The 243,793-nt window shown below is 50.7% G+C and overlaps 1 protein-coding gene and 1 long non-coding RNA gene across 3 annotated transcripts; one reads left to right on the plus strand and one right to left on the minus strand.

Moving 5' to 3' along the window:
* The first annotated feature begins 103,671 nt into the window (after positions 1-103,671).
* On the plus strand, positions 103,672-241,583 carry CADM1 (cell adhesion molecule 1). Of its 2 annotated transcripts, none has more exons than XM_051812349.1 (13): positions 103,672-103,814; positions 196,409-196,555; positions 197,638-197,790; positions 200,185-200,322; positions 202,023-202,178; positions 210,078-210,177; positions 212,980-213,152; positions 216,938-217,009; positions 225,282-225,314; positions 230,453-230,506; positions 232,466-232,546; positions 239,074-239,205; positions 239,397-241,583. In XM_051812349.1, exons 1-13 carry the CDS (start codon positions 103,703-103,705, stop codon positions 239,513-239,515), a joined length of 1,470 nt encoding a protein of 489 aa, XP_051668309.1. In that variant the 5' UTR covers positions 103,672-103,702; the 3' UTR covers positions 239,516-241,583. The 2 variants fall into 2 exon arrangements, with proteins under 2 accessions (XP_051668309.1, XP_051668310.1); XM_051812350.1 differs by lacking the exon at positions 103,672-103,814 and adding an exon at positions 143,095-143,113.
* On the minus strand, positions 143,162-145,064 carry LOC127482247 (uncharacterized). The gene is made up of 3 exons (XR_007908467.1): positions 144,159-145,064; positions 143,939-144,072; positions 143,162-143,500 (listed from the first exon to the last, which is right to left on the minus strand). It is a non-coding gene; the product is annotated as an uncharacterized LOC127482247 (long non-coding RNA).
* Positions 241,584-243,793: the final 2,210 nt, after the last annotated feature.

Consider the following 243,793-nt stretch of genomic DNA (forward strand, 5'->3'; position numbering starts at 1 on the left):
TTTTTTTTTTCCTCTTGCTTGTGACAACTCAAAAAAAATTTAATTGGAGTCCAGGCTTCGGGAATTACTGGGCTTTTTTTTTTTTTTTTTTTTTTTTTTTTTTTTGTGTGTGCTTTCTTTGTAATAAAGTGTCGGTGAGACCATTAATGATTCTAGTGGGAATTGCCTCTACTGATCAAGTTCTGGAATTTTTTCCCTCCTCTTTCTGGCTGGTTTTCCTGACGTGGGGAGCAGGAGCATACTGGCTCTCGGGGGATGGATCAGAAGCAGCCACAGCAGCTGATTCCTGCGGGCGCCGGGCGGGATGTGCTGGGGGAGCAGCTCTGTCTGCAGCAAACGTGGCAGTGCCAGCGACGCGTCTTCCTGGCGCTGCTCCTGGGCCCAGGCGCAGGAGCTGAGCTCTGCTGCCAGCCCACAGACCTGTCACTCTGCCAGAAACCAGCTCTGAATCCCCTCGGCCCCCCACCCTGCACTGCCACTGACAGCTGCCATGGTGGTGACGGGCCGTGGCACATCCTGACATCCCTTCCTTGGCACACCCTGACATCCTTTCCTTGGCACACCCTGGTGTCCCTTCCATGGCACATCCTGACATCCCTTCCATGGCACACCCTGACATCCCTTCCTTGGGACACACATCCCTTCCATGGCACACCCTGACATCCCTTCCATGGGACACCCTGATATCCCTTCCATGGGACACACATCCCTTCCATGGGACACACATCCCTTCCATGGCACACCCTGACATCCCTTCCATGGCACACCCTGACATCCCTTCCATGGGACACACATCCCTTCCATGGCACACCCTGACATCCCTTCCATGGCACACCCTGATATCCCTTCCATGGGACACCCTGACATCCCTTCCATGGGACACACATCCCTTCCATGGGACACCCTGGTGTCCCTTCCATGGCACATCCTGACATCCCTTCCATGGGACACACATCCCTTCCTTGGGACACACATCCCTTCCATGGCACACCCCGATGTCCCTTCCTTGACACACCCTGACATCCCTCCCATGGTGTGAAGGAGTCGAGGGCAGCCCTGGCTGCTGAAGGAGCCCAGCTGTTTGCCATGAGCAGGATTTGCAGCAGGCTGACAGGGATGAGGCCCTGACGAGGCTATAAAAGGTCTGGTGCTGGGGGCACCGGGGCTCTGAGTGCCGAGGGGGAGGTCTGAGTGCTGCAGGAGCAGCAAGGAAGGATTATTTTTAGCAGTGTTATCTAACAGGGCTGCAGAGAGGGAGCTGCTGGCAGACCTGCAGCAATTCTTCTGGATGAGACCACAGGGCAGCGAGGAAGCCCAGAGGTGAGCACAGCATCGGGCATGGAGGTGAAGCTCTTCCCTGCTCACTGAGTCCAGGTTCCTCTTGAGGTTTCCACCTTGCACTTGTGCTGCAGGAGGCTCTTCTCTATTCTTGAAACAGCTTTTTGTACCTCTCTGTGCTCCACAGGCTCTGCCACAGCTGCTGTAACAGCCAGCTGAAACCAGCTCCACTCCTCAGGCTGTGCTCGGTGCAGAGCAAATGCACAGATGCTCGTGCTTGAGATGTTAAAAATTTAAGGACTAGTTAGTCTCAGAGATGTCCTCATGGAAAGGTCTTCACTTACTGAGTTTAAATAATTCCGTGTAGGTGTAGCTCACATCTTGCCAACAGCTTTTAGTGGGAGCTGCATCCCGCTGCTGGTCCTGGGGTGTTAGTTACTGCAGCTCATCCAGTCAGTGCATTAAGTGACTCTGCAATTAATTTGCTTGTCTGGGTTACAGAGGTGTGGGAACCATGAGAAACGTAGTGTTTTCAGTCTGGTTTGGGCTAATTACACAGAGGAGTCCATTTGCACTGTGCAGCCCTAAATCCCTACCACTTCCCAGCCTCGCAGTCCTTAAAGCTCCCTCTGCACCAAATCCGGGTTGTCATGTCTGTGCCTTCCCCCTTGGAGGATCTCTGTGTTCCTGGTGGCTCATCCCCTCTGTGGAGAGAAGGGCTCTGAGCAGCTGCTTGGCTCCATGGTGCCCAATGGATGTCCCAGCTCCAAGCCTTGGGTTTGTGCACGAATCAGAGAACACAAAACCCTGCAGAGCCCTGGCAGGGAAGGGCAAGGCCCAACTTTCAGCCCCTGTATGAGCTGGGCAACACAAGGATCCCCTGGGAATTAAACCCAGCATTTTCCCATTCTTTAACCCATGGTGATATGTCACTGATCAGCACAATTGGTTCTAATAGCTCCCCAGGTAGATTTGGGAGAGCAACGAGTTGAACATAAAAAATCCCTTTATTATTGCCATTTTGCTTTTATATACCCATCAAGCTTTCATATTTAATCTCCTACATCACAGTAGCTGATCATTTTTAACATTTGACATTGATAAAGTGCCCTCTGCTATTATTCTGACATACTATAAAACATTACACCCATTTGCGATAGAAAAGGCAAAGAATCAATACTCAGCCCCATTTTCCAGTGCAGCAGTAAATCATGGGGAGCCTAACAAATTGTTTTAAATATAAGCACCTTCAGGACCAATAAAGAACCCAACCGATCCCTGTCCATTGTCATAGCTGTCAAATGTCTTTTCTGCTAAATGGGCACTGGGGTGTTGGCCCAGAACAGCCCAATCCACCCTCCTCGGTCCCAGGGGAGAGGGTGTTGCTGCGGGATGTGCTGTGAGTTCCTTTGGACAGCTGGTTGGATGGCAGGGGCTGCCTCCCAGCTCACATCTGGCGAGGCTGCAGGTTAGTAAGCCCAGAAGCTAAATGAGATTCAGGAGGTGAAGCGCCTCCCCCAGCGGTGCAAGGAAAATTGCTGCTCCCGGTTCGCCCCCGCCCTTTGCTGGGCTGCGAGGTCAATCCTTCCCGGAAGCGGCGCAGAAAATGTTCCCAGATTGCTTGGTTTTGTGTGCATTTTTTTTTTTTTGCTGGAGAGCAGTGACCTTGCTGTAAGTGAGGGCATCCGTGTTTTCCCCAGATGCTGCTCCTGGGGATGGTGTCACCACAGCACGTTTGTGTCCGTGGGCTGGGGATGCTCGGGGTGCATCTGGGTGCCAGCAGCACGAGCCAGGGGAGGGCTGAGTTCCCAGCAGGATAAGGCATAACCTGACACTTGTCACATGGTTGTCCCTCTTGGCACATCTGTGGGGTTGTCAGTGCCAGGGTTTACCCGTGTGTGTCCCTGTGTAACCCCCCTCCCCATGTGTCTCTTCCCCGTGTGCCTCTGCGTCGTGGTGCTTAGTCATGGAAAGGTAAAAGGAAAGGGAAAAGCGTATAATTTTACGTCTGAGATGATGTAAACCTTGTGTGAGTGGTTTAAAAATGTCTTTGGCTCGTCTCCTGTCAAATAGCTCCCAAATAACACGGTTTACCTGGGTTGACTGATTTATGGGAACGGGGCTCCCAGACCCCAAGGATGACATTTTAAACACATCTTCCTTTCATTTGTAAGGGATTAAATGAACGTGTTTTGACAAGATTGATCAGATGGAGGTTCAGACAGTTTTTCTTTGTGGCTTCAATCTATAGCTGGTAGAGCTGAGAGAATATTATTGTGTCTCATTACAATAATGCAGGGCTGGCACCGTCAGAAGCAAATGTTCAGGGAGTTCCCTGTGCCGAGGCCACCCCGGCTCCTGCACCTCCTGTGCCGTGTCCTGCAGTGGGAGGTTCATCTACTCCTTCATTACATGTTTATTTAGCTATTGCTCCTCAATTCTGTGCTCCAAAAGGATTGCTGAGATGCACCGTGCCATTAACTGGGAGTATGAGGCAGATTCTAATTCCTGTTTCTCCACAGGAGAATATTCCCTCCTCAGCTCTAATGCTCCTGTTCTCACAAGGAACTCCATCTCGAGGGGGAGGCTGTGTCTGCTGCAGGGTTTTTCTTCAGTCCCTCATCCTGTGAAACATTCCACAGCTTTGGGCGCTGAGGCTTGATGGTAGGGTTGGATTCGCCCCTGCAGGATGAGGTTTTTGGAGTTTATGCTCTTTGTTTCAATTTTATTAACCTTGTGACCGCTGTCATGGGCTGTCTGCCCTCCGTAGCCTTAGGAAAATATAAAGGAAAAAAAAAAAATCTTTAAATTCAGGCCAACATCTCTGAGCCCAGAAGCCTTGGAAGACCCGAGCTGGCTTGTTCTTGCTCCAGAAATGCTGGAGCCTTGCAGTTCCTTCTGCAGAGGGAGCAGTAAATCACTGTATGCTCCTTGTGGAGAATGGGAATTGCTGATCTGGCAGAGGGAAAGGCTGAGTGCGGAGTCACCGGAGGCTTGGCAGGGCTGGGCTGGTCCTGGTTCATCCCACAGGAGTTGTGTTTTCCTCCCTTGCTAAGTCACAGCCATTGTGATGACACCCTTAGGCACGCAGCCAAATGGGAATGGGAGATGATTTCTCCCCCTGTTCTTGGCTTGTAGACATGACTTATCTCCTTCCTGGCTCCTTCCAGGCTTAGGAAGCCTTTACCCTGGGATGGCAGGTGAAGGCAGCAGTTGTCTGGGTACTTGCTGGCAGTTTGCATTGCTGCATTATGCATGGGCAGAAAACACAGGAATAAAACACAAGGAACAGGAAATCACTGTGGTGTTTTTAATCTGAAAGGTGAGATCGAAGCGCTGTTTGTAGGCTGCCTTTAATGGCCCTCGATTGGCAATTAGTGTTATATTATCACATATCTTTAATAGAATATTGATGCTGTTGGCAGAGATATAATCCCAGTGTCAAGAGTAATTCCCCTCTTTCCAGCACGTTGCACTTATTACACGTGGACCCAGTGGAGCTGGTGGGAGGCTCGGCCAGTGCGTCTCCAATCAATTAGGATCAGCACTTCCACCAGTGACTGAGGGTATGGCAGAGATGCATATTAATGACTTGCTTTGGGAGGGAGGAGCCAGCCTGGTCTGACTCCTGCTGGCTGCTGGGTTGGGTTCAAGGAGAGCCTCAGGAATACCAGGCACATCCCGGTGGGCACAGAGTTCGTGCCTTCCTTGGAGCCAGGGCACAGCCAGGCAGAGCTGCCGCTCCATTTATCAAAACACCTTCGGTTGCCACTGGAAAGCAGGTGAAACAATAATAAATACCAAGCAATGGAAGTTAATCTCTATCCACAGATAATAAATGGGAAGTTAAACAAAAAATCAATGCGGATCTGTTAATTCCAGCCAGCTCCTAGGGCTGCTCTGGAGCAGAGTGCAGCCCTGGTGGGATGCTGTAGCCGGCCCTTCCCATGGGCATGGACTCACGTGGCATGGGGCGTTATTCCCACGGCGCTGGGAAGCTGTGCCTTCACAAGAGCCTTTTCCTCTGCTGCAGCCCCAGAGGTCCTTTCGGATGTGATCATCAGGAGCTCGAAACATTTACCCGAGTTCATTTTACTGCGGGTACCCCAGGACTGCCGGAGGGATTGTTCGTGCCTCGGGTCCCATCCCTTCCTAATGCACACAGGCACGGATCAAAGATAACACAGTTCTCCAGCAGCCGCCTCCCAAATGGCAGCAAAGGGAAACTGGGATCGATACTTCTCCTGCTGTCTCCTCCCACCAAGGACCCTGGTGTTCCCGGCTCTCCGAACGTGCTGCTCTCCCTCCTCCTCCTCCTCGGCTGTGGGAGCCAGGCATGCTGGATCCCTCCTTTCCCCTTGCTCTGTCAAGGCTTTCCCAGCCATATTCCAAGGGCAGGTGCAGCCAGGGGCAGCAAGTTGCAGACAGCATCCTTCAGCCTTCCTGTCGTCACCGGTGCCACGGCTCTGGCGTTCTGGGAACGGGTTTCCACAGGGAAACCTTTAACTCCCCCTTCTCCCCAAAGCTGCAGGCACAGTAAGATCCCTGGTGGGATTCCAGCCTTCTCTCCTCCCCCCTGGCTGAGGTGGCTCTCACTCTGATGGATGTGCTTGCAGGAGGTGTCGCATCCCAGCGGAGCGATGGTGTGCGTGTTCCTGGTACATCGTAATGTCAAATATCAATCATGCACAATAAACACGAGCTGATAGCAGAGGACACTTCAGAAGAATGGGGGAGAGGAATTTCAGGACTAATCCAGACCTTGTGAGAGGCCAGGTCCCCCCAGGGCAGGACACTGCTGCAGAGGTGACCCCAGCAGTGCTTCCTGGAGCAACTGGGTTTCTGTGCAAGCTCAGCACTTCTGGTTTTCCCTGGGATGAAAGAATTTGATTACTGCAGAAACCAGTGTACCGAGACAGCTGTAAACAACATCCCACACTGGAGGCTGATACATGGATCTCCAAACCCTGTGAACTTCTGGATTGGTAAAATGGCTTCTGGGGAGCCTCTCAGTGAGGACTTCTCTTTCCACAGGACCCAGAAGTTCTCCTCCCACTCTTGGACAGAATGTCCCTTGTCCCCTCACCTCCCTCCACCAAGGGGAGCTGCAAACCCATCTCAGAAGGGAATATGGTTCAAACTTTGGGCTTAGGCTTGGGCTCCTGGTGTGGGACAGCACCATTCCTCAGAGGACATCCCTTCAGCTGTGCATCCCATTCCCACCTGCATCCCATTCCCACCTGCTTCCATTGGGATTTAGAGCTCCTGGAAAACTTGATTCATAGTCCTTAAACAAACCATGGAGCTGGGGTGTGGTGGATGGGAACCATTTCCAGGCAATTTCAGCTTCAAAGCGCTCCCGGTGCGTTCAGAGCCGGGCTGTGTTTAACTCTGAGCAGAACCCCACGAGCTGAAGTCTCTCCTTCGTGGGCACAAGCGTGTCCATGGCCAGGGCTCCCGGATGGTGACGGAGTAGCACATTAGCATAAATTTTCTCTGGAGCTGGACTGTCACAGGGCCAGCCTTGAAAGCTGTTTGGAGTATTTACAGCTTTTATGAGGCCCCCCGGGAGAGAATAATCTTAAAGTACTGCAGACACTGCTTGGAAGAACCATGAAAACCGTTCAATTTAGGAACAATATTGCCTGCATCTCTCTATCTTTTTGTAAACCCCCATTCCCATCACCAGTTCTGTCCCCACCTGGGTCTCCTCTGCCCTCGTGATGGGTCACAGCAAAGTGATGCCAATGGCACAAGCATCAAATTAAGGGATTGGGCAGGGAAAAGGCAGCAGTGGGTGAAAGGCTTCAGGAAAGAAAGTGATGTCTTCATGTGAATCTCTATTTGGAAACAAGAAACAGAAGGAGAGACATGCAAGAGGACAAAGCAGCTGAAATGTCTCGAAGCAGCCTTGTTTTCCTGCTTTTCCTGCTTTTCCAGGAGACACTGGTGGGTTTCTGAGTCTCTCCAAACCCACGAGTTGGGTCCTGTTACCCCATCCTCACAATTCTGTAACCATGTCAACCAGAAGGGAAGACAAGGAAAGCCAGCAGAAAAAAAAAAAAAAAAGAAAAGGAAGACTCAGCCTGAAACCCACTATCTTTTGGATTATGCAAAGCACATGAGTACCTGATCCAGCTCCCGAAATTACAGGGTTGCACAGCGTTCTGTTTACAGTGGGATGTCACAGGCTGTAATGAGCTGCTGTGTCATTACAGGAACAGATGCCAAACAGATCTCGGCGTGTTTATGGAAAGGCTCTCGCTGGAGTGCTGTGGAGGGGTTTCAAGCTCCTTGGCAAGTTCAGAGGATGGGGATGATGTTTGCCCGGGGGGTGTGCTCGTGCAAACACAGCTGAGGACGTGGAGCCGCTCCCCTGGCACACCCAGACGGGCTCCAGCCCAAAGATCCGTCCCATCCAGGAGCTACCTGCTCTGGTCACTCCTTACAGCTGCACTGCCCCCATCATCACTGCACTGTCACTTCCCTGTTATTTAGGACAGCTTGGGAACAGCAGCAATCCCAGCCCCCATGTCGAGTGTGCATCCCTTGGGAATGCAGCACAGAGCAGGACCCACTGGTGGCTCAGAGGGCTCACACCCAGCAAGCAATGGGAAGCTTAGGAAAACAGGGACGTTGTTCCCTGCATGAAATAACCTGAGAGGAACAACAAGCAGGGCCCCTCTTCGCAGGCATTTGCCAAAAAAATCAGCGTGTGCATGAATAGAAAGAGAAATAAAAGGTTTCTTGGAGCTCGTCTTCGGGGCACAGCAGCGTGAGCCCATGTTTTATTCAGCAAGGAGCAGCTGCACTACCTGGAGCAGAAATTCTGCTTGTTGAGGCCTAATCTAGGTAGATCACTGAAGCTTTGGAGAGTCTAAACAGCCAGAGAGCAGCAGATCTCGTCTTTATTGCAAGATGCTTCTGCAGAGGGGGGTCGACCTTCTGCCTTCGTCTCGCCCGGCATGACCTGGTGCCTTGGCAGCTCCTGCTCTCCAGTGGGGATTTCCACAGTACTGGGGCTCCCGTGGGGCAGCCTGTGGCTGTGGCCTCCAGCCTGAGACCCCAAAATACCTCACTGGTACCCAGCTGCTTGTGCAATCCCCCTTCTCATCTGCTGCCCCTCTCTGGCCCCCCAGCCTGCGGGATCAGGGTAGGACCTCCTGGATGTGGTGCTGGTTCCAGCATCCAGCTCAGCTGGGAACACCAGTCCAGGTCTGACAGCTCTGAGGCTGCTACTCCATGAAATCCTGGGCAAACACTGGGAGCATTCCAGTGTGCAGCCTGCCTCTGCTGCTCGGGTCAGATGGATGAGGTCATGACATCCTTTTATTCTCCTTTCTTCTGCGTGCAGGGGTTCAGAAGATAAAGTTAGTAAAATTCCTCCTGTTCAGGGCAAAGGGCAAAACTTGCAGAGGCAAAAGCCTGGCAAATAAAATCCCTCACGTGCTGGGAACATGAGACACTGAGAAATATTCCAGGGCTTGAACTGGAGGCAGCAGGCAAGACCCCAGTGCTGAGGCTGCCCATGTGCTGTGCTTACCCCTGCAGTAATTCAGGGTCCATGGTGCCTTTTGCTTGTCTGAATTCCCCCTCCAGCCTTTGGGATCATGTTCACAGAGGGATTCCCCTTCTTCCCCACCCAGTTGTGACCCCACAAGCCTCTTCCTGTATCACCCCCCTCTGTACAGCAGCAGAGCTGTATCTTCAGTATTTATATTAAACCTGCACTGAGCGTGGAGCTCCTCTTAGCAATCTCAACATGACTTTTTCTATTTTTGAGCTGTGTCTTTGTCACCTGAGGACCAGGACATGCCACTCCTGAGCCACACATGGCCCCTGTAGCTCACTGTCCTCCTACACGTGGTGTAGCCCCATGTTGGGCAGAGCTGTGGTCATGTTGGTGAGGATGGGGCACGGAGCCCACTCATCCCAGATGGAATACCATGTCCAGCATGGAGGGACTGGCCAGTGCTGGGGGCAAATGGCTCCAGAGTGAGAAAGGGTTTAGGGGAGATGGTTTAAAGGCTGGGATGATTAATGTGTCTGACTTGTCTGGAGTGCTGGAAGGGATAAATCAAGATGGAATGGGGAGGCAGGGTGTAAATTCAGGACGTGTCTGTGTGGGGCTGGTGTGGAGGAAGGCAAGGCTCAGCCTGGGTGGCCACTGATGCCTTCACACCCGCTGGCTGAGGCTGCTGGTGAGGATGAGGAGGGTACACAGGTACCTGGGTATGTGTGGAAGTTCCTGTCTCCAAGGGCACATGGCACTGTGCAGCACAGTCCTATCCCTTGGCGTTCCGATGTGGGCACGTGAGGTTAAATAATCAGCATGAGAAGGATCCAGGAGGTGTCCTGGAGTCCCTTTCAGATAACCAGAAATAATCTGTGAAGATGAAAGAAGCAGAGGTCTGTGTGTGTGGAAAAGGAGAGAAGCAGGGGGGGAAGGGGAGATTTTATTACTGAAATTTGCCAGAGAGGCTCTTTAATAACGTCATTCATCTTTCTGTCAAATACATCACATTAGTGTAGGGAAAAGGGACTTTGAGAAGATGAATTAAGACTTAAATACATTAAAATGACTTAAGGAATATTTAAATACAATACAATTTATTTTTGTGTAGGCTTGTTTCATGTCAAGTCTCTGCTGTCTGAGGCTGGTACGAGGCGTGTGCGCAGCTGTGCATCAGCAGTGCCACTTCCCATAGAAACGGGACTCAAATCAGGCTTTTCTTTGGACCAGAGATAAGGTGGATGCAATTAGCTGGCACAGAACAGCCCCTGGCATTGCACACAACAGCCAAATTCCCTGCAAAGCTCCTCTGGCCCTCAGCAGCACAGGGATGCTCCAGGAGGGAAGTGCTGTGCCTCGGTGCCGGCTGCTTTCACATTCCAGCCCACCAGTGACCTTCACCTGAGCTCTTCCACCTGCTGCTGCATCCGAAGGCAGAGCATGAACAGGGGCGGATTTACCTCGCTGTGTGAGACACCACCCTCCTCCTCTGTGCTCTGCAAAGGGAAACATCTCAGTTCAGCTGCTCTGTGATCCCACTGGGCACCGGGCACAGCCCCGGGGGGTGGTGGCTGGGTGACCTGAGCAGGTGAACCGTGCTGGGGAAACGGAGCCCCCTCCTCCTCAAACACCCCTTCTGCCCTGGCTCTCAGGGAATAAATCTGAGAAAAGAGACAAGGAAGGGAAAAAATAGAAAGAAAACAGACAATTGCCTGGAGCTGCTTCTTGTTCTGCAACACTGGGGCTAAAAATAGCTTGTCAGAGCCTTTCTGCCCGTGGGCACTGTACCGGGAGCAGCCGCCTGCTCCCCCCTCTCACAGAAGGCAGAGCAGTCCCTGCTTCCAGATATTCATGTCTGTCTTGTGACAAGGGCTTTGGTTGACTTTTAGTCTGTTTTTGCTTCTGAACCCTGAGTGCTTCATCAGAGAGAAGCCACAGGAAAGCACTGAGAGCAATTCAGCTTTTCGGGAATGAGGAGTGGGCGGGCTGCTGAGGCACAGCCCCTGGTGAGTGCAGGATGCTCCACAAATATTGAACTTTCCCTGACATAGAGAATTCCTTGAGAATGTTCTGTTATCTCCCTATGCCCATAGAACACATTGGAATTGCTTTCCAAAGTCTTTCAAGTTTCTCTGTGTAGAAGGCACATGGCTGCTCTGTGGTAGAGGAAATTAAAAACCCTCAAAACAACCTGTTCGTCTGCCTGGGGAGAGATGGATTCATCTGGAAACATCCAGGCTTGCAGCTTCATCCCACTCTCCCCACAGGCAGAGCATGGGAGCACTGGAGGGTGGAGAGTGCAGGAGGTCTGTGTGTCCTCACCTGGCACGTGCAGGGCTGGCATCCTCCGAGGTCAGGAATTTCAGCATAGCTGGGTTTAAAGAGGAACTGCCCAATCTTCTGATCAATGATAACATTTGTAAGGGTGTGTGGGAGCCAGAGGGCTCCTCAGCTCTGGTCCTGAGTGAATTCTAGCAGAGGTCAGGAAGGGTTTCCCCCAGCATGTGGCTGCCCAGGTGCCTCTGTGAGCAGTCACAGTGTCACCTCCCTCTGAGGTGACCCCGGGGGTGAGGGCTCAGCCTGGACACGGTGCTCAGGCCGCCTGGCTGTGGTTACAGAGTGCAGCACCCCTGAGTCAAAGCACCTTGGGAGAGCTGGAGGGTGATGACTGACTGCAGGGAGCATGGGTGCACAGGGCCCTTCCAGACTCCAGCAGAGGGATCCACCCATCCCTCCTCCTGTGACATCCCACCAAGGGGGGTAAGTTCTCCCCGTGCTCCAACTCAATCCTCCCAGAAAAGCTTTTCCTCAGCTGGGCTCCCCATCCCTGCTGCTCGGCCAGTATCCCCAAGCTGAGTGGAGGGCAGGGAGGTTTCAGTGCTGCAGCAGCACTCTGGGGCTGAGTGACCTTCTCACTGTCAGAAAACGTGTCCTTTGAGAGAGTCCTCTGGCTGCCACTGTCCCCTGCTGTGGCTTAAACGGCACAAGAGGCTTTTGCCGTACAGATCACGGCATTAGGACAAGCTGCTTTCCAAAGATCACAATTCTCCAGCTATTAAACCACAGGTGTGGCAGCTCTGGCTTTGTCTCCTTTCCTGGGGCCCTTATTACTGGGCACACTCATTACTGTGCTGTGCAGAAATCCCTCGGACTTATTCCAGCACACAATTCCTGACAAAACACGGAGCGACCTTGGTGCTGAGCTGCATTTTCATGGAGCGGCACCCTGGGGCAGGGGAGAGCTGGTGCTGCCAACATCACCCCTCTGCCCCATCAGTCTGCCCTGCTCTGCCTTGTCTCCAGGCACAGCTTCCTGCCTGGAATGCCATGGATGTCACACAGCTGTGACAAATCACCGGGGTACAATTGGTGTGAGTTGTCAGCAGTGTTCTGATGCGTGCCCGGCTCTGTGTGCCCAGTCAAGCTGCGTTTTGGGCTCCCCTGATCTCCCACTCGTGTCTCATGGAATGAACAAGGAGGATCTGAGCACACAGACACCACAAACGAGCAGGGAGAGAGGGAGAGCTCACGCTTGGCTGTCACCCCAAACCGGGAGGGGCTCTCCCCCCTGGCTGTGTGGCAGGGGGGACAAGTGACAAAGCCCACCTGTGCCACACCAGTGAGAGGTGCCCTGCTGGGAGCGGGTTTGAGGCCCCCTGTTTCCAGACACAATCCAACATCTGGGGGAAAGCTCGTGGATTAGGGAATACCTGGAAAAAAACCATTTGGGGGAACAGGAACAGTGCTTTCCAGGACACATCAGGTCCAGGGGGCTCCTCTCTCCTTGTCACCTGCCATGGCCACCAGCCCTGGGCAATCCCTGGCCATGCAGTCACTCTTTTCCAGGCAGCCAGTGGTTGGTGCAGTGGTGCCTCCCCAATGCCTCTGTCACTGCCTTTACTCGCTGCCTTCCTCTCTGACCTCTTCCTCTCCCTCCAGTCTGAGCCTCTCTGTCTCTTTTCTCTGTCAGAAACCCATTAGTGCCTGCGATGCATTTTCATTCAACCTCAGATACATTTTCCCCCTTGCCTATATTTTATGTCCTTTGCAAGTTTTCATGAGCTTTAGAATATTTTGCTTCCTTTTCCTATGACGTGTTTTATGCAGTTTTAATTACCATTGTTTATTATTATCATGCCTTAATTGCCTGCTTGGGTCCCTCAGCCATCGAGTGAGCAATTTATAAGTAACCTTATTTTTATTATTACTATTATTTATCTGGCTTTCTCACATTCTGCACATCTCCCCTCTGCCCCTTTCCTCTCTTCTAGGCCTGTGTGTTCAGTTCCTTCATCTCTTCCCATAAGTCAGACCTGCCAAACCCTCTTGGATTTGTCTCTACTCGACTTTAATGTTCTTTTTTCTGCTTTTAGTGAGACTCTTCGAAGGGTAGCAGTGCCAGAGGAGCAATAACCAGGTGTAGCCCTGCAGCGACAAAGTGACCAACCTCAGGCACCACCTTGAACTGAGCCTGTGCTGCGTTTGGGAAGCCGGGGGGAACAACGTTCCTCGCTGTGCCACGAGCTGAGGGGATGATCATCGCTCTGGCCGTCGTTCCAGGTGAGAGCTGGGGGCTTTCCCTGGGTACCACCCATCCCTCGGGCTGTGCTGGGGGGGATGAATGAGGGATGAGCAGAGGTGTGGGACAGGTGATAAGGAATCACTCCCTGCCCCACAGCCAGAGCTCTCAAGGTGCTGCAGAGACTGTGCAAGGGGTGGGTCTCCCTCGGGTTGTGCAGCAACAGCACTGGGGGTGCAGGAAGGGATGCAGGGCTGGGGAGGCAAGAGAGAGGGGATCATGGGATCATAGAATATGCTGAGTTGGAAGGGATGAGCCTCCTCGTAGGGGGTCATCTCTGGCTCCTTCCAAAAGGTCACAGCTTTGCTGGTGCAGGAACACCAGCTGGATTTTGCTCTGTCTCTCTGTGGATGACCTGTGCTCGGCTCTCCCAGAGCCCGGGTACCTGGCTTTGCCTTGTGCTGGTGTCTTGGCCTCAGAGGGCAGCTGTCAGCCCGTGGGCTGGGCAGGGGGGCTGTGGCTGTGCGAGGGTGTTCCTGCTCCTGGGAGCCACAGGCCCAGTGCCCGGTGGCCGAGCTCCTTCCTCCTGTAGCTCCTCAGTAGCTCTGCTAATGAGCTCGCTGGCACCAACAACTGCATGCGCAGCAGTTTTGAAGGCAGAGCCTGCTAGAAATGAATTTTTAGCTCATACAGAGCAGGGCTGTTGGCTGGAGCCTGGAGCTGGGGCTGATATCCCTGCACAGGGTCAGCCGTGCAAGGTCTGGGACACGCGTGGGAGGAAATGATAAAGTTTTGTTCCCCGATGCCCAGAGAAAGGAAATGGAGGGAAAATGCACATTATTGTTTGCTGGATGCTGTCTGCCAGGCTCTGCTTTTGCCCCCTCTGTCAGGGGAGTCACCTGTGACCAGCACTGGTGGTCTTGAGCCGCTGGGCCAGAGGCTCCATCCCCCCAAAGCCCAGGTCTCATGTTTGGCAGCTCTAATGAGGGGAAGCGAATCCAGGCTGGCAAACAAGTCTACGTCACACCTCTCTCTGCAAAGAGGTTTTTAAAGCTGGCTTAAATGGATTTTGGGAAAATGTCTTTGGGATTGCAGCTACAAATGGCTTTTTGATCAAAACAAAATCGTTCATTTTGAAAACTGAAACTGTTTCATTAAACATGTTTGGGCTTTGTTTGTTTATGTCAGAAGCGACGGGTTTGCTGGGGTCTGAAAATTGGAAAGTTTAAAGTGCTCTTCTATCCTGGACTTTGAATGTGAAAGCTTTTCAAAGGTGCTGTGGAAGAAAAAGAACAATTAAAAATTTATTTCCTGGGGGGAAAAAGGAATGATTAAAACGATCGGAATAAAGATCACATCTCTATTTTCAGGCAAACTTCTCTCGGCTTTAAAGGCAGGAGGTGGCATCTGGGCTGAATAGAATTGCACAGGGGCCTTTGTGTCATTTGAAGCAGGAGAGGGGAGCGCCCGGGGCTGCAGAAAGGCTTTGCTGACACCTGACATTTGAGGCATTCCGCCCTTTTCTGAAGGCAAACGCCTCAGAAGTGTTTTCAGGAGCAGTGGCAATAATCAGGCTGAACTCCCAGCTCCCCCAGAATCCACGGGCTCTCCTGCAGCCCCTGGGTGGGATCAGTGTCTCTGTGCTCTGCCAGGGCTGGGTGGGCAGTGCCAGCCAGGGAAGGGCAGGTGGGGGAAAGGGAGCATGGCAGTGCCCGGAGCTCCTTGTCCTCAGCCCTTCAGCCTGGAGCCTCCTAAACCTGTGGGCCCCTTTCTGCTCCTCGGTGAGTCCTCTGGTTTCCATCCCATTTCCAAGGGACGATAATCTGTGGAACAGAAGGTCGCTCTCAGCTCTAATTTAGTCGAGAGGGATGGAGGGGGGATGTATGGCAGCTCTGAGCTTTGCTGTTACCCCAGCCAGGCTGGAGCCCAGGGTGGCGTGGCTGGTACCTCCATGCAGAGCCCACAGCGTGTCCCTGGCCCCGGCGTGGGGAGCACCGTGCACAGAGGATGCACAGAGGATGCACAGAGGATGCACAGAGGACCAGCAGTGGGATCACAGGACCAGGCTCTGTGCCTCGGCCGGAGCTGGACGGATCCTGCGAACAAAGAAACCCGCCTTGGAAAGCAGGCAGAGCCGCCCAGCCCTGTGCAAAGCAGAAGCAGCTGGCTCGACTAATTAAATGTTAAAAATTCCAGCAAGATGAGCGTACCAGAAAACAAACAGGCAGAGGAGCCAGGACGGAGCGAGTTGGAAAGGATCCGTGCGGTTCCCCGTCTCTCCCATATGTGTCTGGATCGATGCTGGCACCTGTGCAGCCATGTGTTCACCCGCCCGTGCTTCCCTCCGCGCTCACTGTGCCCCCACACCCACCCGTGTGCAGCAGGAGCTGCAGAGTTGGGCACCCCCACGTTGCCCCAGCGCTCCCGTGTCCATGGCCATGCCTGTCCGTGGGCTCAGACCCGGGGGGCACGCGGTGCCCGTCCCTGTGCCGTGCCAAGTCCCTGCTGCAGGCTCTGCCTTGCCTGCCATGGCGGGAGGTGTCTCCATCTGTCTTCTATTTGATGGTTTGGGGGAGGAGGGTAAATATTTGTTAGCAGTGGTTTTGCAAATCGCCACTTTGCGGAGAGGAAATAAGAGCCATCCATTTGTGCTTGTGCTATTAAAGATTTTCTATAAAGTGCCTACATTTCCAGTGCAGCTGAATGGATTTCACTGCAGAAAACTGCCAGGACAGAGAGGCACAGTGGAGGAAAATATCATATACAATGATTCACAAACACATAAAAATACCCTTCCCAGCTTGGCTATTCTTCCACTGCACAACAAACACCTTGTGAGTCATTCTTGAATGTATGGACGCACTGGAAAATGAAAGTTGGATTTGAACATTATTCATTAAGACCTGGGATTAGTTCACTTCTCCATTTAGCTCCTCAAAGCCAGCATGCCAAGTCAAGCTAAAACGCATTTTAAGGCTGTCTCAGTCACCAGGTACCTCTAACAACCACAGTGCTTTTCTACGTCAATATTTCTGTATTCAGCTTAAAAAAACCCCACCTTAATTCCTTGCTCCTTCCATTGAATTAATCAGATATCTGAAGGTAGGTGGAGGCAAAAAATCAACATTTTTCTTGGCAGGCACATTTAAGTTGAAGGGTTGTAGCTCTTGCTGCAGACGACAAGATTGCAATGTTTAGGAGATAAAGAAAGGGGATGGAGGGCACCCACGGAGTGACAGCCCGTGCACGCCCCGCCGGCGGCGGTGGCAAACAGCCAGGGACGGGACAGAGCCCGGGGATGATTTACAGCCGCACGTCGGGGCCGCGTTCTCTCTACAAACACGTTAACTCCCACCTCGGAGGAACTGTTAATGAAAACTTGCGTCAGCTCTTCCGACGCCTGTCAGGCGCGGGGATGGTGCTGGATGTGCGGCCGGAGCGGAGCCGGGGTTGGGAGCAGCAGCGGGGCCCTTCGCTGCCCGTGACAGCGACAGATGTGTCCCCATCGCTGGGACCCCCGTCTCCGATGCCATTCACGGGAGCATGAGCCCAGCAGGGGGGAGTAGAGCAGAGGGACTGGCCAAAGGACCGCGAGATGCTGCAGAAACAACCCAAAGCAGATGTGATGTACCTCACAGCTCCCACATCCCAATTTCGGGCCAGCTTGGAACCGGCACGGTGGATGCGCGTGAGGCGGCAGCAGCAGCAGCAGCAGCATCTCCTTCCCCTGCCAATGGGGAAAAACAGCACAGCTGTGCTTACTGCTGCTCCCAGGGATATTTAGTCTCGTTTAATGACAGTATGGGGCAGTTTGGTACAAACATATGGACAATGCAGCCACGTTTCCACAATTACTCAGCTAACGGGTTGTTGTACCTTCCCTTCGAATGCCTGATCCCGTGTTGGGGACTGAGAACAGCTGTCCTTGGCACATGGGTACAGTCCCTGCTAACAGCACCCTGCCTGCTGGAGCTGCCCTCTGCGGTCGGGTTCCTCCCAGGCAGGAGGAATGCCACACACCCCATGGAGGGCAAGCCCACGGCCCATGCTCGGGGTGCTGTGCCCGCTGCCAGCTGGCTGAGCCAGCCCCAGGCCGAGGCCGCAGCTCCCCTGCATAATTTCAGAGCACCAATACCTTGGTGAGCAGCACAAGCTGCTTGTGGGCAAAGAATCAAAATTCATAGAATAAATTATACGCGCTAAATTATTTGCCCGGCTTTGTTGATTATCTGCAGTTAAAAAGTTGGAGGGAGCTGGGCTGCTCCACACATAAACACCAGGCAGATCCTCGCAGGCAGGAGGTGCTTGGCTTTGGCTGAGGGAGAACTGCCAGCCCCAGTGAGGGGAGGGCTGCCTGTGGACCCGCTCCCCTCTGGCATTCCCTGAGGTTGGGATGGGTGGCACCCCTGGCACGCAGGCGAAGGAGAAGCTGCTGCAAACACCTTGCTGGGGTTTACTACAGCATTACTCAGCGAGCTGCAGTTTGGTGGGGATGCTCCCACGCATGAGAGGGATTTACTCCTTACTAGCTGAATGAAATGAGGTTTGTGATCCATCTGTATGTTACAGAGCATTTAGTGGCATGAAGAGAGTTTGGTGCAAGCATCAGAACAAGCACACGGGTTTGCAGCCCAAGCTGTGGATGCCCTGTGCCCAGGGAAGGGTCCTGCTCCTCCTGTGCCTGGCCAAGCTCCTCTCCCTCTGCCAAGAGGAGGAAGCTCGTGGTGGGTCAGCGTGTTGAAGGTCTGTGATTGAGCTTGGTGATGAATCGCAGCTTGATGACTTCCTCTACATCAATGGAGCTGAACTGGCTTGGGGAAACTGTTTGATTTAAGAAGAATAGGCCTAATTTTGGAAGTGCTTCACACCCATCAATCTAAGTGAAATTCATTTATCTGAGGCACAGCTGATACGTCTCCCATTTACATAGCACTAAGTGCCTCACAATCCCTGATATATTGAAGCTCACAGCAGGGGAAGAGGATAACGTTGCTATCCCCATTTCACAGGCGGAGAAGGGAATTTGCAGCGTAATCCGATGAGTCACGGGAGTCAAACGGGCACCGTGCCCTGGCCCCGGGGGCAGTGTCCCCCTCCCCAGCCCCTCACGCCTCCGGACACTGCGGTGAGGACGGAGCGGCTGCGCAGGCGTCCGGGCCGACGTCCACGGGGAGCAGAGAGAAGGAGCTTCAAAGCATTTCCCATCTCCAATCTAACACGGTTTTATGAAGTGTTTGCAATAGAGTCTCAAAGGCAGGGTTGGGAGGCAGAGTGGGAATCACAGCGGTATCTGATGGAAGAGATATTTAGAGGGAAGAGACATATGGCGTCTTAAATAAAAAGAACCTACTCAGTGGTTAATCTCCACTTGAAAAACATCCAGGACGGGCTCGTCCATCTCCCATCGCACGCCCTGCCACGCTGCTGGCTGGGTGAAAATGCAGCCACTGCAGTCAAGGCCACAGGGCTGAGGTTTTGGGGGAGCTGAAGCCCCTTCCCCACCCCTCAGTGGGTCCTGCATGGCTGCCTCTGAACATCCCAACTTGGGGAGGAGAGGCCGGGGGGCTGCAGGGTGCTCAGAGCAGGACCCTGGGCAGCAGCTCCATTCCCCAACCTCCTTTCCAGCTCTGTCCTTGGTGGCCTGAAAACAGAAGCAGGCAGGAAAAACAAGTGCCTTCTTCCCGCAACTCTCTGTGGGCACTTAGGACAATGATGGAATACTTGGGCAATCACACAATGTTTGTTTAATGCCAAAACTATCCTGGCCACTTTACAAACAAGCATGAGTAATGGCAGAGCGAGGCGGGGGGGTGGCAGAAGTTTCTCTCTCTTCCTCTGAGATCTTCTGAGTGTGCACTTCTGCCGTGATTTATCCTTGTTGCAACCTTATCGGCTCGCTGGGGATGTAAATCAAGCAACCCGACATTTTACCCGGAATTCCAGTTATTTATACATAGATTGAAAGGGTGTAATTACGGCTGCTAAAAACAGCCCAGCAGAGAGGAGAGATACAGGTGTCTGTCTCCACGGAGGTTTGGGATGGAAAAGTCTGTGCTGGCTCCCTGCCCGTCCCTGCGGATTAGAGGCCACTTGCACCTTTGCAGCTCCACGAGGTGGAGGATGGGAAGCAGGGATGTGTCGACAGTTTGGCAATCAGTCCCTTGGTGTTTTGGAAAGCACCTGACTGGGGCTCTTTCCCCTTTTTCCACCTCATGTGTCCAGCCTTTTCTGGGAAGAGGTCTGGCTAGCAGAGATTGATGAATCCTGCCTGCAGTTCTCCTCGTCTCTCCTCTGGGAGCCGGTGTTTCTCGGAAGGGGATGTCGTGCTGTGCCCTTCTGGCCCTTGGTGTCTCTGTGCAGATGTGGGAGGAGCTGAGGGGCTCGGGGAAGCTGCCCCTGCTGGCAGGTGCCCTGTGCCCCCAGGGGGTCTGCCCTGGGGAAGGGGCAGCTCTCTCCTGGCCTCCGCAGGATCCTCGTCATGGCATCACAGGACACATTCCTGGTGATGGCTCTTCCCCAGCTGGGTCTCCCAGTAGGAGCCCAGGGAAGCGGCTGCATCTCCAGGTGCAAGCAGGACCTGTCCCAGCTCACCTGGCTTGAACACAGCATCCCATCTTGGTTTTCCTGTGGGTTTCTTTGGGGCTGGAAGAGGGGAACAGACACAGGTGTGAGTGTTGTGTTACCCAGGATGTCAGGGAGGCAGCAGCAGCAGCCATGGCCAGTCCATCAGGGTGCTCCTGAACATCCACACAAGGTTCCCTTCATTAGCTGCTTTGCCGTGGCTGTTGGGAAAAGCTCCTGACAAGTGATTTGGTGTCAGGCAGAAAGCGTGACGCCGTGGGACACGTCCCTGGTGCCAGTGCCCGGCTGCTGAGCAAACCTCCCCACTCCTCTTGCGGGTGCTAAACGAGTCTCTCTCCACCGAACAACAATCTGTTCTTAATTAAAGGGTACCCGAGGAGGTGACAACACCAGCCTGAGTGAAAAGTACAACACGCGAAAGCTTTTCCCTCGCCGATTGTTCCATCCTGTCGGCTCGGCCCCCCCGGCAGCCCCCCCAGACGGGAGCTCCCCTGGCCGGGGGGAGCAGCTGGGAGCGGGTGTGCGGGCAGACCCCGCCGCTCCCGGCCCCGTGCCAGGGGGATGGCACATTAAAATAAAACTGTTACATGCTCGAAGGGATTTCAGCTATGGCTGGGATGGTGGGAAGGAGATTAACGGCGCTGCTTCCCCCCTGGCACCGGCTTGACTGGCAGCTTGGGTAAAGAAGAGCCCACTCTAAGCGCTCCCAGGGGTCCCGGGAGGAGCTCATTACGTCTGGGCTGGCAGTAGCCGGCAGTTCTGCTTTGTGAGCTGTGAAACTAATGTTTATCCACCACTCAGGCAGGCTCAGTGCTGCTGGAGGAGGCCTGGGTGTGAGGCAGAAGGCGTGAGGAGCACATTACCCAGCGTGCTGCTCCAGCTGACCTTGGTGAGGAGGATGGGAGCGGGACCTCATCCCAACCAGCCGGCACAAGGAGCGCCGGAGGGGTCTGATGGGTCTCCCATCCCACTCACACTTCAGCCAGGCTAATTCTCTGACAGGCTCCTGCACAAGCCCACTGCCAAATTGGCCTTCAGCTCAAGGCAGCCACTGCTGTTTCATCTGTAAGTTGCCATGTACTTTAACAGCATCTCCCTGATCCCTTGTAATCTTGTTTTTTTCCAGCGCTCCCAGACATCTCTCCCTCCCCTTCCCTCCCTCTGGCAGCTGTGGAGTCAGCAGCAGCCCCACACGCCTATTAAAGGCTGGAAAGCATCACAGCAGTGCCCGTGGTTCCCGAGCATCCCCTGGCTGGGCCAGCAGACGAACTGGAGCCACGTCCCTGTGGGACCAGAAGATGCTGTGCAGGGGCCACCACGTGTCTCTCCAGGGCGCCCTTCAGGGGCCCAGCGTGAAAGACATCTAAAATTCATAAATGTCAAGGAGGAAAGGAAGTGAGGACAACTAAATATAGAAATCCAAACACCTCCTTTAAGGCTACAGAAGCAGCGTGATGTGCACAGCCTAAAAGCCTCCTTAGACTTGACTCTGGCACAGCACTGAAGGGCAGCCTGGTGACTGTGGGAGGGAGATGTGTATGTCTTACTGCAATTAAGGCACAAAGGTTGACTCTGGGAACATCTACCCATCTTCTTCCTCTCTACTCTGCTCGGGTGAGACCCCACCTGGAGCACTGCATCCAGCTCTGGAGTCCCCAGTGGAAGACAGACGTGGACCTGCTACATCTGGAAGAAGCACAAAGATGCTCCGAGGGCTGGAGCCCCTCTGCTCTGGAGCCAGGCTGGGAGAGCTGGGGGTGTTCACCTGCAGAAGAGAAGACTCCAGGGAGACATTAGAGCCCCTTCCAGTGCATAAAGGGACTCCAAGGGAGCTGGAGAGAGACTTTGGGCAAGAGCATGGAGTGACAGGACAAAGGGGAATGGCTTCCCACTGCCAGAGGGCAGGGTTGGATTAGATAGGAGGAAGAAATTTTTCCCTGGGAGGGTGGGGAGGCCCTGGCACAGGTTGCCCAGAGAAGCTGTGGCTGCCCCATCCCTGGAAGTGCCCAAAGCCAGGATGGATGGAGCTTGAAGCAACCTGGTCTAGTGGAAGGTGTCCCTGCCCATGGCAGGGGGTGAAGGAGATGATCTTTAAGGTTCCTTCCAACTCAGACCATTCTATGCACTGTGATGCCGCTGATCCCAGATGTTTCTGTCTCAGGAGCTGCAGGGAGAGGTCTGCAGCATCCCATTTGTCCTGCCCAAGAACAGGAGCTTCCCCAGCCACACATGTTCCCACCAGAAACCAGGGTTTCATCCACGCCACAGCCTGCATGGGGACATGGAAGTGAAACCCCTGATGTTTCTGAGTTGAAAATGTCTTTTCTTTCTGTTCCATAGGAAATGTCACTGTTCACTTCTCCATTCCACTGCAAGGGGAACAGAAACAGGTCCTGAAGTGTCTGGATTTGCTGTGGAAGGAAGATGCTGATTTTTCTACAGGGAATCACATAGCAGAAGTAGCTGAAACCCAAGAAAAAAATCCAGGCTTGTCAGAGTCTTCAGTTTCTGTTTTAATTATTAGTCTGGTGGGATTTTCTCAGAAATTATGTTTCCACAGTGATAACTGTTATCACTTTATTTTATAGCCTCCTCTATTCACAAGCCAGGAGAGAGCAGGATTGTCGCTGGGAGGAGATTCCGGGACACGATCACAAGCAGAAAGAGTTGACTTTCCTCTGCCAAAGGCAGCCAGGTGAGTGGGGTGCTCCATGCTGGAACACGAGCTGGGGGCTGCAGAGCTGGCTGGCAGGATCCGGCCCCGGAAGTTTTGTTCCGATGGATGGAGGGAAAGGGGATGGCAGGGACGGCTCGCTCGCAGCACAGCCCGCGCCTCTCCGGTCCCATCATTTTTGTTGGGAAGTTTTATCTTTTTAATTTGTTACATATCATGCATCGCCTGATTAATTATTGCTCCTCTGCAGGGAGGACTGGAGTTTATAGAGCAATTCAGCATCGGTGTTGGCTTTCCACCCCCTCAAAGCCCCGAGGAGGTTCCGCGCGGAGCTCGGGCGATGTTCCGTCGATAATAATGACTCAGCGTTTGGCCGCTCCGCGGGTACATCAGAGGCGCTTTATTAAAAAGTACACAGTCCGTGCATCGACCATAAATCCAGGCAGGAGCTGCCGAGAGCGCCGTGCCGCACACACATCACCCGGGCAGCCTCTCCGGGTGGGAGCTGCCTCTGCCTCTGCCTCTGCCTCTGCCTTTCCCTGCCCGCTCCGGCAGTCTCCGGAATGCCGGGCTTTAATTGCCGCGGCGACCTGGGATGCATTGAGCTGCTTGGCGTGTCCATCAGCTCCGTGCAGGCAGGAACAGGCACAATAAAATTCCCTTTACAGCCACTCACTCACTCTCTCCATCGTTGGAGCAAGAGCCTCTTCCCACTCAGCAGCCGAGGAGGAGGCCGTATAACTGCTGGGGAAGGTGCTGCAGCAGGACTAGCAGCAATGAAATGCAGTTGAACATTTCCAGCGCTGAGTAAACCATATGTCTTCATAATTTGATTGTGCCCCGGTCCCCCAGGTACCTCCCAGCTCTATTGAACACCGATGGAGTTATTTGGAATCATAAATAATATTATCAAAGAGGGTCTGCTGGGTAAACAGAGCCGGTGTATAAATTGTCGGCGGCGGTATTGATTGTTCTGAGCTGACTAATGAATTATTCTGTTTAAGGGCTGTGGAAATAGTGCTCAGCGTTTTCAAGGAAGGGCCCTTTGGATGCTTCCCCCCGGCACTGCTGGGCTCTGCTGCCCTGGCAGGGAGCACAGGAGACGGGAATGGCCCCGGCACAGCCCCGGGGCAGCAGCCCCGCGGTGGAGCGAGGCCAGGGCAAGTGGGCAGGTGTGTATGAACCACAGGAGCATGTCACAGGCAATTGGAAAAACATCCCCCTAACCCTCAATTCCACCCCTTCATCTTCCCCTCCACCTTTGTCATCTCTCCTTCTCCCCCCGTCTTTATCAACACAGTAGGACCTGATGTGGGATGTGGAGCTGCTCTCAGAGGGGCACCACCAGCCATCCAAGGCTTCCCACCCCATCCCAGGGTTAGCTCTGCTCCCTGCCTGCGAGGAGCTTGGGCACTTCTCCCTCCTCTTCCCATTTCTAGACTTTTTGGGCCTCCACCTGTTTAAATTTGTGCTTTTTCCCCAGCTCCCATAAACCCTGTCCCAGACCAAGGAGAAACGAGCCATCCTTTTTAACAGAACTTCCCTTTTTTTCCCTCACCTGCATAATACATTCTGTTAAATTTCCAGTTTTCCATCCCTTTGATGTGAGGGACTCCAAACACTTCCCGCTAATCTCGAGCAGCAGCGCCTGAGACGCTGAAGGCGCTGGCGGGGAGATGGCAGGGAACCAACCAACAATTACTGGGGTTTGGGGGCTGGGGCAGCAGGAAGAGACAGCTCATTTTAAAACAAATTATGCCATTAAAAAGCTTTTGTTCTTTTTCCCTGCTCTTTGGGCTACAGGCTCAGCAGAAAAGAGGTGGAGGGGGAGCATCCCGAAGGAGCGGCCGGGGTGGAGGAGCAGGATATGTGGGAGCACAGCAGAGCACGGGAGGATGTCCTCACAGAGCCTGGCACGAGGAGCGTGTCCATCTGCCCCAGGTGTGCAGGGTTGGGAAGGAGTTAAACGGAGCCACCCAGGCCCTGAATGTCCGGTGTGATCCAGGCCATTTAATTAGTGTCCCATGCTCCGGGAGTTCGATAGCGCTTTCCCCCCGGGAGGAGTGCACCGGCTCACATATATTGCCTGTTATCTTTCAAGTACTCTGAGCAGAATGCTTTTTCAGTAACCTCATCAAAGGATAAGCCAGGATTCAGATAAGCTTTTCAAGGAGGAAGTCAGGGTTATAATTTTCAGAGACTTCTGAATGTCACCTCCAATTTTCGGCTCCGCCGTTGGAGCGGCCGTTTTTGGAAGCCACCCAGCCTCAGATATTGAAATGGGTCACCTGTGGACTGGGGCCTCCTCAGTTCCTGGTCATCGTCAGTCTGGCAGATCCCGGAGTTGAAAGTGCCTGAGATTTCTGACTTTATAATAATGCGGTTTCTCAGAAGTGCAAATTACAGAGGAATTGGTGCTAAACTCCCCATTAACTATAGAGCCTGAGAAATCCTCAGTGTCCCAAATTACCTGTCACTTTCTCTGTAACATGGCATAATTCTGTCACTTAACAAAAAAAAAAAATAAAGGGCCGTAATTTGAAATTTCAGTGAAATTCCTAATTGAGGGTGTGACTCACTTTGTAGCAGGCTGTGCCCCCCCTCAGCTGCAGGGCAGGGGGTTTGCCATCCCCTGGATATCATGATGCTCCCCAAGCCCCCAGGTGGGATCCCCCAGTGATGGTTCCCCTTTCTGTGGTCTCTTTGGGGTGCTGGGAGCCATTCTGCAGCACTCAGCCTCCAGAGAGAGCAGGGAAAAGGGGGGTTACAAGGACCCCCAAGAGTAGGGGGACAGGCTTGAGGGAGAAGGTGGCAGGAAAACTCCAGCTCAGGTTAATGTCAGGGTTAAACCAGCTCCTGTGCCTCTAAAACACCTGTGTCTCATAGAGAAATCAGCTTATTAGGTTTTGGATATGGGAAGGTGGACGGTTTCCCAGAGTAGGAGGTGGAGGACAGATACAGTCAGTGGCACCAACAGGCACGGAAGGAACGAGACTCTGAACTGTTGGTTTTTGTGAATTAGGTTTTGGTGTGAGCTACAAACAACTTTTGGCTGTGTCTCCAAGGCCACATTTTTAGCTTTCATTCATGACCACAAGATTTTCACCAAAAATAACCTACTCTGATTAAAAAGCACTTTGAGGTAAATATAGGGAGGGAAAAGCCAGGGAAGAGCAATGACCAAAATGTTTTCTTCTTTCACTGACACCTGCCAAAAGCTGAAGCTGGCTGAGGTGGTCCTGGCTGGGCAGGACAGAGGAGCTGGAGTGGGTGAGTGTCCTGCCAGCTCCAGGCATCGGTGTGAGCCCGAGCCATGCCCAGCTCTGGGCACACCCAGCTCAGGTCTGGCATTGCCCCTTCACATCCTCCCTCCTCTCCCTCCCCTGGGAGGAAGAGCTCAGGCACAGGTAGCTCCCTTCCCTTGGGAGAGGGGCTGGGAAGCTGCAGGGGTTAAAAAGAAGTCAGCAGCATCTCAGTGCCTTTTCTTCCCCTCTGGTTTTTTCTTCTTTTCCCCTCCTGGCTGAATCAATAATTAAGCATATTCTAAGTAGTACAGTTTTGCTTGAAATTTTCCATTTGGCTTGGGCATCAGTTGGAAATGAAATATTTAGAGGACAGAATATAGTAATAAAGCCAAGACACATTTTCTGCTAGTATATTTTATTTATTTTGTTTAATAATGAGGTTCTGTGTCTGTCTCTACCCCCCTCTGTATCAGTGGCTTTCTCCTCTTCCCCTTTCCTTCGGAGGCAGGAGATAATATCCCCCTTTTAAAAAAATAATAAAGTCTGGCTTGTCTAACAAATCAGGCCCTGTGCTCTGATGTTGTAAGTGTTCAAAGGAGCTTCCCAGAAGGCTGAGGGAGGGGAGGAACCCAGCACTGATGCTCCTGCTCCACTCATCTGTCTGCAAGGACAAAGTGAAAGGGATTCCTTTGCCTAAAATTATTTGTTCCCTGGTGCAAAACCTTTAATAATTCCCTGGGAAGGGAACGGGTCCTCGCCATGTGGGAACACAGCCTGCTGTGCTCTGTCTGCCCTTGGCACCTCCACGTTTCCACTGTTAAAGGGATTCTGGCTCATCCTGGCCCTTTCCTCCGCTCTGTCAGCGGGGTCGAGATGCTGCAGGAACATATTCCCTGGGGAATGCCAGGAATACATCGCAGATGCTGGCAGGAAAGCAGGGAGAAGGTGTGGAATGCCCAGTGGTTGACCAGGGAAGGCTGTGAGACCTGACACAGCCCCAACCCTTCCCATCCCAGTTCCCTTCCTCCATGTAGGTGGGAAACGCTTGTGCTGCCCCATCAAACTCTTTGTGGCTTCAACCTTCCCCCCTCCCCTCCCCATACTCCTGGGATGTAAAAGCAAATGTAAATCCCTCAAATAGAAATGACTCCCAGGAAATTCCTATCATGTACAGCGAAGTGCTTCATCCCAACAGCTTCAAAATATTTCCCTCAGATTTTGATCTTTTCTTCAAAACCTGTTTACAGTTAAAAAAAATAAATAACTGTGTCTCTATTTGAGATGGTGTGGATTTGAAATGCAATGTTTCTCCCAAGCAGCCTCAGTGTGCAAAAGCTCTTGTCTGAAAAGCAAATTAAGTTTCCCAGTAGAAGAAACACGGAGCTTCCCTGGCTTTGAGGAGGTAACTGGTCCCACGGGAGGTCTGGGCCTATTTTATGGTCCCTGAATGTCACCAGGTCCAGACCATGGTCCTTTCCTGGTGTGACAGAAGCTGTGGCAGGGCCCTGGGGGGTTTCTGGGGTGGCTGAGCCTCATAACAGCTCGAGGGCTGTTGGTGCTTCCCAGGCTGGACTGTCTCTGCTATCCCCCATGGAAAGGTCCCTTTCCCACCCACCAAAAGCCTTTTTCTCCTGGTGGCACTGACCCCCTGCTTTCTCAGTCATTGCTTCTGCTCTGCAAAGGTGGCATTAAATAAATTAAAAAAATAACTAGCGAACCAAACCCACCTCCAGCCTCCCATTTTGAGTGTGAAGGTGCGTCAGATGTCTAATTATTTGCACAGCTTGGCTCTCAGAGCTCTCTTGCATTCCAGATAAACATTTTGTATACATTTGAACTGGAAATGAGGAGGAAAGCTGAGCTACGTTGGCCTGTTTGGGATCATGCAGTGTTTGAGAAGTCAATCCATTCATCCTCAGCAAATTAGGGGTGCCCAAAAGTGAGACTTTTCTAATATTTGCTCAGGCCTCCGCCTCGTGCCGCACGTTCCCGGGAGGAAAGGCTTGTGCAGGAGTTTAATCACAGGCTTTTACAGCTTCATTGTGTGAAATAGAGTGGGGTTGGAGAGATTCCTGGGGCCTGATTCTCATGTTGCTCCATCAGGATGTTGTTCCTGTCTGTCCTTCTGCAGCCACTGGGTATCTTTTGGTGGTTCACAGCTGCCTTACCACATGATTTCCTCTGCTGGCCCAAATCTTGACCATATTTTGGGCAGCCTAGGATGAGTTTGGGTTCCCCTTCCTGTTCTTTTAGACACAACCATTGGTTTGAACTCTCCAGGGCAGTTTGGAGCTCAGCTGAGCACAGAGGAGCAGGAGGAATCCTTCCTTGTTGCTCACTGTAGTTAATTCTCAATAATAGTTCTCCCATTGTTAATATTGTTGTTGAACTGCTGCATTCTCACCCAGCCAGAGCTAATTATAATAATTAACAGACAACTCATGAACTTGTCAAACTGGTAATTATAAACCATGGGGACTTTTATCATTAGGAGATTGTTCAGGAGTGGGGAGGGGGGTGTGGAGCCTCTCGGGATGAGATCGGTGCCTGTGACGGTCTCGCCTCTGCCCAGGAGCCTTCTCTCCCCAGCCCTGGGTGCAGTGCTCCAGCTTCCACAGAGCCCAGCCTCTCCACGCCCTGCTGAGCAGGGAGTTGGCACTGCAGTGTCCAAAATAAATAAGTGCCAAAGGCAAACAGTTGCCTGCAGATCCCCAGGACAGCCGGGCAGGGCTGCTGCCAGCACACGGCGCTGGGCTCTGGCTCCAGGGAAGGTGGGAGGATGCTCAGCCTGAGCTTTCCTCAGCTTTCCTTCCCTCCTCTGGCCACCTTCTCCCATGGAGGAGGACCCTGTGGTCCATATGCTTCCCGCTCCCATCCTGCCCTGGCAGGGAGGTGGGTTGTGCCTCTCCAAGGAATCCCTGTGCTGGCCACTGGCATCGCTCCCTCCTTCGCACATCTCCGGGCAAGTTGGGCTCAGATATTCAACGAGTTTCTTCTCGTGCCTTTTGTGAGCTTTCTCTCCCGGACAGCAAACAACAAATGGTCCTTTTCACCCAGGAGATAAGATTGTTCATCTTCCAAAGTCACCGGCACTTGCGACGCCGGGTCTGGAGCAGTTTGAATAATGAGCCTTCGGGAGAACTCGTGTTTCTCTTTGTGTCCTTTTCTTAACAAAGACCTGAGGCTCCCAAGGCAGCGGCGCCTCCGCCAGGCACCGAGCGCTACAGGGGCTGCTTCTGAAGGGCACAAGTTACAGAGAAGATTTTCTTTTCTTCCTTTTTTTTTTTTTTTTCTCCTGCACTTTTCCTATTGTATTTTTGTCATGCGCCGTCACCAAACAATCGGTCCTTTATAGAAAAATTCCCACCAGGAGCGATAGGAGTTCTGCTGCCAGATCCCCTCCTCCCTTACAACCACTGTCTTTCAGTGCCTGCATACACATTTCAATCTGAAAAGCGAACCACAAGTTCCCTGTGTCCTTAAATCCTTGCTTTTGTGGCTCATGTTGCTCACCCTCCCTTGGCCTCTTGCCTCCACTGCATCTCTCAGCTTCCCACTCCTTGCTCCAGTGGCATCCCTGCCCATTGACCTGTTCCTGCCTGGTCTGCTGGATGCCTGCAGCATCCCTGGGGAGAGACACAGTTCTCCCAGGCCTCAAGGGAGTGGTACCAAGGCACTGGGAAAGTCAGGAGAGGGAAAGGCTTCCAGCAGAGACTGGAAACCTGCACAGTCTCATCCCTCATCCACTTGCTGTCCAGCTGCTGGCTTTGCCTCTCCTCTCCTCTGACTATAAGGAGTGTAACAAGAAACATAGAGCTGTTCTCACAGTGTCTGCAGCTTTCCCCAAGGAGGATCAGCATCACAAACTGCTTTTCAGGCTGCTGGCTAAACATGCTGGGCTCTAAAGCTGGCTGGAAACACTCCTACAGGTGCTACATGGCCTTTTGCATGAGCTGCTTCTGAGCTGGAACCTGTCATTGCCCTGAAAATGAAGAGGCCTGAAACTACGTAAAGTAGGAAAGCTTTTTCTCAGAAATTCATCCTCCCTTCTTGGTGTGGCCACAGAAGAGGCAGAAACACTTCATTTCCTGGGCACCCAACGTGCAAAGGTGGCTGTGAAAACTCAAGCTGGATTTTTCCTCCTTTGGTGCCTTCCAGAAGCTGCCAGTCCCCACACTTCCCAACACCCTGTGCCCTGCAGCCCAGTCTGATGTGGGTTCCCCTGAGCAACCAGGACCATTGTACCTGTGATGGATCTGGGGGACAAGCAGGAGGACAAGACCAACCAGTTGCTGAAATCATCAGGTCACCCTGGAAGCCATGAAATCTGCTGCCAGAGGCACTCCAGGGGCAGTGTGTCCCTTCCAGAGGCTGTGGAGAGGAGGGGGATGAGGGGTCCGTGCTGTCCTTGCCAGGCTGCTGCATCAGAATGGCACGTTGGAGCATTTAAAATACATTAAAGGAGCCCTCCCTTTGAAGTGGAAACTATCTCTATTTAATCAGAGAGAAACAATTTTTCAAAAGATTTCCCCCCCCACCTCCTCTTTACCTTCAGCTGTCTGGCTTCTCCTGTGGATAGTACCATGAATAAAACATGCATATCCCAATTAAATCTTGATTTAATTTCTCTTCTTTGCAAAGCTGATGAACTCGAGTGCTTTCATAAAGACACGAGCATTAGCATTCTTTTGTGCTGCACCAGCCAGTCGGAGGAACAAGGGACTGAAATAATCACCCTCCTCTCTCCTGGCCTTGCCAAGCTCTGTGCTGGCTTGGAGAACAAACCCTCGGCTGGGATCATCCTCCGGAGCAGCAGCCGGGCTGGGGAAAAGAAAAATTGGTAAATGGTGCAACAAACTTAAGTTTCTGCACCAAAAAACATACATGAACATCCCTCTTGGAAAAGGTCTGTTCTTTCATAAAGAAACGAAGCCTTAAAAACCAGCATGCCTCAAACTTTCTTTGCTGGAGACCTTTTTCTTTAAAGAAAAAAAAAAAAAAAAGTCTATAAACCCTCTCAGAACAAATTTCCCCCAGAAAATTGTTTTTGCCCTTCCATTTTTAATAGGGATTTTTGAAATTCATTTCCTGCGTGGCTCTATATGGTGCTGCTGAAATGTCACCATGGTGATTGTCCTCATGACATTTCCATTCAGGACTTACAGCAGGAAAACAAATCTATTGCTGGGCTGGGGGCTGCAGGGGGCTGGGGAGGGGGCTGGCCCTGCCATGGCCATGGGTTTGGGAGGGCTGGGCCCCCCAGCTCCCCGTGCCTCAGTGTCCCCTCTGTGCAGTGGGGGCAGGTTCAGTGCAGGGTCCTTTGGCAGAGTCGTGCTCCCGATGAAACATCCTGGTTTATGTGCTCGTGGAGCCACCTCAGAGCTGATCCTCTGTGCAGGGGGTGGTGTGGGCTGTGGATTTGTCCTGTGCCTCACATGTGACTTGCTCTGAGCTGACCTGCTGATGGATCAGTATTCCGGGCACCCGATTCATTTTGTAAAAATAGCAATTTATTTATACCCGAAGGGAGTTTTGCTCCGAGCTGGTTCTGATTTACAGAGGTGCTGCTGTGTGTGTGCAGCCTTGGAAATATTGGATTTATTGGCTGTGCCAGACCCCGTGTGCTGGCCTTGGCAGTGCCATCAGAGCTCCTTGGCTGTGCTGTCACCTCTCTGGGCGGGGGGAAAGATTCCTTTGCATCCTGACTTCTTGTCTGTGCTGTGGGGAACAGCACCCTGCCCCTGCCTCCACCCCTGGACAGCAGAGAGGGGCAGGAGGAGCCTTCAGGTACCTGCCAAGGGAAGGTGGGGTGTGCAGGGGGGGAAAGCAGGGACCGAAGTGCTGGTACCTCTTCAGCCAGATAATGAAAAGCTGCCCGAAGCACCGCCAACCTTTCTTTCATCACGACGTTGTTCATTATAAAGCCAGAAAGAATTAGCTATGCTGTGTTATCAGATAGGAAAAAAAAATATTAATAACAGAAATGGGAGAGAGAAAGGAGAAATTTTGGGTGAGTTAATTAAAGCATACATCCTCGATGAGTTATGAAGTAGCTGGACAGGCTCCCTCAGGCTTGGCTGCCCCTGAGAGCAGAGACACTGTCTTGGAAGAAACTTGTCAGCTCAAGCAACTTTTCCTTCTGAGGACCAGCACGTGGGTGGTGTTCCCAGCTGTCAGGGCAGGGTGGGAGCTCCAGGAACAGAGCTGGTTTCCCCACTGGTGGGTTACTTTCAGCATGAGGCAGCTGGAACTGGAGCACCTCTCTGCCGAGTGAGGTTCTGGGTTTCCAGAACCTGGGGCTCTGCTCATAACACTCCTCACCAGTAATAACATGGATGATTCCATCCCACAAAAAACCACAGACAGACTCTGCATCCACACAACTTCATATCCAGCACCACTGGATGCAAAGGCTTCTCCCAGTGCCAGCCCAGCTCTCACCCCCTGATAAATCGTGTTCCACAGGTATTGGCTCTCAGCAAACCCCTGGATGTGTGTGAGCAGCAGTAGAACACTCCACAGCCTGCATGGGGTTAATGAAGAGCGGCACCCTTGTGCTAAGTTACAGAGCAAAGCTCAATTAAGTTGGGAACTGGAATGGATAATTCCATTAAAATGGATTTATTCACTGTGCCGCTGCCGATATGTGTCACGCTGAGGAATAGTTTCAATGAAAGTTTGTATTTCACCAAGTTTGCTCGATGTTCTTATCCCTGGGTGCCTGTGGGGAGTGGAGGAACCATTAGTACATGTTGCAGAGCTGCAGTTGCCATCCTCCCCTGCCTGAGCCGGGACCCTGGGCACAGGCTGCCACTGGCTGTGCCAACGGGTGGGCACGAGGCCAGGGGCTGGTTTGTCTGGGTCCCCAGCAACAAGGGGAGATGTGAGGTGCTGATCCTCAGGCTGGAGAGAGAGGAAGCTCAGCACACAAAGTACCCATAAACAGATGCCATGCAGGTCTCACTCCCGCTTTGTTGGAACCAGCCTTATTTTTACCTATTTATTTGTTGTTGGGCCTGGAAAGGTACAGGAAAAGGGATCAGTTCAGGATGCCTTTGTGGGGAAAGCACGGCTGTCCCTGTGCCAGCCCCTTTGCCCAGGCACAGCTTCAGGAAAGCTCTAGAAACCCTGCTGGAAGCCCTGGCACAGTGGGCATCACCTCGTGTCCATCTGCACCAGCACCCAGCCCCAGCTCCTGCGGTGCCACTGCCCCACCAGCACATCCATTCATCCCAGAAGCACCAGGCTACAAAGGGGGAAATAAAAAACAGCCCTTGAACACTTAAGGAGCGGAATTGTTTCATTCTCTCCAAAGGTCAGTTGCTTTAAACTCGGTTCAAGTCACCGGGGCACCTTCCAGTTTCTCTTCTTCTGTTTAATTCTCAGCAGTTCGTTAAAGTCTGACCTTCCTGCTCTTGGCGACAGCTTACGACAGCCAGCCAGAGACAAGCCCTTCTGCTTCTGAGGCCGTTAAACTGCCAGCAGTATTTTAGGTTCTTTTCTTAATATTTCCGATAGCGACTCCTCAGTCGCCATCGGAACCCTTGGCAGGCAGCAGAGAGCAGACAAAGCAGAAGATAATAGGAAAGAATAGAAGAACGAAGCCACCCAATGCCATTTCTTGTGAGCTGAGGAAAGGTCAGGTGAGGTTGTGGACAGTTATCTCCCACCACTGCTGATAAAGCCCAGGAGAGCTCATGGCCACGAGCAGCTGCTTCAAACAAAGAGATATTTAATTAAAGCCCACAAAAAGAAAAGGAAGGATAAGTGCTTTAGAGATAAATTCCTACCACCTATCCAGGCTTGAAGGTGCATTAAAGCTGAGATTTAATCCTCCTGTAGGCGCTTGGCTGGTGCCTGGGCATCAGCTGTGCCTGGGTATGGCCTGGAGACAGCCCGGGATGGGGCTGTGAGGTTTGGGGAGTGTGAGCTCAGGGGAGCTCTGCTCTGGCAGGGACATGACAACAACATCAGTGTCCGAGGCAATATCCACAGCTGGGGGAAGGCTGCGAGGTCGGTGCTCAGCACCATCCATCCCTGCCGTGCCAAAGGCTGGCTGAGCATCCCGTGGTCCCTCACAAAGGCAGGAGGAGGATGTCAGCTGAGACCAGCTGCCTCTGAGCAGGCTGCTCTGGCTGCCGAGGGTATTTAGACATCACGTTTTATTTGTTTGCCTAATTAAACCAGAGGTAGATCTGGCTCTTCCCTGCCCGACCGTCCAGGGCCGTTCTGAGGGAGGTGTTGATTGTGCCGCTGCAGCTCAACGGGGGGTTTGTGCAGAGCCAGGTCCCCGAAGAGTGGCAGTTTAATAAAAACACCAGCATGATTTATCATCTCGCAGGCTTGGGAGCAGCCTCTCTCTCCAGGTGAAAAACACCCTCTGAATCCGCTCTCTTAATTTGCATAGGTAATGGTCATATCATTTACAGCTCATTAGGAGCAGAGCGGGGTGACAAAACAAAAATTCAGAAACGCTGAGCTAGGGAGAAACCTGGTCCCCGCCTGGAGAGGAGACACCAGGGTGCTCCAAAGTGAGGGTTAAAAAAGCCAGAGCCATGTCTGGGAGACAGGAAAATGTAACTGGAAGATCCACGGGTCATTTAGACCTTATGAAATGTAACGTATGAGGAGCGATTTGCTGAATGAAGGATAAAATTGTCCTGTTGTGGCCATGGCAGCCCTAAACGGCTTGTGCCGGGGAGCTCGTGTGCTGCCTTCAAGGTGAAACGGATGGGAAGGAGATAATTGAATTGTAGCACAGAGCAGGGAATGGGATGGAGCTGGCACATGGATGCTGCCAGGCAGTTCCTGGCTCTCTCCTTCCAGGGTCACCGTGTGGGGTCCCTGGAAGACAGGACGGTGCTGCCTGCGGGGCCGGGGCAGCGGCTGAACCGTGACCCTGCCGGGCCCTCTGCTGCTCCAAGTGCCCTGGGGATTACCCAGAGAACTTAAAGAGCGGGAGAAAATAATAAGTTGAATATGAGGCAGCCCTGGTGAGAAGGGCTTTTGTCAGGAGCTCATAAATTAATCTCCGAGGATTAGACTCTGTGTGCCGGTAACGCTCCTGGGGTGCTTTATTTACATGCTAATAACCAGAAAAATAAGCAGAAGAAGAAAGCAGGGCAAGTTCTGACAACTTTCAGGAGCAGCTGGAAATAAAGAAGGAACTGGCTCCTCCGTCCTAAAAGGGTAATTCCAACTGCTCAGCACAGGGGTTGGTCTCTCCCCTTTGCAGGGACCACTTAAGGCACCACTTTCCTTCTGGAAAGCACCATCACTCAGGAGGATGTCTGGCTGGATAACCCACCCCGACACTCTGATTTGCTCCTGCTTGTTGACACGGCTGCTCTGCTCTCCTTCAATTGTGGTTATTTTAGGATGGAAGTACAGCTGGGGGGTGTGTCATTCCTTGCTGTGTTGCCCAACAGGCAGTTCCCTCGAGCTGCTGAGCATAAACCCAACTCTCTGGTGAGGAAATGTTGCAAATGTAATATGAAGCTGATACACTCTCAAAATCTAATTGTTCCCAGCCGTCACCCCATCAAATTAGAGACACGCTCTCCGTCTGCTTTTCCTAGGGATGGGTGAGGAGCATCCATCACCTCTGCAGGGCCCTGGAGAGCCCCAGGAACTGCTGCTCCTGCACCAGGTCTGGGGTTGTGCAGGTGGGGGCTGGGATTTCTTCTCTCTCCCCTCTCCTCTCCTCTCCTTCTGGCACCGTTTTGCTCACTCACAGCAGCGAGGAGCATCATCTCCTTGGTGTTGGAAATCCTCTCCAGCAGCCAGAAAGCACCAACAGCTGCCACTGCTGCTGGGAAGCCTCTGGGAGCCCTGGCAGCAGCATCAGGGCACCCAGCCAAGGCTTCTGCTCCTGCTTTCTGCTCTCCAGCATCCGTGTTCCTTCCCAGGGCGGGAAGGTTTGAACACCTCTGAGGGCAGAGGGATAACACCAGGCAGGCAGGTCCTACTCCACTGACTGGCTTGAGAAAAACCTGGACTGTTAATGCTAAGCTCCAGCCCGTGGAACACAGAAAATGGTATTAAAGGATTTGCTTTTCATGACCATAACTGAGAGTTAACGTATATTTGATGTTTAATGTATGAACCACAGGTGATTTCAGACTGGCGCGGCCTTTTCTAAATAGTGTTTTAATCTTAGGGGGTTTTTCAGTTTTTTAAGGTTTGGCTACTCAGCCTGTCAGAGGAGAGGAGAACAAAACCACAGCAAAGCTGGGTATGAGAATCCAATGTGGGCAGAGGCTTTTGTTCCGTCTTTTATTGAGGTTTTACCTCTAATCTCTGCCTTTTTGATGCAATTTAAGATTAGGGAAATGAAAGGCAAGGCTGCCTGTGAACGGTTATCCAAACAGGACAGCCGAGGGGCACTTCCAGGCGCTGTTGTAAGAGGCTTTGGGCAGCTTTCCCCAAAGGGAGAAGCCAAAGACTCTGCAGCAGCCCCTGAGGTCCTGTGGGAGTGGGAATGGGGCATCTCCCACTCTGCAACAAACCTCCTGCCATCGTGGTCCCATCCTCATCTGCTCGGAGGCAATTCCTGGCGGAAGGGGTGTTGGGATGCTGGGTTAAAGGGTCCTGTGCTGGGCTCCATCAGGGTCCCAGCTGCTTGGATAAAGTGTGAGGAAATAAACCCACTTCCCCCTCACCTGTGCTGGCTCCAGTGGGAATCCCTGTTGGATGCCCTTTCAGGGATGCCCCCAAGCCCAGTCAGAACCCCATCCCCATGGGCAGGAATTGTATTGGTACTCCCAGTTGGTGGATACCTTGAATGGCTCAGAAAATGGGGTAAAACCAAGTTCCTGCCAGGAAAAACAACTTGAATAATCAAGTCCCTTCTCGTGATGCTGGTGATAAATTCACACTGCTTACCCTGACGAGCTGAAAGGTCACGAATAGACCTTCTGAAATAATTATTAAATAACTTTGCCATTTGTTCAGGATCAGTTGCAACCTCATTACTGGGAGTGGAAGATGGTATCTCTGCATCCTGGGCATGGATCCAAAGAGGTCATTAGTAGCAATCATCCCAAATTTTGCAAGGGGAGGGAAAATTTCTCTTCAACCAACACACAGAGCTTTCCAGGGTTTTGTCTTTCTGATAAACAATCTGTGAGGACTTGGGAGATCCATCTTCCCTCTTTGGATCATATATATGTTTCAGTAGCCTTGAAGGGGGTGAAGGGCAGAGTTGGAAAGAAATGTTCTGTCACTGCAAAGCTTCAAGCTCAGCAAATAATCAAGAACCATAAATTAAATCCTCTCTAGTCCTCAGGACATTTGCCTTGCTGTGTGCCAGTGGTGTTACCGGTCACACACAGGACGTGCCTTTAAACCCAGAACGTGTTTCTCGATCAGAAGTGGGAATCAATCCAACAAGAGTTGCTTCTTTCAAGTTAAACAAAGGTTCCCCCAGCCCAGTGCGAGCTCATTCACATTTCCAGCCAAATTAAACATTATTTGGGCTTTGGCAAAGAAGAAAAAGCAGCATTTCCACACAGCCTTTCCCCCGCAGCTCGTCAGCCACGACGAGGACACAAAGACAGTGAGTTCAGGCTGTGGTTGAAGGAGGTTTCAGGTGTGAAGAGATGGGCATCAATAACCTGGCTTGTGTGCTCTCTGCCTGCTTTCCAGCCCAGCTTCCAGCCATGCTGGGCCTTTCTGCAGCTGCTCAGGCTCTGGATGTCCCCAGCATCCCCCTCGGAGCCCTGGCAGCCCCTGTGCTGCCAGCCCAGCCCGGCAGAGCCAGTAATGGGAGCAGCTGGGGAGAGCCATCAGTGGAACCACTGCCCTCCACTTTTATTGTGCTGAAAATTTAATTGGCTGATGATTCAAAGAGGAGAAATCTTTTCTCTTTACTTTTATCTGGCAGCTGCCTTTGTCCTCCCAGCATTCCAACCTCAGCCACTGATTCCTCGAGGACAATCAAAACGGTCTTAGAAGAATTTCCAATACCTTCCAATGACTCACTTTCTAATAAAGAGTGTGTCACACTGCAGACAGCAGCACTCCCAGCCTGGGATTCAGCTCCTGGTGGAGCAGAGAGCAGCTCAATTGCTCACCCTTATCATTATCCAAGGGGATTGGAAGCTGACTCTCTGCCCCTCGAGGGACTGGAGGAAGGAGAAGCCATCGAGACTTGCTTCTGCATTTCAGGGGTCAGCTCTGCCCTGGTTGAAATAGTCAAGAGCATTGATTGTTTAAAGCCATATGACACTCTAAACTAAATGCAGGGATGCCCTGGGTCAACTGCTGATATAGAATTGCTGGCAATTCCTGGCAATATCAGAAAAACCAAGGCAGGCTCTGGATCCATCAGGTCAGCACCAAATATTTAACCTGTCCCCAGCTTGTTCCTGGTGCCCTGAAGCCAATGGCTCTCCCACCACTGGCTGCTGCTGCACTCAGGTGGAATATTGCAAACCATGGGGCTGGGCAAGCAGCCCGTGAGGTCAGCCAGTCTGTCCCTGGCTCCAGGGCTCCATCATCCCACCAAACCTGCTCCTGACAGCCCACTGTGTCCCCAGCTGTGTTCCACACATTCCCCTGCACTGCTCAGAGCCTCACCTTGGCATCACAGGCGCGTTTCTGATGTCGAACATGAATGCTCCTTGCTGCAGTTTATGTTTGTCTTGTCATCCTCATAGGGAACATGAAAACCTGTTTATTCTCTCCCTTTTCAGAGCTTTCCTTTAAATGTTTGAAGACTGTTTGCATGTCTCCCCTCATCTTTCTTCACTGGAATAAGCAAACCAAAATTCCCTCCACTTCTCTCCCATGTCAGTGTTTGAACCTCCCTGCCTGCTCTGGTTGCTGTCCCCCAAACCCTCCCCAGTACATTCCCATCCTCAGGAGTGGCATTTTCTCTGGGCAGCAGGATGGGCACTGGAAAGCTTTGGCATATTCCCCAGTGTTTCTGCTGATTCTGCCATTTTTTGCCTAATTGACAAATGGAGAGTGTCCTTCCCTCCTGGTTGTGTCACCAGCACGTGGAAGTGACTGTTGGTGCTTTCCCTGGGCTGCTTCAGGGGAGCAGAGCAAAGGAAACCTCTCCAGCTTGTTGCCTGTACAGGGAAAAGCTGATGTTGGAGTTTCTGGACCTTTTCTCCAGGAGCATCTCAACATGTGGGGAAGAAGCTCTGGGGAGTGTGGAGGGAGAGAGGGAGAACACACTGCCAGAGCTTTCATTTAACTAAAGAGCAAAGTAACATTGTGCTCCATTGATTACACATTTTTTGTGCCTGTTGTGACATTTGCAGGAAGGCTAATTTATTCAAGCATGGAAATCTTTAAAAACTTAATTAAGTTATTTCTGCTATTTCCATGCCTTATTGTTTCGACTTCACATTTAACTTTTATTTCTGGTTAATGTCTTTGAGGGAAAAAAACAACTAGAAGGAGAAAAGAAATCAAAAGGGAAAGGAAGATGCAACAGAAATCCTGGTTTGTGCCTTCTGTGGGAGCTGTCTGGGGGTCTGTCCCATGAGAGCTGGTCTCTGGTTCTGGTTGGCATTTGGGCAGGAGGGTCACCAGAGCTGGGTGACCTTGGCCTTGTGCCTGCTCCCTGCAGGTGGGTCCTGGCTCCAGCTGGGACAGCAGGACACTTCAGAAGTGGATGGGGAGGGTGGGAGAGGTGGTGATGGGGGGAGCACTGGTGGGCTGAGCGTTGGCTCCCATCTCCAGGCTTTCTGAGGCATCCCAGACAGCACTGCTTTGCATCCAGTGGGGATGAAGCGAGTGCCAAAGTGTTGTCAGGCTCTGCTTTGCTGCTCCCCACCATGTGTGTATTCCCTGGACTCCCATGCATCCTGCTTTCCCTGCCTCCATGGGCAAACAGGCAGTGAGAGGAGATGGCAGGACAGGGTTGGTGCCTCTGGGCCCCCAGAAGTTGAAATAATGGCAGAAAACAGCCCAGGCAGCTTTGCTGAGCCCCAGAGGGGACCTGCAGCCCCAGGAGCTGCTGTTTTGCTGAACAGGAGGCTCTGAAGGGCACAAGACACTGCCAGCAGGGCTAAATGCTGCATTAATAAAGTTTCTGTCAGTAAATTCAGTAATTAAGGCTCACAGATGGAGCTGGAAGGAATGCTTGTGGTGAAACCCAAGGAGTGTGAACACTGCCTGCTTTGGAGGCAGGCTGCAAGTCTGGAGAAGAAATGGGGAATAAAGAAAAGCCACCAGGAGTTTCAAAAAGCTTCCCCTGCATCTCCAGAAAGTGGGATGAGCCCAAGGGTTGGGTCTGGGGGCTGTGAGCGTGCCTGGCCTTGGTGAGCTGTGCTACAGTCCTGGTTTCACTGTGGTTTTACAGCAAAGTTGCCCAGGAACCGGGTTTGAAGCATGTCCAGGTTTGTCAGGCCCCAGGTCAGCACCCTAAGCACCAATCTCCTTGTGCACGACAGCAAAGATGGATACAAGGAGGAACCACCACGGCTGTGAAAACCCCCAGAGCCATAAAGAGCTCCAGCCATAAATGACAAAGTGCTGGAAAGTCTCCCGGCGGCAGCGGGGCCGGGGAAGAGTAATCCCCCTGCTCTCCAGCATTTGCCAGGCATTAGCCTGATTTCCCTTGGGCTTCCCACCAGGCATTCGGACTTCTTGCTGGGTTTCTCTGTATTATTTTTAAGTCGTTACCCTCCACCTCCTCTTCCGACTCGGGAGCTCTTACAGGATGAATTTACAGTGTGACTCCTCGGGGCACAGCAGTGCTTGGAGGTCCTGTGCTGATGGAAGTGGCTCCCAGGCGGCTTTTTCCCTCCTGTGCTGTCAGAGGGGAATGTTCCTCCCCTCTGAGTGGGCTGAGGGTTCGGGCTCCCTCACCGTGTTCCAGCCTCTTCCCAAATATCGGGTGTGTGGGTGGGAAACGGGAATGGCAGCGCAGGTCTGGGTGCCTCAGGAATCACCTGGTGCTGGTCCTGGCTGGGGGGAGTGAAGGGAGCTGCTTCCAGGGACAGTGAAGGGAACTGGCTCCAGGGGATCGAAGGGAGCTGGCTCCAGGGCATGGAAGGGAGCGGGTGCCGGGGAGCTGCTCTGTGCTCGGCAGGGAGTGCATCCCTTTCTTCTGCAGCAGTGTTTCTGCGTTCCCTCCTCTCTGTAGCTACGGCAACATTTGTATTTGTCAGCCTATGGCGATCCTCTGCATATGGAATACATTTGCTTTGGGTGTTTGCCATTAACATTTTCATTTCTGTTTAGCATCAGGAGTTTTCGATTACTGGCCTTGCAGAGCAGTGAGTAAGCTGTTGTGTTCATGCTCTCTTTGTTTTCATTTCCACATCCCATCCCAGTGAACTACAGGACAGGAGCCCTGCCCTGGGGAACGCAGGGAGGAATCCAGTCCCTGCCTCGTGTTTGGGGCTGGCTGATCTCACCTGGTTGTTGGTTTGCAGGGTCTGGCTTTATCTGAGACCACATTGCACTGAGGGGAACAAGCAGGGGCTGAGCATACCCCTGTCAGCTCTGTCACCACTCTGTGTCCCTGTGTGCACTCAGCTCCTCTGGGGCATGGGTGGAAAGGGGGCTGAGACCGGGGAGCAGCTCAGTGCAGGTGTGACCCCAGCCTAGCAGGTCTGCAGGTGCTCTGCTGCAGGCTCTTGTCCAAAATCCTTCTCCTCTCCCTTATCCTTATCTTATCCCAGCCCTGTTTTACTCTTCCCCCACTGTGACTTTACATGTCCACTTTATAACTTAACTCCATGAAGTGGATAGAGATAAAATTGCTGTAGCCCATAAAGAAATGAGGGACAAGTAATGCACATCCTGGCTGAAACAGCAAACTCCGGATTTCCAAAGTGCCGCCTCCCTGAACTCTAAGTAAAGCCATAATAATTAGAAGGGGCCATTGAAGGAGCAATAAATGGCTGCCAGGTTGGGTAAAGAGCAGCGTTAGCAGAGCTGAAAGCCCTCGATCACTAGCACCACATGTGCTCCTCCCTGGCAGTGCAGAGCCCAGGCTGGCAGCAGCAGGGGCTGCGAGTCACTGGGGACCAGGGATGTGGTGATGGACAAGCAGTAGACCAGCACTGGACAAAGAGATGCTTAAGCTCAGAAGTTCTAGGAAGTTTCCCCTGGTAATCCTGCAAATAATCAATTCCCCCTTGATCCAGGACAACTTTCCCTTTTCCAGCTTTCTAGAGCAGAGAACAAAAATTCCCGTGTGTTTCTCCCCAGCCTGGAGATCCACCTGCAGCATCTCCTCGTCCCTGAGGTGCTGCCTCTCCCCACAGCCGAGGTCCAAGTTTCTGGCTGATGCCAATGGCACCATCTCTGCTCCCAGCCCTGCTGCACACCAGTCACTGTGCCCTCCACCCCTGTGCTGCCACGGGGAGGGCTATCCCCACAGGAAGGGTGCTCCGTGATGGGAAGTGTGCACATAGCACAAGTGAATGGGCCTTGGGAGCCTGCCAGCTTCCTGGAACAAATGGGGACGTGCAGGGAAAAGCAGGAAAATCATCCTCACACAGGGTGCAAAGGGGATGCTGCAAACCGGCGAGGCTGAGGAGTTTTGTGACTGTCCCAAATGCTGCTCGCCTCAGATTTAAAATCTGGGTTTCCTTTGATTTGAAATGATTTTAAAGGTTCCTGCACTCCTGCAATGTAATTATCCCAAAGATTTCTGGGAGAGTTCTTTTCTGCCCCTTTGTTCCCAAGGAGGCTCTGTAAGAATGCTACGAGGTTACAGCCATTATGGCGTGTAATGCAAACAGGGCCATTTATTGCCTTTTTATGAGGGTAATGCAGCACCACCCAATAAATTCTGCAGGAAGGATTCGATGGAGAAAAGGCTGAGATTCAGCCACAGCGGGGTCAGCCAACGGGAGCTCTAATTTCAGATGGAAATAGTTAAGGGGGCAAAAGGCATATTTTTCACTCTCCTGTTTTGGAAAGGGTAGGGAAGGATGAGAGCTGAGGAAAAGCAGAGGAGGGAGCAGATACAAATGCTAACTCAAAGAGGAGGAGAAGGTCCCAAGCCGCCAGTGCAGAAGCCACAGCTCAAGAGATGCTGACTGGCCTTTCTCCTCATCCCTGTGCCAGTCCTTGTGAGGTCTGACAGGGATGGCTCCTGCTTGGGAATGCACAGCCAGGAAGAAACATGTGCGTGGTGGGAGACAGGAGCAGAAATGCTCCCGATGAAACCCCCCTGATGCTCGTGTGGGATGTACCCTGAGTGTGAGGCTGTCCCCCACGTGTGGTCAGGGAGCCCTGCAGTGCCCACGTGTGAGCCTGGCTGTGCCAGGAGAGCCGGCTGTGCCAGGAGAGCCGGCTGTGCCAGGAGAGCCGGCTGCTGCCCCTCTGCCCCGCCACAACCACCGGCCCTGCAGTCGTGTTCCTTAATCAGTTCATTACAGCAAACAGGGGATCAATGAGAACAGGGTATTGATCACAAATTCATACCTGAGAACCGCCCTGCTGCTCCCGGGTCATTCCTCAGTGGCAGGGATGGATCCCTCCCGCCCCTCCCGTGCAGAATTCCCGCCCGGTGCCCGCCCTCCTCCAGCGCTGCTCCCGCGGCAGAGACGCTGCAACTCAACCCGTGCTGGGCCCACTCGTGGGCTGGTTCCATCTCACTGCTTTGGCCAAAGGCCACTCGGAGCACGGCCACAGAGCCTCAGCTCCCTCCCTCCTCCCAGCCGCGGACACTCCCGGCAGCCCGGGGATGTCCCTCCAGATGTGCACAACCTCTGGAGCCGCTCCCACACAGAGGCAGGCACGGACCTTGGCTGCCCGTGGAACAGCCCAGCCAGGCTGCAGTGGCTGCAGCTGCCGCTTGACAGCCGAGCTGCTCCTTCATGCTTCTCTTGTTCTCCCCGCTCGCAATTGATAGATCAAAATTCCCCGCAAACGACCGGTTTCATGGGCCGTTTCCTCTGCTGTCAATACAAGGCGCTGAGAACTGTCAGCGCCTCCCTCCCCGTCAAAGAAAGATTCAATTATTTATCGCTACCCCTTAGAAAACTAATTGTATTGCTAATTGTTCTTTTCCTGGGAGGAATGTTACATTTTTTTCAGGTGAATGGCTTCAGGCAGTTTAAGGGTTTATAAAGAGTCTTTCATCAAACATGTGATTCAGGAATGAACTCACTGAGATGACATTTCCCTTCCAATTTTCTGTTTATATTATCGAAGGGGGGATTGCCGGAAGCCCAGGGCTGTAGCTGCTAACCTGATTCATTCCCTGCACAGGGATGGGACTCGGAGCAGATGAATTTTACTAAATTGGTCATGTTTATATGTAATGGTAACAATAATACATTTTATCTATCTCCTGTTGAACTCAAGAGGAGTTCTCCCAGTAAGTTTGACAGAAAGAGGATCAAGCTGCTGCTGAAATTTCTCCTTGGAGGACCTCAGGGTAATTTTCTTCCACCACTTCAGACTCTGAGAAGGGCTGGGAGCAGTCCAAGGATCCTCATGCATCCCTCTCCTGAAGGAAGATGCCATGGGAGACAGGAAGGGAGGAGGGGGGCCACAGGATAGTCGAGGGCACAGGAATATCAAATCCATCTTCCAGGAACACGTCAGGATTTAAAGGTCTCCTTTCCCAGCAGGCAGGAGCTCTCCTGTCACATCTTCTGCCTTTTCAAGACCACGATAAATCTTCCTGCTTAACACACCCTGAAGGGTGACAGCATCAATCATTTATTGCTGGCACCAGTTCTCAAGCTTCCTGACCCCCTCCTTGCTTGGAGAAGGAGGTGCATCCATGGAGCCTTGGCACTGTGCTCCCTCTCCAGCTCCTCCTGGTGCTGCCCCATCCCTCCCCACATGGAGCAGAAGCTTCATGGGGGCTCTCAGAGGGTCTGAGCTCCCGGGGCCAAACGACCCCTTTCCCCAGCCTGGGAAGAGCAGGAGGGATGTGATTCCACTCTCATTTTCACAGCATTAGGAGTAAAGTGGGAGCTTGTGCCGGGCCAAATCCCCTCCCTGATTGTGCAGGATGAAATGCAGCAGCGAGGGACACATAACCCTTCAGTGCACGGCAGTGCAGGCACTGATTTACATGCTGCTCCTCCTTTAATGGTGCCTCTGCACCTGAAGATGGCAACGAGCTGTAAAAACAAACAAACACACATTTATCCCCCAGTCCCTCTGCTCTGAGGTGTCCCAGAGCCTGTGCCCAGTCTTGTTTTACCTTCTGCAGGTTTAGGGCAAGGAGAAGCCCTGTTCCTCTGCCAGGGTCAACTCAGGGGTTCAACCTCAGGCATGATCACAGACCCTTCCAGCTCGAATCCTTTACCCCACCAGCCTTAGCCCCCTCTGGTCCATGGGATGCTCTGATCCTGGTGCACTCAGTACCTGACTGGGCTCTGCCAACCCAAGAGGAACTTCTCCTTCTCTGAACAGGAGCATAGCCAGGGATTCACTGCAGCAGCCTGATCCAGCATCTTACAGTAAATCAATGAAACTTCCGTGCCTTGACAAGCCCTTGCCACTTAAATAGACAAGAAACAGGTAGGGATGGATGCTGCAGGTTCCTCCAGATCATGAGGCATAAATCTCAAGAGAACAGCAGCGGAAGATAAAACACTGCTGGAAGCAAAGGACAGGATTTAGGATTTGTTTCGAGGTTGTCATTTCGACAGTGAGGAAAAAACATTTTTTCTGCCCAGGGTTAGCAATTAGTGTGGCTGCAGGGAAAGGTAACACGGTGCTGAGCACGGCAAAGCCCTTGCTACAGATACCTTGATGCTGGTCAGCTCTGCTGAAGATGATAATTTCTGAAATCATAGAATTATTTAGCTTGGAAAAGACCTTTAAGATCACTGAGTCCAACCATAGTCCAGTGCTGTGGAGCAGCTGGTAAGGATCTGGTGATGGGATGGCAGTGGTTAGAGGGCACTGGCTGCCAAGGTAGTGAGCTCGGTGTGATCAGCCCAGATGGACAGGGAAGGAGATAGAGAAGCACAAATGGGAATTAATGAATTCAAGAGCCAGATTAGCTCCCACTGTTCAGCAGCTCGTGCTGCCCCAGCTCTCCAGCTGGCAGGGCTCTGTCCCAGCCAGCTCCCCGTGCAGCCGCAGGGCAGAGCCAGCCGGCCCCTCGCAGCCTCCACTGGTGCTGCCTCTGGGAGAACAAACCCTTCTTGTCTGGGAGAACAAATGCTAAAGCCATTACGTCCCTCTCATCGCTGTTCCAAGGGGAGCCTGGGCTGCGCTGCTGTGAGTGGAAATGTCATTTCTGAAATGTAATTTGGCTGGAGCACGCTGCAGGACAGCAGCAGCTGCGGAGGCAAATCCAAATAACGCTCGGCACTGTAATTGCATATGTAAAAATGGGAAAGAAGAGAGCGAGAGGAAGCGGCTTCCTCTGCTCTGCTGGGTATTACAGATGTAGCTGTCATCCTCTTTCCCTGCCGGAGTGGTTGTAGGTGTTCAGTCCTGGTACTCCGCTGGGTGTTGTCGAGAGATTGGAATATAATTTCCGATGTGCAGAGGTCAAACCATGAGGCTGTACAGGTGCCTCGTGCCTCTGACAAGGACTTACCCAGCTTAGAGCTTGATCCCAAGGCCCTCTGCGAGGCCGGAGGCCCTGGAGTGGGCGAGCTGTGAGTGCAGCTGTGATGATGTGGGAAGGGGGGCAGTGGCAGCACAGAACACCCCACACCCCCCAGCAGGTGCTCTCTGAGCTTTCCCAGTGTGTTGGCATCACCCTGCTCATGGTCCTTCCCTGAGGTGCTGTGATCAGATGCCTGGGGGATGCTGGGATCAGGCTCCCTCCATTCCCCTGTTCTGCTGCTACAGGCTGAGCAGGGAGGGAGGGAGGGATGGATGGATGGATGGATGGATGGATGGATGGATGGATGGATGGATGGATGGATGGGGATGGATGGATGGATGAATGGATGGATGGGGATGGATGGATGGATGGATGGATGGATGGATGGATGGGAATGGATGGATGGATGGATGGATGGATGGATGTGCAGATCCATCCTTGTACTCACTGACCTCCTGAAATGACCTGTGTCCTCTCCATGGTCTGCTAAACCAACTGTGTCACCTCTGAATCACCAGTACTTGCTCTATGCTAAAAAGTTCCCTGTTAAATCCCTTAAGGTGCTTTGCAGAAGAAATACAATATTGTTTGTGTCCTAAATGAGATAGCTGCTTCATACAGACATTAATCAATATATGAAGGAGGCACCCTCAGGGAAGACAGAGTTCTTTGCTTTCAGGTGAACTCTTTGCTGTCTTACACTCCAGATTATGAAAACTGAAATCAGTTTATCAATCTAATTTTCTGCTCACAATTGATACTTTTATTTTTCAATTTGTTCTAATCAGGCAGCAGAGCTAAACAGAGCTGTTCCTTCTGTGAACCACCTGTGTCCTCTTCTCAGTTTGCCTGGATCCCACACCACACTGTTCAGGTTTGTAGTGGGGGGTGTCCATCCCATCTACCAGATGGGATACAGAACCAATGTTCCCTCATGCTATGGGATTGTTGGAGTTTGAGTGTTATCCTCTTTGTGAGGCTGAGTTATCCTGCTCCTGTAACTTCATCCAGCTTCCCTAAATTATTCATCTTTTTCAATAGGCCATGGGAGCCTTCTGCTCCCTCTCCTAAATTATTTTGCAGCAAACAGAGCGAGTGCAGAGGCAGCCGTGGCTCCACAGTGGAGGATGATCTCCACAGATCTCTGTCACGGGGGATACCTTGGGGCTGAGATAACTCCCATGTGCAGCCAGAGCCTCCCAAGGACCAGGCTGTGTTGGGAAGGGTAAATCTTTCCTCTGATGGACTGAACATTTTCTTCCCAAGGCATTTGCCAGGGAATCCCCGATGGCACTCTGCTGTTCCAAGCAGCTCCAGTGCTCACTTGCTTCAGGTTGTAAATGCTTTCTATTTCTTACAAGCTGTGAGTCTGATGAAAGTGTAGCAAACCCACGACCCAGCAGCAGAGGAAGCAAACTGTGCAGCACACGGCGTTGTGCTCCTATAGGGTGTCTTCAAGTGTGCCGGGTAATGATCCAGCAGCTGTGAATCCATACAAACCAGCGCTGCTCCGAAGGGCTGTAATTATTAATCTGCTAACGCAGACACAATACACTCAGCCTCCCTCTCAGCCTCTCCCAGGAATGGGAAATAATGCTGCAGCGGCAATTACCTTAATGCAATTATCTCAGATGTGAAATTCCACCACGGCACTCGCTGTCCTGCTTTGTGCAGAACGGACGGGGAGTGGGGGCTCTCCCAGGGCTCTGGGCTCCAGGCTGGGGCCTTGCTCCTGGTGCCAGCAGGACCTGGTGCCCCTCGTCACCTGCACTGTCTACAACCACAGTGGAAGCAGAACCCGGGCACTGCCACATCCTGCAGTCTGGGCTCCCAAGGGATGCTCCATGCCAGGGACGTGAGCAGAGCCGTGTCCTGAACAAGGATTCCTGAACCAGGTGGCATCACACGGGCAGTGGGGGCAGCCCTCAACCTAAATCTTGTTTAGACACAAATCTCTGAGGCCTTTCCCAAGGATAAAGGAAATATAGGAAGCCATGCTCAGGATAATCCCTGGGTTAATGTTAAACACCACCACCGTCCCTCCCACTTGCAGAGCCCATGGCAACCCGTCATTAAGGACACAGTGGGAAGGCCTGAGCTGCAGAAAGTTCCTTGAAACCCTCGTGCACACACACTCCAATCAGGCAAGAAAATGTTCTGCAATTTGTTCAAGATGGACTTGGAGACTCTTTCAGCATTCTCGTCTCCCAGGGAGGAAGGAACTAATTGCAAAGGATTTTTAAAAGGAAGATTGCAACTACCCCAAAACAGTAAATGGATTTTACTTCCTCTGCTCTGATAAATATTTAATTACAGAGTGTAATGCAGGGATTGGGTTTAGTTCTTGCTTGTTTTGATGGGCTTTTGTTTGTTTTTACATGTATATTTATTTATACTCTGTTCTTCCACTGCAACTGACGTCCTCATGTGCCACCTCCACAGTGGTATATCCTAGAATTAAATGGAATTGTCTTTTCACGGCACCAGTCCTCCCTGCCTTCGTGACCAGAGCCCATCTCCAGGAGCAGTGGTTTGAAAATGAGCCACTTCTGTGGAGCCTGATGTCTCCCTCACCTCATTGCTCTGACAGCTGCTGGTTTGTGTTTGGTTTGCTTTTCCCTCTCACTTTCTGGTGTCATCCTGCACAATTTTTAACATTTTATTTTTTTAAAATCTCATCCCTATACTGTAATTGCTTGAAAATGTTTATTTACTTAAGGGACTCTTTACTCAAAACTCCAGGCTCTTGACTACTAATATCATGCACTTACGTAATTGTGTAATTAAAACTGAAATGAGAAATGTTTCTTTAGGCTCCGTTCCTCACCTGTGCCCCATCCCCAGAGCAGCACATGGGGCTGCTCCCCACACCACGTCCCCTCTCCCAGCACAGCCTGGCAAGTGCCCACACTTCATCTCTCCCCAGCCTGCACTCCAGGCTGATGAATTATTACCCATGAAAAAATCTCATTAAAATCACTGAGAATGTGCCCAAACGAAGCACCCCAGGGCCTGGCAGGCTTGTCCTGCTCTGCCTTACTGCCTCTGTCCCACATATGCCACAGCCTTCCTGCATCTCGTTTTGTGCAGCAGGATTTTTCCCAGCAGGATTGATAACAATACAGCCTCATAAATAATGTTCCCTGCATTGGTGGATTGGGGATTCTGCATTGGTGTCTGGCTATTAATGGTTGTATATTTTTCTTCATAATGTTCAAGTGCCTTATTTATGCTTAATGGGCCTGACTGTCTCTGTAAGGAGTGGTCAAATGGCTGCTGCTGGCAGGTTCGGTGGGGTTTAATGTCTCTGTTTTTAAATTGCAGAGGTCGTTACTGTTAAAGGTCCCTACACGTCCTCACAGCCAGCTGGGAACACCTGTTCTTCACTCTCTGGCCACATGTGAAGTTTGTTCCTGCAAAGGTGACTCTCTGCTCCTGTGTCTGCAGCACCCACAGCAGCCCAGCTGTGATAAAGCTTCAGCCTCGGCTCCAGTCACAGCTCCTTGAGGAATAGAGGTCTCTGCATCTGGCATTTGATGGCCTCAGCCATACAAGGAGCCATAAAAAGGTAAGGGCAGCTCCACCTGGAGGTCTCATTCCCCCTCCTCTCCCCCAGAGTGTCGCTGTGTCCCCAGCACTCCCGGCCGGGAGGGAACAAACAGAACCACTTCTGGGCAGTCACAGAGGGGGTGCAGAGCAGGGGGGTTTAAAGGGCTTCTCCTCTTTGCTCTTCCTTAGAAGCCACTTTGCTGACAAGCAGCATCACCTGCACCACTCGAGGTGGCTGAGCTGGGGCTTCCACAGCAGAAACCCTGCGGAGACACGGCTGGTGCTGCCCCAGCCCCATGGAGAGCAGCAGGAGGGGCAGGGCCTGGATTTAAAACATGCTGGGTCCCCAGGGAGCCATAGGGAGAGCCTCAAATTTGGCAGGCATGCTTGATGTCAGCTTTCACTGCTTCACAGATCCCACTGAACCTACATCCATCAGTGAGAGACTTTCAAAGTGCAGGGGAATAAAACTCCTCATGGATAACGGCCCCGAAAAATGCCTCTTGGCAGCTTTATTGCCTGGTGCATAGGAAAGGAGCAGATGCACTTTCAGGACCAGAAAGTGCTCCAGTAATTCCATTAATGGCCAAGCCAAGGTGAGGTGAGGGGTGCATGGAAGGGAGAGCAACCCAGGCTGCTGGGGCTCTCTGGAGGAGCGTGTTTGGATCTCAGGCTGGCTTGGATCTCAACACCAGTGCTGCTGGAAGCCCAGTGGGCATGGAGAGGTTTGTACCAGCCAGGAAAACTGTCCCCACGTGTTTCCATGACAGAAAACTCCAGATTGGGTGTGCAGGCTGCTGGGGCCCAGACCCCACTGACCCCCTGGGGCTGCCAGCCCCCAGCTCCAGCAGCGCCCACGTCCCCCTGTCCAGAGCTGAGGCCGTGCCAGCAGATGGGCTCCTGCCACCCAGATGTTGTCACCAGGAAGTCCTGTCAGGGGTTGCTGGCCGGGGTCTCGTTCTCGCCTGTCAGACTTGACATCTTCAGTGTATAATTAAATGCCAGGACGCGAGCAGCAGAGCAGGTGCATGCTAATGAGGAGATCAATTTTAATTATGATTTTAATTAAACACCCAATCCGGTAGGAAATATGACAAGCAGGCTAGAAATGCAAAATTTATACTGGGGGAAAACAATGGAGAGAGATGGGGAAGATGGAACTGAGGTGTGTGTGCCTCGAAGCACAGGCTGTGTGGGGGGGAGGATGGGAGGATGGCTGGGTGGCTACGAGCCGGGGGGGAATGGAGGGCGTCCTCTGATTCTTCTTGTTGTCACAATTTGATGAGGAAAGCCCAAAAACCCCACATTTACCATTTTGTCGCTTTTTCCCAACTCCCAGTTTTTGCTCTCTGCCAGCGCTCCAGAGCTCTTGTAAACCACGGGGTGTGCAGCCACATGGTGGAAACCAGCTATAAAAGGAATTACCACTGAACAGAGATCTTTGGCAAGAGGCTTTATAGCAGCCCACGTCATGGGGGGCTGTGGTTTTGGATCACGGATCAGAGGGAACCTTTAGGATCCCTCTGTGCACAGCCTGGTACATTCGGCTGCTCTGGATTAACTCCTCCGTGAACTCCAGCAAGCTTCAAAAGAACAAATCGCTCTCCAGACTACAGCCTCCCCAGAACAGGAAACCCTCCATCACTCCTGCCACGGATAACAGCCACTGTGTTACTCATCCCAATCTGTCTGGCTCCTGACCCACTTCCCTCAGATTGGTCTCTTCCCAGCACAGGTGGAACCAAGGCAGCTTGTGCCACCCCTGCCCTCTCGCCACGTCCCCTCCCTGCAGGAGATGGCTGGTGCCACAAACCCACAGGGAAAGAGGAGCCATGGGATGCTGGTCCAGGCCCCGGGGGAGGACCAGGAGCAATGAGCACAGGCTGCCTCATCCAAATGGAATGAGGCTGAGGTGGATGTAACATGAGGCCAAACGCGGGGAGTGGGCGTTTTAAGCTCATTGGTTACCTGAGCTCACCCCTGGGCTCCCTCCCTCCCCCCAGCCTCCCCCTGACTGCAGAATTATTGATTTTGCTGGGTTTCGCTGTTCCATATCATAAATTGACTTCAGCAACTCTTTTCCCTAACTAATGAGGCCATTAGCAATAGGGTGTGGGTGGACAGGCAGCTCACCCAGATCAATGAGACGAGGGGACATGTCTGTGCAGAGAGACAGGAGGAGGTGGGGACCCCCCCAGACACAGGGTACACCCGTCCCTACCCTCTCCATCCCTCCCGTGCTGGGGGTCAGCCCAGGAGCCCCCAGTCCCCGGAGGGATCTGCAGGGTACAGCCCCAGGGTGACGTGGTGAGGACCAGCATGGGGACAGGGAGCCTGGAGCAAACTGGGGCAGAAACCAGCAGAACTGGGGGTGGGGGAATGTGCCACTTGTCCGTGTAGCTCTGCCATCAACCACTTTTTCATGTGGTTTGGCTCCCGGCCTCGGCGCTTGCAGTTAAGGGAAATAATTAGGGGCTGTGGACGGAGCTGCTCTGTTGCACCAAGCCCCACTCCCCCCTTTCCCCCAAAAAGGAGGTTCAAAGGAGAAAAGGGGTGTCCTCCCTGCAGCCCCCTCACTCCCCACCAGGCTGGGCTTTGATTTGCTGGCTGGAAGTTTGCTCTGTGGATTTGTCCCTCCCGTTTAATTAGCTGCTCCGAGAGCTCCGGCAGAAACCGCAAACCCCGGGCTGGGTTTTTATAGAGCGTGTTTTTACCTTTCACCCTTTGGAAATGTCAGAGCAGCGGGGAAGCTGCGCCGCTTTGTTGCCTCCACTGTTTTAATAACTTTATGGCTGGCAATCCTCTGGCAGCCCTTCTGCCCACCTCCCCTCGGGAGGAGAGCACCCGGGGAGATAACAGCCCATCTGATGGCGAGGAGGCAGCGAACAAGAGCTCGCTGGTTATCTTTAACCCTGGCCATCCAGGGTCATTCCATTTAGGCAGCGCGGCGTTTCTGCCGCCTGAGCAGCAGCGTCGCAGCGCTTTCCACGCAGCAGCCCAGTAAATCATCCTGGCCAGATAAAAATGAAAAGGATGGTTAGTTACTTATCCGGGGCTCGGTTTAAAAGCCGGGAGCTGGGGAGTGGGGAGAGGCTGGGGAACGCGGGGGCACCTTGGCTCACCTCCGGAGCGGGCGGTTGTTAGAGCGGAGGCACCTCTGGCTGCAGGAAGCAATTTGTCTCCCGGAGGCTGACAGGAGCTCCTTTCTTCTCCACTTACTCCTTGCTCAGAAATAAAAGGGGCATCCGCTCACATGAAAAGCGGGGAAGGCTCCAGGTTTCCCTTGTGAGGTCTCTCCCAAGCTGGCACGGACGGGCAATTTGTACAAATGACACTTCCCTGGGAGGGAAGAAAGAAGGAGAAGAAGAAAGGCCACCCCAGCTTCCAATTTGTGCCGCAGCAGTCTGCTCCAGCTCCTCCTCTCCCCACTTTCAACCTCCTGTGCGATGCTCTGGCTCCGGTCCCTGGCTCCGAGAGCGGCCAGCCCTGTGCCCTGGCCAGTGGCTGCCCTGACCAGTGGCTGCCCTGACCAGTGGCTGCCCTGACCAGGGCCAACCCCAGAGCTGCCCGGGGTCGGTGGCCGTGCTCCCGCTGCTCTTCCCACTCGGAGCCAGCTCCCTCTCCCACCCCGGAGTCGACAAATGCGTGCCTGGCAAATGCATCCCTGCTACCCCTTCGAAGTGGATTAGTTAAACCTTCACAGACTCCTCGGTGGGCGTTTTTGTTCAGTATTAGAGTGGTTCTAATTCGATTTATCTTAATTCACTTGCAATTTGCTTATAATTAAACTACAGCGAACCAAGGGAGCTGATTTACCCGGCGCACTGAAATCTGATGAGGATTGTGAATCAGCCACCTCAGTTCACTGCACAGTGTATTAATATAAATTGAAGTCAATGGTGTTTTACATTAATGCTTTTTTGAATGTCCCTATACGTGCAGGTCTGGGGCAGAGCACAGAGAGCGTTTATTTTTGGGGAAAACCCCAATTTCCTGGGCTTTGTGTTTGTCCAGGACACCCAGGACCAGGACCAGAACTGCCACCCTGCCTGCTGCTCCTGCCAGCCCACCCCTGATACAGAATCATTTATGACAAAGCTAAAGAAGGATTTATTCCCCCCGAAGTGTCTCCCAGTGGTCCTGGCACCTGGCAAAAGGGGGTTGTTCCCCAGATAACAGACAACACTAAGCTCTCTTAGCCACAATTTCACGCAGTCAATTATCTCCTAATCAGGGCCGTTTTGTCAGAGGTTATTGCCCTAAGGACTCAATTAGGTTGTATCTACGTCATTAATATTTTATGAAAAAATCATTCACGTGGAAGTGTTAAACACCTTTGCAAACTTCCTTCCCCCTGCCCCGGGGGAAAAGGGGCTTTGGAGCTCCCTGCAGGCAGCGGGCCCGGGGCTGGCAGCACAGCCGGGGAGGAAAGGCAGGGACAGCCCTGCCTGGCACTGCCCAGCTCCTGGGGACGTGTGGCCCTCTCCTGCCCTGCCCCTGCCGGTTCCAGCTGTACCTGCCTCTCACTGTGTCCAACTGCACCTGGCTGCAGCTACACTGCTCTCCAAACCATCGCCCTGTCAGCTCCCCGCGCGCCTGCTCTGAAGTTATTTTCAAGCTCCGAGTTATATTTAACTCGAGGCATAATAGTTGCCACTCCAAACCCTCTGTTTTATTAAGTCAGGCATTTGGGTACTTGCAAATAGAGCTGCCTGGAAAATGGAACTGCAGAAAATTGCAGACAAAGACGTTTCTTCTCATTACCATTTCTTTCCAGAAGGAAATGGTTCGCTGCCACCTGGTCACCATTCCCTTCATCCAGGACATCTGATGGTCGGGATGGGATGGGGGGGCAGAGGCTGCAGCTCACAGAGGGTGGGCATCACCCTTGGAATGGGGCTGCAGCATGGAAACACTTCAGTGTGGACCTCAGGGAGCTGATAAAGCAAGTATAATGATGGTCCAGGGTGCCAAACGTCCTCAACATCCCGGAGTTCAGCTCTTGAGCGACAGCCATTGAAGTTAATGAATAAAAGCCTTTGGAAGGCTTTTTCCAAAGATTTCTTTGGTGGGCTCATACTGCTGCCGTTCTCTGCGGTGGATTTTCACGCTGGCAAAAACACAATGAAAAGAATGAACTTAGGAGAGAAAAAACACGTACAAAAAGCGAGCAATGCTACAAAATACTGCAGCATTCCTGCATCCCTCAGATTTCCCTATGTAAGTAAAGAATCCAGCTCTCCTGCCCCCAACAGACTTGGAAGTGCTCCTGAGCACCATAAAGCTCCTCGAAAAACAGTGATGGGGTCTAAGCCTGCCGGTGCTTTGCGGTGTTTCTGTGGGAAGTTGGGATGTCCCAGGGCAGAGCCTTTCCCAGGACTCAGAGGTGCAGAGAATTCCCTGCAGCGATCCTTATCTCCGCTCTCCCGGCACACCAGGCAAGTGTTTCCTCTTAATGGGAATTGACACAAAGTAGGGTTGATTTTTTAAAAAAAAAAAAGTTCTCCTCCTTCCCCAGGCAGTTTTGATGTGAATATTAATATTAACATAATTTCATGATGATTAGAGAACACAATTAGGGGCTATTAATAATGACACAAATAATGACATTTAAGGCCTCATTTTCCTGTGTGTAACACTCTGGTGGTATTTAAACAGCTCTGTCTGGCACAATCAGTGCTGTGTCATCGTGGTGTCAATCCCACAGCTCCCTGCCAGTACCTGCCCTGCTGGCAGCACGGGGTCCAGGGAGAGGGAAAGGGAAAGGAAAAAGGAAAGGGAAAGAGGAAAGCACAAGTGGGGATGCTGCTGAAGATGATGGAACAACGGGACACCTGGGGAGAGGCTGATGGCTCTCCTTGAGGAGCTGATCCCCACTTGCAGGGCACACCCCAGCCAAGACCTCACCTCCTCGGGCCTGGGGTTCCTCAGACAGGAAGAAAAACCCATGTAATGCCAGCAGAGCCCCATCTCAGTGCCTGGCTGCTCTTCTCCAGGCTCTCCAGAGGCCAGCTCCCACACTCCACCATAAAAACAGCTTAATGGGGCTGCTCCAGCCCAACTCCACCGAAGTCAGGCACTGCAAAGGCCCCATTTCCTTTAGAACACACTCACTGCCAAGCTCAGCCCTTGGAGGAGGCCGTGCTGTGCTAATGTCACTTAATGGAAACCTCGGAATCAATTTTTTGCTCCCTGAAGAAAATCCCCCTGGTTTATGCAGCAAAAGCTGTAATACTGGAAATGGCTTCAGATTTTTGTGGGGAAAAAAAAAAAAAAACAACCAAAAAACAAACGGAGAGGAAGAGAAGGAAGGTTCATTGCAGCTCCACGAGAAGGAGGTCAAGTGAAGCTTTGCCAGGTAAGTGACTGGTCCACACATGCTGTCCCCGGGGCTGTGGGGCTGTGCCAGGCTGTGCCCAGGGCTTTGAGGGTCGTGGCACGTCCCCTCAGCAGAAAGGGCTCTGGGTGAGCACCCACCCTCCCAGTCACAAACTCCCATTTCTCTGAAACACCCCAAAATGTCGAGAGTCACCTTGTGCCGTGGAGAGGGGGATGGCAAGGTTGGGGGTAGTGTCCCACACTGGGACAGGCACAGTGCCAGCCTGCAAGGGGCATGCAGGAGGATCTCTCTGAGGTGCACAGGGCATCCCTCCCATCCCAGGATTCAGGGTACACCGAGGGGACTGCACAGCCCCAGCCCTCTCCCCCAGAGCTGCACATCAGGGTTCTCATGGCCCTGAGGGTCTGCCCGGTGACCTGTGCCTGGCACTCTGGAAGGAGCTCCAGCTGAGCTTTACCTGCCTGTGCTGCTGGAATGCTGCAGAGCTCCCCGGCACAGGATGCCGAAGGGAGCTCCATTTGTGAGGCATCACCCACCCGGATAACTCACAGCACACACACTGCGATAAACAAAGCCTTTCATTAAATTCTGCAGACAAACAGCTCGGGGCCATTCGGCATTTCAATGCACACACAGACACCTCGGCAGAATCCTGCTGGTTCAGCTGCAGGTTGAGCTTCCCAGAGAGTGTTCCCATGCAGCCAGTGCTCCAGCTGCACTCCTGGCCTGGCACTGTGGGCTCTGGGCACTGGGAAGCTCCCAAATGTCCTGGTGTGGAGGAGGTCATGGGTGGGCTCACCACAGCCACCGGGAAGGGACAGGACTCTGCTGCCAGGGCCTTCAGATCATAGAATCATGGAATCTCCTGAATTGGAAGGGACTGGGGAGCCTGGTCAGTGCCCAACCACCCTCTGGGGGAAGAACCTTTCCCTGAGATCCAACCTGACCCTGCCCTGACACAGCTTCATGCCCCAGATCTCTTGTCATTTGCATTTCCAGAGACTAATCACCATCACCATGGCTTCATCCACTGGGCAAGAGGATGAGCATGGCCCTTCCCAGAGAGCCACCCAGAGCTGGAGCTGGCAAAGAACATCCTGAGTAAATACAGCCCCTGGGGGGGATCCTGAGCCCCCCTCTGCAAACCAGCCCTGCCACCTCCTACCCCACTTGCTCCCCAGGGCTGCTGGTAGGATGGATATGGCTCCATATTGGGCAGGAAAAGCCACCAAGCCAGTTATTAAACTTTAATCAAACAATGCAGAAGGCTACAGAGATAACACTAAAATTTAATGAGCTGGGCTTGTTGGCTTCCCTGAAGAATCACATTACAGTAAAAGTGTGGCTCCAGAAAAGTGCCTGACTTCCAGGTATTATCCACAAACCCACTCTTTGCTCACCAGGAGAAACGAGACATGGAGTTGTTCTTAGGGCTGGTCAAAGGATGGTTTGTTTTTCCCCTTCCCCCAGATACCGATTTCTTTTCTTTCACTTTCCTATCTTGACACAACTTATTTATTCTGGAATTTTGACTCTTTCTTCAGAGCACACAGGCAGAAAGTCCTCACAGTAAATGTGCTCTTCTTTGAATAATGAGGATGTTACGTGGGGTGAGAACCCCCTCTATGACCCGCAGTGATCTGTGCTCTGGGGACCCTCACTCCTGCCAAGGGGTCTGTTCCCAGCTTCTGAACCAGCAGAAAGGAACCCCCAACCCGAGACTGTTTTTCCAGCTGAGAAGATGCTCCAGCTCCCAGCTTAGGATGCAGGCAGCATCGCATCCAGAACTGCACAGCTGCATGGAGCAATTCAGAAATTGTCTTGTTGGACTACAATGTGCCAATTTTTCACATTTACAGCCATTTTCAGTATTACAGCCTGTGGCACTGAAGCCAGGAGGTTTTTCTTCAGGGAGCAAGAGCTGCTGCAGAGGTGACCATTACCACACGCTGCCGCTGCACGGCCTCTCCTCCAGCCACGGGAGGGTGGGAGCCCAGTGAGAAAGGGCTGGGGAAGGCTCTGGTGACTGGATTTGATGGCCTGGTCTGAAATGTGATGGATTCCATCCGACCTGGAGCAGTGGGACGAGCCCCGGCTGCTGCAGGAAACGGGAGTGTGCCGCGCCAGGATGGAGCCCCTGTCTAGACCAGGGGGTTGGCAGCAGTTCCTGCACATTTTAATATGCCTGGTTGAACTGCAGGCTTGGGAAAGTAAATTAGTCCTTGGGCTGGAGCCAGGGCTGTGATGTTCCCGTGCTCCCAGAACTGAGGCACTGACTGCAGGGGTGTCGGGGCCTGGGCAGGGGTGGCAGGAGGGGACATCCCAGGGGCTCCCTTCTGGATCACCCGGGGCCTTGGGGTGCACAGGGGTGCACGGCTGCCCTCGCGCCCCTGGCCAGGGTTTATTTATACAGGAGGAAAATGCCATTCATTGCGAGGGCAGGCTTTCCCAAGAATCCCCTGGGAAAGCCTTTCCGGGCAGTACCTGGCCTGGCTCGGAGCTGTGCCATTCCCAGCAACACCCAGCACAGCTCTGAGCTCTGTCTGGCACAAAACAGCACCCGGGCAGCACTTTCACTGCTGGGCTGCGAGAGCTCTGCTATGGCAGGGGCCATTCCACTCCCCTCCCTGCCACTCCCATCCCTTTGGTATTAATTGATAATTTACTATTTATTTTCACTTGCAAACTTTATCATTTTTCCTAATTAAAAAAAAATAAAAATAAAAAATCCAGGTTCTGCTCTCGTTGTACAACTTTTTTTGGATATGCTGGGGAAGGTGGGGCAGGTAATTGGGGGCAGCTGGGGCAGGTAATGGGGATCAGGTGGGGCATATTGGGGCAGAGCAGGCTGATTGCAATGGGCAGCAGCTGTGGGGCTGCTGAAGGGGCCATAAAAGGGGGTGGGGGAAAAGCACCCTCTTTTTTCCTGGAGCTGAGGTGATGGAGTGCTGCTGGACTGCTGCAGGAGCCACAGTGAGTCTGGGGGATCTGGGCTTGGGGGGGGGGGATTTACTGCTAAATGCTGACAGGACGTCGCTGTCAACACAATGTTCTGCCTTGGAGAACCTTCATCTATGAAGATACTTAATGAATTAGTTAATTAATGAGTGGAGTTTGATTGATGGATCATAGGGAGCTCTCAGCAGGGTGAGCCTGACCCTGGGATATTGCTGCTGTTGCTTAAATGCATCCCCTCGCTGGTCCGAGGCACTCGGTGTTCTGGCAATTTGCATGCATTAAATGTAGCTCCTTAATAGGATGTAATGTTAGTGAAAAGCCAAAAGCATAGCAGCTGTAACTTAAAAGACAGCCCCATTACTGCAAGCCTTATAATTAGGGTAAGAGGGAGACTCGCGCTGCCATATGTTAAACTCTTTTGAGGTTAATAGCTCTGTAAGATTTTGCAATTTAAAAAAATTAGTCTTGAGGAACGATGACAAGGCTCGTCAATGAGGCAGCTCAGACGGGGGCCGGGATGCTCTGCCCTGCGCGGCCTCGCCGGGCGTGGGGGACGGGGATGCTCGTGGGCTTCCCATGCCCGGGGTCACCGCTGCCCTGCCCTCCTCGGCCCCGGGTTTCTGTAAAATCTCCCTTTCTGCCTCCTCTGTTGCCCTTGCACCCGGTGGTGCTCCCGGCTGGGCTGGACCCTCGGCGGGTGCTGTGTGTGAGCAGCCCCTCCCCTGCCCTGCTCTTCGGGGGCTTGTTCAAATTACACACAACAGCAGCTGCTGCCTCCAGGTCCCCAGCCCGGTGTTTGGCTGATGCAGGAACAAATAACCCTCGTGCAGTAGCTGGTTGTTAAAGCCCTTTTCCCGTGTAATCGCTGCAGAGGTCTCTGCTCTGTGTCTCGCAGACCCGCGGTGCTCAAGGGCTCCGGGAGGACTCCTGAACTCGCTGTTCGGGAGCGCTCCGACTCCCGGGGCTGGTTGCGGACCCAAAGAGGGTCTGGGTGGTCTGAGCTGAGCCCTGGCAGGGAGGCAGCTCCCCGGGGGGCTCATCTCGGCGGGAGGTTGAGAGACAGCTCTTGTGTTTTTCCTTCCAGCTGCTGCTTTTCTTCCTTTCCTCTGCTGTGCGGGCAAATCATTCCACCTTCCCAGCCTCAATTTCCTCATCCATAAAACTGCGACTAAAAACGTACTTGTTAAGGGTGTCACAGGACCTTCTGAGTCCGTGAGGGCTTTGAAGTGCTCTTGTTAAAGTACCGTGGAAGTGGAGCATTTATTGTGTCCTGACGTGAGCTGGGTGGCTATTGGGGGCTGCGCTGGGCTGGGACCCTCTGGGGACACTCCAGGGCTGGGCACTGAATGTTGCTGCCTGGGTGGGGCATTATTTGGGCACTGGCTTGTCTCTTGCTGTTGCCAAATGATGAGTAAATAGAGCTTATAAGTGTGCAGGAGGGAAAAGGTCGCATTAGTCAGTTTGGGGAAGGTTCTGTGCTGCCCCGGAGCTCTGTAAGGTGATGGGTGCTCTGGGAGTGACATGGGGGTGGGTGCTGGGTCACGTCAGCCAGACTTGATAAATGTGAATATTCTCAGCCACAAGAGTGGAAGGCTTTAAGGTCATCCTGAGATCGCTCTAATAGTTTCCTTCCTGCACCCCTTCACCTTATTAAAGTGTTTAATTGCTTTCTTATTTAAGTGCATCAAGATTTCCTGATAGGCTGCTCCATTTGGCTCGCCTGCTCTCTTTAGGGAAGGTGGAAGAATGGACAAGAGAAAATTACCTTGAAGCTCCAGGTTATTGTGGGGTGATAGGAGATTGTTAAACTCTCTCCATTTGTGTTGTGGTCTCATGAAGTTCGGGGTCTGTTTTGATACTGAGCTGGGGTTCAGCTTTGAAATTCAGGATTTGTTCTTCTGCTGTTTGGAGAATGAGACCTCGACTCTGTGGTTTGAGCTACCTGGTCACTATTGCTGCTGGGAATAGTTCTTGAGTGCTTTCCAAGGAGTCTGGGCACTGTGACTGAGGACTGGCACTTGGGAGATGCTGTTGTTTCAGGGATGTAGACCCTAAGGTAGTCTGACATGTTGGGCGGGGGTTATTGCAACTGTGGGTGGTTCCCAGTGTTCCAGAGCCCAGGTGTGATGAGTTTAGTGGCACCTGTGAACCCACAAGTAGCAGCAGACAGAGCTGGTCAGGAGCCTCCCCCTTGGCTACAAGCTGCTTTTTTTTTCCTTTTCCCATTGGTGCTCCAATGTCAAAGGCAGAATCCCCATCTTTGGATCAATATCAGAGCCATTAAAGTGCATCTTCAATTTCTGTGTGTGATGCTGCTGTGTTCATCACTGCATTGGCAGCAGGTTTATAACAAGTTCATGCCTTTGAGCAGGGGGAAATACTTCACTGTCCTGGCCTCTCCTGCAGGCTGGCTATGAATGAGGTGGTTGATCCTTTAGCAGGGAAAAGAGGGTTAGAGAGGTTTTTGGAGCAGGGTAGGGACACGGCTGCAGATTTCCAAGGTGAAGGAGGAGCTGCCAGCCCACAGCTCGCTGGGATGTCGGAATAGGGCTGCACTCGGGGCAGGAGCAGTGCCAGAACATGCAGAACTGGCTTAGGCTCCTGCAGCTCCAGGGGACTTAGGCATTTGCAAACACATTCTGAAGCGTGACCCTCCTGTGGAGGAGCATGAAAAGCCCTTTGGTGCCTCTTTCACATCCCTCTCTGAGCCCTGTTGAGCCCGTCACGCTTACAGGGAGCGAGCTGGCTTGGCAGGTCCCAGGGCTGGACAGCCTGAGATCCCTTTAGCATCACTTTGCTGCTGTTCCTCGCTCAGGATTTGTCATTTGTTGATGCAAAATATGTGTTCAGTGCCTGGACAGAAACTGGTGTGTCATGAGGTGCTCGGGGTGTTCTTGGCTTTAGTGCTGTGGTGCTGGGATGTTTCTCAGCATGGTATTGAGAGATCTGACTGCTCACCTGGAGCTGTAAACCCTCTTTCTTTACCTGTCTGTGGTGCAGGCAGGTGAGGATGCTTTTGTCCCATACACCCCTTGTCTCGTCTGGCTGGGAACAAAGCTGACCCAGCAACTCATTTAGGTTTCTGTCTGCTTCTTCTGCGCTGGAGGAGAATGGTGTCTTAGTTGTCTGAGCAGAGACTGCTTTTTAATCATGTCTGTACTGCTTGGGGTTTGGGCCTCAGTGCCAGCCAGTAGGAAAAATCAATAATGTTTAAAGTGTTCGATGAAGAACGCTGGCTGCTGGTTCCTCCTCCTTCGACAGCGCCTGTGGGAGGGAATGTCTGTGCCCTGGATGCTGCTGGGGGGCTTTGAGGAGCTGTACCCCTTCCTCAGGGGGGCTGGCAGTGGGTTCCATGTCTCAGTTTCCTCTGATAAAGGGGTTTTGAGGCGTTTGGTTGTGAGCTGAGTTTCCCTTAAGACTAGAGAAAGGCAGTGGAGGTGGGTGTGGGGTATCTGCTGCTGCTGGCACATGTCACTGTGACCCCACTGCTGCTCTTTGGGGTCCTGTTTAACAGCCAGTCGCTGGGGGATATAGATCTTAACCTGCCCCTGTAGTGATGGATGGGAAAGCTCACTTGGGAAGGCTGGACTCGCAGTGAGGCACTGACTGGTGTGTGATGAGTGAGGATGGGGAGTGGAACAGGAGGAAACAAAATGGAAATCCATCTTCTGGTGCTCCTTAAATAATGATGGTGGTGTTCGGACAGCAGAGAAATATCCTTTGGATAGTGTGACAGAAAACCTTATGGATGCTGTCAAACATGCCCTCAGCTCCTCTGAGCACATTGTTGATCTGGTTGCTCTGTGAGGTGCAACAAATAACCTCTGCAGCCTGTGCTGGTCCAGCAGCCGCCCTCGCTCTCCTGGTGCTGTGGCAGGTGCTGAAGCAAATGGGGTTTGCAGAATTCCTGCTGGGAATGGGCCAGGGCAGAAGGGCCCTGAGCAGCTGCTGGAGTCCTGAGCTCTTGTTGCAGAGATGGGGGTGGTCATGCCAGCTGTCCCACTGCCCTGTGACCCACCAGTGGCTCCTCAATCCCCTTCCTGCTCCTGTCTAAAAATAGAGGATGGTGGCACTGGGCTGAGCCACCCTGAGAGGGACAGATGTGCAGGGTTGTGCTGCAGGGATAGTCACCCCTCCTCCTGTGGGCATGGGGTGTGACAGGCTGTGCAGGGTGGGGGGTGACACATTGTATGGGGCCTTCCCGGCTGGTTTTCCTTCATTGCTGAATGTCCATGAGGTGTAAATCCTGCTCTGACCTCACATTCCATCTGCATTTCCTCAGATATGCCATGCCAAGCAGTGGTTTAACTCTCAAGCCCCCCAGCAAGCTGAGTGGGGACTGAATAATGCCTTTCACTCTTTTACACCTCTTTGCACCAGAAGGTTTCCAAGCCCTTTGTGGATGTTAGGGGAGGCTCAGGTGGTGTTTAACAGGTAGACACAAACCCAGAGCTGTGCTGAAGTGACCCCAAGGCTGTGCAGGTGCTGAGGGCTGGGATAAGAGCTCTACAGCCTGGACACAAGCTCCTGCTCCACTGGCACTGGGTTTTTGGGAAGCACATTGCACATTTCCCCTTTAAGCAGTTCTCAGGAGATGCTGCTCGAGATCCTGGAGTTCTTTTGCCACTGGAGCAAAGCATCGGGACAGAGAATCCTCAATACAGAACAACCTGTCATGTTGTGTTTCCCGAGGCTTCATTTCACTTTTTAAATGATTTAATTGATGAGCCCTTTCTTTTTATACATCCATGTTCAGCTGGTTTCCACAGTAACAACCAAACCTGGAACCCGGAGCTTGGAGTCCTTTCTGAGTAAATAACACCAAACCCAATCCTCAAATATTTAATTAAATTCACTGTCATGCCCCTTTTATCTTTATGCTCTGTGGATCTTCCATAAACAGATTTCATGGAACCATGGACTTTAAAGGAGATAGCAGAGGACAGCCTTCAGGGGGGTTGCCTTTGGACAGGCACAGACCCCTGACAACATTGTGGGGACAGCACAGCTCCTCGGTGTCCTGTAAACTGTGCCACAGATCCAGCCTGCCTTGTGCTGGGCTGCTGTTCACTCCTAGCTTCTGACCCTCAATAACCCTGGGCTCCTCCAGCATTCTGGTTTTTCTCTGGCAATACCTTAAAAGTTCCTGGGGTCCCCTGGATCACGTTTCCAGTTGCAGGATCCTCATCCACCCTGCACTGACCTACTGATGTGCTGCCATTCCTAGCACAGTGGAATTGCAGGGATTTGTTTTTAGACAACTCCAAATCAGCTCTTCCTGAACAGAATTTGGGATAGAAATGAAGGTCTGGGGATAGGGGAGAAACAGTCACCCGTAAGATTATTTAGTGAGATGAACATGGAGGTGGTTTCAGTTGTGCCAAGCTAGGTCAGGAGAGTAGGACTGTCTGGGGTAGAGGCTTGGACTGTTTTGGTATTTTCCCCCCAGATGCTGCTGCAAGTAGCAGGAGCCTCAGCACTGATGGCCATGATGACTTGCAGCAATACTGGTTAATCTCTGGACACATCAATTATCCCTCTGCCAGGGAATGGGACATTAACACCCAGTTGTGTTGGTTTGCTTACAATAGCTCTTCGGTGCTTTTCCATGGTATCACAACACATCTTAATCAGATGGTGAGTGGGCTTAATTAGCCCAAGTATAGGTTTTATTTTTGATTTCTATGACTACTTAATCTAATGGAAACACATTATCTGCTCCGAGGTCCGCAGTTTTCCATTTGTAATTATTGCTGCTCTTAATTGATGGTGCATCAGGGGTTGGGGCTGCAATATGGGAGTTGGAACAAGTTGATTTTTCTTGAGCACAGATCCCAAAACGTTCCTGCAAAAGTCCCCGTGCCTTGGTGTGCCTCAGCCCAGGTCTGAGTTGCTGGTTACCTGGCTTTTGTCAGAGGAAGGAGGAAATTCCCTGGACTGGTGAAATCTCCAGTGTCTGCAGCGCGGGAGCTGCATCTCATGAAGTCTGTTGTGCCATTTCGTGGTGGAGTTGAGGGAATTAAAATGCCTGGATACAGTATCTGGAAGCTGTTCAGGTAATGGAAGCAAAACAGCTTATAAATTTCCAAAATGAGGCCTGGCATTTATGACTAAAACCTCGCATTTCAGGACATGCAGATGGCGAGGCAGGAACAGCTTGGAGGGATGGGCTAATACAGAATTATTAATTTGCATCTTTTCTCAAAGAAAGGCGCCTGTTGCAATAGGTGGTGGTTTGAGGTGGACAATGTGAAGGGTTTGGGGGACCCAGGAACCCTAACTCGGTGTTGGTGAGCCACACTGGCTATTCCATGGGATTTCATGGATGGAACTTGCCAGGATCTGTGCTTGGCCTTCCTCACCCCCCGGGGAGGGAGGGGACCAGGCTGTGTCATCCTCCGGGGCAGTTCCCACTGAGCAGCTGATGTGCCATTGAGAGATATGGGAATATATATATCTAGGTGTATCTCACAAGTCCCAACATCTTCCTGAGGCTTTTGGGTGTTGCCTTTTCCAGCTTCTGCCAGCAGAGGGAATGCACAGAAATGTGCCAGTTTTATTTTCTCCCACGAAGAGGCCCCTGCTCAGCTGGGAGCAGCAGACAGGCTGGTGCTGTTCCCTGTCCCAGGCCATACCATCCTGTGCCCAGGACCCTGGCAAGGGCCTCCCCATGCACAGGGAGGCTGTTACACAATATTTTCACAGGTTGCCTTGTTCCTGACCTGCTTTGGCGACAGGGAGAAGCCTCAGCCTCTTCCCCAGCCTCTCACAGGGTGACTGATCAGATAATGTTCTCTAAGCAAATGCACAAATAACACGAATTGGGGTTGGCACCGAGCAGTGAGGTGTAAAAAAAGCAATTTGAGGTGTTCTAAGAAAATGCCAGAGCCTCTATGATGTGATTGCCTGTTGGAAAGCCGTGCCCAGGGCTCGGAGCTGCAGGGACACTGGGAGTGCTGCTGGTGAGGCAGCACCCAGGGAGGGCAGGAGGGTGAACTGGTGGGGAAAGCAGGGGAGCAGCTTGGGGACAGTGTTCAGATTCCCTCTGTGATGCTGAGCCCTCCTTTGGCTGTGGCAATTTGCTCCATGCTGGAAGGTGCTGAGGGCAGGGAGAGCCTTTGCTGCACCCTGTGCAGCCCCAGCGTGGTGGGAGAACTGCTCCAGCATGGGCAGGGCTCAAGGGACACTGATGGCTGGGCCAGGGTGAGAGCTGGGGTTCTGCCTCAGCAGAGGCTGAACAGAAAGTTCAGCAGAGCCAGTATCGTCCTGTTTTTGTTACAAGTGTGACTGGAAATGGATTTCTCTGTCTGTGGCAGTGAATGTGAGCACAGATTTGAGTCTGGGATGTGTCCCTTACCTGTGCCTGCTCTGGCCAGGTCCTCCTTCACCCTCTGCTCCTCTGGGTGCTCCTGTGGCTCTGTGTGAGTGTGTCTGGAGGGAAGCAGACGATATCAGAGATGGCAGCCTTGCATTTCTGCTCCATTTCCCTCCAGCCTCTCCTCCTGTAACATTCATTAGCTGCAGAGAGGCCAGGCTGAAGCAATGAACAGAGGCTGTGTGCAACCTCGGAGTAACCCCTCTGCCAAAGCCCCTGCCCAGCACCCTGCCAGCTCCTCTCCATGGAGTAACAAACCCTCACCCCGTGCCCCAGCTGCCCTGGGTAATACCAGCATTACTTGTTAGTGCAGCAGAGTCAACATCTGTCTCCTTTACTGGGTCTGTTTACAGTGGGAAACTTCTGAGGGAAGCTCTGTATTGTTAGAAAATAAAAGCAGAGTTATAAGAGACCTGGGAATTCCGTGTTATTTGGAAATCACACATCTTTCAAGTTTAATAGATCAGCTGCTTGCAGGCTTCAAGCCACTGGAGTGGCCATCAGCCTAAGTGGACGTGTTGTGTGGGGAGCACTGGGGTGTTTTGGAGGTAGTGTCCCTGCTCCTCAGACCCACTGCAGATCCAGGAGGGTCCCACAGCTCTGGGGAGGATCTGATTCTTAGGCCCCTGTTCTCTGCAGCTGCTTTGGGGTGGTTGGTGCAGCTGTGGCCAAAGCTACCTCTGCTGGGAGGCTTTGGATGGTGATGCAGGTTTTTCTTAGTGTGACACTGAAGGTGCTGGTAAGGATTCAGGTGAGCAGCTCGAATGCTGCCACTCTCTGCATCCCTTCCTGGACCCTCCTGGTGCTTTCCTTGCATGTCCCTACTGCTGCATGAGCACAGTGCCAGGACAGCAGCTAAAACACTCTTGTAGATAAGGATGTGAGGGAGTTATCTGGAAGCCTGCAGATACTGTGTGTGAGGAGGAAGGTCACTGAAGAGAGGGAGGTGGTGGAGATGGAGATTAGGTGATTTGGAGATGGCTTGAGGGGCTTAGTGGAGAGGCAGAGCTCCTGCAGAGCATGAATGGGCAGCAGCACCTCTGATGGATTATAGGGAGCCTTGTTCAGAGGTTTTCTGTGCTGCTGCAGAGACCAGCAGGGAAGAGATGGGGAAATCTCGCGTTGAGAGGAGGCTGCAGAGCTCCAGATAGTGAAGTGACATCTCTTGTTCTCCTCCTGCCCTGGGAGCACACTCCACACAGTCAGGACTGGTGCAGCTGCCTTGCAGGGTGTCAGCAGTGGCACGGTGGATCCTCGGGGCAGAAGTGTGGCCATGGGAGGTGGGGGCTCTATGAAAGGCTTTTACTGTGTCTAAGACCTCGTGGTGGGACTTTTCCCATGGCAAGGTCTGTGCAGGGAAATCCCTGCCTGTCCTGCAGAGTGCTGCTCCTCCCTGCCCTGTAGAGTGCTGCTCCTCCCTGCCCTGTCTGTTCATCTCCAAACAGCTCGTGTGAGCTCATCCCCGCTCTGTGAGAATGGGCAGGTCAAATGCTTGTCTACATTTGGGATTTGCCCCTTTCTATCCTATTTCAAACCCTGTTCTCTCAGCAAAAGCAGACTTTACAGCCTTGTCCCTGTGGGTAATGCCTGTCTTCCATTGTAGCAGGGCTTTTCCCTTTGCTGCTGCAGAAAATCCACGGCCGCTGATCCCGCAGCCGCTGTCGGGGATGTGAACCCGGTAATCGGCAGCCAGATCGTATCTCTGCAGCTGGCCCTGAGCAGCCAGATCCCCCCATCACAGCCGGGAGAGCTACACCAGGCTTTATCCTCTATTGTCAGGGACAAAGCACAGGGATTTGTGTTCCAGGCTTAAGCTTTCTCAAATCTCCAAGTATATTCCCCAGACGATGTCCTGGCTCTTTCCTGAGTGGCTTTTTCTCCCTGTTGCCTTTGTTTTCGGTCGCTGTTGCCATTCGTGATAGGCATTTAGTAAACATCAACGTTATTTACTGAAAATTGGCAACTGTGTTTCTCTTCTGGAGTGAAGAGCTTCCCACGGGATGCTCTGCCTGTCCCTCGGTGGGGCAGGGCCTGGAGACCCTTGGAGCACAGCTCCGGCCAGTGCCGGCGTCATTCCTGCGCCTCTGACGCGGGAGGTGCCTGGATCCTGGAGAGCGTGTTAACATTTAAATCAGTGCGCTGGTCTGGGAATAGCAGCGAGTTAAAAGGACCTCTCCTGAAAAGAGCACAGCAGGGACTTGGCTGAAGAGTTCTCTCAGCCCTTCAAGCACGCACGGCTGCACGGATTTCATCAGCGCCAGCGTCACGCTGGTCCATTAGGGCTTGATTGAGCTGCTCTCGGGGTGGGGAGGGAAGGGGAAGAGCAGGAGCTCCCCCTTCCATGGGGTGGGTGGTGGGTGGGGGTCTGAGACCTGCTGGTCCCTTCTACCTGCTCGGGGTCCGTTGTGTGAGCAGTTGCCAGTGGGGTTTGTGTTGCCTTCACAGTTCCTGTTGCGCTTCTGTCACAAAACTTGAGGCCAAATTAATAAATGTATAATTACCTGCCCCATGCATGAGGCTTCATCCCAGCCTCTCAGTAGTCCAAGGTGCTCTTCAGCATGAAACACGAGATTTAAAAGGCTCCTCAGAATCATTTCAACCTGTGTTTCAGGGAACCTGGGTGCTCCCATAGCAGTGTGAGCACGCAGCCCCTCCGGAGCCCTGCTCGGCTCCTGTCCTTATTTCCTGTGGCAATAACTTCAGCAACTTCATTACTGTGCTGGAGAGGTATTTCTTTTTGTCTGCTTGGACGTTCTTCCTGTCTGATTTTATTGAAAGCCCCAGTTCTCATGTCTTATGAGACAGCATAGAAGTCCCACTCTACCTCTTACAGATCATCCATTGCCTTTTTATTGCCTCCTCTTACCAGTTGCCATTACAAAGGCAGAGTCTCATTTTTTTAGATCTGTCAGGGTCCTGGACAACTCTGAGATAAAGATGCTTCTCTCTGATCACCCCTGTCTCTTTGGGCTCTGTTCTGTGGGCTCTGATGGGTGTGGCCCTGCAGGATGTGGAGCCATCCCAGCACCGGTGCCAGCAGCCAGAGAAGTCTCCCTGCCCTTCACCACTGAGCAGGAGCTTTCAGCGAGCTGTCTGTAATGTTGGCAGCCCCTTTAGCTGAGCTGACAGGATTAATTTAAAATCCCATATGGTGTAAGGGTTGGCTTTTCCCTCCCAGATTGCTCCCTGTGTGGAGAGGGAGCTGCATTTGGTGTCTCACTGCCACCTCACCCCCATCTCTGCTGACCTCTGGGGCCCCCCTGACCAGCCAGGGGCTGCAGCTGTCCTGCCCAGGTGCTGGTGCCACTCTCGCCTGTCCCAGGGCAATAAAGCACATCAAAGCCAGTAACTGGATACTTGGAGCCATATGGGTTTTCAAGGTCCTCCATGAAGTGTTTGGAGTGATTTAGGGAGCTTGAAGGAAGGGGGAAGTGCCCATCTTTGGCCCTTGATGTGACACAGCAGCTGAAAAAATAAATAATCCAGTTACTGGGTAAAACAGGCATGGAAGTGGTCCATTCTGAGCAGATCAGCTGTGGTCCCAAGGTCCAGGGCTGTGTCCTGGCTCTGTGCTGTGCTCCCACTGGGGCACTGGGAGCTGGAGTATGTGGGGTAGGAAAACCATAGTGGCAGCACAAGAACAGCTTTGGCTACTGCAGGGCAGCCAAAACCTGGGTGCTGCTTGTGAGTTTGCTTTGATTTAATGTAACTTCAGGCAGGTGAATTAATCTTTCTGCACTTGTTACTTTTGCAGCTCCCAGTGCTGAGGTTTTGTTGGTTAATGTTTGTAAAGCCTTTTGAAATGTGGCTGCTGGTGTGTGGGTCCAACAAAGAGAAGCAATTGTGAACATTGAAAGAATATTTTCCAAAATACAGTGTAGTAAAAGCAGCTGAGATAAGGTCTGCTCTCGTTAATTTAAAAAATGATATTTTTCCTTCTTCTTTCAGTATAAACTGTCTGCATGATAAACTGACATCTTTAACAATTGTTTAAGCTGCACAGGTTTAAATATATACTTCCTGCATAGGCTGCTGATGAGTCACTAGTCAAAATTATTTATCAGAAGCGATGGCTTTGTGCTAGACAGCGTTAGACAGAGCTCTTTGTTCTCTGGCCAGAGCTACGTGGTTACCGTGAGCAACTACTGGGGCCCTACAGTTCTGCCCAGCATTAAATGATTTTGAGTCCACTTTAACATCTTTGGGAAGCTGGAGCAGCTCTGGAGAAGTGCACGTAGGGTGCTGAGGATGCAGAATTTTCCACAGTCTGAGGGTAGAAGCCAAGCTGAAGCCATTCCCAGGGAATGCTGTTAGAAATGCATTTGGGCATCTCGGCTGCTCCGAGCTCTGCTGTCAATTTTTGAGCACTTACACTCTCATTTCTTTTGATTGCAAACACACAAACACTCTCCAACCAGAGTGAGAGTAACTCACCATGCAGAGAAAAGAACAGACAGGATACACTGAGGGCTCATGGTAAGAAAAGGAATTTAATAAATGTGTGTGGACTTGCACACCCCCAACAAGCTCTTTTTCGTGTCGACATGGGGTGGAACGTAGCGAGTACAAACATTTTAAGGAAGGTGGTTTGCCAGGTGCCCCCTAAAACCCAGCTCTGAGGGATTGCTGTCTTGATTTGGAGGCTCGAGAAGAATAGAGCTGTTGGATTTGTCATTTGGCTTCAGCAGAGCTGATATTTGTAATTACAGTGAGGGTGTAATTACCTGTAATAGTCTGGAGGGTGTTGGCCTCACAGCTCAACAGGCTCTGCCCGTGGACAGGGAAGGGGGTTCCCAGTGCCACGGGCTGGCCTGGGAGACAGGGAGGAGAGGATGAAGAGGATGCTCAGCCACTGTAGATCCCTAATGATGGTGTTGGGCTGAGCCCACAGAGGAGCCCTGGTGCTCTGGGAGTGCCAAGGCCAGCGTGGTGGGGTTTGGAGGGTGCTGAGCCCATCCCTTTGAGGCTCTGCTGCCTGTTGTCCCCAGTGTCTGGTGCCAGCGAGCTCTGCAGCAAACCCCGTGCCCTTGGCTGCTGGAGGACGGGGGGCTCTTTCTTCTGGTGTTGGCAGGGCTGGTCTCCCACACTAAACACCTTTATTTCGTTTTAATCAAATTGTCACCAGGAGACACATCTGTTCCCGCCCGCCTCGGCGCTTTCAGCAGGGGCAGGATGGGGCCATCCTTTGGAGCTCGGGGATGCAGATGCAAAACACCTCAGCCAGCGGGGCGAGGGGATATCAAAGCACAGCCTGCAGAGGTGGGATGCTGGCATTTGCATACGCGATTGCCAGCTGAAATACAAACAGCAGAGACGGGAAAATCAGTGTGAAGGGTGAGCATGAAAAGCAGGGGCAGGCTGGGGAGGGGGAGCCAGGGCAGGTGGGGAGAGAGGCAGCGAGATATGAAAGAGCAGGAAAACGAACACACAGAATATTTTAACTAACAGAAAAGTTTCTTGTACTGCAGACAGATGATGAAAGGGAGACAGTGAGGAATTATTAGGACAGAAGATAAGGAAACAGCAGAGATAGGAAATAATTATTTTGTATCTGTCTTTATAAATGAAAATGAAGGGCATTAAGTTAAATAGGATTTAGATTTTCAGGGACAGAAGGGGATGAATTAGGAAGTGTTCAGATAGCAGCAGAGATGATTATGAAAGGTCGGGGGCTCTTGAAACAGACGCTGGGGCTGGGCCTGTGCAGAGGCAGTCGGGGTGTCCCGGGGCTGCCCCGGGGCAGGAAAGGGATGTCCTGGGGTGCTGCCACCCCAGAGACCAAATCCTGTGTGTGACTGAAGGGGTGCTGAGTGCTGCTGGGGTGACAACCCCCCTGTCCCCCCAGGCTGAATTACTCCAACAAGAATGTGCACAGGGCTGTTTTCTCTCTCAAACCCCCTGGCCTGTGGCACACAGTTCTCCAGTGAAGATGCTGCTGTTTAGGATAATAATAATTAGGAACACTTCCTAATACTACTGTGGGTGTAAAAAAAAAACCCCACCCAGCCCCCATAAGAACTTCCTCGAGGCGTGTTTTCATCCTCCTTGCACATAAATAGAACGAAATTCAGCAAGTCAGGCATTTTTATTACATTCTTAAGCCAAACAGCCCTTGGCCCTGTTACATTTTCATGCACTTAAAGAGCGCTTGCAAAATTCTTTTCATTTGCACTTAGTGTAATTTCAGATGATGTTTTCATCACTCGGTGCCCCTGCTTCGCACGCACGGCCTCGCACCTGTGGGTAGAGAATAAAACCTCACCTGTGTGACTGAAAATGCTGGTTTAGTGTCCAAGTGGGCAGGTTTGAGTGTGTGGCTCATTGCAGATGTGGAGCTCTGGGGGAGTGAATAACTTGAAATGATAGGTGAAGATTTCCAAACAGACCAGTGACATCAAGTTTAATGTCCGAAACGAGCTGTTTAAGCACAGCCTGACCTTTGTAGGCTGCATGTTAATGGCATTCCAAAAATGCTCTTGGAAGTGCTGTGGTTTGGGTGCTGAACCTCATGAACTACTTGGGAAAATCCCTGTTGTTCCTCTGGCAACCTGATACGAACTTTTAACTTTTACCCTGATAAACAACATCTAATAGGCTTTAAATAAACCAAATAACAGTAATTTCTCTTAACCTCAGACTCTTAATAACACTTCTCTCTTGTATCGGTCTGATACACTGAACTTTGCTGGTAATGGATTTGGTTTTGCTGCTCATGAGCAGACTCCTCTCAGCTCATCCACAGGAGTTTTTATAGGGTTCTGCTGGTGGGTCTGCCCACCTTGTCACCCCTGGAGGAGCTGGGGGATGGATTTGGGGATAGCATTGGGCTGACATTAAGCTGGCAGTACCAAATAACCCACTAACACCTTGTTCTGCCTCAGCTGGAGGACTGAGGGGTGTGTAGGGATGTGCTGGCTCCTGCTCCGAGCCCATTATACCCAGCCTTATGTCCTGCTGAGAGCAAGTGGAGATCTCTGTGCAACCCTCCTGCTGAATCCTGCATGGAAGAGCTGGAGGAGTTCTGTGTCTGCTGCCTGGAAGAGGAGCAGGATCAGCCTTGTGAGTGGGCGAGTCACTTATTTATAACTCTCCCACTGAGAGCGAGTTTGTTTAATTTCTGGAGCAGCTCAGCGCCGGCGAGTGTGGCTATATAAATTTGCTAACAATAGTGTCTGAGCCTATATATAAACCTGAAGACACTGCAGTCCACAGTGCATTCCAATTAACAGGATGATGCATGATCTATGGCATGCCAGAGGTAAGCTGGGACCTTACCTTGCTGATGCTCTTATCAGTCCCAAAACTCCCTGGGAGCAGTCGCTGCCTCCCTCCTCCACAGAGCTGTAGAAAACGTTTGGTAGTGCCCAGTTTGTTCTCTGCTGTTGTGATTTTTGTGCTACTTGGTGTGTTCAGACCCACGCACTGTGGGTTCCCTGGGTCTTTGACCACAGACCTTGCACCCTATTCACTCTTACACCTTGTGACTAGTTGCAATAAGTGTATGGGATGTCAGCGTTGGCTTTTGCAGACCCTTGATGAGGCTGGTGGCTCCAGAGGAGGGTGGCAGAGGAGAGGAGGGATGCAGGGAACAGGAGATGACATTGCAATGGGAAGGGCAGCACTTCCAGCACATCAGCAGGTAAACTGCTCCAGGCTTTGGAATAGATGCCAGTGCAAAGAGGGCTTTTATGACATGTCCATTATACTGTTAATTGTTAATTGATAAAATCTGACACAGAGTAAAGGCCAGAATCTGCATGAGTGAGGCTGAGCTTGTCCTGTAAATTACCCAGACAGAGCTCGAGCTTCCGCCTTGGCTATTCTGTCAGCAAGAATGGGGCTATTCACCTGGTAAAGTGGAAAACCATGATTGAAATGAGATTTACAGCACAGTTGTGGGAAATAATCAAAATGAGAGGCCGCCTTTTCAAACCACCCACTGCCAGCAGAAAGACAGCAAGAGGCTGCCGTGTGCAGGGTGCCTGGGGACACCACTGCTGCTGCTCGGGAGCAGTGGGAGGGCTGGGATGGGAGTGGGATGCAGGGATCAGGCAGTGGGGGCTCCCCTTTGGTGGATTTGACACCCACCAAGCTGCATCTGCAACGTACCTGTAGTTGCAATGTTACTCATTAAGACCCTTATAAAAATGAACTTGTAAATCAGCACTTGGGCAAAGGGGCCTCCCTCTGGGGCAGTGCCGTGTGTCCGCCTGCTCTGTCTGGAGGAGCTGGTTTGAAAGTCAGTCTGAGCTTTGGTGAAGCCATTTGAAGGTTTGGAGGAGCAGACAGGATTATTTTAGGTGGTCTAAGGCCAATTTATACCCTGAGTGAGCTCCCTGGGCACACGCTCAGCGCCTGCTCAGAGCAGCTGTTTGACATGCAGCAGCCAGAGCATGTTATGCACTGTCTTAACGGAGCCAAGTAAATCCCATCAGCTCCAGAGGCTGCAGACTGGACCTGGGGAGGGGCTGCTCCAGCCTTCTGAGAAACCCAGTCACAATATCGCTGCCTCATGTCATGCAAGAGAAAAGGTGCAATTTAAAATCCCATCCTTCAGGTGCAGCGAGCAGCCTTTGGTTGTCAAAACTGCATTTCTTTAAGGCAGTGGCCCAGAATAAACTGGTAATGAAGAGTCATTTGACAGCAGGCAAGCTGGAAACATGTCTATGAAAATAATACAAGAGTTTCTAGTTTATCGTGCATTTAGGTGACTTATTTTTTCCCTGTGCAGCTGCTTCCCACGGCAGGTAGCTCAGCATAGCTGTGCCTTAGGGAAGGAGGTGCCTGAGGAAGCTGCAGGTGTGTGTTGAAGGAATGCCTGTGCCCTGTGGACGGGGCACAGCTTGTCCAGCTGCTTCTGGGCATAACCAGCTCCTCAGGTCTCTCTGTGTCAGTGGCAGAACTGGGAACAGGGTGTGTCCTGGACACCCAGCTGTGCTGAGATCCAGCTGTGCAGCACTGACTCGTGTTCTGTTGGCCAGGGATGAGCCATGGCATCTTCCATGCCCAGTCAGCATCTGTAGTCAGAAACCACATCTCCTCGCCAGGACAGAGGATAAATGCCTGTTCCTTGATTTTTCACATCACCCCTCTGCAGTCTGGAAGCCGTGGCTGACAAGACCTATTATTTTTCCAGTTATCCAAACTGTCTGCATCGTAACAGCTTCCTACTTCAGTCGAGACAGTCTGAAAAGTTTAATATCATTTCAAATCAGAGCACCAATAAAACTTGACATTATTAATATGATGTCAAGGGGTTTTCCAACTGCTTAGGGAAAAACAACGTGTCCCATTAAACAAAGCTCCCTGCATTGTGAAATATTAAGTGACTTTTCAACGAGTGCCAGCTGGAGCTATTAGTTTTCCTTTGGTGCTGCTGATGTGGAGAGGAGGTCTGGCTGAGAACCTTTTATGAAGACATTAGCTGAATCCATGCAGTCAGAAAGGCTTTTGCTTTCCGAGGGGCCGTGCTGGAGCTGGGCTGCGTCTGCCAGGATGAATTATTAAAGGCAGTAAATACATTTGGTGGGATGTGCTTCCTCCCCCTGTTAATGCACTTGTTACGCTGGGGAGTCTGGATCCTCTACCGGGACTTGGAGCTGAGATTTCCATAAGTGAGCCCACCTCCTCATCTTCTCCCAGATCTCCTGGTGGGAGCTGGGGAATGGGGAGTGCTGCTGGGGCTGTCATAGAGTGGTTTGGATTGCAAGGGACCTTAAAGATCATCTTGTGCCAGCCCCCTGCCTTGGGCAGGAACACCTTCCAGGGTGCTCTAAGCCCCATCCAACCTGGCCTTGAACACTTCCAGGGATGGGGCAGCCACAGGTTTTCAGGGCAACCTGTGCCAGGGCCTCCCCACCCTCACAGGGAAAAATATCCCTTGCTCTGACTTAGGCTGGATGTGGTTGTTTGTGCTGGGGGTCGATGCTGGGCACTGCCTCATCACAGCCCTGGCTTGGCTGGGTGCTCCTGTTCCAGGCAGGGCTTCCCTGGGTATCCCACCACCATTTCCAGGCTGGCTGGTTTTCCTGGTGCGTGCTCAGGTGGCTCACAGCTGGCAGGAGGCCTGATGTTCCTGCAATCCTTCCTTTGCCTCCCAGTCATTGTAAAAGAAGATCACTTCATCTCTTTGTCCAGACTAAACATGTTCTGCACAAAAAAGTTGAAACAGACGATTTTTTTTTTTTAGAAAGCCTTTGGTACCACGCCCAGGACTGAGCAGGGATTTCTGTGCTCCAGGCTTTGTACAGCACATTAAAGCCTCAGCTACACACAATGTTTATAACGGGCATGTGTTGGTGCATGTTCTCAAACACACCTCTGAATGCTGGGCTTGGCTCTGCCTCCACCTCCCGTGTCCCCATCGGTACAATAGGGAGGGCTTTGATGTCTCACAGGGGAAGTGTAAGTATTTAATTTAACTTTTATGGACTTTTTTGACAATGTAAGTGCGTTGCATGTAAAGCTGAGTTCAGGGAAGTTGAGGCAGTGATGTCCCACTTTTATCTCTGAGAGAGCTCCTACATCTGAGCTCAAAGCCCTCCAACCCCCAGGGCTCCCAGCCAGCCCTGCTCGTGCCTTAAGGCCATAACTATTTTTGACACTTTTAGCCAACAAAACCATAAACTCCCTTTTCACATTCTAATGCAGTGAGACCAACAGCTTTATCACCTGAGCCATCTGTGCTGCAGCCATGGGCAGGGCTGGAAGGGAGCTGACTCCCATCTCCTATCCCAAAGGGACCACCATCCCACACCTGGAGCTGGGACTTGTCCCAGACAGTCCCAGGCCATTCTCTCAGGGCTGTTCCCTCTGGAAGTGCCTCTGCTTGGACCTGGCAGCTCTGTGCCCCAGCCCAGGGGGGCAGGAGCAGGGGCTCTGGGGATGGATGCTGCTTTAGCTCCCCAGTAAGCCCAGCTCCTGGAAGGAGAGCAGGCAGTTGTTATGTAGCCTTCAAGGGGGAGGAAGCTTCTTGCTGCCTTTTTCCTGCTGCACAACCTTCCTTCACCTTCCTTCTTTTAATGTCTTAATCAAGTGGCTGATAAAAGAAGTGATCCATGAAAAGGACGGGTATCTTGACAAGGCACAGAGGCTTGTGGCAGCACTTTCCCCACAGATCAGCATCCTTCACGAGAGGGAGAGACAAAAAAGGCAGATTTTTGTACCCTTAAGCTTCCACCACTGCAGTTCAAAAGACCAATCTTTACAGAAAATAAATTTAAAGGAGAATTTTTGATGTATATGATGGTCTCTTGTGGTCGACAGGAGAGCTGCTGGCAGTATATGGAGTTATGCAAAGCCAGAGTTGGGATTACTTAAAAGTGTCTGTAGTACTTTGATTAACCAGTGTGTATTTTATTTTTTATATGGCACAATCACAGCCCTACATTGATAATATCTTGCTATTATTGTTCGATACACCAAACTCCCCCTTTTCCTGCAGCATGTGGCTGCTTTTTAGGGCACTTTTTAAAGACTTTGCTCTCTGCATATGAAATTTGTGGTTTTGCAGGAGGGTTTGTGAGCTTGGGTGTAGTTTTGGTGCCAGGCTGTGCCCTGGTGAAGGGTGGCTGGTGGGAGTGGAAGCAGGGGAAGGGATGGGTCTGTGTTGTGGGAGATTTGCTGAGGGAAATGCTGGAGAGGAGGCTCTCAGCATCCTCCTCCGCTGCACTCAGCACTTTGGAGCTGGAGCAATGCTGATTTTTGGTGCTCTTTTAGCAGCACTGTGCTCTGCCAGCTTCACAAGCCTGGCAGGGGAGGTGCCCGAGGTGCTGCACCAGGTCACTGGCCAAGCCATGAGCAGATGTGAGGGCTCTGCTCTCCTCCGTGGCCCTGTTTCTTTGTGTCCCCCTCATCAGCTGCCTCGTTCAGCTGCTTCCCGGGTCAGGCTGCAGGCGTGGAGACAACAGGGATAAGAATAGCACGCGGAGAAGGCAGAAGTGAGCAGTCCCAGCCCGGGGGTTGCAATCTGAGCACGGGGTTGCTGGAAGGGGAAGCTCAGCAGCTGGAGCCAAACCAAAAGGAAAGCCTGCTTGGCACGGCGGGCTGGGGTTTGGGGACTGCTGCCGAGGCTGGCTGGGCACCACGTGAGTGCTCTCAAAGATGGTCCCTGCCCCAAAGTCCTTAAAACCTTTGCAGCAAACGCAAAGCTTGAAGCAAGGCAACAAATTCAGGCTGAAATCTGAGTCAGGCTGGTCTTTTTGGCTTTTATCCAGGGATTTATTTGAATTTTTTACACTTTGCTTCTGGCCTCTCTACTGCCCACAACAGCAGTTCCTGAGTGGGGGCTGAGCCCTGTCATGTTGATGTTCCTGTGTGACCTGGCAGGTCCTGCTCTCCTGCTCTCCCACCAGCCAGGGCTGTTCCCTCTGTGGTGCTGATGGGCCCCAAAGGCTTGTCCTTGTCCGTCGACTGAGCAGCCAGCACTCCTGGGGCTCACACAGCCAGAGAGCAGCTGCATCAAGGTGCCTCAGTTCCCCTCCAGACTTACATCCACTGTTGGAAAAGGGAGGAACAAACTGTGTGTGGGTTCTTTAGCCCGTTCTTAGGGAGTAGGGAATGCTTGGCATCACTGAAGGGAAGGGTGTCTCCTGTTTCCGTGCTCTGACTCTACACAGGGACTGTGATTGTGCTAATAAGGGGTGTAAGAGCCTTGGCTCACTGTCCTGGGAAAGGTGAGTGCTGCTGGAGGTGAGAGCCTGTCCATGGGTGCTCCAAAAAAGAAAAGGTGGATGTGGGGTGTGGAAGCTGGTTTGGTGCAGTTTCTTTGGTGCTGTTGGATCAGAAACTAAAGAGAAAGGGATGTTCAGCCCTTTCATTATTTTCCTCCTTTTATTATGCTTTCACTTTAAATAGGAATGAAGGTAGAGAGTAAATTTCACATCCAAAGATGGGTGTCTACTCCTGAATAGGATCGATTTAGGGTCAGTGCTTCAGCAGTGTGGGATTTGGGTTTCAAAGGTTCCCAGCCATTCCTGCAGTCAGGTTTTTCTAAAGGGCCCAGCATGATGACATTTACAGCCAGAATTTTCAAAAACAGCGTAGTACTTCAGATGCTGAACTCATGAAAAATCCAGTCATTTAATTTGTTAAATGAGAGCGAAGGTCTCTTCAGATAATCTCCCTGTCATTGTGAGAGTGGAGCTCTTCTGTGGGAAAAGCAGCCTGTTCCAAACTGAAGCTCCTTTTGGGAGCAAAACACATTAGTCTGGAGTTGCTTTAAAGTGTGTTGGAAAGGCAGGGATGACCTGAGGAGTGCCAAAGGCCACCTGAGAGCAGTTGGCTGGGATTTGTATGGCTCATCCCTCAGTTCGGAGGTGTTTGGTCTGGGGGGATGGTGCCTTGCTGAAGTTCAGGATGGCATTTCCCTGTGCCTGGCACGGGGACGGGCACTGCAGAGGCTGCTGGAGTGAGCGATGGCTCCCCCAGGGCAGATAAAATACTTGTGTGACAACTCACTCCTAAGATTCCAGGCGCATCTTTTCCTTAAGAGACTCCAGCGGGCTGAGCACTGTCTGGGGATGCACAACTCAGAATTCATGGCTCCCTCCAGCCACAAACTGCCTGCAGTGAGGACAGGGCACTTCATCTGCCTGTCCCACTCTGCGGCACAGGGTCGGTGATGCCTGGGGCCGTTCACAGGGTGCAGGAATTCCTGCCCTGACTCCTTGTTTTGGGTCAGATCCCATCTGGAGGGGCAGAGGTTCATTGCCTCAGCCAGTGGGTATTGCTCCCTCTCTAGCTGTTATAACCCTGAAATGGGGAAATAAGAGCTGCTTGATACCTGGCCCCTTTCCCCACAATCTGCTCTGAAAGCCAGAGCACCACAGGCAAACCCTGGCCATGTGAGGGGCTGTCACCTCTGGGTGGGCACAGGGATCTGGGATGGGGCTTCCCTGGACACTGCAGGGTGGAGTGTGTATAAATCCCAACTGAGGAGCTGAACCACTTGCTGACCTTTAACTGATTGGGAGCTGATTCTCTTCCATAATAAATATCTACTGCAATTAATAGTCAATTGGTGCTTAATTAATGAAGTAATAACAGTGGAGCAGAACATTGGCACAGGGTAATGGGCTCCCATAGCCATTATGCTCTGGCTGTCCCCCTAAATCAGAACAAAGTGCAGGGTGAGGTGGGGAGAGCAGAGCCCTGTCTTGCTACTGCCTGAGAGCTTGGCTCAGACTGAGCTGAGTCTAACAGCAGGGATAGGATGGATCCTGGCTCCTCCTCTCCTTCCTCATTGCAACCTTCTGCTCTGGCTGCCCAGTGCCCTTCTGGCAATAGTGTTTGGAGTGATGCAAGAGCTTGCCCCTCTGGGGGTGGGGTTTTCTGGGAAGGAGCACATCAGCTGTGCTGTAGAACGTCCGTCCCTTCCATGTCCTCTCTGGAGGCTGTTATGTTAGAGGTGACTCTAAGCATGTGAACACCAGCTTCCTTCCCAGTTTGGTGGTGTTTTGCTTTTTTAAAGTCCCATTTTTCTGTCTTGTCAGGTCTATTTAAGCATTTAATGAGGTGAGATAGTACCAATAAATTTAGCACAGCACAATAACTCTGATGTGGGCCACAACCTAATAAACTCCCATCCTTAGGCTGGGAGGGTGATCCAGGTTGCATCTAGAGTGATTGCTTTGCTCAGGTGTTCCTGAGGTTGAACAAGGACTTTAGAGGCACCACCACAAACCTGAGGGTGTTCACTGAGAAAGACTGGAGCAGGTTTCCTGAGGGCAAAGCCTGGTGGTGGTTAATTGGCAGCAGGGGCACAGAGGAGCACACACTGCTTTGTCCCGTACCCCTCGTGGTGCTGCATGGAGGTCTTGGAGGATTCCTTCTGGGGACTTGGAGGAGCAGTGCCCTCCTCCTGCAGGAACAGTGGTGTGTGTGCAGGCAGGCTCAGAGTTTGGACTGGCTCTTCAGAGCAACCAGCTCCTCTGGGTGCTGGACTTGCACCAAAGCTCAGTGGGTTGTGGGTGCTCCTGGCTCTCTGCTGCAGGCCACTGCAGGGGCACAGCAGCTTCCTTCTGTCCCCTGTGACTGATGCTGAGAGTGCTGGATTTGTGCAGCCCTGTGATGGGGCTGAGGGTCCCTGGGCAGTGAGCTCGAGCCCCTGCTCCCGCCGTCTCTGCCACAGCTGCCTCGGGTGAAACGCTCCGGGATTTTTGCACCATGTTGCACAGCGTAGAGAGATTTGTCCTTTGGCTGCTTTGAATGTCTCCTGAATGAGTAACTTGGCAGATTTTTACTTTTTTTATCCCCCTCACTACTTGCAAATCTGTTTGCAAGCAGCTTGCTTTCTCGGGGGAGGACTTGGAACCATCCGCTGGCTCCTGCATCCCATTTACTGAAGCATCCCTGGCTTTGGCGATGCCTTCTCTTGTGATCAGAGTGGGGTTTCTTGGTGGAGAGAACAGGGAGAGCTGAGTTTAAATCTCATACAGGGGCATCTGCGAGTTTAAGGCTTATTCTGGCACCTCGGTGTGTTCATTTGTGGCTGAGGCAAAGTTATTTCAAAGTAAGAATTAATTGTTTCTGACTTTACACGTCTCTGAGGATTTTAATGGCATCTGCAGTCTTATACTGCCCATTCAGCAGGGCTGAGTGAAGCCATAGCTAAATTACCCATCTTCACAGGGTTCTGTGCATGGCAGCAGTTTACAGCAGGAAATCACAGGGCGCCTTGTGGAAGTGTGCATCATCCAGAGCCCAGAGCTCTGGCTTTGCAGAGCTTGGCTCTCCTTCCTGAGCACAGCTTCCTTAAGCTCCCTTGTGCTGAGGTGCTTTTTCCCTGCTCTGTGCTGAGGGACGTTCTGTGAGCAGTTTATTACAGCTTTTGGTTCTGTTCAGCTGCAGTACAGTAGAAATAACACAATCCTGCCCTGGCTCCATCTGTTCTCTGAGGCAGAACAACCTTTAGCTTTGCCGGTGCTCTCCCCAGCAGTGCTGGGGGATGCTGTGGGATGGATGGGTGGATGCTCTGCTGCTCCCACCCTGCTCCCCTGAGCCACTGTGTGCCTGGAGAGGAAACACTGCCCTTGGAAAGCAGCCACGTTCAGCTCAATGTTGGTGTTTGTGCAGAGAGCGGGCGTGGGGCCGGAGCATCGTCCCCGGTTCAGATGGTGTGGGTGCCTTTGCTCCTGCTGCAGAAAACAGCCCCGTCCTGCCTGTTAGCTGTAATCTCTGTGGCCTCTGACTGCTCCTACCCCGGCATCTTGTGTAGGGCCATGGGAAATTAGAGGTTGTCTCCTGGATTTGGGAGCTGTGGGTGTGATGGGAGCACAGAAAGGAGCAGTGGTGACAGCTGCCATGTCACCGTGCTATGTGCGGGTTGAATTTGGCACGAGGGCAAGGCCACCAAAATTACCTGCAGGGTGTTGGGTGTTAGCTCTATCCAGACATCCAGGTGTGCATCCAGCACTTAGGTTTATTCTCATCATCCACTCCAGAGAAGTCCAGGGATAACTCACTGCTCAGAGCAGGGGGCCTGGTTTCAGCTCGATAAAGAATTTGGCAGTTCTTTGAACACAGATTTGAAAGACATGAGTGCTGTCACAGCAAACACAAAAATGCATGAACTGTTGGGTTTGGGGGCTGTAGAGGTCATGAACTCTGCGAAATTCTTCCAACCTCGGGTGCTGGAGCTCCATGAAACAAACCTGGGGGAGAAGGAAAACATTCCTGGTGCCCCTGTGCCTCCGCAGAGCGGCAGCAGCAAATGTTTCCAATTACCCTGAGGAGTTTGCATGCACTGGGTTATTCTGCCCAGTGCTGGAGAGGCTCAGATCCCTCACTGCTGTGGATGGAATCTGTCAGCCAACAGCCACAGCCATGGAAAAACAAAATCCAGCTTGGGCTTTCATCATAAAAATAAACTCTCCTCTGCAGGGGGAAAGCGAGGGGTGCAGAGGGCAGGGATTGGGGCATTCCCGGGACACCAGCCCCTGTTTGTGCTGTGCCTGCAGGTCTGACTTAGTGAGCTGGGAGCCCAAGAGAGGGTAGCAAGATACTCCAAGAGGAGTGGGATGCTTGGAAAACACTTATGATGTTGTCAGGATGTGCCATCATGTGATGGCAGGATTCACCCTCTGATTTGTGTGGTGCTCCCCACCACAGCCTGCACAGCCAGGAGCTGGAGGGTCCTGAGGAGAGCAGCCTCTGGGTAGAGAGGGGAAAACTGTGGATGGACAGAGAAAGGGGGCTAAAGGAGCCTCCATGGGCTGGAGAAGCTTTGGGAGGGTGTCAGATCACCAACTGTTTCCCTTGCTTTGCTGCTCAGGAGCATGGGCTGTTGAGACCTGCTTATTAGGAGAAATAAGTGGCTACTGACTTCAGGAACCTGGAAAATCAACCCCACAAGCCTGTGGGATGCTTGTTTTCCTCCCGTGACACTTTTCTGGGGATGGTCTTTGGCTGAGAGCTGCATTCAGGGTGATGCCACACTGGGGGCTCCGGGTGCCCTCGCAGTGCTGACCCCGTGCTCCTGGAGCTGTGCTGCTCAGCACCCTGCATAGGGATGAGTGTTTCTTTAAAGCAGCAGCACTGATCCTTGGCTGCCTGACAACCCAAATGTGGTAGCAATGCCATATGTTTCTGGCTTTAACCCTCCATAGAGTGCCCCAATTTCTCCGTGTTTTGATTTTATTTAATTTTTTTTTTAGCTCAGTCTTCGGCAGCTCTCCCCTTGGCTGTGGCTGCTGGGAAGTGCTCTGCTCCTCTCCAGCCCTTTGTTGCTGAAGCAAATCAAGAGCATCTCAGCTCCCTCGCCTTCCCACACACTGCCAAGTAAATCCCGCAACTTTCTCGGGTGACGACATAAATTTGCAATGGTGTTCTACAAAAGCTCCCTCCGAACCAGAGCTGCCTGGCATCCCTAACAAGCTTATCAAAGGGTTCCTTTGCAGGGAGATCTGAGCCCTCCAGGTTTTGATTCAGAGCAGGTGAAGGCAGAATGTGCTGGAGCCTGATTGAAATGTGCGAGGTCAACAAAATAGAGCCGAGAGTGCACAATAATTGGGGAAGAAGTGGCAGCCTTGCTTTCTGTGTGTGTTCCTGTGATCCCTTGGCTGTAATCTCCCATTTCCAAAGGGAAGCCTGTCTTGCATACTTTATCATGGTGCTCATTTGCACAGGACGCCTCTTCTTGCAGAAAAGGGAGAAAACCCGAGCTAAAACCATCCCTGGCTTTATTCCCTGGCATTTTTGGGCAGCCGAAAAGGGAGACATCCGGAAGGGCTGTGGGGAGAGGAGGAGCACGCAGCTCTCATTTCATGGCACCCAGCTTCTCCTAGAGTTTGAGCCTTTTATCTTAGCAAATTGCTGGTATTTACCCTGGATCAGTAGCTGAGAAAGGGGTTTCTGCACTCTCTTGGAAGTTAAAAATCCCTGGAAGGCCAAGGCATTAGGGCTGGAATAGCCGGGTTCCTTGGGGCAAAACATATTTGCCAGCCCACACTCTTGGGAGAATTTACAGCTTTGGGGATCTCTGACCTTTCTCAGAGGTTTGGGGAAGAGGTAGGAAGGGGTTTTTTTAAGTGTGTGCCTTCCCCAAAGGCCGAAACACTTTGTGGGAAATTCTCCATTCCCGAACATCTGTGCAAATTAAACCCTTCCCTTGCTTTGGAGTGTGCGTTTGGGGGGGTCCCCTCTCCTCTGTGTTCTGTCTGGGAGGGGAATAGATTAAAAATTGGAAAAAAAAAATCAGGGAAGGGGGAAGAAATCTGTCCCCTTTTCCCTCCTTCCCATCTGTTGTTTAATCGCCAGCTGTTTGTCCTTAAGCTTGGATTACAACCTCTCCAGCAGCCTGCTCCGTGCAGGGCCCTCGCTCCTCACACACCTCATTCTGCACTCGCTGCTGCTGGGAAGAGGAAAATCCAGGGAGATGTTGAGCCTGTCACTCAGTCTCCTGCAGAAATGTTTATTCCTTCCCTTTGTACTCCAGCTTGAGATGTCCATGCTGGAAGAGTCTCTGATGGGGTGTGAGCCAGAGCCTTGAAATCAAGGATTTGGGGTCACTGCCCTCCCTCTGCCTGGGAGGCGACGAGGGCGAGTGAGGAGCATCAGCCCTGACCCACCTGTGGTGTCAGCAGTGTCCCCTTGGTCCCTCACTGTCCTCCCAGGCTTAGGGAGCTGAGAGGGGCTTTGTGCCACCCAGCTGTTCCCCACACCAGCCCGTTTGGGTGTCTGCTTCCACAGGGAACTGCGGCAGGCATGGGAGCTAATGGTGCTCCAGGGAGTATGGAGCCAAGAGTGACACCGGGATTTTAGGATGGGTGCCAGCTCTGCCACCATCTAAAAGAGCTGGAGAAGTCAGCAAAAAAAATTGAGGGATTGCTTAACAAGCTCTTTAGTGCTACTTGAACGTGCTGAGCTCATCCAGGGAAACTGTGGCAGCCAAGTCTGTCGGACTGACGGACTTAATACCTCAGGATGGGAGCCATCAGTCGGCTCCCTCTGCTTCCCATCTTCCTTAGGGGAAAGGCTCAGCTTAGGGCGAGTGGCATTGCTTTGCTCCCCATCTCCCTTGCCCCTGCTTGCAGCACTTTCAGACCCGCTTGAGGCAGGAGGAGACACGTCTCCATCCTTGGCATCTCCCAGTGGGCCCCACTTTGCCGGGTCTGCAGCTCAGGCCGCGGCCGGTGACAGCAACACGGGTTCGGTTGCCTGAAGACAGAGCTACTGGAGCCTAATTATCACCAAAGGGGATCAGTGCAGCCACCAGCCTGATTAGCAAACATGCCCCGGCAGCCGGAGCTCGTGTAACCCGCACAGCGCCCGGCGCTGCAACAAAGGAGCTGCAGGTTGAAAGCGGCGCTGGCTCCCCGGGCACGGCGGAGCGGCAGCAGCGCCCGCCAGATCATTGGTAATGATGCCGGTATCAAATGCAAACTATTCTTAGACACCTCTGTCAATCGGGGAGGACAAGAAGAAAGCAGAAACCCGCGGCTGCCGAACACAGCATCCAAAATATTTTTATAGATTAGCCCAAGCGCTTTATTTCAGAGCAGGTGAGGTTCAGAGGGAAGCAGGGCGTGGGGAGCGGCCCAGAGCACAGCGCTGGGAAGGCATTGATTTAGCTCCGAGTTTGTACTCCTACAAAAATCAAGCAGGGAGATGGGGCTGAGGCTTTTGGGGGCACAGAGTGCAGCAGGTGCATGGGGGGGTTTCTTGCCAGTACCGGTGAAGCGACAGCTGGCTATGGGATGGACACTGCTCTTGTGCCCTGTACAGCACACCTGGGCAGGTGTGCACGGGGTGTTAGGTACCTCTGGGTGTGGGAGGAAGGAACTGGCTCCCCTGGTTTGAATCATGGAAGAAAGCAGTGTTCAGAGTTGGGGACCAGCGTGGATACTGGGCTGAATGCTGGAGAGGCTGGTCTGTGGCTTCAGGCGGGGCTGGCTCTGATACCCATCTCCAGTGCTGAAATCAATTCTGGAGGAGGGGATGTGTTATCTGAGGAGTGTTTACAGCGTGTGCTCTGACCATGGGGTCGCCTGCCTGCACTCCAGGTGAAATCCAGGAATGATGGCTTTGAAATGGGCCTTTTCATCTTGAATTTCCTGGGAAACCCAAGAATGCAGGAGAAAGGAGCAGTTTGAAGTCAGGAAGGCCATAGGTTTGCTGGTTAATGCATCACCAGCAAAGGGGAGCTTCCTTACATGGGGTAATCATTTACAGGCTGTACATCAGATGTGTGGCTTAAAGCTCATTACCTCATGCCCAGAGTATGTGCATCGGTTTCCTGGCTCCGGGGCAGAGTTGCTGGTTGGGTCTTTGTCTCCCTTGAAAGAAGAGATTGGTGATGCAGTGTGTGCTGAAGCCAAGCTCAGTCCCTCCTGCCTGGTAACCATCAGTGCCAGACTGTCTGGAAAGAAAGATCATACTGGAGTGTGGTGACCTCAGGGTGCTCGAGCTGTTCACAGCATCTGTCCTTTGGCTTCTGCACAGGTGGGAAGGGTGTAAATGAGCAGCAACCTCAGCCTTTGGCTTGGAGCTTTTGGGGGTGATGCAGGAGAAGCCTTAAATGCAACCTGAAATGGATGGTGCTGGCCAATCGTGTTGCTTGAAGACACAAAATGTGCTCCCAACTTGTTAAACCCTCAGGACTGGCTCTGGGAATGTGTCTGGTTCTGCCTTTGTGGTGTCACGTGGTGGCTGCTGTGTTTTGGTGCCCCAGGCTGGGTCTCGCTGTCCTGAATTTGGCTGATGCAGCTGCTGGCCCAGTTTGCCTTGTGGTGCCAGACCCTGAGAGGGCATCTCCTGCCTTCCACCCATCTGTGCTCCAGGAGATGTTATTCCCATGTTTTCTGATGACTCTCAGAAGCTTCCCAGTTTCTGGAATGTGCTCGGCAGGCAGGGCTCGGTACCCGGCTCTTTCTGTAAGCGGTGTCTCTGCGGAGATGTGAGCGAGGTGCAGAGTTTTATGAATGGGGAATGCTGGTGGCATATGGGAAGCAGAGCTGAGCCTGAAAGGAACGTGAGAAAAGAGGGGAGGGTGTGAGCTGGCGAGGTTCCTGTGTCACAATCCGCCTGGATGCGCGCCCGGGCGCCCACGGAGCCGTGAGAGGGGCAGCTCTTTTGGGCCAAAGCTTTGCGAAGGCAGGGCTGGTGATGAAACTGCACTGCTTTCTGTCTCCACCTTCAGCTCTGCCCCGTCCATCTGCCCTCCCTCCCAGCCCTGGGGGTGCAGCAGAAACTGCTCATCCCCAGGGATCTCTGTGCCATCAGAGCACCCCGAGGCCAGGAGCTGGGAGCAGGATGGGTGGGAAGGCAGCGGAGCTGGCAGCCTTGGCACGTTAGCCAAGATAAATCCTGGGTGAATGAGTCACTGACGCAGGAGTTGGCTGTGCCCTGTTTCGCTCCCATAGCAGGGGCTGGCACTCTCCCAGTTAATCCAGTGCTGCTCGTGCTCCCGAGCCCATGGCATGGCTGGAGCACTGCTCTGCTCCAGGTTTGCTGCTCCACCAGGGCCAGGGGTGGCTGTTCCCTACGTCTGTCTGCGCCTGCTTTTACCTTCCACTTAAAAGATTTGCCGGCTGCGATCTCTTATTTTGCATCGATTTGTGAGGAGGTTCCCCCACACACCTCTCCCTTCCTCCGGTGCCTCTGACAGCTTATTTAGAGGGGGCTGGTGCCCAGAGGTAGAATTTGCAAACAAATAACTCTCACCCGACACGACAGCGCGGAACAGGCTGTGACAATGCGGCGGCGCTGCCTGACGTGACAGTGACAGGGGGAGTTTTGTGCTCATTAGTTTTCCCAACATAAAGAGACTCCAGCTCTGCCCGGCCCTCACCACATGTCACCGGGAACAGGCTCCTCCAGCTCCTGACTGCAGCCACTGGGACTGCCTGGGAATGTGGGGGGGCACCCACCCTCCTTCCCCCCTCCCCAGGGAGCTGTGCTGCTGGAACACCAGCTTTGTCTCTGCAGCTACAGGAGGGTTTAGGACATTTGTTAGGATGAATCCACCTCTGGTTTGGAAGAAGGGAAGGGATGAGGCTGCTTTTCCTTTGCTGCTTAGTGTAGGTTTAGGAGTTATGGCATGTGTTGTTCTCATCTGTGGTCACAGCAACTTCTACATTAATTTTACTTACTTTTAATCTGAAATATTTGCAGTTCCCACATGAGTTGTCCTCTCCAGTGCTGATCTTCATTACCTTGTTATGATCAGAGTGTGTGTGGTGGCAGGGGAAGAGGAGGAGTAAATCCTCCCACGGCTAGAACTGTGCTGCAGGCTGGGATTTATGATGGGAGTGCAGAGGCTGAACTCCCTGGGTCTGTGAGGGGGTGAGTGGGGATGGGGGTACACTTGAATTTCAGAATTTAATAATTTATCTCTTGGGCACTCTGTCCAACAATGCATCTGCCCACTTAGGACCACTTACCTGATGGAAAATCGAGGAATTCTGCAATTTCAGTCCCCCTTATGTAAGCCTTGGGGGGGTGGAAGAACCCCTCCTGCATCCTTTCCCTCTCCCAAACTGCAGTGACCAAACACCTCTGGGGGGGCTGCTGAAGGTCCACAGCACAAACCCGCCCATCTCATCTCCCCCAGAGCAGCTGCTGATGACACCTCTCCTGCTGGGGTGCAAGCGGGCTCCCATTTTTCCTAATTAGTCATGATGTCTTGCCCATCACAGGAATAAATAGCAAGCTTTCCCTGAGGGTGTGAGATGAGAAGCACTATTTATCGTTGCTCTCAGAGGAAGCAGACAACATGACAGGTGAAATATCAGGAATAATTAAGAAAAATAGGGGGGTTATGTACTTTATTGCACCACCAGCAGGGATGTACTGCCAGCAGCTCGTGCATCCTTGTGTATGCCCCCATCCTTTCCTGGGCTGCACTCGCTCCCATGTTGGTGCAGTGCCTCGTGCCCGGGGCATCCCTGCAGGGATGTGTGTCCAGGGTGTCCAGTGCTCCCAGATTTCATGGCTTTGGTAGACCACAGGCACCAGCTTGGTGGTGGGGTTCACCCTGCAGTCTGTGTGTGTTTGGTAACTCCTGCTTTCCAGTGAGCTCTTTGTTCAGGAGAGAGGAAGGAAAAAACCCAGTAACTGGTGTGTGACTTAGGGACTTGGGGTGTTTTCTAAGCTGTTGGCTTCAGAAAATGGCTGGGCAGCAGAGCCCACTGAGGTGTGGTGTCTGAGGGGCTACAGCTGGGCTCGTGGCCTGCCAGGGGTGTGAGTTGGTGGCTGTGCTGAGGAGAATGTCCCTGGTTCCCCCGTGGAGCTCTCCATGCCACCCCCGCTGGAATCGATGCCGGATGACGCACAGGGAAGGGGAGCAGATCTGGCGACTGATTTTCCATCACAGTATTAGCCTTGCCCCAGGGTGCTCCTGGGTCCACTCAGGCTAACACTGGGCTTCGTAGCCTCCTTGGGAATTCAGTTACAGCTGCGTCCCGCCTGCACTGGGAGATGTGTTTGGTTATGAGGCCAGACAGCTGGGGAGCTCAGGAACTGTATCTCCTCAAACAATGTGAAAATCTGATTACAGCAAGTGTCACTGGGCATCACTTAACTCTTGCTCTGCAGGCCCAGCCTCGCCTGACAACCATAATAGATCTCCCGGATGCGCCTTGTGCAGGAATAAAATGTCCAGTCAAAAGTGCTTAAAATCGCTCAAGTTTTGGGTTTGCTGGTCATGTCTTGCTCACTGGCTCCCGGCACTTTCGGGGCCACCCAGCCCACACAGAGCCTCATTAGGGCTGTGCAGCCGCGTTCCCAGGCGTGGGCAGTGAAATGTGTCTGCTTTTTGGCACTTGGGAGAAAAGTGATTGTGTGTCGTGGTCCTCGTCTCATCCCCTCTGGCCGTGTGCTCCCAGGGCTTGCTGGCGCTTTTTTGGAGGCTTGTGAAAGGGACCCTTTGTCGAGGGAGGAGAAATCCAGCAGCAAACAACTCTCAAATTGGGAAATGCTGCTCTTGGGGCACTTATATTTAGCTCGTTTGCAGCACTGTCCCTTCAATTTATCGTCGCGCTTTTGTCCCTTTAACCACGGGCACCAGGGTCTGAAAGAGAAAGGTGCCAGTGAGGAGCAGCAGCTGCTTCTTGCAGAGGTGGAGGTATTTTTAACACAATGCCTGAGAAAAAGGAGTTTGTTTCCTCCAATCTTCAGTCCAAATCGGCCTGTGAAGGGGCCCTGGAGGAAAGCAAAGCCCGTGCAGTCTCTCTGTGAAAGCATCACGGAGACAAAACCACCTACAAAGGCTGGAGAGGTGGAATGAGACACACAGGCAGGGTTTGGCCCTGGCTCGCTAGCCTGCTGTGACTCACTGGGAAGCAAAGGTGCTGCCAAGGAGGCAGGAGAGTCATGGATATTAATTTAAACATGTGGGGTGGCCAGGATCCCAGCCCAGGCAAAGGAGAGGATGAGGACTGAGTCACAGGGAGCCAGGTCTGTGCCAAAGTGAGCCTGGCTTTTGTACTTCTAAATACTTTTGGAGCACCATAGCACCTTGTGCTATGGCCTGTGTTCCCTGAGGCTTTGGAATAGGATAAAATGTCCAAGGCAGGGTTTGCATCTCTGTGGTGCCACTTGAGAGCCCAATCATGAGGGGTTTTCCCCTCCCAGCTTTGACTCCCAGACCGATGGGTCTCATCTCTGTGACAGGTCCCTCCAGATCCCTGGGGATGCTGGGCAGGGAAGGGGGATGGCCAGCCTGGAGGATCCCTGCTGGGGGACAGGGTCTGTAAGGTGTGGGAGCCAGCAATCGTGTTCCCAGTGGAGCAGCCCCAGCTCCAGGGGTGCTGACTCTGCCCCTGCACTCCCAGAGAAAGGTGCTCCTGCAGGAACAACCCCAGAGCATCTCCATCAGAGGCATCACTCACCAGCTCCTCTTCACCAGAGCCATGCTGGGTTCTGGGAATACTCCTACAACTCACTCATCCAGCCAAGGAAAAGGTTTTTTTCCACTCCTTCCCTATCTTTAAAACAGTTGTTTTCTTTATCAGTAGCTGGCTGGGATCAAGTCCAACAAGTCTTGAGTTTAACTGTGCGACCCCTGAATTCAACAAGCAAATCAGCCCAGATAAGACCCAGACCTTTGAAGCCAATCATAATTTAATACAGCTTAAATTGTAAACATCCAACAGTGGCAAAGGAAATATGATCAAAGCCATTGATTTTTCAGTAGTGACACAGTGTCTTTCTGAATAATTCCCAATAATGAGAAAATTGAAACCTGTTTGCAGATATTAGAAGCCTAAATGGTCAAATAAATAATTAGCAAGCTACTCATTTAAGCTCTGAGTATGAAAGAGCAACGAGATGCTTAGTTGCATGTAAACATGCTACACTGAGTATCTTCTTGGAGTAAAATGGGAAAAAAAATCACTTAGGGCAGGAGAAGATGGATTTGTTCTGCTGAAAAGCAGGATGCTTACTGTGGAGAACAAACAGCTTTTTCCAAACTGCATCAATGTAGTACTACACATTTTCCATTGTGCTCCCTGCATTTCTGGTACAGGGATTAATGCTGGAGGGCCAACAAGCTGGCCTGACCCAGCATTTGGAGAGCAGGGCAGGACTGAGGTAGTGCTGGGGGTGGTTACACATCCTGTGTGTGTTTGACCCTCCAGTGCTCGTGTCACGGGAGCCAATGGTCAGCACAAGGCGGGATAAACAGAGCTCTGAGATGTTGCTCCCTAGGGAAAGCATCCTGGGAGAAGTGTATTTGGCTGTTTCCATTAAGGAATGTGTTTGTAGTAGAATGTGTTTAATATGGGCTGTCTGTGGTGCCATAACAGAGGGGACTTTAAAGTGCCATTAGAGGCGTGCTGGCTCCCCTCTCCCTTCGGAAAGGGCAAAGTACACCTGGGAAGAGGTTTCAAGAAATAGAAGTGATTTGTTAACAATTCCCTGTGAGAGGAGATGCTCGTGCCTGTGCTGAGCATGGTATGTCTTGCTCTGTTCTTTCTCTTAGCTGGAGGAAAACATCTAACCTGGAAACTGGGGGTGTAGGGAATGGGATGCCATTTGGCTTGTGTAATTCATGGCGTGATGCTCCACGATGCTGCAGTTGAAGCACATGCCAGAATTTAGTGGTGTGTGTGAGAATTATGGACTGGAGGGCACGAAAGTGAGGTTTCTGGTTTCCCCAGCAGACAAAATACCTGCCTGATTGTGGGCCCTGCAAAGGCTTGGAGCCTTTCAGAGCTGTGTTTCCCTGCCAGGCACGTTTGGTGGGACGCTTGCCAACCCCCTGTGGAGACAACATTCAGGTTTGTCTGGATTTCCACGTGCTTTCAGGTGTCAGGATTTCAGCTGGATATCTCAGTTGCTGTTCAAAGTGCAGGAATAGGGTGGCCAAAAAATCAGGATGCAGCAGACAATGCACACCGGAGCGACGCTGCCGCTGAGGGCAGGAAGCCACCGGGTATTGTTCATGCCAGGCCTGGGCTCTCAGTGGATGTCCTCAAAACAGCCACGCTCTTCCGCGGCCCTTCAGCCAGCAATGAAAAGGCTTTCATGTTCTGCGGGGGCGGAGAGCACAATTTGAGCTGACCTGGCTCCGGCTGGGATTGGAAAGGTCACTTTGACTACGACGCTATCTGAGCCCATTGATTTAAAAAAAAAAAAAAGAGCCCCAGTGCTGTGAGTAGGGGAAAAGTGGCAGAGAGGAAGCGAAAATAGCTCTGGTAACAGTCATTGTTTAAAACCAACAAAGAGGCACTGAAAGGCTCCCTGCCATCAATAGCCACGGCAAGGGCTGGGCTGGGCTGGGAGAGGAGCCTCTGGGAGATGAGGTGATAGGGAGGATCAGGAGAGCATATGAGGAGTGACTGAGGGAGCTGGGGTTGCCCAGCCTGGAGAAAATGAGGCTCAGGGGGAGCTTATCACCTTCTGCAGCTCCCTGACAGGGCAGTGGAGCCAGGTGGGGTTCGAGCTCTGCTCCCAGGGAACAAGTGAAAGGATGAGAGGAAAGGGCCTCAAGTTGTGCCAGGGGAGGTTCAGGTTGGACATCAGGAAGGACTTCTTCATGGGAAGGGTGGTCAGGTATTGGAATGGGCTGCCCACAGTGCTCTGGTCTAGTTGACAAGGTGGTGATCAGTCAAAGGTTGGGCTTGACAATCTCAGGGTTTTTTTCCAAACAAAACAGTCCTGTGATTCTATGGAGAGGGCATGGAGGGATTGGCAGCTCCTTCTTGATAGGGAGGGCAGGTGCTCAGACACCCTCAGGAGACCTGGGGCTCTCTGATGGACCGGGAGTGACACCAGCATGTAAATCAGAAATGTTTGCACCCATCCAGTGTGTCCCCGTGTGCCAAGAGCTTGGCAGAGCTCGGTTGCTCACTGGGTGCTGCTCTGTCGGCAGAGCTATGGCATGACAGGGGACAAACTGAGCTCCCACAAACCCAAATGGAGTGTGAGGGGCCTCACCCCCCCAACCACGGCTGAATCACTGCCTTGAAAGCATCCGAGACCGGGAAAGAAACGATTTGCCCTAAAGAGCTCAGCCCACTGTCAGCTGCTTTGTGAGCATTAGTGAATAATAAGGAGTGAGAGCAGCATTAGCCCTGCGTCCGTGCAGTCATCTGTCACGTAACAAGGGAAGTATTGGCACACTGTCATGTTTCAAACAGTGCTGATCAATGTTTTTAAAAAAACAAACACTGCATCCGGGCCCATGCGTGCCCAGAAGCAGCACTGGCTGGGGGGGGCTGGCAGTGCCTGGGCAGCTCCTGCCCACCCACTCACAGAGCCCCTGCTCCTGACAGGATGCTCATGGGCAGGGAAGGTGCCAGGGATGGAGACCCAGGTGCAATGTGTTGTGTTGTCTTTAGTTTCCGTGGGACTGAACAAACTGGTCCCCAGCTCAGTGTCCTGTCTGTGAAATGGGGACAGAGGCATTTCAGGGATGTTCCGGGGGTGCTGAAGGGACATCAGAGCCATGGACTGTTTGGCTGCTCCAGCCTGGGCAGGGGGTGAATGCTGGAAGTGGGAGAAGCCAAGCAACTGTCATCTTCCGCCTACCTGTCCTTCAGTAATTGCAGTGTGCAGCCGTGGATGTTTCGGTGGGAAAAGGGAACACTTAAACCCGTAACTGGGTTAGACAGCAGGGAAAAAGAGGATTTTGCCCTGGCCAGTGGTGAGCAAAGGCAGAGGCTGCATCTCCTGGCCTGGGTGCCCACAGGGAGGATAATGAAAGAGCAGAGGAGGCTCTTCCAGAGGACGCACGCTGCCAGGTGTTTGGGAAAATGGTATTTTCCTATTGACTCAGAGGGGGAGAGGACAAAAGGATCGAGGGATGGGAACCCCTCTGCTCCCAGCACAAGCCTGGAGGATGCACACAGGGAGGCAGAGCTCTGTGCCAGCAGGAAGGAGCTCGACAGAATCCCTTAATGGATTTGTTCCTTTAATTTCCCTCAGCTCTCCAAGCTTTGGATATAAGCAAGGAAAGCAAGTTTAGGCACAGGTTATAAAAGTGATGGATCCACAGAAACAGGAGAGGTTTGAAGGGCTGAAATTTACAGCAAAGCCTGGCCCAGAAATGACCCCCTTCCTCCTGCTCGGTGCTTTTTCCCTCTCGTGCAGAAAAATGCAGCTGGTCAGTGTGACAAGAGGAAAGTGGAGCTTTGTCATTGCTGCACGAGGCTGAAACAATGATGTATGGCTGGCGATAGATCATGTTGGGTTTCCGGAGAGCAGAGAAGACGAAGGCATGAGACTAATTCATGATGCATGAACACATTGATCTTCCTGGCTCTGAAAATACAATGTAATGAACCCCCGCTAACAGATCATTTTTGTGCCACTGCACTTCACTAATATCTAATGATTTCACCTTGCTCTGAGATAAAATATAATTGTATGGGAGTTCCAGCTTTGTTCTTTGATACTCACGTAGAGTTAACGAATTATGTTTTCCTCTGTAGCTGTCGGCAAGTCGAGACAAGCTTACAAAAGCCCCACAATTACTAGGCTAAGATGCATGTTTAAAACCCCGTGTGTGTACGTGTGTGTGTGTTTATGTACAACAACTCCATGCACGGAGCCTGTGCGTGCTGCTGGGAGCTGAGCAGTGAGGAAGGACGTGGAGGAGCAGCAGGTGTCCATGCTCAGGGATTTGGGGTCTCATCCATCCACCTGGCACTCAGGGAATGGCAGGAGCTCTGCAGTGGCAACCTGCAAACACTCCTGTTTGCAGCATCCTGGCTGGTGGTTGGGAAGTCCAGCAATCCCATGGGAAAACAGAGCTCTCTGTTTGTCTGGTTGTCATTTCCAAAGTCCCTCAGCCCGCCCCAGTCTGCCCTCCCAAATCCACAGCCAGGCTGTCTCTTCCCCACGCAGGCAAAGCCTCTTGCTTAAGAAGACAAATTTGAGGTCCTTTTGCTTAATGCTCCCCTGAGTTCTCTGCACTTCACCCCAGTGAAGGTGCATGCTGGGATTTTTCCTGCTTGTTGTGTGTCCATAAGCAGACACTGTCTCCCTGCCAAGCCTGTGCTGGTGCCTACAGCCTGTCTCTGGTGATAAATAAGAAAGATGCTCCCTGGAGAGCAGTAGGGCAGGTGGAAAGGAGAGGACAGGTAACTGCTGCCAGTGTCAATGGAATCTTCTGGTTTGAGGGGGCTGATGAACCTGGTGTGTGTCCCTGGAGCAGCACTAGGAATGCTTTTGGCTGCACCAGCCCGGGGCTGTCAGACCTGGCTGGCAGTGTGCCAGGGCAGTGTTTGTCTTGGCACCTCCCCTGCATCCCCTCTCTGAGTGATGGGAGGCTCCTCAGGGAGCAGCAAGTGGTAAACTCCTGTTTGCTGCACAGCACCTGCTGCAGTTGGGTCCTGGCCCCGGCTGTGCCTTTGGAGAGCTATCCCTGTGCCAGAGACGAGCCAGAGTGCAGACAGGAGCTGGAGGTGAAGATGTTTGCGAATTCTTCAAAGCGCACTGTGCTGGTACAAAAGGAGTCAATGAAAACCTAACTGCTCCTGACAGGGAGAGCTGCAGTAATGCTGAACCTCATTTGAAATTCCCTCTAGGCTAAGTAAGGCTCTTCCTTCCTTTCATATGTGGTGTTTGGGTCCCTTCTGGGAGACCTTTCCTCTGTGCTGGGTTCGGGTACGTGTGGTGTTGGCAGATGATTAGGACATGAAGTCTCTGAAATCAGAGGAATGGCCCAAGTTTTGCATTGTGTGCTCAGGTGTTTACTCACATCAGTGTGATTGTATCAGCCTGACTGAGGTTTGGGACCTGCTGCTGCCTCTGGTAGCTCAAGGTGTCCCTGGAAAAAGAGATGCTGTAGGGAATGACAAACTGTGGCCGTAGGAGCAAGATACCAGAGGGAAAACCAGTCCTTTACTGGTAGCAGTGTACTTACAGTGGATGGTCTTAGTGGGTTTGCTGGTGTCCTTAGAAGTCACTTTATGAGCTTCACTCTGTGCAGATGAGGAGCAGAATGTTCTACCAGACTCTGCTCCCCCCAGGCAAAACCTGTACAGTGGTTTAGGGAACCAGTGACTACTGCCTCTGCACCTTTTGGATGTTTCAAAAACCCGGGGTCAAACAGTGTCCCTGGGATAGAGCTGGGTTTTTGGGAATTCAGGTGGGGCAGACAACACCCAGAAAGCATCATGTGGTGGGGAAGATATGGACTTTGATAGGATCAAAAGTGTTTTGTTTCCCTGCAGCTTATATAAAACAAACAAACATAAAACCCCAAGTAATTTGCTGTGGTGCCTGTCTGGAGCCCTGGGCTGGGCTGGCAGTGCTGGAGTGTCCCTGGCTGCTCCCAGGAGACACTGACACCGAAACCGGTGGGGTGGGGAGTTGAACCAAACCCAGCTCTGCTGTAGGACTCAGACCATGAGCATCGTGACTGGACTGTGCTGAAAACACGTCAGGAGCACTGGAGCCGTCTCCTTACGCAGGGCTGTGGCCTCCCTGGCACTTGTTTTGATGTCTCCCTTCCTCTCCTCCCCATGATCTCCGTGTCTTGACTTTTCCAGTCACTTTTCTCCTATAAGAATATTAAAGACACTTAAAAAACACTTAAATGCTAATGCGAAACCTGAAAAGAGGATGTCAAATGCGCGAGGCGCTCTGAAGACATGATGTCTCTGCACAAGGGTTTGACCCCGGTAATCTAATTTGCTTTACATTTAAAATGATACTTCATTCTCCTATTATAAGGCTCTATGTCATTGGCTCATAAAGATTACTATTTCTTGTCTTCCAATTGTAATAAATCCCATTCAAGCACCCTCTTGATTTGAAATTTGTCACAACAACATGCAGAGGGCACAGTTCCTGCGTTTTATGGCACGGGTGCATTAGAGACTCATCTGCAGGAAGGATGATGCAAGACCATAAAATGATTTGTCCCTCTCCTTTCTCAATTAGATCTGTGTTTAAAAAAAAAAAAATGAAAAAAAATCTGAATTACAGCTTACTCCTTATCCTCCAGCAGTAAAAAGGTTAGGCTGGCAGGGGAGCCAGGCTGGCTGGATTGGCCCTGCTTTATCCTTACACTGGGGAATCATCTGGTTTCTTTAAAACCATCCGAAAATATTTCTTCTTGTTTCAGCAGACTGGGGAGTTTTAACCTTTCTGGTTGTGCTTGTTGGAGATGAGAGAGAAGTGAGTGTTTGGTGCCTATACCTTATCAGGCACTGAATGATACAGTCACAGCAGCTGCTTGTGCCGACTCACAAGGCTGGATCTGGGGCAAAAATGAGACTTTTGGGTAAAATCAGGTATCCTGAGGGTAGGAATGCCCCTGCACCACACTGGGGGCATAAGAGTAGCAGGGTTGGAGCCAGCCTGCCCCTGTGTGGGGCAGGGATAGCGATGAATCAGCTGTTGGTGCCATGGAAATGCTCTTTTTTCTGCATGATCTTGAATAAATACATGCAAGACACTTTGCTCGGGGAGAACTTTTATACTTTTAGTGTCTGTTGTTCCTTAGGGTTTGGACTTTTTTTTTTTTTTTTAACAAAGGTTTTAGTTGAGCAAAGAATCCCATCTGTGTGGCTTTTCTATTAGAAGATAAAAAGCTGGAGTTCACAGGAGTTAGCATTAAGTCACAGTCCACAGCAATCCGAGGTACTCGCCGGCTGGGGACTCTCTCTGTTTATTTCAAATACCCCTTTATCATCCTGTTGAAAGAGCCGTGTGCTCTGTAAAGCTCAGCCAATTGAAAAAAGAATCAGATAATGAAGACTGATGCTGCACTGATGACAGCCCCTCAGATCCTCAATAGGATTGCTCCCAAATCAAAAGACTTTTGCGTTTTATTGTCACACTCGTGGCTCAAAAATAATTAAATGGAATCTTTTAGCTGTGGAAACAAAAATGAAAATTTAAAACCAGCCCCCCTCGCCCCCCCCACCTGCAGGGAAGCGACACCCCAGTGCGTGTTGGGGAAAGTTGTGTAAATTATATGTGAAAATGTGGTGTTTGCAGTGGGTGCCCAACATATGTGTGGGACAAAGGTGACACTATTGCTCCAGGCAATGTGACTGGTCCTTGTGTGCACCTGCAGTGCTTGGCTCAAGAGAGGTGAAGTCACCATATGACACTTTCCTGGTACATGTTGCTTTCAGTTTTTGATTTGGCACTAGTGGTTTCTGGAATCCTTTTAAAAGGTACCACCTTTTCCATGCAAATCCGAAACACTCGGACCTGCCCGTGGGCTGCAGTGAATCCCAGGAGATGCTCACACTGCTGGCTCAGCCTGTGGGATGGGCACAGGGCACCCTGGCTGGGCTCTGCTGTAAGGGGGATGCGGGTGATGACCCCACAGACTCCCAGCCCTGATGGAGCTGGACAATCCCACGTTCCCTCTGTCCTTGGCAAAGCTTTGCATGGTGCTTCAGCCTCCATTTTACCTCTGGAAACTTTGAACAAATTTGTTGTTCATTGCAGTGGAAGGCAGATAAATAAAATATACCGGGAGTGATTTGTGCTGTAACTAAACCCTGAATTTATAGAGAGGGAGAGCGTGGCCAATGACAACTTTTTCACAGCACATGAAAGACTTGAAATTAGACTTTGCACTTTTACCTGATTTTTAAAGAGGCATCTCTGAGCTCCCCAGGCTGGGGGCAGGTACAAGGAGACACTCTGTGGTCCCACTGGGGGGTCCTGCCAGCGGAGGGGACACAACCCACCTGGCAAGCACCGAGGTGTCTTTCAGGCGAGCCATTAAATCTGAAATGCTATAACTCGATTATTCCTTCCCCAGACTCCTTTTGACGAACTCCTCCGTTTTCAAAGAGTTACACGGGATTTAGCCCCGCGCCTCTTTCATGTGAATTGTGTGGCTAAAGTTCCGTGCAGCTCTTTGAAAATTTCAGAGCCGGTGCTTTCCCCAAGATCGACAGCTGTTTTATTTCTCTTGACAGAAAACGGTGAGAGGATAAACACTGCTGGGTGTGGGGGAGCGCTTTGGTCACGGGCTCTTCAACACCTTTAATGTGAGGCTCAAAGAGCTGTGTAGGAATGCCAGCTCCTGCTGTACCTGGACCTGTTCTGTGGGATAGCCCTTTTCTAGAGAGGAGAACTCAGGCAGTTTTGGGCTCTTTTTCCCTTCCTAGGGAACAAACGGCAAAGCCCAGGGCACGTGGTGAAAGCTGTTGTGGCTAGTGAGCCACCTTGGCTCCCTTTGCCTGTCTGTGAAACTAAGGAAAGGGACTTAATTGGTCATTGGTTTTGTAAACCTACCTGAAAACAGCTTCTACAGTAACTACTTCTGTAATGGATATAATTAGTGTTGGTTATATGAAATTAGCCACCCAATGGGTGATGTTGTGTCCCCTAACACCTTTGCCAGTGGTGGCAGTGGTAGGACTAGTGCTGGTTTGCACCAGGACTGCTCCAGTCCTCGGCCCTTTGGCAGCAACTGCTGCTCATCCATGGGTCTGTGGCTGCATCCCACTGCCAGATGCCACTTGAGGCACGTCCCAGCCCCTGTTCAGTGCTGTGTCACAGGGAGGTGGAGCACAAATTGCCTTTATCCTTTCTCTCTTGCCTTTCTCTGTAAGTGTGTTTGAAACCATGGGGCTTGTCTCTGTCTCTGGAATTATATCACAGATTGGAACTCTCATTTTTAAGTTCATTTCTGCTCTGATTTAAAAGTTGAATTAACAAACAATGGCTTATTGGGTTTAAAATGCAAAAACACCATCTGGTCTTTGAGATGTGCTAAAGCACAGCGGGGGGAGCAGGAATGACACATGGGAAGGGTCTCCAAGTGGCATGGGTGAGGCTCCCAGGAGGAATTCCTGCCGCTCTTGACCCATGTCAAGGCGAGGAAACCTGATCTTTGGTGTGGGCACCAGCTGCAGCTGGTGGCCTGTGGACAGGCTTGATTTTGGGGATGTGGCACTTCAGCTCTCACTGTTGGCAGCACAGAGCAGGGCCCTGGGAGTTCTCCTCTGTCACTGGTTCCTCTCCTCACCCCGATGCCGGGTTCTGGAGTGGCATCCATAGGCATTGCTGGCCCTGGGGTTTTTCCAGGGCCGTAGCCCTCGCTCCAGAGCAGCTCCACCACAGGGTGGTTTTCCAGCATCCCCCGTTTCCCACCAGTTTTTGTGGTGAGGGTGAGTCTCAGAACTGAGGGGCCGCTTGCCAGTGGGAGTTGTCACTCAGGGAGTGACCCCATCCCGTGACAGCCACGATTACACCTGCTGTGCTCATGGGTCAGGTCAGCCCTCACAGCCCTTCCTGCCCCCTGTGCCCCCGCTGCTGCCACGCTCCCGGCTCCACAGCTGTCCCTGCCTGCCAGTGGCTTGATTTAATACAGCTTTCAATCACTGCCAGCGGGCCTCGCGCCGCAATATCGTCACTGCTAAACACTCTGTGACAAATAATCTGGGGCTAAGCTTCCAGGACAGAGGAAATCGCTTTCCTCTTGAAATTAAAGTTGATGCATAATGGAAGGCACTAAGACGTCTCCAGCAGGAACATTGCCAGTTTGAGTCCAACCCGAGTCCCTCTCCGTCTGCCGAACGAGACGCGGGAGGTTAGGGAAGTCATTTCCTAGAGTTCAGGATTTGCAATTTGCATTCTATAATCTCCCGGCCATTTACCAGCAGATAATTTGTCATGGTTTGTTTTAGCTGTTGTGATATTGATATTTATTATGCAAATTGTATTTCCTACTACTTATTGTTCTCACCCTTGGAATACTTGAATTATTATAAACCTGTTTAGTTAATTCGGGTTGTCTCGCAGTTGATGTCTGAGCCACAGCGGGTCGGAACGTGCAGTATCGTGGAGGAGGGGCTGCTCTGTGTAATTAAGGACAGACACACAGGATACCTGAGTGTGGGATGGCCCAGTGGCCAATGGAGCTTCTCTGCTGTGTTTAGTGGGGCTGGGGTCCTCCTGGAGAGGAGGGAGTTTGGGGTCCCAGGTGAAGACAAGTGCTCTCTCAAACTGGGAGATTAATCTGGCTTAGTTATGGAATTGTGATGCTTATGGTGGCCCCAAACTGTGCTTGTTGAGCAGGAAAGGGAAATGTTTGGCATGGCTATGGAGCAGAAAGGCTTGTCATCATGGGAGACAGTGTGACTTGGGGAGGCAGGGATACAGGGAGGGGAGATGCCCCAAGCCAAGTCCAAAGCAGTAGTGTTTTGCATTTTCTCTGGTGTGAAACCAGCCTTGTTTCGCATTCCAGTGGGTGAAAGCTCTTCCCAGCCCCACATGTGACTCAACACTTGCCCTGGGCGGTTTTAACCTCAGGCTTGGCAGAATGTGGGATGATAAAGCTGAACTGACAACTCACCTGCCTTAGGTTAACTTGGAATAACCTAATTAATAAGGTTGGGAATACTTGACATCCTCTGTGTTTGCTCCATTAATGCTTGGGTCCATTGTCAGTGATTCCTTGTTTCTATTCCTGGTGCCGTGGGTGGGAGGGGAGCTTGGACCCTTCCCGGGCAGGATGAACCTGCCGGTGACACCAGACACTCCCTTTGCTACAGCCGAGCCCTCGGGTGGGGGGTGTGGACGGGGCAATTCTGGGGGTTTACTTGTTGATTTGCTCCGTTTAACCCCCTCCAAACCCATTTCGAGGGTGAAAGATCCGTAGGAAGGGTGGATTTGTTGCCGGTCTGCGGTTACCGAGCCCCGATCGCCGCCGCCGGGGGGCTCGTGGGCTCCGGCCTCTCCGCTCCCCCGGAGCCGGGAAGGCTCAACACCGCCTCCAGCGGCGCGGGGGGGCGATACCGGGGGGACCCCGGGGGAGGGATGCTGGGGCGGGGGCACACACGATCCCGGGAGGAGGATGAACGGGGGACAGCGCGGGAGGAAGGGCACTGCGGGGGGACACACACGCGCTGCTGACCGGGGGGATGCTGAGAGGGATATCCCTGGCAGGGAGAGCGCCGGCGGAGGGGGCACCGCGGGATGAAGGATGCCGGGGTGGTACCCCGGGGGCGGGGGGAGGATGTTGCGGGGGCACGACGACCCCGCTAAGGGCCAAAGCTGGGAGCCGGCGGGGAGATGCTGCGGCTGGGACAGGGCGGTGCGAGGGCAGGGTCCCGCTCCGGCTCTGTCCCCCCTTCCCGGCCGGGGTCGGGTCCGCTCCGCTCGGTCCCCGCCCGTCCCCGCGCCCCGACCCCCGCGGCGGGGCGGGGCCGAGGGGGCGTGTCCCCGGCAGGCCCCGCCCCGTGACGCGCCATCTCCCGCGGGCGGCGCGCGGCGGCGGCAGAGCGAGGCAGGTGCCGGCGATGGCGGGTCGCGCCCAGCCCAGCGGCCCCGCGGGCAGCGGCGGCGGCGGCGCCCCGGGGCTCCTCCCGCTGCTCCTGCTGCTCCTCTCCGCCGCCGCCATCATCCCCAGAGGTAGGAAGGACGCGACCCCCCTTCCCTCTGCCGGGGCGCCGCCGCGGACGGGCAGTACCGGGGAGGGGGGTTCGCCCCCGGGGGTGGCGGCGGCGCTCGGGTACCCCCCGGTTAGTGCGGGTCCGCGGCGCGCCCGTGCTCCTGCCCGCCGTCGCCCCGCGCCTCGCCCGGTGCGCCCGGTTGGCCGGTGGTCCCGGGAAGCGCCCCCGGCGGCGGGAGCGGCGGGCGGGCTCAGCCGCGCGTGGCGGGGCGGCGCGGGAGCCGCTGCCCGTTTCCATGGAAGCGGCTTCTCTCGCTGCCCGGGGGCTCATCAGCGGCCTCGCAATTAAAAACTAATTGCTGTGCGCGCCCCCTCTTGTTTCCCCCTTTCCGCCTCCCCTCGGTGCTTGCGGCGGCGGGGGGATGCTGCGCCCCCGCGGGAGCGGGGAACCTGTTGGAATCCGAGTGGAACTTGCGCGGCGCTTCCCTCTCCCTTTTCCTCCCCTCCCTCTCCTCTCTCTCTCTCTCTCTCTCCTTCCTCCCCTCTCTCCCCTCCCTCTCCCGGTGGCCGCGGGGGCTCCGCCGCAGCCGCTCCCACCCCTTTCCCTCTGCGCGCTCGGGGGCGATCGCCCGGCTCGGGCGCTGCGGCTGCAGCGGGCGCTAATTAGGCGAGGCTAACGAGGCCTCCCGAGCGTGGCTGGTGGGGTTCCCTCCGGTACCCCCTGCGCGGCGGGCGAGCCCCCCGCCCAGCCCGGCATCGCTCCCGCCGAGCCCGGGAGCCGCAGCGGCGACCTGCGCTCGTGTCCGGTCTGAATCTTCCATTCAAACATTCCCGTTAACGCCAGCTCGCGTTTCCAGCGTGCCCGCGGGGCGGCACAGGGCGGCATGGCCGGAGGGAGTGGGTGCTCTGCCTGGGATGTTTGTGAAGAACAAGAGGCTATTGAGCGATCTGTTGAATCCCGCTCGTAGGAAAGGGGGGACGCAGGGGCCAGCAGCGCGGCGAACAAAGAGCTTTATTCACAGCCTGTGTACATGTCCATGCCTTCCCCCCTCTCTTCCCCGGGCGGCGTTTTTGGTGGGATTGTGGTGGGGAGAGGGAACCGGTGTCGCTTTCAGCTCGTTCCCCCTCCGTCCGGCTCCGACAGGGACTCCATTTCCCCCCGGCGCGCTCGGTGTGCCCCGAGCCCCGCGCTCCGCATCCCGGAGCGCCCGGTGAGGGGAGCCGGGAGCCGCGCCGGCTCTTGGAGCTGCGAGACCGGGAAACGCTCCGGTCCGGCCCCTCCGTGCCCGGCAGCAGCCGCCCAGGTGTTCCCGCGGTCGGTGCGTTGTAGCTCTCAGATGTTTTGTTGCTGTTTGTGCGTTTGGTGATGCTCGCTGCCGGGTGTATCTCCCGCCGGTGGTGTGACCTGGAGACCCCGGCACCGAGAGAAGCCTGGATTGGAAATAAGAGCCCTCCTGCAGGACGGCTGCCTCCATCCTTTGTTTTGTTGCCTTGCTCTTAAACCCTCACCTTGAATCCTCTGTGTAAGAGCAGTTTTTAACTGCAGGCCAAGTGATCCCCCGGCAGGCTCAGCCTGTCGCCGTTGCCCGGCTAAAGGTTGGAATGCCACGATGTGGGGATCGAGGAGCCGCTGAAGGGAAACAAAAGCAGGGCTGGATGCTGGATCACAGCGGTTGTGCCTGACCCGTACATCGGGGTGAGAAGCACCTCGCAGCATCAGCCGAGGTTGTGGTGCCGTTTAGGGGAGGATGGCTATTTTGTGGTTGCGGTGCTGTGTTTTGAATCACGGGATAAAATCCCAGACCTCCTGCTTTTAGGCAAAATTTCCTTGCAGTTGAAACCCCCCCCTCTTTTTTTCCCCCTCCGTTCTCCCCTTTTGCCAAGCTGTGTATTTGCCAGCTTCAGTATTCCGGGGAGGCAGCGTTAGCGTGTGGCAGCGGCGTTGCCGTGGATCGCGGGGTGCTGCCGTTGTCTCTCCCGCACCGTTGCCACCCGAGGCACCGCGGTGCGAGCGCCGTGGCACTGCCGTGGTGGCACTGCCGTGGTGGCACTGCCGTGGTGGCACCCCCGTGATGCGGAGCGGGGCTGAGGGCTCTGCTGCCTCCCTTCACGGGGGTCACTGGAACAGCAGCAGGCGCCGCTGGGACTTGGTTTGAGCTGAGCCGGTAACTCGGGATGAGCCTGTGCGTTCGGCTGGGTCTGTGTGTGTGTCTGTGGCTCCTCTGCTCTCGATGCTTTCCGGTTCATTAAGCTCCGCAGTGCCCCTGTGCAGCAGGGCGAGGGCTGAGGAATGAGGGCTGAGGAATGGTCTCGGCTCACGCCGAGGCGGTCGGGCAGTGCCGGGGTGGAACTCGGCGTGTCTGCGGAGCGGTGTCACACGGCACTTGAGGAAGAGCAACTTTCCAGCTGAAGCTCCAGCGGGAGGCATTTGAAGACAGCATCGGCACGGAGCTGCGACCTGGCCATGGCTGTGATGGGCTGGTGAAGGGTGGTGGTGGCTGCAGCCTCCGTGTTTGCTGACATTAAAGCAGCCCCAGAGAAGCCCCCCGTGAAGATAGCGAGTGCTCCCACCGCGGCTGCGCTAAGTCAGGCTCCTTTGTAAACACGGAGTGAGTTTCCAAGGAGCCTTTGTATGCAAGCAAGGCGAGTCTTCTCATCCCTGGCCTTCAGCAACACGCGGTGCGTTCTGCATGCGACGCGAACGCCGGCGGGGAAGGGGCTGGGGAATCGAGCGATCCATCTGGGTTGCAGCTTGGGTTCATTTGTCTTGCATGTAGGCAGTTGAGCCCAGGTTTATAAGCACGACAATCTGGTTTGAAACCACTGCCAAGGAGGCTCCTCGGGATGGGAAGGCGAGGAGATGGCTCTGCTCCGTGCGCGTTCGGCTCTGAAGAGGGGGCAGCTGTCAGCACCTTTGGCAGGATGGACATCACCGGGATGGATGCCGTTGGGATGGATGCCATCGGGGTGGACACAGCTGGGATCCCCTTGGCACAGGCGGCCACTGTTCGTGCACGGAGATGGCTGTGGGGATAAGAGGCTGGAGAAGAGTCGCACTCCCCTGGGGACCCCTGGGCCGTACCAGCGGCCGCTCTGCCGATGCTGCGCTGCCGTCGCCTTTGTTTGCCTTGCGCTGTCTGTCCTGGTGTGTAAATAAAGAAGGCTTTGTAAGCAAACAGCTCTGGCTCGGTCGCCCGGGTGCTTGGCGAGCCTTCCCCCAGTCCTGCCAGGACCAGAGGCGTCCGTGGGGCCGTGGCTGTGCCATCGGCCGTGCTCTCTGCCCTATTGCTGCATGGAAAATGGGTCAGCTCGTTAACCCTGCCTCTGCCTGAGGCCACCTGGAATAAAACCTGTGTTCCAGCCTGGATACGCCCTGTATTTAAATGGACCATCCAAGCACCCCTCAGAATGCATTTGCTCACAAAAACCAAAGTCATCTTCCTGGTCCTGGCATGTAGGCAGAATTTTCTGGATGTTTCTGCTTAATGCCTGTTTTTCTAGGGATTATTGTCATACTTTGTAAAGGGGTTTTGACAACCTGTTCCAATTCTGGTTTTTGGTATCACCTGGTGGTACTTCTGTCGGGAAAGCAGGGGCTCCCTCTTGTATCCAGACAGGGCTCAGGATCTGAGCAGGCTCCAGAGGCTGGGAGCAGAGCGCGGGTGCAAGGCTGCAGCCTTCCCTGGAGCTGGGCCAGGAAGTGAATACTTACACTGAGGTTTAAGAGTGCAAGCAAAGCTGGACACGCAGCCGGTGTCTCTGCTGAGAAATTGGATGCTACGTGTTAAAAAAATAAGTTGTGCTTGTTCCTCCGGGGAAGGCTGTGTGGTGCAAACCCACCGGCGCTAAATAAAGGGACTCTGTGTGGAAACCTGCCACGAAGGAGAGACCCTAGGTGGAATGTTGTAATTAGGAGTGGTATGTACTTGTTTAAGTTCCATAAATCAGCCGCTTTCCCGCGATGTAATTGCAGGCTGCAGCGAGCAGCTGCCGCTGCGGTTCCCGGGGAGCTCCGCCACAAACGCTTTGAAGGTCGCCCAGCGTGGGCTCGGGTGCTTCGGGGCAGCGTGCTGGGGAACAGGGGGGGTTTGGATGTGTGGCAGGCGAGTTTGAAGGGAAATACCACGAGGCTTCAGTCTCGGTTTTGGTAACTGGGACGCGAGGAGCTGTCGGCTGGGCGCGTGGTGGCTGGCCTGTGCTGCGCTGAGACGAGCCGGCGTTTGTGGTTCAGCCACGAGCTGGATTTAGATATTCCAGTTTTTAATTTGTAAGGGCAGGCAGAGCCCCAGCTGTGATAACTGCGGGTGCAGGCGACTCTCTGACGGCCCTGCCCGTGTGTGACCACCACCCGTTCGCTTTCTTGAAGCCTTTTTTGCCGTAACAACAGTTTTTTTTCTCCTTCCTGGTGTCCTTGTTACCTGTTGAACCTTTGGGTTTTCTGGCTCTGTTGCACAGTGGGCTCTCACCTTGCGCCTTTGCACGACATTGAATTGGGTGTTGAGGAACCCCACAAAGCGCTGTACAGTGCTGGAGTGGGCTCTAAAAACCTGACTTTCAGGCCAGTCTGTTTCACCCACTCCAAATTCTGGCCAGGGGTGCAGATCCCTGAGGAGCAGCGCTGGTTCTCGGGGTTAGTGCTGAGCCTGCACCGCGCTCGCCCGTAGCGTGTGGTCGGTGGCTGCTTGTGTTTAAAACACTCGGCTGGGTTGCACCAGGGGCGTTTGCTTTGCTGCCCTGGTTATTTTAGACCGATAATGTCCATCCGCAGGGTTGGGCCAGCTATTTTTAACCCTGTGGTTTGGTTTTAATTGACTGTGTTCTTCTGTGGTTTAAAAAACTTGAGCATTAAAAACACTCTGACCTTACCGAATTCTCAAGGTGAATCAGTGGAAGACTTGATACCCTGTTAAGTTCCAGTCTGAAGGATCAAAGCGATACTTAGGCACATCTCTTTACTCAGAGATATAAACTTTTGTGGGCAGTAGCTTAACTGGAAAATGTCTTTAGTTTTGCTTTTTTGGGTGTTTTTTTGTCTGTGGAAACACTGACAGCTTCTCGGTGTTTGCTGATAGTCTCATGTGCAGGTGCTGCATCCTGACAGGTCTGTGGTGGCATTGCCTTGGTTTCTCCTTCTGAAGTAGCACTGCCTGTGTTTGTAGGTCCTGCCTGAAACCAGCCTGGTTTCCCCCTTCCCTTTTAATGGCAGTTCCAGTCAGGTACTAATGTTGAAGGGGGAATAGTCTCTTAGCAGGACATGAGGGCCAGCATTTTTTCAAGCCCAGGTGTGTGTTTGGCAGTGGGAAATAGTTGTGTTGGAAACATTCCTCCTCTGCCAGTCCCAGCTGTGAAGTTTGCCCTGAGCAGGTACATTCCTGGCTGGAGCCTTCCCTAGGACGGCGAGGCTGCGGCGCTCGTGTTCCTCGTGTTCCATGTTCTGGAGCTGAGCAGTGGAAGTGGTGGGGGACAGTGATCTCTACTTGCAGAGCAGGGAGATGCCAATGAGCTCTTGGAGCCAAGGCTGCCCATGGGGCTGGCCTAAAATTGTGCCTAGACTTGATGAGCGCTTGGTGTATAAAAGCCTGGGTTCGTGTTACGTCTGGAGTGAACCTCTGTGGTCTCGTGGTGTGCTTTTTTAGCAGTGAGTGCCTGAATCTGATTTATGATCTCCTCCAAGGTCTCCTTCCAGAATGTAAATGTCATTGCATTCCCCAAGCTGTCAGCAGGGCTCTGGAGTTGGTGGTTCTGGGCTGGACTCTCTCAGTGGGGGTCTTCCTTCCCAGAGATGCACTTGGGTGCTAATCCCAAACATGATGGCACTCGGACCTGAGATACCTCAGCATTCAACAGAAACAGACCTTTTTGTTAGAGCAGTAATACTGTTTGTAGATAGAAACTTTCCATGGGCAGAATGAGACCATGTTGGGGCTTGCCAAACTCCAGTGTGGAAGGTCTAGGAGTGCTGATACTGTGGATGGTGGCCTGATGGGGGTCCTGGGTGTGCCACCTGCCTGTGTGACATGCTGTCTGCGAGGTGGGTGCATCCTGGACCCCTCATCCGTTCCTTTCCATTGCTTAGTAATGTATATCCCTTCTCCAAAGTGTGACAGGAAGAAAGAAATATGAAGCAGCAAAGTGACATTCCCTCCCTCCCCTGCTCCCCCTGCAGAGCAATAGAAATACGAGTCTGAGTCTGCAGCGTCAAAAGAGAGATCAGAGTAATCGGATCAAGCATGAGGAACTGCTTGTTGCCGCTTCCCTGTTTTTAAATGAGGCTGCCTGGCAGCTTCCCTGGCAGAGCACTTTCAACGTTAGTCATGTTCAGCTTTGGAGCTGGGGTTGCAGCAAAGTAGGGCTCTGTGAGAATTGGACCGGAAAGGAAACTTTCCATGTAGCCTCTGGGCTAACACACAGAAATAAAGGCACCTCGTGCCCCTCAGCCCTGGTTTTGTAGCCGTGCAGAGGCACATCCATCCCTGATTCTTCAGAGAGAGCTCTCACTTCATGCATTTAGCACAGTGTTGCTGCTCTGGGATGTACTCCGTGACACTGGTACTTCCTTGACCTTGGGAAAGCACAGTGACTTTCTCCAGAGCCATTCCCACCCCGTTGCCCTGGTGTGGTATGGGATAACTGGGCAACAGCTGCCCTTTGTCTACTGGGACGTGTTGAAATGGCACAGCTGGGTCAAACTGGGAGGAGGGCTGCTAGCTCAGATGCAAAGGCTTCTCTTCCCACAGTGCCTCCGTGCTGGCTGGAGCCATGTGGACATCCATCCATGTGGACATCCATCCACCCTGGTCCCTAGTGCTGGCAGTGCTCCACACCGTCCGGACGGTCACCGGCACCACGGTGGAGCTGCAGTGCCTGTGGTTACCCAGTGGTGTTTGCGCAGGCTCTCATTCCTCTGTGGAGGATCAGCTCTGTGTTCTGAGGTTTGTGGAAGAGCAGCCGGGAGTGATTTCTCTGCTTTCCTAGAGCAGAAAGTGGTGCTGCTCTTCTGGCTGGACACGGCAGGTCAGATGGGTGACTTTCAGGAGCACTGTTCCAAAAATGCTGGTTGGGTCTTATACAACACCTGTTCAAGTGAGGGGGCTTGTTACACCCCAGATCGTCCCTTAACACCTCGGATCATCCACAGTGAGGGTGATGCTGGATAAACCCAAGTTGCTTTGAGTGTAGGGGACAAACAGAGACCTCATATCACTGTGGAGTTTGGTTGTGAGGTTGTTCAGCTAATTCTAATTAGTTTCACAGTAGTGAGGACCTGAAATATCTGCATTTAGAGAGCTGTTGCTGTAGCTTGGTTTGTTTTGGATTTTCATTCTTAGCTATTTTGCTTGAAAATAGGGTTTGAACTATTGGTGCTCCCGTTGTCCCTTTGATGTCTTCATTCACATTAGCTGACACAGACATGGGTCATGATCATAGAAACTTGGTAGAAGCAGGAAAGCTCCTTAGGGAGCTTTTCCCAGTCTGTATGGAGTTAGATGCTGTTCCCAGCTGCCTGGAGGACAGGCCCTGCTCACAGGCTCTGTTCAGCTGCGTTGGTTTGGGTGTCAGCAGCTCTTTAAAAGCCTTCATGCCGTGATCTGTCCCTGCCTTGCTCAGGGAGTGCTGCCGGATGACGGTGCTGAGATCCCGAGCGATGCCGTCTCCGTTATCGCCTCCCGATGACAGCCTGACTGGGCTCGTGGCGTTGGGGGAAGCTGCTTGACAGCCATCAAAGCTGGGAATGCTTGTCATCAGCGGGCATCAACTTTGTCAGGTGGAGCTTCTGGGGGCCGGTTGGTTCGTTAGGACTCCTTGGGGTGAGCCAGCTTTTCCAGGATGGGCGCAGCAGGAACCAGCAAAGTGAAACCCCTGCTTGCTATGGGAAGGGCTGTCACGGTGTTGGCTTGACAGCAGCTCTGGGTCTCCAGGCAGATTCATTTCTTTGCCAGCCTTGTTTTTGCCCTGCTGCGCAGAGTCCGGAGAAACAACGTGCAGTTTCCTGGGGTGTGCCAGGATTATTCCTGTTCTGGAGGGCAAGGGGTAGCACAGATCCCTGCCCGGAGCAGGGTGGGCTGTCGGGCATTGTGCCTCCCTTGTCCCGTGTAGATGCTCGTGGTGACTCGTGCTGGGGCTGAGGCAGGACCCAGGTAACCTGCTCCTGCTTCTTGTTCATTGTCACTGTTGGAGTGAGGGTGCAGGGAAGTTTCTTCTTGGTGTAGAAAAATTGAGTGTGATTTCTCCTTTGACACTTTTCACTTCTGACCTTCATTTACTGTGATTTTTATGGACTGCTTGGAGTGTCATTAAGACTCTGTGTCTGTAGGGTCACGACACACAGTGGCTTTTCCTGCTGTGTCACTGTTAGGGACTGGTTTTCCTCAGCTCCTGACCTGGGGGTAGCTCCAAGGAGATGTTACTCATCCCCGAGGAGGCAGAACCACTGAAGGCGACTCCCACGCTGAGGCTCCTGAGCCCTGTCCACGCGAACAGCTTCTGCTTCGATTTAAAGGTCTTATACTTTAATCATTCCATAGAATTTTTAGCAGGATGTACACATTTAATCAACTCCCCGAATCCATAACTGCCAGGTATTGCTTCCTCAGCACGAGGAGCAGTCGTGTCTCTCCTCAGTAAGAGTGGAGATTAAAGCGGGATAGACGGGAGATTAACACGGCTCCCTTCGGACACCAGGGAGAGGGGGAGAAACTCCGAGATGAGGAATGAGGAAAATACTTGGAGGCAAATCATTTATTGCTCTGTAGGAATCCAAGGAGCCTTGTAAACAGAGGGTTTATGGCAAACCCAGTGATGTAGCTCTTAAATCACTCTGGGAGAATTTCAGATGCACAGTTAGAGGACGGCTCGTTCCTCCAGGCTCTCCTTGGTAAATTGGATCCAAAATTTTCAAGTATGTTAACACAACATGGTGCGTGTGGAATGCAGCTTGGGAAGGCATGTGTGGTATGTCGGATCCAGCTGTCTGGTTTGGGATGCTCTTTCTATTTTGTGTGAGGTGGGGTGGGTCTACTGATCTCGTTCCTGTTTGGGAAGGGGGAGGTTGTCTTTAGCAAGAGTCCCATTAAATGTGATTTTAGTGTTTCCTACAGAAGACTCTTTTACAGTTCTTACAAGAATAAGTATCTTGTGGATAACCTGTTGTATTCACACTGTTTCCTCCTCTCCTTCCCCCCATGCACTGCATCCCCCAAAATGTGACTTCTTGGATTTATGGACGAAGCAGGATAAGGGAATAAAAATAGTTCTCCATGGGAGAATGGTGGTCTGTGGGGGTGTATAAATCCCATCTGAAAGTAGGGGGTGGATGAAATGATTCTGCAGTAAATAAATTAGGATTAGTAAACTATTTTCAGCCTGGTCATCTGCCTCTTCCCAGGGAGAGCCCAGCAGAGTGGTCAATCCAGTGGGTGAAGGGATTTTGCACCAGAATTAATGGGGATGTTGGTGGGTGTGCACAGACAGGATGTTGGAGGAAAAGTGGGATCATTCCCTGCTTCTAGATTTCACTGCCCAAAAAACAAACCTTGCACTGCAAGCTGTTCCTGGATCCTCTGGGAAACGTTTGGAAATGCAGCTCCTTGTTGCTTTACATAAAATGTGTTTGTAGTGGTTGAGGACTCTGGTGTCCATTAAAGACAAAATCTGTGTGAGAGTTTTAATAACTTGGTATTTTTGTTGTGCCAAAAAATCCAATTACGTATGGAATCGCTTTTCTTTCATAAAGGTCTGGGAAAGCGTTTGCCTAAACTGCTTTAGAAGCTGCGTTTGAGTGAACCAGCTGAAGAGTCATTTTTGTGGGTTTAATGAGCGTAATAAAAACGGTCCATCTTGAAGGGGGGAGAAAAGCCTCTCTGAAATTGGGGTATTTTCATTTTAAATCGGTTTCTGGGATTTATAAAGAATTCAAAGGCAGATGGAGAGGGAAGAGCTCTGAGTAGGTATTGAAGCAGCTTGTTTCTGTTTTTCGGGGAAATATTAGGGATCCCGTATATGAAATATTTACGAAATAGACATGAAATACGCGAATATGTACAGAAAATATACAAAGCCAAGCACAAGAAGCTGTTGTGAATGACTGAGGGCTGCTGTGGCTGTCCCAGGCAGGGTGGCCCTGGGTGCTCCCCTCGCTCTGCTGTCGGGTCCTCGGTGCTGTCGGTGATCCTGGAGTGCCTTCGGTGCTTGTTTCCCACCCCACGGGGTTGTGTTTGTCTGGTCTCCTCTCAGAGTGGCTTTTTGCTGCCTTCATTTGTCCGGATTATCAGCATGCAGGGGAGAGCTGCCTGGTATTTACATGATTTAGTTGTAAATATGGTAAGTGTTGATAGATATTGTTGTCATAAGTGCTTACAGCTCCTGGACTGATTACTGAATTTCTTATGTGGAAATCTGTACAAGCTCGGCATGCGAGCAGCTTCCCAGGGGAAGTGCGAGGAAGGAGCTTGTGGTTTCCGTGTGCAAATCAGAGCCCAGATGTGGCTGCAGTGGGTGATTTTATGGGGGAAGTCTTGTCGGGCTTGGCTGGCAATAACTGGGGTTCTGAGGCCGTGACGAAGGAAAATAAAAGGCTCTTGTTCCCTGTTTTTTGTGGGAACAGATGCTGTTCTGTGGAATAACTATTAGGGGATGATATGCGTAGGGAACATCTGAAGGGTTGTACACCAGGGACTCGGGCTGAGGGATGTTCATCTCTGCCACTGGGCTGAAGGAACAAATGTGTTATTTGTAGGTAGTTTTGTTTTTAATTGACTAATAGGCTCTGCTTGAACCACCCTTGTTTAACACTCTTACTTCCAGAATGTTTTACATCCCTGCTCAGATCCCTGAATTTGCAAATGAGTGTTCCTGGGAAACGTCTCTCTGAATGCAAAAAACCTGGATTTGGCAGAATCCTTTCCAGGGCTGCAGATTGTGGAGGGCTCTGTGACCTCGAGACACACCATCACATTGCTGAAAATCTTGTGCATTTGCCACGGAAAGGGAAGTTTGCAGGGGGCTGATTTGGGGTTCTGAGGTGGGAATGGTTATCAGGATAAAAACAGATGGGAGGAGAGGACGGTTGTGTGAGTGAGTGGAGGGGATTGTGGATGTGACGTTCAGCTCGATGCTGAATTTAGGGCAGAGATAAAAAACCTCTCCCCGCCCTGATGTACTTCTCTGTGCAGTGCAACACAACCCCTCGCAGCGCTCGCTGGGCTCAGGCTGGGGAAGGAATCCTGGGAGCCGCATCCCAGATCCTGGGAGCCGCATCCCAGATCCTGGGAGCCGCATCCCAGATCCTGGGAGCCGCATCCCAGATCCTGGGAGCCGCATCCCAGATCCTGGGAGCCGCATCCCAGATCCGGCGGCGTCGGTGCCGTACGTGCAAAGTGAGAGGCAGCACTTCATGCCCACCTCTCCCTGGATGTATTTCTGGGTTTAGAGCTGCTTCCTCGGGACTACAGGCAAGTTGGAAGGAGTATCTGTTCCCTCCCAGGCAAAACCTGTCCCTTTGGAGGGAGCTGGGGCGGCGTGCCTGGATTCACAGCGTGGTTTGGCAGTTTGTTTGCCTGTCAGCCCCTTGATTTGGGACTGTTTTGCCTTAAGGGGGGAAAATCCCCAAAAACCCCTTCGCTGGTGGGGTCAGGAGAGAAGGGAGAAAGGAACCCCAAGTACTTAGTATGGGCAGTGTGAGCTTTGCGGAGTCACACATCCAGATGGATTACATGAGGAACTTGACATCTTGTTTAAAAACAAATCATTCATTATGTAGCAGTGAATAATCAAGCATTACAGTTTCATCTCTGGAGGTTCCTTTTTTTGGTTGGAATTTTGATAGTTCAGTAATTAAAAGCTGAAAGCTATTACACTGTCTACATGTTGATCAATTGGTAATTAAAAAGTTGATGATAGATACGGTATTTCATGGGACTGGTTGGTTACGGTCAGATTTCCTTCGTGTGTTTGGAAAATTGTCATTTAACTTTGCACTTAAGCATTTTTCAATATTCATGGGCTGTTTTACTTGATTTTTATAAATGCCTTTAAATGATCGCAATTTGCATATGGTAATTTGGAATCAGAGAATCGTTTAGGTTGGAAAAGCCCTCTAAGATCATCGAGTCAAACCCTTAACCCCGCACTGCCAAGGCCACCACACTAACCATGTCCCCAGGGGCCACATCCACGTGGCTTTTAAATCCCTCCAGGAATGGTGACTCCAACACTGCCCTGGGCAGCTGTGCCAGGGCTGGACAGCCCTTCCAGGGAAGGAATTTTCCCAAAATCCAACCTAAACCTCCCCTGGTGCAGGGGAGAAGCCTGTAGGTCTGCTGAGCCCCTCTCAGCTGAGAGGGCTGGAGATAAGTTTGATAACACAATCAGGGATAAAGCAGTCCAAAATGAAGGAAAACCAAGTTGGTAATGGCCTCTGTGATGGAAGATTCATTGCTTCAGGAGTCTAATCTGAGACCAAAATGAAGCCCAAACCTGACACTCTTCAGAGCATAATGCAAGATTTACTGCTCTGCCACGCTCCAGAGATTAAAAAAAAAAAAAGCCAGCCACCCTCCAAACGACCCTTCCTGTGCCTGCAAAACTTAGGGAAAAACAAGGGGGTTTGCTTCTTTTGAGTAGGAAAAAAACCAGACAAAAAGCTTTTGCCCTGTTTTTGCCAAGGCATGCAGAGTCCTCTTCCTAACATATGCCCCCACTGGGAGCTGATGAGGTGGGATGATTTGGGGGTGGCTCTGGCAGTGGAGGAGTGTGGTGGTGTGGCAGGGAGTGATCCTCACCCTCCTGAGGCCACGGACTGTCCCAGTGCTGGGTGAGCTCACCTGAGGCTGCTCCTGGGTGTTTGCTGGGTTAGGAATCCTTCTAGAGCAGTCCCTGGCTGGGCTGGCGCGGGGCTGGCACCGTGCCCCACCTGAGCTGCAGCCCTGGCACCGATCACCGGGCTTGGCTTGCACGTGGAGAGCTGTTTGAGATCCCTGCCAGCCTGATCTAGTGGAAAACACCTTCCCATCGCTGAGTCTGTCAATCCCCAACAAGCCTGGAAAGGCGAGGAGGATCGTCCCTGACTGCAAACTGAGAAGGTGCCCAGTTTGGGTTGGGTGAGGTGAGGTGAGGTTAGGTGAGCACCTCACAGTGTTGTGTCCTTGGTGCTGGACTGGTCTGAGGAGCCAGAAGGTGAAATCCCAGACAGACACTGGATTCTTTTAACAGGTGAACCCCTTCCCAGCCCTCAGCCCTGACCCCCAGGCTGTCCTTCTGGACTCCACGATGGAGTGGTCTCCAAGTGGTTTCAATACCTGAAGTGGCTTTACCCACTCCATGGGGACACAGACAGTGTTGGAAGTGACTGATTCTGCTGGAGATGAAGACAGAATACCAGTGCCTCACACTTCCACAGTCAAAGCCCTCGGTTTAAAATCCACTCTGTCCTGAGACACTTGTTGCTTTGTGACAGCTGGTTCCAGTAATTTGTTTTTATAGGGCAGTTTGTAGTAAATGAATGACACGTTGAATATTTTAGTGAGATTTTAGATTATCTAAAGAATGTTTTCCGGTTTACTAATTGGTAGATAATGCTGAATACATTGATGCTGACATGAGCAAATGGATGTAAAATGATTTTGAAGCGAGCCTCATTAGAAGATGCTCTAATTCAGTCAACAGGAGATGTCAACTAACGTGGCCGCGCTCGGACCCGACTGCGGCAGCGCTGGTGTTACAGGGCTGGTTCATTACGGGCAGGCGTGGGGCTGCTCGTGGCTCTTGGTAGGTCTTGTTACTGTCCCCATGACAGATTCTGTGAGCTGCCTTCATTAGAAGGAAGTAAGTGAGTAATTAGTGATCTTGCAGAGCTCCTTTTGTCCTCTGAGGTGTCCTCAGCCAGGCAAGGGTTGACTCTTTGAATCAGTCTTTTTCTGAACGATACCAAAGAGAAGTAAACCCAGGGCAGCTGTGGGTGGCTGAAGGTGTGTTCCAGGTGGGGAGGGTGCCCAGGTGAGTTTCTGGAGGCAGGCAGTGTGTTCAGCAGGTTCTCTAAAGGCCTGTTTTACATGGTGTTACATGAGCAGAGTGTGTGGAGATGTGCAGGGCCTTCAATGGCCCTCAGAGTCACTTCTGATGAGCAGTGACAGTCCCAAAGCACCTCGCTTTAACCCCAAGAAGGGACGTGTGTTTTGTTGTCTCCTCAGGTTTGTAATAAATCCCTGCAGTGCCTGGCATTACAGGTCCTGTTTGTTGTACAGAGCAGGAGATTTTTCACTCACCCAGATTAAGATCTGCCTTTTTCTGGGTCTTCCATCAATAAAATTAACTTTTCCCTTTCTCTGTGCATCGATGAAGGATGTTGCTTTGCTGTCTTCCAAGCAGTGGCTGAAGTTTTGAATTCATAAAGCTGGATTTACTTAAATCTCTTGTTTTCATTTCCTCAAGGCAAGGGGGGCAGTTGGTGCCTGTGCAGCTCTGGCCCAGTGTTAACCCTTTCTCTTTCAGGGGGAAAGAGCTTTGTTTTGCAGGAGAGATCCTGCAGAAGGTTTACCAAAGGTGGTAATCATTTGGGGAAGAATCTACCTCGGCTCTGGTGTATTTGGAAATTCTCAGGAATTCAGGGATTCCTGTCAGGTGATTCATTCTCAAAATGCAGCAGAGTACAGTGGGCATCGAGGCTGGGGGAGCCCTAAGAATGTCTGGCAAAATACCCAACCACAACCAAAAGATACTTCTTGTGTTTTGTAAGTGGAAACAGAGCAATTTGGGAGTAAGTCCTCAATTTCCTGAGGCTGATTTCTGCAGGAATAGGGTGGATAAAAGCTGCTGCAGGAAGAAAATGAGGGAGAAGAATCCTTCACCACAGGTGAGGGGCGATCAGGAAGAGCTATTTTAGAGGGGGAGCAAATCTCACAACCTCCCAGGCAGTCAGGTTTCAGCTTTCCCCTGTTGTCATGGGCTTGCTAGTGGCCTGAGCTATATTGTATTTTCATTAATAATCAAAACTAAGGTTATCCATTTTGTACACAATCCCTTCTGTAGGCTGCGTGCAGCCATAGTTGGGAGGTGCCAAATGTATTATGTTACCTGGGATATTTGGGGATATTTTTATTCTAGTCAAAGTAATCTGCAAGATCTGATATGAAGAGACACAAAAGGTTAGTTGAAAGCAGACAAGAAGTGAGTCATTGACTTGAGGAGGAACTGCATTGTGCAAGCCGTAATGCTCCTTCCTATTCATTACTGCAATTATAATTATGGAACCCAAAGTATTTAATTGGCCTCCCAGACTCTTCACACTGAATAGATTGCATTGTTACCATTTAAAAAAAAAATATCCTCTTATGCATTGCAAATACATGTGCGTGTTGCTCTCTGGTTCTCAAGAGGTTTCTTTGTTTATGTGATGAGCGATTAACTGAATTAGGGATCTTTGCTGTGTTGTATCAAACTAAAATCCAACGGGAAGGAGAATTCTTCCCAGATATCAGGTGATACTAGAAGCTTTAAAAATATAACTTTGTGCATTAAAAACACCAAAACCCAGCGTAATCAGGGTTGTTAAAAGTTTTCAGAAGTGTGAAAGTCTGGAGGATGGAGTTGGCACTTGGAGCTGGGTCGCCCTTGCTCTGGTCTGATGGGTGTGGGCATGTGCCCACTGGTCCAAAATGATCCTGCTCTGGTTCATCCAGGGAGAGCTGGCTCAGATTGGCTTGTTTTATGTGACTTTTTTTACTGTGTGTGGAACAAACAGACACGTTTAATTACAAAGCAGTAATTCCATCCGCAGGGCTCTCGTGAGCCTCCAAATGCAGGGAAGGCCTGTTTGTTCTCCATTAACAGCAGAAAGGTGCGGAAAGGTTTGTTTTTCCGCCCTCGTTCTGGCCTCCCTCGTGCCTCTCAGGCAGCGTTTATTGTCCTTTCCCGATTTTTTAATGTTTCCACAAATGGAGGGACAGTGAGTTTGGATATGCCCAGGTCGTAACTTCCCGTCCAAACGGCTCTTTAATGGAGCGTTCGCCGGAATTGCCGGAATTGCCAGCTCCTCTCGCCGGCTGAGCCTCGCTCGGGGCGGGGGGGCCGAGGGCGTCACGCACAAAGATGCTGTGTGTGTGTGTGTGTGTGTGTGTAACACTTGGCAGGAGGACTCGAAATTGGATTACAGGCTCCTATTCCAGCAAGCAAACGTCCACGGTGTTTTTTATAGCTTATCTCCATTCATCTCTGTTTGCAGGCTCTGCTTGCCAAGCGTTAATGTAAACACTCTATTTTGAGACGTCGGTCCATTTGCCTTCTGGAAATCCTTCTTTTATAAGGTGGTAGTAAACTCTGTACATAAAACCACAGCAGCTCTGTGGTCATAACTGCGCTGATGGCACGTGGCTGGTGGCACTGGCCACCTTACCCAGGGTCCTCAGGGTTAAAATGGAGCCCTTTGGAAACAGGAGCAGCCAGGGCAGGGGGATAGATCTGTGTATATATGTGGGTGTGTATATATATGATTTTCCCTCTCCCCGGTGAGGCTGGAGATCTCTGAGAGTTGAATTTGGAAGAATTAAGTTAACTTTCAACTTATTGGACTTGCTTCCAATAGTCTCCTAGAAGAAATTTTCTAGAGCTGATGCTCGGTGTGAAATGGATGATAGTTCAAACTCCTCAGGGGTTTTAGGGAATTATTTTACTGTATGTTGGTTTGGCTGAAAAAAATCTTATATAGAAACATCACCTGAAACAAACTGAAAAGAGAAAATGAGCAAATCATTTTGTGTGTCCAGCCAAGCAGTTGAGTATTCTGGTGGTGTAGTACATTGCACAATATTTTGGAAGAAACTGTAAATTCTGGGAAATATGGCCTGGAAAATGTGTGAAGAATCCCAGCATTCTGTGAATGTGCAATCTGTGCAGTTCTCTGAGGGAACTGGGTGTCAAGTACTTAAAAATATTTAGTGGTTCAGAGTCTTCTCGTGTTTATTTTGGGCTGCTTTGTGACTGGAAGGCAGCGTAAGGATGGAGCACACTGCCTTTCCTCCTCTGAGAGCACCGACAGAAGTGAATGAGGAGATGAAGGCGGAACTTCCCAGTGGAGAACTGTTTGTGTGGGAATGAAATGAAAATGTGGCTTCTGAGTGTCAGGAAATCTGTAAATAAAACCTGTTTTTCTTCCTTTCTCTTTGCTCCAGTTTCCTGAAAACTGGTTTACATATTAAACCGTGTTAAACCGTCTTCTTTTGTGGAAGGTCTTACTTTAGTGCTGGGCTGAACTGATGGGAGTGAAAGGATAAAGGGCTGGCCTTGTGTCGGTCTCTGGGAATTGATTTGGCTTCTATTTTCTGGCATTACCATGAGGTCAGGGAAGGAAATTACAGGAGAAACTTCCTACGTCCCACATGGTGTAGGGGAACACTGATTAAACAGGGCACCTTTTCACTGCCACCTTCTTGGCAGCGCTTCCTGAGATAAGGCTTTAAGGTTGTTACTGATGTTGGTGTAACAGTGGTGCCTGGAGGAGCTTGTTCTGGTTTAAAAATGTAATTTTCCTGTGTTGACTGCAAGAAAAGAGGGATGAGAGGAAGGACATCCCTGAAAATGTTCGAGGAAAGGCTGGATGGGGCTTGGAACAACCTGATCTAGTGGAAGGTGTTCTTACCCATGGCAGGGGGTTGGAACAAGATGAACTTTAAGGTCCCTTCCAAACCAAACCATTCCTCATTCTGTGACACAGGAAAACCGTGGAATGACGTCAAATTTGAGACCCTATTGTGGTGCCTTCTGCGAAGGCTCGTGGTCAGACATGTTCAAGTAATGTTAGGAGTGAACAGCAAAACACAGAGCTCAGTCACACTTGGTTTAACAAGCAGAGTTTTACCAGTATATAGTGTTTTATTGCTGTGTTTGAATTGCAGTGCAGGCACTGGTTCTGCAGTGCCCCTTCGCTCTCCACCAGGAGGGACCTCGGGACCAGGTGTGCTCCTGTGAGCAGTGTGTGGGATCAGCTTCCTGGTGACAAATGGCAACTGTCGCTTAATTTTTATCCCCAATTATGTAGCTCCAGGACCCATTTTTCAGGTGGAATGTTGGAGCCATTAAAAAGAAATAAGTAAACCATACTGTATTCCATCATTTTTGGCAGCTACCCAGTGGTCTGTAGCCTTAATATATGTGCATTTCTATGCAGGTATTTTTCATAAGGCTCCTGCCTTGGACTGTTTGACGCTTCGCTTGTTGACTTCACTCAGGGCAGATCCGAGTGTTCAGTAAATCCTGGGCCTGGCGTGTGGAGCTGTCCCTGGCTCCGTGTGGAGCCGTCCCTGGCTCCGTGTGAGTTCGCAGCTGAGGTGGCAGTGGACGTGTTTTGATGCTTTCATCTGCAATATTTGTAGCCTCAAGTAAGGCAAACTCTACTCTGAACCGTAAACGTTGAAGGGAAGTGACATTGTGTTGCTCTTCTTGCTTTACTCACTGGGTTAGGGCTGGCTGGGCTGGTTTGTGCTGCTCCCCTTGGCAGTGCAGGGGTTGCTGCACTGCCTCCCTGGGAGCATTAATGCACCGTCCCCAGGCTCAGGCATTATCAAGCCTTGCCAGTTGCTCCTGGTATTTTCCTGCTGAAGTGATGAGGATCACAGCCTTGGGTTGCTGGAATATTCAAGTGAGTGATGGGTCCAAAGCGTTCTTGCCCCTGTCATGGGGGACAGGGTTCCTGCACCACGTGAAGATGTAGGATTTCCGAGCTGTTGGCCTCATTTCCAGTGAAAAGCGGTGCAGTGAGTCGTGGATGATTTGACATTTGTAGAGGTCGTTTGAGGGGAGCTGGGTTACCTTGGGAGACTTGACAGAGCCTGTTCTTGGCCTGGGCTTCGCTCTGGGCGACGATGAAGGGTTTGGTGAGAGGCCCTTTGGCTTCACTGGGAATCTTCCCTTGTGCTTCATCCGTGTTTCTTTATGACCTTCCTAAGCTGGGTGAACAGCTTGCAAGTTACCCTGTTTCTGTAGCAGATTGAGAGGAGAATATGCACATAAAGACACCTGAACCTGAAAGGTGCTTATTGCTGCCTGCTGGGCTTGCAGGGCACGTGCCCTTTCTTGCTGCTCTTGACATGGTGAAGATGCTCCACTTGGTGAAGGCGGTTCCCCCAGAGGAAAGAGACTGGGATGTGTTTGGTTTCCAGAGGGGATTTTATGACAAATTCGTCAAATTTGACCCCTCGAAAAAAGGCAGAAAAAGATTATCAAAACACTTGCAAGATTAATGTCAGCTATAAACTTGCTTTCAAAACTGGGCGAGCTTTTAAGGCAGCGTTTTGGGAACAAAGTACACCTCTGCCTTTTAAAAAACCCATCTGCAGAAATCAAATTCTTCCTGGTGTAAGCGCCCAAGATCATGGAAAGGGAGCTGAAAGAGATTATCTTTATTTCTGAGATAGGATCAGAGCTATTAGATAATTTCTAATTTAGTTTTGAAAATCCTCTATTTGCAGGGGACCCGGTACCGTTCCTTGGCAGCTTTTGCACGTGCTTATCTGTGCTGGCAGTTTTTGTATTTCTGAGTTTTCTGACTGTTAGGTTTAAATGTTCCTTGCTGGAGAGGTGTGTGCTGTAAAATTGCTCAATGGGATTTCAGCAGGTGTGTGCAGATTGCTGGGGCCAGGGCAGAGCTGTGGAGCGGCTTCCCAGCTCCAGCCTGAGCCAGGGCAGGAAAGGAATCCAGCAAACCCTGTTCAAGATAATGTGATTTGCTGCAAAAGTCTGTATTTTTAGGATGTTTACTACAGAGGTCTGAAATTACGTGGACAATTTGGTGCCCTTGACAAGAGAAAATGTATCTCCGGTGAAATTTCCTACTAAAAGCAATCTTTTAATGGACCTTTTCCCTCCGAGCTGGGTGCTGTGATGGCACTGGCAGTGCTGTAAATCCAGGTGCTCATTGCTCTGGGACCACAGAGTCCTCGGGGTGGGGGTTCCTGCTCTCTGGGTAAGTGGTTCTGGCTCTGCCCCCCCAGTGGGTTCTGTTTCCTTAGAGCACAGCCCGTGGCTTCCAGCTCCAGTTTAGGGCTCCAGGAGTATCCCAAGCCTTACACTCCTGCTCTGGGTCAGCTCTGCCAGACCTGGGGGGGCTGTATGCATCCTGTACTAGCTAAACAGGACCTGGGGGGGCTGTATGGATCTTCTGCTGCCCACCAAGACTTGGGGAGGCTCTGTGGATTCTCTGCTGCCCAGATAACGGGGTGTGTGTTTGGCCAGGGGCTCCCGGGGCTCTGCAGGGCTGGCAGGGTGAGCTCTGCAGTGTCCCCATCCCCAGCACACCTGGACTGTGCTTTCCCTGCCCCATCCGGCCCCGCTGGAGGCTCCCAGTGGATCAATAACCATTTCATCCTGGGCCAGGTGTCAGAGCACAGAAATGTGCTTTCAGATCCCAGGGCCTTGCTGGGACGGCTCGTGTGCTCAGAAACATTTCCTTGGCAATCCAAGGCATTAATGCTGGTTTTGTTGACCCACCTGTTCAGGGGGAGGTTTTTAATTACCTTTTTGGTGGCCAGCCAGCAGGATAATGCCTGTACATGTTCCTTCTCCTCTGTTTGGTTCCCCCAGCTTGAACACAAAGCGAGCATTAAATTGCCTTTTCAGAAGTGTGGCAGCCTTTGGAAGGGGTGCCTGCTTTCCCCTATCTGAGTTGTATCTCGCACCCTGGGGTGCCAGGAAGTTGAATTTCAAGGGAAAAAGCTCAGCAAAGGCTTCAAGAGCAGCTGTCAGCCAGGATGCTGCAGCATTGCTCAGACATTTTCCTGTTGGAGGGGGGCTTGGGAAAGGTGCTGCTTGGGCAGCTGACTGGGGGAAGGAAGGAACAGCAGTGCCTGCTGGCGTGTTTGGACAGACTCCTGATTGAAAATCTGGGAAGTGTGGAGTCCTGAGGTGTGTTTATTCCTGTGTGGATCATCAGCCTGCGCAGAGCCCTGTCTGGGTGGGGGAGTGGTGCTGCTCAGGGGCTTTACAGATCCCTACTGACAGCAGCAGAGGACTGTGTGCTCTGGACAGGCCCTGGGAGCTCTGCCTGAACTCTGCTTTACATCTTTCTGTACTTTTACCCCAAGTGCCCTCGTTTCCTCCTCAGTTGACTTCTGGGTGTGCACTGCCTTGTGTAACCCATCATCTGCCCCTGCAGGTTGGCAGCAGCAGCAGTTCCATGGACAGCTCCTTGTGCTTGCCTTTCTGGCTCCACTCAGAGAGAGGGATGTGATGTCCACGGGGCCAGGGGGTTGTGGGGACCTGTCCTGCAGTGGGGGCTGAGAGTGGATGAGTGGGGCTGGGCACTGCTGTGGAGCCTTTAGTTCCTTTAATTGCCAGTGGATCCCTCAGATCAGACTTGGCCTGTTTCACAGAGGGTTTTCACCCCAAAAACTGAAGGTAGATGGCTGTGACAAAAGTGACAAACTTTCCACTGTGGCCCTCCTTTCTCCCCAGCTGCTTTGTGCAGTGCTGTGGCTCTGGATGTTATGGCCAGAGCTGATGGCAAAACCTTTCGGCAAGGATGTGATGGCTGCTCTGTCTGGCTCCAAAGGGAAGCCAACTTGAGTTCCTACCTTAGGAGAAAGAAACCCCTTTCTCCCTGGCAGAGCCAGAGCCGAGTGGTTCTGACAGGTTTTGGCTGCTCTCAGGGAGTCATTCATGGCTGCTGGGCTGGTTTCCTGTTACTGGGGTGTGCCTGACCCGGGGGTGTCTGAGGGGAGTTGTGCAGGCGTGGTGGTACCTGGGGCTGGAGCAGAGCCCAGTGAGGTGGAGCAGCCAGAGCCACCACAGCCACTGCCAGCACAGTTGTCAGAGATTTCCTCGATGTGGAGAGAGGATAACTCTGACCTTCCTCTGAGGGCTGTTAAGGATTAATGTTTGCACAGGGCTTTGAGTATGTCAAGCTTTATGTAAATACCACTTATGACTCTTTTATTAATTCCCTTCCCCCAGGTAAATAACCTGTGCCTGTGTGTCGGGCGCTTCCTGCGAGCCCGCACGGATTTCAGGGAAGGCAGCGAGGCTGGTACGGGGGGGGGGGGGGTGAGGCACCATGTCCCCTCCAGGGGTCCCTTTGACACTGCTCACCTCTGCAGCCCCTTCCCAGTGCTGTGATGGGAGCCCAGTTGGGCAGAGGTGCTGGTTTGCTCACCCACTGCAGCCCTGCTCCTGCCCTTCCCAGTCCTGGCGATGGGAATGCAGCAGGGGACGTTTAAATCAGCTCCCCAGGGCATGCTACCTCCTTAGAGCCAGGGATTCTTTTGGGACTTCACAGAAACGATTGTGTTCCTCCAAAATGCCAGTTCCAGGTTTAAATGTCCTGCCATTTTGTGCTGCACTGTGTTCCTTTTACAGAAGAGCCACATTCATCCGTGTCGTTTTGGACTCCATGTTCCATCAGTGTATGACTTAGTTTGCTAATAACGTGAGATGTTTAAAGAGGGAGGATTAATCTGTGGGTTTTAGCTCCTCTGCCTTTGTGTTTGTGTGCAAAAGCATCATTAGAAGAGATCTCTGGGAAAGGTTTGGGGTGTGAGACTGTCTGAGGCATTTTACTGCTGAGTTCAGGAACTCATTTCCGAAACTTAGTCTTGTGCCTAAAACCATGGAGGGTGGGAATTGGCTCTTTGCCAGTTAGTTACTTAAGTTTGAGAGATCTTTGCATTCAAATTGCTTATCTGGAGTGCTGGCAGGCTAATAAATTCCAGGGACTGTTCTAAATATTGTCAATCTCCAATGTAATCCTATTAAAATAATTGAGTATTTTCAGGGTAAAGAATTCCCTCATCTTCTGTCCCCAACACACAGGAGAAAACATGAAAGGCAGCCTGGAGTGTCCTCTGCACATCACTGAGCCAACCCAGCTGAGATTCCTGGTTGTGGAACCGTGAGATTCCCAACAGCCAGGGCTTGGAGAGGCAGAACGCTCGTACCAGAGCAGTCCATGTTCCAATTTTGTGCCTTTCTTGTGGAAGTGAGTGGGTTTGTCCTTGCTTTGTGTTTGATTTAGGCCGGTGCACCTTGATTTTGGTGGGAGACTGGTGTTATCCCCTGGGATTTGTACTTGGAATGCAAGGAATGCCAAACCTCAGCAGAGCTGCTCTGCCCGGGGTGTCCTCTGGCATTCCCAGTGCATTCAGTGCAAGTGGGAAGCTGCTGAGCCCACAGCTCATGTCTGTCTGATCCTCATAGGCAGTTTTAATTTGGAATAGGTGGTAGCATTCCTGCTGCCTGTGGTTTGTCCCCATTTAAGAGCTGGATCAGATCCCTGTCCTGTTGTTTCAGCTGAGCTGGGACAATGGACCCTCCTGGTGGCGATGCTGCCGGAGCAGCCCCCAGGACATCAAACACAGCCCCTGTTGCTTTTTCAGAGAAGACTGTTTCTCCAGTTTGCCTTTTGATAATCTTCAAATGCAGACCTGACCTGAATTTACAACGCAGAGGAAGAAAACGAGAGGAAAAATATCTCTGACAGCTTTTAAGGTGTCTTTGACAGCAGTAAACTAGAGAAAATAAGCACAAGTTCTTCCCTTCCCCTTTGCTTTTGTAGGTCACTTCAGGGGAAAACTGAGCAAATCAGAGAACTTGCAAAACAACCTCCAGCCCAATTGCTTCCACCAGCCACCCCAAACCCCTCCTGCCACACAGCCCACAAACCTCACATTCTCCTTGGCAGGCTCGTGCGAAAACCATCTTGGAATAACTCAGCACAAAGAGGACACGAAGTTCCCTTGGTTTGGCAAAGTAAACAAGTTTATTTTTGTTTGCGGAAGGTTTTGCAGTGCGCGCCCTGGCAAAGCTGGCCTGTACCTTCTCCTTGCTTGGGTTTGAAAGATGAGGTTGCTTGGGAACAGAGGAGGGAATGGGCTGTGCTGGGGGCTCCTGTCACCCAAACCCTCACGACCAGGAGGTGCCACCCAGTTGGTTTCCTGTAGAGCAGAAGCCCCAGCGTGTGCCCGTCTCGCTTTGTCCCTGGCACATGTTCCGTTCCGCCCCCAGGCGTGGGTTACCTTGGCTTGGGTTGGTTTATGGCGAGCTGCTCTCGGGGAGGCAGGAGGAGAAATGGTCCCATAACTCAGCAGGGCTCGCCCTTGGAGTGATTTAGTTGGCTGGGCGATGGCCACGGAGCCGGATCGATGTGGAGCCGGGCTGGGCTGGGAGGAGCCGCTCACCTGAGCAGGGTCTGAGAGCAGCCTTTGGGCTCCTGGCCCCGCTCCCGGCGTGTTCTGCGGGTGCCGCGGGGAGGGATGTGCTGTTAGAGCTGAGTTATTGTCTGCACAGGCTCTCAGGGATGAAGGAAAGGCACTTTGCTGCAGTAACGGCTGCGGACGCGCCGCCGTGATAAACACCCTGGAGCTCGCGCTGCGGGATGTGTCTCCATAGATCCTCTCCTCCCCGTTTTTAAAAACAACCCAGCAGATACAGCTGATAAATGATCCTTTGAAAGGTGCTTTCAGGTGTCTGGGGATTTTGACTTGAATAGTTTATTTGCTCGAACCATTAGTTTAGTTTAATCTGCTCAGACCTGGCTGGTGACATGTGTCAGCTGCTCTCATTGCTGCCCCACGTATGAGGCAAGAGTGGAACAGGGTTGGTCAGAGGAATAAAGGAGCCTCTCCAGGTGGATGTGTTTATTGTGGTGAACCTGTGGGAGCAGATTTTGCTTTGCCATGGCTTTGCAGGGAGCACTGCAGTCTGCTGGAGGTGGCTCAAAGTGACTGTGTCGCCGTAGCCGCTGTGTTTGGAACACCCCGGGCGTGCAGGGGCTTTGCAGGAAGGCTTTCATTATCCTTTGCAACAGCACAAATCCAAGGCTTTTCCTCAAAGCCACTTGAAATAGGGCTCAGAAACCATTGGAGGTGTGGGTGCCATATCTCAGCGTTGCTGTCTCATTTGCTCAGCTTCCCACATCTTTTGCCCTTACAAAGCAAAATGGAGTTTATTGTCTAATCACCGAAGCTGCCGAGTCAGGACTTGTGTCCAGGGTGATTGTTGTCAGTGCCAAGAAACAGAATTGAGCAAAATTAAACCCAGACCTGATTAGTGACCTACTTACGGGATGGGGAAGGTGCTGGGATTCTGGCTGAAGCCAATTCAAATTCCCTGTTTCATTGGTTTTCCTTGATTAATAATAAGTGAGTGAAATATCAGTCAAGATTTTTTTAAAGCAAGGAAGCAACTTTAAAACATTACATTTATTTTACCTTGGGAGAACTTAATTAGCTGTCAACAGCACAACACATGAGTGGTGACTTTTGAATGAAATTATGAAATCTCTGCTCCTGAGGCATTTTTCTCCTTCCTTCCAAGGCAGAAGGAAACACGACAGATTTGTTTAGGTAAAAGCAATTTTTAGGAAAACGCTTTTGCCTGTACTGTTTCCTTGTATTAATTACAGAAGTGTATAACCCTTCAGTTCTGGTTTGAATGTGAGCAACCAGCACAACAAGGTTATTAAATCAGGTTGCAAATCCAAGATCGGGATCATGTGGTTCTGTTTGATGGGCTAATTTCTTAAGTGATTGAACTTCTATCATTCTTTTGGATACCACAGTAATTTACTTATTTCACAAATGGGATGAATAAACCACAGCCAGCAAATCACTCGAGCAGTCCTAATTTAGAGCCCCTGGCTTTTGCTGACACATGATGGGAGCATGGCAGGGCTGTCAGGGAAATGGATGTGGGGAAGAGCCGAGGATGTGCCGGTGGAGCCAAGGAGAACAAGGAGGTTTGGAGTGTTAAAATATGGGAATGTTTGAGGGGTTTTCAGGGATGTGAGCTGGTGAGACAGTGTGCCAGTACAAACAGCTTTGCTGGAGCATTAACATTTAATGTAAATTGCCTGTTTTACCCGAGGTTGTCTCAGGATAGAATTGTGTTATCCAAATAGAGCCTCTAAACCTGCCTTTCCAAGACCAGCTTGTTGCCTTTAAATCCGATGCCATTCTGTAATGGCTTTTTCCCCCCAGAAACCTTCTCTTAATAGTCTTAAAAATAAGCCAGCAAAACCCAAAGAGATCTCCCACTGTTACAACAGGGGCATTTGTGTCTCCTGGGGAAGCTTGGTCTGTGCCTGCCTTGCTCAGCAAACCTCCAACCGTAGCTTAATTTGTGGCAAAGCTTTTCCCAAGAGCCTTGACTAAGGAAGGAAGATGGATGAGTGTAGATTACAGGTAACTGGAGTTTCCCAAGAACTCTCATTCTTAATGCTTTAGCTTCTGAACTCACTTGAATATACCTAAAGCTGTGATTTCAGGAGGGGCTGAGTGGAATAGGAAGAGGAGGAACCCCAAAATTATGATCCTGGGGAAAAATCTTCAGAAATGTTTGACCAAATCCTGAACAGCACACTGCTCCTATGGGAGTGACAGTGAAAGTGATGCCAAAAGTGCTTAATCAGTCTGAAATTACCTTATTTGTAACAAAGTTGCAAAAGGAATTGTCCACATCTTTAGAAAAATAAATAAAATTGACATGTAGAGTGTGCCATGGGCCTGTGGCAGCTCAAGTGGCTTTGAGGGGACAGAGTTGCAAAATAAAGTATCGACTTACTTAAAAAAATAAATAAAATTGACATGTGGAATATCCTTGGGGCCCATTGGCAGCTCAAGGGGCTTCGGTGGGACTAGGATCTCCTGGAAGGTGGATTTGGTGAGATGGGCGTCTCCTGGAAAGTCTGTTTGCTAATTTGCTTCTCTGATACCTATGAAAATTTGGCTGTATCTGTAACAAAGAGATCATGCCTTGGGCAGGATCTGTAAGAACTTATTTTTAAATGACCACTGCAGCTTGACATCCACATTGATCCTCCCAGAGAGGACCAGTTGCTCCAGGAGACTGTCTGATGGTGAGTGTGTGGAATTGGACTTCCTGAAGAAAAGGTTTTATTTATTTTTTTACAAAACAAGAATGAGGCACTTTTAAGGATGAGCTTGTGGCCATGGTAAAATGCTGGTATTTGGTGCCAGGGCAGGGGCAGCTCCCAGCAGAGGCTCCAGCTGGGGTCCCAGCCAGCCCTGTTTGCTGGGCACAGGCATTGCCTGGGCTTTGGGCTGTTTTCCTGTTAAAAATTAGGGGGATTTGTAAATGGTAAGGCTGGAAAACCTCAGTACCCGCCTTCATCCTGTGACTGAAGCCCCTCTGTGCATCCCTGGGGATGGGCATTTGCTGAGCCTGCTTGGAATCGGGGAGATAAAAATGGGTGGTCCTGGCAAAGTGTTCAGTATCAAGTTGTTTTTTCAGTCCGGAGCTCACCTTCAGTGTCCCTGTCACAAGTCTCTGTAGCCTTTCTGATTGAGATCCCCCACCCTCCGAGGCGACAGGGACGGGAAGGACAAAGCGCTCCCCACATTTTTGTGGCGACTTGTGACAAACAATTTCAAAGCTGGCAGCTGCAACGAGATTGTTGGCTGTACCCTGCCACCACTCTGGGGCTCAGGAATGTGTTTTTGTAGCAGATGGAGCTATTAGTTAGCTGTGCTATCTTGAAGAATTGCTTTCCCAGGTAATCAGCTCTGCTCATTTAGGATGTCGTTTCCCCACCTCGATATGTCAGCCGAGGAAGCAGGAATGATTAATCACTGCGGCTTGGACACTGCACAGGAATAACTGCGTGGAGGGAATCGTTCTGCGGAGCACCAATGCCACAGGGAGTTTAAAGTGCTCTGATGCAAAGCAAACAAGATGGAAAAGATGACCGTGATGCTTCCTGATGGCTGCGTGGCACCCGGAGAGTTTCTGTGGCAACCTGAGGATTTGCAATTCATGGGGAGCCTGGAGCGAGTCACAACTTTGAGGGCTGGGCTGTGGCTGCTGCAGAAGGGCCAGCGCTGGCCCCGTGGCCTCCTGCCCCGCCAGGGAACCCTGCCTGAGGTGTGGGTGCCTTCCACACTTCCCGTGGATCCCCATTAAAGGAACTGAAAGGTCTCTGAAAGGTTCGTTAAGAGTCAGCTGTTGGTCCTCGCTGTAGTCTCTGGCTAAAACGCTGGTTTAGATGGACAGAGGAAGAAAAATACCATAGAAGCAGCACATTTTTATCCTTCCTGGGTTAAAGGCTGAAAATGAGATTTGGTTTTTTTCAATTACTGATATTCTTAAATTGCCAGCGAAGGTTAATCCTTTTGTTATGTTTTTCTCTGGGAGATCCCAGGCTTAAGCCTGCTGGTGGCTGCCTCTGTTTTCATTTCACCCCTTTGAAAATAATTTGGGATATTTTGCAAGACTTAGTGTTGCCATGTGCCCTATAAACATAAGGTGTAAAATAGGGCAGCCTGGGATTTGGGATAGGAAGGAGTATCAACTTTTTAGCTCTGAAGTATGACCAAGGAATTTAAATTTGTTAGGCAGTGTCATCTTATGAGGAACAGGCAGGATTTTCAGCCACATCCCTCCTTGTAGCAGCCTTTTGCAACTCTCCTTCCCTGTTGGGCTGAGCACTCCATGGCATTTGTGCTCCTTAGGCCTTTCCTCATGGCTGGGAATTCCCCAGGGCTTGGGAACTTGAAATGGAAAAATCAAAAGGACCTGTGGTGTCCCAGAGCTTAATGCCTCAGAAAACAGCTGTGGAGGGGATTGGTGGCTGCTGGAGAGAATTAGAGCAAGTTCAGAGAGGTGGAAGGCAGTGAGCTGAAGCTGCGGTCCAGGGAATTCCTGGAAACTCGGCTTTGCAAAGCCAGTGCCTGGGAATACAGGCGTTGGAACCCCACCAGCAGCACTGCTGTTCGTATCCATTTGGGTTAATCCCGTTTCAGACTGGGCTGAATTTGGAGTATAAAAATTACAGCAGCATTAAACCTTTCTCCATGAGTTTTGTGGAGGATGAGGGTCTGCAGGAATATATTGTGGAATCTGATGGGTGGCTTTCTATGTGGCCAGAACAGCTGATGCCAGCACGGGGAGTGTGGGTGTGTCCACCAGGGTCCTCCTGTTGCACGATTGCTTTTGGGAAAAACTGTACTCCCAGAAGTGTGCCTTGGGATGCCTCCACAAACCTGGCGTGTCCTGGGGCAGCTGGGCTGTCCCCAGCTGATGGTGTGTCCCTCTCTCCGTGCTGCTGCTGGGATGACACACAGGTTTCCTTGGCGTTTCCTGCAGCCTCTGCACCTCATCCTGGGGGCTTCCAAAACTGTGGGTAGGGCCAGGCATCTTTTCCCAGGTCTGACATCCCCACGTTGTGGCCTCGACCAGTAGCCAAGAGGTGCCACCGGTTGTACAGTGAGGATATTTACCTCTGAGTGTCTTTGGGAACTCGTTCTCCCCACCCTGCTCAGTCATGGCTGTTTCTGAAGACGTTTATTTTCAAAGCACCTCATGCCTGTAGCAGAATTTTGAAGTTAATTGCCTGGATGCATACGGCACGGAAGGCGGAGTGTTACAAGGAGATAGCTGGAGATAGAGAGGCTGAGAAAATAACCTCGGGGCATCTGCCTGTGAGCAGGCATGTAAAAATACTAATTTTTGAACTTTTGACTTCAAATGGTTTGTGTAGAAATGTTTAAGTATTTTTTTCCTCTCAGATTTGATCTTTTTGAGTCACAAGACCTTTTTGTGGTTGGCAGGGCTCCTGTAACATATTTCTTTTTAAATGATCTCTGAAGTTGTCGAGTACACGGGTATGAAAGTGCCTGATGGAAAGCTGTACAATTTGTTCAGGCAGGAGCAGAGAATGAGTTTCTTTTCAGTGGAAACTGAGTTGGCTTTTTGAAGCTCCTCTCACTGTTTAAAGAGAGATTTGGTGTGTGAGGGCTCAACTGCTGCTCGCTCTCCCCAGCGAGCCTGTGAATGGCCCCGTGTGGAAGTAACCTGGAGGGTGTTCACTGTCAGGTACAATTTGGGGCAGCAGCCTGGTTTCTTGAAACTGGAAAGTCTCCTAAAATAGAAAACTAAGAGCTGCAGGGGTGTGGGCCTCGTTGGAGATGTTTCCATGTCAACTCCAGTGCTCTGTCTGTGCCCCCATCTGCTGCCACCGTGATGGGCGAGTTCCCTGGCTCCCGATTCCCTGCTTGTTTTGACTGAGTAGGAGCATCCTGCCATGCAGCATCAGCCCAGCCTGCAGCTGAGTCACAAATGCTTCAACTAGTTCGATGCTGTCACTTCCTACACGCGCTTGCAAATGGTCCCCAGAACCCCAGTGATGGGAATTCTGCTGGCAGGGGAGGAGCTCTGGAGACTTTTAGGCAAGTATGTAAATAAATAAGAGAACAGATCACCAGCCATGATGGCAGAGAGCTGGGATCCCCCAGCCCAAGCAGGTGCCACTTGGGGTGACCTTGTGAACCTCCTGTGGGTTGCAGAGCTTGTGTTTCCTGAGAGTTGAAGGTGATTTCGGCGGCCACCTTCTTCTGATGCAACTCTGCTGTTGTCTTGAGGCAGGGACTGGAACATCGGTGTGCTAACCAGCAGGCAGCACTGGCATCCTTCATCAGGATTCACCTTTTCAGTGTGAGTAACTCGGAGCTAAGTGTGTTTCATAAATCCAGAAGGATTGGACCACTTCCGTGGAATCTGCACTTCAGTCTTGGGCATGTTGGGAAATAGTAACATACACTGAAAGATTTTTCACTGGTCCTGACTCTGGTTTTGACCCTAATATAGCAAAGGGACAAGAGAAAAGAGCAGCAGGGATGTGCCATTTGAAAAGAAGGTGGCTTGTTTGGACGTGCCTTGGCAGGCTCCCTTTTGCAACAAGTCTCCTCCTCCCTGTCCCTGCAGCTTTCCCGGCTCTCCCAGTTACAGTCAGAGCACATGGCAAAACATTTTGCTGAGTCTGGGACTTAATGAGGGGCCATGTTGGGAATAGAGTTGTGCTCCCAGACTGGAGTTCGTGGTGGAGTGTACCTTTAATGTGAAGTGACACTTGTCAAAACAAATGAGCGAGATTTTTATTGCATGTTCACTCGCTTGTAAAATTTGCTAGTCTGCAGTGGCTCTTAATCACCGCCACGAATTAGCCAGGTCCTCCTGCAGTTCAATTACTGGTGTGTCATGTTTAAATTCTTCCTTGATGAACTGATGGGGAGATTATACGCGCGGTTTCATGATAGGTAACGGGCAAAATACAAACACAGGAGGGGAGCACAGATGGTGCAAAGTGCTTAATCTGAGGCTGGAGAGGGGGGCGTGGGGAGCTCTGGGTCACCACGGCCAGTCCTGCCTTGGATGAGGGCAGGGATCTGTCCTAGAGCAGGACATGGGAACTGCATATTAATGTGACAAAAGGGGTGATGCTGGCCTTGCCATGCCCAGTATTCCTTCAGGTCCCCTCTGTGCTCTGATAGCATCCCTCACTGACATTGGGCTCTTCTTTTTGTTGTTGTCTTGCTGGGCCATGTTGTTGTTTGATGATGTTCGTGGCCAGTTTCATATGAAATCATAGAATCCTAGAATAGTTTGGATTGGAAGGGACCTTAAAGATCGTCCTGCCATGGGCAGGGACACCTTCCATTAGACCAGGCTGTTCAAAACCCTGTCCAGCCTGGCCTTGAACACTTCCAGGGATGGGGCAGCCACAGGTTTTTTGGGCAAACTGTGCCAGGGCCTCCCCACCCTCACAGTAAAGGCTTCCTTTATATATCTAACCTAAATGTCCCCTCTTTCAGTTACTCCTTGTCGTATCACTACAGTTCCTGGTTTAATTCCTTTGATAGGCAGGAATGCTTTGTGCTGTTCCCTATGCCTTTGTTCCCGGGGGATTAATGAGGAAATGGGCAGAGGATTGACCAAAGCTGCAGACTCTGGAAGGATGTTTTCTCTCTGTGCTATCGCTTACAGCTTTCCAATAACCGAGCACTCCCAAGCTGTGCCGTTCCACGGAGATGCTCGTGCTAATTGTTCGAGGCGGCGCTCGGGCGATGACTGAGCCACAGTGTTTAAACAGAGTGGCAGGTGGAGCAATAGATAACGTTAAACTGCAGCTCGCTGCGAGATGCACTCCCACAGACAGTCTGGGGCTCGGCGGTGCCTCCCCCCGTCGCAGCCGCCGAGCTCGGCGGGGCCGTGGAGCTGCTCCGCTCGGGAAGTGCCGCCGGACGGGACCGCGGCAGCCACGGGCTCACCCGTCTGGCGGCGGCGATGGTGCCTCCCTTACCTTGACCTCTTGCTCAAAATGAAATTCTTAATTACCAGGGAGCCGATGACTGAGTCATGCTGCGCGTTGTCAAGGAGACAAATAAAGCCCGTTGGACTGGCAGAGATTGTACTGGAGAGACTGGCGCGTTTCCTCCTTGTTCTAGAAGCACTCTGAGGCAGTGGAGGCTTCCAGATGTTGTGTACAGCTGCTGCCTTTACAATATAGATTTCAAAATTACGTACAAAAGAGCAAGCTCGTTCCCTTGTCTCTTATCTGTGCTCTTAGGAAATTTTCTGCTTACTTTGGTAATGTGGTTTCCTTAGGAGCCACCTTGATAATGACCAGGTGAGATGAGGCAAGATGCAAGAGCTTGTAATTGGAGAGGAAATAACATTTAAAAAGTGGGAAATTGAAGATGCTTCCTGATGCTGAATGGATCTAACTGATCTCTGTAGTCTTTCCACAGAAAATTGAAATTCAGGGCGTTAACTCCAGGGCCTTAAACTTCACACTAAGCCATTAGAGCAAGGTGAGTCTGAGGATGGAGTGGGTTCTACCACATTTCTGAGCAAAGGACAGTCAGTACATGGAAAACTTGTCCCCTCTGCTGCAGTTTGATTACCCAGGAGACACCTTCCTAGGCCTGTACCTGACTCAGGGCTTGGGAGGATCCAGATGCCTGTGCCCATCAGTGTGTCTGCTAAAATTAGAGGTAACAAATTATTGATAATTAGGGCTGGTTTTTGTTTTACCATTGCAAAAAAAAAAAAAAGGCGAATTTATAAAAACCAATTTATTTTTATCTCTGGCCTCGGGAACTCCAAAGCAGTTGTACTTATTCTTAATTGCTTGTTTTATGGGGGAAAATGAAGCTGGGATGTAAACGGCGGCACAGGGGGGCTGGGATGGAGCCACCGCCGTGCTCGAACCACGAGGAGGAAAACTGAGGATTGCCTGATACCTCACAAATTCCAGTTTTTATTAAGTTTAACAATGCAACCATTTCCAGCCATCCTAGAACTAAATATAGTAATGAAATTTTATTTGAAGGTAGGAACATTATCCAGATATGACTTGATGTGTGTAAGATACTGCACATCACCGGAGTGGTACAGATTGTGTTAAATGGGCCTGAAATAATCTTCAGGAAAGAAAATCGTTTTCTATTCTCCTTGACACAAAGTGTTTGTCACAGATACGCGTTCTTATCCACGTCTTGTTAGTGAAGTCATTATACTTTTCATTACAACTTTTATGCAAATACGCCGGTTTTCCTTGATTAGGTTTACATGAATAAGCTGTAATTGTAGGCTGAGGTGATATTAATGTGCAACAATTAAATATGTAATTACTATGTGTAATTACAGCATGAGGAACGGGTGGCAGCAGCCTGGGCGCAGTGTTTGGGGTCTGGGCCGTGATCCTGCTCGTGGTGCTGCTGTTTTGCTGCTCACGTGGAGATGGGCAGGAGGCTGTGCTCCAGTGGAGCTTCCAGTGTTCCTGCTAGTGCTGGCCTTGGGATGAGCAGAGGGCACCTCGTGCCTGGAGCCTCAGCTCTTGCCTTTCTGTCCTGCTCAGAGCCCCCCTGAGCCTTGTGAGGGAGGGTGGCTTCAGGCTGTGGAGGTGCCTGTTGTACCCTCCGGGGGCAGCTGGGGGTTGGCAGCTCACAGATACCCGGATATGAGGTCTGTTTTCCTCTTGGCACGTTTGTGCTCTGATGCTGTGAGGATAATTCTGCTTTAGCTCCCTCCCATTGAAGTGTGGACCAGGAAACAGGGGTGCCTGGGGACACGCTGTGAGGAGGGAGCCACTCCTTGTGGTTTCCCCAGGCTAGAGGAGCAGCTCAGTAAGGATGCAGATCTGTCAGTTAGTGACCTGCTGTCTGTGTCACAGTGGGGACACAGGCTGTAACATATCCAGTGTCCAGAATATCTGAAGGAAGAGCACGTGAGACCATGGGAATGTGCTTGCTGCATCCTCCTGTTGCCAACTATAGAGAGCTGGATGATTTTCAGTTGTCCCATTTGCATTCTTCCTCTTGCCACCTAAACACGTGGAGCCTTTGAAGTATTATATTTAAGGAAACTTTTTTTTTCCCAGGCATTTGCTTGTATCTGCTTTAATTCCTGTTAATCCCTCTGTGCACGTGGCTCATGACGTTGGAGCAGCGGGTGGTTTCCCTCTGCGTGACACTTTGCTGCGTTTGCAGTTGGTGCTGTAGAGGAAATTAAAAAAAAAAAATCAAAACAGAGACTCAAAAGGAGAAACACTGACCTCAGTGTACCTGCCAAAATCGTCCTCTTGGCAAGCAGTCAAACGTGCCTCTCTGACAGAGGTGGCACTGGGCTGCTCCCGAGCTGGGGAAATCCGAGTGTCGCTCTGGGAGTGTCTCCAAGGGCCTGTTACTGTTTGTGCAGTCCCTGTGGTGGGAGGAGGTTTCAATGTCACCACTCACAGGTCTGTGCTTTTAGAGGTGACTGTGAGCAGTGAAAAGATGTGTTGGCCGAGGCAGGTATTCAGATGTCTTTGCCTTTTTTTTTTTTTTAATTTCAATCAGGAGTTCCCCCAACTCTCATTCCTTTGTTTTTGGTTTTGAGTGGATTTGCTGTTGGCTGATAAGGCAGCAAGGCTCCTCGGGTGGCCTGTTTGGGGGGTGCAGCCCCCCCTTTCCTGCCGAGCTGCATCCCAGTGCTCACACCGTGCTGGGACTCGGCACAGCAGAGCACAGCTCGGTATCTGCAGCCTGAAGAATGAGTTATTGTGCCGCCAAGAATTGTTTGAAGAATTAAAATTGACCCATTTCCTTCAGGCACGGGGAAGTTAATACTCGGGAGTGTTAACATGGGAGGAGTGATTTGAGGAGTATTATTCGTCAAATCCCCGCGCTCGTATGTATGTAGGTATAAATAAAAGGGCCTCAAAGGTTGTTTCAGTATTTATTAACCTCTCCTCCTCTTCAGGGGCTCTACTTGGCCAAGGCTTTAAGCGGTTGGGTGTTTTCTTCTCAATTTGTGGAACTGGAGGAGCAACTGTAAACACCTCCCTGGATTGAAGCTTGTCTTTGTCCAGCGTTTTGTAATCCAAGTTGCTACATTTGTGCTAATTTTTATGTTTTCCTGGCTTTTTTTAGGTAAGTGAACACGTTCAGAGGCGGGATTTGAACGCTGCTGTTCAGCAGGGGACAGGTACCACGCTCTGGCAGTGGATCAGGCAGTTGTCAGCTGGGAGATGCTTCGTTAGTAAGTCTAGAAATGATGGGCGGTGGCACGTAAAAAAATTATGATAAAAATGTTTCAACAGCTTTTGGAGGTTTTTCTGGGATTCTCCTGTTTGGGTGAGCAAAGGAGGACTCAGAATTTTTCCTTTCCCAACCCTATAGCGAAAATGCAAACAGCCTTTCCCTTCTCGTGATTTCTGTTTGATTTTCCATAGTATATTTTAGGAGTGTTACTCTTCGAGGAGTAATTTTTAAATGCAGCTTGATTCTTGGGCTTGGGAGTGTTCTCCAGCCTCGTGTTGAAAAGGAGCGTGAGGAGGAGGTAGGAGGCAGCAGGGGTGGTTTGTTGTTTTTTTAAATAATGCTTAATCTAGAATTAAATTCAGAGGAGTGCCTGGAGAAAATGAGATCTCTCTGATCAGATTCGCCAAATAGTTTTTGTCTTCTCTAATAAGCAAGAAAAGCTAGTAGAGGGAATTACATGCTGGAAGGGGAATTTTAATAGCAACAGATATGCAAAGAGGAAGTATCTCAGGTGAATAAGGAGTGCAGGCTGGCGAGCATCAGATCATTTCAGGCTCCAAGAATGAGACTTTCTGTGGTGCAGACACAAACCTGGCCCTCCCCAGCAAAGTCAGAGGAGAAGAATCAGTTCCCTTTGGCCTTCTGGGCTGTGAGGACCCACAGTCCCTGCCTGTTGTGGGCAGAGGCTCCCACCAGGAATAAAGAGGATGAAGCAGCAATCCTCAAACGTGGCTGGAGCAGCCTGACTCCTGGCTGTGCAGGCTGCATCTGTGGCAATGAGTTTGAGACTCCTGTTCAAAGTATCCCACTCCTTTAGTTAAGGGGAGACATTTCACCTTGGTGACTATGATGGAGGACACTTCCCTGGATTTAGCTCGTTGTTTGAGGGTGCTGCATTTTACCAGAGGCGCAGCCACCACCAGCCAGCTGAGTGCAGAGGTGAAGATCCTGCTTTTCCAAAGTCTTGGGCACATTGCAGGAAAACAGAGGCATCTCACAGTGGGCACAGCTGCTCCCGGTGTGTTTTTGCCTGGGATTCTGGTTAAATAACACAGGATTTTGCTGCGGGTGCCATTTGAGGTCAATTATTTGGTGGCGCCGTAACTAATTGCGATTAAAGCAGAAAGCTTTTCCCGTTTTTTTGAAAAAGGAAACATTAAAAGCTTTAATTTACTGCAGTGAGCTGCGGCTCATGGCCTGAGCAGACTGGTCTGGACGTGCAGGAGATGTTTCCTGCTCCAGCAATGCCCTCCTGAGCTCGGGAACCCAGTGCTGACAGCCAGGCTGCATCTTCCAGCCACAGTGCTCCAGAGAGGAACAGAGAGGGTGGGCTTCGGGGGGTGTTGGGCACCTGCCCCTCTTGGGAGAATCTGGACCTGTGGAGAAGTCTGTGGAAGGGGGGGGAATAAAAATCAGGAGCCAGGAACAAGATAAATTACGTTCCAAATAGGACCTACTTAGCCCCAAAAACTGTGTGTGATGTGTAAATCCCAGCTTGGAGCAGCGACACCCGCGTCGCTGTGTTCAAACACTGAGATAAACACATCCATCTAAATTCATGATTTTGGGGTTTTTCATAGAGTTGCTAATTATTGAATGTAACTGGCTTATTCATAATTTCTCTTCTGCTGCCTGATAGCCCTAATCCCATATTTGTGCGGCCGTCATTCCCATGGCAACAGACTGGTGTCTGAGGCAGAAGATGATTAAATACCGAACAGCACATTAAAATAATGGGCAGGTTCTGACTTAGAGACTTTCGCATGGGGGCAAACTTCAAAAAAAGAGAACACTTTCACAAAAAGCAATTTACTTTGCCAGTAATGTTCTCTATTCCCACAGCTATTACTGAAGAGAGCTGTTTGAGGAGCAGCTCCCTTGCAGCCCATCTCCTGCTCCTCCCGCTTTGCAGAGAAATCCTCAGCTTATGTTTATGTCATCAGTCTGTTGCCATGGAAACTTTGTCACAAATGTATCGTGACCTCACAATGGGATGGCAAAGGAGGAGAATGTGGGCTGGAAGACGATGTTAGGAATGATCAGCAGCTGGGGAAAAACAGCCCCAAGCCTTGAGAGATGGAACAAAACAAAGTGGAGAGAAGGAGCTGGAGCTGGAGCTCGTTTAACTGGTCACTGGTGCAGGCACCTGTCCCACCACACTGCTGATAGTGGGGGCAGGCATCTGTCCCACCAGGCTGCTCCTGTGTCTCGATCCTGGGCTGCAGGAGCTCTGCTCCAGAGCTGTTTAAAGCTCTAACTTTGTTTTCCCCTTGATTCCCAGCAGCATCAGGTATCCATGGTGCGGTGGCACAGCAGAGGAGGAGCAGACAGTTCCCTTCAGCTCATGGTTCAAATAGCAGGCCTGGGAGCTGGGTGGCCACTTGACTTTTTTATAGTGTCAGGTATTTGTCTTTTTGGCTTCTGGGGTCTCTGCCCTGTGTCAGATGGGGATGAGGGAACAGCAGAGCCCTGGGGTTTACTGAAGTGCTGCTGCTCTGTGAAGGTGTGCTCACGGGGGTCTGGAGTGACAAGTGTCAAGGTGATGCCTTTTGATGCCTTTCCCAAATCAGACTTCCCTTAATGAAAGCTGCAGTGAAAATCTGAAAGAGGATTAAGTGAGGATTAATAAAGGAAAGGTAGGGAAGAGGTTTGATTATCTGTCACAGGGATCCTGGCTGGGTAATGTGTCATGGCAGTGAGATGGAACAGAAAATTCTGCACACCTGGGGTATTGATCAGTGGGTGTTGAAACTTATAGTTCTTTCTGCTCATTTGTGCTGACCCCAGACTGGTGCAATACACTTCCCAAAACGAGTGATTTGTCCTGGAAGGGCTGGTGCTCCTTCCTGTACCTTGGAGCAGGTGAGAGGCCATCTGGGAGCTGCATCAGGACTCCTTGTTGCCAGGACAAGCCTGGATCTCCCTTCAGAGAAGAAAATGATGGTGTCTGGGGTTCTGGTTTGGACAAGCTGCTTGTCTCAGGGCTTGGGAGGGGATATTTGGAAGCATCTTCAGGCAGCAGGAGTTGACAGTGTCTGCTGCTGGGCTGTCTCCCCTTGCTCTGGCCACCTCCACGAGGCAATACATCCCTGGATGTCAGGGGCACAGAAAGGGTCTTTGGCGTTTGACAGATGTTTTCTTGATCCTCTTCAGAGCTGTCAGTGAAGGCATGGTGTTGGGAATGTGGTCTTTGTCAAACAAGCAGGAAGGACAGACCCCCAGAGGGAGGTCCTCGGCCTCAGCCAGGGCTGCTGGTGTGTTGGGGCTGGGGGGGCCTGGGTGGGGAGTGCTGGGGGAGCAGCAGGATCTGACTGATCTGCAGGAGTGGGGCCTGGAGCAGGTGCTGGTGTGACACCATCTCTGTGCTCAGCCAGCTCCTGAACATCGAGCCAAGATGATAAAAGCAGAGAAGCTCACACAGAGGGTCGGTGCTGCTCCAGAGTTATCTCCATGTGCAGGTGCTCCAGGCAGCGGAGCCGCATCGAGAAGGGCCGTTCCCTGCGTGTTTCATGTATTTTTAATGCAATCCTGTAGAGTACTAATAAGATCTTTGTGCAGCTCGAGCTTCCATGAGGGCCACTGGTCGTGGTAAAACACCCAGGGATGTGTGTGTGGGCTGTGGGTGTCCCAAGTGCCAGCACACCTCTGGCACGTGCTGGGGGAAGGTTGCAGCATGTTGGCTCAAGACCTCACCCCTCCCCATGGCTCAAAGGGGAGGTAGGAAAGGGGGCAAGAGCCCCATTTGGAGCTGGTCAGCTGGACAAGGGCAGGGCAGACTTGTCTGCCTGGAAAAACCCTGTGGAGGGGATTTCTTGTGGTGTGCTGGGACAGTGCTCAGGGGAACAGCATCCCCTTGCTGTTTATCCCTTAGGTTTCCTGCAGGGAATAAAAGGAGAGGCTGACCTGATTCGCAGAGCATGTACTTCAGCACTCCCTTTCTCTCTCCAGCAATTTCCCTGTCCTCTTGCTTCTTAAGAGCTTAAGGATCATTTTCCTCTTGCAGTTGGTAATACGAGAGGAGATGAGTAAGTACAGATCTCTGCGACCCATAAACCGTAAAGTCCTGCCTGCAACTTAAACCTCTACAGCTTTATTTGCTTTGTCGTGGCTTCTCACATGTGTTGGGGTTTCACAAACACGAGTTTTTCCTCTGGAGATAGACTTAAAAAGGGGCTGTAAGGAACAGTATTGTTCTCAGAGCATCTTGTACTGTGCTTTACCTTGAGATGTGTGTGACTTCAGAAGGGAACAGCAGCAGGTCTGCCTGGGCTCTTCTGCTCCTCCTGTGTTGGTTTGCAGCCCGTGCTGCTGAGTTTGTTTTTGGCTTCAGCTGGCAGTGACTCCCAGGCAGCTCTGTGACTCCCAGACAGCTCTATGCCACAAACTGTGCCACAATAGTGCCATCACAGTGCCTGCAGAGGATGGGGATGTTGGTTCCCAGTGCTGGGAGGGTTTTCCTGCTGGTTGCAGGGGAGGGTGGCCGTGCAGAGAGGCCACAGCCAGTGCAGGCGAGGGGAAGGAGCAAGTTGGCAGGGAAGGATCTGTGAAAGTAGGGCATCCTGGTGCTGTTGTGTAACAGCAGCCTCTCTCTCCTCCCCAGCCAGCCCTCTGCCTCCTGGGGAATTTATGACTGAGTTCACTGTGATTCTATATTTGGCTGAAATATTGAAAAATGCATTTGCTGTCAATGGGTTCCTTTAATGTAAAAGGAAGGAGATTTATGGGAAGAGCAGTGCTGGCATCACAAGTGCCCTTTGTCTTTACTTGTGCAGTCAGTTCCCTCTTACCCTGTACCTGTTTGAGCCAGGTGTGCTGTTTGGGAAGGTGAAGATGTGAAGCTGTAAGGGTACCTCGATTTTCCACCTCCTGGAAGATGCCTGAGGACACAGGGTGGCAGTCACAGAAGACTTTGGGGGTTGTTCCTTTTAGTGCTCTGTGCATTTTTATTCTTGAACTTTTCCAGTTGAATTTGCAGAGGTAAAACCTGGGACACAACAAATCTTACATTTAACTTGATCCATTCCTGTTTGTGTCCAATGTGTTGGTGCTTTAAAAGGACACAGGAACTACCTCTCAAGGATGCAATCCAAAGTTAGTGAGGTTCACAGCTACCACCCCTGAATAGAAAATGTTGTCAGCAGTCGGGTTAGAGCTGCAGTGTGTGGGTGAGGTGTTGTGACAAACGGTCGCTGTACCCGAGGCACCAGGGGGATGGGATGGGATGGAAGGGTGTGGAATGGGATGGAAGGGTGTGGAATGGAGCAGGCTGAGCACAGCCACCAAAATAATGTCACAGCCGTGGGTGGAGCACCTCTTGGCAAACGATCCTCAGATTACCCTTCCTCCTTCCCCGAGCAGTTCAGTGGCCTTGCCAGTGTGCTGATGCCTCGGCTCCAGGAAAATCCAGGGAGCTCTGGAGCAAGGAAGGGCAAAATTAATTTGACTTCTGGAACCCAAAGAGCGGGAAGGCTGCAGTAGGGGCAGCCTGCCCCTGGAAAGGAACAGTAATGCAGTGGGAAACATCTCCATTTTTGTTCTTTTTGATGAATTCTCTGAATTGTGTGTCTAACTGTGCTCAGTTATTCCTACCCTGCACGGGTGGGTTCCTGGTTTCCAGGCAGGGATGTACATTGATTTCTTTCACAGGCCTTGAGACAAAAGTAATTCATAAAGGACGAGGACCTTTGCTCTGCTGTCAGTGTGGGGGGGTTGCATTTCAATGTCTGTATTGTTGGCAACCTTTACATTGATTCAGTCTGAAACCTGAATGAGAAATCAGTGTGTTCTTGTGTGGACATGTTTCAACTGAATTATTAAATGAAGTGACTGACTCTTCTCTCTGAATTAAACCAGAAGAAAAACTACAATTAACTATTTCATTGACTGGGGAGAAGCAGCAAAATTGATGTGAGACATTGACCTCATAGATTTTTCTTGCCTGTATTGTGGAAGTGGGGGTGAGCTTTTAGGGGGATGAGAGAGGAGAGTGCTGTGACAACTTTGTTCCCAGGAATACAAATGGTTTCAGTTCATTCTTGTACCTCTCTTGCTTTATTTCTCCTTCCCTTGGTGAGGACCTGCTTCAACCTTACTCTGCCAGGGCTTAGGAATCCCATCATGCTGCAATTTACCTTATCCCTGCTCTCCTAGTGGTCCTCAGTGGCTTGTGTGGCAGGGAAGAGACACAGAACTGCTTCTGGTTGGGATGTTTGTCTTATGAAACCTGTGTTCATTTTGCATTTCAACATAACTGGCTTTTCCAGGAAGATTCCAGCAAGTCTCAGGCACCAGAGAAAGGTCATTTGGTGGCAGTCCCTGGGACGCTGGCAGGTGTCCTGCACCCCACGTGGGGCCAGCACCCACCAGCCTCTCTGCTGCCAGGTGTGTTAGAGGTGACAGGGAGATTCTTCCTTGGCACAGCTGCCTGCCCCTGGTCAAGCTGGGAAAGGCCTTGTGTGAGGGTGGGAACTTGCAGGTGGGAAGCAGCGTGTGGGGAATGCTCGGTGAGGGTCCGTGGGGCAGCCGAGCAGGACCCAGCCCTGGCTCAGGGATGGAGCAGCACTGCCCTGGGACAGGGAGGGGGAGAGGTTTGTGGCAGAAGCCAGGCTTCCATTTGCTGTGTGTTCCAGCCTCGTATCTGTCCTTGAACAGATGGACAGTGGCTCTGGGGGTGCTGTGAGCCGGGCAGAGTGACCTCAGCTGACCCCTCATCCTCCCCAGGGCCGTAATCTCTGAGCCTTGGGCACAGGGTGTGGCTGGGATTAAGCAGAGATTATGTAGAAAATCCCTGGGATCTGGAGTGCCGCCAGCTGTTTGCTCCAGAGGACGATGCCGTGCTCGGAAGAGCAGGTGGTTTTCTGTGCAGCACAAAATAATGTGCTTTTTGAGATCTGGGAACACGCTACTCTGTACAGCTCTGCACACAGAACTGCAGGATTGCATTTCCTTCCTGGTGTGGGCTGCCACACTGCAGTGCTCTGAGCCCCTTGGAGAGGGGAAAACAGGCATTTTATGCAGAATACCCAAGTTAGTCTCCTAATGCAAAATTTTATTACCTACGTAAGAGTGCATTTCTCACACCATGTGGCATCAGTAATGGATTCTGTTGGCTCCAGTGTAATACTTTTTAAATGTCCCAGTTGTGCCTCTAAATATATAAATCATAGAGTCCTAGAATGGTTTGGGTTGGAAGGGACTTTAAAGCTCATCCCTTTCCACTCCCTGCCATGGGCAGGGACACCTTCCATTATCCCAGGCTGCTCCAAGCCCCATCCAGCCTGACCTTGGACACTTCCAGGGATGGGGCAGCCACAGCTTCTCTGGGCAACCTGTGCCAGGGCCTCCCCACCCTCACAGTTATAACAGGATATATACAGGAGTAACAGTTATTACCTCTGCTGTAACTCCACGCCTAAAGTTTCATTAGGAATCCCTTGGGACCTCATGGGGTAGGTGGTGTTTAGGTATGAGGCAGGGGTGGGAGGGACCTTGGTGTTTGTCTGATTTATGGAGTGAACAGAGGAAGGTTTTTCCCTTTGGTTCAGTTTTCCCCCTCTTGAGGCAGCCCAGCCCAGCCCAGCCCAGCTGGGTGCTGGGGAGCTGCTGCAGGCCCTGGGCTCTGATGAACAGCACTGCCAGCACCGAGGGGGGCCCGAGGGAGAGATGCCTTCGGCTCTGCAGCCTCAAACTGGTGACAGTCTCGTGTGGCACTGGGGGTCTGTTAAGTGTGTTCACATATCTCTGTCTTACATGTGGCAGCTCCTTGAACCTTATCAATTTTTAATGGTACTCCACTGTAATAAGAATATATGATCACTCGCTGGGCAGGAGAGGCTCAAATCCCTGCAAATGCAGGTTTTCTGTGAGGTTTCTGAGAGCAATATAGCAGGAGGCATTTAAGGCGTGCTGGTAGAAGAAGGTGAGCTATCCATCAACCACACAATCTTGGATTTGAGTCTTCTATTTAGATTAAACACGTTAAGAAAGATGGATGGTAAACGTATTTCAGCAGCATTGTCCCCAAACCAGAGCAGAATATAAAGAGTCTGGGAGAAGGATTCAATTACACTGGCAAATAGCTCGAGCAGGAGCTGGGTAGGAAGGGAGCTCATAGGGCAGTGGGATGTGGATTTATGGAGTTCTGCAATAAAAACACAGTTTTCATTAAACCCTCCCATTCCCATCACATTTGTACTCCATGGAGACACACCTGTAAGCAGGTCTAGGTGGTGACTTGGTGCTACTGTACAGGTGTTGATATGTGTTTGATAGTTTATGTACACGAGTGGCATCCCAAATTCATGCTCCCACCAGCTTGGGAATTTGGTTTGACTGTGTTCTTGTTGGGAACTGCTTCTGTGCTGGTGCCTTTGGGTGACTGGTGACTGAGAGGTGATGTTGGTGTTCCCTGCCTTAAGTACACAGAATCTGGAGAGGGAGAGACCTGACCAAACCCTTTGATAATTTCAGTATTGGCTCACAGGGTGTATTCCTGAGGTGGTTTAGTGCTGCCAGGATGAGGAGGGTGGGTTTGCTGACTGTGCCCAGAAAGCATCAAAAGAAATAAATGGATTATTATCAGTGTGTAAGGGATGTGCTTGAAAAGACCAAGGCAGGAGAGGTGGCTGTGTTGCAGGGCTTTCTTGTGTGATTATTCAGTGCCCAAGACAAATCTTAACAGCAAATGGTATATTCTGCCTCAATACGAGGTTCAGGGGAGTGGGAGTGGGGCTTGCCAGCACTGCCATTGTGAGCCTGTTTTCCTGCAGTGTTCCTTGAGGTGTGCAATTACCTGGTGCTGATGGCGAGGGGTTTTCTTATCTTGACGTAACTGCAGGAGCTGAAACTTTGTTCTTTTCCTCTCAGTCTGGCACCTGGCAATTAAGGAACCGTATGATGCTTGTGCTTTGATCTTTACCTGCTTCTGCAGTCCCTGGTGTTGCTGTGATTCGGAGGAGGGGAAGGATTGGCCATTGCTGAGCCCCACAGCTCGTGTGGCACTTCACTGTCAGGGCAGTGTCACTGGGTTTGTGTGCTCTTTGTATTCCTCGTGTGCCAAACCTGCAAAATAAACCCCCAAAGCCTGCTGGGGTGAACTCCCGTCCTCAAAACACTCAGTTCTCTGCTGATGCCCCTCTTGGGGGGTGTTACAGTGCAGGGAAGGGCTAACATGGTGTTGTTGTCAGTTGTGGTTCTTTTAATTGAAGATAACTGATTTTTCTTTCCAGATTCTTGTTACTATTCTGTGTTCAGTTGTTTAGTCCACATTTTGACAGATATGGAGAGCCAGGTAACAGCCCAAGATTGAATGCTGGGTGAGGTCAGGACTAAGTTAGGATGCAGGGAATGGGTAAAGTAGCTGCTGTGGCTGTGATTCATCCCATGAGTTCCCTGTCCAGGGTTTTGTGCTCGAGACCTCCCTGCAGAGCAAACACCTCCTATCAGCTCGCAGGCTGTAGGACAAGAGGTCCCAGTAGGTTGCTGACACTTGCAAGCACATTCTGCTTTCTCTGGGGCTTTTTCACTTGGCTGTTTAACAAAAAACAACACAGAAACTGAAAAACCCCAACCCACACACACATTCGCCTGGGATTTCTCTCCTTCTGGAATTTGTTTGGATGCACTGCCTCTGAAGGATACCTCAACTCTGTGTCTTGCTCTCTTTCTGTGTTTTAGGCAGGGGTTGTGCCGAGGTTTTTCCAAGAGATTTGTGTTTAATTTCCTTATAGCTCTGAGTGACCTACGAGCTGAGTGCCTTGTGGAGCTGCCTCTGTGTGTGCTCCCAGACACCCTCCCTTGATTCTTTGGGTCGTGGGGATTTCCCAAGATGGCAATGTCAGGATAATCTCTCTTAAACACAATTTTAAATTAATCTGTGTGGATTTCCAGTATCATTTTTCCAACCTGTTTTTGGTCACTGGTTGCTGTGCAAGTCATGTAGTCACCGAAGTGAGAGGGACCTCCCAGTGGAACCCCACAGCTTGGGATGGAGTTGGAGCCTCAGGAGAAGGTGACTTGGATGATTTTGTAGCCATAGGAGCCAGCAAAATCCCTCCTGCGTTTTTTGTTGTGTCTGTGGCTTGTCAACCATTCAGAGCTTTCTTCTTCTTCCTCCGGGGTTGGTGTCCAGCCAACATTTAGGATATTTTTTCACTTCATTGCCCAAATCTTGTCATTTCACACCATTCCCTGTGTGATTTGGGTATGTGTGAGCATGTGCCACACTTGTGCTGTCAGGCCACGGTCACCACGCTGTGAAGCAGGTCCCAAGCCTTCCCTCCAGTTCCTGGAGGTGGTAGAGAAAGTTGTGTAGGTCAGCTTGGAATCATCATGCTTGCAAGGAAAAAAATTAAAACTGACTTCAAAGGACAACTCTGACACGGTCAATTAATAATTAAAACAGTTTTTTAATGAGCTATGCAATTACCTGTGTGTCCCTGGAGATGATAGTTTATGGTATTATTGCTCAGTGCCCTTTCTTTAGTCATGGCAGATGACATCTGTAATTTAAAGCAGGCGAGACATTAAAGTGACAGAACTTTCATTAACCTTGTCTAAAGTTTGTTAATGACAAATGTCTCGTAAAAAAAGCTATTGTCAAAACAGCAGCTTAGTGCCGGGAGGAGCCTCAGATCCCACGGCCTGGGGGGTTCTCGCTGGCCAGTGAGTGTGTGTGAACTCCTGCTGATGTCCCAAGGGTGTTGTGTGCCTGTGGTGTACAGAGACTGAGGGGGTACTTACTTCCCTTCCCATCTTGGAGTCCTTGAATCACGAGCAACTTTCTGGGAAGGGGATCGGGCATAGGGAAGGTGGGGAGAGGTGCCTTACCAAGGAGTTTGCTTTTGAAAAGGATAAGTCAGATCCATTTCCATCTGGAAATGGAATTTTTGCAGCGGCGTGTCAGTGAAGACACTGCAGGAAAAAAAACACATTTTGTTTGGCATTCTCGTGGTCTCTTACACGGAACAGGTAGGAAGTGCCTTGTTAAGTTATTGATTACCTCCAGATGAACTTCCAGGAGTTTATAGCAGCACACTGTGCCCTCAGACTTTGTTAAACTGGATTAATTTTTGCTTGTGATCCTGTGAGACTCCCAGACCTATTAATATTGACTGCAGCGTTTCGGAAGCGTCCTTCTGGCAGAGCAGCTCGGCCGGGAGCGCCGCAGATCGCGAGGCCTGGGCTGCCTCTGCCCGCCAGAAATGTGGTTTCCCTTCTCAAATTAACAATAAGGAATGTAAATGCCTGTGCGAGGGTAACACGGCATTTCATGCCTTTGTTTGTTGTGGCAAATTGGATTTAAAACACTCGCTCCTGTGAGAGGGTTTTATGTGCCCTGAAGAAAGGATTTGCTATAGTGGCTGGGGCCCTCCACTGCTCCAATCACCGTGGGTGTGCATACACACACACACACATATATATCATCTTTGTGTATGTGGGGAAGGCATGTGCAAGGTTTGCTTGTGTTCCAGTGTCTCAACTTTGTCAGAATTTGGGATGCAGGTTGCTCGAGCAGGAGTCATCCCTAATCCCGGTGTCTCCTGCTGATTTCAGTGTAGAGTTCCAGTTGGTCCTTCATTAGCACCAGATTTAAATCTAATATAATTTGGGAAGGAAACAAAACACGGTGATGTTAATAGCATAGTTATAGCTGAGGCAGGCTCTTCATTCCAAGTTCTCTTCAATTTTACAGTGAATAATTGTCCAATAGAAAAAGTTCCTTGGATGAAGGGTGCTCCCTTAGGAGGATGTCACTCTGTGACTTCTTACCAATGTCAGTGTTCTAATGCATCCAAGGCAATCCTGTGGTTTCCATTAGAAATTCCACTTGCTCCTGTAAGCCACCACTTCTTAATAAAGACAGGACAAAACACAGCAGACCCTGTGGATTACTGTCACTGAGATGCAGAGAGAAAGGGCAGTGGGGATGCTGCAGGCAGCATCATTATTAGTGGATTTTGAAGGCAACTTAGACTATTTACAGCCTTGTTCATGTGTCTGGTGATCCCAGAAATGCTGCTGGAGCCTCTCTACACCTCCAAGATGAAACACCAGGTCCTGCATGGCCGCTCTGTGCAGGTAGTGAACCTTGGAGGGATTAGTCAACTCAAGCAGTAACAGAGGTGCTGAAAAGAGATGGGGAATAGCTATTATGTCTGTTTATCTAAGTAAGACATAATGTGAATTCCCCAGATGAATGTATCGTGTTGCCAAATTTTTGTCTACAAATTGCTAAAACCGGTTATGCAGGCACGTTTGCAAATGCACACGGCTCTGGGGAACGCACTTTTGTGTGAAATAGCCCATTAATTTGAACAAAATGTTTTAAATGGTTTTAGATGATTCTTTCTGAAAGCTCTGTTGCTCCCACCTAGCGAGGAGCAGCTGAGCAGATGTGCCTGTGCTGCTCCTCACTGACGGGGTGGGCTCGAGAGGGGCCTCAGCTTTTGGGTCTCTGAGTCGCCTTGCTCTGGGCTGGGGTCGAGTGTGCCCGATCTGCTTCTGGCAGACAGTCAGCAGTGACCTTTAAACCAGCCGTGGCTGCCTCGAGCTGTCTGTTTTGGTGTTTAACTTCTCTGTAGCTGCATAAACATTCCATGCTGGGGTTTTACCTGTTGCAGCCTGCCGGGCCCGTGGCGTATGTGCAGAAGGATGTGTTTTCTCTCCTTCACAGCTGCCTCTCAGGTGTTTGAAGAGTGTTCTTTTCTCTGCTCAGCTTGGTTCTCTCAGTCTTTCAGCACTGGTTGTGTCTCAGAGAGCCCACACCTGCAGTGACCAGCCCGGGCACTGCTCCAGCTGGAGAACAGTGCCTGGTTGTGCCTGCTCTTGCCAGGTTGGTTCCCAGCCCACGGTGCCCCTTCACTACACAGGCCCACCGGTACTGGGACCCAGGAGAGATGGGTGACCATGTCTTTCACTCCTTCAGCTGATCCCCCAACCTGTGGTGAAGTCTGAATGGCTGTTTCAGCACCCCTTGGTTAACAAGGATAGCTTTGTGTGAGGGGTGAGGAGGTGGCTGGTTTGGCTTGGCAGGATGGTGGGATGCTCACCGGGTGCCTCCTTTTATTTCTGGCTGGTTCCAGCATGGTTTCATTGGCAGATGGTTCAGCTTTGCCAGTCTAGAGGAGGGCTAAAATAGGAACAAGTTTTTTTTTAAAGACAGCGAAATAACTGGTGCATGGCAAACTTGTGATTATTGTGGTGTTTCTTGGTGCTTTACAACACAAAAATATCAAATGCTGTATGGTTCAGGACTGAGGGTGCTGGGTGAAGCAAGGTTAAGCAGCATCTCACACCTTCCACTTCACATCTCATTATTCATTGCTAATAGAAGCCTGGACCATCTGTCTCTGCAGAGAACATTTGGATGTGACAGGCATAGGAGATGTTACAAAACTTTCTCTGGGAGCTGTTTGTTCTGCCGTGTTCTGCTCTCAGTGTCCCTCTGCCTCCCACAGTGGACGAGGAAACCTCCTGCTCGGCGGGGCTGCCGAGGTGTCACTGTGTGTTCCTGGGGCTATCAGGAGCTGTGGGCATTGCTTCCTTCCCTCTTAAACTCCGTTGACTTGCAGGCAGCCCCCCAGAAAGGCTCTGAATTTTGGCCCTGTATTAGCAGCGGTGCAGGGTGTCTGTCTGAGGACGCAGGGCAGGAAGCAGAGTATCCAGTCAGGACTGTAGTAGTGTTGTGATCATTAACTTTCATTGAGGATTTGCTGCAGGTCCTGCCCCTGTTCCATCCCTCCCTTTCAGTCCATTGGGACAGTGCCATCTGGATGCCTGGATGGGCTGAACTGAGGGATGGAGGCACGGGGTGTTTCCCTCCATGCTGTAGCACACACAAAACCCCTGAGAATGCCACCTTTTTTTCTTCCCTCCAGTTCTGCTGTAGGAATACTTAGAATATCAAATACCCACCTTCCCTGGGGGGAAAGAACTGCTGTGGGATTTTTTAATTCTTTAATGTTTTCTCTCAGCAGCACTGAGGAAAAATATCCGCTTGGTTCCATCAGTTAAATTGATGCTTGTGAAAGATTTAACAAATATCTTCTTTCCGTCTGTTTGTCAGGCTTGTGAATTTAAGCAGTAACCAGAAAACCAAACAGAAAGGGTCACGTTGAGCAAAAAGTCCCTTCTGTTCAGGTTTTCAGTGGTCTTGGTGGCTGAGGTGTATTCAGGGTGTGTTTCCTCTCCCAGGAAGGAAATCGGGGGACCCAAGCTGGCCTTTTTGGGAGCTGTGTTCGTAACAGCAGCGTCCAGTTCTGGGCTCTGTGTTGGGAGCAAACCCACGGAGCCCCAGAGCTGCTGGCAGCCCAGGGACACAGGAGTGGGGCTGGTTTTGTGCCCTGGTGGGTTCCAGTGTCCTGGAGCCCAAACAGCCGCGAGCAGAGCGAGGCCAAAGCTGTGCCCGGAGCTGTGCCATGACAGCCACGTGTGGCTGTGACAGAGGACAGGGATCCATTGAAATGCTGAATAATTGAAGGCAAGAGTGCAGCGGGGAGACACTAAGGCTGGCTACTTAAGGAAGAGATGATGGATTCCTGCAGAATCCCTTTTTCTCACTTTTTGAAGGCATTTTAGGGAGAGATTCTTCCTAAGGGGATTGAGGTCATTGCTCTTTCCTGTTTAAGACCTGGTGAATTGCCTCTCGGACACTTTATCTCGTGAATGACACGGTGTTCAGTCAGGGGGTTCTGCTGACAGCGAGAACCACGAGCACAGCTCAGGCTGTGAACATCAGCAGAATCGGAGATGGAAGCACCTCTGTGGTGTTGGTGATTTAGTCATGGAATGTAAAGAATTTTCAACAGTAAATGCACCGGCTTTTGAAGTCTCTTTATCCTCTGCAGAGTTTTAACTTAGATGGCAATGGGATATCAGTATTCATTTTATAGAATTTTTTCCAGAAGATATTTTTCTTAGTTTTGCCAGCCTGACGTCGTTCGCATTCGGTTCTCCCGTTATCAATAACTGTGGGAGCAATCCGAGCAGAGTTTGCAGAAATTGCTTTGTCTGTGCTTTGCTCCTCCAGTATTTATTGGCTGACACTCTAATGTGATTATTTCTCTGTGTCCCTGTAAAAGACACAGCTACCCCAAGATGCCAAATCTGCACTTTTCTTCTCCGGATGAATTTCTAGGAGAGCAACTGTTTATTACAGGGACCTGATTTGAAAATTATTGCTTTGGAAGATGAAGATTATGCACCACTGAATTTATTTTATACTTATGAAAGATAGGTCTCAGCTATGTGATGGAACAGTAGGAATGTTGAAATTCTGGAATGATTTCATGTGGTTGCACTCACAGAGGATGGTGGGAGAGAGAAGTTTTTATAGGACAAGAAAAAAGTTGCTCAACTTGCCATCTGCAATGAATCTCGATTGGCAATACATGCCTTGGAGCAGAATATTTGGCCACTGAGCTGGAAAATTGTTATCAGTTGTGGCAAGGCTATTTTTGTTCAGTAACATCTGTGGAACACCGTTTCCTCAAACTTTCACTATCTTTTGACAAGTCAGCCAGATGTGACTCACTTGAGCATATTGGGTGGAGAGGAAAAAACAAAGTGTTGTGTTTACCATAAATGCAAACATGACCTTTTCGGGATGAAGGCAGCCTTTATTCCTGGCCCATGGAAGAGGCAATAAGAAAAGATGGATTTTCATCATCAGTATTAAACCTCTTTACAGCACAGTATTTTGGTCTGATGCTCTTGCAGAAATCATGTTGAACAGAGTTCTGCAGAAATCCAATTTTCTCTCCTCGTTTCGGAGCGGAAAGGGAAGGGGACTGACGGCTGTGACCCAGGAAAGGGACGGCTGTGACCCAGTTCTCACCCTGCACATCACCTTCTGTCCTAGGCTCGGGTTTGGTGCTGCCTTGGGGAGCTGGAGATGGGGCTGATCTTTTCCATAGCATCTTGCCCTGGGAGTAGAGTGTTTCTGCCCAACTTGGAATTGCCAAGAACTCCTTTGGTTAAATTAGATGTAGAGTTTTCTCTCTGTGTCATTCATGCCAAGGAGGCTCCCCTCTCTTTGCAAGATCCCGAGTGAGGAAGCTGTTGAGCATTTTTGGCTTCTTCTGGGTGATGAAAGCATCTCATCTTGGTTGTTCGGGTGTCTCGAGTGTGGAGGTTCTCTCGGTTTCGGAGCTGTTTTATCATCTCTTGCCGGAGCTGGGGCTCGGGTTGGGAGCTGCAGCTCTTCAGCTCCGCGCCCTGCTCGGCACAGACGCCCGTGGTGCGTGGGAGGGCCCTGCTGTCACCACCCGAGCTCCGTGTGGGAGCAGGGCAGCTCCAGCACTGTGGTTTCCCGCCCGAGGTGCTGCCGCGTGGGAGCGGGAGCTTGACTGGAGGGCTCACAAACAGGGCTGGCTTCAGATCCGCTGCTGACTGCTGTCATCACTAGCAGATTTGTTTAAGTAACTTCCAAAATTTGCCAGGATAAGTTAACTCACAGCAAATGTATTCATCGCTTCCTCCCGCCCTGGTGCGAGAGCACGAGGGGGAGAGCGGACCCGGCGCGTGGGGCGGCACTTTGGGAAGGTTTGGGGCAGTTTTTGTAGCCCTGGTATCGTGTTTGCTCCATTGCAGGTTGCAGTGGAATTGCTGTAGGAGACTCTGCAAACCCAACAGTGTATTTTGCTGCACGAGGAACTCGGGGAATTAAGGGCATCTCATCCTCTAACACGGCTTAGTGAAAGCAAATAAGCCCCAAGGAAATATTACCTGCCAGGCTCCGGCTGGGGCATTAGAACAGGAGTCAGACCTTGACATTTGATGTCTCTGAAACAGGTTTTGGCTTAAATTCAGTTGTTTACTACTGCAGTCGGGAGCAGATTTGTTAGACAGGGCTAATTACATGTGCTTGTTCCAAAATCATTTGGAAACTGTAACATTTGTTGCTTTTCAAGCGCTTTAAAATATGCAAATATTTCATGCAATGAAGAGAGATGATTTTTGCAAGAAGCCACAAATGGCATTAAAGCCAAACGTGATTTTAGAGGTGGCCCAAAGCAAATCCACTGGGTCCCCTGAAAGGATGGGGAGGAGGAGGACGGGCAGGGTTCCCTGCTTGGTGCCAGTGCCTGATTGCAGGTGAGAACTGAGCAGGTGGAGCATTTGTTTGCTCTCCTTGGCTGGAATTTGTTGAACAAGTAGTGGGAAGATGACCGGGAAACATTTCCAGTTGCAGATGGAGTGGCACGCGGGGGTTTCTCGTGGGTGTGTTTCTCGTGATGTTGCTGTGCATCAGCTCTGAGGGGCTGGTGCCTCACGGAGCCAAGGCTGGCACTGCCTCCAGCAGCATTTCCCAGGCTCTGACCCCTCAGATTGGGGAATTCCTGGAATCACAATGTTTTAAATGTTTGGGGGTTTCTGCTTAGGAAGCATTTGGCTCGTGCTGTTCGAATGTTGTGTGTGCTGAGGGGACCCATCATTTCCTTCCCCAGAGAGCACGAGCACAGCCTGACCCTCCCTGCTCTTGGCCTGTACAATTTTACACAAATCTGGTGGATTTGGGGCTTTTCAGTGTTTTGCAGAAGGTCTAACCTCTCCAAACCACACAGCTAGGCAAGACTGATGTATTGTGGGTGCAAGGATCTGGAAGCGTTTCCTTCAGTACAACCTCCCAAAGAGCTGTTGGAGCATCCAGAGTTGCTGATGCCTCCTGTATTTCAAGTCTGGATAATTTTATAAAAGCCCTCTTATTTTGTTTGTTTCTTTGCTGGAAACCATGTCTATCTGCCAACCCTTCGGAAATGTCATGATGTAATTATTTTAACAGGCAGTCTGTGCTCCTTTATTTGGGGGATATTAACCTTTCTAAACAAAAGAAATGTTAATATACATTGCAGACACAGCTAATGGGATTTCATTTTTCTTATTAGAACAGACTGGAGTTCTCTTTTTAAATTATTGTTAAAGAATTCAGCAAGTCAAGTAATTGCCTTCAGCTAATCCACGATGGCAAATTTGAATGTGAATATCCAGATCATTCTGTATGGATAGGAAAAAGTAATGTGATTTTCTTGTTTTTTATTTGCTTTGGCTAAACAGTGTTGAAGGATGATATAAATTCATTGAATTCGAAACAAAGAACATGCTAATTATTAATGCACCGAGTTCTGATGCACTGTGAATGCACTGTTTAATTTGCAAGGCCTGTGGTGGCCTGCTTATATTTCATTGCATGTTGATTCAAAGTTTGTGTTTGTTTGGGGTTTGGTGTCTTTCCTCGGTAGCCTTGAAATTTCAGCTGGATTTGTGGGCTGTTCTCCCTGGTGTGGAGCCCCTTGTTGGATCTGGGCATGGCTGTGTGGGTCTGGGCACAAATGGATAATATTTTACAGAACTCAGCACAGGGTTGATTCAAAGTTTCTTGATGTGCAGTCTACCTTTAAGGCTGCCTCCTGTACACCAAACAGCCCCTGGGTTCACCACAACCTTTCTGGGGCAGACACTGTTGCTCTTACCAGCTGATGCTCAGTTTAAAGTCATCCCTTCCCATGCCTGGCAGTCGGAATGCATTGGGATAAATATCCCAGACTCTGCAGGGTTTATCTTCCAGTCTTGGTTTTAAAGGAATATTTCCAGGTGCTCTAATCACCTGGCTTTGTCTGCAGCCAACTGGTGTGTTTTGCAGCTTTCTGTAGCTGCCTCAGCACCTCTGCTGGGGCTCGGAAGGAGCAGTGCTGGCAGTTAACAGATACATAAGGGAATTCACAGTGACCCCTCGGTGCATGAAGGAGGATAAGTGGAAAGCCGAGTCGATTGCGTGTCTGGAAGAGTATTTGTGCCTGATTTATGTTCTAATTTTAGTGTTGGGCTTTCTTCGCGATAGTAAAATGTCACATTAGCATGGAACTTTTCATCTGATACGCTGAGAACAAACACCGGCGCTGAGACCATCGTTTGGGCTTCCCTGAGCAGTGGGATCCCATGGCTTTGCCACAGCAGAGTCTTGGTTAAGTGTTTCAATGTGCATTTTTGTAGGAATCCTTGTGTAGTAGTTGCTTTCCCTTTTCCTCAGAAGTTCTCATGAGTGTCTGCTCAGGGAGATCTGCCTGGGAGAGTTAATCCCGGTCCTACAATGGCAGGATGCTCCTTAGAGGCTGGAATAAAATAGCCTCCAAAGCCTGATGACTCCCAAACACGTGGCAGTGTTGAAGTGCACAGGTGGGGGAGTTCCTTCTTTTGACACTTGGTGTTTGCATCAGATTTTTGCAATAAATCAAAGCACACAGTGAAAGTCAGCATCGTGGACCCCTCGGTGCTGTGATGTGAGAGCCCGGGCTCACCACAGTGTCAGCTCTGGTGACTCCCCCAAGAGCTGCTGGTGGGAAGCTCCCAAGATCCCATCCTCTGCAGCGTTGGAGGCTGCTCCTCAACCAGTGATATGCGGGAATTGATAATTCATCTCATGTCTGTAGGAGGAAAACGAGTCTTAAATTTGATTAGTAAATGGCAGGTTTCAGCCTGGTAATTTGCAGCCTTTATTAACAAACTTGTAGAACTTATTGATAATGCTGGAGGCCTCTTTATTTGGGCATCTTTATTGCAGCTGGTGTCATTTTTCCCAGGAAAAGAAGTGCTTTTATTCTTGAGTCAAGCTCATTAAGGCTCCAGGCCTGTTTCACTTGTACATGGTGCCTCTCTCCAGTTATATGCCACGGATGAGTCACGAGCCTGTTTTGATTCCTGGTGGTTCTCCGCCTGCTTTGCCAAATCCCCCAAGATTTCTTTTTGAGATGATCCTCCGTGGTTAACCACGACTTAGAGCCTGTCCACAGATTTTATGTGGGATTTTTGGGTTCCTCTCAGATGGTGGTATGAGACACGCTGTGGAGAAAATAGTAGCCATATGTAGTCTTCTCTTGTCGAAAGTTGGGAGAAGCTGTGGAGCAAAACTTTCCCGAGTCTTGTTGGAGTTTCCTTGGCTCCTCAGTGCTGATGTGCTGGAAGCGCTGCAGTGAGCCAGTGACAGACATGTGAATTTCCTGAAAGTCCCAGAACGGCTCAGGGAGCAGTTTGTTTTCTTATTGGTGTTTATTTTAGTGCCTTTTTTGCACCGTGCTGGGAGGTCACAAACCAAACCACCCTCAGAGGGTGAATTGATTTGGTTAAGCAGGCTTGTGTCGTAGGTGTCAGGAGGATTTCACTGGGGAAGAGCCTTGCTGGTGCTGCTTGGGAAGCACAGGGAGGCTGTGGACATCCTGGCAGAGCCTTGCTCCGAGCGGGTTTACTGTGCAGATTGGCAGTGTAACGTCTCGCTCGCTTGGGATGAGGCTCTTAAAAGTTGTGCTGCTTTTGTAGATAAACACGAAGACATCTGCTTTCAACTTCACATTCTTTAACCTTGTTTTATTCCTTGCCGAGTGCTGATACTTTCAAGGCAGATGAAAATCAGACTAAATTTAGCTGGGAGCGGAGCCCCCGTCTCTCCTTCCCCCCCACCCTTCCTATTGCAGGCGTAGCATCCGTATCCTTTTGATTAGTTTTGCCCTTGGTTTCTGCTTTAGATGTGAAGTTTTGCAAAGTGATGATGACGAGAAGCCTGTTTTTTTAATGAAGTGAGCCCTTGGCATGGAGTGTGTTTCCAGAAGTGAATCTGGCGACTCTGTTTCCCCTCCTCGGGCTGTGTCCTGCTCTCTGCCTGTCTTGTCACTTCTGCCTTGTTTGTGCTGTAGAGAGGTGGTTTTTCTGTACATCTCAGTGCAGGATGGAGCCACTGACCTGGGGAACTTCTGTAGCTGGTGCTCGTGAGCACGGTGTTGACAGACTGTGTGCGTGCTGGTCCTCGCTGCTCCTCTGAGAACCCTTCTCAGACATTCCCCAACTCATTTTAGTCCCATAGTCTCATTCAGTCCCTGTTTGAGCAGAGATTAATTATTTTGCTGGGTTGTGATGGCTGTTCGAAGCTGAGCCCTCAGGGGAAGGAATTTTTTAAGGCAGTTGAGCCTAAAGATTTAATTTGAACTCTTGTCTCTGCATTTGGACAAGCAGATTAATTGACCCTTGATAGGTGTGGGCTCTGCTCCAAATGAAGAGATCGCAGCTGCTTCCACTCGTCCCTGGGAATGGGCAGTTAAACAGGTGGGATATTGTGAGGTGGGACATCCAAACCACCCTTGTCCTGCTGAGAAGGGAAACAGAGTGTCTGGAGATGTGTGACTGGTCACCTCTTTCATGTGACAAGAGTGTTCACAGCTGGCTGCTCCATTCCAAAGAGACCCTGATGACCTGTTCCCTGTCTGACCAGGCTGCTCTGTCTGGCAAACCACTGGCACCACCCCTCAGCTCCTCCTGTCTCTGCTGCCTGGGTGTTCGTTGTTCTCCAGCCCTTCATCCGGCACCAGTTGGTGTGCATGTCTAATGAGGAGAAATTGGTGACATCTCAGGATTAACTCACCCCATCACTTGTGGAATTAAGCCCTCTTGAGTGTTGAAATGCTTCTTTGATGGCAAGCGAGCATTTCTATTATCAGGCTTAAATATGCAGCTGAAGAACAGGACTGGGTGTCCCGTTATCTCCTCCTGTAGCCACTTGAACTTGCCCACATCTGTCTTGGAACCAAATGCACCTGTGTAAATACCGTGAGTGTTACACAGAGCTGAGCCAGGCCCGGCAGGGCTGAGCTGCCCACGGCAGGCACACGGCCCTTCTGGCATTTGCCAGATGCCAGCAGGTTCCTTGGGTGGGCAAAAATGCTCCCAGCAGTTTTCTTCTTAAATAACAGCAATTTGCATGTTCTGTTCCATGTTTTACTTACTAGAAACAGCTACCTGTGCCCTTTGCTTTTGAAACCAAAGGGATGTGTGTGCTGTTTTCCAGTTGGGATTGAAACTCGAGTTTCCCCTACCCAAATCTCATTTCCTCAGTGCTGTTTAGATGAAAGTTACGAGTTCTGTAAATTTTCTTATACAGTTGATGTGTTTTTTAGCTACACACTGATAACGTTTGTGAGCCAAACATAGCAGTGGCTCTGCAGTGTGATAAATTGGCCCTGGTTTTTAGGTCCTCTACTACCTTTGTTCTGAGCAATCAAATTAAAGTAATCTCCTATTACAGCACAGAACTTGTGCATGCAGCTATTTTTTATGGTAGCTGCAGTTCTTAAGGTAAGTTAAAGTTATTTCAGTTGTTACTTATCTTTGGGATGACGGTCGTGACAAATGGCCGGTGTAATTTCTTTCCTTAGTAGATGGATAGAAGGGAAGATATTACACGAGCTTCTCACTGAATTCATAAATTTTTAGATTGGGAACACTGAGTTGGATATTGAAACACTTAATATGACAAGAAGACAGAGAATTGTTTTCTGATCTTGTTGGTGCCATAACATGAAACTCAGTTGATGAACTTTGTCAGCAGCTTTTTGTTGCTGTGTCATTTAGATGGGAGGAGAAATAATCCATGAGATACAGATTGTTGGGGCTCATTTTGCCTTTCCTGCATGAGAAAGCAGGGATCCAACAGGTGGGTGGATCCTCCAGGATGACCCTGAAGGGAGGACAGGCACTTGGAGCAGGGAGCACAGCTGCCAGTCCGTCAGGAGTGCTCTGATCAGGGATGCTCCACCAGGGATGCTGCCTCCCGTCTGGGATGAGGCATCACCTTTGTCTCGGGTGCTGTAGGGCGTTGGTAACACCCACAGAGCAGTTCTGGGGCAGGGCATGTGCTGGCACAGACGCTGAGACCATCCTCAAGTCGGGCCTTGGGGATGCCTTGTTATATAAAGCAAATAGCAAACTGCTCTTTGAGTCTCCTCTCCAGCAGTATCTTTTTTAGCTGCGTGTCTGCTGGTTCAAAAGGATAATGATGTTTGGTTTAAGGCTCAAGTCACACAGAGAAGGGCCTTCCTTAGCTGTTTCTTGGCTAACTGGTATGGACAGGAGCCAAAGGAAGGACATCCAGAATCCGGAATGACTTGGCACAAAGCTGTGGAGCTACATCTTAAGGACTGCCAGTGGTGCTGGTGGGAATGGGCTTCCTCCCTCAGTCCTGAGCTGGCTCCATGCTCTCCTGCCTGGCTCCTCTCCTTCTCTGCCAAGGTGCCAGGGGATGTGGTCAGCACAGAGCTCAGGGTGCAGATCCAGCTTCTCCCACGGTGTTCCTGCTTGTGTTCTTCTGCCTTGATTGTGAGCCAGGCGATATCGGTGCGAGGTCCATGTGTTTGCTGATGTGCAGTTTTTTCTGCGTGAAAGGAAGTTTTATTTAGCATGATGTTAATTGGGTGTTGCCCTTCAAAATATGTCGTGTGATCCTTTCGGTTTGCGAGCTGGATGAGAGAGGAGTGGCTCGGCTGAAGTGCAGAGCTGGCACTGGTGGCTCCCTGACTGCATCCACAGCACTTACACTTGCATTTGTTAGAGAGAAGGCAAATTTGGCTTCGGATTTTGCCAGCTCTAAAGAAAATATTTTGATACGAGCTCATGAGTCATCGGAGGTAGAAGGGAGGAAGCCTGAGCACTAGAGCTGCCTGTGGTTTCCCAAGCAGCCAAGCCTGAAATATGGAACTGTGGCCTGAGGAGCAGCTCAGTCACACAGTGACACCAGTGCCCCCAAAGCAGGGGAAATGTGGTACCTGTGGGTTTCCCTGTTCTCTTTCCAATGAGTGGCAACATCAGCCACGGACTAGCCCTGTGCCCTCTGGATCAATGCTGAGCATCCCTCGGTCTGACCTGGTGCAGGCTCCTTCCCTGTGCAGAGAGACAGTAACCATGTGCTCTCCCTAAGGATGAGTGACCATCCTGTGGTCCCCTCCTTGTTTGTGCAGGTGTGACCTTCAGAAAACACAGCCCGGGGGTTCTTTCATCGTGATTTGTCATCATGGGAACTGGATGGGAGTTGCCATCAGATGGGCTTGCCAGCAAAGGACATGGACTTGGATAATCCTGCTGGGTTTGTGCACCATTCAGCATCTGTGCTCCAGTGCTTGTGAGATGGAGAATTGTCAGGGGAAGGGCCTTGACCAGTAATTGCTTTTTTTGGTGCCAGCTAAGGCATAGTGACCTCTGAGAGAGCCTGGGCAAGGGCTCTGGGCAGGCGCTGGAGAGCCCGGCCAGCATGAGAAACCTCTCCCAATTGTCCTTCTTGATGTGCCAGTGTTTAAATGATGCTAATTTTCTGTTCGCCTTTCATTTGTTGGATGGCTGCTCAGAAAAGATAACTTTTTTTTTTTTTCATTTTCCCTGGGCTTCTGGATGGTTAAAAAGAAGCTGCGTGTTGTGCGAGATGGTTGCAGGAAAAGTGGCTCTCGGAATAAATAAGCGGAATGCCTGTAAATCTGAGGCAGTTCAGTAGAGAAGGAGAAAAGGCAAGGCTATCGCTCGGGAACCAGGTGGTGGCATCTCTGACTGCCTCCCTTGGAGGGTCTATCTGACACGCACAGAAAAGCAAACGCACCCGCGCCCGTAACACCACTCGTTTCCCTCAGCACAGAATGCTGATTATTAATTTGGAACCGTATCAGTGTGCGAGTGATGTGGTGACGTGCAGACAAACAGAATACTTTGGTCTTCTAGGGACTGGCTGCTCGGTATAATTGCGGCTTTAAACAAATTCAGTGGCCGGAAAGCTGTAAAACATTTGCAGGCGAGAGCTCGCTTTGAATATTCATCTTCTGTGAGTGTCACGGAGTGACATCTAGGAGTAACTGGGCAGATATGGGTGCCAGGCAAAATAGAGAGCAGGGAGTCTTGCTCACTAATTTGTATTCTAGATGTAAATCATAAATTAGTTTGAGATTTTAAGACGGATTTTTAAATGCCAGGCACATAAGAGGCGGAATTGATATTAATATTAATAGGCTTAAAAAGATATTTAATGAATTATTTGTATAATTTAATTTTCTCGTAATCAAGTCAGGAAAGTATTGACTGACCACAGGGCTCAGAGGCCGCCGTGGTGCCGTCCATCCGATGGGCCTCGGTGTGTGGAGCGTGGAGTCGGATACCTGGGTCTGCCCTGGGGTTTGGGCTGACCCACACTCCTGACCTGCCACCCCACGTGTCACTGATTCAGGGTAGGTGACAATCCATGTGGAGGCACAGGCACCACGTCGGTCCCGGTGGCCTCGGGGCCGGAGTTCTCCCTGTGCTGGAACACGGAGGCAGTGCCAGGAAGGCACAGTCTCTCAGCAGGGAGCCCTTCTCCAAGCAAACAACAACTTGGGAGAAGTAAGAGTGGTATCCTGTGGATATAAATAAAACCAGGCCAGTTGCAGGAGGAGGAGGAGGAGATGGGAGAGACTGAAATATTAATGAAGATATAAAGCACTGCACCTACACTGAGAGCAGTGTGATGTTCTCGCTCATCTATTCATGTTGAGCTGGCTGGAGCTTTAAATTTTAAAGCCTGGGTGGAGAAGAGGGGCAAGGTTAGGGCAGCTCATTACAGTGCTGTGGTGGTGCTCCCAGCCAGCTGAATGGCTCTGAGGGGAAGGAGCCCTCGGTCCTGGGGATTTGGCAGTGTCCCTGTGTTGGAGCCTGCTCCGTTGTACCCAAGTGCTGATGATCTGGTGCAGCTGCAGGATGGGGCTGGTGGATGGGATGTCTTTGCTGACGAAAACCAGTCTATGCCAGGGACCAGGGAGTGAGAGCAGGACACCCCTAAACAGACTGGGCAGTGCTCATCGGGCCCTGAGAATATCAGGGAGGCAAAAGATGGGAGAGTGAGTAAATGGCATCTGCCCAGGTGCCCGTGGGCTGGTGAGGCAAAACAGCCATTCAGGGAGTTCTACAGTGAGTGCTGTGGGGCAGCCACCTACTTAGGGCAGTTGGGGCTGTTGCACCATGTATGGGGCTGTGCAAGCCCCTTGTGCTGGGAGCTGGTTTTGGGGGGCAGGTGGCAGCAGTGTGGGGGTGCTCTGCTGCAGGAGCCATCACGCTGCAGGAGAGATGCACGGACACTTCTGTGGCAGCTGCTGCAGGTACCTTTCAGCTCTGTTCCTGTCCATCCACTTTCAGTAAGGAGTTTGCCTCCACCTACAGGAAGCAGGAAGCAAGAAAACCCCCCATAATCACACAACACCCTCCACTAGCCCTCATCTTTCAGAGGAGCATCTCATCTGTCTCTGTCCAGCACGTGGCCAGGCTCCTGAGGGTGCCATGGCAGCCTGAAGGTTTTGTATCTCTCAGACGGGTTTTAATTCCTGGTTCCTCAAAAAAACCCCCCATTTCTTGTACCCAGGCCTCAGCAAGGAAACACGTGAAAGCTGACAAACCAATAATTGAATTCTGGTTGGCATTAGTGAGGCTTCTGCTGAGGTTCATGTTGAAAGACAAAGCAGACCTTTGAGGAGAGCACAGTAATGGTGCAGGAGGGTTTGGGGAATCACAGCTTTGGGGAGAGTGGAGCATTGAACAGGGTCTGTCCCAAGTCATTGGCCAGCAAGCAGCACGGGAGAAGAGGACCAGGGTTGGTATCCACAGTGGCACACCAGGCAGGCTGGGCCTCAGGGGAGGGAAAGGGCTAGAACCTCCTGCTGGCATGGATCCAACCAGTGCAGGGGCACTGGCAGTGCCTGCAATGGGGCAGAGGCTGGATGACACCATCCCTGTTCCAGATTCACTGTTCTGTTTCCCTCTTCTCTGCATGTGAATGCAGAAGAGAAGAAAATAGGGCGGAGGTGACTCCTCCATGGCTTGTCCACAGGGAACCTTTGAGTTCCCATTTCACTCCCCAAATGACAAGCAGCTCTGTCACTTCCCCTGGCACTGCCCTGCAGCTGTTGCTCCCGTTTGGGTGCACAGAGATTGTTCTTATTTGAATATTGGGATGGTTTTCCAGTATAACACACCTGTCTGGGATATGCCAGAGTGGAGGGCTTGCAGGATGGGGCACACTGAAGTGCTGGGCACTTTCTAATGTCAGTGGTGCTGTTACAGGCACATCCACAGGACAACAGCCAGCAGGACAGCCTGGGCAAAAGGATTTAGCAGGATATTGTTGATCCTTGGTCCTGGTGTTTCAGGTCTTTGGAGCAGTGTTCTCCAGGTGCTCGGGGCCAAAATGAGGAGGGGTCTGGGTGGTGGGGAGCAGTTGCCCACCCTGAGGCAGCACACTTATTCCAAAGGAGTGTCCATCTGCTCCGGCTGTCAGTCCCACAGTCACACATTGATCTGGTGTCACACTGCTGGAATTATGTTTGTGTGTGTCAGGCGGATGGTGCCACATTTGAGTGATGTCTGGGTGAGAGAAATTCCAACCTCTGCATTTTCTGTACAGGGTACCTGACGGTAAAACTGTGGGATGACCTTTATCTTTATGAGCTGGGAGAATTAAGGAGTTCTGTATTTTAGTTTAATTAAGCTATAAGGCATAACAGATGGTGCTTTTCTGGGTGATTATTGAATGTCTCTGCTTTGACTGAGAAGTGCAGTAACACCGTGGTCATAAATATATTGTGATTTGAAATATCTGAGCTCTTGGAGGACACGTGTTGGTAGCTGTGTGTCCGTCATCAGTCACACTGTCCATGGGGCACCTGCACCTTTGGCTCTTGCTGCAGGGTCTCATGATGTGGGTGCCAATGTTTTCTGTTCTGTTTGACCAAGGTGCTTGGGTGACACTGGCCAAGCTGCCACTTTGTGCAGCTTGGCTGTCTGGGTGTTAGAGCAGAGCTCCCCCTCACATCCCTCTGCAGTTTCCAAGTATGAGATTCTGCAGGGAAATATTCTTGTCGTATCAACTGCCCTGAGCAGAGGCGGGTCTGTGATACGTTCTTCTAATAAGATTGACAAACAAATTACCCTAGAATTTCCAAAATTACCCTAGAATTTCCAAAATTACATGGATTCAAAAAAAACCCCAAACCCCAGCATTCAGTCTTTAGAAACTACTCTCTGTAGGAATCACCTGCCTGGTGAGATGGCGTTGGCGGCAGCACAGCAAGGAGGGGCTGAGAAACACGATGGCCAGGAAACCCAAACCAGCAGCCATCTCCTGTCTCCACAGATCAGGTACACCCAGAGCACTGGAGATAGTGTTATTCCAATATTTGCATGTACATGACCAGGTCAGGCGTTAAAAATGCATTGTAACATGGTTGGTGTGTAGGAGTCAGGAAGCCAAGAGGAGCTGAGGTCATGGCAGGTTGATTTGCTGTTTGATTTTTATTTTTTTTATCCCTCCATTACATGAGGACTTTACATGAATTTCTCTGTGCTAGGTGTTTCTCTGCACGCTGGCAGCTGCCATAGTTACTTCAGAAAACATTAGAAAGCAGCAGAAGCAAGGAAGAGCGTGGAATTAATTGAGCAAAGCCGGCCAGTCCGTGGCTCTTGAAGCAGGGTCTGGGCAGTGGATCACAGAATGGGTTGGGTTGGAAGGGACTTCAAAGATCATCTTGTACCACCCCCCTGCCATGGACAGGGATGCCACCTGTTCTCCCAGGTTGCTCCAAGCCCTGTCCAACCTGGCCTTGGACACTCCCAGGGATGGGGCAGCCACAGCTTCTCTGGGCAACCTGTACCAGGGCCTCACCACCCTCACAGGGAAAAATTTCTTCCCAAAATCCTATCTAACCCTGTCTCTGTCAGTTTAAAACACTCAAGGTTTCTCCTACTGGCACATCATCACCTTCCTCTTCTCCTGCCACTAACCTGCCAGGGATGGGAATTGTTCTCAGCCTCGCCCTGAGCTTGTGGTTGCTCAGTATTTCAGATCACTGACTAATAAGCCTCAATTTTTCTCATTAATGGAGAATTTGAAATGATCAAAATGAAATAGATTCACTTTCTGGCTGTAAAGTTGTTACAAGGATGATCTATGAGGAGTTTTTAACAAAGCTTTAGTCTTTTTTGGAGAAAATCTCCCATTTGTCTTGATCTTAAGCTGTTATGAGGAGATCTAGGATCATCCTTTAAACAGTGAACTTTGAAAACCAACAATTTTGCTGAAAAGCTCCCAAGTTTGGGTTTTGAAGGGCCTTGTCCCTTCTTGACCTTTCCACTGGTTCCATGAGCCGGTTCCTTGTTTCCCGTGTCACAGGGGGGTTGCCCGCGGTGGGATGTGGTGTCCCATGCCCGGGCTCTGCCCACAGGGTGCCATGCTGAGGCCTGGAGCACTCCCCTGCCCCGAGCTGCCATCCGGGCGCTCCATTTTGGAGCCGCACGGCTCAGTGAGAACCCGGGATGGAGATGAGTTGGCTCGGCGCCATGTTCGGAGACAATGTCCCGCTTAAATAGCCTGGATGGGGCTCAGAAGAATAATTGCTGCTGCGGAATAATTCCGCCATTACCGCTGTAATTAAGGGCAGTTTGTTAATGAGGGCGCTCGGTGAGCGATGGCTGCGGGGGCTCCGTCCCGCGGCCCCGTGCCCGGCGCTGGGCTGGTGGGGCCGCGCTGGCGCAGCTGTCGCGGCGCAGGACGGGTGTAAATCCCCGCCGCCGCCGGTGATGAAGTGCCGTCATTACCCTCCTGCCCCGCAGGATCTGGTCAGACAAGGAAAAATAAACTTAAAATATGATGGCTCTCGCCGTGGCTCGCGGCCGCCCAGGGCCCCTTTCCCGGCCGCGGTAATGGGATATGCAGATGCCCTTACCCAGCTGATCCATCCTGTGGCTCTGAACCTCCGAAGCCATTTGTCAGGAATATGAACTCACTCGGGCTGTAGTTTTGTCGCTTTGCTTGTTTTGAGCTTGTTTTTCCACATCATGTTTCCTTTTAGAACACAAACCCCCACAGATTTTTCCTTTGTATGGGTTAAAAAAAAAAAATAATGCTGGGAAATGCTGCCCTGTTTGCACGTTTGAGTGTAGACAGAACGTTGGCTGCAGAGCCTGGCACAGTGTGTTTGTAGGGAAGCAGTCTTGGAGATATTTTTTAGTGTGTTCAGGGGTAGGAGTTAAACTAATGGAGCATTTTAAAGTACTGGAGGAGGCAGCTGGTGATGGACATATTGTCCATGGGCTGAGGATCTGTGAGGGCTTCCTGAAGCCAATATCATAGAATCATATGGAATTGTTTAGGTTGGAAAAGACCTTTAGGATCACTGACTCCAACCATTTCCCCAGCACTGCCACGTCCACCGCTGGCTTGTGTAATGATGCCAGTGCTGGCATTCTCAGGGAAGTCACTCTCAGGAGCCCCCTGTGTTTTCTGTGACCCAAACCCTCAGCAGTTATGGCTCTTACCTCTGTGTGGGGCTCACAGGCAGGTTTTCCAGCATGGGAGAAGGAGCAAGGTTGGGGCTCTCATTGTCCCTAAGAGAGGGGTGGCTTTCCCAAGAGCTCCAGGTACCAATCACCCTGCTGATGTTTGGTGCTGGGTAGGCACCAAGCAAGACAAATTCCCAGTGGTGCTGTTCCATGAACAGCTGCTGAAGGGCTTTACCAGGAGCTCAGGGCCATCAGCTCATACCAGTGGGAGTGAGGTGAGGGAACTTGCGTGGAGATGGGAAGGGGGCAGATTTTAGATGTGCTGAAGAGCAGGGAGGCTGCTGGCAGGTTGAGGTGCTGTGTAGCACCCTGACTGCGTGCAGGGAACGTTTTGTCCATGGAGGAGGAGTGACGGGTGCTTGTCCCCATCCCTTTGCTCCACAGCCATGGGACAGGAGGGGGCTGCCACAGCAGCAGCCAGCCTTCTGCAGAGCAAGGAAAGGTTTTCATTGGTGCATCACGTTAGAGGTGGAGGAATGTTTCTGTGCCCAGCACGTTGCTGGGTAGCAGTGCCTCTTGTTTTAATTGGATTTGCAGCCCACTGAAGAGCCGTGATTTACAACGGCTGCTCAGATATGCACAGCGAGGTCTTGGGGACTGCTGAGGTGTTCATCCGGCCATCAGTGGGAAATAATTCCGGCCCCGTGCATTCCGTTTGGTCAAACTGAGCTCCATGAAGTGTGCGAGAAGAGAAGGGAGAGGGCTCAGAGGGCTGTGTTCCCACTGCCGCCGTTCCCGGAGCCGCCGTGGATCCTGTCGCCTGTGCGGGAACGCCGGTGTGGATGCGAGGAAGCAGCCTGTCTGCCTCTACATGAGGCTTGTCAAAGGTTTTATAGATCTCCATAATGAAGATGGATCAGGTTCATTCTCGTTGCCAGTTGCTCTATCAAAATAGCACTAATTACCGCAGCCGCACGTGCCGCGCGCTGCCATCTTCTTCCTTGGAGCTTAAAGCTCGTCTTGTGCCGCTCACAATAGATAAAATGAGGCAACTTTTCCCCTTCTATTTTTGGAAAAGTAGTTAGTAAAGGAGAAGGAAATTGATTTTGGTGTCAGAAAGGACATTTCTGACAGGAGCATACTTTGAAATGATTCAAGGCATCTGTTTCTGTTGCAGACGCCCAACGCTGCTGAGAGCGGTACCTAAATTAAACTGTTTAAGATGTCAGCTCTGGGTACGAAGGCAATTTACATCCCGGTAGCACGGTTGGAATTTTTATCGTGTAATGAACTTTCTCACTCAGTTTACGAACAAAGCCTCTCCCACGGTGACTATTTCTGTACACACAGATCCTCAGGTGTAGGATTGATGCTCGTGGTGGGAATGGATGGGGCGGGGTGTGAAGGCACGGGCAGGCTTGTAGGAGCCTCGGGCAGGCTGTCTTCATGATGACTGGCTTTGGGACATCAGTTAGGTGGCCTTTTTCTTACAGTCTTGAGCATCATGCAGTTAAACACTGGGGAGAAGCATTCCTCCTTCCTGACAGTGGTCTCTGCGAGTCTGCAGAGAGCTCGCCTTTCAAGGTGAGTGTTAAATTAGTATGGAAACCTTCTAGAGCTCTACAATTAAAAGGTCTTTTACTTTCCCCACTTCAGAACAGATCTGGCGGTTTATTGCCAGAGCCTTGGCTCCCAGCCTGGCTGACCTTGGATCTGTGCCTTTTAACTATCAGCAGGGTTTCTTGTGCACTGTTGTGGCCTTTTATGCAAAGAACAAGCCCCTGTTGTGGCCACCAGCTTTGCTAAAGCATTTGTGATGCTCAGAGGATGCTGGTGAAGGTGGGAGGATTGATTTTCCCTTTCACATGCATCTTTGTCAGCTCTTACTGTGCCAGTGAGGTGGTTGGGAATGTGGAGACAATTTTCAGTGTAGATATTTACCTTTTTAAGCTCCTCCTACTGGCTTGGGACAGATGAGGAGCCTGAGGAAGTGCAGGCTGCATTTGCCTCTCACAGTCTGGGACTTTGGTGTCTGGTTGCTTCAGTGCCTTTCATACTCCCAGCTCTGACACACCTTTGGCAAATGGCCCTGCAATGGCAGCAAGGCTGATCTGATCCCCTCAGAATCAGCTGTGTGTCCCTGCTCTGTGTGTTTGAGTTCCAGCCTGGGATGCTCCAGCAAAGCATCCAGCTGGGAATAAAAATCCAGTATATAGTCCCAAAAAGTGGTGCTACATGTGGTGTTGCTGTTTGGGGCGTATCAGCAGCTCTGAACTGACACAATTTAGGTGTTCCTCTGCCCAGACTTAATTTTCACTCAAATTGAATCATCTGCTTAAAGAAAACACTGAACTGCCAACAGGAGGAGCATGTTGGAGGGGTCGTGGGTGCCATGTCATTATCATTTGTATTAGTTTATATTGGCTGAAAGGATGAAAGGGGAAACAAGAATATTGACTTATGTTACTTCATATTGAATTAGTGTCCCTTTATGAAGGGCTCCTGGCTTAACTCGGAGCTGTGAATAGTTTCTGTTCAGCAGGGGCAGGAAAGTTTCACAGTAGGAATGTGTCTGTCCCTTCCCGCTGCCTCTTCCTGCCTTTCGCTGGGTATCCTGAGCTCAGTGACCTCACGGAGCTGTAACTGAGTGCAGTTTGCTTAAGCTTTGACTTCAAACAGTGGATTACCTTTTATCACATTATGTAATGAATTATTGATCTGCTGATTGTGAATATTCTGGTGAAGGCACACGGACAGGGGCTGCTGCCTGCACATCCAGCCCTGCCCTCCCTCTGCCCTCAGGTGAGTCAAGTCTCTCCCTCACGGCACCTGTCCCAGGTTCACCACACCTTGGACCAAAGGCAGGTCGTTGGGCACCATCTCTGGAATGTGGCTCCAAAGGCACAGATCCCCAGCCATCCTTCAGGCTGTCGTGGCTCTTCTGAAATCAGCATCGCTGCTGTCGCTGGGGAGGGAGAGGTGAGATGTCAAACCCTGCAGCTGGTGAAGACATCTGTGAACAGGGTTTCAGTCTGGATGGGGAGATCTCTGTGCAGAATGGCACCCTAGGTCAGTCTTGGAGCTTCCTAGAGCCATTTCTTCTTGGAAATGCAGATTTTGTCTGTGTTCACTTATGCCAAAGGAACTGTGATTTGTTTATTGAGTTGCTGACATTGAGGTGGCACCTGTGCTGTTCTGAACCTCAGCATCAGTAGGTGGGTGTAGGTGAGCAGACCTCTTGAGGGACCAGTTCTAACTTAGGACCTGTTCCCCGGGGGACTGAGGGAGCTGGCAGAGACTGGAGTGCACATTTCCATTCCTCCCTGTGTGGAGGACAGAGATAAAGCAAGCACACAGGTGCTGCAGGCTGCCCGGACAAGGTGTCGAGGAGCTGTTTGCACGGGGTGAGTCGCACAGCGCGTGGAGAAGAGTCCTGGGGTCTGCTGGCTGTGTGCCAATGCAGCCCATGGCATCGCTGGGAACAGAAAAAGGGTTTTCAGTCTGTGAGATGAGTTTCTGATTGTTTTGCTCCATGCATCCTCCACAGGTCTTGCAGCACAACGGCGCGGGGCCGCTGCCGGTCTTTGGCATTCCGGCGGCACGGCTCCGGCTGCACCAATCGATCCCAGCCTGCCGTATTGACAGGCAGCTCCAATAGTTCTCATCTGAAGAAGTGCAGCATGGATAATTAAGCAATGCACTCTGCAAGTTGGTGATCAGCTTCTCGTGGAGGACCAGTAATGAATAAAAAGTACATTAAGTAAATTAAACTCTCGATGCCTGTAGGTCTGTAACTGCAGAGTTGCCTTTCTGAAATTCATTACAGTTTATAGGAGTTCTGTTAATCAAGAGACTCCTGCAGAAAACATTCTGGGAATTGAAGTTTATTTTATTTCTGTGTTGTTTAGGACAGAGATGAGCGTTGTTGCTGCTGCTCCCTCTGGATACTGAGCTGGGCCCACTGCATGTGGAAAAATCGAATTTAAGCAATTAAATGGTATTGCTCCCCACCCAAATATACATATGTAACTATGTGTAATGGGACTTGATGCTGTTTGCTAATGACATCTGTCTTTGACCTCAGGTGCTGTTTGTGTCCATAGTGCAGATGAACAGACATTCAGACTGATGGTCCCGGGGTCTCTAAGCCAACACAGGCATGTGATCACCTCGGTATCTCTCGGTGTGTGCTGCTGGGGTATACAGGCTCTGGTCAATGGCCACAATCTGTCCTGTGCTGGATGGACACGTCTGTTTGGTGGAGTGTTTAGATTTCCTCTTCTGGAGCTCTGAATCTTTGTTACATTCTGTAAACGAAGAGACTGCCCGGCTGAGCAGGTGTCCTTCTTGCTGTCCAGATGTAGAAACGTTCTCCAGCGATATGAACACGCTGCAGAACCAGTGTTTGCTCTCCCAACTTTTTTTTGCGAGCGGCTGCCAACTGCACACTTGGATGGGAGCCATTTATTTGTAGCACAGTCAATCTTCCCTTATAGAAAACCACCAGTGAATTAGCTTTTGCATAGTGTTTCAATCAAAGCATTTGATCCTTGTTTCTGCGAGATAATCCTAAGAACTTCTTATTTGGAGAATAGAAGACCGTGATGGATTTAATTCATAAAGGGAAGCAGCCGTAAGGAATGTAAATGTAAGAGGCTGATAAGGTAGGATTTCCTAGTTGCTATGACAACCCCTGGGTCATGAGCCTGAGAAAATATAAAGTAAGTCCTGGAGCTGTGAAGATGATTATAAAATTTAACTGTCATTCTTCATTTGGAGTTGATGGCAAACATTATTTACTTAAGTTTATCTCCAGGCAGGCGAGGATCCTTTCTTCCTCCCTTAAATCGGAGCCTCGGATCACAAATGAACGTGTTGTGCGCGGCCGACATTATGAGGCGAAGCCGCTATTTATTATTCTAACCAGACAATTTGCACGGAATATCCCTGTAGATTGGGTCACTCTGCTGTAGAAGCGGAGCTTTTATCCGGCGTATCCCTGATGAAAGGCTCCCTGACGCCGCTTGGTGCAGGGGGATGTTCCCAGCGGGGGGTTGCCATGCTGAGGATGGTTCCCCCGCTCCAGGGATCCTCTGATCCCTGTTTTCTTACCCTGGAGCCTCGTGTAGAAGGATGCTCAAACCTGATTATTTGTTGAGCACGTGTGCCCTGTGTCACTGCCCAGTGGGCTCTTCCCTCCCTGTGGGAGGGAACAAGGAGCCACAACAGCCTCCACGTTCCCCTGTTGACATCTGCTCCCACCTCAGCCACGGGAACTTGGCTTCATCTTTTATTCTTCGTTGTTGCTGTCCTCCGATTTCAGACCAGCAGGTGAATCCTTTTCCTTAAGCACTTTGTGGTGTTGAGGGCTGCAAGAGCGGTCCCAGCTGGGATAGAGTGAAGCATAAAATATCCCTGTGCGAGCTGCTGACGCTCCCGGGATTAATGGCTCCAGGAACTGGGATCTGGGGGGTGGCAGAGCTGCAGCTGTCCCAGATACCCGGCTGCTGCAGAAGGGTGGATTAGTTCTCTAACAGCCTGACTTAAAGCTCTCCTCCAGATGGAAACCAGGGAGCTCCTGGCTTTCAACAGCACCTTCTGTACATACTGATGGGTTCTCTACACACTTATAATGGGTTTCAGCCATTCCTGGTGTCATATAATTTAAAAGAAATATGTGTGATGAGCTGTTAATGTGTACTCTGAGGGATGTCAGCTGTGCCCCTCCACAGTGGCCTTTGTGGGAGCGTGGGAGAAAAAAACTCTTAAAATTACTTTAAGGATGTTCCAGCTCCAGTATTGAAACGTCTGATTTGAGCACTGAAAATCATCCAGCACCTCCCTCTGAACTTTATTTTACTGCCTTTGGAAGACTTTTCTCTTGCTGCTCAGTGTACTCGAGGTAATGAAAAGGGAAGGAAGTCACTGGATTCAAAGAGTCCACGTGCAGCAAATGCCTTTTGAGGCTCTTTGCTGGCTGCGGGAGGGAGCACGATGCTATTTTCGAGGCCACTCTCATGATTTCAGTTGGGAAACTCTTTCACCTTTGCCGCTTTCATCCCGAAATTATGCTGGTGCAGATGAGCTGGCGAATTGTGGGAAGGATCAGAGTTTGTAGCCGTTACTGAAGAGGAGTAACTCTTGTGCAAATGGAGCAGAGCATTATTACCTTGTTACTATTGTACTGAGAAAAGCAGAATCCATTACTTTTACCGGGATGGGAACTTTATGAAGGCATTTGCCCAAGTGGAAACTGCAGCAACCCCAAGTTGTGCTGGCAATGCCTGCGTTACCCGTGATCTGCACGACCCCAGCACTGCCGTGGTCACCTTCCTCCTTGTGCACCATGAAGAGATGGACTTTTAAATATCTCTTTTGTTCATTATGCAGTGTTTGCTCAGTGCCCTGGTGGGATGTGGTGGCAGCTGTTGGTACCTCCAAGGCAGCATTCCAGGGGCCGGTGCTCAGCTGAGCTGTGCCGGGGTGGGATGCTCCGTGTGCGTCCCTGGGTCCTGCTCCGGGAAGTGCCGCAGCTGGGAGTGGACTTTGAGTGTGAGGCATCCGTGTGCAGGAGCCCTCCTCCAAACGGGAGCTGACGTGGAGCCCGGTGGGGCTGTGTGTGAGCTGTGGAACCCACTCGGGTGGACACGAGTTGTGACAGCCCTGGAAAGTGGGAAGCTTCATCCTGAGGGTTTTTCCCAGGTTTGTAACACAGGTGTCTCAGGTGGGTTTGAACCCTGCATGCTTTGCATATGCTTAAATGTGAAAGCACATTTTCCCTCTGCTTCTTTTAAAGTGTTACTAATTCCAGACAGGAGTCTGTTTCCATCTTCAGATGAGGTTCATCCTGGGAAGATTGTGGTGAGTGTGTCCCAGTGCTGGGCATCACATCCATCAGAAAGGCTGGTTCCCAAATCTTAGTGTTTTCCATTTTTATTTTTGGTAGCTAGAGCAAGCTGAGCCTCAGCAGCAGCAGCCAAGAGCAGTGTGTGGTAGATGTTCATCCTTGGACCTCCTCTGAACAGGTATTGGGGTGCAGTTGTGTTTCTCCGTGCAGTATTTAGTCGTTCAAGGCCACGTTTCGGGTGGGTACATCAAAAACTCTGGTCCAAAAGGCTTCCCTGGGATAGACTGTTGTGCTGGAGCTCTAAAGCACAAGAGAGGATGAAACGTCAGAGTGTAATGGGGCTGATGGACACAAAAGAGCATTTTTATTTGGTATCTCATCAGTTCTTCGTAAGTGTTGCGGTGTCTGTACATCGATTGGAGATTTAGCCCTACCGCCCTCATTATCCCTAGTTTAAGATGGAAAATACTTTTTTGCAAGTGTGAAGACGAAAGGCTTTTGAGTTAATTAAATCTATGAAGAAATGAGCCGTGAGCTGAGCATTGTAGTCAGCCCTTTGCAACCTGAGCCTGGACACCGCAGTGCTGGCCGCTTGCTGTCAGCGTGCCAGTACCTGCCAGCATTCAGGTAGCATCAGAGCCCTCTAAAATGGAGATTTCAAGCAGCTTGCAGGAGGCTGTACATGTAAACCCAAGCCAGAAATAGCTGCTCTGACAAAGACTGACAGGTACATGCCATTCTCTTCATCTGGCACATGCTGTCGGTGGTGCCGCTATGGGAGCTGGCAACAGCCTTGCAGTGGTGGGTGGCAAACAAAGGCTGCTCTCAGAAATATTTTCCAGACAAAGTTAGGATTAAAAGCACAGAGCTGATATAAAATACAGGTGATAACGATATGGATGAAGGGAGTTGCTGGCAACACACAACTAAACTGAAATCTGCAAAATGAGGCTTTTTCTCTTGTTGTACTGAGTTTTCCAGCATTGCTTTCATGCAGGGTGGATTGTCTGTGATCTGCTCTGCCTCCTGCTATTGATACAGCATCTGAGATCGATAATTCGTGGACATACAGAACAACATTAGCTCTGGAGATGAGGTCCCTCAATGACTTGGGGAAGATGCTGATGTTGCTGGTTGGTCTCAGCCCGAGCGTGATTGTTGCGTGCTCACCTCTGCCCGCAGTCCTTGACTCATCTTTGAGTCACCTCCAGAAGACCGAGGGTGGAAAGAATTGCAGTTATCTGCCAGATCCCCTTCGAGAGCTCCCACAACTTAATGCAAATGTGGCTGTTCCCCTCCCACAGCCACTTACGTGCTGCCTTGGGCTGTAATCGCGTCGCTCGTCAACACTCCAATGGTGTTGGTCCTGATGGCTCAGCAGAACCCACTCACCGCCTTCCTCCGCCAGCAGAACCGAGGGAAGGCTGCTACTAGCTTCCCATTTTTGGTTATGGGAGGAATACGAGGTATTTTTACAGAATCTGCTTGTTGGCAGAACCTGTGGGGGACTGGCACGGTCTTCCCTTTGCTCTCTCTTACACATGTGAGATGAAGAGCTGGAGCTTTGCTTGGAATGCTCCCCCGCTGTCCAAACGGGCCCGCGCTGACCTGGGATCAAAAGCTTTCCAGGGAACAGTGACAATTCTCATGCCTTGGGAGCACATTTTGGTCATCTCCAGGCTGAGGGTTGGTTTCTAGGAAAGCGTGAGCCCTTTCTTAAGCTGGTCTATCAGGCAGGAGGAATTGCCAGGCAGGCTGGAGATGAGGGAGCGTTTCTGGCCAAAATGAAGTTGGGCAGTGATGGGTGTGGGTGGAATCCCATGCTGACATTTCAGATACCTTCAGCTGAAATCAGAGATAATTGCAGAGCAGCCGTGGTAAATGTCGTGTGTTCTGCTCCTGTAAGAGCTGAAGCCTCGCAAGCGAGTGGGCAAAGAGCGCGCGAGCAGCGAAGATCCTTATGAGTAAGTAAAGGAGTTGAAGATCAACCTCCCTTTCTTATTGCCAACTTCTGTAGCTGCCAAAATGTAACGATTGTGTTAAATAACGTGGCTTTCCAAGCAAATCCTGTTAAAACTCTTTGTGGGTGTACTGTGTTATAGGAGGTGATGCCTCTGTTCCTTTGCCTCCTTGGGTGAGAGCATAGGTCAGCACCCTCAGTCCTAATGTGGCTTTGTGTTTGACAGTCTGGAGTAGCTAAAAATGGACAAGGACTTATTTCCCCTGAGGGCCCCACAAGTAGCCCTGTCCTTCAGGTTGCATTTAGCTCCGATTCCATGTGTTTTCCTGCTTGATTCCGGTTTTGATTTGAATTTTTGGAGATGTTGAGAAACTAAAAGGTTTCAAGATGACAGGTCATGTTCTTGTCGTCAGGTTTCCTTGCTTTGTATTGTCTTCATATACACCAGGTACCATTAAAAATTCCCATTCTGAGAGGCCAGTGTCTTCCTGATGACGTGTTTGCGAAGTTTAGGATTGGACTGGCATCCAGCATTCCTGTGGTTACAGGCACCATTTTTCATTGAAGTTTTACTTTCCCTGTTTGCCCGTTGCGTGGGCTCCACACCCTCAGCAGGGCCAAAACCAGAATGGCTTTAGCAGCTTTCGGGAACTGCTGGGAAAACCTGTTAGGATGGTACAGAGCCTGTGTCTAATTTATGCAAAATAAGGGAGGGTAAGGCATGAGAGACAGAAATCGGCTGTTCTCTTTGTAAGTGAAAGGTCACGTTACCGAGCACGGCAGGGTGGATTTGTGAAAAACGAGCTCCTGTTTGCGAGGAATTAGAATGAGTCGCTGATTTTTTATTTTTTTCCCACTTGTGACCTTTAAAGATGCTGCTCGTAGATTGATAAGCAGGCTGATGCTTTTAGCAACCCGATCCTCCATTTCCCTCTCGCAGAAGGACGATCTGTCAAACGCCAGGGGTGTCACTCACAGAAAATGTTTCTCTCCATAACCCCCTCGGGGGGGAAGGAGGGATGTGATGGTGGGACCTGAGCTGACAAACAAGGAAAATTCAGCTCTGTCTCCAATGAGTAAAGGGGTGAATCTCCCGTGGTCTGGAGCCTCTGGCCTCCTTTTGCCTGGCAATTCTACTTTCTCCTTGTCCCCTGTCCTTGGCAGGGTTGCAGTGCTCCTGCCCAGTGGGGCAGTGGGGATGGCTCGGGGAGGTTGGCTTCACCCCCTGAGCCAGGAGAGCTCCTTTCCCTCCCGTGCTGCTGAGGAGGTGCATTTTGGGGCCAGAAAGCAGTGGCTTGGAGAGCCCGTGACTGTTGAAGGTGCCACGTGGTGTCTGTGACACATCGGCATGTCTTATGTGGGCTGTGTTAGGTGACAGAAATAATGGCAGCAGAAGATGTGCTGAACTCAGAAAAATCTTTTTCTTAGTGGTGGACAGCAGTTCCATCTCTCCAGGTGTGCCAAAGCATCCTGGGGATGCAGCGGAAGCTCCTGGTGCTGCCTGGCTCCATTGATGACACAGAGTGCTGGCTTTCTGAGCTTGGCAGTCTCGCTGAGAGGCTTCACTGTGTTTATTTGCTGTTCCTAGAGTGCTTCTGGCACTGAAGCACTGCGGCTGTAGACACCCTGGCTATTGCAGTCCCTGTAGCAGCACTCCCCTGCGTTCTGCCAGAGAACATCACACAGCCCATGTTCGGTTGTCCTGGGCAGTCAGGCTGGAGTGGGATTCTTACAGGGTGACAACTTGCTGCAGAAAAATCACTGCTTTTCTGGTGATGTCACCTCTCATTGCCCTTGGTCATCCCTTCCAGTTCAGGCAGGAACTGGAAGACATGGCTTTGGTCCAAATCATGCTCTAAGTGCTCTAAGCCACGTGAGAAATGTTAACATGGATAATTCCACCGTGTCATTTGGTTGCCCATTACTGGGGGGTGTCAGTGCATGAGTAATTCTCTCGCTGCAGTTCTGAAGCCATTTTCTGACCTGTTTTTCTGTTCTGAGAAGGTTGTTGTTACTTGCCCCCGTGATGCCAAAGAGCTCATGCATAACGTGGTTTTCCTCCCTGTAACATGTAGTTGGTCTCCTGTAATGAAGAGCTGATGGGCTACCCCCATGGCCCTGACCCCCACGAGGGAGGAGCCATCCACGCTGCCCAAGCTGGGCACATCTGGGCACTGCACTGGCAGTAGTGGCATTTTTTGGCCCCGTCCCGTTTTAAGATGCTGCTCCTGTGGACAGGAGGTTCCTTTGTGGTTTCGCTTGGGCAAAACTGAAACGCGAGTGCTGAGTTTCTCTCTAGGCCAGTGTGGGGTGTGAAGGGTGCTGCTGAGAGCCCCTCTGGGGTGTGAAGGGTGCTGCCCAGAGCCGAGGGGAGCTGGCCCAGGGCAGGGTGACAGTCACTGTTCCACAGTGTCCCTTTGTGAGCGCCGCCCTTACATAAGCACAAAGCCGCGGCAGCGCGATGGAAACCTCGGCAGGCCGGCCAAGTTCCCTGGTTCAGAGCCAGACATCTGGGATTGGGGTTTTCATGGCATTCTTCAGTAGCATGAGGAGCCTCATAAAGCAGCTTCTCTGGGGTATTGTGCCGGGAGCCGCATTCCCAAGCAATTACAGCCGGGGCTGCAGCAGTAATGAGCCCTCGCTTTGGGGAGGGATGGGAAGACAAAAGGGAAACGTTCAATGGAAGCTGCGAAGCCTTTGAACGTGAATAGCTGTGGGCTCGTTAATTGGGATCACCATTGGGAACATTCCCTCCGGCTCTGGCTGTGACCAGGCTCCGGCCTGGACGGGGGAGCAGGGTGGCAGCAAGGGAAGAGGGCTGAGAAGCTGTGGTTCTTTGGGGTTTTGCCATTAATGATTTCTGGCAATGGGGTCAAGGCACGATTGGGTCTTTTTTAGACCAGAATAGTGCTGCAAGTGGTTTTCTCAGTTGAGCAAGTCTTGTCATAGCAAAATGATCACCCACCACCACCATCCCCATTAGCTGTGGGTGGCAGGAGATGGAGGAGCTGCTCTGGCCAAGCTTGTTGTTCCTGAAGGTGCTTGCCCCAGTGGGTCTTTGGGTGCTGGGGACAGGAGCTGTGTCACGTAGGCGGGTGGCCCGTCCTCGTGGCTGAGATCCCGTTCAGTGATGACCCAGCAGCAGCTCTGCACCCTGCCAGGGAGCACTGGGACACAGGGTGAATGTGGCTGGGCTTTGGGAGCTGTTCAGGGGCGGAGTCCAGTCCTGACACACCAAAACCTTGTTTTCAGTCAACTGAGGCTGACTGGAAAATCTGCATCTCAGAGTAGTGCAGAACTTTGCAGATGGGTGGGGTGGTGGTTCCTGGATTCAGAGTCCCAGTCACCAAGAATCCCAAGCACAAGTGCAGAGCTGATGTGAGCCTGTGGCCAGTGGGATAGCAGGAAAATTCCAGATAAGAAAACAGCTTGACATGTAGATTTCATAAACAACCCAGCCCTGTTCTGTACACACGCCAGGATTTATTTACAAACCTGGAATTTCTACTGGTGTATTTCAAAGCTTCCCTATTCTGAATGTTTCCTTTAGAGCTTGGTAGGTTCCAAACAAGAAGCGAAGTTTGAATAAGAATCCCTTTGGCTCCTGCAGTGAGTTATTGCCAGGTCTGCTCAGAGATGGGCCGTTCGTGTCTGTGCAGGTAACCTGCCTGTCAGAGAACATTTTGCTGATGTTTGCTTAGAAAATAAACCAGAACCCCTATGAGCCAGTGTGAAATACTCATCCCTGGGCTTTTGAGTAAGACAACAGGTACAATGTGAATGGTGGCTCAGTCTGAGGCATGGCACCGGTACAGTGCCCTTAAAGCCGTGCATCCTCATGGCTCTGCAGGGCTCTGCCAGTTCGGAATAAATGAATACAAACACACAGTTTCTCAGGGAAAATGTGTAGTGCGAGGTTCAGGGGATCAGTGCTTCCTATCCAAACATCCCAGCTGCCAGTGCCAGGACAGATCCCTGGGCTTGCTGGCACCAGTGGCAGCCGCACGTGGTTCAACTCTGTCGTGCAGTTCACAGCAGCCCCCGGCTGAGAGTGACAAGTTTAATTCCTTGTGTTGCATTTTGTGTGGAAAGGAAGAGCACAGCAGATGAATTTCCTTCTCTTCTGATTCCCTCCCCCCCGTTTGATTGCACTATTGTTTCTTTGGGCACATTAAAGTAGAATTTGACTGGAGTCGTTATCCGCTGTCCCCGTGCTGCCTTCGTGTTAATCCGCTTGCAGAATCCTCTGCTTTGTGCAGCGACATTTGCTAATGAGCAGAATGTAATTCGGTTTTTTGGGGAAATTATACGAAACAGCATTCCCATAAACCCTTTAGATTCATGATGGCTTGTTTTGTTCTCGTAACCAGCCCAAACTCCAAAGCTGTTCATCACCCTGCACGAGCTGTGTGCGGCTGCCTCGGGGCATCCAAAAGGAGGATTCAGCCCCAGTGGGAGAAGAGCCCTTCTCCACAATCCATCTCCATGCACGCTGCTTAGATCCCTGTGTTCAGGGGGTGAGGGCAGGACAAGCTCCTCCTGAATTAAGTGCAGGCAGTAGGAAAAGAAAATTTTGCTGGTTGAAGTCACCTGCCTTGTTGTGGGTGTTGAGCACACAGTGTCTGTGTCAAAGCATTTTCCCACAAAACGGAGTGTTTTATCTCATCAGCTGGGCTTAATACATTCCATTCACAGGATGGTTATTCCAGGGTAACGATTCCAAGCTGCAGCCCGAGGTGAGCTGAGGGAGGAGTGCTGCCTGAAGGGAGGATGCTCCAGCTCAGGTCTGGGCCAGTTGTTCATGTAACTTCAGAGGCAGAACCCGGTGAGCACCTGACAGGGATCCAGTGATGGATGGCACCTGCACTCCAGTGTGGCTCCTCCAGCAAACAGCTGACCTGCCTGCCTGCAAACCCTTCAGTAACACACAGCCCTGGCAGGTTTAGCTGAAAAAACAATCCCCGACCCAAAAACACCTTCCACACGGGCTCTGCCCAAGTGGCTCCTCAGTAAAAGCCTTTTTAACATTTATAAACTGCTTTTAAAAGCCAGACTGAGCCAGGCTGTCATTTCAGTGACTTGCTAGAAAAATACCTGCAAGGAATTGTCCTTCATTTGTAGCTCCAAAACATGGTGTGTCGTCCAGTTTGGTGAGAGAAGCATTACTGGAAGGTTGGGGTTGCTGGGACTTAAGGGGTTGTTCTGGATAGACCATGCTCTGTATAGGTTTTGTAAGGTGGTTTTAAATACAAATGTTTAAGGGGAGGATTTCTCTTGCTCTCGGGTGCACATGCAGCTCCCGATTAAAAGTCAACTGCTGAAAACTTAAATTTTCACAACTGCACTGCAGAGCTATTTATTGTGGAACATTTCCATTGAAAATGAGCCTTGTTTTAAATATCCTACCCTTGATGTGCTGAGTGCGAGGGGGCCAGGCTTACAGTTTGTGAAAACTTGGCAAAAACAAGCAGATCTCTTCAAACTGTTGGGGTTTGAGAAGAGAACTGTGAAGAATGTGTCTAATTGAAACTGTTCTTTCAAGAAATGCTAAGCAAATGTCTGGTAGATTTTCAGCTGCTGTTGGCAACATCTGTAAAAGGTCTCAAGTCTCCTGTGACATGGCAGCAGGAGGGTTGGAGCCTGCCTGGCTTTGATGATTGGAGTGTATTTTTATTTGAAATGCACTTACTGTATTTACAAATAGAAAGAAGGGAGGTTGTTTGTGTCCTCTGAACGGCTGCTACACCTGGTTCCCCCTGCAGCAATGCTCAGTGCCAGCTTTGTGCTGGGTGACTGAACACCTCGTTTTGGGGAGTCACCAACCCTGTGCTGCCCAGCTGCTCCCTCGTGGGCATGAGAAAGCAGTTGGGTACTTGTGTTGCCCAGGCTTGTGCCAGAGAGGACAGGGAAGAGCAGTGGTGAGGGGAGAGCAGGACATGGGTTGGAAAGCCGGCGTTGGGATGTGAGTGGCAAGGGAGCAGTGACCCCCCAGCCCAGTGTGTCTCCCATGTGCCCACACTGGGGTCCTCAGAATATTCTGGAGAGCTGCTCTGCACTCTGTGGGCAGCACTGAGGGGGTGTTGGCAGCTTGGTGTGTCAAGCAACTTTGTCACCAGTCTTTGCCATGGTCTAATCCTGGCTAAAGGCTGCAAACCCGCCGTGGGGCTGGGCAGGCGAGAGGCTGCAGGGATTTGAGGGGGTTTGTGATCCCAGGCACATGGGGAAGGGGAGCCTTTATTTAATCCTAATAATGGCAGAGATAATGTTGGCTTTGTGATAGTCCTGGGCACAGCTGTTCCACAATATCCACAGCGGCACGCACTGTGAATGGTTAGCAAGGTATTGAGCCCCCAGGATGTTTTCCTTGCTTTTCAGTGCCTGGATGGATTGCATTGGTTTATTGGAAGAGTGCTGACTTTCTGCTTGCAGTAATTAATTCTCTTTTCCGGGCTGGGGGAAGGTTGGTTATAATTTCCTGCATTCTTTTATCATAAGGCCAAAGGAGAAGCTCAGAATAGAGAACAGAGAGGAGCGCTGCATACATGCATTTTAAATTTAGTTTCAAGCAGTTAAGAAGATGGATTTTTGGTGGAGTGGCCTCTCTGTATTTGCAGTTTTCAAACAAGGTGACCCGGAGGATGGGTGCTGGATGTAGTGTCCGATTCCAAAATCCCTGGCTGTGCTGCTCACTGGCTCACCTGTAAATCCCTATCCCCTTCTCTTTAAGGGCACTGCAGTGGGCTGGAGGGCAGGAGTTTCCCTGCTGATAGTTCTGACACCGCAGGTGGACAGGAGCTGAGTTGTTGGGAGGAGTACAAGTGTGTACAGACCAAAATCCATTTGTGTCTGACCTTGGAAACGTGGTAGGTGAGCAGCACAAAGCATGTCCTGCTCTCCTCCTTGCCTGTGCAGAGCAGGACATCCCTGTGTGGATTACCAGTGAGGGCTTCCCATGGGTGTGTGAGAACATAAGAGATGGAAAATACTTGCTTGAGAACCAGAAAAAGGCAAAAAAAAAAGGGGAGGGGGAAGAATGAGTTGCTTGGGTGTTTTCACTGATTATGGGGGGTTTTCCCAAAGATGGCAAGCACTGCATGGCTCTGTCATGTCTTGATACCACCTCTGCTTTGTGGCCCTTGCTGTGCCCAGCCTGTGTCCCATTGCAATGGTTGTCTGCAGACAGGCAGTGTGGGCAAACCTGTAAGTCAGGGGCTGGGGCAGGAGGTGCTGGAGTTCTGGCCCAGCCCTGACTGTAGCAGTGTGTGTGGTTTCCAGGGAGGGCTGAGGACAGTTTCCCGTGGCTGCTCCGAATGGTCACGGCTGCTCTCTGGGTCCCAGCAGCATCGTGGCAGCCCCATGCTGGGAACAGCCTCAGAAGGGTCCAGGTGTGGGTGTTTGGGGTGTTGCTGGGTGTCTGCAGCCCTTCCCTTCTCCCCTCTCTGGGTGCAGCCACGGGCTCCCCAAAGCCCTGTGCTCCTGTTGCCTTGCCAACACGGAGGAAGGAGATGTCAGAGCAGAGAGCGGCTGCTGCTGCGGCAGAGCCGTGGCACCGGGGCTCAGGGTGCTGGGGAGAGCGGGAGGAGGAGAGACACTCATCACCCAAAAACCCCTCTGCACCAAAAACCCCCCTGCACCGCGGCGGGGAGGGAGAACGAATAACACTTGCGGAGGCATTCGACGCTCGCTCCTTGCTGCTTCTGAGATTGTACAACAGCATAATTTTTTAATGATGGGTAATGATGAAACATCAATTTCGAATCTGTTTTTCTGCCTTGTGCCTGAAGCTGCAGCGTCAGGCACTCGGAGCGTTCACGGGCACCCAGGTGCCTGGATCCCTATTGATGGAGCCGGTGCCTGCTGGCGTTTACCGTGTGGATATCAAGGAGGAGCAGTAAATTGAAAATTGCTTCTAATGGGCTCAGTTTGACTGTTTTAATGCTTCTCGTGAGAAAACAAGAAATGCTGAGATTTTAAAGCAGCAGCAGTGCCTGGTGATGCGGGGGGCTGGTGTTTGTCTTTCTTTACAGTTCACGTCCCTTTGGCGGTAGCTCAGAGGCACCTCACCTGAAAGCAGGAATGAAGTGCCATTTGTCAGCCTTCCCACCTGCAGGAGCACTGTGGTACAGTGGCTGTGGGGATGGCTGTGAATCCACTGGGCAGCCCAGTCCCCGTGGGGCTGTGACAGGGCCGCTGTCTGTGGGGAGGAGCAGGGGCACAGTCCTGCCCCCAGTGTAACACCCCTCGGCCCCAGGCTTTGGTGTCACCTCGTGCTCCGTGTTGGCAGGTGGGGGTGTGGAGCTTGAGCGGGTGCAAGGCAGAAGGTGCTGGAACAACCCAGGGTTCTCATGAGCAAAAGCAGGATGCATCGCTCCTGCCAACACTCCTGAGCCCAGAGCATCCTCCTGCCTCTCTGTGTGCCGGCTGGGCAGGGGAGCACCTGGCACAAAGTGCCCGTGGGGCTGTAGGTGGGACCCCCACAGGGCTCTGCCTGAGGCTGCTCATCCTGCCCCTGCCCTTGGGGCTCTCTGGGAGCCCCTTCCTGAGCATTGATGCACGATGGTCACACACCACCCATCCCACTGCGAACAGGGACGTGGCAAAAAATTAATGTTTCAGCCAGAAATGTGAAAATATGGAATGGGAAGGCTATTCTTGCTGCAGTTCTGCCTCGGAGCAGCTGCTTCAAAGGCAGCAGTGGATGGAAGTCACTCGCTGGAGCTGTCTCGTTCTTTCTTGAGGCAGTGTTTTGATAAATGTTGATGAGTTTCACTGTAAAACTAAATGGCATTTATAGCACGATGTATGCTTTACCCACTGCTTAATTATACCTAATGGTGTTGGATGGAAAAGGCATTTACCATTTTACTTTTGTTTAAAATGACAATCTAAACCTCAAGGCCTGTGGGGTTTTGTACAACGATGACGATTTAATTAAAAACTAAATACAATCTAATTTTAAAAGGCAATTGCAACTTTAAGAAATAAGTGATAAAATTTACAAAGAGCTTGCTGAGAGAAAAGTGCTGTGCTCGGTGTGCCTGCCTTGGGATGGGGTGGGCCTCTGGGGGGTTTGGGTGCAGATTTGAGGAAGGCTGGGTGAGGACCACATCCAAAGTTGTTTTCTCTCTCATCATGACTGTGTTTTTTGGAAGTGTACCTCATGGTCATGTTGCTGCACCTGCAGAGGCAGTGAGGGGAATTGGGCTAACAGTTTATAAACCCAAGGGTTTATTTTCGTGTGCAGAACACGGTTTCTCTTCCCTTCCTCTCAGCTCTGCCTTTGTCCTGGCAGCCAGCAAAGAGAACAGAGTCTCTATTGAAAACAAGGCGTGAGGAGTGAGTGTGGATCAGGCAAGCTGCATCTTTAAAAATAAACACTGGAGCAGAGCTTTGTGCCTTCCACTCAGCTGGCAGAGCACTGACAGCAGGCAGGAATGTGTTCAGGAGCATCTGCCCTTTCTCTTCTTTTCATGGGTTTAGTCAAAGCAAATCCCGTAGATGAAGGGGAAAAAAACCTACCAAAATGAATTTTGTTTCCCCCAGCCTGGATGAGCCACCGGGCGGAGGCTGAAGGGGGACGTGCAGGATCTGCAGTGAGGAGATTAATGTTTAAAGACGTTAGTGCTGGTCCTACACTAACATTTATAAATCCGAGGGGTGGCAGATTGAGGGCTGATTCCACATTTTTTCTTCCTCCTCTGTAAAATAATAAATATGGTAAAATAGCTCTCAGAGCTGCCTTTATCGCGGGGATGAATCAGGACAGTTGGTGTTGCAAGAGACTTAAAACTTACAAATATGTTGCCCTTTAGGCGAGCATTCATCATCGTGTCTGATCTGGGATCTAGACTAAAGACTTCTGTTATACCTTTTTATCCTTCCTGGGAAGTAGAAATTGGAAGGAGTCCTGGCTTTGATTGTAATGCTGCTGCTGAGATTTTTTTCGCCCTGTTTTTGGGGGCAGCGTCTGTCGCTGATGGGGGTCTGTTGCTCTTTGACAAAAGATTTTGTCTCTGGTCTCTAAAACAAAAAGGTGTGCCCATTTGTTATTAATTTTGTCATTTACTCCTTGCTTATTGCAGTGGTGAACTAAAGATTTCAGACTTAAATATGCAGGTGGTGAAGGGAGGTCCTTTCTGTAGGGGAGAGACTGGGCTGATGTTGATCAGAATTCATCGTGGGTGCTTTATGGAAATACAGATTTCTTGGGTTTAAAAAAGATTATTAAGCTGCACGTTGTGACAGATGCTACTGACAGTAAAAAATAAAAAGGATGTGAAAAAATCTGCCAGAAAAATGGGTTACAGGTATGGATATAAGACATATCTGCTCATTAGAGTACAACGAAACCCATCATCTGACTTGAAACAGGACTCCGTGTTGCTGGAAACCCTGTCGCTCTGGCTGATGGGAGTTCTGGGGGTGCACGTGGGACAGGTGCTGTCAGATCCATCGAGAGTGTCCCACAGCAGCTGTGGCAGTGGCACCGTCCTAGAGCCCCTGGAGGTGACAGTGTTTGGGGGTGTGGGCGTGGGCTGGGGGGGTCCCTGGGAGGGCTCCTTGCTGGTTGACAGTCTGTGGGTGATGCTGTGAGACAATCCCCTGCCCTGTCCCCAAGTGAACCTGCAGGAACGTGGATCTGTTGGCTGAGGGGAAGGTGGACAGGGAGCAGATGGGGAGCTCCCTCCCCAGCTCAGGGTGTGAGCAGTGCCGTGCTCAGTGCGAGGCAGGTGGCTGCTGCTGGCCACTGCAGGGCAAAACCAGAGGTGACAGTGATGGTGACAAACCTGCAAACGTGTAAATTCTCTCCTCCTGTGCTCAGGTTTTGGCAGGGGCTGCTGCAGCTTTACCCATGTGGCAGAGACAGAAAGGAGTGTGAGGCAGCAGGTGCTGTTAAACAACACTGTTCTGGTCAGGGAAATGCATTGAACATGCTCACTGATGGTGAAAACCAAGTATTTCATCAGTGCTCCCTCCTCTTACCTGCAGCCACCTGCTGTACATCAGGGTTCAGCTCCCCATGGAACAGCTTATGACAGGGAGAGGAAATTCCACCTGTGTTTGAAACTCGGGATTAATCAAGGTCTCCTTCCCTGGATCTGGGCTGTGGGTGTCCTTGGTAGGAAGGTAGCTGGAAGATAAAATGCAGATAAGGAATTCTGTATTAGGGCACCATTAATAATAAATGTGTGTTGATCCTAACTGTGTTATTTAAACACACTGAATGGAAGCAGTGGCCTGCTGGGACCGTCTTGTGTTGTCAAACCTTCTCCCTTGCTGATGCTGCTTCTGAGCAGTGGTGGGGGCATGGCAGGGGTGGATTTTAGGTGGTGTCCTTGGCAGGTGATGGCTGGTAGTGATGGACAGGCATCAGGAGGAACATGAGGCGAAGGTCCCTGACTATATTTCTTCTGAGGCCACGCACAGCTTTGCCCTTTCCTGCCTATTTGCTCTCTCCTCTGCACTCTTCTTGCTTCTGCCCCTGAATGTCCCCCAACAGCCCTCTCAGAACCCACAGCATCCATCGAGTGCTTTCTCAGCAGCCTGCCCTTCTCAGATCCTCCCACAAAAACATCTTCTGTCTCCCTGCTGTGCAGCAACCGAGGAGCTGCTCATACCAGAGTCCTTGGGGGGACACCTGAGTAAACCTCTGACCTTCTGGGAGCAGGACAGTCTTTAGTACGTGACCTTTACTGTCTTGGCAATGGACCATCAACTTCCAGAAAGAAAGCAAGAGATCAGCTGCTTCTCTTTCTTAAAACTCTTCTTCTGGAAAGTTGCTGAAACTGAACATCCCTCTGTAGGTAGGTAGAGAGATATTAACAAAATAAAGAGCTACTGTAGCAACATCTTTTATTTAAGAAGTGTCCAGTGGGTTAAGAAATGAGCTCTAAATGACCCACACAGCTTTCCATGCTGGCCATGTCAGCAAGACGTGTCGCTGTGCTTGTAGACAACAGAAGCTCCACTGTGGTGAGTGTGACTCGTAGGATTCTTCCTCCAAATGATTCAGTCCCATTAGCTTGAAATACAGTTGTATCCTGAAGGACTGAATTTCTGGCAATTGTGGTAATTTACTTTTCATCACAGGATTTATTAGAAATGTGGGATAAAAACCTGAGATGTGCAGAGCAACAGATTTCTGCTGCCATGCCAGATTCCTCCTCGCCGGGCTCCCGGTGCAGCGTTTGCCGTGTCCCCTCTGGTCGGTGACAGAGCAGATGGATATTGATCCTCGGTGTCCACCGACGGTAACCTTTGAAGGGACAGGCGATGTATGGCCGGGGAGTTTGATCTATCAATATCTGGGTAATAGAAAGACAAGGGTGACATCTAATCCCAGCACAGGTGACGGATCATAAATCTGCGCGGACGCGACGACAGGAGTGCGAGGGGGGTTGAAGAAACCAGTTCAGGCTGAAAACCCTTTGCCCAGAGGCGCAGAGGTTTTCATGGCAGAAAAAAGGATCTTATTCCTAAGGTCCAGAGAAATATTTTAATTCAGTCATAGCACAGGATTTCTGTCCCTGTACCGTTTTGGTTTCAAACCAGTGGAAAGAATTCCCCGATGCCATTGCATCACACAGATATTCACTATGTTTAAAGTCAGTGCAGCCTCCAGTGTAATTTCAGAGCTATTGTCATCCTTTATTCTTACTCTTTAAGCCAGAAAAGCCATAAAGGTGGCAGCGGCATTTCTTTTCTCCACAAATTTAATATCTGTGCACAACTCGCTTGAATTTGCAGTATATTTCTCTGAAGTGGCTGTTTCATAGCGTAAACTCGCTCCCCACAATAAGTAATTTTTAGCACCATCTTGCACATTCCCTCTGAATGCGGAGAGTAATTCAGGGGAAGTGTGACTGCGGCGGGTGCGAGCGGGGAGCGGGGCGGGCGCCGCGCAAAGGTGCCGAAAGCGTTCGCTCGCGAAAATATGTGCTGAGAAGGAGGGGAAATAGGTCCCTGTGATTGCTGGGGCTGAGCACAGCCTGTGACAAGGAGATGAGATCCTGGCGCCGAGGATGCCGAGCAGCAGGAGCGGTTCTGTTCCTGCAAACAGCGTCAGGGAGGCTCAACACAACCAGGAGCGGGAGCCCTGTGGTAGCTGGTCCTGTGCGTGGATCAGGGGTGGGATCTGCCTGGGTCTCGTGGTTGCTTGTCCTTAAATGTGTACACGTTGTTTGCCCTGGGTTTGGTGGTGAAGCCTGTGGGAAAAGCCACCCAGCATGGCAGCCACGTGTGGAACAGGTGCAAGTGAGTGGGAAGTGTCTTCCACCGCCCCTGCTTGTGGGCACATGTGGCAAGGCCAGTGTCTGTCTTGGCTCTGCTGACACCTCTGATACCTTGTAGGTCACCAGGGAGTCGTGCCTCTGCTGGCAGTGCACTGCCTTGGCCATCAGCCATCTGTGTTTACAGATCCACCATAGTAATGTTTTGGGAATAGGTTCTGTGAATGATAATTCCTCCCACCCCTCCATTTTCCCCCCCTAAATAGGAACTGATGCTCTGAGCATCACCAGGTGATCCCAAACCTGGCAGCAGCAGAATCATCCAGCAGCAGTGCCCTTTCTCAAAGCAGTTCTTTTAAACCTGGTGCAGCAATAAAGAAATGATAACATGCATTAAATTTGAAAGTAAAAATCTGAATACCAGGTGAGTATTACCATTTCAATTTGCTGTAGTCGCTCCCAGAGAGAGACGTGGAACTGCCCTATCCCTTCCCTTCATGTCACTGAGCAAGCTCTGCCTGGTTTGGCTCAGCTGCACTTTCCTGGATAGAACCTGTTACTCTTGGTGTTCAGCAAAACTCCCCAGCCATGTGTTGCAGCTGACAGACTTGCATAGAACAAACTCAAAAATGAGATTTTTCTAGAAATCTTTTTGTTTGCCACTATTACTTTTTTTTTTTAAGAGCTTTTTGCCTGGAACTGGAGTTGCTGAGTCTGTTGCTGGCTATGGAGAGGATGCTGAAGAGAGAATAAGAGCTACTCGAATTCTGGGAAAATCTCAGAGAGGCTTGACTCGGGGTCATAAAGCTGGTAATTACATCTTATTAGAAGAGAAAGTTGCTGTTTCAAAAGGTTAGTTGTGGATCTTAAAGGAAAACAAAATTTTCCTCTGAGGGTGAGGGTCACACTGGCAGAAGAATTGCTCAGAGGTGCCAGGTCTGGCTCCAGACTCCGTGGCCTTGGAGGGTTTCCCCTGGGGACTGTGCATGGCTGGAAGGAGCAGGAGGCTGCCTCTTCTCCTGCCTTCCCTTCACCCCAGCCTTTCACAGTAACCTTCCTTGTGCGAGTGGATGAGAACAGCCCTGTCCTGGTGTGCCCCAAACACACCTCAAGGAGTACAGGCTGGCTTTAGTGCGGGCTGGAAGCGTCGCTGCCCACCCTGATCCGTGTGTGCCGGCACAGGACCCTCCAGCTGCAGCCCTGCCCGTGTGCACTGCAGGCCACGGCCACTGTTCGTGTGTTCTGTGGGCAGCCTGGTCCCAAATTGTTGCCATTCTCTCGCCCGTGAAAAGATGGCACGAAATTAACTCCCTCAAAAGCAATTGCCTTTTCTTGCCAGCACAATCAGTGTGGATTGTCCGTTCCTCTCCAAAGTTCAACTGTGACGACTGCAGCTTTGTAAAACAGTCTCTCAAGACTTGGAGCCCGGGTGGGTGGAGCTCCAGCAGCTTCTCCCAGCACTGCCTTGGCTGTTCTTCTCTCCCTCCTAGAGGCAAATTTGCAGAGTAATTAAATGGCAATTGAGTTTCCTCCTTTTTCCTGTATCTGATCATGACCAAGATTCTCTTTGGTTTCTGTGCTCTTCCCAAAACGCCAGTTGTGGTGATTGTGTTAAAGGGAGGAGATGAAGCTCTCTGTGATGGATGAGAGAGCAGAGAATCTGGTCAGCCAAGAGAAAAAACATGAAGGAGACAAAGCTTCTGGGGGAAGTGGATGCTCAGTGTTTGTAAACCTGCTTGTGTCAGCTCTGGCTGGTTCTTTAACCACCACATTCCTTTTAGGTCCCTGAAACTGATAGATGAGTGTTGACATTCAAATTGTATTAATTCTGGGCGTGGAACATTGTGCTGCTTTTTTCCTCGAGTGTGTGAATAGACAGTTTGTGTATCTGTGTGAGTTGTTTCTTCTGACTCAATTTATTAAGAGGAATTTTGTTTAGGTTTACCAGCTTACATAGTTCAGGTGTAATGAGAACTCCCCTTCCTTGGAAAGCGTTTGTGTCGGGATCCCGCAGACTGAGCCAGCAGTGCCACTGCTCACACTGGGATACCTGTGGCTCGGGCTTGCTTAGAAATTCCATAGAAATTGAAGAATCGTGCTCCCTAGCACGTATTTTTAATCTTTCCCTCTCCTCTCCCTGGCGCTTCCCTCTACCCCGGTGTGCTACAAGCAGAGAGAGAATTGATTTTAAATGTGACCGCTCCATGTGAGCCAAGGTCCCTGGGCTGTGTCCAGCTGAGGGGAACTTTTGAAACACAATTTACTTGGCTGTGTCTGTGTGCAGCCTTAAGAGCAGAGACTGCAGTGGTCTAAGGCAGGAAGACAAGTGCAGAAATTAATTGTGCAGGTTGCAGCCAAAGCGTCCCTCAAGCGTTGTGTTCCCCCGCCTCACTCCCCCTTCCAGTAAGTATAAAACACGATGTCGTTTTTCACCTTGCACAGGGAGATTCGGTGAATGAAGCCAGAGAGTTGCTTTGGGTAATGAAGGAAGCACACAGGGCGTTTTCCCTCCCCCTTGCCCTGCACACACCCAATTCCGGCTGCGGAATTCCGTGAGGTGCGCTGGAGTCAGTCACATGCTGGGGTGAGGATTTGTCCTTCGTGCTGGAGTGCCAGTAGGGAGTTTTGGTCTGATACATGGACATTGCACAGGGGCTTTCACAGTCCCTTCATGTGTTATAGATGAAAATCTGACCCATGCAATTCTCTCGGGGTTTTTCCTGTTGTATCTGCTCGTGCTTTGCCCCCTCAAAGCCTTGCCAGAGGATTTAAAGTTGATTCTCAACAGTAGCTTTCCTTTGCTTCTCTCAGCTCTGAGATTCCACGTTGGGTCCATAAACTTCCATCTCCCCTCCCCAGTCTGTCCTTTTCTGTTCCAAAATATTGTCATGCTCTAGATGTGTCTACTTTAATGCTCCTCAAAATACTTATATACTGACAGTAAATATTTACGGAGAAACTTCCCGAGGTGTTGACGTGAGGATGGGTCTAAAGAGTTCTCACTTTGCATTGCATTTTTATTTAATTTGGAGTTTGTAATTGACGCTGCTCGTGGAAATAACTTCGCTGTCTTGGTAAGCAGGAGCAGGTGGGAGCACAGACACCCCAGATCTGGAGGGGTATGTGCTGGTGCCACGTTTGGGTCAGCGGAGCAGACAGCGGTGGATTAGACACCCTTTGATTCAGAATAAATGGCAAAGCCCAGCAGGCTGTGACTGCTCCAGGCTGAGGGGGGGCTCAGCGTGTCCTTACATGCACCCTGCCTGTCATTAACCCAGATAAATGCCTCCTTCAGAGGGAGCTGATGCCAGCCCAGACCGAGGTGCTGGACTCTGCAGCCATCCATCGGCAGGTTTAATGCAGCATCCTGGCCTGAAAAGCTTCAGTGGCTTGAACTTCAAATAATTTATTTCTAAATTACTTCTACTGTAATTCTTATTAATTCAGATAGTCTTCTAAGCTGATGTAAAATTCAGTAAACGCAAGGAACAGTTTAATGAATTGAAAATAGGATTGAGTCTTTTAAAGTAAATGTAAAAAAATATGCTGGCAATAATTGCTTAGATGGAAATCGAATCTTAATAGCTTTGTTAATGATTTGTAGGGAATATTGCGTTTATGAGAACATATCAAGCTGATCCTTGTGCAAGAACCTTGTTTTGAATGGGTTTGATAAAATTATTCCCCAGAAGTAGTTAGTAATGTTTAATATTTTTGCATGAACCACTTTTGAGATGTTTGATTTCGTTGATGCCACGACCTGGCTTTGGGGATATGGGATGTGGCACAGGCAGTGGCAGAGCTCTGCTGTGATGGCCCTTGGGATTTGAGAACCTGTCCCCACAGGCAGAATAGAATCATTTAGGTTGGAAAAGCTCTCTAAGATCAAGTCCAACCATAAACCCAGGACTGCCAAGACCACTTGTCCTCAGGGTTCAAGAGGGCTGTGTTAAGGGTGTTGTCAGTGTGATGGGGTGGCTGGATGCTCATCTGCTCTGAGGGCATGGAGCTGGACCAGCTTCATCCTGATGCAGAGAACGTGGAGCAGGAACCAGGCAGATGTGCAGGACAGGCTCTTTGCCCCTGTTGCAGGGGGGGGTCTGTGCTCCAATGTAGGTGTTCGATAACTTTTCTTGTTACACTTCAAAGTTCATCAATCTGGAGAAACAAAATTTGTGCTGGGAAGGCAGAAGAATGTGCCCAGACTTCAGCTCGGTGTCCGTTGGATGTGGAGAGGTGTCTGATGGTTTATCAGTCTTTCCAAACATTGCATCTTTTTGTCAAACATTAGTTTACAAGGGATGTCAAATAATGAATTCAAGTTGGAAAGAAAGGAAAAAAAATGGAGAAGAGTGCAGGATGAGAGAAAACCTGGGGTATGAATACCATCCCCAGATTTGCTGTGCACAAACTTTATCCAAATCCTGGCTTTCTCATGGCTAAGGTGGAAGTTGGGCTGTCTCCCTGCCACTCCCTGTGCACAGGCAGCTGTGGAGCAGGAGAGGATGCTCCTGACCGTCAGCCCGTGGCCAGGTGCCCATTAGTGTACCTGCACTTCTTTTGGCAAATTGGCAATCAAAGTCTCAAAATTTCTCCCACTTTGATTCCCAATAGCTACGGAAAAATTGAAATGCAAAGTGCTTTTCCCCTCCCCTCCCCTGTGTTCTGTGGTGTTGGAGGCGAACGTCTCAGCGTGCGGGTGATGCACTGATTCGGTTCATTAGGAGGAGAGTTTTTGGGGTGATGACCTGTAAATGATTACAAGGCTCCCACAGCATAATTGCATGGGATCCTTTTTTTTTTCCTGCCTCTGGACATTAATAGCACCTCCTGATTACACAGAGTGAGTAACGACTGATTCCCTGAAGTCTGTCTGCTCCAGTCAGAGGATAAGTGCTTCTTACAGCGAGTTGTTCTTTCAAGGTAATTTAACAAAATTCATCTGTTGAGAGGGGAAGCGAATTTTTGGTGTTTTAATGTGTGGCAGTAGTTCCACTATTCCCATGGCAGAGTCCCCTTCCCATTGCTCCTCTGTAATTTAGTGGTGGCCAGCTGACTGGCCACCCAGAGCCGAGGGCTCGCCGGCCAGTGTTCCTCTGTCGGTGTCAGCGGAGGTTTTCATTCCCAAATGAGACTCACTGGTGTCATTTCTGACCTTGAGCTCTGCCTTTGCTCTGTCCTGCAGGCGATGGTCAGAACTTGGTGACGGAGGACGTGACAGTGGTGGAGGGGGACGTTGCCACCATCAGCTGCCGCGTCAAGAACAGCGACGACTCGGTGATCCAGCTCCTGAACCCCAACAGGCAGACCATCTATTTCAGAGACTTCAGGCGTAAGTTTGTTGTTCCTCATTTGATTACGACTTCTGCACCTCACTCGCGCTCAGGAGATGGCGTTTGCAGAGGTGTCTCCTGTTAGGGTAATGCTGGGCACTTACAGTTCAGTTGGTTCTGTGGAGGTAGGTGAGACAGAGAATCATAATCTCTCTCCTTAATGGAAACCTTCACGGTCCCCTCTAAAAGTCAGAGCGTCTTACTTTGCAATAGGAATTGATTGTCGTAATTCAGGGTGAATTGCAATTGAGTGCCAAATATTTAGCTGACACAAACAAATTGAATAGGGCGACACCGAGACAGCGCAATGTTCTCAGAGGTAATCTCTCCGTTCCAAAGACTGAGAATTTCAGGACAATCTGTGCTGTTTTATACCCAAACCAAACTCTCACGTCACTTGCACGTCCAGTGAATGAGCCTGGCTTTCTGTCTAGTGGTGGCAATGCCACAGTGGCTGCAGTGAGACAGTTTAGTTGATCTGTGTTAATGTCCCTGTGGGTCTGAGACACAGCTGTACCCTGTGTCCAGCACTGTGGAGAGGCACAACAAAAACCCTGTGCCCTTCTGATGTGGGTATGGTCCACCCACAGACAGGCTGGGCCTGGCTCGTTCCTGTTTGCTGTTGTTCCAGGCCCTCGTGTTTGGCTGGTGACATTTTAAAAGCTCAGTCTCCAAATTCTTAAAAGAATTTGGGAGGCCATTACTGGACAGTAATTTTAAACTCTACTTCTCCCAATTCCTTTCTCGTTCATGATCTCTCTGAGTGCATTAGGCAGTGACAGGGCTGTGTAAATACCATCAGCATTTTACCAACACATCCCTAAGCCCTCTGATAATAAAACCATGTCCAAAGATTTGATGCTGTGCCCTGTTATTTGCTTGTGTTGATTATTTGAAATTATCTGAGACCAGAAAGGTTTTATAAGTCTGACTTCAAGGTAAGAAGTGGGATGGGAGCTGGTCAGGAACCCAGGGGTGCCTCGATGTGCTGCTGTCTGTAGGGACCTCTGGGATTGTGGTGTGGTGGGAAGGGGATGCTGCATCTCTCCATGCAGTCACCGAGGCTGTGCTTGCCCCACAGCCCTGAAGGACAGCAGGTTCCAGCTGGTGAACTTCTCCAACAGCGAGCTCCGAGTGTCCCTGACAAACGTCTCCATCTCTGATGAAGGGAGGTACTTCTGCCAGCTCTACACCGACCCCCCCCAGGAAATATACACCACGATTACGGTGCTCGGTAAGGACCCGGTCGGGGCTCGTGGGGGGCCTTGTGGTGCCTGGACACGCAGGGTCAGTGGGATGGGGCTCTCTGCGGTGCTGGGAGAGCTGCAGTCACCTGGAGAGGGATTTCAAGCAAGGATTTGGACACTGAGAGCTGAGGCCGGGCACGTGCAGTGACAGCAGCTCCACTGTTAGAGCAGTTCCTGCCGATTATCAGTGGCTGTTAAGGCTCCACTAATGGGAGAACCTGAATCAGGGAGGGTGACTTAATGTAAGATCTCCCTTGCTGATTAGTTTAAATCTTCCTTCTTTTGCTTAATGAGATTTGGGTCTTAGGTTTTTATACGTTGCTAAGTAATGTTTATAAGCAGTTTTACTCCAGCTATTGTGGTTATCAACACCTTCAAAGTTTCTGTGCGCTTTCCAGCGCTCACAGGCACGGGAAGCTCTTCCAGCTCCTCTCTTTAATCGTACACAGGGAAAAACAGTTTGTTGGATTTCGTTTCACTGCTGGCAACCTAGGAAAGTGTTTGAAATCAGAGTACTCGCTTCATTCACCTGTAAGCCAGCACTGCGTGTCTTTCAAGTGGGAGACATAATGCAGGTTTTTTTGCTTTGGTTTTTTTTTGAACATGAATCATGCTTCAGAGCTGAGGGAAAAGTCTGTTTTCTTGCCTTGCACTTCAGTTGTTTTTGAGAAGGCTTTGTGGCGTGGCCAGTGTGTGCTGCCTTTCCCCCACACCACTAAAGCAGGTGATTTCTTGTCACCTTCATTGCATGCTCAGGTCAAACCTCAGCTGAGGAAGCAGGCAAGGATGAGGAAGGTCTATTATTAGAAGGTGAACAAGGGAACAGTTTGCCTTAGCACTTGTATGGAGAGACTGGGCACCGTGACACCAAGGATAGCACATCTTCCCTGTCTTTCCTATTACTGACTCCCTAATTAGGGAAGGAAGTGAGCCAGGGCAGAGGAGTGGTTTTCTGTGTTAGCTGGTCCTCACAGGACCATGTTCCCTGCCAGAGGTCTCGTGCTCATCGCCCAGACTTTGGTTGCCCAGATCTGAGACTCTTCCAGAGCGATTTTGCTCATCTGCCTCTGCTGCTGCTGGCTTGGGAGAGCAGAGTGAGGTGTCGAGGCATCCCCCTGGCAGTCGGCGCTCGGAGGGAGCCGCGCGTTTGCTTCAGCACTTTCATGTCTTCTGTGACACGAAATGTAGATTTATTCTTGCCTAATTGGAACATGTGAAAGTCTCAAATATGTAGCCCGTTCTGTTCTTTTTAGAGAAAAGCCACAAGTGACTAATTAGTCCACTTGATCATCTGGATGGTATTTATACATATTTGTTCTTCATTAGCTTGAAGACCTGTGAGTCACATCTGAACTATGCAGTTGCTTAATCACATTGATCTGAGCAAAGTTTAGTTTCCTTTGGAAGTTCTGGGATTTTCCGAAGCCATGACTGCCATACAAAGCCTCGCTGTTCACTTTTTCCTGGGTTTTGCCTTGCTGCTGGTGCTTTCATGGGGAAGAGGTTCCTCATTCCAGTGTTGTAATTTTTGAGCTCATTTGTTCCATTTCTGGGCTATGCTGCAGTGGTTGTTACCCCCTGAAGTTACAGCCTGTTTTTTGATATTTTTGGATGATTTTTCGTCGAGTACACTGTTGCAGCTTTGTGTTTTGGGGCAGTCTTGAGCTAGGGCAGATGGGAGAGCAGCAGATCTTCATCCCAAAGGACTTGTCATCAGACGTGGTGCCTGTGGCTGGGTGCAGAGCTGGCTCCCTCCTCATGCTGGGGTGGTTTTGGGGTGGTTTGTGGGAGTGTGGTGGGAGGCAGTGGTGTTCCCAAGGTGGTTGCATTCCACTCTATGCTTGTGCTCAGTGGCTTTTCGAGCATCCGAAATGAAGTTGATGTTTGCTGGCCTGCTTCCATGCTCACGGCTGAGCCTTGGAGCTGAACAGCAGGAGAGAAAAATTGCTATGGAGGTTAGAGGCTTGGTAAGTAATGCACTGCCAAGTGTCAGCTTTTGTGTTTCCTGTCCTTGTCAGAGAAGTCAGGAAATGTGCACGGAGTCAAGCTGGATTTTTAAATAGCAGCACACACCCGAGGAGCACAGGAGGCTGCGGCTCTCCCTGGAACGGTGCCTGCCTGGGAGGGGGAACGGAAAGTTAAAACCCTGATAAGTAATAATTTGTGAGACTGCGGTGATTATTTGGTGGAGAGTGAAAGTGCTCACTCCAATTACTGTGAAACCACCTATCAAAGGGTTTGATTGATTGAAAGATCAAATAAATGCTGTTTGCTCATTTCCTTCAGTAGATTTTACAGGTTTTCCTCGAGGTTTTCTCTTGTGTTAGTGATCAAAAGATGTTTATTTCATCTGGTATGTGTTGTGTTGTTTTCCATTCTAGTCCCACCACGCAATTTGGTAATTGATATCCAGAAAGAAACCGCCGTGGAGGGAGAAGAGATCGAGCTGAACTGCACTGCCATGGCCAGCAGACCAGCCACCACCATCAGATGGTTCAAAGGCAACAAGGAGCTAACCGGTAGATGTGTCCTCTCAGTCACTTGCTTTGTTCAGAGAGCTGAAGTGATTTATGTAACGCTGGGTGTTTGTTCTCTGCTGCCAGTTTAAGGGGAAAAAAAGAAAAAAGTGGAGCGAGCTGCTTTGAGCACCAGCTGAGGAACAAAGCACTGTGTGGGCAGACAGATTATTCCCTAACGCAGGGGGCTGAACTCCATTTGGTCCTCTGCCTACCTGCCAGCCTCGAGTGCCGGGTTCTGGAGTCCTGCTGTAACTGCAGGTGACCTTGAGGAGCCCAGAGCTGTGCACTGAATTCGTTTCTGTGTGGCTTGTGTAGCTGTGTGCCCTGTTTTTAGGTCTGAGAGGGATGGTCTGCGCTTTGGGCTGTAAGGATTTGCAATTCACCTTCACGTCTGGCTCCCTTGTTTATAGAGCGTTTTCCCTGTGTTCAGTTGAATATTCATCCAGGATGGGTTTCTCCGACTCCCTGAAGTCTGGTTGCTCCTGGTACTTGCACATTCAAGTCACTGACTCTGATTGCATGTGACATGCTGTTAGTTTAAGTCTGCATGTAGATGTGAGCTTGGTTGACAACACCTTTGTGCTTTACCCAGTCTGAGACACTGATGGGCTCTCCGGAGAAGTCCAGACTCATTACTTCAAACCCACCCCCCTACAAGGGCAGGATAGAATCCTCTCTTTAGGCCCAACACTTCTGAGCATCCAAGCAGGCCACCACACAGCAAACCTGCTGCCACACAAAGTGGTGCCCTGCTGAGTCCCCTCACTGTGGTGTGCAGGGTGTTAATGATCCCATTCTGGTTCCCTTCCCCATCCTGGGGGACGGCAGGGCAAAGTGTTTGTCCCTTTGTGCCTGGCCTGTCCAGCTTCTTGATTGAGTTTTCTCATGTTGGCAGTTGAATCCCAGCTTTCTGTTCTCTGGGAAGAGTACTGAGCTTCATGCAATCCCAACTCACCCTGCTGAGTCTTCAGATATTTTTTTTTAGCAGAATTAGGGAGACTGAGACACTTGGCTGTGGGTTACGAATCACAGGAACTGTGGCTTTGCCCATGGGAAAGCCTTTCCTCCAAATATCAGGGTGTGTCTGTGTCTGTCCCCTGTTTCACTCTCATATATTATACAGAAATATTTGGTGTCTGGAAGAGCTCTGCTACAGAAGTAACTCTTAGTGTTTTGCCTGTGAATTCTTAAATAAAAAGGCACAGATCAGAGCATTGAAACTGGAGCAGAGCTGTGCTGTCAGTGGCTGCTTGCTGAGTTCCTGGAAAAATCCCTTTTCTCCTGTCTTGTCTCGTGTTGTCATCCTGCTCGTTTCTGTGCTGGCATCCCTCGGGCAGCCGGTCCGGAGCTGGGCTGCCCTCCCACTGCACTGCCTTCCCCTCCCTCAGACAGAGCACTGCAAATGCTCCTGCCTAGCAATACTACTTTTAATTAATTTAATCTGTTCAATCACTTTGGTAGCTAATTGTTGGAGTGGGGGGGATTTGTAGCTCACTGGTTTAAGAGTGTGGGGATTTGGGGACGGCGTAAGGGGATTGTTAATCATTGCAGTAACATCCTGTGGACTTTAATTGGCCAGAACCTGACGGAGAGGAGGATGGGATGGGTGTCCAAAGGGAACATGGACAGGAGGGAGTTGGCCTGACTGCAGCAGGTGCTCCATCCTGTCATCACTCCACTCTCTCTGTCCCCTCCTTCAGGCAAGTCAGAGGTGGAGCAGTGGTCTGACATGTACACGGTGACCAGCCAGCTCCTGCTGAAGGTGGGGCGGGAGGACGACGGGGTCCCTGTCATCTGCCTGGTGGATCACCCTGCGGTCAAAGACTTGCAGACACAGCGCTACCTGGAAGTCATGTGTGAGTAGCAGAACCTTTAATTCTCTTAATGTATAAAATTGCTCACTTGGGAGTTCAGGAATCGTTCGCTACGTGATAAAATTCCGGCGCCCGTGAGGATTATATCGTGTTATTTAGAAGAGAAACCAAACTGTTGGTACCACTTCACGGGCAAAGCCACGACTTTCCCAGCCCTCTGTGATACCATAAATACTTACCTTCGTTCTCTGAAGAAATAACTCTCTGTACGTAGAATTTGCATCAAAGGTTCCTGGCTGTGCTTTATAATTGTCAGAACAGATTAAATCTGAGTATTTTTCTTCTAGCAACCTACTTATCTCTTTGAAAAGTGTTTCTCTGCTCCCACTTCAAAGCGACTGGCCACCGTGGTGAGTTTACTGGCAAAAACTGGGTACTGTGCAAAAGAAACTCAGTGTTGTGCACTGTGAACATCCGGCACCGGCGGGTTTTGTACAACAGAGTGACTGGAATTCTGTGGAATCTGCAGTAGCAGCACTGATTGAGGCCAACTTGTGCTGCTTCCTGCATGTTCAGTGTTAATAATGCATCTCCCTTCCCTTAGGAGCTGCTCCACTGTACGTGACAGTAACAGGGTTTCTGAGCAGGTACCTGGAAATACCTGTGGTCCCAAATATAGCTGTGCTGGACTTCCAGTTAGTGGAAATGTTGGAGCTGTGTACACGTGCCCCTCTGCTCCAAAACAGCTCCCAAAAGCAAAGTGGGACAGTCCCTGCAGCAGGACCAGGTGCTTTGAACACCGGGGGCTGAGATGATTCAAAGTTCTTGTTTTTGTAGGTTCCCTTCAACTACCTCACGTTGAAAGGAGAAGAGGAAGTTTTGTATTAATTTATTTCATCTGCTTCATTATGTAGTTTCATTATGAACATCTTGGTTACAATTCTCATATCTCCAAAACTAGCGGGAAGTAATGTTCCTGTAATGAGGAAAACAGGAATGATCAGATACTGCCTAAATTGGCAGATACGAGATTTCTTGTGACTGTGCTAATGTGTAATTCATTTATGCAAACTTAATGTCCATTAACATTTCTTGTAGAGCTCCATTAGCTTTAATAATACATTAGCACCTTTGTGAGGCTTGATCAAATACTTAACAGGGAAGAGCAAAAAATCCCATCTGCCCTGTTCTGCAGAGGGACTGGAACTTCTCCGGGTTGAAGGGGCATCAGACAACCTTGAGGCTTCCTTTCAGAAGCAAGGAAGGATTTCCTCTGAAATCATGATGGTTTGGTGGCATAGAAGAGGGCAGCTGTTTTTTTTTAAAAAAAAAAAAAAAAGAAAAAAATATTTTTTCTCTTCTTCCTCAGATAAATCCCTCCTTGGTCAATTTGGTTTGCAGCCTTAGGGGCTTCCCTGTGCAATGCAGGCAAAGCACCCCTAAAGCACAGTTCTTTGGGTGTCTTACAGACACCTGCAGCCTTCAGCTCCCACACTGGAGATCCTGCTGCATCCCCTGCACAGGTTTCTGCCTTTAGCGCCGATTTTTATCATCCCCTTGGGCTGTTCCAGAGCTGTCTGGGGAAATGAGGCCTGGAGCCTCCTCAGAAGGGAACAGAGATGAGCAGGGTGTTCAGACGGTTTGGTTTTATGTTCTGAATCACACTCTGAGCCTGTTCAAAGCAATTATGTTCAGATATTGGGAGCTGACCCCGTTAGCCCGGCCCGTTCCTGCCCTGGCAGCAGCAGATGCTGGAACAGCCCCAGCCCAGGAAGGTGTCACAGTCGTGACCTTGCGGCTCCCGGCAATTAACGGCTCTGGGACCCGCCGTGCTGGAGCACAGCCAGACACCTGCATCTCATACCTGCTGAGGGGCCCAACTTGAAGAAAAGGCAGTTTCAGAGCAAACTCTTACCCTTGAGCTTTTCCTGGCTCAAGATGATGATGCACAAGCCAGTGGGAGAGTGTGGCTGGAGAAGGAGCTTCTTGTTCTCGTGGACAGGCATCTCCATCAGTGTTCCCATGGAGCTGGGCTCAGCCCCTGGGAGAACTGGGGCTCCTACAACCAGGCCTAACTTATCCATTCTCAGCTGCTTTTTAGGTGTGGGATGTGCAGTCCAAGCAGAGGATGCTCCTCCAGCTGCTGTCCATGCCCTTCCACTGAGCAGGACGTTACCTTGCAGGCACCCAGCTGCCAGGTCTCTGCAGCAGTGGCAGCTGGAATTCCTTGCTCATCCTGTGTGGATGTTGCTGCCTTTCTTGCAGCTGGAGTGGCATCGCTCAGGTCAGTTAGCTGGGCTGTGTGTTCAGCTCTCTGCTCTGACATCCCCTCCCCACAAATCCTGCCTGCCCCCCCCAGGCACAGCAGATCCACCCCTTCAGAACATCAGCAGGGCACAGGAAAATGCTTTTCTCGGTAGACGTCGTATTTCTCTACACTTAATGTATCCAAGTGGAGCATGAAATGTGTTGGGGAAGAACAGGAGGATGATGGATGGAGCCTGCTCAGATAATGAGGTATTTTTTGTCTGACTAAATTTCAGAGTAGGGAGAGATTTTTTTTTTTAAGGTGCAACTCAAAAGTTGTGGGGTTTATTTTCCAAGAAAAAAACAGAAAACAGCAGTGCTGGGTATTAACTCACCCTACTCATTGACTAAGCCATTTCTTGCCTATCTCCCATGCCACAGCCTGGCCTGTGGTGAAGTTAAGGATAAATGTTTCCACGTGGATGTAGGGTGTGTTATTGTTAAGAAGGCTCTGCAAACATGCACCATAATGTGCATGAAACCCTCCTGGTAACGCTCCTCAAAAGAGAACAGGGTGTGACCAAGGCTGGTGTGTATTTGCAGTGGCCATAACACTTCCATGCCTGATGAACAGCCACAGCCCTGTGGCACTGGTGTGGAAACATCCCCAGTTCTGGCTGCAGTCACTCTCTTTTTGTGGCTCAGATCTGTCAGTGAGCGATGGGAGACCAGTGTGTTGGGTGTAATTTTAGAAAGGAAATGAAGCAACAAAATGCATTAAAATATCATTAAGGAATTGAATGGAACCAGATATTCTGGGAGAGTTGAGCCCTTGCAGTGCGTTTCCTTCTCTCATTACGTGGTGCTGGAAGTGAGTGTCAAAGCCTTGATTTGGCCTTTTCTCTGGGTTGGCTTTTTGTGCTTTTCTGAAGTTATAATTAATCATGCATTCATTTTTATAATATTTACACACATACTTTTAAAGTCTGCCCTGATGGAGTCTGTTACAGCCTCTGCTGTTGCAATGGAAGAACTTTTTGTGCCCAATTATGTTTAAAATCGGTCGCATACATTTGCTGCCTCATCTCCAGTAATCCTTACATTTCCATCCAGAGCAAATATTAATTGCGTAGTATGCAGTGAAGTGATTAACATCAATGTAATTTATCATCTGGAGATCGCTAAAAGTGAATAAATGAGTTGTTTTGTTCGGTGAGGTGTTGACCCCTTCAGAAAACTTTGATTTAAAGCTACTTTTTTTTTTTTTCTCTTAGTGAATATGAAAAGCACCACAATCAGCCGAGTGTTCAGTTATTTGATTTTCTGGGGCATTAGCCACTCTTGTTTGTGACATTTCCCAGTTGGGTGCTCGTTTGCGAGCTCATTAATAAGGTTTTCTCGGAGGAATGTTGTTGGGAGCGTGGAGCGTGTGGGGCGGACAGGGCTCTGCCATTCGCAGGCATTAAGCAGCAGCATGTGCTTAAATATTTCAAAGAGAAGTGTTTATCCCCAAAATGCCTGTCGGGCTCTGGCATTCCTTTTCCCGCGACAAGCAAAGCGATTAAATTGCTTTTGTTGAGGGTGAATTTTGCGGAGTCGTGTTTGGGGCTGACAGGCTCTTCCAGACAAGTTGTGACCTGCCAGTCCTGCGCTCGTTCCTTATTTTAAACACGGGATCTATTTATTGAATAGATTTCTGTATTTTGGCTGAAAATCAGCAGTGCAGCCTCTCGTCCTTGTCAGAGGTGAGGAGCAGGCAGGGGATTGCCGGGCTGGGCTGGCTCTGACGCAGGGCGCATTCCTGATGAGCATCCCCGCTGGAATTTGGAATAGAGGTGGCCGTCGTGTTTACACCTGCAGATCAGTCTTAACTTTGCTGATTTCTTTTAGCATTGAAGACCACATTCCTCCTGCTCTGCCCCGGGTGAGGTCAGAGACTTACAGAAGTCAGGTTTTTGAGTAGCTCCCTTGGGCACAGAACAGAGCAGGGATGAGGAGCTGGACAAAGCAGTGCCCACCTGAAGGGAGATGTGTAAAGCATTATCTGGGAAATGCTGGGGCTGGAATTACCTCCAGTGGGCAGGAACACGGCTTGGCCTGTGGATGGTGCTCCCAGGGATGCCATCTGGCACCGGGTTTGCCAAGAGGCGCGTCAGCAATTCGTACATGGGTCAGAAAACATATTTTAAAGTTGGACCCGGCACCTCATCTCTCAGTGCAGGCCAGAGCCTGTTCCTCTGAATCCCTGACAGAGTCCTTGTTGCAGGTTTCTCTGCTGGCCAGGGTCTGGCACTGCTGAAGACACTGTGTGCTGGTTTCCCAAAGCAGCACTTGGGGAGAAGCCTTTTTTTGGCTGTGTTCAGCCTCAGCAGGGAGCATATTGTCTGGTGGTCAGCGAGGGTCCCGTGGCTGTGCCAGCCGGAGCACCGTGGTACCCCAGGCACACGAGGAGCCAGCTTTGCCAAATCCTCCTGCTGCCAGGCTTGGGGGCGGTGAGCTCTCCTACCTACAAGATCGTGGGTTGGCCTGATGAAAGGAAACGGGTGGAAATAATAGGCTTAGGCTTTTGTAAGGGCCCAAACTCAGTGTAACGTTTTATCTCGGCTGATTAATGACATCTAAGCATTATCGATGAAGCACATGTTTAAATGGATTAAGAAATCACTAACTGGCAGATCTCAAAGGATAGTCATTAGGGAGTAATCAGCAGTGCTGGTATTTTTAGAGGGAACTCAGGGGCCTGGGTGCTTGGCCTGATGCTGTTCAGTTGAAGTATTTGAAGTTCTTAAAAAGTCGCTGTTAATAATCTTTGCTGATGGTGCAGAAATGGGGTGAGCAGCTAAAAACGGAAGAACTGGGACAAATGCAGAATAACTGGAGTGATTTGGTAAATTCCCGACCACAGAGCTTGAAAGCTGTGAAAGGCAGTAGGTGCAGCCTGGGGTGGCCAGTGGCATCCTGAGGGGAGAAGGAGGATTTTGGGGTGCATGGTCCCTCTGGGGGGGTGTTGCATTCCCCGGTGGTCCCCGATGCTCAGGCACACGCCTCTCCTGTTGTGCAAGAAATCTCATCAAATGCAGAAAGGCTTTGTAATAAGTTTTTCAAATTGGTTGCTGCTACAGCGTAACCTTTAGATGACTGGTATTTAACCTTGTATATCACTCTGAGCTTTTGAATGAATTTAGTTTAATAAAGGTGCCTTATTAAATTACGAGGCTGTTTTTTTTAAGCCGCTAGAAAGAGGCGTAGTAGGAAATAGCTGTGAGTTGTTGGGTCTAATTGGCTGCCGTGGAGCACACAGGGGCTTGGGTGCATAGATGCAAGTGTTTATTTTTATGTAGTAATCCAGTGGTGTGGTGTGATGAAGTTCCAAGTTGAAGATTTCGGGCTGCTGGAATGCACTTGGTGGTAAAAACTGCCACTTCTTGCCTTGCATCCTGTGTCACAACCCGAGACAGTCGTCGCCCCACGTTATACAGCCACAGATGTTGCTGCTGGAACGGGGCCCTTTTAACAGAGCGGTGGCAAACGGCTGGTCCAGGCTTTGGAACCGTCAGGGCTCTGCCCGTGTGCGCTGTAAATGTCACAGCCCCGCGCAGGAGCCGGGCTGGGGGTCCCACGGCGCTCGGCATTTCACAGAGCTGCTCTCCGAGTCCATAATCCGAGGGAAATACACTCGCTTCGTGCGAGGCAGGGTGTGAGCAGTGGAAGTAGAATTTAAGACTGTCGAAAGGCACGTCCTTAAACAAAGGGAAGAAAGACACCACCACCCCTCCAGATTGGTGGGTGAAATTTCTTTTTTTTGCATGCAATGAGCCTAATGCCAGCTGGTCCTCCAGAGTGCCCACCCATCCCTCTGAGTCCTTCAGGCTGGGGAAATGTTTTCCTAAGTGCCTGCTGTAATTCCTGCTGTGCTGGCAAGTCCCTGCTCGGGAGAGACGTTTGCTGTGATAACTGTTGGGAAGCTCTTGGCTTCACCAGTGTGGGTACATGTGCTGACAGACGCAGATTTCTGTTACAAGTGACACCTTGATGTTGCCCAGATCCAAATGGGACAGGTCCACATCGCTGCCACTGTTGGTTTAATGAAGCCTCTGGGGCTGGAAAGTGGCAGTGGAAGGGCTCACCTGGCTTGGTGGGAGCTCACAGAGTTGGCAGTTCCTTCTTCATACAGCAAGGAGTACAGTGTATTCCTCCTGATTTCCATAAGTAATTGTCAGTGGTAAACAACTCATTAGAAATACTAAAACTTAGCTAATGGAAAGGGGATGGGAGCAGCAGGAGAGGCAAACGGCAAAGGCAAGCACAGAGCTTCCTCACTGCATTCCCTGTGTGCTGGGTAAACTGGGAGGTTTCCTGCTCCTTCCACAGCATGACTATAACAGTATCAGTGCTCCTGGCATGGGCTGGTGGTGCTGCCGCAAAGCACATCGTGAGAGGGGAGCAGATGGCTGGGGGTGGGAATTGTGGACGGGAGTGGCTGAGCCCGAGCGCGGCGCTGGGGATGCGGCGGGTGATTTACCGGCTGCGGAAGGCTGGGCTGGACTCGTCCTCCCGTGCTCCTTGTGCAGTGCTGCTGCCACATCCCTGCCAGGGCTGGAGCACACTTTCCAGCACGCCAAGGCTGCCCCGTTTCCCATGGGATTGGGACTTGGCCTCGGGGCTGGTGACACCCCCCCAGCCCGCAGGGACACCCCAGTTCCAGAGCTGCGAGGAGCATCTGTAACGGGGATTAGTTGATGAAATGTTGTGGTGGAGTCATCTCGGGAGAGGATTTACTCATGTAGCTTATTCCATTACTGAAAATTATGAGAGTTTAAATTGGTTAAATCCTGACACGCAGGGTTTTTTTCCTAATCTCTATTATTCCATAGGAGGCATGTTAATGAGTTAAACACAGTTAATAAAATGCAGCCAGCCAATATTTTGGGTAGCAGTTACTCTCAAAGGAAATAGAAACATTTAAATGGTTTCAACCTTTATGCATACTGATTTTTTGCCTTCCTTTGTTCCTTACAGTTGAGTAAATTCCTGAAAAATATCTATGGCTTAATGGCACTTGTAGCCTTGAATTGATTTCCTGCGCTGATAACGTTTTAGCTACAGCTCAGATTGCGTTTTTAATCTCTGTTTCAGTTGTGGGAGGTAATGAATTTTTTAATTGTGGACTCTAGGTTTGCGGTTTGGCTCTTTTCTTTTTCCTGCAGGCTCTTACTAAAGTGTTTTTGAATTGGCTCCCTAACTATCCATGCTTTAATTCTCTGTTTGTTGTAGGATTTAGAGGAGCTTCGTCTGGACAAAATACAACATCCTGTTGTTTACGCAAAGGCAGCAGTGGCTGTGGCTCTGTTTGTGTATCTAACAAGCATCTCTTGTCCAGCCCAGCGTATTCACACCCGTGGGCTCCGGGTGCTGTGGTGCCAGAACCGCCCATACACCACAAAACCTGTCAGTTCCGGGCACCGCGGGTCTCTCCGGCTTCACCTCAGCGTGAAGGCAAACGAGTTCCTTTTAGCTTGAGCGAGTTCACAGATAAAGTGTGCAGCAAAATGTCTTTCCTGGGAAGTGCTGTGGTGGGATCCGAGGCGCCGCCAGTTTCACCTTCTCCTGCTGCGGGCACAGAGCGGGCGAGGGGGAGCGGCGGCGGCCCCGGCGTGACCGAGGGCTCACAGAGCGATGTTTTGTGTCCTGCAGATAAGCCTCAAGTGCGGGTTTCTCAGAATTATCCCTTGCAAGGCCTGACGAGAGAAGGGGAGCCGCTGGAGCTGACATGCACAGCCTTTGGAAAGCCACAGTAAGTTGGACCCTTCCCCGGGATGGTGCGGGGTGGCCGGCGATGACGGGGCGTCATCATCCCCGCTCTGCTGCAAAGACAATGTCCCAGAGTGAAGGAGAGACACTTCCTGCACCTGAGCATCTGCTGTGTGCTAAAGACATCTGGGTTTATTTGCATTTATCCCTGTGTACCTAATGGCCAAGGGATTTCCAATGGAAGAGCTCTTAGGAGAGTTCTTCCCGGCCACTGCACAGCAGCCCTCCAGTGCAGAAGGGAAAGGCTCCCAACTGGACACCTCTTCCCCCAGGGAATGGCTTGGGTGGCATTAATCTGCAATTAATCTTGGGTTCAGTTAATCTGCAAAAGCGAGGTCAGAGGCTGCTGCTGAGGCCCGTGGAGGTCACCACAGCACTGAGCCCTTGGGGAAGTGGGATGGATCCTCAGGTAAGGCAGTCCGTCCTTCTGCTTGTACTGACTGTGTGATGGTTTTCCTCCCTTTTGGTGCCCTGTGTGGTTTTTATGGAATTCAAGTTTTATTCTCTCTCCTCTTCTTGCCAAGCCCTTGAGGCTTTCTTAGACAGTTGAAGAAATTCATGCATTAGAAAAATCCTGGCAAGGGAGGGTAGATTTTCTCCCACACTTTCATTGCTGTTCTAATTTAAGTTTTGTCGGCTTTATTTTTTTTAAAATACTTTCTCTTCCACTTGGATTTATGGCTGTCAATTATTTACTATCCTTCTTTATTTTCATCATGTCCATAAGATCTCTGCAAACATCCCTGGGATCTGTCAGTGCCTCCTTGGTAGCGTGCCCAGAGCTGGGGCATCACAATGGGCATAGGGAGCTGGACCCCACCCAGCTCGGCCACACAGGCAGGGTGAGCACCCAGCACCGAGGAGGCTCAGGCTGCCCTCATCCTCCCTGGTAGCCTACCTCCCCTCCCACAGTATTTTCTTGATTCCCACTTCCCAGTTTCTTCTGTTTGGCACAAGGCCACTTCCTTCCCTGTCCATCAGAGACTGGCACGTCCCTGCTGAATTCCATTTAATAGCTATTCCCTGCTCAGAGCCTGCCAAGCCCCTTTGCATTCCTGCTCCCGTGGGTACCTGCAGTGCCTCCCATTTGCTATCAACTGGGAATCTCGTGAACAGGCTTCTCTACACTTTTTTCTTCCAGGCTATGAGTAAGACATTCCCATGTTAAATAGGACAGACACATCTCCCTGGCAGCCTCCACGGCACGTTACGTGATGCTGGTGATGTGCTGGGAATTGGCTTCTCTAGGTCACTTCATCTGGGTCTCCCAAAGCTAAGAAAATATACAGTAAAATAATGGGCTGGGTTTAGCTTCATGTTTTTAAGACAAAGAGATTTAATGAAATCTTTTACAGAGGTTTCAGAGGAAGGGGGAGGTTTCTCCAGTTAAATAAAATAACTTCTCTGCAAAATTTGGCAACATTAAATGTTGGCGGAGGGAAGCTCAGGGAAAAAAGACCAGGGAGGAGAAATTTCTATTTGGCATTAACAGAGGTATTTTGTTAGATTAGACACAACCCCCCAAGACTATGACAAAAGAGGGAGGATGCTGAAATGGTCACTTGTGGGGCATCCAGGGAAGCACAGCTCTGAGCAGGGGCTGCTGCATCATGTACCAGCTGGGAAACCTGGGGACTCTGCAGTGCAAAGAGCCTTTTGAAATCTACAGCCAGGAGCATCCAAACCCTTCCCACCCATATTGAGGTTAAACTGCATTTGGGCTCTCTCGGGAGCCTCTGCTGCCCACACCATGGCTCGTGTGCCGATGGTGCAGCAGCAAAGAAGAAATTAGAATCACAGAATATTCTGAGTTGGAAAGAACCCACAAAGATCATGCAGTCCAGCTCTTAAGTGAATGGCCTGTACAGGGATCAGACTCACAACCTTGGCATTATTAGCACCATGGCTGGGATGTTGAAGCTTCAAGAGCTTCTGTGTCATGGGAGTCACCTACCCTTTGGACCCTGGGAAAAACCCAAGCTGTAGGATACCTTTGGCAGCATGAGGTCCCACTTGGCACCCTTGGAGCCAGGTGGGCTGAGAGATGTGCTGCAGGAAATTCCCCTTTAAGAGCTCACTGTTGAGTGGCCTGAAGGATGCTGGATTTTTCTTTCTGGGGAAGAGCTGATCTGTCCCCTTACTGCTGCTTAAAGACATAATAATAACAACTTTAAAAAAAACCCCACGAACCAAAAAGACCCCCCTCAAGCCCCTCAGCACTCGTGTTCTTTACCAGCTCTAACAAACGAGGCTCATTTCATTCCCTGAACAATGCAGGCCCACTGCTCACAGGGGTTCCATCTGCCTGGGGGTGCAGGAAGGGGCTGCCAGGGGGGTTGGGGGAGAGGAGGGGGCTGGGACTCCCCCGCTGGCGTTACCAGGTCCATCACAGCGCTCGTGGAAGGGTTCAAATGTGACAAAATGGTACTTGTTCTGCTGTCCAGCTCTGCCCTCAGAGCACCCCGTGGATGCACACAGTCTGTAGCCTCAGAGCTTTCAGGTTTGCTGAGTAAGCGAATGATTAACCACTAATGAACTTTCTTCCTGCTTGCATTAGTGTTTTCAGAAAATTTAAGGTCTGGATACAGTTTCCTGTTGGGTTAAAATAAATTTAAATTGAGGAAGCCCGACAGCATCTGGGCTTGAGTAGTGCAAAAAAGTATGTGTTGTTTCTTTACAGTTTTTCTTGGTTTGGGCTTTCTGTCTGTGGATGAACTATTGAAGATGCCATCTTGACCATAGGAAAATAGTAATGTGACTGTTTCTTTTTCTCCCTCCTCTGTAGGCCTACGGACATGAGGTGGTTAAGAGTAGATGATGAGATGCCTCAACACGTTGTAGTGTCTGGTTCAAACCTTCTCATTAGTAACCTAAACAAAACAGATAATGGTACATACCGCTGTGAGGCTTCCAACGCGGTGGGGAAATCACATGCGGATTACATGCTGTTTGTATACGGTACGTGAGAAAAACCACCGTTCTTCTAGACTCGTTTACACGTGATTGCAACATGCCCTGCTCGGAAAGCTGTGACAGAACTTAACGTTTGCTTGGTGCCAGGTTTGCAGGCAGCTCCTGACGCCCCGACGCTGTGCCGGGCTGGGGCAGGGCTGGGAACCCCCGGGGGTGCTGTGGGGGCTCAGAGCCTGTCCCGGCTCCGGGACCTCCCTCCTCTGGAGCCGCCCTCGGGGCTGACCCTGGCACACCTCTGCTGTCAGGGAGAAGGAAAAGCCAGAGCAGGGGCATGGCAAGAGCTGTGCAGTTCTAGGACTTCTCCAATAATTCCTTGTCCTTTTGGTAATGCTTCCAGTGGCTTGAGCAATGGTCCAGAGGGTTCTGAGCCTTCCATTAGCAATTTAAATTACCAAGGAATCAGCCAGCGTTCCCAGACAATTACAAACCAGTAAATAAACTGGAAGAATGAGGTGCCTTAAGCCTGTCTGTGCAGCTGGGCAGCCACTAAAACATGCCTCAGCATCTTTTAAAGTGCTATTAAGTACCTGCTTTAATTCTTCGGTTCCTCTGCGTTACTTTGGCATTGCTGTAAACCTCGTGCTCCTGCCACGAGGCACTGCATGGAATGGAGATTCAGGAGGCACTCGCAGAGCAATTCCCTACTTTAATGATGAGCTGTTCCCTAGGCTACATATTTAAACTTTCTCTGTTAAGAGTGGTTGTGTGTGGCTGGGCTGAGCTCGTGGTGGGTGTTGGACTTCATGATCTTAAAGGTCTTTTCCAACCTGAACAATGCTACAGTTCCACTCAGATGGGACAGTAACTTTGAAGTTTGTTCTAAGCAGCAGCCACCTGAAGCTCTGCAGACCAGGCTCTCTAGTAGTTGCTCTGATCAAGTCAAACAGTAGAGAACCTCCCACACCTCTCCAAATGCCAGTTTTAAGCCCAGTCTTAAAAACTTGCCCAAAGACTTGAGATAATACCAAAGTGACAGCTTTCAGCTGACATAAAACTCACATGCCCCATCATACGGGTGGTTTTTCTGGTGTCTCTCACTCCACAGGACTCCAATTTACAAAATTAAGTCAGATATGCATTTATGATTGATAATTTGCATGCTCACAATATATAAAAAACCCCTTGTTTACATCAGTGTTTAAAGAAACAAGCAGTGTTGTAGAGAGGAAAGCAGTTGGAATAGGGCACAGGCAGTCCCCCGTGAGATGAAAGCCACAAAAGCTGCAGCCATAAAGCAGCTGTGGGGCAGGAGGTTTCCCTCCTTATGTGGTTCTACATACCCGTCCTAGGCCAAGGGAGGGCTGGATGAACCTCCCCAGGTTACTCACCTGGAGTTTAGAGCTTGTGGTAACTCTTGCATGTGGTAATTACTCTGCACTTTGGATGAGGTCAAGAATACACAGCACAGAACTTCCTCAGGGCTGCTCCCTCTTGGGATTAAATCCACGGGAGGAGACCCAAGACAGCATTACTTTGAAGGAGATGCAAGTTCCCAGGGGATGGAGACCTATGGGCTGTAGCTCAGGCTTCTGGCAGACGTGTTGGCTGCATAGGAGAGGGCTGCTCGTGGGCAGAGAAGGGTTTAGCTCTCCATCACCTCCGGTTCCTGCATGTTTGGGAGCATCCCGGTAGGATCTGGCACTTTGGACAGCATAAGGAATCCTTTTAACCCTTAATTTAAAAGGAAGAAATCTGAAGTGGGGGAGGGAGTGGTTGGGCTGTGGTCATCAGCTGAAGCCTCCTGGCACAGAGCCCAGCTCGAGCTGCTGCTGAGGGGAGGTTCAGCGTGCTGATCTCACCCCTCCCAGTGATGGAGCACCTATGCCTCCAGCCCTTGACTCCCTTCCCCACCTCCAGCAGCAAATTCCACAGAAGCACTGGGCTCTGTGTCTGTGCAGCCACGTCTCTGTGGGTGCTGTGTGAGTGTCAGGGGGAGGATGTGCCTCACCAGGGCCAGCTCTGGCCACTCATCCATGCAGAGCTCCCCAGGTCACCTTAGTGTGGAACTGTGGAGTTACAGACACTCCACACCCAGGGTGTCACAGAACAGGGTCTGGCACAGCTCCAGGAGGGTCAGGGTTCAGGTAGTCCTATTCCAAAGGGACACCTCTGCAGGTCAGTGATTTGAAATGCAAGCGGCTTCCAGCAGCCACTGCTGAGCTGTGCCCAACGCCTTCGCAGCTGCCCGCGTGGGGTGGGGATGTCTAAACACATCACACATGCTGAAGGCGTGTTTATGTCTAAAATTCATGCTTTTCTCCCTGTGGGCAGACACATTTGATAGAAACTTTCAGCACCATTAGCACACCAGCTTGTTATTTTGCTTTTATGGAGGAAGAGCCCGCGGCACAGCCTGTCCCGTGCCGGTGGGTGTGTGTCCAGGGGCTCTTCCCATTGTGCCTTAGCTGTGAGGGTCCCCACCACTCCTGAGTTGCTGTATGGATCAGGAGCAAGTGAGAAGCGCCCTGCCATAAGCACAGGGGCTGGGGTCCTTGGGATGCAGGGAAGGACAGTGACAGCTCATAACATAGCGAGCTCTGAGGTGACGTTCCTTAACTTTCGGGAAGCTGGGTGAAATATAATAAAGAAGTAGCATATAATTAAAGTTCAGATATCTTAATTAGGGGATCTGAGAGAGCTCACTCGGAGATAAAAGAGTAGCAGATGTATTAGTGAGGAATAGTTGACGTGCTACGGAGGAAACCTAAAATCAAAAGCCCATGAAAGGTTTCATGCTCTATTATTGCCGAATGAATCCATAGTTCAAAGTCTTCCTGACTACTTAGCACATTCAGTTTGATCATCTAGGCATTGATACATATTTTTTCTTTTACATCTTCTCACATCTACCTTCTCCTGCCCGATAGTTTTGATGAGGATGTGCCCCTGTATGTAACATCAATACCACAAAGAGCAGCAGGGTTTGAATCTCAACAGGTCTGGTCCGTCTGAGAAATGGTCACAGAGAGAAACATCTCATTAACGATGCCCTAGTAGCAAAAACAAGAGTGTGCAACTGATATTGTCAGAAAAATATTGACTTTTTTTTAATTAAAAGACCTTGGTGGAATTCCTCATACCTGGACATAGATATTCAGTGATGATGTTGTCATTTCTCTGCATTCATTCCCATCTTTGAAGTAGTTTTTAACATCCTGCTGCCGTGTGTTCATAGAGGAAGAGCAGTGGGGTTCACGGCCCTGGGAAGACAGTGAGATCTGTTCATGTGCTGTTAATGTTTAGACTGTGAAGCACAGCAGGGCCCCTCACACAACCCTCCCACCTGAATTTGCAAATGTATCCGTAGACAACCACCAAAGCACCACCGTGTCTCTCCTTGTATGTGCAAACTGTTCTTTTTGTTGTGGAAAGCGTGCAGTTTATTTTCCTTATGCCTCTCCCATTCCATTTCTCTCTCTCATTGACTAATTTATGCTGGGTTTTATTTATTTTTTTTAGCACTGTAGAAGGCAGAAAGGGGGAGAGGTTGGGGCCAGGTTCTCCAGCCGGAGCAGGCGTGGGCGCAGCTCCCAAGCACAGCGGTGTGGAGAATCTGCCCCCACTGTCCCTGCAGGTGGAGAATCTGACCCCCCTGTCCCCTGCAGCTGCCGGGCTCTCCCCCTGGGATTTAGCCAAGGAAAGGCCCCCAACCCCTGCCCTGCTTCTTAGCGTCCTTGTTTTCCTCTGATCACGATTGACCACTGTTGTGTTCTGCTTGTTTTTTTTCTTAATTTGCTTTTTTATTATTTTCCTTTTTATATTTTATCCAGATCCCCCCACAACTATCCCTCCTCCCACAACAACCACCACCACTACCACCACCATCCCTACCACCATCACAGGTACGGTACCTTCATAACCATTGGAAATGTCCTGAATGTTTATTGTCTTTTATGTATATAAGCAGAGCATGAAGCCTGGGGAAAAACAACAAACCATTGCAGTATTTTTTCCCCCTCAAACACGCCCATGGCACAGGCCCTGGTCTGGCAGCTCCACGTGTTGGACGGTCCTTGCCGTGGGTGTTTCTGAAATGCGGGAATTGTCATGGCAGGAAGAGCAATTAATTCAGTTACCAGTATTAATTCAGTGGGTACTTCACATGCAGGATGCAAACAGCCTTAGAGCTCACTTAACATGGGCAGTCGTTTCAGCCTCCACCCCATCAGTATCAATTTCTGAGCAATTTATAGCAGAAAGTTTGATCTTCAGCAGTTTAATTCGCCTGATGTGACTCGAGATGTTTTTTCTCATGCCAGGGTGTTGGTCTCTCTCTGTGATAAGCCTCTCCCTCACTCTCCCAGAAAAGGGAATTCCACCAGTTGTTTTTATTGAGTGAGCGCCGTCCATTGGCCCCTTTTTGAGGAGCTGCCTTTCAGCTTGTGAGATTTTTCCCTGTCTTGCGAGAAAAGATGAATAAAAACAACCAGCAAGATCATGACACCTCTCTCTGACACATCCTCATACCTCCTCACCAGACCCGACTCCTCACTCATCAGGAAAACCTTTCTGATTTATTTGTAACCATTCACATTGTCATTTCTCTGACCTTTCCTATTCCAACCGCTGCTTTTGCTTTTTCTTGCTGCTTCTTGTGGGTTGTTTTGGTTTGGGTTTTTTTTTTTGAGGCAGAGGTGACAAACGGCAGGTGAGGATGGACCATTGAATAGCTAATGGCACAACGTTTACTGTTGCTGTAAACCATCCCCTGTGTAAATGCCTTCACGTTTTATTTGCTTTTATGACACCGCTCAGCTGACTCTCACCGTCCTGCCCGGGGCGTTCCGTGGCTTCTTTCCTTTCGAGGTTTTTTGCACCCAAGGCGGGCCCCGCAGGCGAAGCCTCTCTCCCAACGTGCCTTAACACGCGCCGGCATCAACCATCGCTCTGCCAGACCTCGCCACGCTCTGCTTCCTCCCTGCAGGTGCTTACCCAGCTCCAGGCACCCCACTTTGGATGCTTGGGACGCTCTGCCGTGAACCACCCTCCTGTTTTCCGTGGTTTTAATTTCTAGACTTTAACCAGCTTTCGTTTCAGAGGAGGTTGGAGCTTTCTCAGAGCCTCCCTAAGAGCCCTTTGCAGAGAAGCTCGGCCCGTGTGTCTCCACACGCTGCTCGTGGATGTGTACACAAGTTTCTTTGGTCTGACGGTAATTGCTCGTGCTTTCAGTGAATTTTGGAAGGCTAAAAGGAACGGTGTGTCTTGATGCTTGGATAACCCCTTAAGTTAATCTCTGTGCCTGCAAAAGTTAACGACTGTCCTTTTCCTGGGAACTGGGTTGTTATCAGCCTGTGGTTTTAGGGATTGTTCCAGCACTGCCTTCCCAAGCCCACGCTGTCCTCACCTGCCCTCACCTGCTGTGTCAGGCTTCCAAGTCACGGTTGGTTTTCACAACGAATAGTGGTTTGGTGATTTGCTCTCGTGCTGCAAGTGCTGCAGCTGGTCTGTGGATGTTCAGTAGGGCTCTCCTCTGCGGTAGTTTTCCAGGTCTTTCTTATTGCAAATGAGAAGGGGAGGGTGGTGGCGGTTCTTGCAGTTGGAAGTGGCTGTGTCATCAGCCTGACAGAGGTCCCCCGGGGTCAGGAGCGCGGGGCTGTCCGACGTCATTCTCTCCCCTTTGTTTGCAGTGGTGGAGGATCTCAGACTCTGTTGGCAGAACCCAGTGTGTCTCCATCGCCTCCTTGATGCCTTTCTATGTTGGCTCTGAACTGCTGAGGAGGCTGGAAATGTAATGAAAATGTGATATTGCTCCCTGATTCCAGCAGTTCCTGCTTGCGATATGCCGGAAGAAGATTAATGCTGATAAGAGAAGTTTTTTTTTTCTTCCCTGTCACTGAATCTTCTTGATGTGTGTCTTCCCATCCTCTACCTGTGAGTTCAGTATGCTTTTCCCACACAGAGCAGCCAACACTTCACCTCCCTCCATCATGCAGAGATGTGTATGTGTGTCTTCTCCAGCCAGCACCCAGGCAGAGCGGAGTGGCACTGACTTCTGCCCTTCAGTAGTTAAGAGACTTTGTAGCTGGAAAAAATGAGGTCAAATTAACATAATCTCTAGAATTACATAGCAGAGTAGTGTCAGAACACTTTTTAAAGCCTCAGGAGACAGCTGATACCTTAATTCCCATCCTCACCCAAACACTGCGCTGTTCTTCCTGTGTGACAGAGGAGCAGTGGGAGCCAACAGGATGTTCCCTGAACCACTGGCAATCCAGGCATATGGGGCCAGCCTGGTGGAATCTGATCCTTAGGATAAGGGGGGCATGAAATCTATTTTATTTTACCTTATTCCCCCCTAGTTCTAGTAAAATCCTGACCCAGTTCATGTCCCCTGAAGCCATGTAGTAGTTCTGAAAAGCAGCAGTCTTGCTTTAATTTAGTAAAACAGGGAGAGACTGCACTGAAGCAGTTTCTAGCAAGTGCCCATAGAAAATTCTGCCCTTGGAAGTTGTCCTTTTGATTTATTGGTGCAGGGAGGTTCTGGGGGAGCTCTTGGAAAGCTGACCTGATGCTTTCTTCAGCGAAGGACAAGCTGAGCAGTGGTGAAGTTTCCAAACACTGCGACCTTTAGAGCTTTCCCTCTGTCACTTCAGTGTAGGTGCTTGAAAAGATTTTCTGCATGACAGCTTGATCTTTTCCATGTATCCTCCAGTGCCATTGATATTCCGGCCATCCTTTGGTGTTTCAGCCGTTATCACTGCTGAGCCCTTTTTTATCAGTTCAAATTGTCCTTGTGGCTTTCTTCATTAAGATGTACAATACGATACAGCAGAGCAAACGGCATCATTTGAATTACCCTGGAGTCGCTCCTTGAAATGCTGGGCTTGGACAGCTGTTGTTTCCTGGGAGATAAAGGTCCTTAATCACAGCCCAGTCCTCATCTCGGAGCACAGCACGGAGCATTTGCCTTTCCCAGCCCCCTCGCTGCCTCCTGGCCCACCTGGCACATCCACCTCCAGGGATCCAGGGCACCATTTGCAGGTGCAGATTTGCATTTCCCGTGCTTTCTCCGCAGGTGGATCACACAGGTGTCTTGGCAGCACTTTTGGTGGAGATCTGGGGGTGTGACACGTGTGCAGGTTGCCAGTGTTTCCAGCCGTGCAGTGGGTGCTGCTGACCCTGCAGAGCCCCTGCTCTCCATCCTTTGCAGCAGCGTTAGCAACAAGCTGGGGGCTCCCAGTGTCCTTCCTGGAATGTCAGGTTAGAGTGTATCTTAAACCCCACTGATCCCTTGGAGTAGTGTGTGTTTATGTCTTTCAGGGGGCCGTAACATTGTGGGCAGTGGTTTTAGCTTGAGAATTCCCGGAGATGCTCCAGTCTCTCCAGTGAACACATCTGGAAAGCACCAAGCCTGTGCTGTGTAAGCACTCTGAGTTCCTTCCTGAGGCTGAGCATTTGTACAAGCAGCAGCAAGCTCTGTTTGGTTTGGAGGTGTGCAGGAGCCAGCGAGCTGGGAATTGATGCTGAGTTGGGATATCAGCTCTTAAGCTTGGTCCTTGTGAGAGTGCTGCAGGTGGGGACATGGAATTTAATTGTAAAAGAGAAACACATTTGCTCCCCAGTCAGATCAGAGATGGATGATGGTGGTCAGCTTCAGCCTGGTGGTCTGGGCTCTTCCATAGCCTCCCACCTTTCCAGGGGTCTGCAGTGCCCACCCTGCAAACAGGGAGATGAGCACATGGGCAGGAGCTGCCAGGGCTCCCAGTTTGCTGTCAGCTTTCCTGGTCTGCTGTCGGGTTGTGACATGTTCAGGTGCTTGATACCACCGTGCAGGGACGCAGCCCAGGGATTTGTTCCCCCAAATTATTTATTATTTAACTTTCACTTTACGTTGAAGCTTCTGCCTGTCCCTGGTAAAATGTCAAGTTCATTTAAAGATGATTCTCTGCTCTTCTGACATTTTCATCCAGAATGTGCCTGCATTAAAGGGGCTAAAGGCAGAGCTGACAGGTCTGGGACAGGAAATAAAAGGAAATAAAATTCAGTCTTTTGGGGCCCACATCCAGCTAGTAGTAGACAGGTACTGTCATACCTGGCCTTACCCGCAGTGACACAGCATAAGCAGTGCCCAAACCATCATCTTGCTTGGCACAAGCGTGAGACTGAGGCTTGTGCAAGCCTGGGATTGAAATCAAACCAAAATCTAGCCAAATCTGTATGGAGAAACATGCAGAAGCATGGCCGGAGCCACAGCGCTCATTTCAGACTGCTTTTGTTGTGATCACACACCGTCCGTGCAGATCGTGATGAGTTCTGTGGAACATCTGCTCTGCAAATCAAGCTGTCTCCAGGGCACGTTGCAGCCCCGAGCTGGGGGGGCTTTGGAATGCAAAGGTTGTCCCCGTCCGTCCTTCTGAGGAGCACGTGGTGAGGGAGAGGGTGGACGTGGTGTGGGATGTGATGTCTCTGCTGGTGTCCCGCAGGAGTTCCATGGGAACTCCAGGAAGGGGTTTGTAGGGCTTTTCACTCTCCCCGGGGACCTGAACTAAAGCAGGAATCCCATTTGCAGCACTGCAGGCTGGTCCCTCAGGCTGCTGCGAAGACAGCAACGTGCAGGAATTCAAACTCACCCTGGTCAGCACGTGTGAAGTAGTCTGGAAAATCGGGAAGAATAAGAGTTCCACGCGTCAGGGATCAGATTGGCTTTTGGTTTCAGTTCAGAAAGCAATTTAAAAAGCAATATATTGAGTAGATATCTACACTTGCTAAAGCCTTTTTAAATTTAAAAGGCAGCAGCGTGTTTTTGCTGTTATTTTGTGGATGTGCTGCTGTAATTCTCAGTGTGCTCCTCAGCACCAAATGCCTCCGCAAGGCTGCAGCACTGCAGCTCCAGCATTCAACTGGGGGAATTTAATTTTGCTGCTGGGCTTTTAATATTCCTCCATCGTGCTGTTTCTGTTTGAGGCTGTGGACTAATTATGGCCGGGTTTAAAGGGCCCGGTCTGTCACGCTCTGCAAACAGTTTGAAGTTGGAGAGAATCCATTTGAGAAAATGAGGAGGCTCAGCGATGGAGCTTGTAACTGAGGGAAATATTGCCCAGATTGCCTCCACACAGTGATTTTATAAGTATGTGTGTGTGCTTGTGTAGCTGCCTGATGAGGTGGTGAGTGCCTGGAGCGTGGGTGTCGTCCGAGTTGTCTTTGCTGGCAGCTTCCACCGTCGTGTCGCAGGACGATGTGTGTTGGTGTCTTCATTCATCGTGGGCAGTGCTAAACAGAAATCCCAATACAGTGAAATTTGCAGCTTTGGAGGGGCCGGTGGTTCTTCCCTTGGGTACCCTCTGTAGCTATAAAGTAGGCCTCTGGGGAGCTTGTGTACACGGAGATTTTGGAAGGCCATGGCATTGTGTGGCTTCTCCCCAAACAGCACATTTTGTTCTCTTCTTGATTGGTGTCAGGAAGAGAAGGTTTGCTCTTAGGATAGAATGTCTCCTGTAGAGCTGAGTCTCTTTAGTTATGTGCTTTCTACGTCCTGGCTTTGCCACACCTGGTAAACCAGCCCGTTCTTCATCACCGAGTTTCCATATTAAATTACAGACATTAACCTGGGATGATCGTGTGGCTGCTCTGCACACTGATGGCAAGGGACTAGAACTGTGCTTTTTGGTGATGGCAAAGCCTTTCCTTGGCTTTATTCAACATTGGTTAGGTCAGGAATGTCTGAAAGACTTCTTGTTGGTCAGTATTTGAGGAGAACAGATGTTTTTTGTTATAGGACATGGGGCAGAGGGCTGGTCCCTGGGGTGCTGTCTGCCTGCTCTGGCATGGAAGAGTGGCTGTTCTTGAAAGCAAAGCAGAAGCTGATGGCTCATACCTGGGATTCAGGAAAGCACATTCAAAGTTAGCCAGTCCAACTTAAAGTTAGGGGTTGTCTGTGCAGCAGCACTGTAGGGCCAGAGTGTTCCTTCCTGGCTGAGGAGGGACAGCAGTGGGGCTGGGACACACATGGATGTACAGGAGTGCACTGGTTTGGTACCAAAGCACCAGTGACAGTTTTCCTCTCCTTTGCCACACCACTGCAGTAGTGTGCCTGTGTTGGGGCGTTCCTCTCTTTAATACAAGATTATTCCCCTTCGGAACACTGGTGTGTGCAGTCCTTCTGCTCAAAGAAGACTCTGGGATTGAACAGGACTCCCTGAAAGCTCACTCTAAACTTTAACCGGTCTGTGTTTCCTATTGCAACCATCCAAACCATTTGCTAATCATAACTTTGTCATTCCAGCTGCAGCCAACATGTTGTTTGACTTGGATATTTGTTCGCACTTACAACCGCTTGAGAACTTTATTTTGTGCAACCTGTTGGTCTCTGTCCCCGGACAGGGAAGCGAGATGCACTGTCCAGTTTGCACTGTTTCTTGACTAATATCTCTTCCAGCACGTCAATACAAGTTGGCTTCCAGCAGATTCTCTATTTAATGTAAAAGCTGATGTAACTTTTTTTTGTTTCAGGAAGACAGTAAATTGAGACTATTTATAGATGCCATCTCAGGAATTAATACTCAGTTTTACCCCTTCTGAACAACAACTTCCCCCCCACCTCCACCACCATTTCCCCCTCCACCATTTGCTTGGTTAAAAGGAGGCATCATTTGGGGATTGCTGCCCAAAACCAAAGCAAAGCCCTGCTCTTGGTCTCCTCATGACTTTGGAAGGGTTCCCTTGCAGCCCCCAGAGCTCCTGCAGGAGAACAAGGGCCAGTCTCTTAGAGGGTGCCTCAGATTTGGTTGCCAAGATGAGAACAGTCTCTGCTGGCAGTGAAAACAGGCTAATGATGGCTTGATAATCTCTTATGCAAATCTTGGTGCAGTTTGTTAAACTGTGCAGGGTTTATTTGTTTTGCTTCCATAATTAAAGCATGTAGACCTTGTATCTGTAAGTATTGTGTATTCCTTGTATGATTCCTGTCTTTGCTGCTGCTTCAGAAATTCAGCCCTGAGCTGTCCTCAGCTAAATTGCCAAGGAACGGGTCCTCCTCCTTTTTCCACTGCTGCCTCTGCCCGTGCAGGGAGCCCGTCCCCGGGTTCTCTGCCAGCATGTCACTGAGGGGAAACGCCGCTGTGAATTGTCTGTCGTTGCTACAAAACCCAAGCTCTGGGCTGCTGTGCAGGGGTGCTCAGTGGAGCCTTCTCTGTGCTCACTCACACGGTTTTACTCACTCAAACATTGCACCGAACCCGGGCAGGTTGTGCCAAGCCTGGCCTGTGCTGTTGGCTCCAGGGACGTCCGTGACACGGTCTGAGGAGCCAGCCCACTCCAGCCAATGACCCCAGCTCCAACAGCTAAATAAGCCAGTGAATTTTGGTAACATGGATAAATATAATTTAGACCTATTGGTGTGGAGGAAATAACTGTCAGGAAAAGACTGCAGACTCGAGTCAGTCTTAAAAGCTGCCTGTTGCAAACACCTCAAAGAGACAAAGCATCTCTCCATCAGCAAGGCAGCAGCCCTCAAGAAATTCCCAGTGGGATTTAGCCTGAATGGAATAGAGTCAGCTTCAGACTAATGGCCAAGAAAACTTCAGGATATTTTAATTAGCTGAAGCTGTTAACCAGGTACCTGCTGCAGCAGGGGGACTGGTAACCTTTGTCTGCAATTGCCAGTTCTAGAACATTTTTTGTTGGAAGAATGGTGCATCATGCAGGTGGTGGCTGGGAAGGAGGAGGAGAGGGGGGAGCAGACCATTCCCCAGCCACAGGCCCTCTGGTGCGGGCAGTGTTTGAGTGAGTAACAGCGACGTGTCGAGCCTCGGCTCCTCGTCCTGCTCTGGAGCTTCTGTTTTGTCCCCGCCAACTAAAGCGTTGGTGTCGGTGTTCTCCCCTGTCTCCTGTTCCCCTGACTTTGCAACCACCAGTAATTGTTCTGGCAAGATCCTGGAAAAAGAGAAAAATTTACTGTTTTCCTCAGGCTCATAGCTTTTGAACTGGAGGCATGTCTTCTAAACAGTGCAACTCACTTCAAATGCTTTTTGCCTTTCATTTTATTATTGCTTGTCACGCAATGTTCTTTGAAAGCTTGCTCATATATTATCTGTTCCATTTTTTCCATTTTCCCTTTTTTTGCATGCTGTTCCTCCTGTTTCTTCCCTTCCTCCAATCCTCTGTTCCCGTGTGTAGACACAACGGCGACGACAGAACCGGCAGTTCACGGTTGGTATCACATTCCTGTTTATCTTATTTCTCAGCGCTGCTGAGTGGCAAGACAAGCCTGGGAAGGGGGAGCCAAAAAGGGAGCTGGAGTCTTCAAGGGAAAACCGTGTTTCAGGTGGACTCATCTCATAAATGCAACATGGGTTTTAAGGCTGGAAAGTCTTGTCTGCTCTTGTCATTTCTGCTGTGAGCTTCGCAGCCGGTCATCCTGTGCCAGGCAGGCCCCAAGCCCCATGGAAGTGAATCCAGGTCTGAGCAGTGCCAGGTGATTCTCCACCCATCGGCTGGGAGAATCACTTCACACGTGGGAGGTAAATCCGGCTTTTCAACATAGGAATTCAATTTTTTTTTTATTTTTATTTTAAATTTTTGAGCATTTTTCTTGCATTCTGAGTTAGTTTTTAAGACAGGACCTCCACTGGGTCTGCCGGTGTGGGGCAGCTTGGGGGGTTCTGGGATGCTCCACAGAGGAGCGCTCGCCTGGGAGGTCGGCAGTGAAGTTTGTGTTATTACACTGCAGAAGGAGATGGGGAAAACAAATAGCAACACTTTCCTCTCAGCATAGCAGTCTAGCAAAGTAACCCTTCTCGTCTGCTCGAGGCAGTCTAGCTAACAGCTTGACAGCTTCCCGAGCTTCCTCCATTCCCCAGCGAGCCTACGTACGCGCTGCAGGCTGGAAGTTGAGCATCTCGTTTTTTGGCACGAGCTCACTTTTCAGCTAAAGAACCAAAACCTCTGACAATTTTTAATTGCAGCTAACCATGTTGGACCTTGCTATTTTAGTTTCTTTTAACTCTGATAAATTAACTGGGTTTTTTTTACTGACATAAATCCATGGTGCAGTGTACCCAGTTTTCCTGCCTGCTCCCCTCAAGGTGTCACTTGGATGGGGGCAGAGGTGGACTGAGTGAAGCAATGGTTCAGTAGTGATGCCCCATGTCAAGAGAGGGGGGGTTTGTCCTTCATGTCTCAAGTAACTTACCTACTTGGATGCATTTTCCCACTTAGGGTAAAGATGGGAAGCTTTCAGGCACACGTGTGTTTTCTCTGCGTGACGACCTCCCTGTGTGTGTTAAATGTCCAGAGCCAATATTGGGAGGTTTGTGATTGATCCCTAAATTTGGGAAGGATCAGGCAGCCCCAGTGCCAGTATGATCTGACATCTTTTCTGGGTCTCTCAGCATCAGGAAAGGCTCAGTGTAGCCGTGCATTAGTCTCTGTGGTGAGGACAAGCCAGGCAGGCTCACTGGTGGCATGGGAGGCAGAGCCCTTACCTCCTTTTTCCTTGTCCTGGGGAAGCCATAAAAAGCCTGTTTTTAACTTGAGGATGACCTCTGAACCTCCCCTTTCTGTGAGGGGGATCACTGCTAAGGAGGTGGTCAGCTGAAATGACAACCCATCCCAGTCAAACGAGCTGCTACAAACTTTCCTGCCTTAAAACCAGCCAGTTTGTCCTGAATTTTCCCACGCTTGCCCTCGTGGGGTGCTTTTCCGGTGAAGACTCTGGATTTCTTTCCAAGCTTGTGTTGCTGGAGTGTGTATGGAGTATACCAGGTGTTTCTGTATGTTGGCCATTTGTTCTTTCCGATGTCCAATGGGAGTGAGCATGTCTGTGAATGACTAGAAATGCATGGGCATGAATACAGCCAAATGGATTTTCTCCAAAAACAATTTTAAATGAATTGGGGGAAGAAAAAAAAAGAAAACAAAACAAAAAAGGCAAAACCAAAAACCAACCAAAAAAAAGAGATTGCTAGCAAAGAAAACAGAATGTAAGGCCAGTGTGGAGCCAGCACAATGTTTCAATTGGGGAAAGGGGGTTTGAGCCATTTAAAGTTTTGGAGTGTATCCTAGAGGACTGGGGGGAAGGAGTCCTGTATGTGTGTGCATGTCCCAGTGGTAGCCAAGGCCCTGCCATTCCCGTTTCCTCCCGGAATGGAGTTGACGGCAGCGATGCATGAGTGACCTAACGCACGAACATTGTTAACTCTTTTGTTGAAAAATGAGAGCTTAACTGTGAATTTTCTGATGCACTTTCTCCTTTCTCTGCACTGTTCATTGCCAGAGCTCCAATAACAGCATGGTCATGGCCGGCAGGAAGGCTTGTGCACCCCACGAAGCCGGGGTTTCCCAGCTTCAGCCCTCCTCCCTCTCAGTGTGCCCCTGTGGGGTCAGGGTGCCAGCGAGGCTGAAATCACAGGTCCCACTGTTTGAGCTGGAAAATGGGCAGAGCTTGGTGGAGCCGGGAGCATCTGCACCTCTCAGCTGGGGGAGAAAGCGCTTTTTCTGCCATGCCCTTTTGCTTCTCCTCCCCTGCCCCTCTCCCCACCAAAATAAACAGGCCAGTTTTTAATGTCCTGGCCGCTGTTGTCCCTCGGTGGGCGGGAGAGTTCAGACATCGTGAGGTGCTGCCCTTTGTGGAGCCCCTCAGGTGAGACGCCCAGCTCACGTTTTGCCCCCTACACAAGCAGGACGTCTCCAAGCAGCCATGACCTTGGACACACTGAACATTTGCCCACTTTTTCCCAAATTTTCCCCTTGTCCTGTTGTAAGCAGAGAGCTTTAAGAGCTCGGAGTGATCTCCCAGGATGCAGGCGCTGCCGGCACAGGGTATTGCACTTGCAGCCCTGTCCGTCTGTCCAGCCATGGGGGGCTCAGAGCTGCTCCCCTCTTCCCCACCAAGGCAGGAACCAGGCGCTGCTGCCTCAGCACAGGCAGAATTTTTGCTCATCCTCGTGGAAAGGTAGGGTGAAAAAAACCTTCTCTGAAGCTGGCAAAGCAGGAAGCCTGGAGTGAAGGTTAAAATAATGAAAACACCCCCGTTGCGAATGAAGAGCGACGAGAAAATACCTTGCCCATAATGCAGCAGGTAAATTATTTTACAGGCTGGAAATTCTTACCCAAAGGCCCATGTGGGATTTTAATTGTGGCCTTAACAGGGTTTGGTACAAGAACAGGTAACACTACTGTGTTACGCTCTTTTTGGGTTTTTTGATAGCTCAGTCACTGAAAATGGGTTTTGCTTGGCTGCAGCCTGAGCCTGGCCGTGCCCCGGTGCCGGCTGCTCGCACACCTTGACAGGTGCTACGGGAAAAGCCTCGGAGCTTTCTGCATTGCCATTATGCTCTGCCCGTCCAGCCGCCTTGTTCCCTCTTGGAAATGCCCTACTTAAAAGTACAGCTAATAGTAAATACGTTCCTCAATATATTTTACAGATCCCGTCCTCGGGGCGGTTGAATAAAACATCACAGCGCTGTCTGCGCCCGCTGCGGGTCTGCGCGGCACCACAGAGCGCCGCATGAAACGGAATCCCTAATTGCTTATTTAGAGCCTGAGACGGGAGAGAAATTGGCTTTTCCTTAAAAAACAGAGGTAGTGTGGGAGCCCATAGAAATCTAAATAGAGCCGGGGTGCCAGTGTCCTCGTGCGGGTGCCCGGTCAGGCTGAGGACGCGCTCGCTGTGCCAGCTGCACCCACCAAGGATTTATCATTTCCAGGGAAATGGAGCCTAGTGAAAAGTTCCCTTTTATTTATCTAGCAGGAGTAGTGGCAGACTTTCAATTCATCCCCTCAGAAGTGAAAAGGAGGGGCTTTAGTAGCCGATATGAAAGTTTAATGAGAAAAATCAAGAAGTAATTTGCCACCTATTTAAATGCCTCACAACAGGTTTTAACACCAGTCGGTGGCATTTGTGAGTGTCCCAGGTGCAGAGAGAAACTGAATTGTGGAATTGTTGCACATTTTCTTTTGAAAAGGTTTTTTCTTTTTTTTTTTTTTTTTTTTTGCTTCATAAAAAATGCAACATTGCCCTTTTTCATTAGTGAGAAAATGTAGTTCCTTTAAAAGGGAAGGGAAGGCTCTACAGAAGCAATTTTGGAGAGAGAAAAGTTGAAGGGCTCCTCTGCTGAGTGCAGCTTTGCATGGCCCATGCTTCTGTGAGTCAACTGTCATATTTATAGATTGTTCATAGAAAAAAGGCTCCTGAAAATCTGGAAAAGGCTCCCTGAAACCCAAGAATGGCACACAAACAAATTTCCTGCTATTAATCTAAATGGCTTCCCACTTCAGAAGGTAATTCTAATGTAGATTCCAGGTGACGTATTTAAAAACCAGTCACTGAAAATTAGTTTTATTTTTAAGGAGCAATACATATATATGTATTGCTGCTCAGCAGTGGGGCCAGTCTGCACGTTGACCATACTGCACTCACAGCTTTCCTGCTTCACACAAGCACTGGTAGCAGTCTGTGAGCTGACAATTCCAGGCTCCCCAGGGCCCAGGGATGGGGGATCTCTTCATGGGAGTTTTTTTTCTTCACTTATGCATTTGCTTTAGCAGCCAGCAGCAAGAGTGAGCCCACAGGGTAATGCTGCCCCACCCCTCCTTTCAGTAGGTGTGGGTGGTCTCCAGGCTCTGGTTTGCCCTGTGACCAGTGCTGAGATGTCCACCCAAGGGACTGCTCTGCCTGCAGACCCTGGCACTTCCTCAAACTCCCAAACAAACAGCACTAACACCCTCACAGACAGCGCTGGCTGCCTGTGGTGGCCATGACTGCATGCTTCCCTGACTGTTCTGTGAGCTTGGAGCACAGATGCTTTGCCCATAAACCCATCACATTTGGGCAAATGAACAAAAGCTGGTTTTGCCTGATGGTTTGGCAGAGGACACAGCCCACAGCCTGCAGAGGTGCCCTGCGGCCATGAAACAGGGGGCTCAATATTCATCTTCACTCACTGATAAACGGCCGGGCTTGTCACCACCACCAAAACCAATTGGATGGGGTGCAAAATTGGAAGAAAGTTTTCCATGGCTCTGTGTATGGCAGGACCGAAATCGGCCTGGACTAAATTGGGAAGTTGCCCAAGCCAGAGTTTGGGGGCTCTGCATGCTGTTATGAGTGAGTGGTCTCGATGCCATGTCTCGTGTGCCAACAGTGTAGAGCGAGGAGCGTTTCTGTCTGTAATAAAGGCCACGATTGCACTCGTGTCACACGACGGCTCTGCCCACACCAGCAGACGGTGGCGAGTGACTGATGCATTCTCTTTTTCCCCCCAAGAAATTCATCCTCAGTTCTTAAGTGTGTTGTTTTTTGTCGCTTGAGAAACGCAGAGAAAAACGAGTTTGTTTTTACTTGTAAGGCTTTACTCAGTTGCCCAATTCGGCCGAGGAGCTGGACTATGGGGATCTCTCAGGTAAGGGCTAGTCCGTAGGTAACCCGCTGCTCTCCTTCGCTAGACACTGGTTCCACTCTGATTTCTGCATCTTGGCCGTGTTGCATTGTGCAGTCGCTGTGGCGCAGCCATTCTCCCCACGCTCTCACAGCTTGGATGTGCTCTCCTTTCTGTTGGGGTTTTCCTTCCTTTTTTTTGGTTTTGGCACCCATTTCTGTGTGGCACCCTCGGGGCGGGAGGTGCAGGGCGCCGAGGCCAACCATTGCGGTTCCCTCCCAGCTGGGATTTTTTGAGCACTGATTTGGAGACCGGTTGAGTTGAATCTTTGCTTGTAAAACACTCAACTCTGTCATATTCTGTGAAACCACCCTAGAAACGGGCGGCCGGCATTAACCCTCGGCTGCTCAGAGATTCCTCGGTGTACGAACATCAGGCTGGGGGTAAACCAGAGGTGATTGTTTTATCAGCGAGGCAAAACCAAGTAAATGGTTCAACCTTTTTTTTTTTTATCCACACTGGACTGGAAGGGGCATAAAAGCATCCCCATGGCTGGTCCTTGCCAATCAGTGGTGATCCAGATTGAAGCACAACAGCATCTTCAGTGGATGCATCTGGTATATTCAGAACAGGGCCTGTACCAGGGGTACAAACCTGAAATCTCTGTTCTTCATGCTTTCCTATAGAAATCCACCCAATTTTTTTGCTCCCACTTGCAAAGCATCCCTGCAGACTCATCATACCTGCCAGGCTCTGAGGCTGCATGTGGCCACTCCAACACAGGGTGCAGAATCTCGGCCATAAGGCAGGAGCAGCCCTTTGTCCCTCTGGGAGGAGTCTGCCCAGGGGGGTTGTGGCTCATTGCTGTTCCCTTCAGGGGTTCCAGCATGGAGGAAAAAATAACCCCAAAAAAAGCAAACACCTGAGTCCTCATTCTGTCAAATAGGTGCTTCCCTTTCACCCAGTCAAATCAGGAGCATCCCATCCTGTCAGCCACTACTAGTGTGCTTTGGTCAAGAGGTCAGAAAGGATGGATTTGTTCCTGGTGTGTTTTAACCCTGAGCAATGCTAACAATTATTGCTGTGGGCCCAGTCCAGATCCCGTAGGTAAGACACAGCAGGGCTCCTGAACATCCCTGAGGGGATGGGGAATAATTGTTTTGCTCTGATAAACTTTTTTACTTTTCAAAATTGTATTTTTTAAGGAAAAATACACCATTTGGTGAATGAAGAGAACAGGAAACAGTTCCACAAAGGAATTGCCCAAAATTGGTGTCTGCTCTGCAACCTGCCCTTCCCAGCAGTGCCAGTCTCTGCAACCTGTGCTGAGGCTGCAGAGTGCTTGCACTGCCCAGAGGGGCTCACACCTTTCCCAGAGCACACAGCTCAGTGTTGTCCTTGTTCTGAATCTGGAAGGGAAGCCAAAATTTCCCCCAGCTTATAGGAATGCAGCACAGACAGAGCCACTGCCACAGTGAGTGCCCTTTGTGCACTGCTGAACGTCCATTTTGGAGCATCTGTTTGGCTACTGATTGAATTTTTTTTTCCTAAGAATTTCAGAATTTTGCTTGTTGCTCTCGGTCACTCCTGTCTGCCCAAAGGGCAATCATTCCTGGTCAGGTGTGGCCAGGATCATACCTCGTCAGGTATTGGGGGGCACTAGAGAGAGAGCCCTGGGTCGTTCTCTGCTGCAAACTGAGCAGTCTCCATCCTGTAACCCCTGCTCAGAGTGCTGGGAAACTGAAACCAGGTCCCATTTTTGGCCCCAGGTCAGCACATTTGTGCTCTCAGACGGGTGGTCCAGGTGAGTGCTGGAGCTGAGCTTTCCATCGGGAACGCCGCCCTCTGCTCCGGCGGGAGTGGGCAGGGGGAGCCCTGGGGACTGTCCTGTGGGATGCAGGGCGTGTGCCCACCCCACGGGAGACCGTGGTGTGGCGGGCACAGAGCTGCTGCTGTGTTTGCTCAGTGTGCTGTTCCTTCCAGGTACTCCTGTCCCGCTAACAGCTTCAACGGAGGCTCTGCCGACCGTGCAATTAAGTAATGCATCCCTTGCCTTCCAGCCAGGTAGCCTGAGTCCAGAGCCGTCCTGCTCTTCCTGGCCGAGCTCTGTGTGTCCGTGCCTCTTGCAATCCTCCTCTTGTTCCTCACATCCCAAGCCCTCAGGGTGCAGAGAGGGCTGGCCTCGCACCCCAGTTCCTTATTGCAGCCCAGTGCAGTCCGACAGGCAGGATTCCTGCAGCACTGAACCGTGAGGGCAAACCACTGAGAGCGAGAGAGAGAGAGAGAGAGAGAGTGTGTGCGTGTGTGTACCTGCATGTGCACACGGATGTATGTGTGTGTGTGTACCTGCACACACACACATGTACAGACTGTGTGTGTACCTGCACATGCACACAGATTAATGTGTGTGTGTGTACCTGCACATGCACACAGATTAATGTGTGTGTGTGTACCTGCACACGCACACACGTACAGACTGTGGTTGGGGGGGTGGTACCTGCACAGGCACACAGGTACAGATGTGTGTGTGTGTGTGTGTGTCAGTGCTCCTGCTCTCCTCCAGAGCGTTGGTACCTCCTGTAAAACAGGGAACGGTCACGACAGCCCCACGTAGCCTCCACATCAGGCTGGATTACCTGATCCAAACCTGATCAGCACCTTTGCAGAGGGGGTGCTGGGGGATCCATTGCTGCTGACTGTGAGCAAGGCTCCCTTTCCCAGCAGAGGATCCCCGGGAGCAGCGCTGGGCACTGCCAGGGTGAGCACAACCCTTCAAACAAGGCACGTTATTTTTCATGAAGCGATCCTGAAATGGGTCGCTGAAGGGGGAGCTTATTGATTGAAGAAGGATGAACTCAAATTTCTCTGGCTTAAATTAGACCAAATTCAATTAAGATACGACAGGCAGGTTAACGCTGCTCTTTAATAGCCCCTCAGTAAATTAGAGGAGGGGTTGTCCGCTCCACGCCACACTGTGGGAAAGAATAACATTATTGCTCATCCTGTCACACACAGGCAGTGATTTCTGTCCTCCCACATCGTGGCTAAGTGTTCATGGAATAACAACAACCTGTTCTTCCACCAGCACCCCCTCCAAGCCCTACCTTTAGTGCTGCTTCATCATTTCAAAAACTTCATTCCACAAAAGAATTGACCCCAAGTGCAGTGGGGAGATGTCAGTGCAATCCTCACGTTTCCTACCTCGAGGAAAAAGGGATAGTTGGCTAACCAGGTTTTTCAGAAGTGCCCAAGTGACTTAGGGCCATTAGCATCCACATGATGACCTGTGGGAGCTTCAGTCAGGTTGGTGTGATAATCATTTAATAAACTAAGTAATAACCAGAGTTAGAAGAGATGACTAAGTTAGGAATTCTTCAAAGCCATTGGCATAGGTTTCCTTTCCCCTGCACCTCTGGGAAGCTCAGGAGCTGTCAGTGGGTTCACTGTCTATAAACTTGAGCATGTGCACACACACAAGTTAAGCCCACACTGTCCAATGTCAGGAGTTTGACATTAATTTTCACCCAGAAATAGAAGGTAAATTTTTGTGAGAGTGCAGCAGTAAATCCCAATATGCCAAAATTAACGTATAAACTACATTTCCACAGAAATCTTCTTCTGTTCTCTGCTTTTACAGCAACAATGTGCATAGGGGAGGGTCAGGGTGGTCCAGAGATAGCCCAAAATGTTGCAGAGGATTGGGCTACAGAATGCAAAGGCTGAGGGAGGTGAGGAGGTGGGAGAGGAGACTGGAGCACCACGCAGCAGGGGCTGCATAAAACCTGGGCTTTCCCACACCCCAGCAGGACAGGCTGTGTCTCCCAGTGCTGCTTTTGCTCCACACCTCTGGCACAGAGTGGAGGAGAATGTAGTCAGCTGGAGAGGGTGCTGGGGCACCCGGGGAGGGACACTGTGTGAAGCAGCAATGGCAGGACCGGTGCCAGCGGCTCAGGGGGGCCGGTGCCAGCTCACCCCAGCTGTGGGAGTTGCTGGAAGGAGCTGCTGCCTTCAGGTGCTCCAGGATGCTCGTGGGTGCAGAGGGTTCCTGTCACCAAGGTGAGCCCAAACCTGCTGCTTCAAGCCCCACGGGACCCACTGCTGAGAGCGTGGGGAGCGCTGAAGGTAAATACGAGGTGGTGTGACCCAAATAGGTCTGAAGCTGTTGGTGTGGGTGTAAATGAGATTTAAAATACAGGCAGCCAGGTCCAATCCAGTCTTGCTTTTAGTCTGGAGAAGCTGCTGCTGACAGAGTGGAATATCCTTAGATACATCTATATTTAAAACCTCGTTAAAATGGAATTGAGTGGAACTTTTTATTGAGAAGTTGGGAGCAGGAAAGTCTTTCCTCTGCTAAAGCTCAGTGTAAGTGCTGGCCCAGACTGTCAGGGTGTTGCCATTACCATCACCAGTATTTTTCTTGAGAGCCCACAGAAAGCTGGTTTTAGCAATTACATTGGCAGAAATTTTAGAAAACTGGAGATCATAAATACATTTATTTTTTTAAAAGGGTCTCCCCCAAAGCCCTCATAGCTGAAAACCTGCAGGTTTGAATCACAGATGTTGGTTGTCAGTACTTAGGTGGACAATCCCCAGCTCAGCATCTGCTCTGTGCTGCTCCTGGCCCTTGGAATTAGTTCCTTAGTTTGTTGATGAGTAGGAACCAGCCCCACATCCTTTTCTTTCCTGTCTACATGCTGTTTGCTGAACTGCACTTTTTGTTTAAAGGAAAACTTCAGGGTTCCCATTCCAGAGGTATAATCACTATTTTGTTGATTACATGAGCAGTTGGTTAAAATAATCAGCAAAAATTAATTTAAAGCTACCTAAGTCTCTTCCTGCCCACCCCCAGAAGGGGTCCCACAGTGCTCCTGTGCTGTGCAGTGGTTTTGCTCAGTGCTGCATCCCACAGAACCCTGGCATCCCCTGATGTGGGCCACAGCCCTGCCAGCCCTTCAGGGAAGGCAGCACAGCACTTGAAAAGAAAAAATTGATTTTTTTTCCTGCTTGAGCTCAGTTCTGGCAGGTGGATTGTACCATTACCACTGCAGTTTTCCTTTAAGGTGCTTTGGTGCCAAGCAAAGCATCGACCCAAAAACAGTTCAGCTGAGGTGCACTGTAGCTGCAGAGTAGCTCCAAGGGGGGCATGTTGGTGAGAACATGCCATGATGTCTGTCCCTTCTGTGCCCTTCCCTCCCTCCTTCTACCCCCACCCACAAAAACCCACAAGCAAACCCAAACCAAAACCATAATAGGAAGATTCCTGACGATTTGCTGGAGAGACCAGGATCCAGCTTGCTCCAATATATATTAACATCCTAATGGGAAAGCTCTGCATGTATACATTTACTGCGCCCTGACAAGAGGGAATTAAATGTCAGAAGGATTTGTAGCATCTGTAATTGAATTGGTGCTGAGAAAAGCAAATCTTGAGGAAGAATAACATATTAGGATTAGCAAATAATGTGGCATTTTGTCAGTTCCTGCCATCTCGGCTGTTCCCTCTTCAGCAATAAAGTTGTGATTTCTGGTTTAATCAGAGATAGGAGGCAGGAATAGCTTGGGTGAATTGGAGACAGCATTTAAAGCAGATTCTGGTTGTTAAGGTCAAGTCTCTCCTGGGCACAAATTTGAGGAATTATTCCTTGCTCCATAGACCTGACACTTTGTTAATTAGCAGTGAAATAGCGAGGGGCAGGATGTGGAGAGGCTGTTCCTGTGCTGGCTGTTCCTGTGCTCAGACGGGTTTGCTGGGAGCAGTGTCGGAATTGCTGGTGGTGGAGTTGGGCTCTGCTGTGCCCGCGGTGCTGGCAGGCAGAGCTCGTGGTGATGGGTCACACCGTTGGAGCGTGTGAGGTCTGAGGAGGTGCTGGAGGCAGGGAGAGGAGCTGCTGCAGGAGGAATGTTTTAGGTCATGTGTGAGCTTGAGGATGTGTTTAGCCACGTGCATAACAGTGTGAACTTGGGGCTGGCACCTCGCAGGGGTCTTCTTTAACAGACATAATTGAGGAAAACAGCCCTGCATGTCCCAGGAGACCAACTCATAGCTAACAAACTGTGCTGAGCAGAACTGCCAGCCAGGTTTTAGGCCGAAGTCCCTTCTCAGGGGAACCTTCTCTCCGTGCTCTCGGTGTGATGCCGTGCTAAGGGAAGACCTGAGGGATGTGTTGGGCATGAGGCTTTGGCACAGCCCCTGTCTCTGTGGTGGTGGGTCGGTGTGACAGCGTGGAAGCCGCCACTGCCAGCAGGAGCTCACCACGGCTTCGTCTTTCCAGAACTTTAATTTATGGTGATGAAGAAAAAATGCCTCTTGATGCAAAATCCTGCTGGAAGCACATTACAGAGCCATAACTCAGTGTGTTTATGCCCCTCAGCTGTTCCAGATGTCAACAAGCCACTCATCTGCCCAGGCTGGGATGCTGCTGGCTGCGCCGAGTGCAGCCGAGCGGAACTGGGTGCAAAGTTTCTAAAAAAAAAAATAAGAAAAAAACGGAATTCAGCGTGCCTAAAGCAGCTGCTCCAGCAGATGAGCCAGTTGAGTTGCTGTGCAGAGGCCGGATTAGCTGAGCTGCAGCAGTGGTGGGAAGGCTGTGTCAGAGCGGGAGCTCCCGGGATGCCCAGGGTGGCCGGTTTTCCCCCTGCTGCCATCCTGGGCAGGCAGCAGAACCTGTGCCTGGGCGAGGGGGTCAGCTTGACACCCCACAGTGCCTCTGTGGGCACCTTTCCCATGGGCCTGCGGGGATGCTTGGCCGCTCACCAGAGCAGCAGACACTGGAAGCCATCACAGCACGGTCTGTTCCCACTGCAGGTGAGACAGAAGGTTCCCCTTTGCCTTGCTTTTGGATTCCTTGGCACAGTCTCTCCACAGGGCCATGGCACGTGGCAGCAAAAGTTTTTGATTTGCAGGGGAATCTTTTTTGGCCACAGTTTTTAGCTGGTTTTAGCTTCTCAGCCAAGCTGGTAGAAGGGGCTCCCTACTCCATGGTGTCCCTCGCCGTGCCCTGGCTCAGCCCAGCATCCCCCTGCCTGCACTGGAGCTCCTGCTCTCGAGAGGTTACTCGAAGGGGCTTTTTTTCTTAAATTGTTTTAATTAAAAGGCGCTTTATGGTGCTCTGGGTCCCAGATTATTTACTTGGGTCCCTCAGTCCTTAATCTTGGAGCAGAATTGGAAATATCGATAGAAAGTGTAAATCCCAGCTGCTGCTCGAAAGCTTTGTATCAGGTCTCGGCTCAAAAGAGCCCCATTACCTTCAGCTGTCACGGATCTGTACGCTTGATCGATAAACTTCAAATATTATTAGAGGTGGAGGCTTCAGAGATTTGCTCTGTTCTTTGGAGGGAGACGGAGATAAATCTTTCTTAAAAATTGACTTGCATTTGCTCTCTCAGTCGTCCTGGCAAAACGCATTTCTCCGAGGTGTCCAGGCAGGCGCAGGCAGGACAGATTTATGGGCCATGTGCTTCTTGTAGTGAAAGATTTAAATGGTAAATCCTTCACATATGACTTCACAAATCATGTAAAGTTAAAAGATTTTTACCGTTTCTGTTGCTGCTGTGCTTAAATTGTAAGGTATGGCCAGTAAATCATTTTAATGGAGGTGTCGCGCTTGACTCACTAAAAAAAAGAGACAATGGTTTAGCTTCTATTCCAAAATGTTAATGTATTAATCAGCGGGAGAATAATTGTTTTTTACTGCGTTATAAATCTCAGTTGCCATTAGGATTGCAGCGAGGGTTGATGTAGCTGCGTTCTTAAATTAAAATTGTTTACACTGCTATACATTCATTTTACATGGCCATAGCTCATCCGGGGTTCATTCCGGAGCTGTTCCTCCGCCACATCAGTCATCCCTCTCTCCCGGGTGACGGCGTCTCGAGGGAGAGGCGCTTCTGAAAGGAAACTAATTGTGTGGTGAGGAGTTAAATAAACGCAGTAAAGCAGTCGGAGGCACCGTTCAGTTACTGTTCACTGCTGGCCTCAGAGTCACTGTTACAGTTTGGGTCAAGAGTGTCGTGTCCTCATGGGCTGCATCAAACAGCAAAGGTGGTGGTTAATGGTGGAACCCAGATGAGTCGGGGCAGAGGATGGTTGTAAACAGATTTTCTGTGCTGGGTGGACTGGGTTTAGGGCAAGGAGTGTTTTGGGCTGAAGTTGAAATATTTTCAACAGGGCACTCGTTAATGACATTTCTCAGAGCTAAATATTAATACTCCCGTACTGCACTGCTCTTCCCTATGCCCCACCCGCAAGGGAGGCTGAAATTTGGGGAGCACTGTGGGGAAGTTCCCCAGAGCAGGTCCCCACCGATGACTCCGTGTGCCCTCCCTCCCCTCTCCCAGCTGTCTCCCACGTGTGTAGTTGTAGTGCTGCTGCTTTTAGCGGAAAACACCTCACAAGTCGAGCTGCCAGATCAGTTCGGCTCCGGACGAAGTTCCTCTGCCTGAACTCATCTGTCTAGTTAGCTCCGTGCTTCACCCCTGCTCCTCTGGAGAGCCCGAGGGCAGCTCTTCCTGTCCTGGGAGCAGCTGCCGCCAGACCTGCCGAGAGCATCGTCGTAAATCCCCAACTCTTATTCCTCTTCTGATCTCGACAGATTCCCGCGCGGGTGAGGAGGGGGCGATTCGGAGCGTGGACCACGCCGTGGTTGGCGGCGTCGTTGCCGTCGTTGTCTTCGCGATGCTTTGCCTACTCATCATTTTAGGGCGATATTTTGCCAGACATAAAGGTAAGACAGAGACTGAAACTGGAGCGTGAGAGGCCTGGCACGTGTGTCCCCTCCCTCATCAGGTTGTGCTGTCTGATGCAACAGACCCCCCAGTTTCTCTCCCAGTGGCATTTTTGTTTCCTTCATCAGTCTCTCCCTCGGCACCGTGCCGGGACTCAGGAGGAGTCACAGAGCCTCCTCTTCCCTTGCAGGTACATACTTCACTCATGAAGCCAAAGGAGCAGATGATGCGGCCGACGCAGACACAGCCATCATCAACGCAGAGGGGGGACAAAACAACTCCGAGGAAAAGAAAGAGTACTTCATCTAGAGCAGCCTTGGTTCCCATGAGGTGTCCAACCGTGGACGGTTACTACTGGCCCTATTTAAACGCTACAGAGACAGTGATCTTGGAAGTTGCAACCAGCTTGTGTCTTTTTTTTTTTAAGGAAAAAAAAGCAAATGGGTGGAGAGCGGTGAGGCCGGGAGGGTCCGGGATTCGCTGTGTAAAAATATTCCTCGTAAAGTACACTCTGCTGTTCGACACCTCAGTTCGTTTGGGTTTTCTTTTTTTGGCCAAGTCCAGCTTGGATTTAGTTTAGTGAAGTCATTTGCAGAAGATTCTGTGCCTTGTTTAATTTCTGTTCGTTCGGGTCGGGGGGAGGCTGGGAAGAAGAGGGGCTTCTGTGCGTTAGTTCCCTTCGGGTTTCTGTGGCTCTTCGTTTCCCCTTTCCTGTTTCTGGAGTTGCCAGCTGGAACCCCGTGGAGTAGGTGCGTTTCTCTGAAGGTGTTTCCCCTTTTTTCTCTTCACCGGTTTCCGTTCAGAACTCGAGCTCATCGGAGGAGAACCAGCACATTTTAGATGCGTAGTTTGCAGTTCAGTGTGCCCGTGTCCCGTTCCCCTGTCACCGTCAAGGCTCGGGTAACACCCCCCGAGCCCCTCTTTGTGGCTGTTTCAGGTGCTTTCAATGGTGGCGGCTGGGAAATGGGCTGGAGCTCGGCAGAGGTGCTGCTCGGCCACGGGGACGCAGGAGTGGGCTCCTTGCTGGGCAGGCAGAGCCTTCCCGGGCGCAGGGGCATCTCCTCATCCTCTCCTGCTCGGCAGCCGCAGGGGCAGCAGGTAAAGCCCCTCTGATGTGTGAGCCCAGACCTGGAGAGCAGCTGGATGAACAAAACTGCCTTTTTTTCTACCCGCTAAGTAAAATGTGGGAATTCGCGTTAACACGAGCGTGCTAATGACCACTAAAGCCATAGGTGCACGGGAGACTCTGGCTCAGTCGGAATCAGAAGCGGCAGGTAGCAAACCGCAGCGGGAGGACGGTATAAAGTTATAGATGCTGACTTTTTTTTGGTGAGTAATCATGGATTTCGAGCGATACTTTTTTTAATTGTGTTTACGTGGCAAATGTATCTGATTTATTTAAGGGAAGCATTAATCTTAGCGTCAGGTTTTGGGGACTTTTTAGGGGTTTTCGGGGCGGGGGGGGGCCTTTTTGTGCGTTCATTTTTTAATTGTTGTTTTTGGTAGGATCATTACAGTGCGGGATTCCTTTGGGAACGGGGCGGGGCCTGACGCAGCGAGCGAGCCCGTTCCCGGGCAGTATTCCGTCTTTCCCCTTCTCTTCACGAGCAGAACCTCGCGAAATGCCCTTTTTTCCCGAGCAGATTTTGCCGAGCGCAGCTCTGTCCTGAGCCCTCAGCACCATTGCCAAACCCCATCGCGGTGAGAAGCAGCCAGGCCGGGGCCGGGGGCTCCGTGGCCCGGCGGTGGCGGGACGGGACGGGCATCCTGGCCTTGAGCAGCCCATCTTTGTTTGGAAGTGTACCGTAGTGCAGTGTTACCGATGTAACTTTGACTTACAATGTTGACATGTCTCAGGTTCATGTGTTTGATTGGTGTTTTCCGTCTCAGGTAGATTGCAAAAATTTCGGCCCCACGCATTGGAAAAAAAATGGAAAAAAAAAAAACCCACATAAAAACAGGAGAAAAAAACCAGGAAAATATGAATTTTAGTTGTATATCGGTTTATGTATTTTTTCTTCAGTATACAGTGCACTGTTGAAATGTATTGTTGAGTATTACTTTGTACAGCTTTAGATCATTAGGATTTTGAAGCGTGAAGAAAGAACAACCTTGTTTAAAGGAGGATCACAAATGAAGGACGCGAAACTGATGATAAACAACCTTGTTCTTTATTTACCCGGCCTTTTTATTTTTTCCCCTTAGGCCAGTTCTGTTTTAAGGTGTCCATGGAAGATGTTACAGTGTAAGAAAATACATATCCATCTGTTCCCATTCACATTTTGTATTGGTTCATGTATCCCATTTTTACAAAGGAAAAGAAGTACTATAAAAATATCTGTCTTCTTAATAAAAAAAAATTAATGTTACAAAACTAGATCTTGTTTTGAACTCTTTATCCCTGGCTGTCACAGAGACCACCATCAGAGCTCACCCACCGACGTGGGCAGAAGGAGCTGGTGCTGGGCAGGTAACACCCAGCACTGCCTGGAGCAAGAGCAGTTAAACCTGATGCACTGAAGCTGCGTTAAATATAGAGTAGATTTCACAAGTTTCTTGTTTATAGTTGCTGAATTGTTTTATTTGGGGAGTATTTACGTGGAGAAAATTGATCTGTCACTGATATTCCAACCTTCCCGAGCTGGGGAAGGTTGGTACACAAGCTTTAAATAGCAGACATGTCTAAATCCTGCCGTGGAAGGTGAGTGTTGAAATGTGTGACCTCCTTTGCCCTGTTCCCATCTCCCATTCAGTTCTGGTGCTGCCAGATTTTCTTAAAAGTGCTTGGGATTTCCAAACTGCAGCACACCATGTCTGTTCTCCTCAAGACACCAAACTCCAACAGGTGCTGCCGGGAAGGATCCCTTTGCCTCTCCCGGGCTCAGGCCGCTGTCGATGGCGGCAGCGCCTCCTCCTCCAGCCCTTCCCTCCGCCGGCCCCCGGAACTGGGCTGCGAGGCAGCTGCGGCGCTGAAATTAGAACCATCAATCTTTTGTGTTTTGCACAAAGGAGGAGGAGAAAGACAATTGCTTTCCGAGGAGATGGTACCAAGGGACACAGAGGGACACACTGCCAGAACGTCCGCTCGCGCCCAGCACGCAGGAGGAGCCGCGTGGGCGCCGGAGGCGGCGGCTGCTGCTGCTCCAGGGCCGGTGTCCAGCTCCGGAGCACTCGGTGCTTCTCATGTGATCGTGTCAGAAACAGCGTTTTTCTTACAGAGAGATTGTGACGCTGAGGGGAAAACTGCAGGGCAAAGCCAAAAAAGCAGCTCTCCCCTTTCTTACCCGAAATGAGCAGCGCGGCTTTGATGGTTTCCATGGCTATTGCAATTATTTCAATGCAGAAGAGGTTTGAGACTTGCAGGCCCCTGGTGCCGGCTCACGATGCTTTTCTTCTCCTCGAGCCAGCGCTAATTGTGTCTCACACTTGCAGTGTCTGTAATTTATCCTCTTAGGGGTCCATATCTTTCAGGGTTTTAAGGTTATTTAGTGGTGCTTTTCTTCCCATTTCCTACTTGGTCCTTTGCTTTTGCACTTTACAAATGGGTGACAAGAAACTGTGCCTGTAGTGTGCAGGATCAGTTTCCTGTTGAAACCCTCTGCATTAACTTTCAGACACTGAGATACAAAAACATGGATGGGGAAAGCTGGAAAGAGTAACACTGAGCAATAAGACTTAGTGATTCCCATATCCCAAGTGTTCAGCTTGGGATGCTGCACACGTTCCCCACAGATGTGACCCCATGGCTGCTGAGGCTGTCCCATTACACAGAGCTGAGGACACTGTCAGGTTTTCATGAAAATGAAGAAAATTATCATTACTTCAAATAAGAATGTAGTCTTTGCCCTGAACTTTGCATTTTCAAAAGTTGCAGAAGTCCTAATTGCACAATTATTTTATTGGGTAATACAATTCCTAATTTTCTTCTTTTTTTAACCAAATACAGGGAGGAATTATTTTGAGTAACTGAGTCTGACTTGTGTAATTACAGCCTTTTCTGCCAGGCTGAAGTTGCCAAAAAGCTTGTGCCACGTGGAGTAATTAGCCATAAATGACACTGTGACTCACATCAGGTAGCAGGTACCTGGTCCTGGGTGGGTGATTGGAATACACGGGAGCAGGGACGAGGCTGAGCACGCGTCTGGCAGCATCGATCCGCGCCGGCCAGTCAGTTCTCATCAGAGGGTCCTGACAAGGGGCTAATAGCTTTTTCTGAAGATCCAATCCCATTTTCCAGGCAGCGGCCGGTGTTCTGCCGCCTGGGATAACATCTGCTCCAGGTGGCATCGATCGGGCGGGGGCACCTGTGTGTCCCCAGCACTGGGTCCCAGCAGCTTTATCTGGATGTAATAATTTCAGTGAAGGGGAAAACCCAAATTCCACCTAAAACCCAGCACTTGGGCTAATAATTTACATCTGAATTAGTACAACCGGGAAAAGAATTTCAGTCTACTGGTCACTAAGAGTTTAAACTGGCCTTGTCCTGTTTCCAGAGTCAGCTGTGGAGGTGATCCCTGCAGCACCTCGAGGTCTCTCCTGGAAACCTGTGTACACAGTGAGCAGGGCAAGGGCTTAATGGGGTCTCTG

The sequence above is a fragment of the Manacus candei genome, unplaced genomic scaffold (genome assembly GCF_025592945.1).
Source record: "Manacus candei isolate 608988 ecotype Guabito, Panama unplaced genomic scaffold, ASM2559294v1 h1tg000086l, whole genome shotgun sequence".
NCBI classification, from domain to species: domain Eukaryota; kingdom Metazoa; phylum Chordata; class Aves; order Passeriformes; family Pipridae; genus Manacus; species Manacus candei.

Coding starts and splice junctions, on each gene's coding strand:
- CADM1 (XM_051812349.1), top strand. CDS start 103,703: ATGGCGGGTCGCGCCCAGCCCAGCGGCCCCGCGGGCAGCGGCGGCGGC. Junction 197,791..200,184: donor CACCACGATTACGGTGCTCG/GTAAGGACCCGG, acceptor TTTCCATTCTAG/TCCCACCACGCAATTTGGTA. Junction 210,178..212,979: donor ACAGCCTTTGGAAAGCCACA/GTAAGTTGGACC, acceptor CCTCCTCTGTAG/GCCTACGGACATGAGGTGGT.